The 288,358-nt window shown below is 40.0% G+C and overlaps 1 long non-coding RNA gene and 1 other non-coding gene across 2 annotated transcripts; one reads left to right on the top strand and one right to left on the bottom strand.

The window, feature by feature from the left end:
* The first annotated feature begins 133,630 nt into the window (after window positions 1–133,630).
* Window positions 133,631–135,062, top strand: LOC120870899. The gene is made up of 3 exons (XR_005722889.1): window positions 133,631–134,430; window positions 134,569–134,617; window positions 134,741–135,062. It is a non-coding gene; the product is annotated as an uncharacterized LOC120870899 (long non-coding RNA).
* An 89,332-nt stretch (window positions 135,063–224,394) lies between these two features.
* On the bottom strand, window positions 224,395–224,465 carry TRNAG-GCC. Its single transcript has one exon. It is a non-coding gene; the product is annotated as a tRNA-Gly (tRNA).
* Window positions 224,466–288,358: the final 63,893 nt, after the last annotated feature.

The following is a 288,358-nucleotide window of genomic DNA, read 5'->3' as shown; positions in this document are numbered from 1 at the left end:
AAATATAGAATATATATTTAATAACATGCAAATGATAGAAATATTCTAATAAAGCCCTATAAATATAAAAGAGATAATATGTTTTCCTCAAGTATACATGGAATATTTACCCAAAGTGACTAAATATTAAGTTCTTTTTAGACTCTTACTCTAATCACAATAAAAGTAGAGATTAACCACAAAGACATCTAAACAAGAAGCCAAAACAGTTTCTGATATGTGTACCATCGTGCGTGCTAAGTTGCCTCAGTCATGTCCAGCTCTTTGCAACCATATGGACTGTAGCCCACCAGGCTCCTCTGTCCATGGGATTCTCTAGGCAAGCATATTGGAGTGGGTTGCCATGCCCTTCTCCAGGAGGTCTTCCCAACTCAAGAATCAAACCTGTGTCCCTTGCATCTCCTGCATCGGCGGACAGGTTCTTTACCACTAGGGGCACAAGGGAAGCTCCTCTACTATATTGCTTTCAAAAATGGCAAGTGTCAGGAACAATGTGTCTGTCTTTTTAGTACTTACATCCATCATTAACTTTCACTCTCATCTGTCAACAACGTTACAATCAAAGTATTTTTGTGTACTGCCTAAATAAACATGTCTTAAAGAGTATCCTCAATCTCTTTTCTTGCTTCAGCTTTTTCTCATATTTACTTTTTAGACACTTTCTTTCCCTTTGTTTCCTCAAAATAAATGTCTTTTTTTTATATGAAATTAAACAATTTACTTCTTTCTTAAAATCTTGTCTGCTCTGCTCTAATTCCCAGAATGAATCCTTACCCTCTTTATTATTGGCGTTTATCCACCCACAGCACTGTGATTGGGCTGAGACATAGACAGACAGAGAGAGCCAGGTAGAAGCCATATGCTTTTTGTGACCCAGCTTCAGAAGACATAGAATTATGCTTTCGTCACTCTATTGGTTGGAAGAGTCATAAGCCCCTACTCACAGGGGAAAGTAACAGACCTCTTCAATGAGAGGCATGCTAGTCAAATGAAAACCAACATGGGGGATGAGATATCTATATGTAGGTGTGGTCAAAATATCATGAACCGGAACAAAGAAAAGGCAAATACATAACCTTCTGCTGCTGCTGCTGCTAAGTTGCCTCAGTCGTGTCCGACTCAGTGCGACCCTATAGACAGCAGCCCACCAGGCTCCGCTGTCCCTGGGATTCTCCAGGCAAGAACACTGGAGGGGGTTGCCATTTCCTTCTCCAATGCAGGAAAGTGAAAAGTGAAAGTGAAGTCGCTCAGTTATGTCCTACTCTTCACGACCCCGTGGACTGCAGCCCACTAGGCTCCTCCATCCATGGGATTTTCCAGGCAAGAGTACTGGAGTGGGGTGCCATTGCCTTCTCCATATAACCTTATCAGTTCAGTCACTCAGTCATGTCCAATTCTTTGCAACCCCATGAATCGCAGCACGCCAGGCCTCCCTGTCCATCACCATCTCCCAGAGTTCACTCAGACTCACATCCATCGAGTCAGTGATGCCATCCAGCCATCTCATCCTCGGTCGTCCCCTTCTCCTCCTGCCCCCAATCCCTCCTAGCATCAGAGTCTTTTCCAATCAGTCAACTCTTCACATCAGGTGGCCAAAGTACTGGAGTTTCAGCTTTAGCATCATTCCTTAGTTGATACTAAATTACGAGACATTACTAATGCTCTCAAAAATGTAAAAAAAAAAAAAAAGTGCTTAAAGCTTCTCTTTTTCCCTGATTATTGAAAAGAGTATAACAGGTAAAAAGCTTCAGTGTATAGTCAGACAGAAGGGTAAGTTTCAAATATTCAAATAAATTACATGACATGCAAAATGGGGATAGAAATATTTACTCTATGTGGTTGTTGTCACATAGTCAGGGTTTGTTGTTATTGCTATAAATACTAACTGCAATATTGTTTTTAGCAAAGACCATTTGGAAAATACAAAAGTATAGAGAGAAGAAAATTAGTCACTCAATTGCACCACTCAAGAAAAATGAAACATTTTAAAATGACCTTGACAGAACAAGAGTTCTATTTTTTTAAAAAGAACGTAAAAGAAAATAGTGGGGGAAAAGGCAAAAATCTTGCTCTGTACCATTTTCTGATACTTACCAAATAGCTCCAGTATTCTTGCCTGGAGAATTCCACGGACAGAGGAGTCTGGCGGGCTATAGTCCATGGAGTCGCAAAGAGGCAGACACTGCCCAAGTGATCACCACTTTCCACCAAATATGGCTCTGCAGGGCAGATGCAGGCGGAGGGTTTGGGGTTCTGGGGGGCAGTGGGAGGAGCAAGAGTCTCCTACACAAGATGACAGGATGGGATGAAGCCCCTGAGGGGAGTCAGAAGAAACAAGCTGGGACAAAGTCAGCATGGGCTTCAGGTCACCGAGAATCAATGGAAAGGGTCTGAGAGCAGGTGGTGATGGCGGCATAGACACAGGAGGCAGGCTGAAGGATCGTTCCGGAGGGGCCCTGGGCAGATGAGTCTGATCAGATTGCTAATTCACTAGGTACCCTAAGGAACCGAACAGTCTATGAAGTCAGATGATGAGCAAGGATGCCATGAGGAATTTCAACATTATTCTCATAGGTAGTGGGGAGCTTTGGAAGTTCATAAGCAGGGAAGGGTTATGACCTCTGCTCCTGTCTTGTAGATCATTTAATTTGTGAAACCCACGGGAGAGTCTAGAAACAGGGAGATAATATGTAAAATATCAGATGAGAGAACTTAATGAGGAAAAGTGTTTTAAAAATAGAAGAGTCAGGAATTAACAGAGTTCCCTGGTGTCTTAGATTCTGCAAAGAATCTGCCTGCAATGAGGGAGACTGGGGTTCAATCCCTGGGTCTGGAAGATCCCCTGGAGAAGGGAATGGCTACCCACTCCAGTATTCTTCCCTGAGAAATCCCACAGACAGAGGAGCTTGGCGGGCTATAGTCCATGGGGTTGCAAGAAGTCGGATACAACTGAGTGACTAACACACACACAGAAGATGTAAAGTACCAACAGTGTAGAAAGATCCAGATGTAGTCTATAGACACAGAATATATTTGGAGTACAACTGTAAAAATAACGTGATGTTTAGAAATATCACAAAGGAATATGATAATAAAAGGGAGGCCAGGATAGGCTTTATAATCAGAACTCTGTGGGGTAGCTTCACTTGTCAAATGTTAAAAGTGAGAATTAGGAACAGTATAAATTACAGGGTAAAAATAGAAGTTTTGATGTTGCTATTGTAATTTTTAACATAACGGGGGCTAACAGAGTCAAAATATAAGCCCAATAATGACAACGGCCTCCACGTATATAAAGAGAGCTTGGGAGAAATACACTGATTAGCTGATCTCTGCAATAAATCTGTAGTAGTTGTTGTTCAGTAGCTAAGTCCTGTTAGACTCCTTGTGACCCCATGTACTGCAGCAGGCCAGGCTCCTCTGTACTCCACTATCTCCTGGGGTTTGCTCAAATTCATGAACTTTGAGGTAGTGACATTATTTAATCAGCTCATCCTCTGCCACCCCTTCCTGGATCACAAAGAGTCAGACAGAACTTAGCAACTAAACAACAGCAACATACATCCTTTTATGGGCTCTTTGCTAACTTTCAAAATGCCATGTTGAAAGCTAATCCCTAATGTGATGGTATTGGGGAGGTTGGGCCTTTGGGAGGTAATTATGTCATGATGACGGAGCTGTCAGGAATGGGATTAGTGCCCTTATAAGAAGAGGCCAAAGAGCCAGCTCACTCTCCTGCCACATGAAGATTTAATGAAAGGCGAGCAACCAGTGACCTGAAACACAGAACCCAACCATGCTGGCACCCTGATTTCAGACTTCCAGCCTCCAGAACTGTGAGACATAAATTTCTGATGTTTATAAACCTCCTCAGTTCAGTTCAGTCGCTCAGTCATGTCCGACTCTTTGCGACCCTGTGAATCACAGCACACCAGGCCTCCCTGTCTATCACCAACTCCCGGAGTTCACTCAGACTCATGTCCATCGAGTCGGTGATGCCATCCAGCCATCTCATCCTTGGTCGTCCCCTTCTCCTCCTGCCCCCAATCCCTCCCAGCATCAGAGTCTTTTCCAATGAGTCAACTCTTCACATGAGGTGGCCAAAATACTTGAGTTTCAGCTTTAGCATCATTCCTTCCAAAGAAATCCCAGGGCTGATCTCCTTGCAGTTCAAGGGACTCTCAAGAGTCTTCTCCAACACCACAGTTCAAAAGCATCAATTCTTCGGTGCTCAGCCTTCTTCACAGTCCAACTCTCACATCCATACATGACCACTGGAAAAACCATAGCCTTGACTAGACGGACCTTAGCCAGCAAAGTAACGTTTCCGCTTTTGTATATGCTATCTAGGTTGGTCATAACTTTTCTTCCAAGGAGTAAGCGTCTTTGAATTTCATGGCTGCAGTCGCCATCTGCAGTGATTTTGGAGCCCCCCAAAATAAAGTCTGACACTGTTTCCACTGTTTCCCCATCTATTTCCCATGGAGTGATGGGATCGGATGCTATGATCTTCGTTTTCTGAATGTTGAGCTTTAAGCCAACTTTTTCACTTTCCTCTTTTACTTTCATCAAGAGGCTTTTTAGTTCCTCTTCACTTTCTGCCATAAAGGTGGTGTCATCTGCATATCTGAGATTATTGATATTTCTCCCAGCAATCTTGATTCCAGCTTGTGTTTCTTCCAGTCCAGCGTTTCTCATGATGTACTCTGCGTCTTTGTTATAATAACCCCAACTAAGATGCATCTGCAGATGGTGACTGCAGCCATGAAAGTAAAAGATGCTTACTCCTTGGAAGAAAAGTTATGACCAACCTAGATAGTATATTCAAAAGCAGAGACATTACTTTGCCAACTAAGATCCGTCTAGTCAAGGCTATGGTTTTTCCAGTGGTCATGTATGGATGTGAGAGTTGGACTGTGAAGAAAGCTGAGCACCAAAGAATTGATGCTTTTGAACTGTGGTGTTGGAGAAGACTCTTGAGAGTCCCTTGGACTGCAAGGGGATCCAACCACTCCATTCTGAAGGTGATCAACCCTGGGATATCTTTGGAAGGAATGATGGTAAAGCTGAAACTCCAGTACTTTGGCCACCTCATGCAAAGAGTTGACTCATTGGAAAAGACTCTGATGCTGGGAGGGATTGGGGGCAGGAGGAAAAGGGGACGACAGAGGATGAGATGGCTTGATGGCATCACTGACTCGATGGATGAGTTTGAGTGAACTCCGAGAGATGGTGATAGGGAGGCCTGGCATGCTGTGATTCATGGGGTTGGAAAGAGCCAGACATGAGTGAGTGGCTGAAGTGAACTGAACTGAAGATGCATCTGAAACATATTTTAAAAAAGAAAAATTCTCTTCTAAACAACTTCACATTTTTGGGGTAGTGCTAGTGGTAAAGAACCCACCTGCCAATTCAGGAGACGTGAGAGACATGGTTTGACCCCTGGGTCAGGAAGAACCCCTGGAGGGGGCATGGCAACCCACCCCAGTATTATTGCCTGAAAAATCCCATGGACAGAGGAGCCTGGTGGGCTACAGACCACAGTGCCGCAAAGAGTTGGACCTGACTGAAGTGATTTAGCATGGACTGCATTTCTACCTGGGGGCCTGCCTTGTAACACAGAAGTCTAAAACACAACCACCACAAGCCTTTAGACATCCAAGTGGAGGTTTCTTGTAAGGCCTGCTTCAGGATATGGACATTTTTCAGAGCTGTAGAATGGAAGCTAGCCAAGTAAGGTATAAAGATCAGTGACTTGCATCACATGAGGCTGAGAAAGAAAATTAAATTGTTCCATGTGGAGCGCCGAGATTTAGGAGGTTCAAGTTGCCTTGTAGTTAGAGGGATGCAGGTCTGGGGAAAAAAATTCTGATCCAGGAGCAGGCTGTCCTGATAATCTTCTGAATCTCAGCATTAAATCTCCTGAGTAGAGACAGTCCAGGGACTAGGCATGTCCTCAGTTTCCCTGTCTACAGATCTTTTTCAGCTGCAGCTTGTCTAGATGCAAGCATCACAGCCTGAATCTCTACCCAAGGCCCCATCCCTGAGGCTTGGAACTCTGCATCTTTTAATCTATCAGAAGTGAAACTCCCTGCTGGTTGCTGGAGGAGAAGGAAGCTTCATCCTTTCTCATTTTTACTCTCTGATTTTAAGCAACTAGCTGGGGAAATACTGGATTTAATGAGCCCTTCTTTTGTCCTTGGAAGAGCCACAGAATGCAGCTGTCAGATTTCAAGAGTTGTACAGGAATCTTACAGACCCACTGTAATTCTTCTGATAACATCGTATTCTACATAATCACTTCCCGATGACCAGACAGCTGAGGTTTTACCTCCTGCAAATTTCCCAACAAAGAAGGGCCAGGGGTGTCTTTTTTGTTGGCCACATTCTCCCTCATATTCTGAGTCTTTGAAGAATAGCAAATTTTCTCTTTATTTTTTTTCCTATGAAAAATGTAAGGAACAGCAGGTAGTATCATTACAGTCCTAGAATTGAGTGATCCAGGAAGCGTTTCCTAAGTATCTCCTTTGGGCCAGGCACAGGGTTCAGATTTAGAGATCCAGTTCAGAATATTGTCAATTATTCCTGTCTCCCCCTGCCCAGGTGGAAACAGTTCGGTGCAGACAAGAGCTTTAAGTCTCAGGGCATGTGATAAAGCTTTTATTCTTGCACACCTATAAATGTCTGAATCAGGAATTCATTAGGCAGAATAAAGACTTTACTAACAGGTAACAGTTTCAAGATACTCATAGCACTAGTTTTATATGGTCATGCTTACAACGATCAGAGTTGGCCTAACATCAACCAGTTATTCTTCACTCAAATAAAAGAATGTAAATTTTCTTTCAAATCTTTACTTTTCTTAAGGTTCAACTTTTAACAGTACATGAGAGTCAGCAGTGATGATGTAATGTGTTTTTTGTCATCCTTGTCAAAATAATTCAGTATATCCAGCACTACTTGGTAGCCACCTTGAGGCTCCTAGATTCTTTGTTAGGTTTCACTTTATAAAAGTGAAGCCAAAATTGATTTGTTGTCAACTTGTTGACTATCTTCACATCAGCAGTCCAGCTGGCATGATGAAGTCTGGGTCAGCCCAAGAGAGCCTCTCACAGCAAATTTACACATCGGTTCTTCTCTCTCCTATCCCTGTCTGGCTCCATTTGAGGCTTGCTGGGATCTAGGGACAGTTGGAAACACATAGCTTTTCAAAGAGAGAAAATGTCAAATCTTTCACAAATTTCTTTTTTAGATAAATTTTACTGTTGAAAGTTCCTCTAGGGTAGAATATGCTTCTCAGGGAAAGAGTGAAATGTTTTTCAATGAATTGTTTCCCCCACGGGGAAAAAAAAAAGAGAGAGAGAGATGAACTTGATATCAGTATATGTGTGACAAAGAAAATACTCAAGCACTGTAGCCGTATCATTTTCTCTTTGTGTAAGTTGGTACAAAAAATCTAGAATGCTTTTTATGTGTAATGTTCCTAAAAAACTGCCCAGTCTAGGTCTTGCTAATTCCTCAGAAAACCCTAGAAGGCACCACGTTAGTGATTTTCCACCTTTAGCAATTGAAAATTAAGAAGAATAGCAAGGGTACAAGTCCAAGTAAGGTCATATTTAATGGCCTGTGTGGAAATCGTGCTTCTTTCCAAACTAGCTGATCTGGAATGAAGAGTGTGAATTTTTCATTTGGAATTTCCTTTTATAACTCTAACCATTCCCCTGTATCTTCTTTTCTCAAAAATAACTGCAAAATATTATTAGCTAGGGGTTTCTTTTGCATGTGATTTCTCAAGTAAATGAGTCGTGCTGTTCTCTGGGACATCTTTTACTAATGAGCTTCTTTATTTGGGCTGAAGCAATGGTGACCCTGAGTGCCGAAAAGCAGTGAAAATAACTGCTTGGAACCCATATACCACGTTTGTATTTGAACTAACAGAGTGCACTTTGAAATGTATACCAACTTTTTCTCTCCTTCTTTATCCACCTCTCCCCTCATCCACACCAATATTTACCATTAGTTGTATGTATCTTTTTTCCACAGTTATGCCACATCTACGCTTGAATACTCTTGGGGCAGGATTTTAAATACTGCTCTATGCTAATTAGCAAAATGTATTCCTTTCCAAAACCAAAAAAAACCTCTTAATACTTCAAAAATACTGAAGCGTTTAAGGGATTCATATACTAGTTGCCAATTAAAAAATATATGTCTATCTGCAGTATGAAAGGATTCAGTCTCAAGGTGTGGTATGGCTGTGAATTTCATTTTGGAAGTCATTTCGGCTGAACTGGATTTATTCAATACAATGAGGTTTTGAGGCTACGTATCAGGTAAAATTGTGTAGTGATTCTCTTATAGCTAACCTCTGACCTATGCATGGGCTTTTGTGCATTCACCTTAGAATGGAGGAGAGTCAGCACACCCAACAATAGACTGACATGGGGTGCAGAAAATACTGGGTTAAAAATATCTTGCATTTGTATGGCACATTACAATTTAAAATTACATAATTCTTCATAATTATACATGTCTCATATTGCACCTGTCTCAAAAGGTTGTGAAGATTCAATGAAACAATGCAAGTAAGTTTTTGACACATACGAAGGTTACAGTAAATGGAAACTCTTGTTCCTGTTACTTATTTCATTTTCTTCTGTGGATAACATACATTTCTATTCTATCTGTTCTCATAAATCTGTGAGTCTTTTCTCCAAGTTAGCAATGAAAGCAAGTAATAGCCCCAGACTTATACTCACCTAGGGTTTTCTTTCCAAATGGCATTGAGTAATTTATAGTTCATGAATTCCTCAGACTGTAAGTCTACTGCAATTTTTCAGTCTCCAGACTCTAGATTTCACTGGGATCAATTGGAAATAATATTCCATTTACTTTTTTATAACTTTGGAAATAAAATTTTTAATTTATATCTAATTATCCAGCTCTTTGAAGATTATAATATATTTTCTCTTCCAGATTCTCTTCCTCTGTCAGGGATCTCAATTAGTCCTTTCTTCCCCATTACTTCCCAATTGTAAAGCTATAGTTTTAACTCCTTTTAAAAGAGTTGTTCTAAGGCTGTCAGACTGAAGGAAAAAATTAAACATGGAGGCGTTGTTGCTTCTAAGAGCTGAAGGTCGTCCCGTCTTAGCAAGGATGGAGCATGTGACTGACAATCACAAATAGACGATTAATCTGGAGTCATGCACAAATTATTTTTTAATTAGGTTTTAATCAATTGGCTTTGGAGAAAAAGAAAATGTTACCACGTGGTCAGTAGAATGATTTGTTCCCTTCCCTTTGCCCTATAAAATGGTCATCTGATCTTCAGCAACAAGCCAACAGTCTTAGCATCTCGCTCTTCTGGTAAGTTTTCAGTGACACAATAACAACACCTACTCTATAAAGACAGACAATGCTGTTGAGCTTGGGGGTATAATAGACACTAGTACTTGCTTACCCAGAAATCATTTCCCACACCAACCTTCTTCCTTGCTCACAGAATCCCAATTTTCTTCGTGTCATGCTTATTAAATCTCAATAATGACCAAGTCTCAAACCCTCCATCAGCTTCAAGGGGAAGTGGCCTCCTTTTTAGATCCAGCTCCATCTCTAGACCTGCGGGTAAACCACAATTCATCCAGTTTCCTTTGCCAGTGTCTGCTTTACACTGGTTCAGGTAGCAGAGAATGAGATAGCAGAGGACACCTGATGAGAGGATTCTAAAGAGACAACGGAGGAGAAAGGGCTCCTTTTTGCTCCTACATACTGTCTCGTCTCCATATTGTTCTAACTGCAGCTCCCATCTTGGGACCGTGAAAAAAGTTAGTCTGCAAGGAAATGCTGAGGATGGCAGAATGCAAAGAGGAAAGTAAAGTCGAATTTTGGTGACATTAGAAAACTGCTGAATTAACTAACCCTGGGACTGCCCTGCCCCTGGAGTTCTTGCTATCTAAGATAATGAATATCCTCATTATTTAAGACACTTTAAGTTGGGGTTCCTGAGGCTTGCAGCCAAATTGTTACAGCCTAACAAAGCTACAGAAATATCATTTTATGAGATGCACCTGAAGGGCTAAAAGATGATCGGTACTTCAGTGCTAGGCTGGGTGGTTCTGCCCTCACTTTACAGCATTCCAAGATCTATTCTCCATCAGCTTTCAATTCTATTAGCATGTGTTATCATAACTTAGGAAAGGTGACTCAAAGCATTAGGCCAAATAATAAATATGCCAAAAAATGAAAGAGTGAGAGCAATACATAACACTCACCAGAGAAGAGTAGTGATAAATAAGGACAGGCTCAAATTTGTAGCTTTTGTCATATCTATCATTCTGCAGTGCCTACCCAGAAAAAATGAATCTTAAAGGTTATCTGAATACAGCATGTGAGGTTAAACACACTATGGATCAACAGAATGATGGCAAGAAATGCCAAAGATGAGGTGTAGTAGAAATAAATGTAAAAGTCTTAGATCTAGGTCAGTGTACAAATTTAGGAAAGAGATAAAAAGGAACGTTAGTAGTCTTAGTTGCTCCTAAGCTCAGGACACAGAAATAATGCTTATGTGACCACTGTAAACATCACGCAATCTGCCTTCTAGACACTACTGAACATGGTGTCTGGACAGGTGGTTTTTAGCCCCGGCTAGATATCAAAATTATCTGTGTCTTTTAAAAAATGTAAATGTATGGGCCTAACTTCAGGCCCAGTGAATCGGGATATTTTGGAGTTGGCTCTCCGGCTTTGTATATTTTGTAAAATTCCAAGAGTACAGTCAATGAACTGGTCTAGACTCCAGATCAAGCAAGATCGGCTAAACTGATCTCTATATAGGTCTCATCAGTGAAACTTTATATACTTCTGGGAACCACAACTTCAAAGAGACATTTAAAAGTTGAAATGCACACAGAGAAAGCCAACCAAGAGAGTAAGGAGTCTTGTAATTATGTCATATGATGAGTAGATGAAAGACCCAAGGATATTTGATGTAGAAGTGGAAGTACTCAGAAGGAACTCATGAAAGAAAGCTACACACACAGGTTGGATATTTCAGATTTGACCTGTGAAAGAGGTTTACTGTTTGATAGCTCTGAAATAAAGGATTAGAGACTAATACAGGAAGTTAGAAAATGACAGATTTCAGATCAATGTAAAGAAAACTTTTCAAACCATTTAAATGGTCAACAATGGAAAAGACTGCTTTGAAAAATAGCAGTGTTCTCATAATTGTAAGTTCGCTCAAGAGGTCAGAAGACTGACATTGTGGAACACAATTAGGAAGGCTACCAAGGAGATACCTGCCCTCAACAGAAGTGGACTAGAACACCTCTAAGCTTACCTTAGACTCTGCAAGTCTAAGACACTTAGAGCAAATACACAACAGAAAGATCACAGAAACCCAGCCCAGAAAGCAGACGTGGAATTCACATGTTAAAAATCCTTCGTCCTGTGGATAGCAGTTGCTAACAGCTACTATACACACGTTATCTCCAATTCTTATGACAAATCAGAAAGATCATCTTGTTAGTTTTACTTTATAGATGAGGAAACCAACTTTTTGAGAAATTAAATATCTAACTTAAATATTTAAATATTAAGTGTAAGAGACAAAATTTTGTCTTGACAAAGTCTCTCCCATTTTTTTTTTTTTATACAGCAACCCTCAATGATTTCTCAAGATCCATAAAGTGGGTACTAAATTCCTTGTTTTGTTTTTAAGAATTGCTATGCTCTTTACCAACCTATATTTTCAACATTATTTTTCCTTATTACCTTTAATTCCCTTTATAATCAAATAAAATTGAACTATTTATTTCCTTCTAGGCACGTTATCCTGACTCTAAGCCTTATATTAAATCTGCTCCTCCATCTCTAAAACTATTTCTGACATGATTTCTTCTATTTTCTATATCTCTAAATTCAAACTAAAGGACAAGTGCAAATATCTCCTCTTTGAGTCTCTTTCCTCATCAATTTGAAGTCAACTTTTCCATCCCTAGAAGCGCCACTGCATTCGATGCTATCTCTTTTGCCAATATTAATACTTTCTGCTTTGTATTTACTAAGCATGTCTGTGTGCATGTGTGTACGACTTACAACATCTTTCATATGCATATTTTTTCTACTAATTTCTAACATTCCCCCACTAAATTCTCGCAATATCAAATGTACCACCATACACATGGTGAATAGTCAGTACTTTTCGATTAAATAAGTGAATGAAAAGAAAGATTTGAGCTACAAAGAATTTAAGTGACTTGCCCAAGATCCCAAAAGTAATTTCTACCAAACCTGAGCCAACATATTCTCTAGAGTTTCTTATAATTTTATTTAAGCATTATTTATTAATGTATTACTATTATAACTTAATTGTACCATGAAACAATTCTGCTATGAAATTAGTTAACTAGAAACAAGAAAAGAACACGTGCACTCTTGATCCAGCTTTCCAAGGGGTAGGAAAAAAATTCAGGCAAATATTTTTAAGGATAGCTCTCTGTTTTCTTCTCTGAAAAAAGAAAACCATAAAATGTTTGTTTTCATATTTTTGAATAATACTTAAATAATGGAAGCCAAGCACAGAGCTGTCAGTGCAGTCACTAAATATTCAACTGCCAAAATTTGCAAATATCCAGAAACTTACATTTCTAATTAAGTAGATAGTATCATGGAGTTGAGAGCACAGTCCCTGAACAAATAAATCTGGAAAATGCTGTTCATATGTCATCATATTAAGAACCAGCAATAAATCATTTTAACAGCTTCTCTGCATGTCACACGTGAAAAAGACAAAAAAAAAAAAAGTCTTTCAACCCACAAAAGAGATACATAGAAAAGAATGTAAAATCAGAGAACTTAGCAGAGAAATATAGCAAAATATGCAAATTATTGTGAAAGGTTATTGCTTTAAATAAATTGGCAATTTACACGAATGACCAGCCATATACTTGAAGTTAGTGTCAACATTTATAAAAGCCTTCACAGCCAGTTCCAGAGAGGAAATCAATTATGCTGAAGAGCCAAGATACTCTTAAGACGCAATAAATTATGCTGAAAATACATTCAATGATTAACTCAAAAAATGAAATAGTCATGGTATAAAGAAGTCCAATATATAAAGACAGTCAACTGCAAAAAATAAAAGTGAAGCTTGTATTTTAATTATTCCAACTGTTCTTACAATAAATTTGATGTAAAACCACTGAAAATACATTTTTTGAAAAACAGTGTTTCCTGAACCAACTGTGCTCTCTTTTTTTGCCTTTGGCCCAGTAATAGTGTTACTACAGCAAGAAGCATTTTATTGTCAATTACCACTCTCCACTCCCACTTCTCCTCTGCTTGAATTGCACTTACTTTTTTTTTTTTTTTTTGCACATGTGCATTTTAAAAAATTTATTTATTTTTAATTGCAGGATAATTGCTTTACAATATTGTGCTGGACGACCATATATCAACATGAATCAAACCCAGGTATACATATGTCCCCTCCTCTCACCTTGCACTCCATCCCAGCCCTCTAAGTTGTCACAGAGTACCAGATTTGGGCTCCCTGTATCATACAGCAGATTTCCACTGGTTAGCTAATTTTACATATGGTAATGTATATGTTTTCTGTGAGTATGGTTTCAGGGTGTCTGCTCTCTGATGCCCTCTTGCAACACCTACCATCTTACTTGGGTTTCTCTTACCTTGGGCATGGTACTCACAGAAAACTAGTCAATCTAATCACACTAGGACCACAGCCTTGTCTAACTGAATGAAACCAAGCCATGCCTGTGGGGCAACCCAAGACAGGCAGGTCATGGTGGAGAGGTCAGACAGAATGTGGTCCACTGGAGAAGGGAATGGCAAGCCACTTGAGTATTCTTGCCTTGAGAACCCCATGAGCAGTATGAAAAGGCAAAATGATAGGATACCAAAAGAGGAACTTCCCAGGTCATTAGGTGCCCAATATGCTACTGGAGATCAGAGGAAAAATAACTTCAGAAAGAATGAAGGGATGGAGCCAAAGCAAAAACAATACGCAGTTATGGATGTGACTGGTGATAGAACCAAGATCTGATGCTGTAAAGAGCAATATTGCATAGGAACCTGGAATGTCAGGTCCATGAATCGAGGCAGATTGGAAGTGGTCAAACAAGAGATGGCAAGGGTGAATGTCGAAAATCTAGGAATCAGAGAACTAAAATGGACTGGAATGGGTGAATTTAACTCAGATGACCATTATATCTACTACTGCGGGCAGGAATCCCTCAGAAGGAATGGAGTAGCCATCATGGTCAACAAAAGAGTCCGAAATGCAGTACTTGGATGCAATCTCAAAAACGACAGATGATCTCTGTTCGTCTCCAAGGCAAACCATTCAATATCATAGTTATCCAAGTCTATGCCCCAACCAGTAACGCTGAAGAAACTGAAGTTGAACGGTTTTATGAAGACCTACAAGACCTTTTAGAACTAACACCCAAAAAAGATGTCCTTTTCATTATAGGGGACTGGAATGCAAATGTAGGAAGTCAAGAAACACCTGGAGTAACAGGCAAATTTGGCCTTGGAATGCAGAATGAAGCAGGGCCAAGAATAGAGTTTTGCCAAGAAAATGCACTGGTCATAGCAAACACCCCCTTCCAACAACACAAGAGAAGACTCTACACATGGACATCACCAGAAATCAGATTGGTTATATTCTTTGCAGCCAAAGATGGAGAAGCTCTATACAGTCCACAAAAACAAGACCAGGAGCTGTCTGTGGCTCAGATCATGAACTCCTTATTACCAAATTCAGACTTAAATTGAAGAAGGTAGGGAAAACCGCTAGGCCATTCAGGTATGATCTAAATCAAATCCCTTATGATTATACAGTGGAAGTGACAAATAGATTTAAGGGCCTAGATCTGATTGATAGAGTGCCTGATGAACTATGGAATGAGGTTCGTGACATTGTACAGGAGACAGGGATCAAGACCATCCCCATGGAAAAGAAATGCAAAAAAGCAAAATGGCTGTCTGGGGAGGCCTTACAAATAGCTGTGAAAAGAAGAGAGGCAAAAAGAAAAGGAGAAAAGGAAAGATATAAGCATCTGAATGCAGAGTTCCAAAGAATAGCAAGAAGAGATAAGAAAGCCTTCTTCAGAGATCAATGCAAAGAAATAGAGGAAAACAACAGAATGGGAAAGAGTAGAGATCTCTTCAAGAAAATTAGAGATATCAAGGGAACATTTCATGCAAAGATGGGCTCGATAAAGGACAGAAATGGTATGGACCTAACAGAAGCAGAAGATATTAAGAAGAATACACGGAAGAACTGTACAAAAAAGATCTTCATGACCCAGATAATCATGATGATGTGATCACTAATCCAGAGTCAGACATCCTAGAATGTGAAGTCAAGTGGGCCTTGGAAAGCATCACTAAGAACAAAGCTAGTGGAGGTGATGGAATTCCAGTTGAGCTATTTCCAATCCTGAAAGATGATGCTGTGAAAGTGCTGCACTCAATATGCCAGCAAATTTGGAAAACTCAGCAGTGGCCACAGGACTGGAAAAAGTCAGTTTCATTCCAATCCCAAAGAAAGGCAATGCCAAAGAATGCTCAAACTACCGCACAATTGCACTCATCTCACATGCTAGTAAAGTAATGCTCAAAATTCTCCAAGCCAGGCTTCAGCAATATGTGAACCGTGAACTCCCTGATGTTCAAGCTGGTTTTAGAAAAGGCCGAGGAACCAGAGATCAAATTGCCAACATTCGCTGGATCATGGAAAAAGCAAGAGAGTTCCAGAAAAACATCTATTTCTGCTTTATTGACTATGCCAAAGCCTTTGACTGTGTAGATCACAGTAAACTGTGGAAAATTCTGAAAGAGATGGGAATACCAGACCACCTGACCTGCCTCTTGAGAAACCTGTATGCCGGTCAGGAAGCAACAGTTAGAACTGGACATGGAACAACAGACTGGTTCCAAATAGGAAAAGGAGTACATCAAGGCTGTATATTGTCACCCTGCTTATTTAACTTCTATGCAGAGTACCTCATGAGAAACGCTGGACTGGAAGAAACACAAGCTGGAATCAAGATTGCTGGGAGAAATATCAATAACCTTAGATATGCAGATGACACCACCCTTATGGAAGAAAGTGAAGAGGAGCTAAAAAGCCTCTTGATGAAAGTGAAAGAGGAGAGTGAAAAAGTTGTCTTAAAGCTCAATATTCAGAAAATGAAGATCATGGCATCCGGTCCCATCACTTCATGGCAAATAGATGGGGAAACAGTGGAAACAGTGTCAGACTTTATTTTGGGCTCCAAATCACTGCAGATGGTGACTGCAGCCATGAAATTAAAAGACGCTTACTCCTTGGAAGAAAAGTTATGGCCAACCTAGATAGTATATTCAAAAGCAGAGACATTACTTTGCCGACTAAGGTCCGTCTAGTCAAGGCTATGGTTTTTCCAGTGGTCAGGTATGGATGTGAGAGTTGGACTGTGAAGAAGGCTGAGCGCCGAAGGATTGATGCTTTTGAACTGTGGTGTTGGAGAAGACTCTTGAGAGTCCCTTGGACTGCAAGGAGATTCAACCAGTCCATTCTGAAGGAGATCAGCCCTGGGATTTCTTTGGAAGGAATGATGCTAAAGCTGAAACTCCAGTACTTTGGCCACCTCATATAAAGAGTTGAGTCATTGGAAAAGACTCTGATGCTGGGAGGGATCGGGGGCAGGAGGAGAAGGGGACGACAGAGGATGAGATGGCTGGATGGCATCAGGGACTCAATGGATGTGAGTCTGAGTGAACTCTGGGAGATGGTGATGGACAGGGAGGCCTGGCGTGCTGCGATTCTTGGGGTCGCAGAGAGTCAGACACGACTGAGCGACTGAACTGAACTGTCTGAATGTGTTTGTTTCTATGCGACTCTCTCAATTCGTGTCACCCTCTCCTTCCCCCCACCTCCTTGTCCACAAGTCCAATTTCTATGTTTGCATCTCCATTACTGCCCTGCAGGTTCATCAGTACCGTCTTTCTGTATTCCATATATGTGTGTTAGTATATGACATTCGTGTTTCTCTTTCTGACCTGTTTCACTCATATAATACGCTCTGGGTTCATCCACCTCATTAGAACTGAGTCAAATGCATTCCTTTTTATGGTTGAGTAATATTTCATTATGTACATGTACCACAACTTCTTTATCCATTCATCTGTGGATGGACACCTAGGTTGCTTCCATTTCCTGGCTATTTTAAATTGCACTCACTCTTTAAGATTCATATGACAAGTCTGAGAATCTTCCCTCAACATCCTCCCCAAAACCCATATGCCCTCTCCAATATGATTGTTAGCCCTAACACTCTGTGCTGACCCTAACATAGCACAAAGCAAATGTCCTTCCATCTCTTATTTATTTGTACTGCCCCCATCTTGTACACACACAGACAGACAGACACACGCATACATAGACTTTAAGAGCCTTCTAAGCCAGGACATAGCATCTAGTATGTTTTCCAAAACACAGTATGAACCTAACATCTTTTTCATTGCCATTACAAAAAAAAATACACATCTGCAATAGTTTTAACTGTATCCTGCAGTATTCTCCGCTTCATCTCAGGGCCATGACAGCAGGAGAGCTCAGGTCTTTGGACAAGTTGAAAAGCTGGTTGAAGTTCTGTGCACAGATCTCTATGGATATTGTTTCATATTGAGTTCCCATTTTGAAAACAGAGAAAATGTATAATATCCTATGATTTATTTTAAATCATTATCATGAATGCCTTTTTACACAAATAGATCACAATGGCATGTGGCCAAGATAGAGAAATGTATCTCCATGTTAGCATTCGTAACAGAATTTCACATGACTAGGTCTTATATTTTCAATTAATTTTGTATTTAAAAAAATGCTCACAGTGGACCTCATTGTAGTCATTGCTATGAGTGATTTTTAAAGCTCATTCTATATGAAGAAAATTCATCTGGAAGTTTGTTTCTATTTTCCACACATTGACATCGGTAGACAGAGTACACAGTCCTTTTGTCAGGTGCTATATTAAGTGAATTGTATTCTGGATGCCCTGTTAAAATGGAAAGCTGTGTTAGCTCTGACTTTGTGTCCATTCAAATATTAATCAATCACACAGAGGTAAAGACATGAAAACACAGTATTAGCTAATAGTGGAACATAAACCATTTCAAAATCTTTCAGAGCACGAAGCCAGCTGCATAGACATGGCAGCTAGCCAGGTACAGCATGCTCACTAAAAATGATCATTTCTGATCTATTTTGAACAAGAAACCCTGACCCAATTTAGTTTAAAACAAAAATGTGTTACATACCTTGAGACCATGGCTTAGGGGGTCAGAGCCCTTAATTGTCTCAGTCAGAGAGAGTTCACTGTAACAAACATCAGGTGCACACAAATGCCCACACTTGTCATCTGTTCATCGTTATGCACTCCGCATTTCTCTGTTAGGGGCTCTGGCTCTCCTCCTGCATCCTGCTGGCATTCTGGAAGCATGTTAGAGGCCGTGGGGCTTTTGGCAACACTCTAGCTGATAACCAATCAGAGTGAGAGAAATCCATGACCACACTCACATCAGTTTTCCAACTGCATTCCCCAAATGCCCAGGCTCAAACACAGATGCATGGGGTTTGTTAAAGTTTGAAGAAGAACCTTGGGAAGGTAGATCATCTTTGTGATTGAAATTCTCAGTGTAACTCTGGGGAGTCTCCATAATCTTATGAGGTGAGTACGTGTGTGTGTGTCAGTTGCTCAGTCGTGTCTGACACTTCCCATTAACTGTAGCTCTTCAGGTGCCTCTGTCCATGGGATTCTCCAGGCAAGAATACTGGAGTGGGTAGCCATTCCCTTCTCCAGGGGATCTTCCCAACCCAGGGATCAAACCCAGGTCTCCTGTGTTGCGGACAGATTCTTTACCATCTGAGCCTCCAGGAAGGCCCATGGTGAATTTCAAGAGTTAAAAACAGCTGCCCTGAGCTAACTCTCCTCTGGTTAAAGCTGTCTTATGGCACCTTGTCAGGAGTGAAGCAATTCTGCAGAAACTCTTTGCAGCCAGCCACTCAAATTTTTCCATGAATTTCCTTGCCTGGATAGAGTAGATCTAATCCACTGCTGCATACAGTTCTATGAGGGAGGGATAACAACTATGTTATCTCTAATCATTGCAGTAGAATGCAATTTATATGGGTGAGTGAGGGAAGATATCATATATTTCAAGAGATTGGGTACTCTGGAGAAAAGAATATCTAAGCAAGAATGAAATCTTAGCCTCCTGCTGTGTCATCTTGGAGAAGTCATTTAAATTCTCTAAGCATGTTTTTACCTGTTTGTAACTACACTCTTACTTGCACCCTGCATAAATACTGTGAATACTGGTTGAAAATACATCATGAAATATACTCAAAGTCTTTTCCCAAGTATACTAACTTGTCAGCACAAATGGAAGACTTTCATAATTTTGTTAAACTCATCAACACATTTTACTTATAAAATAAAACAGTATTTAAAAGAAATACTATTTCTTTTATTATATTATATTAATTTCTTCCTTGTTTGGATTAAACCCTCAGTAATAAGGTGTAAGACCAAAAGAATAAACAATAGAACACCCTGTAGAGAACCCAGATGTTACCCTTGCAGATGCAGAGTTCAAGTTTTGCCAGAGAAACTGATACATGATTAAGAAGGGAAACTGACCTTGAGAATTATATCTTAAGGAAGAACTCTCAGAGCATAAACATATTCAACTTGGACTTGCTGTTCTACTAAAAGAGAAATAAAGAATATTTATTTCTTAAGTCAGAAACTCTTTATGACAAATCAACATACTAACTACGTCACCAGAATTAAAATTATGCCACAACTAATTTTAACTAAGTTTCAATTGTTATGCTTACATCTCTCCTCAGCTAGGACATTTTCCAAGTAAAATAATACAAGTTTTGCTTAGGAAAAGGGAATTTTAAATGAAAAAATCAACAAAAACATTTAACAAATAAATTGTCAAGAGAGATGAAATTATTCCAACTTTACAGAAAAGAAACAAAAAGAAAGTTCCATAGGAAATTAATGATTAAACATATTCACTGACAGCCTTCTGAAAGTTCTGTCCTGCTGTTTAAAATTATTTGAGCTTATTCAGTTTTAAGATGCTTTATTTCAAATTCAAAAAGTTATGACAAAAGGCTAATTTTATTACTTAATTTATGAGAGCATAAATTGTTCTTCCCTAGAAAAATCTTTATTACATTCTCAAGATATTTCCTATCTCCCTTTTCCATGTGTCAGACAAAATTACACATGTGCACGTGTGTACGCAATCAAAAACAAAGAATTCACATCCAAAACATAAACTGAATTAATTCTGTACTTTGTAAGTAAAAAAGTACAAATAAACCCAAGACAGTAAGGGCTCTTTTTCTGACTAAAATTGTTGTGCTCATTTCTTGACCCTTTTAAAATGGTGGTTGAAAAAGTATACGAATGAACAGATACATCAAACAGATACCGAAACCCTCAAAGGTCATTTCTTACTTTGGACAGTCATGAAAAATTCAAGGCAACTGTCAAAAAATAGCTAGCACAGCACCATACTGTGCTGACATCAAAGAAGCTGTTGATATTATAGTTACTTTCAAACAAAAATAATAACTTAGTTGGGGCTCTGATTATACTGGTATCCCACCCTGTGAATATAACCATCTTATTTTGACAAGAGCAAAGAGGAACCAGCTGTTCTCCCCAGAGCATATTAGAATTCAGACAGCCACTATCTTCGGGAGATGTTCTTGATCACCAAGGGTTTCTCTATTATGCATGTCTCTATTCCCACCCTTTCACCTCCCACTATCAATGATGATCAGAGCCTATCCTGAGATCCTTCAGGAAACTTAAGAAACTGGAGACCCTCAAATACAGACACAAGAGCATGGATGTTGGGACCAGATCACGAACGGCCTTGAATATGTGGTAAAGAAGTTGGATTCAGTGAGAAGGGCAGTGAAGGACTGCTAACTCATTAAAACAGGGAACATACAATCCCACTTCTGGGCATATATCTGGAGAAAACCACAATTCCAAAAGACACCTGCACTCCCACTGTTTATTGCAGTGCTATACACAACAATGGAAGCACCTAAGGAATGCTTAAGAAGATGTGATAGATGTATAAAATGGAACGTTACTCAGCCATAAAAAGGAACAAAGCTGGGTCATTTGTAGAACTGTGGATGGACCTAGAGACTGCTATGCAGACTGAAATAAGTCAGAAAGAGAAAAACAAATGTCCTATTTAATGCATATATGTGGAATCTAGAAAAATGGTATAGATGAACTTATTGGTAAAACAGAAATAGAGACATTGATATAGAGAACAAACATATGGAGACAAAGAGGGGAAATGGGTGGGGTTGGAATGAATTGGGAGATTGGGATTACATACATACACTATTGATACTAGGTATAAAATACATCACTAACGAAAACCCACTGTATAGCTCAAGGAACTCTACTCAGTGAACTGCGGTGATCTAAATGAGAAGGAAATTTTAAAAAGAGGGGATATATGTATACATACAGCTGATTTACTTTGTTGTACGGCAGAAACAAACAACGTTGTAAAGCAATTATATTCCTGTAAAAAAAATTAATTTAAGAATAAAAACAGGGGACATACTTAATTTCAAAGTGCAGTACATCATCTGTGCTGGGAGCAATAAGGAATTAAGTGTTTGAAAAATAGGGAAAATTATTTCGTGCAACTGCTCATAGAAATATTCTAGGAAGGCTGTGAGAGATAAATAGGAGATTAAAACACACTGAGGGGCTTCCCTGGTGATCTGCCTGCCAATGCAGGAGACACAGGTTCAATCCCTGATCTGGGGAAATCTCACACCTGTCACGGAGCAAATAAGCACCCATGCCACGACTACTGAGCCAGTGCTCTGGGGCCTGGGAGCTGCGGCTACTGAAGGCCGTGCACCCCAGAGCCCATGCTTCACAACAAGAGAAGCCACCACAATGAGAAACCTGTGCACTGCAACTGGAGAGCAGCCCCCGCTCGCCGCAACTAGAGAAAGGCCACACAGCAACCAAGACCCAGCACAGACAATAAATAAATAAAAGACACACCGAGGACACAGCTGAGAGGAGAGAGCATGATAATACATAGACCCGGGTCCAAAAACTGTCATGGCCTTCTGCAACAAAGCTTGGTTACCTGGCAGTGGAGAGAGCAAATAAGGGGATGATCCAACATTAGAGATTAGCCAGGCAACAGAAAGGCAGAAATGACTAATCATAGGTCCTGAGGGACAAACCAGGCAGGTGAAATCTATAAGGTGCTTACGAGCCAAAATGATATTGGAGGGAGGGGCTGAAGGACTGGGATCTGAAATACTGTGAAAAATAATACAAGAGTCATGGTCACCTAAGTATGCCCTGAATCCTAAGCCACACTGAGTGGTGGATTATATGCAAACAATCTTCCCAAACACAACACAGAAAATCAGACTGGTATTTGCAGCAAGAGCTGTAACGGAACATCAGTAGAATGGTGGAAGGTGATCCCTGTGGTTGGAATAGATGGATCTCCTCACCCTGCTCCAATTGACCTGAGATCCAGTGTGGTGTAAAGCAAATCTAACAAAAGAGAATTAGTTTTGGTTAGATTAAGAAAAAGTATACAGGATTTTCGTTGCTATGTATGTGCTCACTCACTCAGTTGTGTCTGACTCTTTGCAACCCCATGGACTATAGCCTGCCAGACTCCTCTGTCCATGGGATTTCCCAGGCAAGAATACTGGAATGGGTTGCCCTACCCTCCTCCAGGGGACCTTCCCAACCCAGGGATTGAACCTGAGGCTTCTGCATTGGCAGGCAGATTCTTTAACACTGCACCACCGAAGCCAACACCATCACAATTTCTATCATTCTGAAGAGAAACAATAATTAAACCAGTACAATAGCATATTATGCCATCTTTCTTTTATTTATGTCAACTGAATTAAAATTGAGCCTTGTTTTACTGATCATCATTATCTCTCTTTTATAAGAAGATTTCAGCTCATAAAAAGTGTATAGGAAACTATCAGCAAAAGCTACCAGTTTTATGAAAACACAGGGTGAATACAATGTAAATCAAAACTACCATTCATTTCCAGCTAATGAGGTACTCTGTTTTTTTCAATAAATATATTACTTCATTGAGGTTGGTCTGTTAGTTTTTTCCAGACCATTAGATTCTCACTTAATGAGATTTTTCTCCCTAAAGAAAATAGAGATATTGAATCAATATAGCCTCCTATAGAAAAGTACAGAGCAGACCAAAATTTCCATGAACATCCTAAATTTAGACACTGGATAGAAATATATGAGAATACCTTTTTATTTATTCAATCACAGTCTTCATATTTTTTAATTCATTTATATTGTACAGCAAACATTATTTGTATGGCATAGCCCATCTGTCGGTCATTTACATATTTCACTGCCATGGTTTAAAAAGATATCCAAACATAGAAAAATAAAAGAATAAGATATAAGTAATATACAAATGTTTGCTTCTTCTTGCTAATGTCTATTTAAAAATCACCTGGACTTTTATTAATAAGTTGTTCATGGTGAGTCTGGAAGTTAGCAAAAGGCATAAATTCTTTTCCTAGAGAAAAATCTTAAACAGGGTGAATTCAGAGTGCTTCCTTACCTAAGACGATAGAAAGCTAGAGTTGAAATGGAACTTAGAGGTCATGTCTATGGGTTCTTAAACCCAGAAAGTCCACAGATGACACCAGCTCCTCAGATTACATGGGAGAATCATTCCTGCACTTGCATATGTGCATTTTGGAGTCAAGGAAGGGTCAGTAGGGTCAATATACAGAGATTGCAGCAGATTCTTAAGTGAGTCCAACGGCTCCAAAAGAATCTAAGAATAGCCACTTTATTCTGACCAAGAAATTTAGTCTCTATAACCTACACATGTAGAATAAACTCTTTATTTTTCTTCTGCACCTTAGGAAATGGAGACCCAGATTGGGGAAAGGAGAGTCACCCAAGGACATGGAACTATTTAGTGCTTCAGATGCTGGCCTCTCAGATGGTGATCTAAATGTCTACTCTTCTTTCCCCACCACTATTCAGAGGCCTCCACCATGAAATCTTTAAAATGGAGCTTTTAACTCTTCTGCAGATTCTAATGTCAGGGTTAAAGGTCAACAACACTGCCCTATAGGGAGAAAGGAATCAAGAGAAAGTGAAAATAATAATATGAAAGAGCCAAAAATTAATGAGCAGTATAAATAATAATTTACTTATATTTTCCAGAAATTTTAGACATACAATATATGCATCTGTAAACCCATGTATGCTCATTTCAGTGGGATTACTGATGATATTATTGAGAGAGAATGTGACAAAATAATAGCTATGTCTGGTTGTAAATGCATACATACCAAATATTTCTCTCTTCCTTTATATTTTTTGCTCCTCGCAAGAACACACTTGTAATTGCTAATTGTATAATCAGGAGAGAGAAATTTCAAAGACACAAGGGAAAAAAGGAGTTTTTAAGAATTGTAAGTTATAATACTTTAATGTCTCCTCTGTCACTGTTCTCTACGCTTTTTGCCTCTGGAATAGCTCAGATGATAAAGAATCTGTCTGCAATGCAGGAGACCTGGGCTGGATCCCTGGGTTAAGAAGATCCCCCGAAGAAGGAAATAGCAACCCACTCCAGTATTCTTGCCTGGAGAATCCCACGGACAGCGGAGCCTGGTGGGCTACAGTCCATGGGGTCACAAAGAGTCGGACATGACTACGTGACTAACACACAGTCACTCTCTGCACTCTTTTTCCTCTGGAACAAACACTCCGGAACTTAATATTGGGAATTTACTTGGAAAGGGAAAAAAGTTCAAAGAAGCAATATACTTTTGTACTCTAAACCTAAGGGAGGAATATAAACTATAATCTATCAACAATAAGTTGTAAACACAATTAGTGTACGTGACTTATATCATTCAATCTGAAAGCCCTAGCATCTGTTAGAATCCCTTCTTAGGATGCAAGAGAGCTCAAGAAAATGAGCTCTGCGGAGAAACTATCTGAGTTCAAACCCAGTCTCTCTCACTTTCCAGATGTTAAGACCTCAGGCAAGATATTTAGCCTTCCTGTGACTCTGTTTCCAATACAATGAGGATAATAGTAATACCTGTCTTAATCTGGATTCCCCCAAAATAGAACCTGATGAGATCTCGTGTGTAAGTTGTTTACTTGAATGATGCCTCTGGAAGGAGTGAGAAATAACAAAAGTGAGACAGAGCTATGCAAGAGCACATTATCAAAGCTGCTTCCATAAGCAGTGGAGGCTTGATTCAGCTGAGACCTCAGAGAGCATACAAAATGCCTCTTAGAACTGGTGGGGAAGCTGCAGTATTTACCCATCAGCTCTTGTGCAGCTTCCGCCGAGCCTTGCCCTGACAATGTTAAATCCCCTTCACTTTTGTGCTAGGCTCACAAACAGATCTAGTGGCTCCCTGCAGCTGTGGAAAAGGCCTGAGATAGAAAGCAGATGGGCACACATAGCGCTTGAGGTGAGACACTCAGCATGAGTCTGAGCGCTCACAAAACTATCCAACAAAGCAATGATAGAGAGCAGAGTTAAGTCAAGAAAACACTGACAGGGCACTGAGAGCGCCGCTATATTATTCACCTCCAAGCTTTGTGCTAGGGATTTAATAAGTCATTCATGTTGAAATGGTTCGAATCACATAATAAGACATCAACTCATGTTAGCTGTGATGATTAGTCTTTTAACATTTGTGAAGCGCCTACCAGATGCTAAGTATGGTGTACCAGGTTATACAAAAATAGTAAATAAATATCACAGACTCTGCTCTTGTTACTGAGCCAACTTTGGAGTCACTCATCCAGACACAGTAAAGCCAGCCTACTGACATCAGGTTGCGGTGAAGGGAAGTGCAGCATTGATCACAGGTGCCAAACAAGGAGTGCAAGCAGTTGATGTTCAAAACACCCAAACTCTCCAGTGGGTTCCACGGAAGAATTTTTAAGGGCAAGTTGAAAGAAGGGAGTCACAAGGTGTGTGATGAACTCATGCACAATTCTCTGATTTCTGATGATGAGGTAACAGGGTCGTATCACTGGGGTTCAAATGATCAGTTCTCAGGTTCCAGTGGTCTGGGGGCTGCAAGCTCACGGTCATGCAAGCTGATGCTTCATGACCATGAGCATGGCCATACTCATGAGAAGAGCATGGAGAAGAAGGAAGCAAACTTCTTTCATTGGATGGGGGGTTTTAGTATCTGTAAAACAACTCTGGAACGTGCATTAGGTACTGTAATCTATGTACTTCAGGGAGGAACTAAAGATTCTGTGACTGCTATATGGCTGATTTACAGTTTAAATTCTTATCAGTTCTACTGGCCCAACTGCTACTTTTGTCAGTACATGTTCACATCCTTTTATTCATTGATTTTTGAGCCAACTATTTTTTGGCTCAGGGGAAGCCTGGGAGATTACAGTTTTTCTACAAACAAGAGGCAGGCAGAGGACACAGGGGGAGGGGTCTGTCCCAGGAAGGCCCCAGAGTGTCCTGTTCAGTTAGACTTTCAATCTTGTCCATGTCTACTAGAGACAGCAAAGAATCAGGCATTTGTCACCCAAAGCAATGCATTTTATGATAAAGGCATACATTGAGTCTAATGGCTACACAATATAGGGAGAAACCCACTCTGTCCAAATATCAGAACAGTCAGGTTTCACAGATGTTCTGTCTGTACAGAATCTTGTCAGATAAGTAGGAATGGGCTCAGGAGGAGGAGAATTCCATGTAGTGAGAATGTCATATATAGAAGAGTGTCACAAGGTGAGAAAGAACACGGAACTTTTAAAGAACAGTAAGGGCTCAAGGGGTGATTATAGAATGGATCACCCTTGGGAAGGGAATTTTCTTTAGTAAATAGCACAATTTTCTTTCCTTCTTTACCTACAATTATTTGAACCTAATAAAACCCTTAGCCCTGTTATCTAATTTGTAGCTGGACTTAGGTTTCTGGTTCCAGTTACCCATATTATCAATTAATTTTAACTTTCTGTGTCATAGCTATACTTAAGGGGACAGCTTTGCTTACATCTGGAAAAAGACTATGTCAGTAACATTTCAGGCAAAACCCAAACACCTGGAACATACACTTCCGTGGATGAATGTCAGGTAACAAAGCCGTGCCATGTAGGAGCAAAGCAAGATCATGAAGGATCAACAAGAGTTTTTACTTTAGTTTTGTGTTAATTCTGCAGGCAATCAAAGGTTACTTCAATAGCCTGAGCTCAATGTGAGGAAGGTGAACACTAATCTAGATGAGCAGCAGTGAGGATAAAAGGTAGAATTTACAAGTTTTGGTGAATAGATATATCTGGAAGTTGAGAAAGAATCATTTTTCTTAAGATCACCTCCAGGTTTCTGGCTTAAGCAGATGATTGTTTCCTGATGTTTTCAACAAAGACAGGAAATAAACAAGAGACTATGTCTCAGACGGGGTAAAGAATCTGCCTGCAATACAGGAGACTTGGGTTCGGTTCCTGGGGTGGGAAGACCTGCCCACCTCCCAGAGAAGGAATTGGCTACCCACTCCAGCATTTTGCCTGGAGAATCCCATGGACAGAGGAATCTGGTGGGCTATAGTCCATGGGGTTGCAGAGAGTCAGACACGACTGAGCAACTAACATATGTCTCAGCAACTAACATATGTCTCAGAGAAAGGAAGAAAAAAAACAATGAGTTCATCTTACATATGTCAATCTTGAGGCTCTACCAAGCCCATGTAGCCCATAGCTGCTGTGCTTGTTTCCACATTTAACTTTAGAGGAGCCACGGTGATGGGAGAAGGGCCCAGGGCTCCCCATGATGCATTGAGAACACTTTCAAGTACTTTTCTGGGCATCAGATTAAAACTGGACCTTAATAAGGAAACCTGTGATATTTTAATAAGGTAAACTACATGCAACTATCTTTTAAATCTCCACTAATTTACTCTATCCTCATTAGACATTAGGTGCATAATGGGCATTTCAAAATATGATATGGATTAATGTGCTGTCTAAAATTCCACCACTGATAATTTATTACTCTTAAAATATTGTTCCCTCTAGGAATTTTTATTTTAAAAAGTACAAACACCTTTGGATCCCCACATGAAGGTGTCATTACTCATCGACAAATCTATGTTTTTCTTCATTCATCTAGTTGGAAGAAAGACACGAAGGAAACAGGAGCTTTGACATGGGAGTGGAGGAACGAGGTTGTCTGAAGCACAAAGGGAGGACAGCTTGGAAAGAGTTTCTAATTTTTCCTCAGGATCAGAAGTCATTAGCACAAGGCCCAGAACCTGTCTGGAGGGAATGTGAACTTGGGTGAGGTTCAAAAGAAATGAGAAATAAAGCTCTTTGGGGTCAACTTTCAAAATCTCGTACAGTGTATGATGTGAGAAAACTAACTTGAAAACACTAAAAACAAACTGGGCTATGCTTGCAGAATATTGATAATAGTCTGTTTGTTGTTTTTTTTATTAACAAGATCAGACTGTTTCTTGGTCATGAAAGTTTGCCAAGAAACCCTGAAGTCATTCCCTTGGTTGGGAGTAAAGCCACTGATGAAGGTCCTATGTCACTGTTCAATTTAAAATATCAAGTGATATGATATAAAATTTTACAATAAAGATAAATCTTCATTTAATCACATTCATATAAGTAAAAGTGCTGCAATGTGTGAAAATACCTCAGCTGGTCTCTCAGCTTGTAGAGCAGATGAACTCTTATGACAGATCATTTTTTCAATGAACTGATAGCAGTGGTTTTCCTGCCTAATAAACTGCTACCATGGGCATCAAATCTTCATCTTCTCCATTAAGTGAAACTATTCCCACTGTCCTCCTACTACATTCTTTCATTAGGCAAGCACCTCAGGTCAGAGTTTCTTTTACCAATTATAGGCCTCATCAATTCTCCAATCTCAGTTTTAAAAGGCTCTAATAGGAATTTAAGTTTCCTATAACTAACAAGCAATTCCATTAGAAAAAGAATGAGGGAGAAAAAAGTGATTATGGGGTTAAAGGGAAAACATACATGCTCATCTATTTCGGTACCACTCTGGGCCAAGTTCTCTGACCAGCGGTAGTGAGACAAGCATGGTGTCTACTTCTAAGGGGTTCACGGTCCCAGGAAACAGCTGTGAGGTGCACAAATCACAAGACAGGGCAAAAATCCTTGACCATGAAAAGGGAACCCACTACCTAGAGATGCAAGCTGGGCTGCCAATAGGTGAACTTATCTGCAATGCAGAAATAAGAGATGCAGATCCCAGGGACTGGGAGACCAGGACTGGCATATATACACTGCTGCCATGCTTAGTTGCTCAGTCGTGTCCAACGCTTTGCAACCCCACGGACTGTAGCCCGCCAGGCTCCTCTGTCCATGGAGATTCTCCAGTCAAGAATACTAGAGTGGGTTGCCATTCTCTTCTTCAGAGGATCTTCCCGACCCAGGGATTGAACATAGGTCCCCCACGTTGCAGGTGGATTCTGTATCAGCTGAGTCACCAGGGAAGCCCATAAATGTTCTACCAGGTATAAAATAAATAACTGATGAGAACCTACTGTGTAGCACAGGGAACTCTACTCAATGCTCTGTGGTGACCTAAACGGGTAGAAAATTCAAGGAAGAGGGAATATATCTATACGTGTGACTGACTCACTTTGCTGTACAGCAGAAACTAACACAACATTGTAAAGCAACAATACTCCAGCAAGATTGCATTAGCCTATCAGTCAACCAGTAATACAAATTAAGGCAGGTGCTATTTTAGATACTAGTGATCATAGCCTAGTAGGGGAATGTCCTGCACCTAGTAAGTGCTAGAAAGACATGAGATCATGGAAGAGGATGATTGAGAGGGCTTACGGTCAAGACATGGTCGTACGAAGCTCTGAACTGAAACCACAGCAAAAACAATATTCCCAGGCAGGAACAAACTACCTGGCCGTGTCTGGAGGACAGGAATGAAGTATGTTATTGAAGCACAGTGAACAGAGGGCTGAGAAAGAAGGAAAGTCAGAGAGAGGTATTCAGGGACAGATTATGAGGGCTTTTAGGTAATGTAAGTAAAAGTCTTCATTTCATTCTAAATAGAAGCCATTAGGGAGCTTTCAAGTGGGAATGCTATGGTCTGATGTATGCCATAGAGAGCTGTCTCTGGCTGCTGTGTGGAGAACCTATTTCATGGGGGACCAATAATGGAGGCCAGGACACTGATTAGGATCTTGTGTAGTTGCGGTAAAATGGTAATGGAGCTAACACAGGGGCAAGATCACAATGGCCTGGACCAGGACTATGGAAAAGGGCAATGGTGAAAATGTATAAGATTCAAGATATATTTGAGTAATGAACTGACATGACATATTAATGAATTTGGTATGCAATGAGGAAAGGGCAAATCAAGGCTTACTGTCTGGCCTGAATGGCACTACAGGTGGTACTCACTTATACTGAGATAAGGAAGACTCGGTAAAGAAATAGGGGGGCTTCCCTGGTGGCCCAGACAATAAAGAATCTGCCTGCAATGCAGGAGACCTGGGTTCTATCCCTGGGTCGGAAAGATCTCCTAGAAAAGGGCATGGCTACCTACTCCAGTATTCTTGCCTGGAGAATTCCATGGACAGAGGAACCTGGCAGACTATAGTCCATGGGGTCACAAAGTGTCAGACACTACTGAATGACTGAGCGTGCACACACACACACACAGAGTAAGGAAAAATAGCAGAAGTTTCCTGGTCATAGTGAGTTGGAGATTCTAATTCGAAAGCCAACTGAAGATAATTGAAGAATGAGTACAAGATAGGTAAAGGGGAGGTCCAATAGAATTTTTTGAGCCATTAGAGAATAGTTATTAACTAGATGTTGACTTGTGTCATTCAGTTCACATTTATGAGGCATCTGCAATGTGTAATGGCAACCCACTCCAGTACTCTTGCCTGGAAAATCCCTTGGGCAGAGCAGCCTCGTAGGCTCCAGTCCATGTGGTCACAAAGAGTCGGACACAACTGAAGTGACTTAGCAGCAGCAGCAGCAGCAGCAGCAATGTGTAAAGCTGATATTAGTCTTTGTGCTGGGATAAATAGGATGGCTGTCTACAAGAAGCTGCCAACAAGTGTGTGCATGTGTGTGTTTCTGGGGTGGGTGTGAGACACAAATAAGCAGAATACACAGCAGAAGGGAAAAGCTATAAAAGAGACCAAAGCAAAGTGGAGTGGGAATACAGTGAAAGATGTGATTAATTCCAACTGAACAAGCTGTTTCTCAGAGGCTATGACATTTCAAATGACCCTTAAATAATATGTGGATAATAATAGGTTGATGAAGAGGGAAAGGGTTGAAGGGCCAGGCTGGGCAATAGCAGGGAGGTACAAAAACAAATACAAAACACCATCATGGAGCTGGAAGGACTGAACAAATACATACAACACTGTCCCCAGTGGTAAAGGAGTTTAAAGTCTATGTAAGGAGAACTACAAGGACACAAATAATGAAAGTGACACTCCAGAGACGTCAGGGAAGGATGTGGATGAAGTATGAAAGCCTGTTGATACCATGGGACCTGATGCTTTGAAGACCCATGCTAGGAGTACCATTGCCCTTGGGGTCTGAATCTAGGAAATGGATACTCTTAGAGACTGAGATAAAAATTAAAAAGTGAAAAAACCCTCTTAGACTAGAGATAAGACAGAGATAGGTCAGAGAGGCCAGGCTGTTATGCCTGCAAATTGTCAATAAAAAACAGGCCTGGACTGTCTTTTGCCCTTTGTCATACACCATAACATTAATTTGACTATAATTAATATCAGCAAAGAAATTAGAATGAGAGTAGACATAAAATCCAAAGGCCAGGATCTTCTACTAAAAAATTACCTTATTTACATTTACTCTTGGCATGCAAACCACTGCCAAGAGATACAGAGTCTACAACGACAGACTATTAACTGTGTACTTACGTACTTACATTTCAATGTGGTACAACTCTCTGAATAGACGTTTTTATTATTAAAAATCTCACAGGCTATACATACACACTCATTTACATATGCAAATCTTACTCTCTCGATAGCAAATATACTGAGATGTTTCTCTTTTTGAACTTTTTAGCCACACCATGCAGCCTGTGGGATCTTCCCCAATCAGGAACCTGCACCACCTACGGTGGAAGCACAACGTCTTCCCCACTGGACCGCCAGGGATGTCCCCTGACATACTGCTTGACCTGAGATCTACTGGCTAAATTATTTTTTATGTGAAGGCCTCCACTTTGCCTGATATTCAGTGTATACATTTGTTAGAGAGCAGACACGATGGAGGGCTATTCTGGTGGCTCAGTCAGTAAAGAATTTGCCTACAATGCAGGAGATCCGGATTCAACCCCTGGGTGAAGATCCCCTGGAGAAGGAAACGGCAGCCTACTACAGTATTCTTGCCTGGGAAATCCCATGGATAGAGGAGCCTGCCGGGCTACAGTCCATGGGGGCCCAAAGAGTCTGACACGACTGAGCGACCAAGCACAGCACAGCACAGCAGAAGGGCAGTAACCAAAACTTTCTGCTGGGGCTCTTCATTTCAGAAGAGAATGAAGCTGATCTGAATTTCCAGAGGCTAAGTGCCATCTGGTCCTATGTAAGAGTAGTTTCCCCTCCCTAGCTCAGCAGTAAAGAATCTGCCTGCAGTGCAGAAGCTGCGGGAGACACAGGCTCGATCGCTGGATCTGAAGATGCCCTGGAGGAGAGAATGGCAACCCACTCCAGTATTCTTGCCTGGAGAATTCCATGGACAGAGGAGCCTGGCGGGCTTCAGTCTGTGGGTCACAGAGAGTCAGACATGACTGAAGCGATGACTTAGCAAGCACACACATCCTTCAAATGTTATCCCTCATCAATGGAGATGGCCTCAAGCATCACCATTGCCAGTAATCTTGAAAACTGGGATGATAATACCCAGTATGAAACCACTGTGGGTAGTTTGTTTTATGTCTCCATTCTGCTTTCTCATTTTGTTTGTGTTCTTTTTAAAAGAAGAGTGAAAAAGTGAGTGTTAGTCATTCTGTTGCTGCTGCTGCTAAGTTGCTTTAGTCGTGTCCAACTCTGTGCTACCTCATAGACGGCAGCCCACCAGGCTCCCCCGTCCCTGGGATTCTCCAGGCAAGAACACTGGAGTGGGTTGCCATTTCCTTCTCTAATGCAGGAAAGTGAAAAGTGAAAGTGAAGTCGCTCAGTTGTGTCTGACTCTTCGCAACCCCATGGACTGCAGCCTACCAGGCTCCTCTGTCCATGGGATTTTCCAGGCAAGAGTACTGGAGTGGGGTGCCATTGCCTTCTCTGGTTAGTCATTCAGTTGGGTCCAACTCTTTGCAGCCCCATGGACTGCAGCCCACCAGGTTCCTCTGTCTATGAGATTTCCAGGCAACAATAGGGAAGTGGTTACCATTTCCTCCTCCAGGGGATCTTTCCAACCCAGGGCTCAAACCCATGTCTTTTATGTCTCCTGAATTGGCAGGTGGGTTCTTTAGCATGAGTGTCACTTGGCCCATTTGTTTTCTTTCCCTTTTTTTGGTGTTATTTTTAAGAGAAGACTGCAGGTCCATAAATGTAATCTCAGAGGCTTTCCTTAAACTCATTTCTCACAGTGCTCAACAATCATTTCTCCCTTCCTATCTAGAGTGTGTAATTCCAAGACGATGAGAGAAAAACTTGCCGTCTGGACATCCTAAGAAAATAACTTGTTTCGGAGGCCTGCCTGCAGCCACGTGAACCAATGAGACTGCACCGGTGTTGGGTAACACTCATGGACTCACTGCATCTGTGATGAAGACACCTTCGGGCTCATTCTCCTCCAATTGCTCTTCACCATGACATTCCTTTAGCCTCAGCTTGAAGATCAGAAGAAGGAAGTGCTCTGCCTCCCACCAAATTCACATCAGTCATGTTTGGACAGCTCGGATCATCCAAAAAGTCTTCTTTCAATCTGGAGTTGAAATCTGCTTTCATGTAACTTTAATCAATTTATTCTTATTAAGCCACTGGAAACTACATTGACCATGACGCCTTTACAGTCAACATCTGAAATATTTGAAGGCAAAAATGACCAGTACTTCAATTTCAAGTACTGCCTAAGCAAGTATTCAATTATCAGTACCTCATACATAGTCTCTATTTTTTATATCAGCCATTCCATCTATAACCTGGCTACAAAAGTCACTCACTGATTCTGTCTTCTGTACTTTTTTTTTTATGAAATTTTTCTCTTAAATATAGTTTAGATTTTCAGGAAAAAAAAATTGCAATGATAGAGGAGAGATTTTCTGTATGCCATGCATACCCAGTTTCTCCTATTATTAGTATCTCATATATATTAATATGGGACATTTGTCACAATTCATGGACCTACAGTGATGCATGATTATTTACTAAAATCCAGATTTATTCAGATTTCCTTAGTTTTTACCCAATGTCTAGGATCCCATCTAGACATAACATTACATTAGGTTCTTCATGACTATGATAGTTTCCTGTTTTTTAATGACATGGACATTTTTTGAGGAATACAGGTCAAATATGTTGTAGAATGTCCTGTCCTTCAGTCAGGATTGTCTGAAGATTTTTTCACAGTTAGACTGGGATTATGGACTCAGGGATAAAAACAAGGGAGGGAAAGTGACCCTTCCAACACAGCAGGTCAAAAGTACACACTATGAACATTACGTCAGTGTTGAAGCTGACCTTGATCACCTAGAGAGGTGGTGTTTATCACGTTTCTCCTCCACAAAGTTACTCTCCCCTCACCTGCCTCTCCATATTCTGTTCTTTGGAAGAACATCACAGTGCAGTGCCCGTATTTAAAGACTGGGAGGTTAAGCCTCATTTCTTTGAGGATGGAATGTCAACATACATTATTTGGAATTCATTTGCATGGGATGTTTGTCTTGGACCCTCATTTACTTATTTATTACATCATTTATTTACATCTTTATGGACTCATGCATATTTATTTTATACTTTGGATTATAATTTAGTACTGCTTTCTTTATCTGGTTCCTAGAATGGTTCCAGCTTTGGTTACGGGGAGCACTTTCATTTGGCAGTTTTATTTCTTTGAAATATCCTCATCACTGGGGGCTTTTATTTGTTTGATTTTATTTAAGCACTTCCTTATTTTCAGGCATTATAACATTCTCTGGACTCAAACTGTATTAATATATTTCCTACCTGAAATCTAAAATCAACCATTTCCCCTAGATGCCATATTTTATGTGTTTGTCTGTTTGTTTATTGAAGAATAGTATTAGAAACCAAGAACTAAGAGTTAGGTCTCCCCTGGTGGCTCAGTGAGGAAGAATCCACCTGCCACTGCAGGAGACACAGGTTCGATCCTTGTTCAGGGAAGATCCCAAGTGCCGTGGGGCAACTAATCCTGTGAGCCACGACTATTGAGGCTGTGCTCTAGAGCCCGGGAGCCCAACTACTGAGGCCCAAGGACCCTGGAGTCTGTGGAAGCTCCGCAGCAAGAGCAGACACCACAGTGAGAAGTCCAAGCATCGCAACTAGAGAGTAGCCCACGCAACAATGATGAAACAGCACAGACAAGTAAATAAATAATTTTTTTAAAAAAAGAACTAAGATGTGCTTGCTGCTATTGGGGTGAAGTTATGTCTAAGTCCTTTCAGCTCACAGAGCAAAAAATACATGTGTACACTTAACTCATGTTATATGCATATCTAAAAATACTTCTCTATGTAACTATCTGTACCTATATTAAGCTAAACAGGAGTTCATACTGATGGTTCCAATTCTAATCCATTACATGAATCATTCTAGCTTCCCTCCTTGCTTATCTGTAAATTTCCACTCCAACTTTGAGAAATCTGGCTCCCATCATTTTTCCCCCACTTACCTAACTGTTCGATTTCAGTATACTTGCAAAGCAACACCCAAACTGTAACCTGTCCCCAGGTGAGAAACAACTTTAGGCAGTGCTTATGCATGATATTTTTTAACTTTAGTTTTATGAATTCAGCTCATTTGCAAAGTTGCTTAATCACTACCTTTTCCCATTACCACGTTCAGGGAAGCTGTTTCATAGTTTTATAATACAGTTATGTGTTTTGTTAAAATCTGCATTTTATGCTGAAAATATTCCCAACATACTAACAATTTTTTAAAATTTTCATATATTAAAGTTCATTTGTGCTGGAAAGTTCTATGGGTTTTGGCAAGTGCACAGTGTCAGGTATCCACCCTTATAATTTAATTCAAAATTGTTTAAAGTATCTCTGACACTTTGTTAATTCAACCTACACACCTTAATGCTATCCGATTTCTGTTAACTTGCAATTTCCTAGTGTTAAGTGATGTTGGGTTTCTTTTCATACCCTTATTTACTACCTGTATGTTTCCCTTAGTGAGGTATCAGTCTGGATCCTTTGCCCACCTTAAAAATCAGATTTTTGAATTTTAAAATTATCTATATATTTTAGATAAAATACTTTTATCAAATATGTGTTTTAAAAATATTTTCTGCTTATCTATGACTTGTCTTTTTATTCTCTTAACAAGTGTCTTTTGCAGAGCATAAGTTTTTAACTTTTAAGAAGTCCAACTGATATATTTTTTTTAATCCATGGATCATGCTTTTGACACTTTATCTCAAAAGTCACCACCAAACCAATGGTTACCTAGATAATCTCTAGCATTGTTTTATTTGATTTTTTGGCCATACTGAATGGCTTGTGGAACCTTAGTTCCCCGGACCAGAGATTGAACCCCAGGCCATGGCAGTGAAAGCACTGAGTCCTAAGCACTAGACTGCCAAGGAATTCCCTCCTATGTTATTTTCTAAAAGCTCTGTAGTTTCACATTTTACATTCTATACTTTTACAATTTGAAATTAGCTCTTTCGTCTATTTTGATTTGATTTTTGTAAAACTTGTAAGGTCTTTGTTTAGATTGATCTTCTTGTACATGGATGTCCAATTGTTCCTGCACCAATTTGTTGAAGGCTATCTATTCTCCATTGAATTGCCTTTTTTTTCTTTGTCAAGGACCAATTTATATTAGCTTATCTATGGGCGAGATAAATGAATATTCTATTTCATTAATCTATGTGTCTATTTGTTCACTAATTCCATGCTTGATTATCATTGCTATATAGTTAGTCTTGAAATCTGTTGGTATAAGTTCATCAATTTTGTTCTCACTGTTATATGGTTATCCAAGGTGTCCTATCTTTCCATATAAACTTGAAAATAGATTTCTGGGATATTGGTTGAGATTACATTGAATGCATGGTTCAAACAGAAGAATTGATATCTTGACAATATTGAGTCTTCCAATCTATCAACACAGATTATCTCTTTGTTTAGATATTTTTTATTTATTTCATCAGAATCTTATGCTTTTCTATTTATAGAACATGTATCTATTTTTATTAAATTTATACATTTATGCATTTCATTTTTGATGCTATTGTCAATAAAGTATAGTATGCTAAGTCGCTTCAGTCGTGTCCGACTCTGTGCGACCCCAGAGACAGTAGCCCACCAGGCTCCCCCGTCCCTGGGATCTCCAGGCAAGAACACTGGAGTGGGTTGCCATTTCCTTCTCCAATGCATGAAAATGAAAAGTGACAGTGAAGTCGCTCAGTCATGTCCGACTCTTAGCGACCCCATGGACTGCAGCCTACCAGGCTCCTCCGTCCATGGGATTCTCCAGGCAAGAGTACTGGAGTGGGCTGCCATTGCCTTCTGGCAATTAGAAAACAATTGATATTGTTTATCTACTTTGTATCCTGCTAACTTGCTATGCTTGATTATGTCTTCTGGGCTTTTTTCTTTTTTTTTTTTTTTTTGGTCAGTTCTTTGGAATTCTACATAGACAATCATATTATCTGCAAACAAGTCCTTCCCAATCTCTATACCTTTGATTATCTCTTATTGTCTTACTGTATTAGCTTCCAGTATGAGGTTAAGATTGGTAATAGTGAACATCCTCGTTTTGTTTCAAATCTTAGGAGGAAAGTACCCAGCATTTCACCATTAAGTAAAATGTTGACTGTAGGTTTTTTGCAGATGCTATTTATCAAGTTGAGAAAATTCCTCTCTATTCATAGTTTGATGAGTTTTTTCTTTAATCATAAATGGGTATTGGATTTTGTCAACGGCTTTTTCTGCACCAATAGATACGATCACATACTTTTTTTTTTTTTTAGCTCATTGATATGGCAGCTCTTTATCTTTTAAAAATAGGGCACCTCTTCTCCTTCCATATAGAGCACAATGTGAACTTTACTCCTGGCTTTCTAATATAACACGTATTAACTTTCTAATTTGATTAGAAATTGGTACTTGCTATCAACAAAAGCCGACTCAATGGACATGGGTTTGGGTGGACTCCAGGAGTTGCTGATGGACAGGGAGGGCTGGCGTGCTGCGGTTCATGGGGTCGGAGAGTCGGACACGACTGAGCAAATGAACTGAACTGAAAGATGAGATATCAGTTTACTGAGATTTTTCTTTGAATCTTACCATTCAGCATGTGTTATCATTCACAGCTTTGCATTATTGAAAATAATCAGTAAGGCTAAGAACAAAGCTTGCAACTGGTATTAGCTTTGAACTGTCAAGTTGGCTAAGCAGAAACTACATTTCCTAGAATTCCTTTCCCTCGTGGTTCTGAGCTGATTGGCCACAGGAGGGTGGCCAATCAGAAAGCAAAAACGACACAGCAGCCTTATTTGAACATGGAAGCCTGGGGTTGGGTCAGATGCTTTTGTAGCTCCTACAGATGGGTTATGAATCAGCTGTCTGAGTTCACTGGATGCAGCACCTGCCAGAGCCACAACTCCTTCAGCTTCTCCTACTTCCAGGCCAGGTGCTCATTTGGACCTCTGCTTCTCCTGCCAGATATCTGCATCACAGAACTAGAAACCTAGAGGCTGAAGCAGGAGTCAGACCATCCTCCTCACATGTTCCTGTTTGTCCATGCTCTCACCAACTTCTCATCCATATTTTCTTCCCGACTTCTTGCATGCTGACTTCAGATCCAGGGAAAGTACATAAACACTTTAACCAGTTCCCAGAATTGTGTAAGGTCAGTGTATAATAATCAGTGCCTTATTTCATACCATTCCTAAGAGTTCTTCTATAACTGAACCATGATTGACATACAGATCTACTATCAACACCTTCCCTCATATTTGTCATTTAACTTACAGTAGATGATCATTCAGGCCTCCCTGGTGGCTCAGTGGTAAAGAACCCATCTGCCAATGCAGGAGATGTGGGTTTGATCCCTGGGTTGGGAAGATCCTCTGGAGGAGGGTATAGCAACCCACTCCATTCTTGCCTGGGAAATCCCATGAACAGAGGAGCCTGGTAGGGCTATAGTTCATGGGGTCGCAGAGCCATACGTGACTTAGTGATTAAACAACAAGATAATAATCATTCAACAAACCATTAATTTGGCTGCACTATTATCTGTACATTTCTGCACATGATCTATAAAGATATGATTAGAAGATTTGTAAATACCTATCTAAAACCATGTCTATGTGAACCTCCCACTCTTAGAAATACATTATAAGAAAAACAAATGAAGTCAATTTAGCATAATTCCTGGTAATCACTTCTATTTCTAAGATCTGACAAGTTACCTGTTCAATAATTCCTTCCAGAATATTGTACAAAATTGCTGTCAGATTCATTACACGGTGATTTTCAGAATTTATCTTTTTCTTTCTTTGGAAAAAAAAAAAAAGGAACCTCTATGGTTCCCTGTGATTTTTCAGAGATTACTAATGGGGTTTCTCTAATCACAGCTATAAATTTTTTTCTGTATCCCAAGGATATAATTTGTCTGACCCTGGAAACATGTATTAATTTAAAGCAGCTTGACATGCTCTTACTATTTCTTCTCAAGATTGTTACAAGCTGTGGGTTAAGGTCTATTACCCACTTGCTCTGGCCAAGAAAAAACAAGCTGGGTGCAGCCCACAGAGGAAGCAATGCTGCTCAATATGTGACGTATCGTGGTGCTCCTCAAAACACTAATATTTATATAAATTACCCAAGATCTTACTAAATGCAGGATTTCCTTTAGCAGGTGTGCATGAGGCCTGAGACTCCGCATTTTTGACAAGCTTCCATGGGTGGCAACACTGCTGGTCCATGAATCACTTGTTGAGTAGTGAGGATAGAGTGAGAAACAAAGGCATATCTCCTGGAAAGCCAACGAAGCTTCCATTCTGTCTGCCCTTCGATGGATAAGGATAAGAGACTAGTGGAAGCTTCCTAATGGAAGGGACTGGCTGTGGGGGAATCCAGGTCTTGCTCTGATGAGCTGGGCCATGTTCAGTAAATCTTCCATCCAATTTTCTGTTGATGGGTGGGGCTATGTTCCCTCCCTGAGGCCAAACTATGATAGGGGTACTTCCTTCAAAAGGACTTATGCCAAGACTATTGTATTCAGTGTCTCTGACCCCACAGCAGTTCACTATCAACCCATGCCTCCGACGGAGACTCCCAGACACTCTCAGGCAAGTCTGCTCAGTCTCTTGTGGGGTCACTGCTTCTTTCTCCTGGGTCCTGGTGCTCACAAAGATTTGTTTGTGCCCTCCAAGAGTCTGTTTCCCCAGTCCTGCGGAAGTTCTGTAATCAAATTCCACTGGCCTTCAAAGTCAAATTCCCTGGGGTTTCTCAGTCCCTTTGCCAGATCATCAGGTTGGCAAATCTGTTTTGGGCCCCAGAACTTTTCCAACAGTGCAAGAACTTCTTTGGTATAACTGTTCTCTAGTTTGTGGGTTGTCTGCTCGGTGGCCCTATGGTAGGGCTCACACAACACACCTCCCAGGTCTGCTACAGCCAGAACCCCTGTCCCCACAGCAGGCCACTGCTGACCCGTGCCTCTGCAGGAGACATTCAAAAACTCAAAGGCAGGTCTGGCTCAGTCTCCCATGGGGTGCCTGGGTCTTGGTGCCAATGACGGACTGGTTCCAAATTGGGAAAGGAGTCTGTTACACCTGTATATTGTCACCTTGCATATTCAACTTATATGCAGAGTACATCATGCAAAATGCTGGACTGGATGAAGCATAAACTGGAATCAAGACTGACAGGAGAAATATCAATAACCTCAGATATGCAGATGACACCACCCTTATGGCAGAAAGTGAAGAGGAACTAAAGAGCTTCTTGATGAAAGTGAAAGAGGAAACTGAAGAAAGATGGCTTAAAACTCAACATTCAGAAAACCAAGACCCTGAGCTCCAAAAAGGAACACAGCCTGGCCAACACCTTGATTGCACGCTGGTGACCCTTTGAGCAGAGGACCCAGCTAAGCTGTGCCCAGATTCCTAACTCACAGAAATGGTGAAGGTGAAAGAAGAGAGTGAAAAAGTTGGCTTAAAACTCAACATTCAAAAAACTAAGATCATGGCATCCAGTCCTATTAGTTCATGGCAAAGAGATGGGGGAAATGTGGAAACAGTGTCAGATTTCATTTTCTTGGACTCTAAGATCAATATGGATGGTGACACACCCACAAAATTAAAAGATGCTTGCTTCTTGGAAGAATAGCTATGACAAACCTAGACAGCACATTAAAAAGCAGAGACATCACTTTGCCAACAAAGGTCCATATAGTCAAAGCTATGGTTTTTCCAGTATTCATGTACAAATGTGAGAGTTGTACCATAAAGAAGCCTGAGCATCGAAGAATTGACACTTTCGAACTACGGTGCTGGAGAAGACTCTTGAGAGTCCCTTGGACATCAAGGAGATCAAACCAGTCAACACTGAAGGAAAGCAGTATTGAATATTCATTGGAAGGACTGATGCTGAAGCTGAAACTCCAATACTTTGGCCACCTGATGTGAAGAACTGACTTACTGGAAAAGACCCTGATGCTGGGAAAGATTTAAGGCAGGATGAGAAGCGGGCAACAGAGGATGAAATGGTTGGATGGCATCACTGACTCAATGGACATGAGTTTGAGCAAACTCAGGGAGATAGTTATGGACAGAGAAGCTTGGCATGCTGAAGAGCATGGGGTCATAAAGAGTCGGACATGACTGAGCAACTGAACAACAACAACAGGGATGAGGAGTTTTCAATATGCACCTTTAGGGACCTCCATGGCAGACCTCAACATAGTCAACCAGAAAGGCCGGCTGTGTAGTTTGTAAGGCCAGTGCAAACCAAAAATATTGGGCCTCATGTTAAAATTTTTTAAGAATTTCAGGATGGTGACAGCAGAGCATTAAACCAAGCATGCATCCCATCTAAGGACAGGGCCTATGCAACTGGTCATGAAGCTGGATCTTACCACTGTATTAGGTGTGCCTTAAAGCTCAACATTCAGAAAATGAAGATCATGGCATCTGGTCCCATCACTTCATGGCAAATAGATGGGGAAACAGTGGAAACAGTGTCAGACTTTATTTTTGGGGGCTCCAAAATCACTGCAGATGGTGACTGCAGCCATGAAATTAAAAGACGCTTACTCCTTGGAAGAAAAGTTATGACCAACCTAGATAGCATATTCAAAAGCAGAGATGTTACTTTGCCAACAAAGGTCCATCTAGTCAAGGCTATGGTTTTTCCTGTGGTCATGTATGGATGTGAGAGTTGGACTGTGAAGAAAGCTGAGCACTGAAGAATTCATGCTTTTGAACTGTGGTGTTGGAGAAGACTCTTGAGAGTCCCTTGGACTGCAAGGAGATCCAACCAGCCCCTTCTGGAGGAGATCAGCCCTGGGATTTCTTTGGAGGGAATGATGCTAAAGCTGAAACTCTAGTACTTTGACCATGCGAAGAGTTGACTCATTGGAAAAGACTCTGATGCTGGGAGGGATTGGGGGCAGGAGGAGAAGGGGACGACAGAGGATGAGATAGCTGGATGGCATCACTGACTCGATGGATGTGAGTTTGAGTAAACTCTGGGGGGTTGGTGATGGACAGGGAGGCCTGGCGTGCTGTGATTCACGGGGTTGTAAAAGAGTCGGACACAACTGAGTGACTGAACTGAACTGAGCCAATTATTCAAAGCAAGCCTCCATGAACTCTGCGAAAAATGCAGCCATGCAGCAATTGACACATAATACTGTGAAATGTGTGTCTGTGGAAGTTCTTGGCCTAGTGGAAGTATTTAATAAACGTTTGCTTTTTACATCTTCCTTTCTGTTTGACTATTATTGAACTACCAGCCTCAAAATACGCACATGCTTCCTTGTTCTTTTTGTTTTTTCCCTCCAAACAGATACTGGAGTAACTTCAGTTGTCTCAAGACACACTGGTGACAGGTAAAGCCAAAAGGTGATGACTTCTTTTGAGGCTTGTTTTCAGAATCTTCATCCTGCTTTATTAAACAAACTGATACCTTACATACAGATTCACAGCACAGATTCAGGAATATCTCCAAGTTTTCCAAAATAGATCTATGTCATTTTATGACCTTCCTTGCATGAGCTGGAAGTTAGAGAGTTCTCTTCCACCCACTGCTCCCAAACAATGTGACACATTTTCATCTGTATCAGTGACACCACAACAGAGATTCTTGGCTGGTTAAGTGAGGGGGTTGGAAGGCAGAGCTGTGAGAAAGCAGGCAGGTGGGTAGACTGAAGAAGATTCTGCCTGGTGATTCTGACAAGGCAAGCACACAACTCACCACTGTTCATTAAGAATCATTATTTTAGAAAGATCTCCATACAGTTGCCTTCCAGGGATGTACAAAGTTCTGTCTGCTTCATATATCATTTTTTCCTGAGTCTACAGTATTTTATAAACTGCTACTCTTGACCTCTTCGGCATGTAAGTTTTTGCACAGAGAACATATGACTTTTAAGGCTGAGTGAGAAAGGGTTTCATACTGAAAAAGATGGCTGAGCATCTAAATTCAGAGCCTTTATACCTGCCCAACCCCATAAGTGTAAGAATCAATGTAGCTTTTGGCAAGTAGCCTGAATTACCAACTTCTTTTCTTTCATGTAAACAGAAAAGGTAACTTTATATATGCATAAGTAAAATTAATGTGCCCTTGATTATTCAGTGACCCACTGTCATAACGGTCATAACCCATTCCAACCCAGTCACTTAGTGACAGCCAAATGTCCCTGGCATCCTAAGACAAAATTTATTTTCTTTTCTAAGATGATTTTATAAATGCCTGGAGTCGCACAGAGCCAGACACAACTGAAGCAACTTAGCAGCAGCAGCAACAAAATTGAAATGATTAAAATTATAGCTTAAATTCATTATAAACAGTTTAAATGGTGTTTTGTGGGCTGATCTAGAATCCTGAATATTGTAACAATGTTTTAATTATATAAGGTCCCAAGTAAATCATTTATGAAGAAACTCTGAATACAAATTTCACATAATTTGAGGTCCACATGAATCTATTGGGCTTCCAGGGTAGCTCAGTGGTAAAGAATCCACCTGCTAATGCAGGAGACATGGTTTTGGTCCTTGGGGTGAGAAAATCCCCTGGAGGCGGAAATGGCAACCTACTCCAGTATTCTTGCCTGGAAAATTCCATGGAAGGAGGAGCCTTACAGGCTACGGTCCATGGGGTCACATAAAAAGCCAGATGTGACTTAGCAACTGAACAACAACAATCAGTAGTACAGACCAAAGGAGATTATTTGAAAAAAAAAAAGACAATGATGCGTTAGTGATATATGTTTACTTTCTTTCTATAGAAATTTTTCTTTCTATTCTTTCTACAAATCTATGACTACTAGCTTTATGATTACTACAGTAAGTTCCCTACATATGAACTTTCAAATTGTGAAGTTTAAAGATGCAAACTATGCTCACATATCCAATCATGTAAGCTAGTTCACATGTCCAGCATACATTGTCACATGGAGCTTGCCCTCCGTCTCCTATGCCCTGCTGCTGACGATCCTCGGCTCTACCATCTCCCACCTCCTCTCCCTCCTCCAGCCAGTAACTCTTCTTGCCTGTTCCCTTGAGGCCAGCCCCTGTATGCCAGCTGTTGTTCTGTACTACTGTACTTTTCAAGGTACTATTCAGTTCAGTCACTCAGCCGTGTCTGACTTTTTGTGACCCCATGGACTACAGCACGCCAGGCTTCCCTGTCCGTCACCAACTCCTGGAGCTTGCTCAAACTCATGTCCATTGAATCGGTGATGCCATCCAACCATCACATCCTCTGTTGTCCCCTTCTCCTCCCGCCTTGAATCTTTCCCAGCATCAGGGTCTTTTAAATGACTCAGCTTTTCGCATCAGGTGGCCAAAGTATTGGAGTTTCAGCTTAAACATCATTCCTTCCAATGAATATTCAGGACTGATTTCCTTTAGGATGGACTGGTTGGATCTCTTTGCAGTCCAAGGGACTCTTAAGAGTCTTCGCCAACACCACAGTTCAAAAGCATCAATTCTTCAGCATTCGGCTTTCTTTATAGTCCAACTCTCACATCCACACAAAGACTACTGGAAAAACCATAGCCTTGGGTAGACAGACCTTTGTCGTCAAAGTAACGTCTCTGCTTTTTAATGCACTGTCTAGGCTGCTCATAACCTTCCTGCTAAGGAGTAAGCATCTTTTAATTTCATGGCTGCATTTACCACCTGCAGTGATTTTGGAGCCCCCCAAAATAAAGTCTGCCATTCTTTCCACTGTTTCCCCATCTATTTGCCATGAAGTGATGGGACCAGATGCCATGATCTTCGTTTTCTGAATGTTGAGCTTTAAGCCAACTTTTTCACTCTCCTCTTTCACTTTCATCAAGAGGCTCTTTAGTTCCTCTTCACTTTCTGCCATAAGGGTGGTGTCATCTGCATATCAAGTTACTGTGCTAAGATTAAAAAGGTTTTATTTTTTGTGTTTCTTTATGTATTATTTGTGTAAAAAGTATTATAAACCTATTACAGTATAGTATCATATAGTCAATTGAGTTAGTTGGGTATGTAGGCTAATTTTGTTGGACTTACAAACATGTTCTCAGAACAGAACTTGTTCGTATGCAGGGGACTTACTATAACTATTTTGTACCAACACAGTACCCTGAGGTCAATATGGTGGGGCATTCTTCCCCTCCTTTCCTATGTTCCATGTTCATTGAATAAAAGGTAGTGGCTGAAACCATGAGAGACTGGTCCATGCTCCAAAATTTCATGTTCTAAAAGATCAGGAAGCTGTATTTGGCTTCCTTAGGTAAAACTTGTTTATAATAGTATATTATATTATATCAATAGTATACTGATGTACAAATCAGGTATCAGTTCAGTAGCTCAGTCATGTCCGATCCTTTGCGACCCCATGAATCGCAGCACGCCAGGCCTCCCTGTCCATCACCATCTCCTGGAGTTCACTCAGACTCACGTCCATCAAGTCAGTGATGCCATCCAGCCATCTCACCCTGGGTCGTCCCCTTCTTCTCCTGCCCCCAATCTCTCCCAGGATCAGAGTCTTTTCCAATGAGTCAACTCTTCGCATGAGGTGACCAAAGTACTGGAGTTTCAGCTTTAGCATCATTCCCTCCAAAGAAACTCCAGGGTTGATCTCCTTCAGAATGGACTGGTTGGATCTCCTTGCAGCCCAAGGGACCTTCAAGAGTCTTCTCCACAGTTCAAACGCATCAATTCTTTGGCGCTCAGCCTTCTTCACAGTCCAACTCTCACATCCATACATGACCACAGGAAAAACCATAGCCTTGACTGACGGACCTTAGTCGGTAAAGTAATGTCTCCGCTTTTGAATATACCATCTAGGTTGGTCATAACTTTTCTTCCAAGGAGTAAGCATCTTTTAATTTCATGGCTGCAATCACCATCTGCAGTGATTTTGGAGCCCCCCAAAATAAAGTCTGACACTGTTTCCACTGTTTCCCCATCTATTTCCCATGAAATGATGGGACCGGATGCCATGATCTTCGTTTTCTGAATGTTGAGCTTTAAGCCAACTTTTTCACTCTCCTCTTTCACTTTCATCAAGAGGCTTTTTAGTTCCTCTTTACTTTCTGCCATAAGGGTGCTGTCATCTGCATATCTGAGGTTATTGATATTTCTCCCAGCAATCTTGATTCCAGCTTGTGTTTCTTCCAGTCCAGCGTTTCTCATGATGTACTCTGCATAGAAGTTAAATAAGCAGGGTGACAATATACAGCCTTGACACACTCCTTTTCCTATTTGGAACCAGTCTGTTGTTCCATGTCCAGTTCTAACTGTTGCTTCCTGACCTGCATACAGATTCCTCAAGACGCAGGTTAGGTGGTCTGGTATTCCCATCTCTTTCAGAATTTTCCACAGTTTATTGTGATCTACACAGTCAAAAGCTTTGGCATAGTCAACAAAGCAGAAATAGATGTTTTTCTGGAACTCTCTTGCTTTTTCCATGATCCAGTGAATGTTGGCAATTTGATCTCTGGTTCCTCTGCCTTTTCTAAAACCAGCTTGAACATCAGGGAGTTCACAGTTCATGTATTGCTGAAGCCTGGCTTGAAGAATTTTGAGCATTACTTTACTAGCACGTGAGATGAGTGCAATTGTGTGGTAGTTTGAGCATTCTTTGGCATTGTCTTTCTTTGGGATTGGAATGAAAACTGACCTTTTCCAGTCCTGTGGCCACTGCTGAGTTTTCCAGATTTGCTGGCATATTGAGTGCAGCACTTTCCCAGCGTCATCTTTCAGGATTTGAAATAGCTCCACTGGAATTCCATCACCTCCACTAGCTTTGTTCGTAGTGATGCTTTCTAAGGCCCACTTGACTTCACATTCTAGGATGTCTGGCTCTAGATTAGTGATCACATCATCATGATTATCTGGGTCGTGAAGATCTTTTTTGTACAGTTCTTCTGTGTATTCTTGCCACCTCTTCTTAATATCTTCTGCTTCTGTTAGGTCCAGACCATTTCTGTCCTTTATCGAGCCCATCTTTGCATGAAATGTTCCCTTGGTATCTCTCATTTTCTTGAAGAGGTCTCTAGTCTTTCCCATTCTGTTGTTTTCCTCTATTTCTTTGCATTGATCTCTGAAGAAGGCTTTCTTATCTCTTCTTGCTATTCTTTGGAACTCTGCATTCAGATGCTTATATCTTTCCTTTTCTCCTTTGCTTTTTGCCTCTCTTCTTTTCACAGCTATTTGTAAGGCCTCCCCAGACAGCCATTTTGCTTTTTTGCATTTCTTTTCCATGGGGATGGTCTTGATCCCTGTCTCCTGTACAGTGTCACGAACCTCATTCCATAGTTCATCAGGCACTCTATCAGATCTAGGCCCTTAAATCTATTTCTCACTTCCACTGTATAATCATAAGGGATTTGATTTAGGTCATACCTGAATGGTCTAGTGGTTTTCCCTACTTTCTTCAGTTTAAGTCTGAATTTGGCTATAAGGAGTTCATGATCTGAGCCACATTCAGCTCCCGATCTTGTTTTTGTTGACTGTATAGAGCTTCTCCATCTTTGGCTGCAAAGAATATAACCAATCTGATTTCTGGTGATGTCCATGTGTAGAGTCTTCTCTTGTGTTGTTGGAAGAGGGTGTTTGCTATGACCAGTGCATTTTCTTGGCAAAACTCTATTAGTCTTTGCCCTGCTTCATTCTGCATTCCAAGGCCAAATTTGCCTGTTACTCCCAGTCCCCTATAATGAAAAGGACATCTTTTTTGGGTGTTAGTTCTAGAAGGTCTTGTAGGTCTTCATAAAACCATTCAACTTCAGTTTCTTCAGTGTTACTGGTTGGGGCATAGACTTGGATAACTGTGATATTGAATGGTTTGCCTTGGAAATGAACAGAGATCATTCTGTTGTTTTTGAGATTGTAAAGTACTGCATTTCAGACTCTTTTGTTGACCATGATAGCTACTCCATTTCTTCTGAGGGATTCCTGCGTGCAGTAGTAGATGTAATGGTCATCTGAGTTAAATTCACCCATTCCAGTCCATTTTAGTTCACTGATTCCTAGAATGTCGACGTTCACCCTTGCCATCTCTTGTTTGACCACTTTCGAATCAGGTATACATCATTATAATTTGATATATGTATATAATGCAAAGTCATTACCACCAGGTCCAGTTACCGTTCATCACCCCTTCTTTTAAAGAACAGAAAAGTAGATTACAACAAGAGAAAAAAGAACAAAGGATAAAAATGAAAGCCAGAAAACAAAAAAGATTTTTTAAAAAGCTAGAGGAGTGTTTAAAGTCATGTGGCCATTTTAGGGTCACAGTGGTAGAGAGCAGAAAGGGACAATCAATTAAAAAAGACTAGAATTGGGGAAAGTTAAGCCAGAAACTAAGAAACTAAGGCAGCTATGAGAAATGTCCACAGCCTGCAGTGCCTTCAAGAGAAATGAGCCTGTATTTATTAAATAAATACCATTACTTTTATATTCACACAAAGAAGGAAAGAGTAGGGCAACTTCTGGCACCTCAATGACAGCTCAAACAAGTTCAGGGGCATTTAGAGAGAACTACATTTTTTCTTTAAAGTGAACATGATTTTTACAGTTTATTAATGTCAATTAAAGTTAAGTAGCTGAATCTTTACAGCTGATACAGTCAAGTAGGGCTTCTCATCTCTGACCTTCAACAGAATTCCAAAAGTCTGGTAATGAGAATCTCAACTAAGGCTGAATATCAGGGAGAACTGAGAGAAGGAGGTGGATTCAAATAAATTTCAGGCATATAATCAACAGGACTTTTTCAAAATAAAAAATGGTGAGGAATGTAGGACAGATAAGCAAAATTATGTTTGGTTTGATACACGATGAGTACACATCCATTTAGTACTAAGGAATTAAAGCATTAATAAACTCCAATAACATGATTTTCAGTTTAAACCAAAATTCAATTCTGTCTAGACTGAATTTGGTCTTAATGTACTTCTCATAAAGGTGTCAGAAGCTGTGTGATTGTTTCTTTTTCAGTTGCGAATATGAAATTAATGAGACTAGAGACAGAGTCTATGAGCTCATTTATCTCAAGACCTTAGAGGCTTTGGAGAAATCAATCTCATAAAACTCACTGAATTTGTGAGCTAAAGAAAAAAAAAAATTGTAACAAAGCATGGTGTTTTTGCTGTGGTTCTTTACATCTGTGTGTGAGAGTCTTAAAACTTGGCAGATTTTCAACAAGACCATGGTGGGGTTGAATGTTGGCATAAGAACGGCTGTTAGGAAAGCAGGCTTGGGTTGAGGTTGTTCATTTAGAGGTTTATCCTGTACAGATGGCTAGGTGGGCACTTCTCTCCCTCTCCAAATCACAAAAAATACAAACCAACAACAATAAACACATGCACTCTGCCTGTCCTTCCCAAGTTCTCCTCTGATGATGAGTCATCTTCCTACTGCTCATCTAGTCCGGTTGGCAAGGCTCACATCTTCCCACCCCACTGGCTGTCCTGCTGTGAACAGACACTCACTCTGTGCAGAAAGAAACAGGAGGCAACTACTTTCAGTCATTTTATGAAGGAATCTCCATATGGAATGAGTCTTCTTAAAAGGAGGTGATGTTCAGTATGGAATGGGTTGTCTTATAAGGAGGTGATGGTTAATATGGAATGGGTTGTCTTATAAGCAGGTGCTTTTCTGTCACCAGAAACCCTCAGACCCTTCACTGGCACATATAAGAGGCAAATAGGAAATGGATGATTGTGGTGGGATTAGATAAATATTTCCCATCTATGATTTAATGAAACTTGAGAAATATTTTTTTTTTAATCAAAGACAAAAAAAAATCAGATTGGATGGATGACTTAGCAAGGAAAAAAGAATCAGTGAGATTCTATGAGACTGCATCTTTATCAGTTAGGATGTGAGCCTTCATCTAAGCTGTGTACCATTGGCTGGAAATGTAAAATGGTGTAGTCGCTTTGGAAAACAGTACAGAGGGTTCCCAGGAAAAAATAACTATCATACAATCCAACAATTCCACTCTTGGGTATATATTTGGAAAATTAAAACACTAATTTGAAAAAATACATGCACCCTAACGTCCACAGCAGCACTACTTAAAAGAGCCAAAATATGGAAGCAAGCCAAGTACCCATCAAGAGATGATTGGATTAAGATATGGTTTATATTTACAATGGAATATAACTCAGGCATAAAAAAGAATGAAATAATACCATTTGCAACAACATTGATGGACCTCGAGAATATTATGCTTACTGAAATAAGTCAGCAAGAAAAAGCTATATGATATTTACATATGGAATCTAAAAAGTAATACAAATGAATGTATATGCAAAATAGAATTCCAGATAGAGAAAACAAACTTGTGATTACTAAACAGGGAGAGGAAAAAGGAGAGGGACAAATGAGGGGTATGAGATTAATAGATTGAAATTAGATAAGCAACAAGAACGTACTATATGGCACTGAGAGTTATACCCACTATCTTGTAATAACCTATGATGGAACATAACCTGTCAAACTACTGAATCACTATGCTATCCACCCGAAACTAACACAATATTGTAAATCAACTATCACAATATTGTGAATCAACTGTACTTCAATAAAATATATATAAGGTGTGTACTATTGGCATTACAACATTAAACATGTAGGCTATTACAGTGAAACAAAAGATAACCTCATGAATATGGACTTAACATTAGAAAACAAGCACTTACAATAAGAATTTAATTACTATCCTTTAAAGAATTACTACAGAAAGGCCATTGCTAACTTGCTAGTCAATGGTTCAGCTGGACTGACTGACTTCCTCTTTTTTTTGCTAAGCCTTTTAAAAGCAACAATATTTTGTTTTGCTGTTATTTGTTTGTTTTGCTTTTTTGTTGGGGGGCGGGGCCACATACCACATGGCATGTGGGACCTTAGTCCCCTGACCAGGGATCAAGCCCACATCCCGTGCATTGGAAGCATGAAGTCTTAACCACTGGAACACCACAAAATTACTTTAAATGAAGTCCACAACTTATGTTTAAATGAAATCCACAAACTTATTTTAGATGAAGTTTTGTATCTTCTATATTAGAAATATTTATGTTAAAGGAAGGACTAAAGAACCACACAGAGACAATGTTTATTGACCTGGCTTTCTTTCCCCTCATCTCAGTTCTTAGTTTCCAGTTTTACTTTTATGCATCCCTTATGGCAGATTATTTTTTAAACACCACATTTTGCTACCCTGGGATTATGATAAACAGAAATTTAGACTGCTCTGTGTACTCTGCAAAAGATTAAAATGACCAAAAAAAAAAAAAATACGCATTCAGAAAGACCAGAGAGTTTAATAACACTTCATGTAGCACGGTATATGCTTTCTCTCAAACCTCCCCACCTCTTTGTTGACAATTGCTCAAGTGGGCTCAGCCCCATAAAGTGCTAAGTCTAGGTGGCAATTTGTCAATGTAGAATGGTCCAGGGGCTAAGACTCCACACTCCCAATGCAGGGGTCCCTGGTTCAATCCCTGGTCAGCTAACTAGATCCCATTTGCTGCAACTAAGGGTTTCCATGCTACAACCAAAGATCTCACATGCCGCCACTAAGACACAGCGTAGCCAAATTAATTAATTAACTAAAGAATGGAGAAGGAGGAATGGCAGTGTGGTTAAGAGCACGTAAAGGTGTATCACTGAAAAAGAATAAGAGATAAACTGCTTTCAAAGAAGAAGAGGTTTTAGGATTTTTAAGACTAAGAGAAATGCCAGAGACTTTTGGTTTCTGCACATAGAGCTTAGAAGTCACGAGTTCCATGCTTCTAGAAAGAAAACAAGCTGGGAGGGGGAACTAAAAGTCATCAACTATTCTTAGGCCAGAGAACTGAGGCCACAAGCCACCACTCCAAAATCTGTAGAGACAAGCAAAGACAGAGAATCACAGCCCCAAACTAGCTTACCTAGAACAAAAGTTGCTGGAGCCAGAAATTGCTAAAAACACCTTAAGTGCACATTGCTAAGTGAAAGAAGATAGCCTGAGAAGGTTATATACTGTATGACTTCAATTACATGATATTCTGAAAAAAAGCAAAATACAAAGATATTAAAAAAAAAAAAATGGTCGTTGCCAGGAGTTCAGAAGGGAACAAGAAAGGATGAACAGGTGAAGCACAGAGGATTTTTAGGGTGATTAAATTATTCTGTGGGGCTTCCCTGGTGGCTCAGTTGGTAAAGAATCTGCCTGCAACGTAGGAAACCCAGATCCTATCCTTGAGTCAGGAAAATCTCCTGGAGAAGGGAATGGCAACCCACTGCAGTATTCTTGTCTGAGAAATGCCATAAAAAGGATCCGGCAGGCTATAGTCCTTGGGGTCGAAAAGAGTCCGACATGACTTAGCAACTAAACTACCACTAACCACATGTTCTGTGTGATACTATAATGGTGGATTTATGACAGAAGGCATTTTTCAAAACCCATGTACCATACAGATGTAAGTAAAATATGACCTTCAGTTAATAATAATGTATCAGTATTGGCTCAATAATTATATCAAACATACCACATTGCCCTAAGATGTTAATAACAGGGTAAGTTTATATGTAGGAGTATACAGGAACTCTCTATACTATCTTCTCAGTACTGAAGTAAATCTAAAACAGTCCCGAAAATGAAAGTCCTATTAAAATAAATGTCAGCGGCTTCCGTGGTGGCTCAATGGTAAATAATTAGTCTGCCAATGCAGGAGACACAGGTTCAATCCCTGGTCCAGGAAGATCCCACATGCTGCGAAGCAACTAAGCCCATGTGCCACAATTATTGAGCCTGTGCTCTGGAGCCTGGGAAATGCAACTACTGACGCCCGTGTGCCCTACAGCCCGTGCTCCACAGCAAGAGAAGCCACTGCAATGAGAAGTCAGAGCACCGCAACTAGAGTGTAGCCCCCACTCGCTGCAATTAGAGAAAGCCCTTGTGCAGCAACGAAGACCCAGCAGAGCCAAAATAAATAAATACACAAAATTATTAAAAATAAAAAATAAATGTCAGGTTGAGGGTGACTAGAAGTCTTATGTTCTGGGTTTCACTCCTATCCATGTTACCAGCTTAGTTTTTGACCTTGAATAATCAGTTGTGCCTCAGTTTACACAACAGTAGTTTGGGATTAGAGTAGTCAATGACAAAGCTTTCTCTAAATCCTACTTTGAGAAAAATCTTATATTGGTGTTTAAAGGATGAAAAATCCTATAGAAGATAGTGACTGGCCTAAAACAAACAAACAAACAAACAAAACCTACTGTCAAGTTGAGGGATAGAGGAAGGGACATACTCATACAAAAGAATATAGTAAAAATACAGTAAAAATCAATAAATATAAGCACTGTGTAAGTTCAGAAAGACTGGCGTAGATTTGAACAATCAGAACATGTGCCATAGAAGCTTAACATTGTGATGCCGCAATAAAAATTAATTAATAAAAAAGTAGAAAATGTGTCCTAGAGAAATCAGTACAAGACTCACAGAATTGAAGAGAGAGAGGGCAGAGATGTGACCAGTACAGAGAGTAGAGAAATTCAGATGGCATGGAGAAAAATCCTGAAACTCACATGGGAGCAAGTGAAGCACTTGTAAGTATAGAAAGTCTCAAAGTCAGCACAAGAAATCTGAACATTACTCCCACTTGCAATGTCCCCAAGAATGCTGACCCATGGGGCTGAAAGCATAACAATTATGATACCCCAGCCAATAAACACTTCATAAATTCAAAGCCAATGTTAATAACTTTAATCATGTATCTTTAATCCACAAAGCTCAAGATGTTTTTCAAATATAATGTTACTTAACCTTTCACCATTCTTGGAAGCAGTAAAAGAAGGAGCTCCAAAAGGCCAATATTAAGAAAACAGACTCTAAGATAGACCCAAGACTAACATTTGAGTTCCCAGAGTCTTATACAAGAGGGATTGTCTCTTGGTTCTGCTAAATCTTTTAGTAGGTAAGCTTTGAATGTTCTTTAAAAGGTTAGAAGAACTGCAAAACTTCTAATAAATATATTTTCAGAGCCAGTGGGCCTGTATGGGGAAAAGAAACAAACTGGGACAGAAAACTGATATTTTGAGTGACTACTAAACTACCTTATTTATTAACGTTTATACAAATGTCTATTTCTGGATGGTGCAAAAGAGAATATTGTTTTTGACTGAGATCCTTTGGGGACTGCCCTGTTTTCCTTTTTCCTTTAAAAGCTTGAAAAGGAGAAGTACAAAACCCAAGTGGGCACAGTAATTAATAAGAAAACACCACACTTTAACACTTTACCTCAATCCTATGTTCCCAATGCCAATAACTAACTCCATTACACACTCTTAGAAACACGCCCACATTTCAGAATGCTCTACATTAAATAACAATAATACTTGACATTTATGTAAATGTTACCACGTGATTTCCCATACATTACTATCTTTGACATTAGACTTCACAGCTAGGGTAGAACATATCACGCTTTTACAGAAAGGAAAAGAGAAACTTGGAACATGATATGCTCAAGATCAGAAGCCTAAGAAATGGCATGAGTTACTAGTTTTTATCACCAAAGCTTAATTTCATATCATCAAAGACTTTATCTCAGGAAAGTACTGCTGTATGGAGTGGGACTTTTAAATATTATCACTCTAGATGGGCTGGTGCTTCATGGCATTTCAGCAATTCAGCAAATACCCTGTGCTTGGGGCAATTAACCAGGAAAAGGAAATAGTGTCACACAAGAAAGTCAGAGATTATAACAGCAGCAATTAAACTGGGATTCCACCTACAGCATTACGCACACTGCCCACACAGATTCCAGGGTGGATTTTACCATGGGTGTATGTACAGCGTGGCCAGCAAAGCACAGATCAGTTGGGGAGGAGTTAGATTGAAGAAGTCTGGGATGTGTAGCTGAGGACCAAGACCCCCATCCTGTAGGCTTATTCCATGCTCTTGTCAGCAGAATGGCTATTTCTTCTTGATGACTAAGCTCTAATTCAGTGATTGGTTCAATATCTTGCCCACGTCTTCCTACAGAAGAACCCTCTAGTACTTTCTAGTATCTTGGCTCCCTGTACCACATCCCAAGAGATCAAGAATGGCCTTCTTTTTTGAATTAATGGTTTTCTCAGGGTAAATGCCCAGTAGTGGGATTGCTGAGTCATATGGTAGTTTTATTCCTAAATTTTAAGGAATCTCTGCATTGTTCTCCATAGTTGCTATATTAATTTATATTCCCACCAACAGTGTAAAAGGTCTCGCTTTTCTCCACATCCTCTCCAGCATTTTTTGTTTGTAGACTTTTTTGATGATGGCCATTCTGATCTGTGTAAGGTGATAGTTTGTAGTTTTGACCTGCATTTCTCTAATAATTAGTGATGTTGAGCATCTTTTCATGTGCCTCTTGCCCACTTATATGTCTTCTTTTGAGAAATGTCTATTTAGGTCTTCCACCCATTTTTTAATTATCTTGTTGTGGAATCTAAAAAAAAATGGCACAGATAAACCTATTTGCAGGGCAAGAATAGAGACAGAGACATAGAGAATAGACAGGGAGATGGGGTGATGAATTGGGAGACTGAGATATGTATAAAACAGAAAGCTAGTGGGAACTTGCTGTATAACACAGGGAGCTCAGCTTGGTGCTCTGTGATGACATAGAGGGGTGGGAGGAAGGACCAAGAGGGAGGGGAAATATGTATAATATAGCTGATTTACTTCATTGTACAACAGAAACTAACACAACATTGTAAAGCAACTATATCCCAATAAAAAAAAAAAAAAAGCCATGGCCTGCTTTTTGTCTTCCTTCCCAGCTAGAATCATTTCCTGAGCCACAGTCCCACAGAAGAGCCTGGATCCTGAGACTTGGACTCTGCTACTTACCCACCCATTGACTGTTTCCTAAACCAGCTACCATCAATACGATCCTCCCAAACACTGATTCCACACCCAGATGCCCTTGTATTGGCTCACACTGCCTTCTTGCATTCATTAGCCTACCTCCAATGACCCTAGTACCTAAGTATGGTTAATAGAAACTATAAAATAAACTTCAAATAGCAGTGACCAAGAGAAACTTGTTTAAAGTTAATTTCAGATTTTTTTTTTAAGTTCTAAAGTAACTAACCCTATGATGTCTCACATATAATCTCACTGGTTATACTTGTGTCTATGTGATGGGTTTTTTAAAATATATTTTATTAATTTTGTTAGAAAGTTTCTCCCCAATTGTCAAAACAACACATCCAAATTAGAGAACTTGGTTCGAGGGGCAACAGAAAAATACTAAGACTCATTTATTTCTCACTTAGTACTTTATCATAAACATTTTCACTTGGAATTAAAAATTTCTTGAAAATGTTTGCAGATGCCACATGATTTTTCATTAAATGGAAGTATGATTATTGATTTCATCATGTCCCTGAGGTCTTTTTCCTTTTAGTTTAAGAAAACTGTTTTCAGGTAAGGTTACACAGAATCACTGCCTAAGGAATGAAAAGCATTACTTCCTGGGCTCAGAGAAGGTAACAGATTTTTTTTTGACCATGTTGTCATTGACATTAGAGTGGTTGATATCTTGAGAGACATGCTAGATGGAAAAATCACTCCATACCTCAGCACAACAGCCTTTCCAAGCCACAGAGCATAAGTAGATACTCTGGTAAAGTGTGGACGTGACAATATCAAACTCAATTCAAACATTGCTCTGAAGTTCAATTGCCTGAGATATTTTTAGAAATATAAGATTTAAAATCTCCAAAGGTGATCTCAAAATTGACTGGGCTCTTCAAGCTTTCTGCACAGCCAGTCTTCACACCAGACAAAGTCTGTGACCAAACCCAGGAGCTGAAAGATCCAACTTCTCTTCTGGCAAAATACTGATCTAACTTTTTCGAGTGTCCCAAGACGCCATATGAAATTAAAAAGTGAAAGGCAAACATGCTACAGAACCCGACATGGGCCAACACCACACACATTTATTTGTTTAAACATGAAATTTAAAAAAGCATGAAACACCCACACAGAGCGACTTGCTTCCAGTAACAGCTTGTCAGAAAGCTCCCTGAAGAAACTAAATTACCCTTTGCAACGTAGAAGAATTAATCAGGAAGAAATCTCCCCAAAAGCCCACCAGCCCAGAAATTACTGGAAAGACAGGGACAGACTTTACCGTTCTTGTATCCTCAGCACTCAGCCCACTGTCTGGATCAGCAGAAGAGAAACTAGCCACAACAGAAACTCAGTAAAGGTTAAACTGGACAGGGAAGCAGAATTGCTCACAGGCCACTTCTTTCAAGGTTAACTACTCAGGGAGTTGGTGATGGACAGGGAGGCCTGGCGTGCTGCGATTCACGAGCAAAGAGTCGGACACGACTGAGTGACTGAACTTACTGACTGACTGACTATGTTGGTAACCAACATCATTAACATAACAGGGCACACATTTTAACAAACATTAAGGACAAAACAAAGCAAATGATGTCTTTGTTGCAGCTGTTAAGCTTCAGACCTTGCAAGTAACAAAATGTTATCTGTAAGAATTTCCTCAGAAGCCTCAAAGTCCTAGAATGACAGCAATCCTAAGCATTCTAATCCACTGTGCATAGAAAACTGTGATTCCAAAAGTCAAACAGAAAAGGCAAAATAAATAGAGGTGCAGTGCTTAGTAGATTGTATTTGTTACTAAGATTAACAAAACATTTTAGCAAGGTTGCTGAAAACAAAATCAATATACAAAAATCAATTGCATTTCTAAACACCAGCAACAAGGAATTATAAAATGTAATGAAGGTTGCATAAAAAACACAAAGTACTTAGTAATAAATCTAATGAAGTACATGCAAAACTTTTATGAAAAATATTAATGCTTTATTCAAAAATTAAAGAAAAGTAAATGAAAAAGAACTATCTCAACAGGTTAAAAAAAAAAGGTATTTCTTAAATTCAACAACCTATATATGAAAAAAAGAGAAAATAATAAAACATTTCCTAAACTTGATAATGGGCTTCCTTAGTGGCCTAGTGGTAAAGAATCTACCTGCCAGTACAGGAGACATGGATTTAATTCCTGGGTCCAGATCTCCTCGAAAAGGAAATGGCAACTCACTCCAGTATTCTTGACTGGAAAAACCCATGGCCAGAGGAACCCGGCAGTCCATGGGGTTACAAAGAGTTGGACGTTACTTAGTGACTAAAGAACAAATTTGATAATATGGTTAATTTCTAAATACTACAGTAAATATCACACTTTTTAAGAGAATTTTTTTGATCCAGTCTTTAATTTCAGAAGTAAGATAACTATTACCATTATCATTTAAAATAAAAGTGAGATATAAGGATTGGAAAGAAAGAAGCAAAACCCACGCCAGTGTTCTTTACTGGAAATCCCCCGGACAAAAAAGCCTGGCAGGCTACAGTCATTGGGGTCAGAGTCAGACATGATGGAAGTGACTTAGCAAGCAAAAAATCTTATATGTAATGGATATGATCATCTACATGAAAATCATTAGAATCAATAGGAAAATGAATTAATATAGAGCTTAGCAAGGTTTTGAAATACAGATTAACTTACAAAAATCCAGAAATGTTTCCAAACCACTAATAATCAGCTATAAAATTTCCTTTAAAAATAAGATATCGATCATTATAGTGAAAAAATTAAAAGCACTAAAAAATTAACAGCACAAATTATACAAAACTTACAGAGACAAAACTTTAAAACTTTCTTCAGTTCAGTTCAGTTGATTTCAGTCGCTCAGTCGTGTCTGACTCTTTGCGACCCCATGAATCATAGCATGCCAGGCCTCCCTGTCCATCACCATCTCCTGGAGTTCACTCAGACTCGTGTCCATCGAGTCAGTGATGCCATCCAGCCATCTCATCCTCTGTCATCCCCTTCTCCTCCTGCCCCCAATCCCTCCCAGCATCAGAGTTTTTTCCAGTGAGTCAACTCTTCTCATGAGGTGGCCAAAGTATTGGAGTTTCAGCTTCAGCATCATTCCCTCCAAAGAAATCCCAGGACTGATCTTCAGAATGGACTGGTTGGATCTCCTTGAAGTCCAAGGGACTCTCAAGAGTCTTCTCCAACACCACAGTTCAAATGCATCAATTCTTCAGCGCTCAGCCTTCTTTACAGTCCAACTTTCAAGTCCATACATGACCACTCGAAAAACCATAGTCTTGACTAGATGGACTTTTGTTGGCAAAGTAATGTCTCTGCTTTTGAATGTGCTATCTAGGTTGGTCATAACTTTCCTTCCAAGGAGTAAGCATCTTTTAATTTGATGGCTGCAGTCACCATCTGCAGTGATTTTGAAGCCCCCCAAAATAAAGTCTGACACTGTTTCTACTGTTTCCCCAACTATTTGCTATGAAGTGATGGGACTGGATGCCATGATCTTCATTTTCTGAATGTTGAGCTTTAAGCCAACTTTTTCACTTTCCTCTTTCACTTTCATCAAGAGGCTTTTTAGTTCCTCTTCACTTTCTGCCATAAGGGTGGTGTCATCTGCATATCTGAGGTTATTGATATTTCTCAGATGGACAAAAAAAACAAAAAATGTTGCCTGCCATCTTGATAAGCAATAAATGTTGTGCGCCATTTGTTGTGCGCAATAAATGTTGTGAGCCATCAGCCCCAATGGTGCACCCTGAGGTGAATTTAGGAGGAAAAAACAGGATATTGGTCTTAGGTAATTAGGTGCATTCTAAAATGTGTCTAAAGAAGAACAAAAGGCCAAGAATAGTGAAAGAAAAATAAAAGCAAGGTAGGAGAATGTGTCTCACCAGATACAAAGAACTAAGTATATTTAAGCTATATATGAAGTATTAAGTTTATCAAGTTGTAGTTGAAGATTGTGTGGATTACAGATACACAAGTAGGATAAAGCACCTAGAATCAACGATATGGAAGCTTGATTTATTACAGACCTCAACTGAAGATCAGTTTAAAAAAAAAGAATGAACTTTTCCATAAAAAAGGGCTGAGGCAAAATGAGAAAAAATATATATAATGTTAAATCTGTACTGATACTATACACAAAAATTTCTGTGTATATAAGAACTGAATATAAAAGACAAAATAAAATTTTAAGAAGATAGAATATATTTAATACTCGGGCAGGAAATGATTTCTTAAGTTAAACATAGTGAATAGTGAAGTCACTCAGTCGTGTCTGACTCTTTGCGACCCCATGGACTGTAGCCTACCAGGCTCCTCCGTCCATGGGATTCTCCAGGTAAGAGTACTGGAGTGGGTTGCCGTTTCCTTCTCCAGGAAATCTTCCCAACCCAGGGATCAAACCCGGGTCTCCCTCATTGCAAGCAGACGCTTTACCATCTGAGCCACCAGGGAAGCTCAGGGAAGTTAAACATATAAAACCCAAATCATAAAGGAAAATATTGATGTGCTAGATTATTTTAAAATTAAGAAATTCTGTTCATTGAAAGATATAAAAAGCAAATGAAAATTCAAGTCACATACTGGGAGGTAACATGTGTAATATATTTAAATGTGAGGATAAAAATATACAAAGCACATATGCAAATCAATCAAAAAGAAAAACAATATAATAAGAAAACTGGCAGCATTTGGCAAAAGAGGCAATAAAAAATAACCTAAAAATTTGTAGAACGTAATTTGAAAAATAATTTGGCATTAAACAGTAGGGTTAAATGTGTGCATACACTATAAGCTAAAATACAATTCCTGGCTTTATATATACACACAAGGATATAAGTATATATGAAACCAGGAGTTGAATTCTTAGCTTAGATAGATAGACACGGAAATACACAGACACACATCTTAAAGAACACTCCACAAGGGTATTCATTCAACATTCTTTGTAGGGGAAAAATATGATCCAAGAGTAAAATGGGTTAAATAAATAAATGTGTGGTATATTCATTCTGTGGAACACTGTATAGCATCAAAAATAAACTACAGCTGCATGTAACACCATGAATGCATCTCAGGAACACAAGGTCCAGTGGGAAAGAAAGTTATAGAACAGATTTCATTTATATAACTCCAAACAAACAAAAAGCCAAACAATATAGGTTTAGGGATAGAAATATATATGATAAAACTATGGTGAAAAAGCAAGAGAATTATATGAAAAAAATCCATGGTAATACATATTTATCTCTTAGGAAGCATAGATGGTGATGACAATGGGACATGCATCCAAGGAGCCTCAAAAGCAATGGTCCTCTTACTTAACTTGAGTGGTAGGCATGCAAGAGATTGCTGAATTTTCACTCTCTACAGCATTATGCATACTTTATAGTTTTAGTTTTGTGTGACAGGTAACAAAATATAAAAGAGAATGCTATCTAAGTTCCCGTTAATGTCCTTGCAGTGATAACTTGCCCTTTTAAAATCTGTTTCCATAGTTCAGAGAAAAAGTTTTAATAATATCTACCTCACAAGGCTGTGTGGAAACAGAGCAGATCTTAGAATAGTATCTGTACATCAGTTCAGTTCAGTCACTCGGTCGTGTCCGACTCTTTTACAACCCCATGAATCGCAGCACGCCAGGCCTCCCTGTCCATCACCATCTCCCGGAGTTCACTCAGACTCACGTCCATCGAGTCCATGATGCCAGCCAGCCATCTCATCCTCGGTCGTCCCCTTCTCCTCCTGCCCCCAATCCCTCCCAGCATCAGAGTCTTTTCCAATGAGTCAACTCTTCACATGAGGTGGCCAAAGTACTGGAGCTTCAGCTTTAGCATCATTGCTTCCAAAGAAATTCCAGGGTTGATCTCCTTCAGAATGGACTGGTTGGATTTCCTTGCAGTCCAAGGGACTCTCAAGAGTCTTCTCCAACACCACAGTTCAAAAGCATCAATTCTTTGGCGCTCAGCCTTCTTCACAATCCAACTCTCACATCCATACATGACCACTGGAAAAACCATAGCCTTGACTAGACGGACCTTAGTCAGCAAAGTAATGTCTCTGCTTTTGAATATACTATCTAGGTTGGTCATAACTTTTCTTCCAAGGAGTAAGCGTCTTTTAATTTCATGGCTGCAGTCACCATCTGCAGTGATTTTGGAGCCCAGAAAAAGTCTGACACTGTTTCCACTGTTTCCCCATCTATTTCCCATGAAGTGGTAGGACCGGATGCCATGATCTTCGTTTTCTGAATGTTGAACTTTAAGCCAACTTTTTCACTCTTCTCTTTCATTTTCATCAAGAGGCTTTTTAGTTCCTCTTTACTTTCTGTCATAGGGTGGTGTCATCTGCACATCTGAGGTTATTGATGTTTCTCCCGCAATCTTGATTCCAGCTTGTGCTTCTTCCAGCCCAGCATTTCTCATGATGTACTCTGCATACAAGTTAAATAAGCAGGGTGACAATATACAGCCTTGATGTACTCCTTTTCCTATTTGGAACCAGTCTGTTGTTCCATGTCCAGTTCTAACTGCTGCTTCCTGACCTGCATACAGATTTCTCAAGAGGTGGGTCAGGTGGTCTGATATTCCCATCTCTTTCAGAATTTTCCATAGTTTATTATGATCCACACAGCCAAAGGCTTTGGCATAGTCAATAAAGCAGAGATAGATGTTTTTCTGGAACTCTCTTGCTTTTTCCATGATCCAGCAGATGTTGGCAATTTGACCTCTGGTTCCTCTGCCTTTTCTAAAACCGGCTTGAACATCAGGGAGTTCACGGTTCACGTAGGTGCTTAATGATTGCTAATTATTATTATCATCAATGGTAAAGAACCCGCTTGCCAATGCAGGTTAGGTGTAAGAGATATCGATTCAATCCCTGGATTGGAAGATCCCCTGGAGAAGGGAATGGCAATCCACTTCAGTTTTCTTGCCTGGGAAATCTCATGGACAGAGGAGCCTGGGTACAGTCCACAGGGTCGCATAGAGTCAGACATGACTAAAGCGACTTAGCACATTATTATCATCAATATCATCATATCTACTATTACTAAGGCAACCATCAATGTGACCAAAATAATCTATGGCTTTTCTAGTTACCCAATGCTTTAATCCTTTCTACAATACCACCAACAAAATGTGGAACTTCCCTAGCTGTCCAGTGGTTAAGATTCTGAGCTTCCAATGCAAGGGGCATGGATTCAATCCCTGGTTGGGGAACTAAGATCCCACATCCTTGCAGCCAAAGTGAAATAATTTTTAAAAATGAAATCAGTTGATGAATTATGACTTTACTCAGCTACTTTTTAAATCTCATATATCCTACTGCTGTCACTAAAAACCCTCTTTTTAAACCTTCCACAGTTACTGCCTCTATTCAATATGTCTCATATACTTTCACCTAATTTAGGCCATTATTTTTAAGGCCTTTCTAAGATGAAGCCCTTTTAATTTCCTTTCTAAGATGAAGGAAATTTACAATGTTCCACATTTATTCCATTTTTATATCCATTCCTCCCCAAAAAAGCCCCCTCATCTTTGAACTGTGTTTTAGGATGAGGGTCACATATCATCAGTGTTCTATCAGTCAGTCAGTTCAGTTGCTGAGTCGTGTCTGACTGTTTGCGACCCCATGGACTGCAGCACGCCAGGCCTCCCTGTCCATCACCAACTCCCGGAGTTCACTCAAACTCTTGTCCATTGAGTTGGTGATGCTATCCAACCATCTCATCCTCTGTCATCCCCTTCTCCTCCCACCTTCAATTTTTCCCAGCATCAGGGTCTTTTTCAGTGAGTCAGTTCTTTCCATCCGGTGGCCAAAGTATTGGAATTTCAGCTTCATTATCAGTCCTTCTGATGAATATTCAGGACTAGTTTCCTTTAAGATGGATTGGTTGGATCTCTTTGTGGTCCAAGGAACTCTCAAGCGTCTTCTCCAATACCACAATTCAAAAGCATCAGTTCTTCAGCACTCAGCTTTCTTTATAATCCAACTCTCACATCCATACATGACTACTGGAAAAACCATAGCTTTGACTATACAGACCTTTGTTGGCAAAGTAATGTATCTGCTTTTTAATATGCTATCTAGGTTGGTCATAACTTTTCTTCCAAGGAGCAAGCATCTTTTAATTTCATGGCTGCAGTCACCATCTGCAGTGATTTTGGAGGCCCCAAAAATAAAGTCACTGTTTCCACCGTTTCCCCATGTATTTGCCATGAAGTGATGGGACTAGATGCCACGATCTTAGTTTGATCAATGTTCTATGCCCAACCTTTTTGCTCTGTGTGACAAGAGCATTTATATGTGCTGAAAAAAATGTTTGAAGAATAAATGACAGATTTGGACACGGAGGATTCTTTTTTAAGTTATAGATAGGACAAGGCAGATATGTTTGCCTCTGTCATATTGTTCCAAGAAAACAGTGCCATTAATGTGACAAAAACCAACATGAAAGGGACTAAATCTTTAGAAGGAATCAGGGGTTCAGCAGTCAGAAGATTTCACCAAAATTCTGAGAGTTGGAAAGTAGCTGAGAAATGTGCTTTGAATGAAACAGAATGGAAAAATCCACAGTCAGGGAGTGAGAGTCCTGAACATGCTCTGGGCTAGAAATCAGCAGGGATGGATGATAGGGGGAAAAAAATGCAGGAGCAAAAAATGCTGAACATGGAAGTTAAGTGAAAGTCTGACTAAGGAGACCTCCACCTCCGGCCAAGGCAGAGAGGCAGAGCTTCTAGCAGCATAACATTTACAGCCAGGAAAAAAAAAAAGGAAAAAGAAACTAAGAGAGTTCTTTCTGAAGATTTGAATAAGTGCTGCAGAAACTAGACTACTGGTGTTGAAGCAGGCACTTCACCACCCCGGCATTCATGAGTGCTTGACTTAAGAGGAAGCTATCTTTTCATTCACCCCTGAACAGAGACTGTCCATTTATAAGACCCATTCCTGTACAGAGTGTTTACAATAAGACCCTTTGTTTAGGAGAGAACAATGTTGAGGGGGAAAGAAGTTTCCACAAATGTTAAAATCATTACCAGGAGAAAAACTAGAAGACAAAGTCAAGGAACTTTCCCAGAGCAAAGAGAAAACAAAAGATCTACAGAAAAGGGTTGGGTGGAGGTGGGGAGAGGGGAAGTCTATATCTAAGTGACTAAAGTTCGAGAGGATGAAGACAAGATACACATTTTCACAGGAGCACTGGTCACCAAACTTTCCAGGTCAAGAAATAACAATAGAAAAAAAAAATCTAGACATAATTTTATGGCATTTTATACTCCACAACAAAAAGAGAATATCCTCAATATTTCCAAAGTGAAAAAATTAATAAAAGTTCACTAAGAAAAAAAAAAGGATGACAGTCATTCTGCCATTGTCATCATTAAATGCTAGGGAATAAATTTAGAGCAATGTTTTCAGAGTTTAAGGAAAAATTTTTGGCATGCAGATTATCTATTTTCAAATATGTGAAGTTAAAGAAATATATGTTCAAATGGTCATAAATTCAGAACATTTATCTCACATCTACCTTTCAGAGGAAATCATTAAGGATGCTTCACCAAAACAAGAATGGAAATCGAGAAAGAGAAATGTGTAAGAATTAGCAACAACAACAGAAAAGCAAAGCACAGTGAAAGAAAAAATAGCTATGCAGCAAGTCTAGAAAGCAACTTGTCTCAGGACAAGAAGACACAGGGCCACCAGTGATTGTTTAATTGCTAAGTCGTATCTGACTTTGAGACCCACAGACTATAGACTGCCAGGTTCCTCTGTCCATGTGATTTTCCAGGCAAGAATACTGAAGTGGGTTACCATTTCCTTCCCCAGGGGATCTTCCCGATCCAGAGATCAAACCCACATCTCCTGCACTGGCAGGTGGATTCTTTACTGCTGAGCCACTGGGAAAGCCCACGGCCACCAGTAGAAAATCTCAAAGAAGGAAAATGAGGTAGATTTCAATCACTATAAAATTTAGTCAAAAGAGATTAATGATATAGTGAAAAGGTTGTTTACAATGACCCAAGGAAGGAAAGGAGAGGGAGGAATAGAAACATCAGAAAAGACAGAAAACTCTACAAGAAAGCTATTTTTCATATAAAAGCAAAGCAAAATGTGCTGTGACTTTGAGCAGATAGTAGAGTTTGAGATCACAACAGAACTCATTAGACTTAATGTTAGGCTGATTCAAGAGGCATGAGGGATGGGTAACTGGGTCCTTAGAAAGAAAAGTGATTTAACTCATCATCTTTAGAATCTACTTAGATTCTTAAAGTATGAAGGAACTGATTGTACTTTCAGAACAGAATGTAAATACTATCTACCTGGATAATATACAAGGAAACTTAGAACCAACAGGTTGGCAGATGGAACTGGAAAGAAGTATACAGGAGAGGGAAGGTATTAATATCCCCCCCTAGTCATCATGAGGAATAAAGAGACCTTATCTAAAGACTAGAGAAGAAAAGTAGAAATTAAATGCATTATCAAAATTATACAGATACAGAATTGAAAAACTTTTCTAAAATACATATTTTAAATTGAAAAGGGAAGGTAGTTGTATAAATGAGGTAAACAACTATATTTCACAGTGAGAAGTAGAAGTAATGCCTAAGGTTGGTAAATCAATTAGTATTTAAGCATATTAAAGTTATAGTGGGCTTCCCTTGTGGCTCAACTGGTAAAGAATCCGCCTACAGAGCAGGAGACCTGGGTTCAATCCCTGGGTTGGGAAGACCTCCTGGAGAAGGGAAAGGCTACCCACTCCACTATTCTGGCCTGGAGAATTCCATGGACTGTATAGTCCATGGGGTCACAAAGAGTCAGACAGGACTGAGCAACTCTCACTTTGTATCTCTATGAAAGCAGTTCAGCAAGTAAAGATTCAGAGTCAATGGTAAAGCACCAGTGCTTATTTACAAAGCTGTTAAAAGGGTTCCTTTAACAAATCATGGTTCTCCTTATGCCAAGGTAACGGTGTGTATAACTTATCAAATGGAAACTGGATCACCAGAGGTATTACAGAGTCATTTTTTCAAGAGATATTAAAGAATTGAGGTTTATATGCAGATTTCTGAAAGGAAAGAAAGATATTCAATGAACTCTTAGTGTTTTAAGTTCTAAAGGAAAAACACTAACTGATCTCATATTATTTAGCTTATAACCTTGAAATCACCATAGGATGTTGGCAGTATGATGTTAACATCTGTTTCAGGGATTTCTGCTAATTACTTAGGGGTTCTATGTTAGGAGTCTCTTTTAGCATTTCTGCCTTGGAACTATGCTTGGCAATTCTGAAATTCTCATTAAGTGATTAAAGTATTTGGATGCTAAAGCTGAAACTCCAGTACTTTGGCCACCTCATGCAAAGAGTTGACTCATTGGAAAAGACTCTGATGCTGGGAGGGATTGGGGGCAGGAGGAGAAGGGGACGACAGAGGATGAGATGGCTGGATGGCACCACCGACTCGATGGATGTGAGTCTGGGTGAACTCCGGGAGTTGGTGATGGACAGGGAGGCCTGGTGTGCTGCGATTCATGGGGTTGCAAAGAGTCGGACACGACTGAGCGACTGAACCGAACTGACCGAACCAATAACTCAAAATGATGGAATGAGTAAAAAATAGGACATTACTCCACATTGGGAGTATGTTACAAACAAAGAGGATGTTTAGGGACCCAGAGTCTGCAAAATACATCACTTACAAGATCTAAAAGTAGACCCACATGGCAGGAAAATGGATTTGGTGAAGAAAAATTGTTCAGAGATAAAGATGGAGAGGTTCACAAATGGCTTTGTATAACAGGTTAAAGTAGTAAAAAATCATGAATGTGAAAGACAACATATCATGCTGGTTTAATGACTGTAGCTTTGTAAAATAGTTTGAAATCAGAACTTACAATGTCTCCAGTTTTGCTATTCTTTCTCAAGAATGATTTTGTAAATGAGTTCTTTGGTGGCTCCATATGTATTTTATGGGCTTTCCTGGTGGTTCGGATGGTAAAGAATCTGCCTGCAATGCAGGAGATCTGGGTTCAATCCCTCAGTCAGGAATATTCCCTGGAGAAGGGAATAGCAACCCACTCCAGTATTCTTGCCTGGGAAATCCCATGGACAGAGGAGCCTGGCAGACTACAATCCATGGGGTCACAAGGAGACAGACACAACTAAGCAACTGACACTTTCACTTTATTTCTATGTATTTTAGGATTATTTTTTTCTAGCTCTATTTAAAAAAAAAAAGTCAGTGGCATTTTGAGAAGGATTGCCTTGACTCTGTGGATCCCATTGAGTACTTTAGACATTCTAACAATATTGATTCTCCCAATCCATAAACATGGGATGCTGCTGCTGCTGCTAAGTTGCTTCAGTCGTGTCCAACTCTGTGCGACCCCATAGATGGCAGCCCACCAGGCTCCCCCGTCCCTGGGATTCTCCAGGCAAGAACACTGGAGTGGGTTGCCATTTCCTTCTCCAATGCATGAAAGTGAAAGTGAAAGTGAAGTTGTTCAGTCATGCCCTACTCTTAGTGACCCCATGGACTGCAGCCTACCAGGCTCCTCTATCCATGGGATTTTCCAGGCAAGAGTACTGGAGTGGGTTGCCATTGCCTTCACCAAACATGGGATATCTTTCCATTAAAATATATATATATATAGAAAATGTTTAAACACAGGGTGTCATTTTAAAGGACATTCTAGCTGAAGAATTTTAAAAATAAATGGAAGAAAAGAGGTGGTTTAAGTCAATAATCAAGACGAGAGATAATAATGGTCAAATTTAAGACAGTAGAACTGGAAAGGGGCTATGGGTTAAATTGTGTTCCCCGAAATTCAGATGATAAAGCACTAAATCCTTGTACCTTAGAACGTGCCGCATTTAGAGATAGGACCTAGAAAGTGGTGAATAGATTCAATGAAGCTGTTAGTGCAGGTTTTAATTCAACCCTACGGGGATTCTTATAAGGAGAGGAAATACAGACACAGAGAGCCACCAAGGATATGTGTGCACAGAGAAAACATTATATGAAGGCAGTGAGGAGACAGCCATCTGCAAGGAAAGGAGAGAGGCCTCGACTCTGACACACCTTGATATTGGGTTTCAAGTCTCCTGAGTTGTGAGAAGAGAAATCTGTTTTTAAGCCACACAGTCCACAGTATTTTATTATATCAGTCCTAGCAAACTAATAGAGATGGCCATAGGTGATTGGACCTGAGAAAGATTTAGAAGTCCTGAATCATAAAACTCAGTGGCTAGATATGAGTTTTAGTGGAGACAGGAATCAAGGTGACCCCAGATAGTAGAGTCATTTTCTGCAGTAGGGACTCCAGGAGGAGGAGGAGAATGGAGTAAAAATGAATAAATCCAGTAGTTTTTTGAGTTTTTGTAATCATGATCCATCCTTAGAAAGCCTAATTATGAATTAGATAAATACATCGATCTGGAACTCAGAAGAGAGAGCTTGACTGGAGAAATGAGGTCATGTCCATCAGGTTGTACAATAGATTAATGAAGACCCTGCCGGGGAGCAATACAATGATTTCTTGAATTGGGTGACCTGTGGAAATGAGGATACAGAAATGAAACAAAGAATTCCATCTTCCCCTCACAAAGGTCATTAAGGTTTTGGCTCTTAGCACTGAGGCAGACACTTGAATGCACACTCAGAAGACATTTCTCTTTGTGGGATCCCTTAAATAGGAGCCTACTTTGGTACAGGTTTGGGCTAGAAATCAATCAGGTTTGGCCCAGAGAATAAATCATGATTGACATATGGAAGTCATAGTTTCTTTTGCTACAGAATGTTTAGTAGGCATTTGACCTACTCATTTCCAAGGAAATGTATCTGAAAAGATTTTCTTCCTGATAAAAGCAGGAAAGAAATGTATAAAGAAATCTTCCCCTCTTTCTCCTTGAAAACTGGCGAAAAGATGTTCATGCTTGGTACTATGGCAGCCACATTGTGAGAAAGAGGGAAAGTTAAGAGAACTGAAGAGACGCCTCCCCAGAGGTCTAGACTTGTGGAGTTGCTGAACCCAATCCTGGAGTCACCTATCTCATCAGCTGTCACTGGAGAAAAATAAACCCACATTGTTTATTCTACTTTGGTCAAGAATCCTATTTGTCAAACTGAAAGCATTCTAGTAGGTACCAAAATTTTCCTCAAACAGTTCACCTACTGATACGGAAAGTATTTTTTTCCCCAGTTTTATTCAGATGTAATTGATAAATAACATTGTGTACGTTTACGGTATACAATGTGATGACTTCATGTACAAATAAAGTTAGTTAACATCTCCGTCATCTTATATAATTATACCATTTTGGGGTTATAACATTTAAGATCTCTCTTAACAATGTCCAAGTAGACAAAACAGTATTGTGAACTAAAGTCACCATGCTGTACCTTAGATTCCAAGAACTTATTTGTCTTCAAACTGGATACCCTAACTAACACCTCAAACTAACACCTCTCCATTCCTCCCATCGTCAGTCATCTGTTCTCTTTGTTTATGAGCTCAGCTTTTTAAGACTGCACATGTTAGTGAGATCATACTGTATCTGTCATCCTGTGTCTGGCTTATTTCACAGCACAGTGTCCTCCAGCTTCATCCATGCTGTCCAAAAGGCAGGATCTCCTTTTTTTCAATGGCTGATAAACATTTCTTTTGTTGTTTCCATGTCTTAGCCATTGTGAATAATGCTTCATTGAATGTGAGCGTGCAGATATCTTTCCAAGAGAATGATTTCATTTTATGGATAGCATCTTGAAATGTGAGCGAAGATGTCAGCTTGCTCACCCTACTAAAGCTATGAGCCTCCAGCTTTTAGTCTGGGGGTTCCCTTCTCCTCTTTCAGTTTCTAATCAGAAAATAACAATAATTTAAAAGATAGTACTGACCATTCTCTCTGTGCAAAAATAATAAAACTGAATGAAGGAATTGGTAGGATATAGGGTAGGAAATACCAAGAACCGGTTCTGTAAAACACCTTATGTAAAATACAAGTTTTAAAATGGGTTTTTGCAATACTCATCAATTGACCACAGGTATAATTTCAGCCTATATTAATTTAATAATCACACAGATGTTCAAAGACTTTCTATTGATCGCATCTGACATGAGAATCACTGAAAGACTATCAGCAAAATCATTTTTAGTTTCCTTGTATAAGGAAAAAACTCATGGATTTTCTTTGTAGTTTTTCATTTAAAAAAAGTTTTAAACCTAACTATCCTTACCTGGTGGCTCAGAGGTTAAAGTGTCTGCCTCCAATGCTGGAGACCCAGGTTTGATCCCTGGGTTTGATCTCTGGGTTGGGAAGATCCCCTGGAAAAGGAAATGGCAACCCATTCCAGTATTCTTGCCTGGAGAATCCCATGGTTAGAGGAGCCTGGTAGGCTACAGTCCACGGCGCAGAGAGTCAGACATGACTGAGCGACTTCACTCACTCACATCCTTACTCTTTACTTTTGAATTTGTGACACAGAACCCTACAAAGTGAATTCCCTTCTGTGGTTTAAGACAGGAATAGAGATAAGAAAAATCTGTCTCTGGTTTCCCAGAGGAATGCCAGGAAACCTTTTTTTAAAAGAATAATGTCAATTATCTTTAAGCACTGCAATATACAGAAAAATAAAACTTTTTAATTCTTTTTATGAAGTAAACAAAATTCTAAAATTAATATTGAGGATACATTTACTACTTAAAACACACATATACACAAACACACACACACAGAAACTCCAAAGACCAATCTCAATGTAAAAGTCCTAAAGAAAATATTAGCAAACAAAATCCATCAATACTTCTTCAAAAAGAAAAATAATACATCACAACAAATATGGCTTATTCTGAGATCATGGAATCTGAGAAAATGCACTAATACTGCTTATACTAAACACATCACTTTAGTATTTAAGTCAGATCATGTCATTTCTCTGCTCCAAAACCTCCAAAGACTTTCCATTTTACTTAGAGTAAAGCACATAAATTCTTACCTAACCTAAAGGGTCCTCAGCCTCCAGGATCTAATACCTGCCGATGTGAGATGGGGCTGTTATAACAGTAATAGAAATAAAGTGCACAATAAATGTGATGCACTGGAACCATTCTGAAACCGTTCTCTCTACTCTCCAGCTTATAGGGAAAAAAAGTCTTCCACTAAACTGGTCCCTGGTGCCAAAGAGATTAGGGACCACTGGTTTATATAACCTGGCAATCTATTAAACATGTTGCCTCTGTCTCTTACCCTCTCTACTCAAGTCACACGGTTCCAGCCACATTGGACACTGCTGTTCCCCAAACAGTCCAGGGATGTCCCTGCCTTAAAGGACTTGCACTGCGATATCCCCTTTGCCTAGAACACTGTACACAAGTTATCTATGGGGCTTAATCCCGCACCCCCTTCCATGTTCTGCTTAAATGACACCCTCCTCATAGGCTTATGCTGCCCACTCTGCCTAAATTTACAACTGTTCAACCCCCACCCCTGAAGCTTCTGATCCTTTTTTTTCTACAACACTTCTGTATCTCCTTCTACAACTGATTCAATGCATTGATACATCACAATTTTTATTTATAGTCTCTTTCTCCTGCCACAGTATAAACTCTAAAAGAGCAGGCTTCTGCTTTGTTCACCACTGTATCCAGCATGCCAACAAGCGTACCTGAAACATAGTTAGCATTCAACTGATTTTTTAAAAAATGATGAAATGATTACTTAGTATATCTGAAGAAAAGTCACATGGAATACTTTATCAAAACTGAAAAGCCATTGACAAATATATATTCTTGTTAAATACTCAACAAATTAGAAAGTAATGGCTAAATTCTTAAGATTTACCTCCAGAACATTCTTAGTGGGGAAACACTGATGCATTCCACTACCATCAGATAAAAGGGTGCTCACTATTATCACTAACACTTAACATTACAAGGGATATCTTAGTGGATTCAGTTAAACTAGAAATTATTAACACAAAAGGAATGAGTAGAATAAACTATAATTTTCCGGAGATAAGAGCATTATGGGCTGCCTCGAAGCCTCAGTGGGTAAAGAATCTGCCTGTAATCTGCCTGACACAGGTTTGATCCCTGAATCAGGAAAAACCCCTGAAGAAGGGAATGGCAACCCACTCCAGTGTTCTTGGCTGGAGAATTCAATGGACAGAGGAGCTTGGTGGGCTTCAGTCATGGTTTGCAAAGAGTCAAACACAACTGGGCAACTAACACTTTCACTTTTCGAGAGGATTATGAAACTGGAGTTAAAAAGTCAAATGAAAAACTACCAAAGTGAACGTAAGATTTAGAGAGGTATCAGTACATAAAGTAACACATAGAGAGCAATAATCTTCATATGTACAAACAGTTAAAAGATATAATGGAATAGAAGCTCCAATTTACAAGAGAAACAATAATACAAAATAACAGATAAAGTACTTAGGAATTCTTTTTCAAATAAATGTGCAAAACTTTATTAGGAAAACCTAAACATGAGTAGAAATGGCAGCTGGAAAAAAAAGGAATTCATTTCATAAAAATGTCAGTTTTTCCTAGATTAATGTATACATTTAAAATTATACCAATAAAATACAAGCATATATTTTTTCTAGAAATAAATAAGATGATTCTATAGTTAATATGAAAAAAACAAATATAAGAAGAAAGCTCTCTAAATTAAGAGCAGTGAGAGAAGACTGTTCAGATTTTAAAACATATTATAAAACCTCAATAATGAAAACAATATAGTATTGGCACATGATTCAACCAATCAAAGGAGCAAAATAGAAGTCCAAGGAGTTCAGAAAAAGAAATACAAATTGTCTTTAAATGTGTTCAACTCAATTACAAAAAATTCAATTAAAACTATATCAGGATAGGGACTCGATAGTCCAGTGACTCAAACTGTGCTCCCAATGCAAGGGACCATGGTTCGATCCCTGGGCAGGGACCTAGATCTCACATGCCATAACTAAGAGTTCACATGCCACGACCAAAGACGCTGCGTGAAACAAAGTGTTAGTTCCACTCAGTCGTGTCCAACTCTTTGCAATCCCATGGACTCTAGCCCTCCAGGCTCCTCTGTCCATGGAATTCTCCAGGCAAGAGTACTGGAGTGGGTTGCCATTCCCTTCTCCAGGAGATCTTCTCGGCCCAAGGATGCCCCTAATGAAAATCAAAGGTCCCACTTGCCACAGCTAAGACCCTGGCATAGCCAAATAAATAAATAAATAGTTTTAAAAAAAAGCTATACCAGGATACCATTTACGCCTCACAGATCTGTTTAAGTTCCAGATGTTTTGATAACACATTGTGTTATTGGTAAGCATAAAAAATACAGTCTCATGTGCCACTGGTATAAACTGGAGGGCAAATTAACAATATTACAAACATTAAAAATATATGTATCAATGATTCAGTAATTCTACTGCTCAGAATTTACCCCAGCGAGGTGCTCATGCTCCTGAAACGATACCTTTCAGGACTATTGTAATAAGATTAAAAGAAAGCTAATGTCTATTAACAAGAAAGTACTTAAATTATATTGCATCCATTTAGTGGAATGTGGTGCAGCTATAAAAATGATACTGAGGTCTTTAATACTGATTGGGGCAGACTGGGTTACCATTCACCAATTAGTCAAAACTCCCCTACTGTGACGCTTCTCCCTGCGGGAGAATGAAATATCCCCATCCTTGTTGAACTTGGGGAAAGGTATGACTTGCCTTGTTGAATGAAATGTAGGCATATACATCATGTGTCACTCTCAGAAGATTTCAGAGCAAAGACATGATTTTTTTAAGCTATCCCACCCACCCACCGCACCCCCCATCTTTAACTTGGCAATGTTCCAGATAAATGTTGCTCGATCGGCCAGAATTCTCAGGAGACTGTGACCTTGACCAAGGTTACAGATGACTCACAATAGACATGCAATGTGAGTGGAATATAAATCTATGTTATTTTAAGGCACAGGTTTTAGGATCAATATAATAACCTATACTGGCCAAAGCACTCATGCAGAACACTGTCCAAGATATATTGTCAAGTCAAAAAGTAAGGTACAGAAGAGTGTGGATAGTATGCTACATTCTGCTTTAAAAGGAAATGTGTGCAGCAGCACTGTTCACAATCACCAAGACATGGAAACGACCTAAATGCCCATCAACAGATGAATGGATAAAGAGGATGTGGTACACTCAAACAACGGGTCAAAACCTACACAGACATTTCTCCAAAGAAGACATATACAGATGGCTAGTAGGCACATGAAAAGAGGCTCATCAGTAATTAGTAGAGAAATGCAAATCAAAACTACAAGGAGATATCACCTCACACCAGGCTATCGTCAGAAACTCCACAAACAATAAATGTTGGAGAGGCTGTGGAGAGAAGGGAACCCTCCTACACTGTTTCTGGGAATGTAAATTGGTACACTCACTATGGAGAACAGTATGGAGGCTCCTTAAAAATCTAAAACTAGAGCTACCTACCATATGACCCTGCAATCCCACTCCTAGGCATATATCCCAAGAAAAACATGATCCAAAAAGATACATGCACCCCAGTGTTCACTGCAGCACTGTTTACAATAGTCAAGACATGGAAGTAACCTAACGGTCCATTCACAGAGGAATGGACAAAGATGTGGTACATATATACAATGAATTTTACTCAGCCATTTAAAAAGAATGAAATAATGCCAGTTGCAGCAACGTGAATGGACCTAGAAAGTGTCATACTGAGTGACATAAGTCAAAGAGAGAAAGAGAAATATTGCATGACATCCCTCATGTGTGGAATCTAAAAAGAAATGATACAAATGAACTTACAAAACAGAAACAGACTCAGAGAGAACCAAGTTATGGTTGCTAGAGGGTAAAAATAGAGAGGAAGGAATAGTTAAAGAGTTTGGGATGGACACGCATACACTGCTGTATTTAAAATGGGTAACCACCAAGGACCTACTGCATAGCACATGAAACTCTGCTTGATGTTATGTGGCAATCTGGATGGGAGGGAAGTTTGGGGGAGAATGGATACATGTATACGTATGGCTGAGTCCCTTTTCTGTTCATCTGAAACTATCACAACACTTTTTGTTAATTAGCTATAACCCAATAGAAGATAAAAAGTAAAAAAAAAAAAAAAGATGCAGTATGATGAAATGCTATTCAACCTAAGGATGAAATAATGCCATTTGAAGTGACATGGATGCAGCTACAGATTATCAATCTAACTGAAATAAGTTAGAAAGAGAAAGACAAATACCATATGATGTCACTTACATGTGGAATTGAAAGTATGACCCAAATGAACCTATCTATGGAACAGAAACATTGACATAGAAGAGACTGCTGGTTGCCAAGGAGAGGGGAAGGGATAGAGGGGGAGGTGGGGCTAGCAGATGGAAGCTTTTATATACAGAAGGGATACGCAACAAGGTGCTACTGTATAGCACAGAGAACCATGCTCAGCATCCCATGAGAAATCATAAGGAAAAGAATATTTTAAAAGAATGTGTGTATATATAGATATATATATATGTATAACTGAATCACTGCTGTACACAACATTGTAAATCAACTGTACATCAATATAAAAAATTAAAACTGAATAAAATAGAGGGGAAAATAGCATATAAACATATGTGTATATGAGTTCATACAAGCATAAAATTTCCCTGGATGATTTTTATCTCTTAGGGCTGCTGGATCTGGACACACGGAAAAGACAGTTTAGACTTTTGATAGAATATTTTATATTTGCTGACACTTGATTCTATGTAAGTATTATTTATTCAAAAACTTAAATAAATTCTTAAGGAAAGAAACATCTGTCTCTAAAACATACGTTGGTATAAAATCTTAAGAAAACAAGTAGGAGAGAGAGCAAAGAGCAAATAATCAAACACCTTAACAGCTCATACCCCCCCATCCTTGGAAGACATGGAGCCAGAAAAGCTTTCAGCAGGGAGAAAATTAGGACCCGATTCATGTGCCCACCAGCCAAGCAATGGGCAAAATTTAGAAGGAACAAAAATGGAAAATGCAATTGTCTACTGATATATAATGACAACGATATTTCCTTCAGGTTCACCTGGGTGTCCTACTCAATGACATGCATAGTAAATTTCCTATAGTGCCACCCAATAGCCACTGACTGTCTGCAGCATCATCTAACTTTTCCCTGATAATACCTTAGCTTGAAAAATAAAATAGTGTAGGAATCAATACACCTACAGCTCTAGCACTTTGGAACAACATTTTATCTAAATAGGTCAACATTTATACTAGAATTACATGAAAGCCAAGATTTATCTATATGCTATTCAAAATTCATTTGACTCTGGCTTCTGTAGATACCCCGGTGGCACTAGTGGTAAAGAACCCACGTGCCAACGCAGGAGACGCACAAGACGTGGGTTTGATCGCTGGGTCGAGAAGATGTCCTGGAGAAGGAAATGGCAACCCACTCCAGTACTCTTGCCTGGAGAATCCCATGGACACAGGAGCCTGCCGGGCTATAGTCCATAGCGTTGCAGCGTCAGACGCAACTGAAGCGTAAGATATGGTATTTAGATTTTTCAACTTTGTTATAAATACTTAAGTTGCCGAGTTCCATCATCTCTCACCACCACCTAAAATATAAGACTTATGCATTTCCCCAATAAAGGAGTCTTGTCGCTCACATCCGTGATTTCATACCTACACACACACACTCACATACACACACCCAGAAAACAAACCATCCACCTGCTAACTAGATTCTTTCTTCAGGGGGAGTGGTTTTTCTTTCTGTTCTTTTATTCTACCAAATAACAAATGCTGAAAGAATCACCAAGTAGGGTTTCATAACAGGTAAAACTTCCTAGGATTCTTTTTTGAAAGTTTCTAAGTGGAAAGTAAAAATCCAGAGAAATCTCAAGACTTCTCAAATTGAAAATTGGATGAAGATACATAAGAAAATGACAAAAAGTCTCTCAGAAGATTTATAATATACCTGTTTTAAGATTCAAAGAATCATCCAATAATCAGGAGGAAAAAATTATACAACTTTTAATGAGAAATAGAACCTAATCTCAACTATACTCATCTTTTTTTTCAGTGCAACAACACTACTCTACTTTAGATGACTAATATGCACACATAATTAGTACAAATATAAACTGAGTACATTAGGTGATAGTGATGCTGAAGGAGCTGAAATTTAGTTTTTTTTTTTACTTTGACAATATAAACATAAACTCCTATCATTCTTTCCAATTAATTTGTTATCATGACACTATAGGACTTGCCACATAAGAAATTTTTTTGGAATGCATTCTCTTTTAATGTTGTTGAACAGTTATTTATACAGTTCACTACTGAAAATAATGAAGATTTTGAAGATCCAAAGAAGTCCAGAATGAAAATCGTCCATATCATTCACTATGAGACCATAATTCCTAAGCAGCTAACATTTTTATCCTAAATATCTGTGGACTTATAAATATAACACAGTTTTCAAAAACCAAGACTTGAGCATTCAGATTTATTAGCAAAAAGGACACAAGGAATTTTAACTTTTTTTAATTTTCAAAAATATTTACATAAGAAATGACTTTACCAGTCATTCTGGATGAAAATCTCATTACTAAAGAAAGAAACTTTAATATTCCCAGTAAATAGATTTTTATCAATGAAATGTGATCTGAAATACAGTGCATATTGAAAGAATTCTAATGTAATAAAAAGGAAAATGGCCAATGTTTTCATTTTAAGACAAACATGTAAAAATTTTAAGATTCTAAAACAAAATCAGATTCCTTCTCATTTAATTTCCACCTATGTAGTATAAGAAAAGATATTTAACAGGACTAATTAAGAGTGTCAAACTTTAATCACAACTTTGTATATTACCTTAATACCTATAATTAATGTTCATTTCACTCTGAAAAAACATGTCTTCTAAAAATCCAAATGTTCTAAGAAGCACTCCAGAACTTCATTAGTCTTTAATAACCACAACATTATATTCAGGACAAACATTTATTCCTTTAACAGACTTACTACCCATCTCCATGTATTTCCTGATACATTAAAATGTATCAGGCACTGGCCATTTGATATATATGTAGATTACTGAGGATGGATTCATAGACTGAATTTCCATCCATAAACTATTAATAGTAATCTGTCATCACCTGACGAAACTACTGGATCAGATGCAAAGAAAAAAAATGCGCTAACATCCTAGAATATATACTAGAATTTATTTCAAAGTGGTCAAGTTTGCACCAAGTTATCTGTATTCTTCCTGGGTATCCTCCTCGTGACTGATGTTCCTGGATCAACAAGATTCAGTCAAGCTGAAGTTGGTGACTCTAAAAGACTTAGTTTTCCCATATTAAAAACAACAACAAAAAAACACCTACAATATATAATATGACCTTGGTCTTGATAAGAATTTACCACCAAATTGCATAATAATATAAATGAAGTTAATGCCACAGAACTATAGACTAAATGGTTAAACTAAATGGTTAAAATGGTAAATTTTATGTTCTGTATACATTACTACAAAATAAAAAAAGAATTTATAATCAAAACACTTATTAATAATGTTGTTATTTAACATTTAATTATGAATTAGTTCACATTTTCCCACTATGTATCCACACATAAAGTTTTGTTTCTATTGTATTAGCTTCTTTTACTCATAACCCTGAACTACAATCTTGATCCATCAGCATTATTTATTCATTGATTTAGGATATAAATATTTTACTGCCATAAATATGAACAGTAATCTACTGAGATTAACATTTCAGTTATGGGACCACAGCTAATATATACAGTCATATTTTCAGTGCTGTACCAGTGGCTTCATAAAATCAGCTCAACCAACATCTACTGAATTCCTATAGAGCACAAAGGACTCTCTCAGACATGTTTATTGTCACCTCAATATATGGCTGAATAACTGAAGGCTTTACACTCATACTATAAGTATATTTGTATGTAAAGCTGCTATTAATCTCATGCTATGATCCCAATGTCACTATGGAAATTTTCTAAGACCAAATCTTGTTGTTATCATATGTATCGTATACTTATAAAAAACCCCTAATTCTCCTATCTTCCCTCTCAAAAAATGCCTCGAATACAAATTGTCATTCAACAAAGATACATTAGTTTAACAGTATTTCTTCCTGTTTTTGCTAATTTTACACGTCTAGACCAAAAAAAAGCTCTTTTCTAGCAATTTAAAAATTAAAGACATTATAGATACTGGGCTACCCAGGTAGCACCGGTGCTAAAGAACCCACCTGCCAATGCAGGAGGCATACAAGACATGGGCTTGATTCCTGGGTCGGCAAGATCCCCTGGAGGAGCCAACCCACTCCAGTATTCATGCCTGGAGAATTCCATGGACAGAAGGGCCTGACGGGCTACAGTCTATAGAGTCACAAAGAGTCAGACATAGCTGAAGCGACTTAGCAGCCACATATGTATATAGGTACCAGTATGTAATGCTAACTTTTTTTTTTTTGCAATGGTTCTTAAAATATTAATCTACTGTGACTCCGATTGTTGAGTTCCACATAATGTTATATTAGGAGTTGCGATTCATGGGGTTGCAAAGAGTTGGACACGACTGAGCGACTGAACTGAAGTGAACTGAAGATGGAGAAGTGCTATACAGTCAACAAAAATGAGACCGGGAGCTGACTGTGGCTCAGATCATGAACTCCTTATTGCCAAATTCAGACTTAAATTGAAGAAAGTAGGGAAAACCGCTAGACCATTCAGGTATGACCTAAATCAAATCCCTTATGATTATACAGTGGAAGTGACAAATAGATTTAAGGGACTAGATCTGATAGATAGAGTGCCTGATGAACTATGGAATGAGGTTTGTGACATTGTACAGGAGACAGGGATCAAGACCATCCCCATGGAAAAGAAATGCAAAAAAGAAAAATGGCTGTCTGGGGAGGCCTTACAAATAGCTGTGAAAAGAAGAGAGGCAAAAAGAAAAGGAGAAAAGGAAAGATATAAGCATCTGAATGCAGAGTTCCAAAGAATAGCAAGAAGAGATAAGAAAGCCTTCTTCAGCAATCAATGCAAAGATATAGAGGAAAACAACAGAATGGGAAAGACTAGAGATCTCTTCAAGAAAATGAGAGATACCAAGGGAACATTTCATGCAAAGATGGACTCGATAAAGGACAGAAATGGTCTGGACCTAACAGAAGCAGAAGATATTAAGAAGAGGTGGCAAGAATACACAGAAGAACTGTACAAAAAAGATCTTCACGACCAAGATAATCACGATGGTATGATCACTCATCTAGAGACAGACATCCTGGAATGTGAAGTCAAGTGGGCCTTGGAAAGCATCACTACGAACAAAGCTAGTGGAAGTGATGGAATTCCAGTGGAGCTGTTTCAAATCCTGAAAGAAGATGCTGTGAAAGTGCTGCATTCAATATGCCAGCAAACTTGGAAAACTCAGCAGTGGCCACAGGACTGGAAAAGGTCAGTTTTCATTTCAATCCCAAACAAAAGCAATGCCAAAGAATGCTCAAACTACCACACAATTGCATTCATCTCACATGCTAGTAAAGTAATGCTCAAAATTCTCCAAGCCAGGCTTCAGCAATACGTGAACTGTGAACTCCCTGATGTTCAAGCTGGTTTTAGAAAAGGCAGAGGAACCAGAAATCAAATTGTCAACATTCACTGGATCATGGAAAAAGCAAGAAAGTTCCAGAAAAACATCTATTTCTGCTTTATTGACTATGCCAAAGCCTTTGACTGTGTGGATCACAACACACTGTGGAAAATTCTGAAAGAGATGGGAATATCAGACCACCTGACCCGCCTCTTGAGAAATCTGTATGCAGGTCAGGAAGCAACAGTTAGAACTGGACATGGAACAACAGACTGGTTCCAAATAGGAAAAGAAGTACGTCAAGGCTGTATATTGTCACCCTGCTTATTTAACTTCTATGCCGAGTACATCATGAGAAATGCTGGACTGGAAGACACACAGGCTGGAATCAAGATTGCCGGGAGAAATATCAATAACCTCAGATATGCAGATGACACCACCCTTATGGCAGAAAGTGAAGAGGAACTAAAGAGCCTCTTGATGAAAGTGAAAGAGGAGAGTGAAAAAGTTGGCCTAAAGCTCAACATTCATAAAATGAAAATCATGGCATCTGGTCCCATCACTTCATGGGAAATGGGTGGGGAAACTGGAAACAGTGTCAGACTATTTTTCTGGGCTCCAAAATCACTGCAGATGGTGACTGCAGCCATGAAATTAAAAGATGCTTACTCCTTGGAAGAAAAGTTATGACCAATCTAGATAGTATATTCAAAAGCAGAGACATTACTTTGCCAACTAAGGTCCGTCTAGTCAAGGCTATGGTTTTTCCAATGGTCATGTATGGATGTGAGAGTTGGACTGTGAAGAAGGCTGAGCGCCGAAGAATTGATGCTTTTGAACTGTGGTGTTGGAGAAGACTCTTGAGAGTCCCTTGAACTGCAAGGAGATCCAACCAGTCCATTCTGAAGGAGATCAGCCCTGGGTGTTCTTTGGAAGGAATGATGCTAAAGCTGAAATGCCAGTACTTTGGCCACCTCATGCAAAGAGTTGACTCATTGGAAAAGACTCTGATGCTGAGAGGGATTGGGGGCAGGAGGAGAAGGGGACGACCGAGGATGAGATGGCTGGATGGCATCACCGACTCGATGGATGTGAGTCTGAGTGAAATCCAGGAGATGGTGATGGACAGGGAGGCCTGGCGTGCTGCGGTTCATGGGGTCGCAGAGTTGGACACGACTGAGTGACTGAACTGAACTGAAGCATACTCTTATGAGGCAGTGTCAGGAGAGGCTGGGAATGGGGCCAGGTGTAGTGTCAGTGAATATGTGGCCCCCACATCCACCCATATACCCGCCTAGTGCACCGAGGGGTGACCACGGCAGGAAGTCAGGGGCCATGGCTGACACTGCCTCCGAGTAGCACAGTGCAGGCAGGGTGGGGTGTGGATGGTGGGGCAGGCAGCATTGGTAGAAGTGCTGTCACCAGAGCCAAGTCAGCATTTCCCCAACTCTGGGTCAAAAAGAAATGTTTTGATATCCAGGTGTGTCTCCTGCTTTGACTAAAGGCCAAAGGCCATCAGGCCAGCTGCCCTCCAACTGCACAGATGTGCTAACTAGGGGAGACTTAATGAGGAGATCTTAAAGAGACGGGATACCAGACCACCTGACCTGCCTCCTGAGAAACCTGTATGCAGGTCAAGAAGCAACAGTTAGAACTGGACATGGAATAACAAACTGGTTCCAAATTGGGAAAGGAGTATGTCAAGGCTGTATATTGTCACCCAGCTTATTTAACTTCTATGCAGAGTACATCAAGTGAAATGCCAGGCTGGATGAAGCACAAGCTAGAATCAAGATTGCCAGGAGAAATACCAATAACATAATTTACGCAGATGACATCACCCTTAGGGCGGAAAGTGAAGACGAACTAAAGAGCCTTTTGATGAAAGTGAAAGAGGAGGGTGAAATATATGACTTAAAAACTCAACATTCAAAAATGAAGATCATGAGATTCAGTCCCATCACTTCATGGCAAATAGATGGGAAAACAATGGAAACAGTGACAGACTTTATTTTGGGGGGCTCCAAAATCACAGCAGATGGTGACTTCAGCCATAAAATTACAGGACGCTTGCTCCTTGGAAGAGAAGCAATGACCAAACTAGAAAGCAGATTAAAAAGCAGGGACGTTACTTTGCTGATAAAGGTCCGTCTAGTCAAAGCTATGGTTTTTCCAGTAGTCATGTATGGATGCAAAAGAAAGCTGAGCACTGAAGAACTGATGCTTTTGAACTGTGGTGTTGGAGAAGACTCTTGAGAGTCCCTTGGACTGCAAGGAGATCCAACCAGTCCATCCTAAAAGAAAACATTTCTGAATATTCATTGGAAGGACTGATGCTGAAACTGAAACTCCAATCCTTTGGCCACCTGATGTGAAGAAACTCCTTGGAAAAGACCCTCATGCTGGGAAACATTGAAAGCAGGAATAGAAGGGGATGACAGACGAGATGGTTGGATGACATCACCAACTCAGTGGACAGGAGTTTGATAAGCTCCAGGAGTTGGGGATGGACCAGGACTGGTGTACTGCGGTCCATGGGGTCGCAAAGAGTCAGACACGACTGGGCCACTGAACTGAACTGACTGAATGAGGAGGTCATTGGAAGTCTGACGTGATTCTCTGTTGTGGCGGCGGCAGCAGCAGCAGGAGTGATCTGTTAAATTTAAATGAATTTAAATTATAACTTGCATCACTAGACAAGCTATATTTTGATACATGTCAGTTAAATTAGAAAAGAAAATAATTATATATAATTTTTTTCTTGTAGATTGGTTTATGGATTAATTCATCTGACCATCTGATTAGTATACATATTAATTTGGGGATATTATTTAAAATGTTATTCAAAATATTAGTTATTTTAGTATTATTTTTTTTATTTAACTCTCAACTCCCCACTTATATCTACATTTGCTTACCAGCATATCCCCCCAAAAAAGCTTTGTGCTGGCACATGAAAGGACTCAAAATATTATATAATATATGATTAAATAATTCAATAAGTATATACTCAACCAGTAGTTAAAATTTTTGAGTGAAACTATTCATTGCTCAGTCATGTCCAGCTCTTTGTGACCCCATGGACTGTAGCCCACCAGGCCCCTCTGTCCATGAATTCTCAGGGCAAGAGTACTGGAATGGGTAATCTTTCCCTTCTCTAAGGGATCTTCCTAGAGAACCCAGAATCAAACCCAGGTCTCCTGCATTGCAGGCAGATTCTTTACCATCTGAGCCAACAGGGAATCCCTCATATAATTCCCCAAGCCCCCTAAAATCAAAGTCAACAATTCCATTTCACATGCACACATAGAAATGACTGAGTGTAAGGCACTCAGGGAATTTTGTGGAGGGTACAAAGGTGAAGAATTACCTGGTCTCTGCTTTCAAACAAACTTAAAATCTCATAAGATAATTTCTTGATAAAAATTAAAATCCCAATATTTATAGCACACTTCTTTGTTGAACTCTCCGTTCTAACAAAAATGGGCTCTTCAAAATCTGATATGCCTAACAGTAAGCATGCGGCTACACACCTGTGGCATTTTAGCCCTGACCGTGGATAAAAACGTCAGCATTTCAGGATTGCGCCTGAAAGTCCAACACTGCACGGAAGCACTGCTCCCCTCAGCTGTGGCTCGAGAAGACATTGCATTTTCTGACTCACTAAGCCATGAAGGTTGCTTCATCACCAAATTTCTTGGATTTTGTTTTTCCTCCTTTAAAGTTAGAAAATAATATTATGGATTTTTAATAAATATAGATGTTTCATTAATGCCACTATATTCTGTTTGATCCCATTCTTGCACACATACTGGTCTTCTTGCCTAAAGTGTGGTAACAGACGTGAACATAGCCTGTTCATTTTGAGAAACAAACAACAGGAAGGCTTAAAGGGTTTAATCAACAACGAGGCTACCACGAAAGGAAAACAAACAATTATGTTACCTCATTGCTGCCTTATTTATACATATTCATAACAAATAAAGGAAAAAAGACATCAGTACACCTGATTTTACCAAAGCATTTTTGAGCAATAAAGACTTCTAAAATCCATAGACCATTCCCAACGTCTTCAGCTATATCAATTTGACAGATTATATATATGTAAAAGCATGACAACCCTTCATAATTATCAGAAGAACACCCTTCTGGAACATCTCACCAGTCACAGATGGAGGATTTTCATCTATCATTTAGACGCCAAGAAATGAAAGGCTTTCCTATGATCAACAGCAAATTCATACCCATAACATAAGGTACATCCAGGTATTTAATGCCATATGCCCTCCGTCAGCTTCTCCTTGAGTGCTTGTGATCTCACTCCTAAAAATGTTCAAAGCGAAATTTCAAACCAGTCGCACTGTACAGGGAGTTTCTTCCACTCCACTCAAATGCCCGAGACCTTCTCTTTGAACCCATCAAGGAGACTTATACATGTTCTATTCATTTCCCAAACCAATAATAAGTAAAAATAATACAATCATGCAACCTTTAAAGTTTTCATAAACAGTATGTCATTTCGGAATGGAAATTAACATCATTTTTGAACATTTTATAGCAACCTGCTCTGTCATTCCTCACCATTCATTTGATAAAAGGTAAAGAAATGTTAATGGGTGTTTTAGGGAAAACCTCTCCTGACCAGTCATCACATGGAGCTAAAAATCTCAGAATAAACAGAGCCCAGACTTGTTGGGTTAATGAAGCAAGTATAACACAGTGTTTCTCTAATTTCAATCTATCCATGTCTTTCCATCACCCTTGTGTTACTAAGTGATGTATTGGTCTTCTGTGCTATTCAGTTGAGCTTTGCTCTGTACCTTGTCACTGACAATAAAAGGATAAAGAAATAAACAGTAACACATAAAAGAAGTTGGAAGTGCTTTCCTGTGACACACATTATAGATCCAAGCTAATAAAAAGTTTCATTTTCAAAGATCATAGTGCCAACAACAAAATAAATGAATACTAAATCAATGGTTTACAATATATCAGTGCCCTATATACTGAAAAACAATAAAGTAACAATGGAAGAACTCCATCTCTGATCTCTCACTTCCTTTTATTATGCTGCACTTTGTGTCTTTGGGCAGTATTTATATTCTGAACTAAAATCCTAATATCACATAAAGCATGGCAGTAACTACTTTAAAAATCAGGATACCAATTTCTCTATAAACTCTAAAAACACTCTGCTCCAAACCACCGGTTTGTTCCCAATTTGGCCTTTCCCCCTGAGAGAAGAAAAAAGCCACCCACCAAAAAGGTCGAGACCTTTCTCCCAGGTGGGGTCAGATTGCCAGTGCTTCCAGCTGCAGGCTGATGTGGGGCTGCAAATGGGCAGTGGCTGGAATATAGGACATAATCTCCAATCTAATGAGGTGTTTCCTCTTCATCGTGCAAAAAAGAAAAAAAGGGGGGAAGAATGGTAAAAAATCAGGTGAGTGGGAGAGAGGAGGACCACACATTTTTTGTTTCTATGGAAGAGATCATAATTTAACTACAGGATCTTCAAGAAAAAATACAATGTCAGTGGAAGACTACAGGGAATTGTGGTGAAGTTCCCTCTAGACAGCTTATTAAAAAGCAGAGACATTACTTTGCCAACAAAGGTCCATCTAGTCGAAGCTATGTTTTTTTCAGTAGTCATGTATGGATGTGAGAGTTGGGCTATAAAGAAAGCTGAGCGCCGAAGAATTGATGCTATTGAACTGTGGTGTTGGAGAAGACTCTTGAGTGTCCCTTGGACTGCAAGGAGATCCAACCAGTCAATCCTAAAGGAGATCAGTCCTGGGTGTTCATCGGAAAGACTGATGCTGAAGCTGAAACTCCAATACTTTGGCCACCTGATGCAAAGAACTGACTCATTTGAAAAGACCCTGATGCTGGGAAAGATTGAAGGCAGGAGGAGAAGGGGATGACAAAGGATGAGATGGTTGGATGACATCACCGACTCAATGGACATGAGTTTGAGTGAACTCCTGGAGTTGGTGATGGACAGGAAGGCCTGACGTGCTACAGTCCATGGGGTCGCAAAGAGTCGGACATGACTGAATGACTGAACTGAACTGAACTCCCTCTAGTGGTAAAGTTCAACTGTGGTGAAGGTGAGGGTCCTTCACTATCAACATCCCCAGTCTTTTCTCCAACACCCAAGACATTTAAAAAAAAAAAAAGCTGCCTACAGTGTGGTTTAATTGATAAACATGCATTAACATAAATTGCAAAATTTTATGTATTTTTCTTGAGAGATGGTTTAAATTAGCAAATGCTACGATAAAAATAAACACAAAAATTAAAAATAGACATTACTATCTGGTTGTGTTACCTACTAACACCACGGTGAAATTAATCTGTCCTCTTGTACAAAATTATTTTACATAGCTATTGTATGAAGAGAGAAGGAAATGTTATAGACTATTAAAATTCAACTATTAAAATTCCTACAACTCCACCCAGAACACAGGAGCCCAGTGAAAGAGTTCTCAGCAGCCTAAGCTGAAACAATTCGAGGAAATACATTTATAAAGTAGTATGGGATTATAATCCAAGGCATAAAATAAATATCCACTAGTCTGTGTGGGGGGGTGCTCAGTCATTTCAGTCCTATCCAACTCTTTGTGACCTTATGGACTATAGCCTGCCAGGCTCCTCTGTCCATGGGGATTCTCCAGGCAAGAATACTAGAGTAGGTTGCCATGCCCTCCTCCAGGGGATCTTCCTGACCCCGGGATTGAACCCAGGTCTCCTGCATTGCAGGCTACTCTTTACTGCTGAGTCACCAGGGAAGGCCTTCCACTAGTCTACACTGATATAAATAAATGATTGAATAAATCAATATATAGAGGAGAAGAGACGGTTCTCCTGGGCAGGAGGTAACCTAAGTAGATATTCCATCCCCAAGAAGATGGAGCATCCCCTGAAGATGGGCAGTCTTGCTGCCCCACAGGACTCCTTAAGTGTGAGCTATACACAGCAACTCACTTCCAAAGAATACAGTATGGAAATGGGGATGGGAATAAATCTACAGTGGAGAAAACTGACAAACACCACCTCAACAATGATCAAGATTAGCTCAACAGTGTTGAGAGGTTAACTCAACAGTGCTGAGACGTAGATAGTACAATATGATGAGAATGGCATTTCACCTCTATGGCCTTCCTCCCAAGAACCCATATACACAGTGGTATCATGAGAAAATGTCAAATTCCAAATTAGGGGCATCTTACAACATGCCCCACTAACACTCTTCAAAATCGTCAAGGTCATCAAACAGAAGTAAAGTCTGAGGAGACTGTCACAACCAAGTGAAACCACAGGAGACATTACAACTAAAATACAGTGTGATATCTTGAATGGAATCTTGGAACAGAAAGAGAACATTAGATAAAAACTAAGGAAATCTGCATAAAGTATGGACTCTGGTTAATAATAATGAATCAGTGCTGGTTCATTAACTTGAGCAAATGTACCATAATAACGTAAGATGTTATTAATAGGAAAAACAGTATGGGGTCCCTGGGAATTCTGTATTACCTCATAATTTTTCCATAAATCGAAAATTGTTCTAAAATAGTTTATTTTAATGAAAGCCATACAAATACAAATCTATCATGCCCCTCATGTTTCAGTTGAATGAAGCAATTACCTTTCATGTTTTTGATTCTATTAAACATAAGTTGTGATTATAAAAACAAATCTGGTATCCCAATCAAACTGTCTTTCTATCTAGTTGTCGTTAGATATTTAAGCTTACAAAGACACATTAGGTCAGCTTGACAGATCGCTGGCTTAATTCCACACATGTCTTTATATGTATTAGCTTCATTATCTTTGTCCTTTTATTTATTACAAGTCAGGTGTATTTTTCAGAGACGTAATTCAAAAATTAAGATTTCTGGCTTTAAAAGATAGGCAAAAATCAACTAAGAAAAACTCATTTTCCCCCATAGGTAGTGATTCGTTTTCGATCCACTTTTCTTAATTGTTGACTTTGTACTCAAAGCAGATACCTCCCCCTCACCCCCGCCACAGTAGGTCTTGCCCATCTGCTGTGTAAAGAAAGGGAAGTTCTACTTTTTGTTGGGAAGTCATGATGCTAAATTTGTGTCACCATGATTATATCTATGGCAACAGACTGATGTCAGAAAAGTTTTCGGAACAGAAATGCCTCTTCTGCTTCTCTTTTGGGTGGGCCCTCTTGGGGAAATACTTTTGCCCCCTTTGTGCCGTGAGAGAGTCTTTAGGCACAGGTGTCTTACTGGAGGAATGTTTTGCCCCTCTCCAGGTTGCCCAGGTGGTGCTAGTGGTAAAGAATCTACCCACCAATACAGGAGACACAAGATCCCTGGGTAGGAAAGATCCCCTGGAGAAGGAAATGGCAACCCACTCCTGTATTCTTGCTTGGGAAATCCCAGAAACCTGGCAGGCTGCAGTTCATGGGGTTGCAAAGAGTCGGACACAACTGAGTGATTGAGCATTCATGAACACACATTCCTAGGAGAGTAACTTGAGGTCATTCTCAGAACAGAATAAAGCAGGTTAAACTCCAAAGTAGCCAATTTCCATTTCGTACGAGATTATTTCATCAAGAGCATTATGATGATACTTTATAAATATTTAATCGAGTATGTGTTCATACTTTCCATACCAGTATGTTAAATATGTTATAGCAAAAGTTAAAACTTAGTGCAAGAAAGGAAAAAGATCCACTTAGTCATTTCCTTCAAGCTTGAACTGTTTTTCATCGTAAAAAGAAAAATAGTAAAAATAGCAACAATATTCCATAGTGCCTAACTTCAAAAAATCATGTATAAAAATATTCATATATAATCTGTATATACATGTATATATTTTTGTGTTTATTACACATAGAGAAATGTTCTTGGGTACCATTTGAATCTCTGGTTATTTTTTCTTCATGGTACATTTGAATGTTCAAAGTAAATCTGTTATTTCTTTTAACAACCATTTATGCTCCATCTACTGAGTTTCAGGTGCCATTGTAGATATACTTTAAAAATTAAGGTATAGACCTGTCTTTCAAAAAGGCTTATAATCTAGCAGAATGGGGGTGGTGGTTACTGGGTTGAAAAGAGTCCCCCCAAATTCATGTCTACCTGAATCTCATGATGAATTTGAAAATATTCATCCTTATTTGAAAATAGGATCTTTGAAGATTTAATTGGTTAAATTAAGATGAAGTCATACTAGACCCATGACTGCTGTCCATGTAATGAAGACAAAACACACAGAGGGACACACATAGGGGGAATGCCATGAGACTGACAATAGGGCCGGAGATCAGAGCGATGCATCGACAAACAAGGACACCAAGGACTGCCAACAACTACCGGAAGTGAGGAAGGCAAGGAAAGACCCTCCTACAGAGCCTTCAGAAGGAGAGCAGCTCTGCCTTGATTTCAGACTTCTAACTCCAGAACTGTGAGAGAATGAATTTTTATTGTTCTCACTCATCAAATTTGTGATATTTTGTTACAGAAGTCTGAGAATCTAATATAGTAGGCCAGATAAATATACACACAAACAAGTCTATAAGGATGGATTCAGTTTGGGTAGTTTTTTTCCCATATATTTTACTCAAGTATAATTGATTTACAATGTTGTATTAACTTCTACTGTATAGCAAAGTGATTCAGTTATAGACTCAGTGGTAAAGAACGCATCTGCCAAGGCAGGAGACATAGGTTCAATCCCTGAGTTAGGAAGAACCCCTAGAGAAGGAAATGGCAACCCAATCCAGTGTTCTTGCCTGGGAAATCGCATGGACAGAGGAGTCTGGTGGGCTACAGCCTAAGGAGTTGCAAAGAGTTGGACACGACTTAGCGACTGAGCATAAGCACACATTCTATTATACATTCTTTTTCATTTTCTTTTCCATGTATACAATCTTTTTCAATTCTTTTCCATTATGGTTTATTGAATATAGTTTCCTGTGCTATACTATTGGACCTTGTTATTTATCCATCCTACATATACTAGTTTGCATCAGTTCAGTCGCTCAGTTGTGTCTGACTCTTTGCAATCCCATGGACTGCAGCCCGCCAGGCTTCCCTGTCCATCACCAACTCCCAGAGCTTGCTCAAACTCATGTTCATTGAGTTCGTGATATCATCCAACCATCTCATCCTCTGTCATCCCCTTCTCCTGCCTTCAATCTTTCTCAGCATCAGGGTCTTTTAGATTCAGCTTAAGTAGTACTTTTTAAAATGCTGATACTCACTAGGCTTTTCATATCAAAATATTTGTCTTTGATGTAAAATTAAAAAGCGCAAACAACAATCTTTGAACAATCTTGGAACATCCAATCTTTTCCAAGTCAAACTGCATAGGAAGTACTTTTATCTTTGAATATGCAGCTGCTTGAGACATTCCCCAGTTGTTAAACACCTTTCATGAGTCCAATTCATCCCCGTTCCAAGGAGTACATCCAGGGAGGTGACAGCCTGACTATAATAGCACTTGGAGTGCAACAAACCCTTCTGTAGAATGATGACTAAGTGATTAAATGCTTAGCATGCCAACCCACAGAAACCACGGAGCCAGGGATTAAGACTCTCGGCAGCACATCACCCAGGAAGTCAGCTTTCAAGTAGAACTAAATCCGTTTTAAACAATATTAACATTTCCCAGGTCTCTTCCATCATCATACTTGTGCCACTTCTGCCACTTTATATTCCGGATGTATTTGAACTAAAAAAAAAAAAAAATTAAAACATCCAAACCTCTTTTACAACTGCTATATATTGATATAAAAAGGAAACCAAAATAAGAACTAAAGACACCAGGAAATTGGAACATCTTAGATCAACTTATCCCAGGGGATTTGGGGGGTTTATTTTGACTAGAATTAGAAAAATAAATAAATAAACAGTCAACTTTCCATAAAGAGGAGGGAAAGGGAGAGAGAAAGAGAAGGGTGGAAAGGGAGAAAGAACACAAATAACAAGAAAGCAACAGGGTAGGGAAAAAACTCATAGTCAAAAATTGCCAAAAAAAAAAAAAAAAAAGGAAACTTCAGTGCTGTTAAAGAATAAAAAGCCGATAAGAAAGCAGCTCCTCCTGGCACTACATGTGAAAGTGGGAGAGAAAAATCTAGAACTCTGTGTAGCCCTGGGGTCTGCTCTAACCCCCTTCCCTTGCCAGCATTTCATTTCCCCTCTGACATCACCCAAATTTCAAAGGCCATCATTCCTTCACTGAGCAAGGCCTGCTTTGCCAGAAACAGCATGAGGCCAGCTTTTGCCTCCATTATTTGCATTTCTACCAAAGTAAAATTTCCATAGGTTTTTCTTATCAGAGGCTCTTCAAGGCCTGGCTTTTCTACAAAGCAAGAAAGCAATTTAAATATACATGTGAGGATTCGTGCCTGCATGCATGCCACATCGCCTCAGTCGTGTCTGACTCTTTGCAACCCCATGGACTGCAGCCGCCCCGAATCCTCTGACCATACAGGCAGGAATACTGCAATGGGTTGCCGTCCTCCAGGGGATCTTCTCCAGAGATCGAACCTGCGTCTCTTATGTCTCCTGCGTTAGCAGGTGGGTTCTTTATCACTAGGGCCACCTGGGAAGCTCTCACATGTGTGGACATGCACTACCAATTAAATCTATGTTTCAGTAGAACTACAATGAGACCACCTGACCTGCCTCTTGAGAAATCTGTATGCAGGTCAGGAAGCAACAGTTAGAACTGGACATGGAACAACAGACTGGTTCCAAATAGGAAAAGGAGTGCATCAAGGCTGTATGTTGTCACCCTGCTTATTTAACTTCTATGCAGAGTACATCATGAGAAACGCTGGACTGGAAGAAACACAAGCTGGAATCAAGATTGCCAGGAGAAATATCAATAACCTCAGATATGCAGATGACACCACCCTTATGGCAGAAAGTGAAGAGGAACTAAAAAGCCTCTTGATGAAAGTGAAAGAGGAGAGTGAAAAAGTTGGCCTAAAGCTCAACATTCAGAAAACGAAGATCATGGCATCTGGTCCCATCACTTCATGAGAAATAGATGGGGAAACAGTGGAAACAGTATCAGATTTTATTTTCTTGGGCTCCAAAATCACTGCAGATGGTGACTGCAGCCATGAAATTAAAAGATGCTTACTCCTTGGAAGAAAAGTTATGACCAACCTAGATAGTATATTCAAAAGCAGAGACATTACTTTGCCAACTAAGATCCGTCTAGTCAAGGCTATGGTTTTTCCTGTGGTCATGTATGGATGTGAGAGCTGGACTGTGAAGAAGGCTGAGCGCCGAAGAATTGATGCTTTTGAACTGTGGTGTTGGAGAAGATGACTCTTAAGAGTCCCTTGGACTGCAAGGAGATCCAACCAGTCCATTCTGAAGGAGATCAGCCCTGGGATTTCTTTGGAGGGAATGATGCTAAAGCTGAAACTCCAGTACTTTGGCCACCTCATGCAAAGAGTTGACTCATTGGAAAAGACTCGATGCTGGGAGGGATTGGGGGCAGGAGGACAAGGGGATGACAGAGGATGAGATGGCTGGATGGCATCACGGACTCGATGGATGTGAGTCTGAGTGAACTCCAGGAGTTGGTGATGGACAGGGAGGCCTGGCGTGCTGTGATTCATGGGGTTGCAAAGAGTCAGACACGACTGAGCGACTGAACTGAACTGAACAGTTGCTGTAGAAACAAAAACTTAAATTTAATTCTTTACCTCAAATTTTAGTTGTAAAAATGGCAGGACAATATTATAATAAAAGTCAATATAACTTTAGCAAGAGAAAAGGACTTTGCTGTTGGGTAAACTCCTGGGCTTTGCCCCAGTCCTATTGCACGCTGGCAGCCCAGTTACTCTCCCAGTAAGGTGTCCCTCCCTACTTGCATGTGCTGTGCCCAGTGCTTAGAACTCTCTTTTCCCCAAGGCCCTTGTGGCTCTGTCAGTCACCCCTCAATCATTTCACTGCTGCTGCTGCTAAGTCACTTCAGTTGTGTCCAACTCTGCGACCCCATAGATGGCAGCCCACCAGGCTCCCCCATCCCTGGGATTCTCTAGGCAAGAACACTGGAGTGGGTTGCCATTTCCTTCTTCAATGCATGAAAGTGAAAAGTGAAAGTGAACTCGCTCAGTCGTGTCCGACTCTTAGCAACGCCACAGACTGCAGCCCACCAGGCTCCTCCGTCCATGGGATTTTCCAGGCAAGAGTACTGGAGTGGGTTGCAATTGCCTTATCCGAATCATTCCACTGCTGCTGCTGCTAAGTCGCTTCATTCGTGTCCGACTCTGTGCGACCCCATAGACGGCAGCCCACCAGGCTCCCCTGTCCCCGGGATTCTCCAGGCAAGAACACTGGAATGGGTTGCCATTGCCTTCTCCAATGCATGAAAGTGAAAAGTGAAAGTGAAGTCACTCAGTCGTGTCCGACTCTTAGCGACCCCATGGACTGCAGCCCACCAGGCTCCTCCATCCATGGGATTTTCCAGGCAAGAGTACTGGAGTGGGGTGCCACTGCTTTCTCCGATCATTCCACTAGTCTATCTAAAATTGCAACCACCCAACATTCCTTACCTTCTCAATCTGTTTTATTTCTATCACACTGGATCTCTCCCACTGATATACTTTGCTTTTGAGTTTCTGGTCCACTAGCACGTGAATGTCATGAAGACAGGGACTTGGCCACATACTCAGCACCTAGACTGAAGCAACTGAGCTCACACAGCACCTGGTTCTCATGGCCTCATGATGAATCTTTCTTAAGGAAACTGTGCCTCTCAGCTCTGCCCTCTGTGCTGGAAATACGCTGCGGTAGTTACTCTAGAAGGAAGAGGGACTCAGACACACGTGTTTCCTGCCATCCTGGACTCTAGCACTTTGGAGTAGAAGCAAGATCAGGAATTGAAGAGGGACTATACTGATGACAGTAAATAGATTCTGAAGTCTGAATAAACAGCTTCACATGAGACCTGAGGAGCTGCAACCAGGGCTCAGCAACTCTTATCACATGGCCTGGGGAACGGGTACTGAGATGTTTGATTCATTTCTTTCAAATCAACTTCTAAAGGCTTACAGCCCCACCCCACAGAGGCAGAACGAAAGCTCTGGTTAGCATTTGAGTCCCTCACCAAGCAACAGGGAAAGAAATGAGGCATACAAAGTGGGAGGTCTTTAAACGGCAATAGAAAACTCAAAGCGAGTCGCAGGGAATTATCAAACCAGAAATTTAAATGAAGACTTTTCCCACGGCATCCAAATCCACAGCTTTCTACCAACGTACATGAGACACCAGTATCACTTTTAGGTTGAAAATTCTAGCTGCTTTCCTTCTCCCTCAAGCAAGATATATGGGAAAGGTATTTCTACAGACCATCGCAAGTTGGTAAAACTAAATGCAAATGTATACGTGGAGACTTCCCTGGTGGCCCAGTGGTTGAGAATCCACCTTGCAATGCAGGGAACATGGGTTCAATCCCTGGTCAGGGAACTAAGATCCCCCATGCCACAGAACAACTATACATACATACCAGCAACTACTGAGCCCCCTAGAGCCACAACTAGAGAGTCCATGCTCCACAATAAAAGATCCCACACGATGCAATGAAGATCCTGAGTGCTACAACTAAGACCCAGGGCAGCCAGATAAATACACATATTATTTTAAAATGTATCTGTGGCAAAGGCTATGCTGATGCCCAGGGTAGACAGGAGCCACCTCACCAACGAAGTTCCCACGTGCCCTTCCTCCAATACCCTACAGGGACACACACACAGACACACAGACACTCTCTCTCTCTCTCTCTCTCTCCCCCCACAGTCGATGACTGGCATCCTTGGATGACCACTCAGGATGTGGTGGGATCTGTGTTGTGGTTTATACCCACACAATCTCTCTTTTCATTCCCACTGTGAGTCAACCCCCAGCCAGGCTAGAATTTACTCGACATTTAGCCAAGACTGAAATTTACCTGAAACCCCCACTTTGCTCAGGTCTTCTCCCTTCCCTCGCCTCCTCCCCTATGGTTTCTTCCAGAAAAGCATCCCATCAACAGATCATGGCATCTGAGTCCATGTCCCAGGCTCTGCTTTTGAAAGCCCAACATAAAACAGTCCATGTCCAGGTCAGCTATTGACTTCAAACCCCAAATTAGAACAGTTTAAATGGCAATCCACTCCAGGACTATTGCCTGGAAAATCCCATGAATAGAAGAGCCTGGTAGGCTACAGTCCATGGGGTCGCAAAGAGTCAGACATGACTGAGCGACTTCACTTCACTTCAAATGACATTAAACTGGAATAAGTCCTACCTCATTTTAAGGTCACTTGAATTGATCAGGTTCTGAGTAATGATATCACCACCTAAGATGATACTGTATGCAGAGGAGGAATTCTTCCTATTTCAATGGACAAGTTCACTTCCCATTTATGCTGTAATAGTATTAGGGAGGAAACTGGGCATGCACAATTCCAGTGAATGCCTGCAGTGTACTATAGCACAATTGCTTTTTGCTTCTTTTCTGCACATATAGTTGGTTGGTTGACTTTTCCTTGTGCATTTGTTTTACATTTTTGCATTTAATTTTTTTTTAATTCAAGTATAGTTGATTTACAATGCTGTGTGTTCATTTCTGGTGTGAAGCCAAGTGATTCAGTTGTGTGTGTGTGTGTGTGTGTGTGTGTATTTTTTCACATTCTTTTTCATTATGCCTTTTGACAAGGCATTATTTGTCATTATTTGTACATTATTTTTTAACATCCTCTTTTTTAATTTTTAAAATTTGTATTGGAGTAGAGTTGATTTACAATGTTATCTTAGTTTCTGCTGTCCAGTAAAGTATATCAGTTACTCACATACATATATCCTCTCTTTTTTTGATTCTTTACTGAGTATAGAGTTCCCTATCTCACACACTAGTAAAGTAATGCTCAAAATTCTCCAAGCCAGGCTTCAGCAATACGTGAACCGTGAACTTCCAGATGTTCAAGCTGGTTTTAAAAAAGGCAGAGGAACCAGAGATCAAATTGCCAACATTTGCTGGATCATGGATAAAGCAAGAGAGTTCCAGAAAAACATCTATCTCTGCTTTATTGACTATGCCAAAGCCTTTGACTGTGTGGATCACAATAAACTGTGGAAAATTCTGAAAGAGATGGGAATACCAGACCACCTAACCTGCCTCTTGAGAAATCTGTATGCAGGTCAGGAAGCAGCAGTTAGAACTGGACATGGAACAACAGACTGGTTCCAAATAGGAAAAGGAGTACATCAAGGCTGTATATTGTCACCCTGCTTATTTAACTTGTATGCAGAGTACATCATGAGAAATGCTGGGCTGGAAGAAGCACAAGCTGGAATCAAGGTTGCCGGGAGAAACATCAATAACCTCAGATGTGCAGATGATACCACCCTATGACAGAAAGTAAAGAGGAACTAAAAAGCCTCTTGATGAAAGTGAAAGAGAAGAGTGAAAAAGTTGGCCTAAAGCTCAACATTCAGAAGACGAAAATCATGGCATCTGGTCCCATCACTTCATGGGAAATAGATGGGGAAACAGTGGAAACAGTGTCAAACTTTATTTTTCTGGGCTCCAAAATCACTGCAGATGGTGACTGCAGCCATCAAATTAAAAGACACCTACTCCTTGGAAGGAAAGTTATGACCAACCTAGATAGCATATTCAAAAGCAGAGACATTACTTTGCCAACAAAAGTCCGTCTAGTCAAGGCTATGGTTTTTCCAGTAGTCATGTATGGATGTGAGAGTTGGACTGTGAAGAAAGCTGAGCGCTGAAGAATTGATGCTTTTGAACTGTGGTGTTGGAGAAGACTCTTGAGAGTCCCTTGGACTGCAAGGAGATCCAGGCAGTCCATTCTGAAGGAGATCAGTCCTGGGTGTTCTTTGGAAGGAATGATGCTAAAGCTGAAACTTCAATACTTTGGCCACCTCATGCGAAGAGTTGACTCATTGGAAAAGACTCTGATGGTGGGAGGGATTGGGGGCAGGAGGAGAAGGGGACAACAGATGATGAGATGGCTGGATGGCATCACCGACTCGATGGACAGGAGTTTGGGTGAACTCCGGGAGTTGGTGATGGACAGGGAAGCTGGCACGCTGCAATTCATGGGGTTGCAAAGAGTCAGACACGACTGAGAGACTGAATTGAACTGATGCTACACAGTAGGTCCTTAATAGCTATCTATTTTATATATAGTAGTGTGCATTTGTTTTTAATTCTTTAATGTAGAAAAACTGACTCTAAAATAACTTAGCCAACTCAAAGTCCCCTGATTCTACCTTTTTTTTTTTTTTTTTTTTGCTTGTTTTATGAAGTTGGCCTTGGGTATTTGATGGATTTTAAGAGGACTTTATTTCATGGTTTCTATTATAACTATATTGGCTAGAGTCGGTTAAGAATTTAATCTGTCTCCTGCATTTTATTAGCAAACCATGTGAATTATCTTCACAATATGCAAGCCTGCTTCTGTCTGGTCAGTTATTTCCCATAGGAATTATAATGCCTCTTGAGAACTTGGTCAATTTCTTTTTTTATATTTAGTTCACATTTTTTAGTAACAACATAAAAAGCTTCAATGAAGATATAGCATTTTCTCTTCAGTGAATTTATTTATTTGATTTATACACCACTTGCTCATGGAAAGTTAGGTTTATATTTCAGTCAATTTTTTATTTTCACACATTACATTAGAAATACACACTGCCTTAATTAAAATGACATCACAAGGTGGCTATATTCTTTTTGGTGGAGAATGTTCTTTCTTTGCTGCTTAGAATAATCCAAGAAGTTACCAATCTGCCTGATAATAATACACATTTCTTATATTATTGGCTTATCTGATTAAATTGATATATCATTATTTTCATATTTTCTTTCACAAATTGCCATCAACTAGGGAGTCTTATTTAACATATTTTTTATTTTTACAGTTTCTTCTGTGAGTTGCCAGTTATAACTATAAATACAAATTGTTTCTTATGTAGTCAACAGCCCTGTGAGTAGGTAAAATGATGTATTTTTACTTTTTCTCAGCTTCTTCAATATAAAAGAGAGATAATCATAAAAATGACCTCATAGAGTTGCGAGGAGGACACAGCCTGGCAGGCAATAAGCACTCACTAAACGCTAGCTTGGCTACTAACAGGCAGGGCTGCTGCTCACTCAGATGTCCTGTGTGTAGGTCATCAAAGTGAATCTGAAGAAGTAAAGGCGTCTGGAAGGTTCATCACCTAAACACTGACCAATGAGAAGCTACTGGGTAGCATGGACTTCCCTGGTGGCTCAGATGGTAAAGAGTCCAACTGCAATGCTGGGGGCCCAGGTTCAGTCCCTAGGTAGGGAAGAGCTTCTGGAGAAGGAAATGGCAACCCACTCTAGTATTCTTGCCTGGGAAATCCCCTGGACAGAGGAGCCTGACAGGCTACAGTCCATGCGGTCACAAGCACTGGACATGACTTAGCTACTGAACTGCTACTATCACTGTATAGCAGGGAACTCCACTGCTTTGTGGTGACTCAACAGGAAGGAAATCCAAAAAAGAGAGGATGTATGTATCGCTGTTGTTTAGTCGCTAAGTCATGTCAGCCCTTTTCGTGACCCCACGGACTATAGCTGGCCAAGTTCCTCTTTCACGTGATTTCCCAGGCAAGAATACTGGAGTGGGTTGCCATTTCCTTCTCCAGGGGATCTCGTTGATCCAGGTATTGACCCCAGGTCTCTTGCTTGGCAGGTGGGTTCTTTACCACAGAGCCACCTGGGAAGCCTGGGTATATGTATACATATAGCTAATTCATTTTTCTGTACAATAAGGCAACAGGAATAGTTGAGCTATTTCAAATCCTAAAAGATGATGCTGTTAAAGTAATGCACTCAATATATCTGCAAATTTGGAAAACTCAACAGTGGCCACAGGACTGGAAAAGGTCAGTTTTTATTCCAATCCCAAAGAAAGGCAATATCAAAGAATGTTCAAACTATCACACAGTTGCACTCATCTCACATGCTAGCAAAGTAATGCTCAAAATTCTCCAAGCCAGGCTTCAGTAGGATGTGAACTGAGAAATTCCAGATGTTCAAGCTGGACTTAGAAAAGGCAGGAGAACCAGAGATCAAATTGGCAGCATCCACTGGATCATAGAAAAAGCAAGAGAATTCCAGCAAAACATCTACTTCTGTTTCATTGACTATAACAAAGCCTTTGACTGTGTGGATCACAACAAACTGTGGAAAATTCTTCAAAAGATGGGAATACCAGACCACCTTACCTGCCTCATGAGAAATCTGTACTCAGGTCAAGAAGCAACAGTTAGAACTGAACATGAACAACAGACTGGTTCCAAATCGGGAAAGGAGTACATCAAGTCTGTATATTTTCACCCTGCTTATTTAACTTCTATCCAGAGTACATCATGCAAAATGCCAGGCTGGATGAAGCACAAACTGAAATCAAGATTGCTGGGAAATGTATCAATAACGTCAGATATGCAGATGACACCACCCTTACGGCAGAAATGAAGAGGAACTAAAGAGCCCCTTAATGAAAGTGAAAGAGGAGAGTGAAGAAGCTGGCTTAAAACTCAACATTCAAAATACTAAGATCATGGCATCTGATCCCATCACTTCATGGGAAATAGATGGGGAAATAATGGAAACAGTGAGAGACATTTATTTTCTTGGGCTCCAAAATCACTGCAGATGGTGACTGCAGCCATGAAATTTAAAGATGTTTGCTCCTTGGAAGAAAAGTTATGACCAACCTAGAGAGCATATTAAAAAGCAGAGACATTACTTTGCCAACAAAGGTCCATTCTGTCAAAGCTATGGTTTTTCCAGTGGTCATGTATGGATGTGAGAGTTGGACTATAAAGAAAGCTGAGCGGCAAAGAATTGATGCTTTTGAACTGTGGTGCTGGAGGAGACTCTTGAGAGTTCCTTGGACTGCAAGGAGATCCAACCAGTCAATCCTAAAGGAAATCAACCCTGAATATTCATTGGAAGGACTGATGCTGAAGCTGAAACTCCAATACTTTGGCCACTAGATGCAAAGAACTGACTTGTCTGGAAAGACCCTGATGCTGGGAAAGATTGAAGGCAGGAGTAGAAGGGGATGACAGAAGATGAGATGGTTAGATGGCATCACTGACTCAGTGGAAATGAGTTTGAGTAAGCTCTGAGCATTGGTGATGAACAGGGAAGCTTGGTATGCTGCAGTCCATGGAGTTGGAAAGAGTCAGACACGACTGAGTGACTGAACTGAACTGAAGGCAACAGAGAATTATGATGGTTGGATGGCATCACTGAATCAATGGACATGAGTTTGAGCAACTCCAGGAGATAGTGAAAGACAGGGAAGCCTGGCGTGCTGCTGTGCATGGGGTCACAAAGCACTGGATATGACTTAGTGACTGAATAACAACAACAGCAACAACAACAAGCTGATACATTGTAGAGCAAATGTATTCCAATACAAATTAATTTTAAAATTTTATTTAAAAAAGAAAGGGTGATTAAAGGAACTGGCACTATTCTGTGGAAGGAAGATTAGATTTGCCCTGAGTGTCCCATAGGGCCAAGGTGAGAACCAATAGGTAGAAGCTACGGGAAGCTACCCTTTCCAAGAGAATTTTCTGCCTCCTTCAGAAAGCAGCAAGTTCCTTGTTACTAGAGACTTCAAGGAAAAGCAGGACAACTACCTGAGATGTAATCAAAGTGATTCCTCAAATGACCAGAAGAATTCAAGGTCCTTACACCTATAACAATAAAAAATAATACAAACAAAAGCTTCCTGCAGTTTATCATGGGGCACTGTATGCGGCACTTCAAGTGAATTATGTTATTTAATCATCACAACTTCAGGAGGTGAGGACTAAGATGGTACTCACTTCATAGCTGGGCAAATAGTGGCTCACCCTCTTAGAGAACCTGGCTGCCCTTATTCTCGAGGTTATATTGCCTCCTGGGACACAGTAAGCATGATTCAGTTTCTCTCAATTATACCAGTGAACTTGGACATCCCATCTTTTTTTTTTTTTTAACATGGTCTTCTAACCTGGTCCTACCGTCTAGAATTCCTTCTGCATACAAATATGCAAGGTTGTACTCTGTGAACAAACAACCCTAAATGTTCTCATCTTCTTACAAAAGTCTCTTTCTCATTCACTACTCTTGAGAGTCCCTTGGACTGCAAGGAGATCCAGCCAGTCCATTCTGAAGGAGATCAGCCCTGGAATTCCTTTGGAAGGAATGATGCTAAAGCTGAAACTCCAGTACTTTGGCCACCTCATGTGAAGAGTTGACTCATTGGAAAAGACTGTGATGCTGGGAGGGATTGGGGGCAGGAGGAGAAGGGGACGACCGAGGATGAGATGGCTGGATGGCATCACGGACTCAACGAACTTGAGTCTGAGTGAACTCTGGGAGTTGGTGATGGACAGGGAGGCCTGGCGTGCTGCGATTCATGGGGTTGCAAAATGACTGAGCGACTGAACTGAGCTGACTGATACACACTCATCATGGGCTGGCCTGGGCACCTGCCTGCTTCACATCTCCTAATACTGGATCTGGGTTTATGGAGTAGCTACCATCTCAAAATATGTTCGTGGCCAGAGCAAGGTAAGAAAGAAAGTTCTGAAGTGGGCCACACTGCCAATTAAGTACTCAGAGAAAGAAGTGACACAAGAACCATTTTTACTCATAAATCACTGGTCAGACTCATCACTTGGTTACCCAAACACAAGGGACTAGCAAGTGTAACCCTGTGCTAGCTTAGCAGGGAGCCAGGGGTATTTGTTGAAGGGAACTAATGATTATATATATTCACTACAATTTTTTCAAATATTCTCTCATTCAAAAGTTGATGACTTATGGTTACCAAAGGAGAAGGAGGAGGGATAAACTGGAAGTATGGGATTAACAGATCCAGACTATATATGTGAAGTGAAGCAGGCAGGTCCCCAGGCAAGCCCATGATGAGTGTGTACAGTGAATGAGAAAGAGACTTTTGTAAGAAGATGAGAACATTTAGGGTTGTTTGTTCATAGAGTACAACCTTGCATATTCGTATGTAGAAGGAATTCTAAACTGTAGGACCAGGTTAGAAGACTATGTAAGAAAAAAAAAAGGGGGGGGGATGTCCAACTTGACTGGTATAATTGAGAAAACCTGAGTCAGGGCTCCTGTGTCCCAGATCGGAGAAGGCCGTGGCACCCCACTCCAGCACTCTTGCCTGGAAAATCTCATGGACGGAGGAGCCTGGTGGGCTGCAGTCCATGGGGTCGCTAAGAGTCGGACACGACTGAGTGACTTCACTTTCACTTTTATGCATTGGAGAAGGAAATGGCAACCCACTCCAGTGTTCTTGCCTGGAAAATCCCAGAACAGGGGAGCCTGGTGGGCTGCCATCTATAGGGTCACACAGAGTCGGACACGACTGAAGTGACTTAGCAGCAGCAGTAGCAGCAGCGCGCGCGCGCGTGTGTGTGTGTGTATCTCTACACTATATATAAAACTGATAAAGTTCTACTGTACACATAGGGAACTACATTCAGTATCCTGTAATAAACTATAATGGAAACAAACTTTAAAAAGAATATAGATATATGCAGGCTTCTCGGGTAAAGAAACTGCCTCCCAATGCAAGAGAAGTAAGAGACTTGGGTTTGATCCCCGGCTCAGGACGATCCGCTGGAGGAGGGCATGGCAACCCAGTCCAGTACTCTTGCCTGGAGAATCTCATGGACAGAGGAGCCTGGCGGGCTACAGTCCATAGGGTCACAAAGAGTCGAACACGACTGAAGCAACTAAGTAAGCAAGCAAGCAGTAGATATATACCCATATATGTGTAAGAGAATCACTTTGCTGTACATCTAAAACACAATATTGATAATCAACCATACTTCGATAAAAATTTAAAAATTAAAAACGAATTTTTAAAGCTGACACCTTACAGTTTCTCAAAATGTTTTCTTCAGATAATTAACAAGAGAGGAAACTTTCCGCGACAGCACAGTATCATGATGGTACCATCCCTTTTTTTCTCTTTCACAGTATTCATACCTCTTCTGAAAGTGTAGGGTTTCTTCTAACTTGAACAAAACACACACACACACAATTAAGATATAAAATACTATGAGAACATGATAGGGTCTACCTACTGCTGAAACAATCCACTGGAGTAGAGTTAATGACACCATTTTAGTACATAGGGTTTGAAATGCTTTGACCAAATTTCTATCGATCTTGATCATTTTAAATGAAGATAACTTTTCATTAACATGCTTTATTATTGTTTGCAGCTTATCTAAATCACTAAATAGTTTCTCTTCCAAATGACCTCTACATTCAACACTAATTTGCCAACACTATTCTGCCTTAAGGACACAACAGACTTTGGGTTGTTTCATTTGCACTTACAGTGTTTTAGGATAAATGCTGTTCCCCTGCTCTGACAGTCTCCTGTGAGAATGGACACACATATATGTATGGCTGAATCCCTTTGTTGTTCCCGTAAAACTATCACAACGTTGTTAATCAGCTATACTCCAATATGAAATAAAAAGTTTAAGAAAGAAAAATAAAAAAGCAAAGTCTGCACCAGGCAGGAGCAGTTAGCCCTCTGGCTCTTATCCTAAGCCATGTTTTCCTTCTTCTAAATCCTCTTGGCTTTAAAACACTCCAGAACAGGTTAAAGCAGTTGGTTGTTAAGTGCCATCTTTAACCTACTCATATAAATACGTGACTATTTTGGAATTCAGAATTAACCCTAACTGCAGCCTCAAGAGCTATTGCTTATCTGGTATGCGTCACCCCCTCCAAAGGCACAATCCAAAAGCTATTTCTCCACAATATCAGAAGAGTGAATTTCTTTGGTTATGAGCTGTCCTGGCGATCTCATGCTAATTCATTTTCCCCATTCCCTTTTCAGATACGGAAGTTCAATGCCTATCTCTCAAAAAGATAGCTTGATAACCCCAACACTATTCTGCTTTGTACTGCCAACTAAAAAGTGTCACTCACCATTTGGTTCTATAAGAATGAAGCCATTGCAGTTGCTGACCTTCAACACAACCTGAAAGGAGTTCAGGGTGGAGGTCAGGAATGAGGTACGCTATGCCCTGGGAAAACTGGCAGAACAGACCCTCAGAAAGTTATTTTCAGGACAAGGTTTTATAAGCCAAATTTCTTGCATCTTCTCTTCTCTAGAAAAGAATTAAAATCATTAACGGTGAATCCGCTCTTCATGGCTAGTAGCAACCTTCTTGTGACCAGCACCAAGCTTCTGCCAAAACGTCTCTAACTCACATACCCCTCTTCATCAAAATCACATATATACTGACCTCCCCACTACCTCCATGGAGCAGTGCCATCTGAGAGGCTCATCTGTCTCCCGGGCTATAGTCCTCATTCAGCCTCAAATAATACATAACTCATAACTCTCACATTGTGTAATTTTTTTTCAGTTGATAATGGCAACAATTCTTTTTTAAAAAATAGAGTCTTTTCTTTGTTTAAAGAAAAAATTCAGAACTAAAAAAATATATAAACCTTAATTTTAATGATATAAATTAGAAATAGCTCAAGATGGAAATCTTACTGTTTGGGAGATACATTTCTTGACATAGTGTTGAGGACTTTCTTAAGCCATTCCTGTCATTTCAAAGAATTTAAAGCTGGGAAATATACCAGAGTGGGGTGGTGGGGGTTGTGGGGGGGAACAAGGCAATTTTGTGTAATAGAACTACCACCTTAGATTTGTGTGCTTATCTCTTTTGATGGGCTAAAGTTCATGTCAGATTCTTCCAAGAACCATTTTCCTTTTGACATATTTTAAAGAGCAAGTTACTTGCATCTTGTGAATGTGATATCTTATTTTCTTTCTTTTGACTTCTAGAGGCCTTAATACTTTTTCAAGAGGTGATACGTTTATTAGAATTACTTTAATGTGAGTACTGATAATCCAACTTCTCATCATCTGGAAATGCCAAAATAAATCCCATTTACTTATTTTAGAGACTAGAGTAATTACATAAATTTAAGATTTTGCTATAATTTTATCTAGTTGGTTTTAATCTACCAGCAAATCACTTTCTTTATTCAACTTTTCAATTCAGTGTATAAAGAGAAAAGGCCTATTACATACAAAACATGATCCTGAGAACTGAAATATTTCCTGCCGTATCAGTAAACAAAGAATTTTCACAGTCATCAGCGATTGTGGCCACCATGGAATGTGAGCTGGTGAGCCCTGAGGAAACTCGGGAAGGAAAGAATATCCTGTTATCTAGCGGCCATCACACTGCAGCCATTCCCTATAGGGAGTCCTGGGGAGACTCAAGACATGAAAATACAGGATACTGGCCCCACGTAGGTGAGGTGCATATCAAAGAAATAATTTCAGTGAACTTTTGCATGCATAGAAAAACACTAAATTCCTGGCGATGTCTGGATTTAATTTACAATAATCCTTTGACGTTCAGTCTTCCTGCCCTTCGTTGCAAAACTTCCATATAATGTGGTTCCTCCCCTCACCTCCTCAGAAAAGTTCTCTCAGGTACTTAAGATGCTGTCTCCTAGGCTTGAAGTGCTAAAAATTTCCACTGAATAAAACATAACTCTCAACTTTTAGGGTATGAATATTTTTTCAAGTCTACAATGTTATATTATATTATTAAGAATCTAACAACGGAATCTGACCTCAAAAAGTGTATTATCTAGTCAATGGGAATATAAACAAATAACCAAAAAACAAAGAAGCATGAGAAAAGCATGACAGCAGAACCACAAGTCCTTTGGGGCGCAGACTTTTCAGAGGTCACTGTCGGCTGGAAAACCAGGGGACAGCTTTGCGGAACAATGACAGATGACCTGGGTTGCACCTTAAAGTATGAGTAGAATTTTGAGAGACAGAATTGGGAAGGAAGAACACTCTGTAAGAAGGATGAATACGCAGGGGTTACGTTTGGGAAAGATTAAGGAACTTCGTGTGCCTGTGGTATAGGGCACAGCAAAGGAGAAACAGGAAATAAAATGCAAACTGGAGACTCTCAGAGCTATATAATGCTCAAACTGGAAGGGAGCTCAGTGACCCTTTGTTCAAGCTCTTGTTTTTACAGATGTGGAAAATAACAGCCTCTTTTCACGTTTCTTTGTTTACATACCTTGCTCTAGACACTAAGCTTCCTTTTTTATTTGATTACGTGGCGTATTTTCCATGAACAGGCTCAAATATCATTTCAATGCAAGTAGCTGGAATGAAAGTTAAATTCATCTGTGAAATATACATATGTATGAGAAATAATTGCCACACTTTCTTTTTTCTTTTTCCAGGTCTCACAGCCAAAATTTCAGGATGTAAATCCTTTCCCCAAACTTTAGTTGATTAAATGTATTTGGCTGCACACAGGAATGAGGCTTATATACTCTTCAATTTCATTAAATGAATTCTTCATTTTAAATATCTTTATACATCAGGAAGGGTTTCCCCAGTGGTGTTAGCGGTAAGGACCTGCCTGCCAATGCAAGAGACATAAGAAATGCAGGTTCAGTACCCCTGGTGGAGGGCATGGCAACCCATGCCAATATTCTTGCCTGGAGAATCTCTTGGACCAAGGAGCCTGGTGGGCCACAGTCCACATGGTCACAAACAGTCAGACGTGACTGAAGTGACTTAGCACGCACTCATGTATACATCAGGACAATGCCACCAAAAAATGAATGATGTGAGTTCAGTCATTTTACCTGAGAGGTTAATGTCCTTCAGGTTTGCTCCTGGAGATTTTGCCAGCTGTTCCCAAAACCCTCTGTCCTAGTCCACGCTGAGCCCTACCCCATTTCCATTCTCCTAATGCTAAACTGTTTTCTTAAGCTCAAACACAAACAAAATGAATGGAAAACTTTCCCACTCTCATCCCTTAAAACTTCACAGTATCTGTTCTCCTGAACAGGCTCGGGCTCTCTGATATTTTGGTTACAGTGTCTTCATATTTAATACTGTTGTTTTCAAATGCTGCTTTTCTAGAGAAACTTTCAGCAAGCTAAGCCCGTGTTTCTATTCACTTTGACAAGAGCTGTCTCCATTATGGTCTTCACAAACTCAACTTACCAGATTCTGACATATAGAGAAAATGAATAACCCAGCAAGCTCTTCAACATAGCCAAGGTAAAGCACAGTGATGATTTTCATCTTTAAAGCTCCTGGAATCTTGTCGCTGTTGTTGAAATAGCTTTACTTTTGCAGCTCCTGAAAACTATGGCAGCATCTTTGTCCATAGACTTATTGGTACCTTTCTCCAGGACCTGTGACTCCCGAAGTCAACATCCCCACCGTTGTTTTCAAGGCTCGTTGTAAAATACAAACCAGATCCTGTGTTATTGCTTCTAATAGTTACTCACTTTCAAGGTCAGTCAGCACTTGTTTGGAAAAACCAGAAGTTCTTCATGTTGAGGGTAAGTGTTTGGTTTGTCTCTGCCAAACAGGAGCTTGTTCTCCATCCTTTTCTTCGTAGGATTGATCTCACAGATACAACCCAGTTCTGTGTTGTTATCATAGAAACTGCAACATTGATCAAGCCAGATTTCACCCTAGCCTGCTACCTCTCTGCATTTAAAATCCTTTTCTATATATTCAGGTGTTGTCTGCTCTGAATATTAGCAGAACTTAATTTTATTTTATCTGCTCTACATAAAGCTGTCTTCAAGCCCAACCATCAAATGTATTAAATTTAAAAAAATTAAAATGTGTGCTCATTCGTATCCAACTCTTTGCGACCCCATGAACTGTAGCCTGCCAGGCTTCTCTGTCCATAGGATTTCCAAGCAAGGATCCTGGAGTGGTTTGCCATTCCCTACTCCAAGGGATCTTCCCAACCCAGGGGTCAAACCCACATCTCTTGTGTCTCCTGCATTGGCAGGTGGATTCTTTACCACTAGGGCTATCTGGGGTCACATGCAAACTAGAAGGTCTTCATACTAATAGGAAAAAAGGCCAGCTGAGTTACAATTAACTTGTTACAATATACCAAATAGAATACATTGCCCTCAGCAGACAGAAAAATCCCACTACTGACTAAAGCTGTTAAGAATTCTACATGTCCATGTTTATTAGAGACAAACATATAATTAAGAGAGAGGTACAAATGCTCAATATGAAGTTGAGTTCATTGCCTGCAGCATGAAGGTAGAGACAAACCCAAAGGTAATATTTCCTCAAGAGAAGTGTAAACTTCAAGAAAGTTAAGTAAAATGAAAGTATATATCCATCTTAGTACCATAACTGTTCCAACCCCTCTCATGGACAGAACAACAATCTAATCATTCTCTATGGAGACCATATTAATGGTTCTTCCATTCACAAATACGAACTAGACACTTGTGCTAAACACTAGGAAGATACTGGTGAAAAAATATCAACAAAATCCCTATCTACAGAGAGATTTCAAAGCTTGTGAATTAAAGTGATAATTGATTTATACATGTAAGATGATGCAGGAAGAAAGAATTGGATGTAACTCTGAAGTACCTCGAGTCTGAAGGAGAGGCAAGGAAACGACTTTGGGAAGGATGACAGGGCAAGACAAGAAGCTCTAAAAAAAGAGAGAGAGAACTGGAAATCTCTTTCTACATCAAAGTCTTAGATGTCAGATAAACTGCAATGATATTTACAATGCCGAATCCACAAGACATCAAAGAAAATCCCTCAATGGCAAATTAAAATAAACAGTATGATGAACACTAACACCAGGGAACTAAACCTTGGGAAATCCAAGGTCCAGGTTTAGAAAATAGGTGTTAAGTACTGGGACCTGCATCCTGGGTGGAGGAGGACTCTGAGCCCCACACAGAACTGCAATTTTCCAAAATGAAGTACTGTTTGTAAAACATAGGCTAGAAAACTTCCACACATCAACAAAGAGAAAAGCTGTATTTGTATTTATAACTATTTTTTCATAAGACTCTGAGGTTTAAATGACATGCTCATACAGAGGAGGCTGTGGAGGTCCATGGTGTGTAGCAGAAATAAATGCAATTCCTCTTTGGAGAAAAGATCCTCCACTCAGGTCCCATAAGAATCACACTGAGACTTCCCTGGTGGTCCAGAGGTTAAGAATCCACCTGCCAGTGCAGGGGGGACACAGGTTCGATCCTCAGTCCAGGAAGATCCCACATGCTGTGGGGCAACTAAGCCCATGCACCCAACTACTGAGCCTGTGTTGAACAGCCCCTGCTCCACAGCAAGCCTGCACACCACAACTAGATTAGCCCCTGCTCACTGCAGCTAGAGAAAGCTAGCACACAGCAGAGAAGACTCAGCACAGCCAAAAATAAATAATAAAATGTAAAATTTAAATAACCCCACAGATTTTAGCCAAAGTGTGCTCATGTTAAAAATGAATATAAATACATTTTAAAAAAAGAATATAAACTTAAGGGAAAAAAAGCCGTCATGACAAAAGTTAGCAGAAACATCAAAAGCAGTAGAACCTCAAGGCTTAAGATATCAGACATAATAGATTTAATATAAACAACTATGCATGAGATGCCTAAAGAAATAAAAGATAGGATTGAAATTTGAGAAAGGAACAAAAGTCACTGAAAATGACTAGACAGATGTGAAGGGAAAACTAAATACAATGGACTAAATACCTAAGCTGAATCCTCCAGATCCACACTGTCCACCCTTTTCCACCAAGCTCTCTGCCCCCTACACGTATCTGATGTGTATTCATCCCTAATATTAATTATATTATGACCCTTGACTTGTGCTTGGGTTTAGTTAATGTGGAGCACAGGCAGGGGTTTGGAAGGAAGAGGAGTGAATACAGGTGTTTGGGGTCTTGGCTCTTTTCCTGGGAAGCCCCAGGGACTGGTGACACCTCTTAACAGAGGGTTAGGGGGGTTAGGGCTCTTGGGCTATACAACCCTCCCTTCTCCCAGTTCCCAGTAGCACCTTCCTCTCTGATAGCCCCATTGCTGGTATTCCTGAGCGTCTGACTTCTTCCTTGTGGTTTCTTTTTGTCCTAACCAGAGAGAAAAGCTAGAGCACTACAAAGAAATGGCAATTACACTGACAGCAAAATTCTCACTAGTTACAATAGAAGCCAGAACACTGTGGAACAATATCTCCAGAGTCCTGAGAGGAAAACGATCAGCTTGGAATTGTACAGCACTATTATTCAATAGCAAGCCGCAAATAAAGGCAGTTTAAGGTAAACAGCAACCAGGAGCGTTTACCAGCAATGGTCTCTTATTGCAATAAATATTCTTAGAAAATAGCATAGCTACAGAAAATAAAATGTCAGAATAAAAGACTTTGGCAAAGTGGCTGATTATAAGATTAATACATTAAAATCAATAATATTTCTGTACACCATTAACAAATAGTTTGAAAATGTTATTTCAAAAAAGAGACCGTTTTGAACAACTACAATAAAAATGAGATACCTAAAAATACAAGTAACACAGGATGTAGACAGCATTTATGGAGCAAATGTTTAAACTGTATTAAAATTCTTTTAAGAAGAGAGAGATACATTGTGTTCGTGCATACAAAGATCATAATCAATATTATAAGAGATCAAATCTACCCAAGCTGATCTAAATGAATCAACTTGGATCTGATTGCAGTTCCAGTCAAAGAGAGTCACAGAATTGGGAGAGAGGTGTACAAGCATGCTGATTATTTCTTTCTTATAATATACAGGCATTTGGGGGGACTTCCCTGGTGGTCCAGTGGTTAAGAAACTGCCTTCCAATGCAGGGGACACAGGTTAGATCCCTAATCAGGAACTAAGACCCCGCATGCAGTGGGGGCAACTATTCTCACACGCTGCAACTCCCGACCCCATAAGCTCTAACAAGAGAATCCCATGACTGCAGCTAAAGAAACCCCTGCTCACCACAGCTAGAGAAAGCCTTCGCCACAACGAAGACCGCCCCGCCCTCCCCGCAAAAAATACATTTTTTATATATTTACATAATCTAATGTGTGATCCAACCAGTCCATTCTGAAGGAGATCAACCCTGGGATTTCTTTGGAGGGAATGATGCTGAAGCTGAAACTCCAGTACTTTGGCCACCTCATGCAAAGAGTTGACTCATTGGAAAAGACTGATGCTGGGAGGGATTGGGGGCAGGAGGAGAAGGGGACGACCGAGGATGGGATGGCTGGATGGCATCACGGACTCGATGGACGTGGGTCTGAGTGAACTCTGGGAGATGGTGATGGACAGGGAGGCCTGGCGTGCTGCGATTCATGGGGTCGCAGAGAGTCGGACGCGACTGAGCGACTGAACTGAACTGAACTGAATGTGTGCTCAGTCACTCAGTCGTGTCCAGCTCTTTTCAACCCCCTGGACTGTAGCCCGCCAGGCTCCTCTGTCCGTGGGATTCTCCAGGCAAGAATCCTGGAGTGGGTTGCCATGCCTCCTCCAGGGGATCTTCTAGACCCAGGGGTCAAACCCAGGTCTCCTGCACTGACAGGCATATTCTTTACCACTGCACCACCTAGGAAGCCCACATACAATCAAATACATACATACATTTATTTACATATATATTTGATATCAAGAAAATCAGAAAGAATTTTTTTAAAGGAATAGTTAATAGATCTGATACTGCCAAGTGGTCAAAGACAAGAGAACCACTTGTGAAATGTAACCCAGAGTCTCTAAATGACCTTGGCCAAAACAGTTTCTCTGGAGCTGTGGGGATAAAAGCCCAGACTACAATGAAATAGGAAAGCGTTAAATGTCTCCTCTAAGATGCTTGGCTCTCTCATGGAAGAGAAATGAGCATAGCTGGGGCAGAATACGCAGTAGAGAAGAGTGTTCTATCTTATTTTTGAATTTTTATTGGAATGTAGCTGCGTTAAAATGTTGTGTTAGTTTCTGTTGTATGGCAACGTGAATCAGCTCTATGTACACACATATCCCCTCTGTTTTGGATTTCCTTCCCAGTTAGGTCATCACAGAGCACTGAGGAGAGTTCCCTGTGCCACACAAAACTGTTCTCATTAGTTATCTATTTTATACATACTATCAATAGTGTTTGTGTTAATCCCAATCTTCCAATTCCTCCAACCCCTCCTCCTTACCCACCTTGATATCCATTCATTTATTCTCTACATCTATGTCTCTATGTCTGCTTTCAAATAAATTCATCTATACCGTTTTTCTAGATTCAACATATACGCAATATTATATATTTGTTTTTCTCTTTCTGACTTACTTTATACTGCATGACAGTCTCTAGTCTACCCATGTCTCGGCAAATGGCAATGTTCTACTCTCTCTAACACGTGAAAATCTTGTGTGTATTCACTGCTAATTGGAAGAAGTCTGTGAAGCAAAAATACAGGAGATAAGAAATGATGGCCAAGCAGAGAACCCTGAGATTTCAGAAAGAAACAGGATTGAGTGCAGAGGTGTGGTATTTTGTTTAGCCAGGCAGGAAAAAGGAAAGAAGGGTGGTAAGATGCAAGAGTACAGTAGATAGGTGGTGAGTTATTAAAGGTCATGCTTTCTTTGGCTTTTCCTTTTACTGGAAATCAGTGGTAAAAGAGCCTAAAAACACACCCTTCCCTAAGGGTGCCTAACTCATTTTCCAGTGCCTAACCCTGATGCTGGTAAATCGAGTAGTAAATTCAAATGGATGAGCAGGAAAATCTCAGTACCTTCAGAGATTTGTTCCACCAGAACGAGGTCAAAAATAGCTTGGTGGTGCCATGGAGCAGAGTCCTCAAGTCTAGACCAAGGATATGACTTGGCATTAGCGGCTCTATTTGAGTCTATGAAAGTGTTTAGGCAGACGAGCTTTAAGGGAAAAATAAAGCAGTAAGACCATGCAGCTCCAAGTGCCATGGCGTAAAGGAATTGAGAGTTGTCTGCTTTTGCATATTAAAACATTAATCTCCCCCACGGGGGCGCAGCTCCAGTAATTTCTCTGTAAATGTCTTCTACAAGGAATCATAAGGGTGAAGAAAGACTTCTCGCTCCCCATTCATTTCAAGAACATGGCTCACGCAGATCCCCTCGTGCTTTCAATGAATTACAATCAGGCTGAAAACACCAATTTCACCAAACACATATTTTTCCTCTTCCCAAGATTAAGCCTCTATGTTGGGTGATCAGCGAATGAGCCGCCCCATGGAGACCAGCAAATAAATCTGCAATGGTCATGCAACACTGCCTCGCAACACCACCTTCCATTAAGAAACATAAGATTTTTCATAGACTGAGATTTAACGCATGTTTATCTTAATGAAGAGCTGTCACCCAAGGAGTGCTCATTTTCTTCCAATAAATTGTTCTTACAGTACAGATAAAGTCCCCCAGTAACTGTACTATACGCAGCTGTGGCACAAATAAACCTTAGCAGCATTGGCACCATACGGTGTAAACAAATCCTCCCTAAAAATAAAATACATTTCATGCTCAAGATATATCTTCTAAGACAGCAGGAGGGAAAGCAATCCAGCCCGTGCAGTGGTTTTTCTACCTTGAGCTGCCAGCTTCCAAAGAGGGCTTTCACCAGTAGATTTTACAGAGGTGAACACTGATTTCTACATATGGGAGATGTTCTTGTAGAATATTCAGTGACCGGTAAAATTCTTAAGTGTGCTCAGAGCACATAAAGTGACCGTGTAAATGAAGCAGACTGGATGCCACAGCTCTCATGAAAACACAGCAAATGTCCCCTTCCACCTAGGATGTTTTTTAGGCCACAAAAATGTTGACTAGAATATTCAAAGTGTATGATTAAAGGTTTCCAATCATTGAGCAACTTTATGCTCATAACCATTATAGCATCTCTAGGTAGTGTGTGTGTGTGTGTATTATATATATAATACAATTATATATATAAACAAGGGCTTCCCAGGTAACTCTAGTGGTAAGGAACCCACCTGCCAGGAGACGTAAGAGACACAGGTTCAATCCCTAGGTTGGGAAGTTCCCCTGGAAAAGAGAATGGCAACTCATTCCAGTATTCTTTCCTGGAGAATCCCATGGACAGAGAAGCCTAGCATAATCACTATTTTCCCCAACTTGAAGAAACAAATGGCAAAGAGAAGGATCCTCGAAGATATCTCCAGTGAAGATACCTACATTGTTTTTAGCCAGCTTCCCTCTTCCAGGTCTGGAACAATCACCTTGGCCATTCCTGACCACAACAAGGAGAGTATGCCCTGCTCCTGGCACCATGGCTCAAGGGTGCATTTTCCTCTTCTATCAGTTGAAGCAGAACTGAAGAACTCAGACATGGAACTGGAAAGAACATCAGGCTTCCTCTTCTGCAGTTGATATTCAAAGAATCAGATTGCAAGAGTACGGTCCTGAGGGGTGGATGCTTAAGGAATTTGCTCAGAATTCTGGGTCTACCATTTCCTCAATGAACAACTGCAAGCATGTATGATCCATTTCCTCTCTGGCCTCACCATTCTCACCTGTAAAATGGGGGTAACATCAGTGCCTAGTTCAGACAATTGTGGGATGTGAAAAAGTTAATGTAAGTAAAACACTCACAGTATTCAATAAAGGCCAGTGGTTATTATTTTTATCAGGATAGAGGAAATATGTGAGTTCCCATGAGGATTTATTTTTTTCCAATTTAGTTCAACCTTTTCTTGCTGGTTCTCATGGATAAGACAAGGGTGATAAAGAACTTTAGAAATTGCTTTGCCTCAAAAAATACACAGTTGACCCCACAGTTTGACAAATAGTTTGTAATTGTTTCCCACAGTCTACCTGTCAAAGTATGATCAACATTTTCCTGGGTGTACTTTAGCAGGTTCTGATGCAGCAAAAATCCCTAAGAACAGATAATATTCAAGGCAGTGTGCTTGGCGAGTGCCTGGCTCATGGTGGGCTCTGCACAAATGTTCTCTTCCTTCCTTTCCTCCACTCTGTCCCTCATCTACTCTCATAGACCCCCATGCATGAAGGAGAACACATATGCCCACATACACACATAGCTTTCAAAGGCCAGAGTCTTCCCTAGCGTAGCAAGAACTTTACTTACAAAGTTCTTTGAGACTTTCATCAAGGAGGAATTATTTTTTTTAAGGCATTATTTTTAGATTAGTCATTTTATTATTTCCTTTCCACACCCTAACACCTTTAAAAACACAAGGCCTTTTTCAGCTAAAATAAGCCCAACTCTGCTGATTATTCATTCATCCACAAAATGTTTTTGAGACCTACCATGTGTGGTGCATTCTACTAGGTACTGGGTCCAAAAGATAAACTCAAGATACTCCCCATTCTTGATAAATTTATAATCTAGAGGAAGAAACTCTATAAAAATCAAAGACACAGAATAAAAACACCAAATAAACCAAAATCAAAGGTACCAAAATATAAAAAGAAAATAGGTAAAAAATAAATTTCAAGATGGAGTCAGTATAATTGTGCAACTAGTATCTATAAGCCTAGATTTAAGCAATTTGCATTCCACAAAGGAACTTCCTTGTTTTCATTGATTGATCTTATCCATAAGCATATTTTTAGAATGTGATCTCACAAAATACATCTATACTAATAAAATATTATTTTTATATCTACTTTATATACTAGGATTTCATTTAAAATTTAACTCTAAAAACTTTAGAAAATACAATGTTAGATAACTATAATGTAGGCATTCCTCATTCATTCATATAAAATAAAAGGTATTAATTATAGTAATAAAATAATTTGAAGATTTGCTACTCATTATGGCCTGACACGGTATGCTTTTATTCTTACTGTATTTAATCCTCATAACGTGTGTGTGTGTGTGTGTGTGTGTGTGTTTATCAGTCACTCAGTTGTATCTGACTCTTTGTGACCCCACAGACTATAACCCGCCAGGCTCCTCTATCCATGGAATTCTCCAGACGAGAATACTGGAGTGGGTTGCCATTTCCTTCTCCAAACATCTTTATAAGGTGGGTGTTAATAAATCAGTTTATAGATAAGGAGGCTATGGATTAAAATTCATCAGAGTGAACTGTGAAGCTACATAGTTTTCTTGGTTACAGATTAAGCTGTAACTGAGTCCCAGATGATCATTCTGAGTAATAGGAATTACATTAGTGGTTGTCAGTACACTTAACACCATGCTGTTATAAGTGTATTTTATAAATTATAATTTATAGTTTTTGCATACAGTCCTACTTAATTTAAAAATCTGTGAGATAATTATTACTATCTATACTTAACAGATGAGAAAATCAGCTCAGAAAGGTTACAATGACTTTATCAAAATCACTGTAGTCTATTTTTGGAGGAACAAAGGCTTACATTAGGTCTTTATTTAACAGCATTTTAAAATACTTTAGCTGAAGAATTGATGCTTTTGAACTATGGTGCTGGAGAAGACTCTTGAGAGTCCCTTGGACTGCAAAGAGATCCAACCAGTCCATTCTAAAGGAGACCAGTCTTGGGTGTTCATTGGAAGGACTGATGCTGAAGCTGAAACTCCAATACTTTGGCCACCTCATGCGAAGAGCTGACTCATTTGAAAAGACCCTGATGCTGGGAAGGATTGAGGGCAGGAGGAGAAGGGGACGACAGATGATGAGATGGTTGAATGGCATCACCAACTCGATGGACATAGGTTTGGGTGGACTCCGGGAGTTGGTGATGGACAGGGAGGCCTGGTGTGATGTGGTTCATGGGGTCGCAAAGAGTCAGACATGACTGAGCAACTAAACTGAACAGTATTTTCAAAGCAACACAGACGTATCTAAAGCTAGAATGTGTGAAGACAGAAACAAAAACACGCCTGTGAAAGAAAGCCACCAGCCTTGTTTGGATGGGCCCAGAATTCTTGTCTATTGGGTCCTACCCATGATAGTTCACCCAGACAGTCTGATGGAAACCCTATCACATCAAGTAATTGTTATATTTGTATCCAAAATCGTGGGACTTGTAGTGATTTTAAATATTCCAATATGTGTTTCTGCCTACAGCACCTCAGATCCTGTACTGGTTAGTATTCATATCCTCAAATTTAATTTTTAAGGCATAGTACTTTAAGCCAAGTTCCAAAACATGTCTTTTACATTAGTACTGAACTACTGTAAAAACTCAGTATTTTTATATGTGGTTTTACTGTAAACCATCTCAAATCATTTTTGCAAGTGTTCAGGGAATAAATTATGAATAAATAAGTACATAAATTTAAAAAAAACTCAGTTTCTGCCAGCAAAGAATAACCTGAGTCTACATTTTGTACCTTCTCTGGAGTGATTATTATTCGTAGAATGTTCAAGTAAAACTTTTACATACCAAAAACTCTCTCCTTTCTATGAGTACAACAGATTATTTGAAAACTTCTACCTATTAATCTTTCTATACTTTTTAAACTTTTGTGATAATAAGGCAAACAATCAGTCCACTTGCCCAGGTCTCTTCAGATTCCTGCACTGAAACACACATTGGTCTAAGGAAATCAAAACATTAGTCATCCTTATAGACAACAGACTTGGGGTTGACAAGGGGGATGAAGTTGGGGGAGGGATAAGTGGGAGGTTGGGGTTGACAGATGTAAGTTATTAAAATAGTTCATTCAGTTCAGTTGCTCAGTTATGTCCAGCTCCTTGCAACCCCATGGACTGCAGCATGCCAGGCTTCCCTGTCCATCATCAATTCCTGGAGCTTGCTCAAAATCATGTACATCAAATCAGTGATGCCATCCAACCATCTCATCCTCTGTCGTCCCCTTTTCCTCCTGCCTTCAGTCTTTCCCAGCATCAAGGTCTTTTTCAAAGAGTCAGTTCTTGACATTAGATGGCCAAATTATCGGAGTTTCAGCTTCAGCCTAAGTCCTTCCAGTGAATATTCAGGACTGATTTCCTTTGGGATACATAGGTTTGATCTCCTTGCTGAATGGATAAATAACAAGGTCCTACTGTACAGGACAGGGAACTACACTCAATATCCCATAATAAACCATAATGGAAAGACTATTTTTAAAATGAATGTATATAAATATATGTATGGGGCTTCCCTGGTGGCTCAGTGGTAAAGAATCTGCTTTTCAATGCAGGAGACTTGGGTTCAATCCCTGGGTCAGGAAGATCCTCCAGAGAAGGAAATGGCAATGCATTCCAGTAATCTCATGGAGAGAGGAGCCTGGCGGGAGTCCATGGAGTCACAGAGTTGGACATGACCTAGAGACTAAACAACAACGTATATGTGCATACCTGAGTCACCTCGCACTATAGCAGAAATTAACACACTTTAGGGTAGAAAGTGAAGAAGAGCTCAAAAGCCTCTTGATGAAAGTGAAAGAGGAGAGTGAAAAAGTTGGCTTAAAGCTCAACTTCAGAAAACAAAGATCATGGCATCCGGTCCCAACACTTCATGGGAAATAGATGGGGAAACAGTGGAAACAGTGTCAGACTTTATTTTGGGGGGCTCCAAAATCACTGCAGATGGTGACTGCAGCCATGAAATTAAAAGACGCTTACTCCTTGGAAGAAAAGTTATGACCAATCTAGATAGTATATTCAAAAGCAGAGACATTACTTTGCCGACTAAGGTCCATCTAGTCAAGGCTATGGTTTTTCCAGTGGTCATGTATGGATGTGAGAGTTGGACTATGAAGAAGGCTGAGCACCAAAGAATTGATGCTTTTGAACTGTGGTGTTGGAGAAGATTCTTGAGAGTCCCTTGGACTGCAAGGAGATCCAACCAGTCCATTCTGAAGGAGATCAGCCCTGGCATTTCTTTGGAAGGAATGATGCTAAAGCTGAAGCTCCAGTACTTTGGCCACCTCATGCGAAGAGTTGACTCACTGGAAAAAACTCTGATGCTGGGAGGGATTGGGGGCAGGAGGAGAAGGGGACGACCGAGGATGAGATGGCTGGATGGCATCACGGACTCAATGGACGGGAGTCTGAGTGAACTCCGGGAGATGGTGATGGACAGGGAGGCCTGGCATGCTGCGATTCATGGGGTCGCAAAGAGTCGGACACGACTGAGCGACTGAACTGAACTGAACTGAACTGATACTTTAAATAAATAAATAAAACTTTGGTCATCTAAAATGGTGCATGGAAATAGTTAAACTAAAGGTAACTTCTTATACTAAGAAAGTAGTTTTCAGTGACTTTTTAAAGTCATTTTAAAATTATGATTAATGTTTATATGCTGGATGCAGAAAATACTATGGCGATATAGGTCTATAAGGGTTGGAATCCCAAGTCAAGCGTCACGTGATTTATGATCTCCATTGTAGTGTGTTTGCGCTGCCCTGTCTAAACTGGTCAATCTTTTTCTCTCTCTCACACACACACTTTTCCTCAGTATCACATTACCTGAGAAATTTTGACAGGGAAATTTAAACCAGCGGGAGAAAGATTGTCCTGAGGCTTTGAGAGGATTATCATCACTGCAAGTGCATCATTGCTTCAAGCATTCAACTGAAAAGAAATATAGAAACCTAAGCACGGAAATCAGAAAAGCTTAACAGAAGCAAATTATAAGAAATACTTTCACTTGTTTTTATTTGTTGTTGAGCTCAATAATCTAGTCCATGAAATGGAAAATGAATGTTACTAGAATCTGACTTAGTGACCCATCCATAGAGAAGTCCCTACAGTTTTAAACACAGAGATGAACATAGTTCTTACCACAACCCAGTGTCTGTAACTTAAATGTAACTGACACGTACAGGTCACTGTGCAGAATAATTACCATTGAAAATAATATAACTGGAATCAGAGGTATGGATGAGCAGGGCTAAAGACACCCCCCCACACACAATACTTCTCCCCCTTGTCTGTCTGCAGCTTCCTGAGACAGGGCACAAGCAGATGTGGGGTTCACTGTGCATGCTCAAGTGCTCTTTGCAACCCCTTGGACTGTGACCCACCAGGCTCCTCCGTCCATGAGACTTTCCTGATAGGAATACTGGAGTGGGTTGCCATTTCCTCCTCTAGGGAATCTTCCCAACCCAGGGACTGAACCCACGTGTCCTGCACCTCCTGTCCTTAGCCTGAGATAAACAAGTCTTGGCTTCAAGAAAACCTGGAGGACTCATGTTCTTAAAAGCAAGGCTTTCTCTTCTGCATGATTCCAATAAGCAAATTGTTTTATATACCAGGGTCAGTGGAAGAGAGCTGGAGTATATAGCTATGTAGCATTTTAAAAAGACAGAAACTAATTGTGTATATGAAAATTTTTCTCGACATTCATTTAAAATATATATATATATATATATATAACTGGAGTACAGACTTAAACAAATAAGCTACAACTCAGGCTGGTTACCAAACCCTGTCAATGCATTATAATGTGCCAAAAGTGATGATCTTGGAGGTACTTTAACCAGCTTTGACAACTGGAAACCAAATATCAAACTGAGCAATGTTTGCTGGATGGTATTTTTTAATAGACAAGATATTGTATAGATACTACATTTGAACAATTTTATGATAACTCCTTGGTGAGCTGTTGAAGAGGTAGAAGTACTACATTTTGATGCTTTAAAAATGTACGCTGAATGTATCTTCTTAGGGAAATTTAAGAAACTAATTTAAAATTAAAATATGTCTAGAGAAAGGTTATAGCCCGGTCATGGGAAAGGGAAGCTTTCAAGCCTATGCGCCCCTCCCTTTCCTGGACAATGAGATGCCATTAAGCCAAACACTGAACAGGAATGAGCAAAGCTCAAGCGGGCCCACGGTACACAGTACATATTGCCTAACTCCCCGGTCATTTTGAAGAAGGAATCTTGAAACAGAAAAATACTTGTACAAAATGTCTGATGTCTAGGACGGCTCTTAGGGATTCCCAGGTGGCACAGTGGTAAAGAATCCACCTGCCAATGCAAGAGACACAAGAGATGTGGGTTCTATCCCTGGGTTGGGAAGATTCCCTGAAGGAGGAAATGGCAATCCACTTCCAAATTAAGGGAAGAATAATTTAGGTAAATGTTAACCTGTTTTATAAATGAGAAAGTATTGTCTAAGTAAAAAAAAAAAAAATCAATGGAAGAAGTATGCCATTCAAGCTACACATTTTCAACTTTCATATGCTAAAAAATATAAGAAAGAAAAGCAATACAGATAACAAATGATAAAAATACAGTATCATAAAAAAACCACTAAAATTGATTAAAAGAAAATCAAGGTCCCAATATGCAAACAGGAGAAAATATAAATTAATATTTAAAGTACAAATGAAAATAAGCATTTCAAAAATGCTCAGCCTCAAACAACAAGGACTTAGTGTATATAGCACACTATATACACTATATTCTATAGCTCTATAGAATATAGAACTATATTCACTATCTTGTAATAACCTGTAATAGAAAAGAATATGAAAAAGGATATACATGTGTGTATATATATACATATGAATCGCCTTGCTGTATACCTGAAACTAACACATTGTAAATCAACTACACGTAAAATAAATAAATCAAATTAAATTTAAAAATTTGGATCTTTGAAACAAAATTATGTTCAGCCTCACTTAAAAAAACAATAGTGGAAGAATGCAGTACTTTAAAGCCTAGACTTTACAGTAAAATCAGTCTTGGTCCAAGATCCAATTCAAGCACTTACTAGTTATGTGACTTTGGAGAAGTCACTTGACCTCTCTCAAAAAAGTAAGTTCCTAACTTTTAAAATGGGATGGTAATAGTGTCCTCCTCTTAATAGCTGTTGCAAAGATTAAATGAGCTAATATAGATCAAGTTGTTATGCGATGAATGGCCTATACAAAGTGCACAGTAAGTGTTCTTGTTCTGTTTGATATTGTTACAATTGTCTTCCTCACTCCAAATAACAAACTTAATAAAAAATAATCATATCCCTCAATGCCGGTGAGGATGGAGCTGTGACTCTTGTACTTCCAGGGAGAATGAAACAGGTGCAGTCTTTGAAAAAAATGCAGTTTGGCAATATATATGAGGAATTTTTGAAAGGTTCATACTTTTATCCAGTACATTATTTCTAGGAATCATTCCTAAGCAAAAAAGACACAGATGTGTACAATGGACTTTTGGACTCAGTGGGAGAGGGAGAGGGTGAGATGACTTGGGAAAATGGCATTGAAACATGTATAATATCATGTAAGAATCGAATTGCCAGTCTATGTCTGATGCGGTATATGGCACGTTTGGGGCTGGTGCGCAGGGATGACCCAGGGAGATGTTGTGGGGAGGGGGGTGGGAGGGGGGTTCAGGTTTGGAAGCGCATGTACACCCGTGGTGGATTCATGTCAATGTATGGCAAAACCAATACAGAATTGTAAAGTAAAATAAAAAATAAATTAATTTAAAAAAAAACAGTAAAATGATAGACAAGGGATATTAGAAAATGAGGTCATACAGAAAAGATTTATCACAGTGTGTTAAAGGAAAAAAAATGCCAATAGTGAAGTCAAAGTTGCAGAAATATCTAAACTAATGAGTGTGATTTGTATGCCCAACCACGAAACAGCAACTAAATAATAACCAAAATTTTAATTTAAAAAGAGGTTAGAGAAGTGTTTATAGGCACGGGCGAAGTGATTTTCTTTTTCATTCATTGCTGTAAACCAGAATAGAGCTTAGCATAGTACCTAGCACATAGGAGTGCACGCATGCTAAGTCGCTTCAGTCACGTCCCAACTCTTTGCGACCCTAAGGACTGTAGTCTGCCAGGCTCCTCTGTCCACAGGATTCTCCAGGCAAGAATACTGGAGTGAGTTGCCATGCCCTCCTCCAGGGCATCTTCCTGACCCAGGGATCAAACCCACATCTCTCATGTCTCCTGCACTGGCAGGTAGGTTTTTTATCATTAGCACCACCTGGGAAGCCCAGGACACAGGAGGTGCTCAATCAAATTCTACACTGAATTGAACATCAGAATTCTAAGTGGAACAAGTCAGAAGACATTCTCACACACACACACACACACACACACGCACATACTATAATCTCAACTTTTGTAGAATGACAAAATTCTAGAATCACAGGATTCTAGGAACAAATATGATAAAATGCTAACAATATGTCCTTCAGTGATTTTTTTTCTGCCTCTTAAGAATCTTCTCGGGGAGGGGGGTGGGAGGGGGGTTCATGTTTGGGAACGCATGTACACCTGTGGTGGATTCATGTCAATCTATGCCAAAACCAATACAGAATTGTAAAGTAAAAATTAAAATAAATTAATTAATTAATTTTAAAAAAAAAAGAATCTTCTCTACTTGCCATCTTTTTTCCCCCAATAGAGAGCTATTACATTTATAATCTGGGGTGGGGGGAGAGTAGGAAAAAAAGAAAGAAATCAACTGGAAGCCAACTGGCTCAATTATTTCTTGTTAGACTATTCTGAGTATGTACCATTCCCAAAACATAAAATGGGAAATCAGAATATGAATAGTATGAATAAATTGGGAGGCAGTCTTTAAAACACAGCCCAGGAAAGAAAACATTATAGTAAACTTCAAAACAGCCAAAAAAATTGTGTGTCTTAGTATTAAGAAAATTATACAGGGGCTTTTTGCCTATATAATTTATACATATGAAAAATATGGCATGGCATAAACACTTTAGATACAAACTACTTGTTTTCTCTACCATGGAATTATATTTTCTCTTACATAACATCACAGAGATTTATACATAATGGTTACTGTCGATTTTTTTGCAATCTGAAGAAATCCTATTCATTTAAAATTTCAACTCAACACAAAATTCAACAGGTACATTTTAAGAGATTCATGATATTTTCAAAGGAGGGAACCAAACAATTTCTCAGATTGCCAAATCCTTAAACACACTCACCAGGGGTAATTAGTTCTAGAAAGTGAACTGCCATGTCAGCTAGACCATAAAGTGACCTGGAGTTATGACTGCTGGGCCATTGCTGGATTCAATGGCCAGGACCGTGTGATTTAAATTCACACTTCAGCAAAACTATAGATTACTACGTGTAACTAATTCCAGTAATTTCAGACAGATGGTAAAATCTTGACTCGTGCAAGCTAAATTCTTACATGCCAAGGGTCTGCTGTATCTACACTCTCTGCCTCTTTATAAGTAAAATGTTACATAAGAAAACTGTGATGACAAGGTATGCAGACAGTCAATATTGGTTTTAATCTAAGAAGCCTAACGCAGTCTTTGGTTTATCAAGCACATACTAATAGCTACCTACCTACCTACCTAAGGAACATTACTGAATGCTTTTAAAAAATATATCTTAATGTATTTATTTTTGGCTGCACTAGGTCTTTGTTGCTGGATGCAGCCTCAGTCGTTGTGGAGCACTGGCTTACTTGTCCCATGGCACGTGATATCTTCCAAGACCAGGGATCAAATCTGTGTCCCCTGGACAGGCAGGCAGATTCTTAACCACTGGACCACCAGAGAAGTCCCTATTGCACACCATTGTTGATTAAAAAAATATGACCCAGAACCCAAGTTGAAATCTATTCCTTAATTATTCAGTCTGCCATATTTTCCTGAAACAAATTTATAATTTGTGCATCACTTATCTCACGCCGAGATTCCTAATTTTTTAAGGTGAAATATGTAGTGTTCTTACTTCAGTAGTTTTTAAAAATTGCCCTTCATATGATACCTATTTTTGTAAATAACTGCTTCACAAGTATATTTTCTTTAATAAAACTTCTAGGATTTGCTTCCAAAAACTGCAGGGAGGGGAAAAGTGAGTGAGATTGTAGATGAAACACGAATGGCCGTGATTTGACAATTGTTGAACCTGGCTGATGGGAAAGTAAGAGCTCATGGCACTCTTTTTTTACTATGTTTAAATTTTTACACAGTAAAATGCGGTCAAAGAAGTATTATTTCTTAATTACGTCACTTTACGTGGATCAGTTTGGTTTCCATTCCCACAACTGCTGCGTCCAATAAACATGGCTGAAATACCTACCATATTGATCTTGAAGAGGTTCGAATCGGGTAGTTATCCAATGCGTAGGTCTCCTTCTGGTGCACAGATGATGGAATAAATTTTAATTCTGCCCTGGTCCATGATTTAATCATTCAGCCAAAGAAAGGGATGCCGACATCCAGATTAACCAAGAAGTGGGCTGGATAAATTTCAGCTGTCACAATAAAGTAAATTACACTGCTACATGGCTAATCCAATTTGGTCACTGTGGTGGCCAGGCCATCACTATTATAGAGGACATTAGGGAACTGCCAAAGTGTCAGTGAGACAATCTGCACCTTTTTTTTTTTCTTTTCTGCATTGTCCCAAAGGCAATAAAACAGAGAAAATGAACAATTACAGCCTTCAACACTTAGAAAAAAATTCTGCTCAGCCTGTTTAATGAGAGGATTAAGATTAATGCAAATGGTTAATACAACGTCTGTTTTAGAATGACCATTTGCCAGGGGTGGGTTTCTATCGTGTTCACTTAATTTTCTTTTTCCCTTTCTTTTACCCGGCCATAAGCAGAATTCTGGCATGTTTAGGTCAATTAACTTCTAGCAATGCCTCACATAAGCAGACCTCACATAAAAGCAGAGTGTGTTAAATATTATAATCAAATCTTTAAACTATTACAAACAATAGATCTTCTAAATATACTGCTACTGCTAAAGATTCAGCTGCCTGTTGATTTTAATTTCATTAACTTACTCATGATATAAATAAATTCTGTGTAAAAGAAAAGCTTTAATAATAAATATATTGCAATTATTAATAAAAGGACTCATAGCTACTAAGCATTGCATAGTGCCACCTAGTGGTAACTGTGTCCTCTCCAAATGGACGGCTTGTGAAAAGCGGAAATGTTTTATTTTAAAGCAAACTTATCCAAAAAGACAGCTCTAGAACATACTTATTAATAATTGCTAAAAGGAAGAAGGCTATTAGGGAGAAATGAAATTACACATACCATAAAATCATCAGTGTCTCATAAATTTAGGTCAAAAAAGATTTTATTAGATTAGTAAATATAAAAAGTTATGGATTTTGTTAATGAAGACATGAAATTTTTAAAAGGTTACTTTTTAACACTATGCATCAAGTATGTAACATTCTATTATGAATGCGATATACACCAGTACTCAAAGTGGAATATGTGGTTATCTAGCAAGTTTGGCATATGAAAACATTCAAAAGGGCTTTATATGGTGCTAAATAATCACAAATGATACTTTTAAGCTTTCTTAAGGTCATAGACTCCCTCATCAACAGGTTATCATTTCAGTTTAAGATGTCGTTGGTTTTTAGTTATACTTTATTTTCACAGCAATGAATAATTTTTGTGGTTCAGTTGTGCTAATTGCTCAAACCTGTCTCTGATCTTTTGACTATAAGAGTAAAGACCCAAGAAAATGAAATGAGAAACATGTGACAGACTGGATTAAAGAAAGGGTTGCTATAGAGAACTTGGCTATGGTTAAAGGAGTACATTTTATTTGCTTTACAATGGTAGTCCCCAGTTTGGTCTACTTAATGCACTGTAACTACTTATCTGAAGAACTAAGGTGAAAGGTAAAAGACTCACATTTCTGTCACTTGTTCATTGTAGAGAAAAATGCTCAGAGGATTCCCTTTAAATCATTGCTGCTTTACTTAAAAAAAACAAATCACAGTCTCTTTTGAGACCCAGAAAAATCTCAGCTTCTCTTTTTAAAGTACTTATCATCTATAAACAATGGCTGTATTAAAACAACTCATATATGGACATTTTAAAGAACTATATTTTATGTTGATCTGGGGAAGCTTTTTTCTTTGTTGTTGTTACTCTGATCACTCAAAATCAGAGTGAGTATTAGGGCTTGTCTGTACATCCCAGGAACTTCTCCATTCTTGGAAACGTTGAAAATAGAGCACAGAGCTCAGTAACTTCAACACGAGGCCTGCTGCAGAGCTCCATGTTAACGACCAGAAGGGCCGGTAAAGACAGAAAGAAAGGTAAGAAACAAATAAACAGAGGGAAGGAAAGAAAGAGAAGGAAAGGAAGCAAGGAAGACAGAAAGAGGGAAGGAAGCAAAGGGAGAGAGGGAGGGAGGCAGGGGAGGGGGAACAGAGGGAGAAGTTCTCCTTGCCTCCAACCTCTTGAAATCATTAATTTAGATAATTCCCAAAGGAATCTCTGATCAAAGCCACATGATCTAGACAACTTCTCACGACTGCCTTTAATCAGCTTAACCAAATAAATGCTGCCAAGTCTGTTCCACTTAGTCTATTTTGAGGTCTATTTTGGGGTCTATTTTGAGGCCTCTACCGCACAGTAAGGACACCTAGCAGGCATGGCTGCCAATGCAGGAGACAGAATTTACTCAAAATATTGCAATTTAAGAAACTCAGTTTGGAAAACATGATTCAAGAACTCATTTTACATTGAAATTCAACTCTTCATACTATGCTGGGGTTATATCTGTCAGTGTTCAGTAAAATTACGGTCAGTTGGGAAAAACAAAGTCTGAAGTTTCAACTACTGGATAATCCTGAGCCTTGTGGTATACCATGTATGACAAGCTACTTCTAGGAGGTAAGACAGCAATTACAGTTGTGCCTTATGTAAGGAAAATTCCACAGGAGATGCAGGTACACAAACAAGATAGTTAAATAATGAAACTTCACAGGTATTTTAAAATGTGCCTGCTGGGCCTACAAGGTCATGGAAACATATAAAGTAAATGAACGAACAAGTCTTAATCCAAATGACAATTATACCTGAGACTCTGAAGATTCCTTAAAATTTCCTCCCATATCTTAATGTGTTTTTAGGTACATACATACTGCATTTAAAGTTTTGGAAAACAAAAGCTATGTGCATCTTGCATTCAAGAATGCAATCATAGCATCATTTGGATTTGCCTGAAAATAAATGTTTAAACTGAAATTATTTGTCTGATAACATCATTTGTTAGCCTGAATATGAAACTGTATATTTATGTGTCCTAAAGAGCTCTATAATCAAAGATTCCTAACTCAATATTAAAAAGTAGTAACAAAATGGCTATAAAACAGATTCCCTGGGGTTTCAGAAAGATAAATAGGACACATTGAAAAAGATATGGAATACAGAAGAGACAAGTACAGCTTTCAAGTAAGTGAACATTAATATTAAACTTGAGATTATTTAAAATGGCACATTTCTAGCTATTAAAATTCCCATGCTTATGAAAGACAAGACTTTACTCCACACAGATTACAAAAATTATATTTGTATATATAATATTAGTACTGGCTGGGGATTTTGCCCTATCAAATTAGAAAATATAATAGATATTCAGTAAGCATTTCACTAATTATCTCATAATTTTTTTAACTTGGTATTCTCAGATGTCACCTGATAACTGACATCTATTCAGTTGCTAAGAGATACAAGATCAGTCTGCACTTTTTTGTCTTTAGGAGAATCGCTCTCTTGGATTTTGTCTTAAAGTAGTGAAAGTTACTTCTGTCACCATGTGGGGATTAATATTACTTGTACTAGAAGAAACTCCCAGGTCTCAGAAAGGAAATGAATTACTTTCCATTTGCACAATTTAGAATAAATATCTGGCTTTTCTCTAAGCTTAATGATTTTTCCATTTCACACAACTCAAATATAATAGCATTATTTTATAATCAAATTTAACTGATGAGTCTGTGTTATGAGTATTTTGACAAAACTCTTCTGAGATATGAAGTCATTCAGTCAATTTACATCCCCAAAGTGAAGCTCAAACCCAACATAGAAAGTACTTTCTGCCTATAACTTTGACCATGTGTTTCCTTAAATAGCTGGAAGAGCAAGACTAAACTTGGTCTCTTTGGTTTTTCTTATACTTTATCAAAGAATCAAAAGCAAAACAGTTATAAATATATACATCTTAACTGGTCATTAATTTATCACAAATAAGTATTGATTTGCCTAATCACAGAGAATAATCTTCAAAAATAAGAGCAGTATTTCAATCAGCACATAGTATTCCGAACACTAAGGATCTAGACTCTCTTCCCATGCACAGTTCATAACCTTTCAAGGACAATGTTCTAAATCACATTTTAAAGAAATACCCTGAAAAAGTATTCCATTGCAGTGGCATTGTACATTACTACAGATCCAAGAGGTTCAGTTTTTAGTGCTCAAGTACCTATCAGGAAGCCATTGATCATTTACTCTAATTTTACATCAATGCTTTACCTTACTGGAGTACACCACGAAGAAACACAAGGTAATGCATTTCTTTGTCTATTAAGTAAGGCAATGCCCACTTACCCAGTCCTGTTTTTCCTTAACTTCTTGCACTAGCCAGCTGCCCTCTTGGTGGTTCCTTGCACCTTCTATGCCCGCTTTAGCACAGACAGATTACTACTATTGCTGTTCCAGGATCCATTCAGAAAATCCCTATTACAAGCAGGGTCTTTGAAATGTAATCCTATGCTTTCAAACAAGCTACCTAGTGCCCTTCTTGCGGTGAAGAGGACAATCCACTTCCCTGCCTGCCAGCTTTTCACTTAGGTTATAGAGCCACACCTTTACAAACAAGTTCTGTCTCGAGAGGAAGGAGATATGCAAAATGTTTTAACACCTGGAGAGAAGTCGTAATATAATGTAATGACCTTACAGAACACACCTCAGAAAGAGGGAGGAAACTTCGCTCAGGCTGCAGGGGTTAGGCAGAGACAGGCAAAGTGAATCTGCATCATTAAGACAAGAGTAATAGAAAAAACCTCCCAGGTTTTTCCACTAAGTTTGGGGCAGCAGCAGCAGCAGCAGCAACAATCTAATCAATATGCATATCCTCACCCTTAAAAACCTCTTGTCCCCAGACAGTAACTGCCAGTGCCTCTCCACAGCGTAAGGGCAGAAACCACCTCCTAAAAGGGAGATTTCAGAGGCTTCGGGAGAGGCAACAGCAGGTACCTGGAGCTCCAGCTTTCTGATCTTAGTCCCAGCTGCAAGCCCGATAGTCCGTTCAGGAACCAGCCCCTGGCTCCTAACATCCCCGGCATGGCCCTCTCTGCCAGAGGTGCCAGCGCGCCCGTGGACTCTGCAGCGCAGTTTTCAGACGCCAAACCACCATTCTTCCCTGCCCGCCCCCTACAACGCCCCACCACGACCACGACCCCCCGCCCTCCATCCACTGCCCTCGCTTTCTAACCCTTTTCTTGAGACCTCTCAAGAGATGCTTGGTGGCCAAGAAGAGACGTACCCCGGGCTTCTTTGCCAGGATTGAGTTTCTTGGAATGGGATGGGGGTGGTCATGGAGAGGGGCTCTTTAGGAAAAAAACAAAACTTGGGGCAACCGAGACCCCAGTATCAATGAATCTTTACTCCCACCTCCCACCCCCTGCCCCTGCCTTGAAGACGACTTCTCCCTAGGCGGGCGGCGGCGGCAGCTTAGCCGCCGGGATGGGGCTGAGAGCGCGTCCCCCGGGCGCCCGCAGCCTCGTCAAAAGGACCGCGAGGTTGGGCGCAGCCTTGGAAGGTCAGTGAGCTCGGAGAGCTCCGAGTTAGCGCAGGGCCCAGAGAGCGAGGCTCAGGGGGTGACGCTGAACCTGGACCGGCGCGCGGCCCCGCCAAGGGGCTCCAGGCCAGAGGGTCCGCGGCTGTCAGGGGTGCCCCGGCAGCCCAGGTCAGCCAGCACCGCACACCACACCCCTCAGGATCGAGGCTCTGGATGGGGCTATCGGGGCCGCCAGGCTGAGAAACTTGATGCCAGACAGACAAGCTCTGCCCCCCGCACCCCGCACCCCAGCCAGGACGTGCCCCCCCGCTCTCAGTGAGACCCGCTCCAACGTCCCCCCCCGACCACCCACCGTCACCCAGCCCACCCCGCCAACGCCCCCACCGGGTCCTCGGGGCTCCGGCGGGTAATTACCTCTCCCGGAGGCGGAGTGGGGGGCGGCAGCGGCAGCGGCAGCGGCAGACACTTTGAGTCTGACTTTCCGGCGTTCGCTGGTGAGCCTGTGAGCGCCGAGCAGGAGCAGTAACCTGCTATTTATAGACCGGAGCCTCAGCACCCGGGGCTGGGAGCCGGGAGGAAGCGAGCCGGAGGCGCGGCGGCGGCGCAGGGCGCAGGGCGCGGGCGGCGGCTCCCGAGGCTCCCGCGCCTCCCTCGGGCTCCCGGTCCCGCCGCGCTCCCAGCTCCCTCCCCGGCCGCGCGCGCCCGGGAGAAGTTACCGCCGGCGCGGCCGCCTCTCCGGCGGCTCACACGCCCCCTGGCACAGCCGCTACTTTCTGCCCCCCGCCCCACCCCTCCCTGCTCCTCTTCCTCCTCCTCCTCCTCCTCGGCCCTTTCCCAGCGGTCTCCTCCCAATGTCACCGGCGGCCGAAGAGAGGCAGCGACGGCAACCACAGTGGCGAACCTGGCGCAGCTCGCTTCCCGCTACCGATGGAGTGGAGTTGGTGACCCGGCCGCCCAATCCACAACGACCCCGACACGCGTGCTCCGTGGGTGGCCTCCCCGCTCCCCGGCCTTCTGCTGGGCCCCTCTGCTAGCGGGGATGGTCCCCAGGCTGGGTGCTGGGTTCGCCGCTGCGGAGCGCTTTAGGGAGCGGTGACCCGAGGCCGGCACACTGCTCCTGGGGCCACCGAAACCGCAGGATTTTTAAGCCGCGGGAGGAGGCGTCCCGGATCCTGGCTCAGACCCAGGTGGGGTCGGGACAGAGTGGGAGGAGGTGTCCCCTGTTCCCCGGACTTCTGCCTGCCACCGCCCTGGGACCCCTGTCTCTCGCCACTCCTCCGCCGTGGCCCAGGATGAAGTCGAGGGGAGGAGACCTGAGCACCGGCGAGGCTGCCAACTCAGCTCGGTCCCCCGCCACCCACCAACAGCCCCCACGTCGCGGCTCGGTGACTGGGGCCGAGCCGCTCCCAACAAGCATGTGACATGCCTTGAGCAGCCCGGGCGCTTGGGGACAGATCTACACTCGGCGTTGTTTGGGGTGTCGGGAAAACAGGGTACGTAATCGCGCAGGCTGCACGGAGCTAACTCTCCTCCACCGCCTAGCCGACAAGCCCGCAGGCGAAGGCAAGCAGCCGGGCTATTCCGGGTTGTGGGGTGTGGGGCAAACAGCTCTCCCCATCTGCGCCTTACAGGTGCCACCTGGCGGTTCTCTTGGAGAGGTTTCCACTCAGCGGCTCAAAGGTAATGGGGGTGTCGGGAAGGCGAGGGCCAGTCCGGACAGGCACTCTCAAGCCTTTCCCCTCCCAACCAGCACTTTAAATTTACATTTTAAAAAAGAAGTGAGAATGCTCATACGGCTTACAGTTTGTTCCGCAGAGACCGGACTCCCCAAGTTGGGATGGAGAAGTCGATTTGGGTAAGTCAGGACTCAACAGTTACACAAAGCCGGAAGCTGGAGCTGCCCCCAGCTGTCACCCCCTGTGTCTAGGCGTCCCTTCGCTTCGCAAGCACTGAACTGCCTCTAGAGTCGAAGCTCTACCTATGAGAGCAGAGACTTGGGTGTTTGGTTTTGTGTTTTCTTCCCCGCCCCCCACCCCAATCACTCTTCCTCAGAACTTGGAACAACGCTTAACGTGCAGTTGCTTCCATATATGTTTACAGAATGAATTAATAAACATTATGGACCAGAAACTGTGCTTGGCCCATTCTCACCCTGCAGCCCTTCCCCTTCTTTCTCTTCAAGCTCTTTCTGCTACACTCAGCTACCATCACAGGTGAGGTGGATGGAGAGAAGCGGAAACAAAATAGGCAAGCAATCCATGCAGGCCCTGGAGGATATGGATCATACCTGAGGAGTCCATTACACAGTGAAATTTCCCCTTCATGCGGTAGTACAGAACACACTCCTCTCAAGAAATGAAAAGAAAAAAAAAATCCTCTGTCATACTTGGGACTTGATGCAATGGATAAATCCTGTTTGTAGAGATCTACTAGCAAGATGAGGCAACTTTATCACTGGGCAAGAGTTTCAGCCTTTTTTTATTAAAAAAAAATACAGAAATAGCGAAAGAATATCAGAACATCAGAGTGCCAGAGCTTTGCCACTAAATTGAAAAGATGTTTGGCATAGCTGTCTTCTAACTTTGAATGGAGGGTGCCAGAGCTTTGCCACTAAATTGAAAAGATGTTTGGCATAGCTGTCTTCCAACTTTGAATGGAGATTTGGGTGGATGGGTGTGGGTGTGTGGGGCTGGGAGGAACGTCCATGAAGACTGCCACAGTGCCAGAAGTATTAAACCTTTCCTTCTAAAAGACAGAGCTGTAAAACAGATGCAGCAACTGTCTTTGTGGAAATCAAGTGAGATACCCAGAAAACCCTCTTATAATTAAAACCAAGACATTCATCATGCTGACCAAGACCTTTTACAGACCATTCACAGGGCTGCTGGGGAAAAGGCAACATACCTATGCATATCATCTAGGAAATTTAAATTCCAGGCAGAGAGGATGAAGCAAATACATGTACCACATGACATTTTAAAAATCCATCCATCAGCCTGATATTTACTTTTTTTAGTTATTTGGCAGTGTTTCTCTTGAATAAGCCTAGCAGATTCAGATTCTTCTGTGGCTTATTAAACTCATGCAGCGTCCACTTTTACAAACCTTGGACTTTTAGCCACTTGTGCCCTCAACACATAACTCCATTTGCCAATGAAGGACAAAATATTTTTCATTTCCTTTTGATATATCTTTATAGGGACACAGGTCAAAGGTGATTCCCAGTAGTTACCTTGCGGTCTAAAGCAATAAAATCACCACAGAATCTACAGGGCTGGCATCACACCCTCCTTTTTCAGGGAAGTAGCTCATGCTTTTGAGATAGCTATGGTACAAGGAGGACTCTCCACTTTTGTGAGCCTTCACCATGAAAAGTCTCTAAAAGATAGCACCAAGTATGGCATAGTGGTTTTTTGTTTACCACATCAGTTTATTAATACTAATGGTAACTTTGTAGGTCAAGTCAGTTTGCATTCCAATTTTTGAAGACTTAGTATCGGGAGAGCTGTTTTGATATTCCAACAATAAGATCATCTGTTTTGTGTTCATATGTGTATGTGTAATTAAATCCATGGGAGATGTTATTAGAAATAGAAATTTGACCCAACTTCAGTAAAAGGGGTGGAACTAATGTAAAGACACTTAGCTATCCATGGAATCTAAGGATAAGAATGCAACTGGGTGTCAGTAACAACTTGGAAATAGAGACATGCATTAATGAGTTTCTCTTTCCTTTTCTCCCCTTACCCTACCTCCATTCTCTCTCCTCCTTTGCTCTCTCTCCCCCCATACACTTTCTCTGCTTCTCTGGTGTGCACTGAGTTACATGATTACTCATAGGTCTTGAACTTCATGACCCATGGGCCAGTTCCAAATTCTCAAGGAAGTACCATGATTGACTGCCAAACTCCAAGCCAGACAATCCTGGCTAGGGGGCATGGTCAAGTTGCATTCCCATAGCAACTACTGTAGCAATCACATGGTTAATAGTGGTAGGCTGAGGCAGGAAGGGAAGGAAAAGATTCCCACAACATGGGGAGGGGTTCCTGACCCCTTCCCCTGACCACTAGCATCTCTGAACATTTGCTGTTCTCTGAATAATGGCACAAAGGCAGAAGGAGGTAGGGAGGAGAATGCGTATGCATGTTTAAATCCTGAGTGACAGACAATGCCTCTTGCTCATGGGGATACCCTAAGATGCTGGTCCCACTAAAAGTAACAGAATGATTTTATGATCACTCAACGTGGGACTAGATGAACATGAGGACAGAATCAAGCATTTCACAGAGAGTTTACTTTAGCGCCTCTTTTCGTGGCAAATTAAGTAAGAGATTTTTTTTTAACTGAAGGAAATGAGTGTGATATCATTTACATTTATCAAAGATAAACATTCTGCATTCTCATTTACATAAGTTATTTCTAAAATGTATACAAATCATATATTTGAAATCAAATCATACATCAAATATAATTTGATGGTGAATCATAACATTTTTTCTGGTCAGAAGCCACTTTGAAAATTTGAAGAGGGCTGTGGACTTTCCCTATTAAAAAATATGAGCAGATGCACACATTGTTTAAAAAATTTATTGAAGTATAGTTGATTTACAATATTGTGTTAATTTCAGCTATACAGAAAAGTGACTCAGTTATACATATGTTCTTTTTCATATTCTTTTCCATTATGGTTATTACACGGTATTGAATATAGTTCCCTCTTCTATACAGTAGGACCTGGTTGTTTATCCATGGCATATATACTAGTTTGGATGAACATATATTATAGCGGGATGATAGCTAACATATTTATTTGACACCTGTAACTTCACATATCGTGTTTCTTTTGAGTTCCTCCAACCAATCACATCTGAGGTTGAAACAAGGACTCCCGATTCTTCAACAAAAGATTCCAAATGCCCAGTAAGTCAAAAGATTGGTCAGGACTTTCCTAATGGTACGGTGGTTAAAATTCCGAGCTCCCAACGCAGGGGGCATGGATTCGATACCTGGTGGGGGAACTAAGGTCCTGCATATGGCATGTAACGCAGCCCCCCACCCCCCCAAAAAAAGAGTTGGTGGTGGGGAGTGCTGGAGCATACGTGAACTTGAGGAAAGAGTCCCGCCACCCACAACTCCTGCCCTGAAGAGATCCAAATGAGTGCAGGTAAGGCAAGAAGACAGAGCTCTCAGAAGGACAGGAGAAAGTATCAATGGGGAGAAGCTAGGATTGCTGTTGCTGCTGTTTAGTCACTAAGTCGTGTCGGACTCTTTCTTTGTGACCCCAAAGACTGTAGCCTGTCTGGCTCCTCTGTCCCTGGGATTCTCCAGGCAAGAATACTAGAGTGGGTTGCCATTCCCTTCTTCAGGGAATCTTCCCAACCTAGGGATCAAACCTGTGTCTCCTGCTTAGCAGTCAGAATCTTTACCACTTGCCACCTAGGAAGCTCGTTGCTAGGACTCTCACAACAAAATACTCCAAACTAGCTGGCACAAACAACAGAAATAAATGTCACACAGTTCTGGAGTTTGGAAATCCAAGATCAAGATGCTGGCAGAGCTGGCTTCTTCTGAAGCCTCTTTCCTTAGCCTGCTGATGCCTGCTCGCCTGTGTGTCCTCACACGGCTTCCTGTGCACCAGCCCTGCTGTGTCTCTTTTTGTGTCTAAATTTCCTCTTCTTAGAAGGTCCACTTAGGATTGGGTTAGAGCCCATCCTAACAGATTCATTTTTAGTCTGATCACCTCTGTAAAGACCCTCTCTCCAAATAGACAGCCACATTCTGAGGGATTAGGGCTTCAAATATATGAACTGGGCAGGCGCACAGTTCAGCCCATAATTGACATGACTCAAACTCCAGAAAGAGTCTGAGAATGGAGGTGAGATAGAGATTGCCCCTTTATATTGAGAGCCCAAGAGGAATGAAATTTGTGTCCTGTTTTCCCATTGGAATATTTTGGAAAATCTCAATCTTGAGATAAACCCAGAACACAATGATATAAAGTAGGAATATAAATGTCACCAGGCCTTGCATGCATGTCACTTAAGTAACTTCAGTTGTGCTTGACTCTTTGAGACCCTATGGACTATAGTCCACCAAGCTCCTCTGTCCAAAGGATTCTCCAGGCAAGAATACTAGTGTGGGTTGCCATGCCCTCCTCCAGGGGATCGTCTCAACCCAGGGATTGAACCCATATCTCTTAAGTCTCATGCATTGGCAGGCAGGTTCTTTACCACTAGCATCACACAGCCTTGCCAGCCCCCTGGGCTTTCTCATGGTGCCTAAGTGGTGATAAAGAGGTGTCTGCAAGCTGCAGGAGGCTTGGAAGTTAGTGGGGAAAGAGAGCCAGCAAGACATGGAAAAGGCCACCTAGGAGGGCAAACAGACACAGGACAAGCAACAGAGTGGTCTGGTGACCGGTATGCAGATATGTGGCTACCATTCCGTGGCATGGCACAGGGCAGGCTTGGGGCCAAAGCAGGGACTTCAGAATAGTCAGTGGCTGTGCCCTAGAGCAATGCCGTGTATCACTCACACCTGGAGAACAGAGGCCAAGTCATCTCTGCAGAAGATGAGAGAGATCATCAATACCCAGACGTGTCCCCCAATGTCATGATGCTCCAAAAGTCTCCCCAGGACCAACAAGCAACCCCAGAGGTGAGAGAGAAAGAAGAGAGGGAACAAAAGTCTCTAAAACTGGTAAGGTTTAAACCAGGATAGGTTTGCTTTAGATGACTGGAGAGGACTAAGAAAAGTAAATGAAGTTTTCTGTTTCTGAGTACAAATGAGTGCCTCTAAGTTAATTTTACTGTAGAAAACTGTTTCACTTTTTGTACCTGAGATTTAGGGACTATTGACTTTTAAGAATAGATCCTTTACACTTCACATGTTTAACACACTTTCAAGAAGTTTGTAAATCTCTTGGAATAGCACCACAAGGGCATCCCAGGTGGCTCAGTGATAAAGAATCCACCTGCCAGTTAGGAGATGCAAGAGACATGAGTTTGATCCCTGGATCGGGAAGATCCCCTGGAGAAAGAAATGGCAACCCACTCCAGTATTCTTGCTTGGAAAATACCATGGACAGAGGAACCTACCAAGCTACAGTCCATGTGGTCACAAACAGTCAGGCATGACGGAGCCACTGAGCACCCAGGCATGCACGTACCATCTATGAATGCAGACTAAGAATGCATGCCCTAAGGGATCTGGTTTTATTAATCTGGTTTTATGAAGAATCCTTTTTAACTGAAAAAATACCTGTTAATATATATAATTTTCCACTAATGTATTATTTGAAATTCTACTTTCTGAAAGGCTAGTGTCTATAAGTTACAGCACAATAGCTCATGTGCTTGTGTTTAGTAAATGCCAGAGAAGGAACAGAATCATAAATAGAGAAATTATAGGCAATCACGGGGTAAAGATAGCTATATTCACATGGAGGTGACCGTATTATGCTGCTTTACTTTGAGAAATAAAAAGCTTTTTAACAGAAGTCTTCAAAATGAAAACATCTGAGTTAATTGTTTTTCTTCTTCCCCATTTTCAAGCAAATACCTTTTTATTACCTAATTATATGTCACTAGTGCCATAAAATGAAGGAGAAGCTTACATGTCAGACATATTTGCAGGGAAGGCTTGTGGTAATCAGGGCCATTAATTGCAGTGATACTTCTGAATATTTTCTTATATCTTGTTCATCAGTGTCTCTCTCTTGCATTCCACTCTTAAACATACAAACAGATTCTTCTCACCCTATTTTCAAAATTTTCCCTATATTCAATATGCCTGTCAATTTCCTATCCTGAGTCCCTTCTTCCTTGGTATAATCAAGCTCTGTCATCTCCTCGTGAACTGACTTACGCTGGAATAGACCAATTTTGATCATCAGAGTAAGGCAGAATTGGACCAAACTATATCTCCCAAGTAAACTTGTATCTCCATCTCCAGAGATCCCTCTCCACCAAGACTTAATCTGTGGGACTTCCCTGGTGGTCTAGTCGTTAAGACTCTGTGCTCCACTTCCCATGCAGGGGGCACTGGATTTGATCCCTGGTCGGGGAACTAAGATCCCTCAAGCTGCTCAGTGTGGGGGGGAAAAAAGACAATTTATTTTTGCTCATCAAGACAAGGTGTGTACTTTGGAATCAAATTAGGGCTCCATCATGGTGTTCCCATTCACTGGTTGTGTGACCTTCAATTTTGGGGTCACTTTATCTGAAAAATGGGGACAGTAGTACCTACCTCATAGAGAAATTCTGAGACCCCCATGACACTACAAGGACACACCAATATCCTCTTGCCAAGACTGAAGAACACGGACAGGGAAGGGCACAATGAGAGTTTCAGTGTGAAACCTTCTACTATATACGCTTGCAACCTGCTATTTTCACTATTACCTACAACCTGACATCTGTCACAGAGATATTGATTGGCACCTGTAAAGAGTCACTTGGTTTTGAAGAATCTGCCTAAAGTCTTGGCATCTGAGAGGAGAATTTTCCAAAAAGCTTGAAATATAAACCTTCTGCAGAACCACTTCTAACTCCCAGTTTATCTTTACAACTCCCTTCCCTATTCAGTTCTAACAAGCATTCCCAGAGCACCTATGTTTGCCAGGAATTGTGCTAAATTCTGGGAATAAAGAGGTGAAGAAGGAGTAAAATTTGTCTTCAGAGAGCACATCATTTACTAGGTTTAGACTTGACTTTTCTAAACCTACCCTCTCAATTTATTTCTTTACTACTCAATTGACTTGAACATTACATTTATTGTCTTGTACACAGAGGGTACAGGGGCAACACAAGGATGAGCATAAAATTTAGTTGAAAGGACAGAATAAGGATACAAACAGGCATAAAACAAGTAGAGAGATTAAGCTGACGTGCCAGGAAAATCAAGAGATGAGAAATCAAATCTAGTTGGAAGGATCAGAAAAATCTTCACAAAGGAGGGGCTGTTTGATATGTGAGAGATTTCAGGAAACGAGGTTGGCACAAATTCCACAGGGAGGCCTTTCAGTACGTGGTGTGTGGAGAAAACCTCACCCACCAGAGCAGTTCTCACCTACTCCCAGAAGTTATTGTTCAGTCCCTCAGCGTCGTGCCCGACTCTGCGACATGGACTGCAGCACGCCAGGCTTCCCTGTCCTTCACCATCTCCCAGAGTTTGCTCAAACTCATGTCCATTGATCAGTGATGCCATCCAGCCATCTCATCCTCTGTCATCGCCTTCTCCTCCCACCTTCAATCTTTCCCGACATCAAGGTCTTTACCAATGAGTCAGTTCTTTGCATCAGGTGGCCAAAGTATTGGAGTTTCAGCCTCAGCATCAGTCCCTCCAATGAATATTCAAGATTGGTTTCCTTTAGGATGGACTGGTTGGATCTCCTTGCAGGGACTCTCAAGAGTCTTCTCCAGCACTCTGAGGAGACCACGCCTCCCCAGCACCGTGAACCGGCCCCAGCGATACCACTTATTGCATTGGATTTGTTTACCCATGTGTCTCCCTCCCTGGGTGGCAAGCTCCTCCTAAGAGGACAAACCATGTTTTAGACAGTTTTATACAACAGATACAAAAGTTCCAGAAAACTCTGAGAACTGGAAACCTAGAGTATTTTACATCTATCTATTTTTGGCTGTGCTGGGTCCTCGTTGCTGCTTGGGCTTTTTCTCAAGTTGCAGTAAACGGGGACTACTCTCCAGCTGAGGTGCACAAACTTGTCATTGCAGTGGCTTCTCATTGCAGAACACGGGCCTTAGGCAAGCGGGCTTCAGCAGTTGCAGCTCCCGGGCTCTACAGAACAGGCTCAATAGTTGTGGCATGCCAGGCTTACTTGCTCCGTGCCATGTGGGATCCTCCAGGACCAGCTTTTGACCCCACGTCTCCTGCACTGGCAGGCAGACTCCCCACCACTGAGCCACCAGGGAAGCCCTCATGTATTTATTTTTAAATCAATTTATATCCAACTGGAGCCTCTCACTACACTTGCTGAAAAATCTATCAGTTTTTAGGGTCTGCCTCACCTCTCTTGGACCTTCCGCTTAGAAGGGGGTTTACTTAGTCCTGAGACATCTCTGGCCCACGGTTCTCTCAGCACTTCCGTGTTCCTCGCAAAGTCATCAGGAACTTTAGACCCGCATGTAGCACACGCAGGTCATGAGAAACCATGGCCCATTCGTCTAGAACCTTCCTCCGTCAAGGCTTTCTAACACGGTCCCCTAGTGTGAAACTTGTCAAAGAGGGGCCGTGTTTGGCGGAACGTGTATCTACTCCCTCCCTTGAAGATTAACCTCTAAGGGAGAAGCAGGACAATCACACGTGTATCCCTGCCCTTTTCTCATCTCCCACCCTTTCTCCCCTCCTGGTTTTGTCCTTTGCTACCCTGTTCATCAAGGCTCTTACCTGATTGCCTCCTCTTTTTCTGGTAGCACTTGTATTTCCCTTTCTTGTAACAATAATGCCAGGGAAGATACAGAAAAAGAATCTGAGTTACCATGAAGAGTAAATTCATATGGGTTATTTCCAAAACCTCATCCCATGTTACACACATTGATGAACGAATATGTATGTGCTCATGCATATGTGTGTGTGTGATCACTTTTTGAAGACTTTAGAAATTCCAGAGTAATTTTTTCATGTACACTCGAGTATTGGTTCTATCACATATTGCAGCAAAGCATAAAGTTACAGATATTTTTCTTTGTAAATAGAATATAAGTTTCTCACACAGAACGCATTGCACTATTCTCTAAGGTAAAAGCCGAGAAATCATTATAGATAACTCAAAAGTGCTCTTCCTTTGAAACACAGCACTTGTGGGCAAATAGGATCGTTTGAAACCTTAGGAAAAGGTTGAGGAAATTCATCAGTGTGAAAAGACAACCATTTTATTTGGTCTAAAATGAAGTAACATTTTATAAGGCTGAATTTCATTTTCCTGAAAGTTATAATGAAAACAAATGATTGACTCATTTTATGCTTTCTATAACATAAAAATAAAAACCTCCCTGAGTTAGCCTTTTTCTGGTTTTGTAATGGAAAGCTTCAGTTGAGAGTAGACTTGCATGTTTTATTTAAAAACAAAAACAAACAAAAAAAAACCCTCGATAGGGTACTCAGAGGTGATTGGGAGCAGAGAGCTAAGAAACACCACTATTTTAGAACTGTGAACATTTTATCAAGTTCTCCAAATGGAAGCTTAACTTGAACCACATGTCAGATTGCTTTTGATTTAGGGGGAACAAGGTACCCTGGTGGATTTTGATAAAATGGTGGTAATCCACTGGTGGTAATGATACAGCCAAAAAGAATATTATTCTACAATGGGACATTCAAAATATTGAGGAAGCAAACAGCTCTACATAACAATGAAAAAGGTCGTCTGCATTCTAAGCCCTACTACATCCCTGAAGAGGATTATGTTTCCTGGAGGCTAGCTTTGAGCTGGAGGTGAGGAGTGGCAGATGAGAGAAGCTAGATCTGTCTCTTGTTGGACTCAGAAGACTTTGGGGCGACTGAACTCCAGGCAGGAAGCTCAAGACCAAAGGTGCTTCGTTCAAGGATGCCGAGTGCTCTCTGCACAGTGTTGGTGTACCATGCCGCCTTCCCTGTCTGCCCGATTCTGTCCCTGTGGCCACATCCCAGCTACCCCCATAGAAGGATGTGGCCTGCACACTTTAGAAGAAGTCCTAAGAAGTCTCCTGTTTGCTTGTTCTTCATCCGCTGTCATTCCTTTCTGCATCCGTCATGTGTCGTGAAGTGTAGTTAAACACAACAGCAGGATCTGAGCTGAGCCTGGGTGACTCTGCCCTGTCTCTGGGAGGAGCCAAAACCAGCAACAGTGTGGAGAAGCCAGAAGATACAGAGAAAGAACTTGAACTACCATGAAGAGAGCCAAAAGGTTATTGGTTGAAGGGATTCGCTAAACGAAACAAATTGGTAGAAGAGATAAACATTCTTTGGATCAAAAAAATACTAGACTTTGAAATATCAAGTGGGATACCAGCTCCAGCTATTCCTTTAAAAATTTTTTTCATTGACGTATAGAGTTGATGTGTAATATTATATGTTACAGGCCCACAATATAGTGATTCATAATTTTTAAAGGTTATCATTTAAAAATAAATGATATCATTATTATAAAATATTGGCTATATTCCCTGTGTTGTACAATATATGTCTGTAGCTTATTTTATACCTAATAGTTGGTACCTCTTAATCCCCGACCCCTATAATGCCCCTCCTCCTCTTTCTCTCCCCACTGATAACTACCAGTGTGCTCTCTAAGTCTGAGAGTCTGCTTCTTTGTGTTATATTCACTTGTTTGTTGTATTTTTTAATTCCACACATCTTAATTGCAAAGAAGTGTGATCCTAGAAGCTGGAGAAGCCACACGTATTTGGGTGATATTTAAAATAAACAGAGGTACATGGGGCAGATGTGAAATACTAGGAATCCATAGTGTTGGCCTGTTTGATGGGTCCTCTCTCTGTACCGCTCATTTTTCTTTAAAAGAAAAGCCACTAGGATCTCTGCTTCTTGGATCCTGGTCAGTTTATACTGGACAACTAGGAGTGGAGGGGTGAAGAAAACTCGGGATTCCACCATTCAGAATCACAATCTTGCTCTCTTATCTGAATTCTTCTCTTTGAACATTAATACTTCTCAGCAACTTTCATTGTCTACACTTCTTTTTGGAGGCTCCTCTTTGTCCTCCTACCAGTTGAACTGATCTTCTGCATTCTCAGTCCGAATTGCAAAAGATAGCATCAGATCAACTGAGAGAATTAATCTCTCTGCTATTAAGAAGAGAGACCAGCAGACTACTTGGTATATTGCTAATGTATGGTTAAACTAGTCAGGTATCCATGCTTCTCTGGAGCATATAAAGGGCAATCTAGCTGCAGTCCATGGGGTCGCTAAGAGTCGGACACAACTGAGCGACTTCACTTTCACTTTTCACTTTCATGCATTGGAGAAGGAAATGGCAACCCACTCCAGTGTTCTTGCCTGGAGAATCCCAGGGATGGGGGAGCCTGGTGGGCTGCCCTCCCTGGGGTCGCACAGAGTTGGACACGACTGAAGTGACTTAGCAGCATCATTTCCAAGAGCAGGGAACTAAGGACTATGGGCACCAGGCTAGTACTTAATGGAACAAATGCACATTTGAACGAAAATGGCTTTGGTGAAAACATACACACAAACAGTGAAATATGCTTCTGTTAAAGGTCATGAAATCAAGGAAAGTGGTTCAAGTACCTGTCATCACTACTGACCACAGTTACAGATGGGGTTGAGCCAAGCTGGCAACTAGAAAGTCAAATCTCTTACTGTTCAGGTCAGATTCCTATTATGTTGTTCATTGTTGAGCTTTGTCTTTCTGAAATAAGAAAAACATTGGCCAGTTTTTGTTCTGTTTTTCATAATAAAGCATGCAGTTGTGGCTTTTACTAGTTTCGAAAGAGAAAGCATACTACATGAAATAGCAAAGCACAGGATGATGGTCCCTTGATAATCTATATTCCAGGAAGGCTGCCATTTATCCAACTATTGATGAAAGGCTAAATTTTTATTATGTACAAACCAATTTAAACTGTTCTTAAAATGAATAAAGAAGAAAAGTCATCTCTGCTTGTACAACTACAAAATTATATGTTTTTCAGCAATCTCTGAATGTTTCTTTCAAATTCCCTTGGAACATAGCTATTTTTATATTACCTATGTGAAGGTATTTTTCCCCCTCCCTGGGAATCTGAGGAATAAAATTTAAGGCAAGTTTTGACTTCCTTCTATCCCAGTGTCAGACAATACCCTCAATCAAAATGGCTAACTGATGAAAGAGGTTCAAAATCAATACTGCAGGGACCTATTTCATCAAGTGCCTGGTTCCCAGCCACTGTATTTCTCCTCTCCTTGCAGCTGGAGCCACTTGACACCTTTGTGTGGACTCGGCCATTTCTCTTCCAGAGGCCTTTGGTGAGAAGGGTTCAAGGACGGCCACACCACACAGGAGAGGCCAGCTTCAATACACACTTACTGTTCATCCTTCTTAGAGCTTGTGTCTGGGGCTCCTGAAGGGTTTTCCCAGTATCCCAAACCTAGAATGAAAAACAGCTTTCTGAAAATCAGCTCTGTGATTTGGAAACAGGCCATGGAACTTTTCAAGGACTTCTCTTCCATTTTTTGACATCAATATGTCTTACTGAGATATCCAGGGCTACTTGCTGTCTCCTAGGTTCTTAATTACAGTTTGATCAACGTCATAGAGCAGAGTGGTATCCTGTAGACAAGAGAGATGGCTAAACAGCCCAGGAACCAAATCGGGGCCAGCAAATTATGGCCTGAAGGGCAAATCCGCCCTGCAGCCTGCTTCTGTAAACCTTGCAAGCTAAGAGTAGTTTTCACTTTGTCGAGTTGAGTAAAAAAATAAAAAGAGGAAGAAGAACATGCAACAGAAACTTTGCATGGTCCACAAAGCCTAAAATATTTACTGTTTGGCCCTTTACAGGAAAAGTTAGCCAATCTCTGAACTAAATGACCCCAAAAAGCCAGAGAGTTGATGCAGCTGGTTGCCCAACGCGCCCCTCTGCTAGTTAAAAGGAAACTGCATCTGTGGTCTCTTGTTTAGTAGCTAAGTTGTGTCTGACACTTTTGAGACCCCATGGACTGTAGCCTGCCAGGCTCCTCTGTCCATGGGATTTCCCAGGCAGGAATACTGGATTGGGTTGCCATTTCCTTCTCCAGGGAATATTCCTGACCTAAGGATCAAACCCATGTCTCCTGCATTGGCAGGCAGATTCTTTACCACCAGGCAAGCCTTTGGTCTCTTGGGGTATTTAATTTCAAAAAAGCATTTGCCAACTTGACAAATCCACATCAGGCATCAGGGTCTGTGCGCACTGGCTTCAGAAAATCAACCCCATATGGAAAAGCAGCTTTCATTGGAATCACCCTCTCATTAAGTTCCTGATAATCATTGGAAAAGACTCTGACGCTGGGAGGGATGGGGGGCAGGAGGAGAAGGGGACGACAGAGGATGAGATGGCTGGATGGCATCACTGACGCGATGGACGTTGAGTCTGAGTAAACTCCGGGAGTTGGTGATGGACAGGGAGGCCTGATGTGCTGCAATTCATGGGGTCGCAAAGAGTTGGACACGACTGAGCGACTGAACTGAACCGAACTGAATCCATTGATTCGTTTCAAGACCCATCGGTCTTCTTACTAGTCAAACAGGACAGCTTAATGAGGATGTGGGAGGGGGAGTTGGGGAATGTAATAGGAATTATAAACCCTGCCTAACTCAAGGGTTTGATATTAACACTCATCTCTACAACTCCTCTAGGGGTGTGTGGTATTGCTTCAAGTTAACTAACGTGATGCCATCTGAGAACAAAAGCTTCCCCTTGCTCATCCAGAGCCTTCATTCCACAAGTCCAGAAGCCAGCAAGTAGTTGTTGATGAGGACATCTATTCCAACTATACATATAGGAACTGGGACAGCAATCACAGGATGAATCACCAGGAGGTCCACGCTGACCCACCGTTAAGGTAAATCCAAACTAAGTCTCCATGTAGACTCCATAACCTCAGTAAGTCCTCTGAGTAGGGGACCACACTGGTATCTCTGGGTCCTGAAATTCTCATTAGCCACAGCTCATGTCAAATCCCACAGAGATCTGGGTGGTTCCTTTCTCCGGGGACAACCATTTTCCTGACAGATGACTGCAAGAATATGTTAGACTGTCCTTTTTAGGGGAATAGAAAGAAGATGAACAGTGCTCGTGGCACTATCATAGAGCACCTTCGTTATGGGCTGTGGGCCTATAAACCAGTAAAGTATTAGAATTACTCAGGTCACCTAGAATTTTGCTTTTGTTTTGGTGTCAGTTTACCCAGATCAAGAAGGGTTATAATAGGTCTACACATTTCTTTCCATCTTAGGCACATCTTATACCATTTACCACTGCCAAACATCAGTGACATTCAAAACCCATGATCGTCGTTCCAGCTCTGCTGCCTCTTATGGTAACCACAGCCATTTTGCCTCGGTCTTTGGTGCTGTCCTTGTTCTGTCCTTGGACTTTGCCACCTGGGACCCCATCTCCCCCAGAGAAATCAGGGAGCCATTTTCCCTGGCAGTAGCTCCTACCCTCGGATGATGGTCACTCTGGCACTTTTCAAGGTATTTCTTTTTTAAAATTTTATTGAACTATAGCTGTTTTATGATGTTGTGTTCATTTCTTCTGTACAGCAAAATGACTCAAATATATATACACACACAAACTATATATATATATACACACACACACACATATATATATATATTCTTTTCATATTCTTTTCCATTATAGTTTGTCACAGGATATTGACTATAGTTCCCTGTGTTATACAGTAGGACCTTGTTGTTTATCCATCATCTGCAGCAACATGGATAGACCTAGAGATTATCTTACCAAGTGAAACACATCAGAAAGACAAACATCATATGATATCACTTATATGTGGAATCTAAAATACAATCCAAATCAACATATCTACAAAACAAAAGCATACTCACAGACCTAGGGAACAGACTTGTGGTTGCCAAGGGGGAGGTGGGTAGGGAAGGGATGGGATGGGAGTTTGGAATTAGCAGCTATATATATGTATATATATATCTTGATGAAGGTAGTGCCTCACTGAAGGAATGGTACTTTAGTCTCCACTGGGGGACATGACTAGATGTAGATGAGTGATTTACACATTGTAAAGATACCCCAATATTTCCTTATCTTTATATCCATTTCTCTACATCATCCCAAGAAATTTCTGGCATCATAGCTTAAGCATTGGCTAGGGCTATGGGTATGGCTATGAGTATGATAGCTATTGGCTACCATTCCTGCATTTATATCAAATATGCTGAGCTGCTCAAGTGAGCATATTGAACTCAGAATCTCTGGCAAGTATACCCAATGCAAGATAATCAACCTGATCTAAAATTAAGCTTCTCTCTTCTTGGTCTGACATCCTCAGAAATCACTTCCACACAGATTGCAGGTTTTTGCCATCGCAAATGAGCAAAATCCTGCGATTCTTTCTGTTGTATAAACCTTTCTCTCCAGCTTTGACTATATCTGCCACCACACCAGCAGGCTGGGGTTGGATTCTAGCTAAGGCTCTGAAGGCAGTGCTGGGATGTAGGGTGCAGGGAGGGCTGGCATTCCTACCAACTGAACTCACTTGCGTGGAGAGACCACAGGGACTTTTGGCAAGAAAGAGGAAGCCGCCGTGAAATGGGAAACGGGTTTGCTTCTGCTTTCCAGGAATACTTGGTAGGATGTGGGCTTTTCAGGTATTCAGAGTCATAAGATCTACCAAATTCTCTGTTTCAGTTTTATTGGTCCCATTCTTTACCCCAAATGCCTTGTTCTCATGAGACATGAAGCCTGTGAACCCACCCTGCACATATATGCCTGTTTCTAACTTTTGGCCTTAACTTTTGGGCAGTTCAACAGTTACAAAACAAAGGAGACTCCTGCAAGTAGCCATGGAAGTTCCCTGATACTCCGACCATACCTTAAGCAGAACACTTTAAACCTTAATTTCCTTCGGGGTAAGTAGATGGGGGAAAAATGGAAACAGTGGCAGATTTTCTTTTCTTGGGCACCAAAATCACTGCAGATGGTGACTGCAGCCATGAAATTAAAAGACGCTTGCTCTTTAGAAGAAAAGCTATGATGAACCTAGACAGTGTATTAAAAAGCAGAGACATCACTTTGCCAACAAAGGTACGTAGTCAAAGCTATAATTTTTCAGGTAGTCATATATGGATGCGAGAGTTGGACCATAAAGAAGGTTGAGCACTGGAGGATTGATGCTTTTGAATTGTGGTTCTGGAGAAGACTCTTGAGAGTCCCTGCAAGGAGATCAAACCAGTCAATCCTAAAGGAAATCAACCCTGAATATTCATTGGAAGGACTGATGCTGAAGCTGAAGTTCCAATACTTTGGCCACCTGATGCAAAGTGCTGACTCACTGGAAAAGACCCTGATGCTAGAATAGATTGAAGGCAGGAGAAGTGGGCAACAGAGGATAAGATGGTTGGATGGCATCACCAACTCAATGGACATGAGTTTGAGCAAACTCTGGGAGATGGTGAAGGACAGGGAAGCCTGGCGTGCTGCAGTCCATGGGGTCACAAAGAGTCAGACATGACTTAGTGACAGAACAACAACTTTACATTCTATGGAACCCATAAAAGAATGCACTACATGTACCCACAACATTGCTTACATCCCTTTTTCTCCCATAATGACTAGCATCTCTTAAGCCACCAAAACCCTGACATTGGTAGGTCTCTTATTCTACAAAAGCCCAGGTGATGACTGAAGTTAATACATTACCAGTATGCACCAGTCTCTATCTCATGATACTAGTAGAATCTTAGCTGCCTTAAATTCTGACTGGTGAGCTAACCAACCTAAGCATCTCATTTCTTTGAGAGTCTGTTGCTTATGATCACGATAGCCAGTAATTACCCTGTGAGGGTTCAATTATAGAGAACAAACCCTACTCCAGATTGTGTTAGCAGAAAGGCAATTGTTTTACAAGGTATTAAATGGCTTATAAAATTGTTTATAAACCAAAGGGAATTTAGTCTGTTCAGATAAAAACTCTTAAGTCATAATGCAGAACTGCTGTTGCCCTGGCCATAATCAGGAAGCTGCTTGATGAAGCAAGAAGTCATGATGACAGCTGCTAGCTCAAGATCAAATCACTTCCACTTCAGTCTGCACTAGCAAAAATAGGAGCCTCATGTCTCATACCCTCCACTCTTATTTCACTTCTTGATTTTAGTCTTCTGTAAAGGCATTTGGTTGGCAGAGAATAAATCATATCCAGAAATGTGGGATATGTAGATTTTAGCTCACCAGCCTCCGGAATATAGGAAGCCACACCAGAAAGAGGTGGGAATTGGTTCTGAAAAAGCCAGTCTGCAATACCCATTCCAGGACTTTTTCAGGGGTCGGGGGTAGGGGTGGGGCCCTGTGACTGTAACTCTGCTACCCTCTGACGGGGCCTCCTGATGTCAACCTGTCTGTCTTTCCACATCTGTATATTGTCTGCTCCTATATTGTCTCCTCCCTCAGTGATCAATGCAAAGAAATAGAGGAAAACAACAGAATGGGAAAGACTAGAGATCTCTTCAAGAAAATTAGAGACACCAAGGGAACATTTTATGAAGAGATGGGCACAATTAAGGACAGAAATGTAAAAACAGAAGCAGAAGATATTAAGAAGAGGTGGCAAGAATACACAGAACTATACAAAAAAGATCTTCCTGACCCAGATAACCATGATGGTATAATCACTCACGTAGAACCAGACATCCTGGAATGTGAAGTCAAGTGGGCCTTAGGAAGCATCACTACGAACAAAGCTAGTGAAGGTGATGGAATTCCACTTGAGTTATTTCAAATCCTAAAAGATGATGCTGTGAAAGTGCTGCACTCAATATGCCAGCAAATCTGGAAAACTCAGCAGTGGCCACAGGACTGGAAAAGGTCAGTTTTCATTTGAATACCAAAGAAAGGCAATGCCAAAGAATGCTCTAACTACCACACAATTTCACTCATCTCACACGCTAGCAAAGTGATGACCAAAATTTTCCAAGCCAGGCTTCAACAGTATGTGAACCGTGAACTTCCAGATGTTCAAGCTGGATTTAGAAAAGGCAGAAAAACCAGAGATCAAATTGCCAGTACCATTGGATCATCAAAAAAGCAAGAGAGTTCCAGAAAAACATCTACTTCTGCTTTATTGATTATGCTAAAGCCTTTGACTATGTGGATCACAACAAACTGTGGAAAATTCTTAAAGCAATGGGAATACCAGATCACCTAACCTGTCTCCTGAGAAATCTGTATGCAGGTCAAGAAGCAACAGTTAGAACTGGACATGGAACAACAGACTGGTTCCAAATAGGGAAAAGAGTATGTCAAGGCTGTATATTGCCACCCTGCTTATTTAATTTATATGCAGAGTACATCATGAGAAACACTGGGCTGGATGAAGCACAAGCTGGAATCAAGATTGCCAGGAGAAATATCAATAACCTGAGCTATGCAGATGACACCACCCTTATGGTAGAAAGTGAAGAAGAACGAAAGAGCTTCTTGTTGAAAGTGAAAGAGGAGAGTGAAAGAGTTGGCTTAAAACTCAACATTCAGAAAACTAAGATCATGGCATCTGGTCCCATCACTTCATGGCAAATAGATGGGAAAACAATGGAAACAGTGACAGACTTTATTTTTGGGGGGCTCCATAATCACTGCAGATGGTGACTGTAGCCATGAAATTAAAAGACTTTTGTTCCTTTGAAGAACAGCTATGACCAACCTAGATAGCATATTCAAAAGCAGAGACATTACTTTGCCAACTAAGGTTCATCTAGTCAAAGTGGTAGTTTTTTGTGGTCATGTATGGATGAAAGAGTTGGACTATAAAGAAATTTGAGTGCCAAAGATTTGATGCTTTTGAACTGTGGTGTTGGAGAAGAATCTTGAGAGTCCCTTGGACTGCAAGAAGATCCAACCAGTCCATCCTAAAGGAGATCAGTTCTGAATGTTCTTTGGAGGGACTGAGGCTGAAGCTGAAACCCCAATACTCTGGCCACCTGATGAAGAACCGACTCATTGGAAAAGACCCTGATGCTGAGAAAGATTGAAGGAGGCAGGAGAAGGGGACAACAGAGGATGAGATGGTTGGATGGCATCACCGACTCGATGGACATGAATTTGATGAAGCTCCAGGAGTTGGTGATGGACAGGAAAGCCTGGCGTGCTGCAGTCCAAGCAGTCCGACTCACAAAGGGTTGGACATGACTGAGTACTGAACTGAGATTGTCTCCTCTCTCTTCACGTGTGCTCAGTCATGTCTGACTCTTTGTGACCCCAAGGACAATAGCCCGCCAGGCTCCTGTCCGTGGAATTTTCCAGGCCAGAGCACTGGAGTGGGTTGCCATTTCCTGCTTCAGGGGATCTTCTTGACCCAGGGCTCGGAGCTGCCTGTCTTGTATCTCTTGCATTGGCAGGTGAATTATCTACCACTAGTGCCATCAGGATAGTTTATTTCCATCTATTAGACAAATATCCTCCTCCTATTTGATATTTAAACTGCCCCTTGATATGAACTCCTTTCCTAGGCTACTATTACCTGCTTCTCCTTATTTTTGTCTTTCCATGCAGTTTTTTGCTTACTAGGTTGGGCTTTTCCTTCCCTTACTGCTTGCTGCCTTCTTTATTCTATCCACCAGAAAGACTCTACCAACATACCCAATCCCAAATCATGCAATTTGGACATGCTGCAGCCAATCTCATGATATATTGATAAAGATTTTTTAATGATATCACTTTGGATCACTATTCCAAATTCTCAAAGAAGTCCATGTCATCTCTTAGGAACATAACAATATTAACATCTATCAAGTTCATATATCTTACATCTTCCTTTTAAATCAGGTACATATACAAAACTGTATACTTTTTCTGATTCAAATATTTCTATTCCCAAAAGAGCATTTATTATGCTGGGCAGTCATCCACTGGTAACAAGATTTACCCTAACGAGCTCATCTCTTTTCTTCCAAACACATTGACTCTGGAGGCTTTATGTTTGAACTTAAGATTTTTCTGAAGAATCTAGTGCAAAATAAATTATGTAGCTTCTTTCTACACATGATAGATTTCATAAGGCTTTTTTCTGTCAGTGATCACACAAAGATCACTCTTACCCTCACTACTCCATGACCTTTCTGTACTAGTCACAGCAGAATTTAAAAGGAGCCCATTGAAAATGGTAGCTTTGTCCAACTGTGTTGAATCTCCCTAATTACTGGTCTATTACAGAATTTTATTCTTGATCTTGTACATAGTTTGTACATTTAATACACTATGATAAAGGGGCTCTGTTTTATTTCTGAGATTTTTGTTGAATTATTATGTGTGCCACCAATAATATAGAAATTTGGTTCTACAACAATCACTGTATATTTCTTGGAGATGACATATCCAGCATGTAGTTCCAAGGTTTCTATCTTTGATGAGTTAGGAAGTTGGTTTTGTGTAAATGTGTCTGACACGTCTGATTCTAAAAACAAATTGTGGATTGCTCCAAGGGCAGCCTTCAGAAATTACATAATTTTCACACATTATTAATATCACTTGGAATTTCTCTTTCCATGCTGTTTTAGAATTCAACACATTGTCTCCCCCGCCCCCACTATCTCCATCACCCCTAAGTCTTTCTTTTTTCTTTTAAGGGAGGCATTGACTTTGTCTTTCTGACCAGGAGTAATAAACTCCCAAGCCCACCCTCATGTACTTTCAACCCTTTAAAAACACATTTCTATTTGTTCTGAATTCTCTTTCTAATGATCGCTGCACTCTCTTCCAAGGTGGAAAACCACGTGGCAAAGCTACATCCCCTAGTATTTCCACTCAGGTCCACCAGGCACATGCTTACCGAGGTGTTCCACAACGGGCTGCATCGAACCATGGCTTCGGTTCTCTGCAGCTTGTCTCCCGGATCAATGGATTACTGCAGCTGGGCTAATTATGCAGCAATTTATATCGACCGTTTATAGCAGCAGTGGTGAATCCTAGTAACTGAACTTCCTATACTAAGATCTGCTTCTTCTCAGGCTGTAGAGTTCAAGATACTAAAACACCTTGTGAACTTGCATATTTTTTAGGTGTCTGCAATTGCGTGTGGTTTAAACAAATCAGAGACTAGACTTAGCCTTCTTAGCACTTACATATCGCTTTAATATGCGACTTACTGACTAAGGTGGAAATGACGAAATCTTTTTTACCACTTTTCAATGATTATTAATGTCGAGATTAGCCAGGCCCTTAATTTTATATATGAGCAAGCACAATATTATTGTGCTTATAGAGTTCATTTAATATCAAATAGACCTTAGGCCTTTTTTCCCCACATTAAAACACTGAACTAGATACAGCCTCAAGGCTGTAGTTAGTTTACATTTTAAGTCAAGCTTTGAATGATTTCTTAGTTTTGAAGAGTTTGTCTTTTCTGAGGGAGAAAGAGGAAAATTTTCATACATTAGGGTAGTGTTCTTTATAAGGATAGCTCACCAGCGCCTGGACTGCTGTCACATAGAGGTGTGTGTGTGTGGGTGTGTGTGAGTGTGAGTGTGTGTGTGTGGGTGTGTGTGAGTGTGAGTGTGAGTGTGTGTGTGTGTGTGTGTGTGTGTGTGTTCAAATTGCTAGCTAAGAGCCACTAATGTTTTAAAGACAAGTACAATAGTTTTCTAAATGGAAAACATTACAAAAGACTATTGACTGGCAAGCCGTAGGTGACTTCAGCTGCTCTGGAATTACTGAAAATAGCCAATGCTCCATTTGCTCTTTACCTAAAATAAATGAAGTTCTTCCGACTCATGAATGCTGCAATAAAAGGTCAAAATCTTTTATTCTTATCTCAGGAGCAATGTCTCTAAAAGAGTGTGCCCTATGCCTTTGCTGAGCAAAACAGCTAAAGGAAGAGCGATTTTTAATTATAGTCTACAAGGCTTTTCTAGCGACCTTATGACTTTGGGACATTAAAATGCCAGTTCACTAACAAGACACAAAAACAGAAGAAACATGAGTGAAAATGTCAATTTAAATGTTATATAGGAGTTCATTTAACAGTGTATGAATGAAAGAAAATGGGCTGTATGTCTTTTTCAAAATAAAATTTAATACCTGAATTTTCTTTGCTTTCCTTATTTGTTTTGTTTGTCTAAATATGTTAATATGCACTTCCTTTCATTATACTACAGAAATTGCTACTGGGATGGCCTTTGGTTTGGGTAAAGTAATACAAGATATAAGTGTGAAATTTTGATTACAGTAATAGATTAGGTATTTCACAGAGAAAGAAAGATAAAATGTTTTTAAACTCATTGGGTCACCACTGGTGACTGAATTACAGGATAATAGTACAGGTAAGGAAAAGTATTCCAAGTGATGGAGTCCACCACTGATTTTATGATACTTTCAATTTTTTTTTCTATCTACAAAATTATTCATACTTATTTAGAAAATTCCAAAAATTGTTTTAAATTAAATTATCTACTGTAACCTATTCAGAGATATTTAGTAGTAATATTTTGGTGGATTTTATTCCAATATTCAGTGGTTAAGAGCATAGAATCTAGAGCCAGTCCAGATTACTACAAGCCTTGAGACTTTGGGCAAGTACCTTAACTGCTTTAAGACTCAGTTTCCATATCAATAAAATGGGCATTATAATAGAGATAATTCATGAAGTCATTGAGACAATTAAATGAAGTAATACATGTAAAGAACTTAGGAAAGATTCTTGGTATATAGTAAGAGTGTAGTATATAATTGCTTTAATTGCTATCATTAAAGTTTTCCCTTTTACATGTTTCCTTTTATATATTGATGATTTATTATGTTTGGGGGCATTACTAACTTTAAAAAAAAATTCATGAAACTTCTGGAAAATTTGGAAAATATGAACAAAATTTTAAAGTAAAACTATACTACTTGTTATTACATTATCAGATATAACCACTGATCATATCTAAGTATATAGGTCCAAAACCATCTCTGATCATGATAGATCCAAAATACTCTATTGAGATTTTAAAAATTATATAATGCATAGAAATACATTTAACAAAAGTGGTGGAAGACTTGTACACTAAAAATTATAAATATTGCTGAGGAAATTTCTAAATGGTTGGAGAGACAAGTCCATCTACATTAAATTAAATACTCACTAGTCATAAGATGACAGTTGTTCCCAAGTTGGCCTATAAATTCAAGACAATATCTATTAAAATTCCAGTAGGTCTTTTTTTGCCAGAAACTGATGAGATGATCCTAAAAGGTATACAAAACCACAAAAGACCTAGAATAGACAAAAGTTTTGAAAAGAAGAACAAAGTAGGAAGACTTTGACTTCTCGATTTCAAAACTTAATCTAAAACTACAATTATCAGGACAGTGTGGTTTTGGCATAAAATAGACATATCATTTTTTACATATAAAACTCATTTTCCTTTTGAACAAATGATTCTGGGGCAAGGGGATATCTACATGCAAAACAGATGAACTTAGATCTTATCTCATATCATACACAAAAATGAACACAAAATGGATCATAAATTAAAGACCTAAATCAATAAACATTTTAGAAGGTAATATAGGAGAAAATATTTCAGAACTTATGTTAGGTAAAGATTTCTTAATACAACACTAAAATTATGGTCCATAAAATATTTCAATAAATTGATTTTTAATATTGGGCTTCGCTGGTGGCTCAGAGGTTAAAGCGTCTGCCTGCAATGTGGCAGACCTAGGTTCGATCCCTGGGTCTGGAAGATCCCCTGGAGAAGGAAATGGCAACCCACTCCAGTATTCTTGCCTGGAGAATCCCATGGATAGAGGAGCCTGGTGGGCTACAGTCCATGGGGTCGCAAAGAGTCAGACACGACTGAGTAACTTTTAATAAACTTTAAAAGCTTAATAAACTTTTAATAAACTGATTTTTAATAAACTTCCTCAAAATTCAAAACTCTTGCATCTCAAAATATACCATTAGCAAAATGAAAAGACAAGCCATAAACAGAAAAAATATTCACAAAACACACATCTGATAAAGAACATGTACTAGAATACATCATTGTAAAGAACCCTTACAACTGAACCACAAAACAAGTCAATCAAAATACGGCCAAAAGATTTGAATAGAGATTTCACCAAAAACAATAAATGAATGAACATGAAATGATTCTCAATGTCATTAATCAGTAGGGTAAATTAAAACCACAATGAGATACCATTATAATAAAAATACAGATAATGACTGGTGTTGGCTAGAATGTGGAGAATCAGGAAGCCTCCCACACTGTGAGTGGAATGTTAAATAGTATATAGCCAACTGGAAAACTGTTTGATAATTTCTTACAATGTTTAAAATAAATCACTATGAGGCCCAGCAATTCCATCCTTAGGTATCTACCCAAGAAAAAAGAAAATATTTACCTAACAAAAATTTGCACGTGAATATTCATATCAGTATTAGTCATAACAGCCAAAAACGGGAAGCAATCTGTGTCCCTCAATTAACAAATGGATACATGAAATGTAGTATACCCATACAACAGAATACTATTTAGCAACAACAAGGAAGAAGCCACTGATGCTTGTCATGATGTCTGTCCTGGGCCTTTTCATTCACTTATTATTGACATTTCAGTTCTTAAGCAACCAGTTGTCAAACATTACACTCAGGGAAAGGAGCCAGGTAGAAAAAAACATATATTGTATAATTCCAGTATTTTTTAATATTCAGAAAAGGCAAATCTATAGAAGAAGAAAGTAGAGTAGTGGTTGCCTAGAGCAGGGTAGTGAGATGCAGATGGAGAGAGTAGAAGTAAGGGACATAAGAAAGATGATCAGGGTGATAGAACTGTTCCAAAATGATTCATGGTGATGGCTGTGCAACTTGGTAAGTTTAATTAAAAAAATCAAGGAGTTAGGGACTAACAGATTCACACTGCTGCTGCTGCTGCTAAGTCGCTTCAGTTCAGTTCAGTTCAGTTCAGTTCAGTCGCTCAGTTGTGTCCGACTCTTTGCGACCCCATGAATTGCAGCACGCCAGGCCTCCCTGTCCATCACCAACTCCTGGAGTTCACTCAGACTCACGTCCATCGAGTCCATGATGCCATCCAGCCATCTCATCCTCGGTCGTCCCCTTCTCCTCTTGCCCCCAATCCCTCCCAGCATCAGAGTCTTTTCCAATGAGTCAACTCTTCGCATGAGGTGGCCAAAGTACTGGAGTTTCAGCTTTAGCATCATTCCTTCCAAAGAAATCCCAGGGCTGATCTCCTTCAGAATGGACTGGTTGGATCTCCAACACCACAGTTCAAAAACATCAATTCTTTGGCGCTCAGCCTTCTTCACAGTCCAACTCTCACATCCATACATGACCACCGGAAAAACCATAGCCTTGACTAGATGGACCTTAGTCGGCAAAGTAATGTCTCTGCTTTTGAATATGCTATCTAGGTTGGTCATAACTTTTCTTCCAAGGAGTAAGCATCTTTTAATTTCATGGCTGCAGTCACCATCTGCAGTGATTCTGGAGCCCAAAAAATAAAGTCTGACACTGTTTCCACTGTTTCCCCATCTATTTCCCATGAAGTGATGGGACCGGATGCCATGATCTTCATTTTCTGAATGTCGCTTCAGTCATGTCCAACTCTGTGCGACCCCATAGACGGCAGCCCACCAGGCTCCCCTGTCCCTGGGATTCTCCAGGCAAGAACACTGGAGTGGGTTGCCATTTCCTTCTCCAATGCATGAAAGTGAAAACTGAAAGTGAAGTTGCTCAGTCATGTCTGACTTTTAGTGACCTCATGGACTGCAGTCTATCAGGCTCCTCTGTCCATGGGATTTTCCAGGCAAGACTACTGGAGTGGGTTGCCATTGCCTTCTCTGCAGATTCACACTACTTTATATAAAATAGATATACAATAAGAATCTACTGTATAGCACAGGGAACTCTGCTTAATATGTTGTAATAACCTATAATGGAAAAGAATCTGAAAAAGAATATATATATATATATACACATATGTTTATATGAATATTGTATATATACATATATGAATATATATGTATATTCTTTCCTGGCTCAGATGGTAAAGAATCTGCCTGCAATGCAGGAGACCCAGGTTCAGTTCTTGGGTCGGGAAGATCCACTGGAAAAGGGAATGGCTACTCTACTCCAATATTCTTGCCTGGAGAATTCCATGGACAGAGGAGCCTAGTGGGCTACAGTCCTTGGGGTCACAAAGAGTCAGACACTACTGAGTGAACAACACTTTTGCTTTGTACTTTCACAGGCTTCCCAGGTGGTGCTAGTGGTAAAAACCCACCTGCCAATGCAGGTAGACAGACTCAGGCTTGATCCCTGGGTCAGGAAGAGCCCCTGGAGGAGGGCGTGGCAACCCGCTCCAGTGTTCTTACCTGGAGAATCTCATGGACAGAGAAGCCTGGTGGCTACAGTCCATGGGGTCTCACAGAGTCAGACACAACTGAAGCGACTTCAGTCGTGTCCGACTCTGTGCGACCCCATAGACGGCAGCCCACCAGGCTCCCCCATCCCTGGGATTCTCCAGGCAAGAATACTGGAGTGGGTTGCCATTTCCTTCTCCAATGCATGAAAGTGAAAAGTGAAAGTGAAGTCGCTCAGTCGTGTCCGACTCCTAGTGACCCCATGGACTGCAGCCTACCAGGCTCCTCCGTCCATGGGATTTGCCAGGCAAGAGTACTGGAGTGGGGTGCCATTGCCTTCTCCTAGCATGCACATATGCACATATATATAGACACAGACATGTATATACACATATACCTATACAGAAATGTAAATCTGAATCCCTTTGCTGTACACCTAAAGCTAACACAATGTTGCATATCAATTATATTTCACTTTAAAAAATCATAAGATTGTGCTTTAAATAGGTGAATGATATGATGTGTAAAATATACCTCAATAAACTTACACTGAAAAAAACATCCTAATGGATTCTATCCTCAGCAATGTATTTCTATGTTTCAAAAACAGTACACAGACTACATATTACATACACAGAAGCATAATTTGAGCTCATCAAAATGACTCATTTGTAAGTCACCCACTCGAAGTCCTATAGGTAAGACACAGAAATCTACATTTGTAACAAAGTCCTGGGTAATTAGTATTTAATAAATTTTAATGACACTGTATCAGAGAATTACTGTGCTAAAAGTAACGTAACAAATGGCATCCCTGGCTGGAACAAAGTAAAAATCTAAACAACAGATGGTCAGTGCAACAAAAGGATTAGTTTATGAATGTGAAGGCAGGCAAGGGTGCATAATGAAGAAGGTAGAACTCCTTGAGGATGTATGCTTTGAGTTGAGATCTGAAATATGAATAGGATGAAATAAGGAGAAGAGTGAATTTCAGGCCCATCAGCAGTTGGAACCTGATAACTAACTATTTTTCAGAGAGTTTCTATACATCTTCTAGCTGCAAAGGGCATAATCTTCCCGGGTTTATGGCTGCACCCTGCAAATGCTGATGAGGAGAGAGACGTTCTGATGGAGGCTGGGGATCATTTGGGACCTGTAGGAATATTAAGATTACAAGGAAGTTCCAACAATAATACACCCAAGTGGATATCAAGATGACATACAAGAGCTAGATTTTACTTGTTTTAATCATTCACATGATTTTCCCCCAAAATTATGGAGGTATGATTTACATACTTATGTAATTCACCCATTTTAAGTGTGCAACATTTTTTTAGTGAATTTGCTGAGTTGTGCAACTATTATTACAATCTAATTTTAGAATATTTTCATCACACCAGTAATATCCCTCATGCCCATTAGCTCTTAATCCCTGTCTTCACCCCATATCTCACGTCCCAAGCAGCTAGTTATCCACTTTGCATCTTTATTATACGTTTGTGATGGATTTTTTTCATATAAACACCCATTTAGGAGTATGACTTCTTTCACTTAGCATGATGCTCTTGAGCTTCTTCCATATTGTATCACATATCAGTACTTCATTTCTTTTTACTGCTAAACAGTATTCCATTGTATGGATGTGCACATTTTCTTACATTTTTCTTACATTTGTCCTATTTCCACTTTTTGGCTATTAGGAATAATGATGCTATGAGCACTTGTACGCAATTTTTTTAGCATGGATACATGTCTTCACTTACCCAGGATAGATCTCTAGGCGTGAAATTGCTGAAATGTATGGTAAATTTATGTTTAACTTTGTCAAAGCTGCCAAATTGTTTTCAAATTAACCATATAATTTTATATTTTCACAGGAATGTAGGTTTTCTGACTCCCCACATCCTTGACAGCATTTGTTATCTTTTTAATTATAGCTATTCTAGTGGGAATAAGGGCTTCCCTAGTGGCTCAGCTGGTAAAGAATCACCTGCAATGCAGAAGACCCCAGTTTAATCCCTGAGTCAGGAAGACCCCTTGGAGAAGGGACAGGCTGCCCACTCCAGTATACTTGCCTGGAGAATCCTCATGAACTGAGGAACCTGGCAGGCTACAGCCCATGGGGTTGCAAACAGTCGGACACAACTGAGCAACTAAGCACAGCACAGCATGCTAAGGAGGCCAAACAAGTTTGATAAAAATTGGCACATGCTTCTTTATTTGATAGATAATATGAATGTTTACCAATTATTTATGAATATATTATTGCATAAATCTTTAATGACTTTTTTATCTGTGAAACAAAATGAGCATAGCAATCTCAGCAGGCCAAAAATATACAGCTACTAAGAACAAGGGAGCAATTTTTAGACTCAAAACTAGCCTGATGATTCGTGGGTAGAGTCTGCTATTAAATAGCCATGGACCACACTTATACACAATCATATCAGAATCCTGCATTAACTCCTTTAACCAAATGTATCCTGAAGCCACGGGAAATTTTCTGGCTATTTTTCATATAGAAAGGAAAATTTCCCCATAAACTCTGTGCTAATGTTGACCATGCTGAATGATGTTACTCATTGTGAGGCACGATGGGAGATTTCCTTCTACATGGAGCTTCAAGACAGATCAGAAAATAGGACTTTTTTGTAAAATTTGTCACTGAATGGTTCCTGAAATAATAAATTTTAAGCAGCACCAATCACTCTTCCACTAGGTTCTATCGGCTTCCTTACTGCTCTTCGCTTACACGTGAACCAGCTGTGGCCTGCCCCGGTCTGCCTTGAACCAAGGCAGGTATTGCACATCACTCCCAACCACTCACAGGAAAGATGCTTACAGCAGGGAAGACACTTGGGGAGTACTTTGAAAATTGTTTTCAAGGTCTTTACATAGGCAAACAATGACTGCCCAGGTTATGGATATATAGGAAGCCCAGCTGTCTGATCTCTTTCTCAAATTGCACAGAACCTATATAAAGATTTCTAGAATGTTAAGGTCAGCTAATTTACGAAGAAACCGCTCAACTTTACATATCATAAAACCATCTGGCAAAAGCCATCTGTTACTTCCATAACTCTCCCAAATCTGGAAATCTCTCAGGTATGCTTTGCATGTCCAGTGATGAAGAAACGACAAACCAATTGGCATTAAATAATAATCAACTGGCAAACCCCTCAACTTCCTGAACAAGGCATTACTAAATCCATCATTCCTCCCATACTAAACATAATCTGCTAATACTAGATCAATTAGAAGCAAGTTCTTTTCCTCAGTAATAGATAAGGTTAACAATATCAACCCCATACAACTTTAGGATAACTGCATTCTCTCAGTCCCTAACTCTCACCCACGTGTATAGGGGGCATAGAACCTCATTCTGATACCTTGAGTAAGAACTGTAGAACTGTGCTTCTCAAATGCTACCCTGCATACATATCAGCCAGAATCTTGTTAAAATGCAAATTCTGATTGAGCAATTCTGGGGTGGGGTCTGAAATTCTATACCTAACAGGTATTCCAGGTAATACCAAAGCTGCTAGTCTGTGGACCACACCAAGGGAAAAAGTAATTGAGTTCTGTAGCGGAGAAAACATACCTGTAAAGATGACAATATCCAGGTCAAGAATGCTTCCATTCTGTCCATAGGTCACACACAGCAGTTTAGGAGTGATAATATCACCAAAGAGTAGAGCTCTAGGAGAAAAAAAAAGGGGTAGGAGGTATTTGTAAGGCCAAACATTGTTGATCCCCAGCACAGAGCTTTGAAACCACAGTCACTCATTCATCATTGCTTATTCACTTACTATTCATGTATGTGAAGTATACTGAGCACCTCCTCTATGGCAGGCACTGTGCTAGATTCCAGAATACAGTGTTGAACAGACAAAACCCTAGTTTTAAGGAATGCACACTCGCATCTAAAAATAATACATTATGAGACAAAGGCAACCAGCTTTGGCTGTACACAAGGAAGAGTGAAAACGTTAAAGAGAAAATACTTCACTGTGCAAGATGGGATGAGGCAGCTCAAGGACGGCTTCGTAGTACAAATCAATAACGATTTTTTTGATAAGTCAACTTGTGCTAAGTTCGAAGCACTTTTACTCTCATCATGACCCTTATCTTCTAGCTGAAGAAACAAGGCAGAGGTAACTTATGTAATGTTCCCAGCAAGTAAGTTACTGAGGATAGCGACAATAGCAAAATTTCCTCTAGGGTACCCACAAATACTATTTATATCCCCTAAGATGAAACTTACTAACAATCACTAAGATTTCCGGTTCTCTTTTCCTCCAGGGCACTTTTCTCTTTGAGCATATGCATGGACACATGCCCTTGAAATGTGATCAGAAACGACAGGTGTCACTTCCAGGCAGGAGCATTTAAGAGCCAGTTCACAATTCTCCATCCAGTCCAGTGGTCGTGCAAGCACTTGTTGATGTGGATTGGCTACAAGATGGAAAGATCCTGAGGGATGCTGAACTGCCACGAAAAACACATCATCACAAGATCATCTCCCAGACCTATAGAGACCCAAGAAATAAACTTTTGCTATGTTAACTTACACAGATTTTGATGATGTTTGTTACTTTAACCTAACTTTGTCTATCTTCATAATACACTGTAGTTGAGGTGATGTATAAATTATCTTGCAAAATAAGAGTGAGTTTAACTCACCAGAGGAGGGGAGAGTGTGTTGGGAAAGAAGCTCAAGTTGGGCATAGGAGTCGCTGAGAAGATTTAAACAAGATGGCACATTTAGGAAACTTCAGGTAGTCAGACTTCGCTGGAGAATAAAGCTAGGATGAAGTTGCAGAGGAGGAAAGAGGAATAGTACAGGTCTGGGGCCCCTCTGAAAAGGAGGAGAAGGCATGAAAGTCTGGGCAATGCTTATCAGGGCTGCACAGGGAAGAAGTTAATTAGATTCAACTCAAGTTTAAATCAAATAAATGAGTTTCTGTAGAGGAAATCAAAGAAAGCTGTGCTGGGAAGAGAGATCAGCCATAAATGAGGAGGCAGACAGAGAAAAGGGGAGAAAAGAAGCAAAACAAACCAGGAATTAAAAACCTAGGCTAGAGCTGGAGGGAACCGGAGATGTGGGAGTGGGAGGATGGGCTCAAATCAAAGAAAGGACTATGTGTTTATCTCCAGGGTGTGGCTCCTTACACCCAGACACGCATCATGGGCTACTCCGAGGTCTGCCTTTCCTCTAAGCCCTCACCTGGGTGATGTCCACTAACTAGGCTCAAAGATGTGACTCTGAGACATCACCACCTGCCCACACTCCCACTGCCCTCACCCCCCAGCCCACCTGGCACACCTTCTCCTCCTTCACAGAGTCCCTTCCCTCTTATCATTACATGAACCCAAGGGCATTTTAATTGTCCATTCGTCTGTCTGCTCCCCCAGCTATGACTGACTTCTTTGGGAGACTGACCGCATCTGATTTATTTTTGCAATTCCAAGGCCAAGCTCAGAGCTTAGTCCATATTCACAAAAATCTAGAGTAAATTTATGGTAAATCCAGGAAAGAATTTTCCCTGAATGTTTTGAATGTTTTATGAATGACATAAGAGCTCAGAAGTGGGTCTCAAATAAAGATTACAATTTGTTCCATCTTTAATGAAATCACTCATTCAAAAAACATTTACAAGTGTTTGTTAGGCTAAATGGAGAAGGAAATGGCAACCCACTCCACTATTCTTGCCTGGAAAATCCCATGGGTGGAGGAGCCTGGCAGGCTAAACAGTCCATGGGGTCGCAAAGAATCAGATGCGACTGAGCGACTTCACTTTATTAGGCTAAATGATATCCTGGTGACCAAAGAAGATACAGTGTTTTGATGATGATGATGTGTGTGCTTAGTCACTCAGTAGTGCCCAACTCTTTCTGACCCCATGGATTGTAACCCCCAGGCCCCTCTCTCCATGGAGAGTCTCCAGGCAGGAATACTGGAGTGGGTTGCCATTCTCTCCAGGGGATCTTGCCAACCCAGAGATCGCAGGAGGACATTGCAGGATGACTCTTTACCATCGGAGCCACCAGGGAAGCCCAAGAATATGGGAGTGGGTAGCCTATCCCTTCCCCAGGGGATCTTCTTGATCCAGGAATCAAACCAGGGTCTCCTGCATTGCAGGTGGATTCTTTCTTTACCAGCTGAGTCATCAGGGAAGCTCGTTTTGATGATACATGGCTACTAATGGAAGAGAAGGTGATGATTAAATGAAAACATACACTTATTATCTTTTAATTAATTCTATTTTTTTTTTTTTTTACTTATTTTTGGCCACACCACACAGCACATGGGATCTTAGTTCCTAGACTAGGCATTGAACCCAAACCCCCTGCATTGGAAGCACAGAGTCTTAAACACTGGACCACCGGGGAAGTTCTACACCTGTCATTATAAATAGCTCTTTTCAAGATCTCCAAGGACCTCTACATGGCTAACTCTAAGGCTCAATACCCGGCGTTGGTCTTATGTGACTCATCAGTAGGATTTAACACCGTTGATCACTCCTTCCTTCTTAAAGCAGGATTTCACATTCCCTTTGTTTTTCTTTTGCCTTGATCCCTCTCATCAAATGGTCCCTGGCTACCTCTCAAACTCTGAAACTGGATGTGCCCAAGGATTTCTTGTTTCCTTCCACATACACTCCATAGCTGTGATCTCATTCGTGGCTTTAAATGCCATCTCTAAGCCAGAGGCACCCAAAATATATTTTCAGTTCAAACACCTCCACTGAAACCTAGATCCCTCTGTCCCACTGGCATTTCAACCCTGCTACTTGGATGCCTACTAAACATCTCAGCAAAATCTGTCCAGAAGGGAGTTTTCATCATTTTCCACACGATAAGTTCTTTTTAAAGCCTTCCCATCTCAGGTCATTGCACATCTACTCTTGCATTTGCACTGGACAAAAATTTTGATCTCATCCTTACCTTCCATCTTCCTATACCCCTCATCTTGTCTACTAGCAAATCTTACTTTAAAATATATTCCTAACTATACTACCTCTTACCACTCTGGTCCAAGTCAGCATCATTTCATACCTGAATTACTTCAGTAGCATCCAATTGATCTTCCAATTTTATATTCATTCACAGAATATATCTATTCTCTATACACATCAACCATAGTGACTTTGTTAGGTCAGATTATGTCACTCCTCAAAACCCTACAGTTATTCCTTATTTCACACAGATGAAACACTAAAGCCCTTCCAATGGTCCGAAACCCTGCAAATGATTAGGATGAAATATGGTCTATTCAAAAAGCATTCTATGACTTTAGTATTTAAAGTACTTTTCTAACATTCATCTCACATGAAAAAAATGAAAACCAAAAGACAGAACTATTCAGCAAAGATACGTGATATCCTCTTTTCATCTATATTTTCTGAACGACAGTATCAGAGCAATTGAATGGAAATGGAGCTATACTTTTTTAGAAATATCTTTAAAAAAATCATTGTCATTGTCCTTCAGTGCCCTTCATTCATGTTCATTGTCCTTCAAAGGATATTGTGAGTCCATTTACATAGGCTCCCAAAATCTCTTCCTTATTTAGGCAACGTCAGAGCTGCAAAGTAATCAGCTGGAACAAAGATTTAAAGAAAGGGGGAAAGCCCACTTCAGCTGATAGAGTTCAAAAACCATGACTTGAGTCAGTCTCAGCAAAAATTTCTGTGCTACTTATTTCCTCTAATTCTGTTTCCCCACCAAATCTTAGTTTTTCATTGCTAACCTGCGGGTATTTACGACTTGTGTGTGGGTGCTCCGTTGCTTCAGTTGTGTCCGCCTCTTGTGACCCGTGGACTATAGCCCGCCAGGCTCCTCTGTCCATGGGATTCTCCGGCAAGAACACTGGAGTGGGTTGCCATGCCCTCCTCCAGGGGGTCTTCTGACCCAGGCATTGAACCTGTGTCTCCTGCTTCTCCTGCATTGCAGGTAGATGCTTTACTGCTGAGCCACCAGGGAAGCCCATTTACTGTTTCAGTTCAGTTCAGTTCAGTTCAGTTCAGTTGCTCAGTCGTGTCCGACTCTGCGACCCCATGAATCGCAGCACGCCAGGCCCCCCCGTCCATCACCGTCTCCAAGAGCTCACTCAGACTCATGTCCATCGAGTCCGTGATGCCATCCAACCATCTCATCCTCTGTCATCCCCTTCTCCTCCTGCCCCCAATCCCTCCCAGCATCAGAGTCTTTTCCAATGAGTCAACTCTTCGCATGAGGTGGCCAAAGTACTGGAGTTTCAGCTTCAGCATCATTCCTTCCAAAGAAATGCCAGGGCTGATCTCCTTCAGAATGGACTGGTTGGATCTCCTTGCAGTCCAAGGGACTCTCAAGAGTCTTCTCCAACACCACAGTTCAAAAGCACCAATTCTTCAGCACTCAGCTTTCTTCACAGTCCAATTCTCACATCCTTACATGACCACAGGAAAAACCATAGCCTTGACTAGACGGACCTTAGTCGGCAAAGTAATGTCTCTGCTTTTGAATATGCTATCTAGGTTGGTCATAACTTTTCTTCCAAGGAGTAAGCATCTTTTAATTTCATGGCTGCAATCACCATCTGCAGTGATTTTGGAGCCCCCCAAAATAAAGTCTGACACTGTTTCCACTGTTTCCCCATCTATTTCCCATGAAGTGATGGGACCGGATGCCATGATCTTCGTTTTCTGAATGTTGAGCTTTAAGCCAACTTTTTCACTCTCCTCTTTCACTTTCATCAAGAGGCTCTTTAGTTCCTCTTCACTTTCTGCCATAAGGGTGGTGTCATCTGCATATCTGAGGTTATTGATATTTCTCCTGGCAATCTTGATTCTAGCTTGTGCTTCTTCCAGCCCAGCGTTTCTCATGATATACTCTGCATAGAAGTTAAATAAGCAGGGTGACAATATACAGCCTTGATGTACTCCTTTTCCTATTTGGAACCAGTCTGTTGTTCCATGCCCAGTTCTAATTGTTGCTTTCTGACCGGCATACAGGTTTCTCAAGAGGCAGGTCAGGTGGTCTGGTATTCCCATCTCTTTCAGAATTTTCCACAGTTTATTGTGATCCACACCATCAAAGGCTTTGGCATTTACTACTTACCTTATACTAAATAAGAAATTTATTTTCTATTCTGATCTAACACTGGAGTGAGCACATATATCTGAGTGTATGTATTAAAGACAGAAAGAGACAGACAGAAAGAAACAGGAAAAAATGAATCCAGAAGAAGAAAAGGTAGAAAAGAAGAAGAAAAGTAGTCTGGCCTCATCTTTGTATAAGATGGATAGTCAGTCCCCTAAAGGCCAACTTGATGATAGCAGGGTGTGTGTGGGGGAGTGGGGGATGGGGGGTGGCAAGAGAGAGATAAAACAGAAGTATAAAGTGAATTCCTCCCACCATTCCACTCACTGATACTTAGAGAAGATGACAAAGATTAGAAACTGAAAGAGGGAAAAAATATTGATACTAGAAAGTACCACAGCCTCAACTCAGAATCTATATAAAATAGCCACCAAATTTAAAACCACATCAAGAAAGGACATTAAGAAGAAACGTATGTCCATGCAGATCTCAGGCATCCTGAGGAATTCTCCAAAAGTAAGTGGCAAACCAAGAGGAAGCAAGTGAATGGCCCTTGCTTGGAGTCTGCAATATAAGAAGACTAGCTGAGCATCTCTGACCCCACAACCCAACAGCCCATCGTGGCAGAGAGGCACCACCAAACCAGGATCCTGACAGACAGGCCACCTTTGCAGGAAGCAGGGGTAGGAGAAGCTCGGGAGGAGGCGGGAATGTAGCTGCCGACCCAGATCTGCTGAAGGAGAGCAAATGCCAAATCTTGATGCAGAAGAGCTGGGGACTCAGGCTTCTCTCTGTGTTCTACGAATGCTGGTCTGATGAGGCCAGTGATCTCTATCCATCCGGCAGATTCTTGGCCCTTGCCCTGAGCTACTGGCACAAAGAATTTCTCTTCCTGAAGCTTCTTTGTGTATCTCAAAGGCACAAGCCACAATATAGATGACTGGTATGGCATCACTGACTCAACAGACATGAGACAGAGCAAACTCCGGGAGATAGTGAAGGACAGGGAAGCGTAGCATGCTACAGACCAGGGCGTCGCAAAGAGTCGGACATGATTTAGTGACTGAACAACCAAATGGCCAGCAGAGGCAACAGCAAAGAGCATTTCATCACCACCACCAAATACCAATAGTGTAGCATGTCTTAGAAGTTCATTCCTTTTTATTGTCAAATAATATTGCACTGTGTGAATATGCTGTGTGCTGTGCTTAGTCGCTCAGTTGTGTCCAACTCTTTTAGACCCCATGGACTGTAGCCCACCAGGCTCCTCTGTCCATGAGGATTCTTCAAGCAAGAATACTGGAGTGGGTTGCCATGCCCTCCTGCGGGGGGACCTTCCCAACCCAGGGGTCAAACCCAGGTCTCCCTCATTGCAGGCAGATTCTTTACCATCTGGGCCACCAGGCAAGCCCATTGTTTGAATAGATCACATTTTGTTTACTCATGTTTCAGATGATGAACATTTGGGTTGTTTCCACTTTTTTTTTTTTTTTAGCTACTTTGAATAATGCTGCAATGAACATTAGTGTGCAAATTTTGAGGTGGACATGTTTTCAAGTCTCTTGGATACATAACTAGGAGTAGAACTGCCAGGTCAGATGGGCTTCCCTGGTGGCTCAGACGGTAAAGCATCTGCCTGCAATGCAGGAAACCCAGGTTCAATTCCTGGGTGGAGAAGATCCCATGGAGAAGGGAATGGCAACCCACTCCAGTATTCTTGCCTGGAGAATCCCATGACAGAGGAGCCTGGCAGGCTATAGTCCCTGGGTTTGCAAGAGCTGGACATGACTTAACGACTAACACTTTCGCTATCATGGTAACCCTATGTTGAACATTTTGAAGAACTGCCAGACTATTTTCCAAAGCTCTATGCCATTTTACATTCACACTGAAATGTAGGATTTTGGTTTCGCTACAGTCTCACCAACACTTGTTATTATCTGTCTTATTTTATTATCACCATCCTAGTGAATGTAAACTATTCCTCTATATGTTTAAAAGTTCTTTATGCATTAGAGATATTCGTTCTTTTTCTGAATGTCTTACTATTATCTTCCTATTTATCATTTTTAAAAAAACTTAATGGTGTTTTCTACCATACCAAAGCTATCTCCTTTTAGGAAATCAAATTTATCTATCTTTTCTCAATCACATCTAGATTTTGGGCCGTAGTCAGAAAGCCTTTCCCAATTCTCAGATTACAGAGGAAGTCAGCCACTCGAACTTCCATGGTTTCACTTTCAACACTGAAATCTCCCATCCATGTGGAGTTGTCCCCAGTGTGACACACGAAGCAAACTCTATCTTTTCCTGGATGTCTATACTATTGTCCAAGCAGCATTTATTAACAAGTCCATCTTCATTTCATCCTTGTCAATCTTTTGTCATCTCCAGTCCAGATTTGAGATGACATCTTTATCATTTCCTGTGTATTTGGGTCTATCTTAATTTTCCATTTGATTCTGCTGGTCTATTTATAATTTACTGTGTTAATTACAGAAGTTTTATCTTTACATTTTAATGCCTAAAGGACTACTCCCACATCTTTCATAACTTTTCTTTTTTTTAATTTACCTTTTTAAAAAAATATTTATTCATTTGGCTGCACAGAGTCTTAGTTGCAGCACTCAGGATCAACAGTTGCAGCTTGTGAACTCTTAGTTGTGGCACGTGGGATCTAGTTCCCTGACCAGGGGTCAAATCTGGGTGCCCCTGCACTGTGAGTATGGAGTCTTAGCCATTGGACCGCCAGTGAAGTCATCATAACTTTTCTATTTTAGTATTTTCTCAACTATTCCCTTATGTTTGTGTTTGCACATGAACTCTGGTATTAACTCGTCTGGTTTCAGAAAAAACGCTGGTTGTTTGGGTCATTATTGGAATTTCACTAAAATAATAAATAACATCTTTATGATGCTAAGTCATCCTATCCCAAAACAAGAAATGTCTTTTCATTTGTCCAAGCCAAATTTTGTGTCTTTCAAACGTTTTAAGAGTATTTTTCATATAAATTGTACACATTCTTGTTAGGTTTATCTTAACTAATTTTATCTTCTTTTATTTTGAATGAGGTTTCTCAACCACTATATCTTATCCTGGCTATAACTGATGTATGTAAAGACTGTTGATCTCTGTATGCTAATTTTACATCTTACTGCACATGTGAATTATTTTATTGTTTTGTTTTATTTTTTTGTATTTAGTTATTATTGACTGTCATAAAAGATGAATTTATCATTGATTCTCTAGTAGAATTTGCAGGTATATTGCCATATTATGTGCAAATAGAAATAAAATAGTTTTACTTATTTTCTAATTTTTATCCATTAATAGATCTCTCTTATATGATTCCATTAGCTAATATGTCCAGTACAGTGTTAAATAACAACATTCTTTTCGTCATATTATTATGGAAATGCCTCTAGCGTTTCAACATTAGGTAAAATCTTGGCTTTAGGAGAGATAGGTAGATAAATATAAAATTATATATGTACATAATTTATATATCAGATTAATTGATATATAATTTTACATAAATCATACATTAAGTAAGTATAATATATCAATTCTTATTTTTTATGCTTTCTGCTTTTATCTAGAATGGGAGTCAAAGACTTTCAACATTTATGGAGATGATCATATGGCTTGTCTTCTCAGAACTTTATACAGTATTGTCTGTGACAGCTCAAGTAAAAGTATATATTTATTAAAATGTTCTTGAGAATGTATTTGAAACTTTCATTTGCCAGGAAAAATATTTCTTAGACATTTCTCTAGTCAACAATCATTTCTTAATTGAAATTGATGGTGGAAATGATTTAACTTGGCTATCTTAGACCACCAAATATATAGCTTCAATGGATTTTTTTCATCTTTTGTTTTTGTCTTCTTTTGTTTTCTAAAGTGATACGCTCAATAACTTTCAAAATCAGATTCTTTGGCTACCTAAAATAACCATAATTTAAATCGTGATTGAATGGTGATCCCTCAAGAAACACTCCTGAGATGAGGCTGTTCACAATGTCTCATTATTCAAGAAGCTCACAGCATGAGGAAGATGATTTACACAGTGATAGATTGCATTGTTTTTTAAATACTGAGCTGATATGGGATTTTTATGAGTAGAAACAGAAGCAAATCTCTTACTAAAGTAAAATGTGATTATAATAGTATCGACATCCAAACTCCATCTCACTCACATTTCTGAAATACCAGTAAAGTTACACCTGATTTCACTAATAAATATAGAGCTGACCAGGAAGGGTCTCAAAGGTAGAATTTAAAAACAAGTTGCATAGAAGTGATGCTACGGTTGAAGAATTCTATATGTTTCTGGCCAAACCGACATGTTTCTAGTTTGTCCTCCTGGTGTTTACTTGGCAGCTGAGCATGTTTTGGAGTTTTCTTCAACGCGCAGCTGATCCAGGCAGCACTGGCGTTATCTATGAATTCATCAGAAAGACAGAACTGCACTTTAACAAGATCCCTGAGTAATCTGCAGGCCTATTAAAATTTGGGAAGCATGCTTTTAGAAAACTATCAGAGAGGACTGAGACACCTCTCCAAGGGCCAGAGGCCTCTCCCAGCAGCGACACAATCCAAGACAGAAGTCCTCAACCCTTTTGGCACCAGGGACTGGTTTCGAGGAAGACAGTTTTTCCATGGGCCAGGGCAGGGTTGGGGAATGGTTTCAGGATGGTTCAACACATTACATGTATTGTGCACTTTATCCTATTATTATTGTATCAGCTCCACCTCAGATCATCAGGCATTAGATCCCAGAGGTTGGGGACCCCTGATCTAAGAGCTTGTTAGGAATGCAAATCCTTAGCCCTTCCCCAGAAGTACCGAATCAGAAACTCTAGGGTAGGGCCCAGTAACCTGTGTTTTCACAAGCCTTCCAGTTGCCTCTGATGCTCACCAGTGTTTGAGAGCTGCTGGCCATCCAGGCAGACTGCCAGTAATCTATGCAGGGCTATAGGTACATGGTGCAGTGAGAGGCCAGTGCCATAGTGAGGCAGGTGGATGAGGAGGTTGGAGCCCTTGCCAGTTGTAATTAACTAGCTGCATGACCTCAGGGTAGAAACTTGGCTAATTACCTGGATCTAGATTCTGTAGCCTCAAAGGGAAAACTGTATAAGTTCCTTGGAGTAAAAATCCTCAAAATGTGGTTTGTGGGCATCCGCTCAGTTGGTAAAGAATCTGCCTGAAACACAGAAGACCTGGGTTTGATCCCTGGGTCAGGAAGATCCCCTGGAGAAGGACATGGCAACCCACTCCAGTATTCTTGCCTGGAAAATCCCATGGACAGAGGAACCTGGTAGGCTATAGCCCATGGGGTCGCAAGAGTTGGACACGACTTAGCAACTAAACCAGCTGGTTTATTAAAGACCCAGTAGGAGATTCAGTTATTATGGAGATAAATAGAACATATAATAATCATAGGGGAAAATGTATTTTGCTTAAATGTAACATATGAATGCCATAGAACTGTGATTTTTGAGCAATGATTTGGAAATGTAAGATTTGGATTCTAGAGAACCATGATTTAACATCACTGCACACATGCTCTGAGATCTGGGCTGAACAAAACTAATCAGTTCATCTCAGTTAACTTTTATTTAACAGAGTTCAGCTATTTTCTTAAATGTGTTTTCACATCACATCATCTACTTCTTAACATTTATATTTGTTCATCTCCCATCTTTGTTGCAATTACACTATAATTACAAAAATAGTAAAAAATAAAAATAAAAAAATAATAACAAGTTGCAGAATTTAGAGTTAGGGAAAATTTTAAAGACCATTGAATCCAACTTTTCCATTTTAAAGAGACTAGGGTCCAGGAGATGTGTACAGTATATCTAAAGCCACACATGTAAGCCAGCTTCATTTGACTCCGAATCCTGACTTCTTTGTATTCGCTACAGTAAAGCTGTGCTTTTTATTGTAGGCTCCTGTTCACTGTCTGGATTCTAATCTCCTAGGAAGGAGAATCCACACCTAAAGGTAGACTCAATCCAGCACTGAGACAAGCTAACTAAGCTTTCTCCCTAAGAAACAACTGGTGCATGCCAAGCCCAGCCACGGATCCTTGACGCAGGGAATTCTATTCCTCATTGTTTATTTGTAGCCTATATATTTCTGATATGACTTCACACAAGAGAAAAGTGTAAGTTTATACTTTTTTCTTTGAAAGTGAAAGTGAAGTCGCTCAGTCATGTCCGACTCTTTGCGACCCCATGGACTGCAGCCTACCAGGCTCCTCTGCCCATGGGGTTTTCCAGGCAAGAGTACTGGAGTGGGGTGCCATTTCCTTCTCCAACGCATGAAAGTGAAAAGTGAAAGTGAAGTCGCTCAGCTGTGTCCGACTCGTAGCGACCCCATGGACTGCAGCCTACCAGGCTCCTCTGCCCATGGGGTTTTCCAGGCAAGAGTACTGGAGTGGGGTGCCATTTCCTTCTCCAACTTTTTTCTTTATATGAATCTAAATACAACATCCCCCGTTCATTGGTAGAGTCAACTGTCCAATAATTAACCTTGGCATCTGCTACATAATCTTTCTTATAACAAAATGAGCAAGGGTTATTGTTTACTTAGATTCTATAATTGAAACAAATGAAAAATGAGCTAAGAATTCCAGAGTCAGCAAGGTTGTGCTTTTTTGTCTGTGCTCTTTCCCCACCGCCCTCAAAATATACCATTCTCTTCCCTAAGAATAGTTTTTGAAAATAAGATCTACATTTCCGAAGTATGGATAGGTCATTTATCAAAAGACAGACAAATGGCACATAAATGTATAAACCAAAACACAAATCCAGAATGACTTTCTTGTGATAAAAAGCTATTACAGATTTGAGCATGGTGGTAAGATCCTTTGTTTCTAACAGAGGAAAACAGAAACTACCCAAGTCGTCATGGGTACGTTGTTTCTCACCCAGTGCCTTCCTTTTTTAAACCTTGAAGATATATTATTGTTGCAGTATTTTTTCCAAGACCCCACTATATTTTGTCTTCCTTTCCCTTATATTTTCTTTGCAAATATACTGGTTTCATTCTGCTCACTGCATATACTTCAGAAACCTCATCTTTTTCCTTAACAAAGCTATTCGTTCATATTCAACATTTAAATGCAGCCACATATGTGTATATAAGTCAAAGCACTCCTGTTCTTCATATTTTCCATAGTTATCAGCTTCTTTTATAACTGCTTAAGCTCAGCTACCAATTTGCATAAGAGTCTTTAAAACTGCCAGCTAATTCCATAAGAATTTATTTCTTTAAGAAAGGAAAGTAGCAGTCAACGTTTTAATGAAATGGAAATAAAGGCCCTTTCCCTCATCATTAAGCAACAAGAAGTTTGATTGGCTAGCGAAGTTTCTGATTTTACTGTTATCAAGTGAAACTGCCTGAACGGGTGCTCACTATTTTGGTATTAAAAATAAGGTTAAGTGGAATAAATAAGTCAGCTTATCAAAGTTACAGGAATTGAGATAATATGAAAGCTGTATTTCAATAGCTGATAGAAGATATTTATCTTTAAGTATGAACCTCGTAACCCATGGAGCTTGAATATAGTAAGGACTTACCATAATAAGTGATGAGGCAGAAGGACTTCATTAAGGTTTGACTGTCATAACAGATCCGCCATGCTTGAGCAGAGTCTTTGTTAAACAACAGCTTCTAAAAACAGCCATCAGTGGAGCACAATATTATACATTTTTTGTCTGTGCTTCATTTTAGTCTAGATCTGTAATAACAAAGTCAAGTGGAATGTTGAACATCAAGATGCAATTCTATCACGACATTAAAAGAAGACTTGGGAGAATGAATTTTCTACCTGGATTTAGATTTTTCAACACAAACTATGTAATTTTTTAACCTTCCATTCTGAAGATGTAGGCAGTGAAATAATCTGCCAGAGTTTCTGCTAGCATATCTCTCCAAAGCTCAAATCTAAGGATGCTGAAGCCCTTTCATTTCAGTATCTTCCTACCCTGGAACCAGTATAATTCCTATTTGGGAAGAACTAAAGCATCCCTATGGGCTTCCCAGGTGGCCCTAGTAGTAAAGAGCCCGCCTGCCAATGCAGGAGACAGAAGGGATGTGGATTCAATCCCTGGGTTGGGAAGATTCCCCAGAGTAGGAAATGGCAACCCACTCCAGTATTCTTGCCTGGAAATCCCATGGACAGAGGAGCCTGGTGGACTCCAGTCCATGGAACTGCAAAGAATCAGATGTGACTTAGCAAAATCAAAGGAACCATTCCTTAGTCATTCATCAGCATATGAATTTTGAGAACAGGGATTTTCTTCTGTCTTGCTTAACCCTGTGTGTATTCTGCCCTAGTTTTTACCACGTAGGCTGGTACTCTATAAATAAGCATTGAAAGACTGAAAATGAAAGAATGAGTAAACGAATGAATTAGTGGATTCTCTGGTGTCCTAGCTGAGCTCTAAAACCACATCCTTCTTGTAACTGAATTCAAATTAGTGAACATTGATGTATTGCCTGATGTTTCTGAGATCTTGCCTTGCTCTGCAGTGGTTCCAGGAATAAGTGCACTGCTCCTGAACTGTGGTCCCGTGGTTGAGCTCTTCATCCGAGTGCTTCCTCATCACCCTTGTGCCAAACAAATTTTGATTTCTTTCCTAGTGCTTCTTTCAGATTTCATAACACCATGCTCCACACATCTAGGATACTCACATATATGATCTTTCCTGTGTATCCCAAACCCAGACCTTCTCTGTTTCTCCAATCACCATATTCTTCTCATGATATTTTTTTGGCAGTGGAGGGACAAAGAAAAAGAGTTGTCAAGTTTGTATGTAATAATGAACAATTTTTTGCTGGAATATTTGAAAAGCTAACACAATACCTACACCTCATTGAATGTTACAAGTGAAAATTACTAGTAGTTTGGTGTTGATCTTTCTGCTTTTTCTGTTTTATAAATATCATAAAAGCCAGAAAGAGGAATGAGTGAGTGAGTGAAGTCGCTCAGTCATGTCCGACTCTTTGCGACCCTGTGGACTGTAGCCCACCAGGCTCCTCAGTCCATGGGACTCTCCAGGCAAGAATACTGAAGTGGGTTGCCATTTCCTTCTCAAGGGGATCTTCCCAACCCAGGGATCGAACCCAGGTCTCCCGCACTGCAGGCAGACGCTTTAACCTCTGAGCCACCACAATTTGTTTTTTTTAATTAATTAATTAATTTATTTATTTATTTTTTTAATTTTTATTTTTTTGGCAATTTGATTCTTACATGATATTATACATGTTTCAATCAAGAGAGTTCGACCAAAGGCTGGGGCAGGGGGCGGGGGTTGGATTTGTAAGAAAAGAGTTAGGCTCAGCTGATCTGTTGCAATCTTGTGTTTATTATCTCCAGAGACCCTTCGAGTCATGGTCAAACTTGAATGAAATGTACCAACAAGTGATGAATATAGTCCTGAGCTAGGGTCCAAGACAGACTAATGGCATCCTGTGCCATTTTATCAGTAAGTTTATAATAAACAAAAACAATGTGCACTTGGTTGCTGTGTGTTCTCTTGGTTTCTGTTATTAAGCCTTTAAAGCTGGTTTAAGCTACATGGCCAGAGAGGCATAAAAGACATCTCCTCATTTGAAACTCTGCTTTCCTTGAGATTAAGGGAACTTGTATTTTAAGACGAAGAAAGGAACCTGAGAGCTGACTGGAAAGTATTATACATGTCTGATATTTGTGCATTTTCCCTCTTGCTATACCATATTCTTCACCTTTACTTAAGCTTAAGTGAGTATACCATGGAGAACCTTGTAGGCCCTTTTAATTATCCATCCAACTCTGAAAATTAATGCACTTGACAGAAATCAAAGGATTTTTGTGTTACTTCTCTTGATGTATTTATTTGTGATGGTGCTCTCAGTATCAGATCGTGTTGACCAAGTTTTCAGGTCAAACATGATTCATCTTGATGGAGTAAATGGCCTGGATATGTCAAACCAAACTGCCTTTCTGTTTCTTTGTAGGGTAGATTCACAATGATAGAGAGCTTCACTATCCTTTAAAAAGTCAGAAATTTCCTTTGTTAAAAAGAAATGACAACTCTTTGTCCTCCCACCCATCAAGTTACACTTTTTATTTTTAAAACAGATATAACTACTCAACAATAAAAAGGAATGAAATAATGCCATTTGCAGCAACATGGCTGGACCTAGAAATTATCATATTAGGTGCAGTAAGTCAGAGAAAGAAAATACTATGTGATATCATTTATATGTGGAATCTAAAATATGACATAAATGAAATTATCTCAAAATAGAAATAGACTCACAGACATGGAGAACAGATTTGTGCTCATTAGGAAGGAGAGGGGTGCGGGAGGGATAAATGAGGAGGTCAGGATTAGCAGACACTAACTATTACACAAAACATAGATAAACAACAAGGTCCTACTGTATAACACAGGGAACTATATTCAATATCCTGTAGTAAACCATAATGAAATATAATATCTATATATTTGTATAACAATCACTGTGCTTTATACCTAGAATTAACACAACATTGTAAATCAACTATACTTAATTAGAAAAATATATCTAGGAAGGCAGTGAGAATGAAAAGATATCAAGGACTTTGGATTTTTAGATCTTCTCCCTTAGTAACTGTATAGCCTTCAAATCCTCTGGACAAACATATTTTATCTGTAAAATAGGGATAAATATTCCAAATTCATAAAGTTGTTTGGGGATGAAAAATAAGAGAGTATTTTGAAAATTCCTAAGCTTCCTAACTAGCCTTCAGTTCAGTTCAGTCACTCAGTTGTGTCCAACTCTTGGTGACCCCATGAACCGCAGCACGCCAGGCCTCCCTGTCCATCACCAACTCCTGGAGTTTATCCAGACTCATGTCCATTGAGTCGGTGATGCCATCCAAACATCTTATCCTCTGTTGTCCCCTCCTCCTCCTGCCCTTAATCTTTCCCAGCATCATGGTCTTTTCCAGTGAGTCAGTTCTTCGCATGAAGTGGCCAAAGTAATGGAGTTTCAGCTTCAACATCAGTCCTTCCAATGAACACCCAGGACTGATCTCCTTCAGGATGGACTGGTTGGATCTCCTTGAAGTCCTAGGGACTCTCAAGAGTCTTCTCCAACACCACAGTTCAAAAGCATCAATTCTTTGGCACTCAGCTTTCTTTATGGTCCAACTCTCACATCCATATATGACTACTGGAAGAATCATAGCCTTGACTAGACAGATCTTTGTTGACAAAGTAATCTCTCTGCTTTTTAATATGCTTTCTAGGTTGGTCGTGACTTTCCTTCCAAGGAGTAAGGGGCTTTTAATTTCATGGCTGTAGTCACCATCTGCAGTGATTTTGGAGCCCCAAAAAATAGAGTCTGACACTGTTTCCCCATCTATTTGCCATGAAGTGATGGGACTGGATGCCACGATCTTAGTTTTCTGAATGTTGAGCTTTAAGCCAACTTTTTCAGTCTGCTCTTTCACTTTCATCAAGAGGCTCTGAACTGAACGCTAGTTAGGAAGCTTAGGCTTCCCTCATAGCTCAGTCAGTAAAGAATCTGCCTGTAATGCAGGAGACCCAGGTTCGATTCCTGGGTCAGGAAGATCCCTTGCAGAAGGCAATGGCAACCCACTATAGTATTCTTGCCTAGAGAATACCATGGACAGAGGAGCCTGGAGGACTACTGTCCATGAGTTGGACATGACTTAGAGACTACACCACCACCACAAAGACAGTCAACCCTTTTGTTCTGATTCTATCATCTGTGATCAAGATAGAATACATGAGCCAAAATTGATTTGCATTTGGTTCTAGGCACTAGTGAGAAAGCTACCAGCAAATGTTGTCCCTTGAAAATTACTCTTCCATCCAAATATCGGGCTATATTAGGATAAATATGCCAAGCTGCTTTAATAAGAAAACATAAAATACAATAGCTGAAATAAAATAGAAATTTATTTCTCTTTCACATGACAGGATGTCTCTACTCTCTTCAGCAAATAATTTCCATCATTGACGCCAGATTGGATGCTCTGACATCATGATTTATAGTTGAGCGGGAAGGGGAAAGCGAAAGTGGAGTGCAAAGAGGCCTTTTAAGTCCATGACCTTGATGTTGCACACATGACTTCCACTCACACACCAATGGCCAGTTGCAAGATGGGGGGAAAAGGCAGTTTCTAGCTGGGTGAACCATATCCCGAGGGAAAAGTCATGCTAGGTTCTATTAATGAAAATAAAGGAAGATAAGCAGTTGATAATAACCTTTATAACTATTTGCTTTTGAATTGGCTGCTAAAGAACAGCTACTTCCCAGGCCTAAATGGATCCCAAGATGCAGCCGTAGACATAGATGAAGGAAGTAGTTTCCAAAATGAGTGTGCAGACATTCCAAGAAGTGTGCAAAATGATACGTAATAGTGTGGGAAGAAAATCTTAGAATCATTGCTTTATTTTAAAAAGAAAAAGGAAAGAAACTAAGTCTTACTGATAATTAACATGTGGCTTGACACTAATTCTGAATCACATGACTTCTTGAGATAAGCATTGTATGAATGCCCATGGTTCTTTCACTCATACTTTCAGTGTATTTGGATGTGTCACTATGCATCACCGTTCATGAGTGGCTAGTTAAGTGAATTCACAGATTATGTAATTCTGACAAACTAATTTTCATAAAAATGAAGTGTCTTGAAAAGACTCCTGCCAAGAAGCCATAGATTAACAGTAACACTATTATAGAAAGCACAAATAAATATGAAGAAAGCAGTTTTTTGATGTAACATTTGTGAAATTGCCCAGTAGGCGTAAAGAATTTTATCAAAAATTTTAAATATGGCCCAAGTTATACTTCCTTCTTTGGAATCTGTATATCTTTGTGAGAAAACATTTCTACACAGTTAGAACAATCCATTAAAACCAAATATCAAAATACACTGAAATTATAACCAATCTTTTTAGTCTTTGTATCACAAAGTGTTGACCATAGTTTTCAAAATTAATAAAGTATATTTAACAAGACAGAGCTTAGTAAAATACTATATCTAAAGATAAATATTTGAAAGCACATTTTTGTGTTAGTAATATAAAGTATTTTTAAAACATAATTTACTTTGTTTTTATTTTATAATTTTGTGTTGGTTTTAAACATACATAAAATTTTGGAAGAGAAGTAAACATATACAATTATCATTAATAGACAAACATTTATAGTCAAGATTTTACTGGAAAGGGTGTGTGATTAAAAGAGCATGGAAAGCACTGTTCTAATCCAGAATTTCTCAAAGTGTGTTCTTCAAAATGCCTCTATGAATAACCAAGTGACCTGCGGGTGATTTCAAAGGAAAAATTATGTTTCTTTGCAACCATTTCACAAAGATTAGATGTAATTTTATCTATGCATTTCAAGAGAATTCAAGTTCTTACTTGCTCACAAGAAGTCTCTAAAGTTCTTACCAATTATTATGGCATTAAGTGTACACATTCACTACAAAGATGCTGATTAGTCACCAGAACTAACGTCCAGTTAACAGACAGATCGCAGTTCATCTCAACTAACTTGTTTTCACATCAACTGTGTTCTTATTACTTACACTTGTTATTACTGGATTTTTATTGTTTCTGTTGCATTTTAGTTGCTTTTCTGTTGCAACTAATGTGAAGTTGCTAAGCCCCAAGAGCAGATAATATTGTTTAGAGTTAGTTTATTGAAGCATAATAGTACTAAAGAAAATATTAATCTAAATATTGTAGAGAATATCATAAACATACATAATGAATATGACTGCAGAGCAAACACAAAATAGGCTTTGGTAATGATTATTTTACATACATCTTGATATTGAATTTTATTGGACCTGTGTTTCAATTCCTTCCAGTCTCCATGGCAGTTTGAATTATAAAACACTGTCAAGGCTTCTGCTTCATCTCCAAACAAAGCACAACAGCCTCTTTTGTAAACCAATTGTGGGTTTTTTTTTTTTTTCAAAAAATTACAAAATAATGTTCCTGAGGAAAATATTTAGTGAAAGCTATTACTAAATAAGGAGAGGAGACAAAAATATAGAAGCAATATGTATTATTGCACACTTTCTTGCAAAAATATAAAAATCATGTTGCTGGAGAGAAGTCTCTGAAGCTAGTGAAAAGCATTGTGCTAAAAAGGAAACAGAACACATCTCTCTTAATCAATTCAGACCACTGTAACTGAGTAACCAGAAACTGTATGGCTTAAATGACATTTACTTCTCACAGTTCTAAAGTCTGGAGGTCTAAGGTCAGAGTACCAGCGTGGTCAGGTTTTTGGTGAAGGCCATCCTTCTGGTCTAAAAGTGACAGCTATTTTATTGCATCTTCATACAGCAGAGAGAGCACTGGGGTTCCTTACTCTTCTTACGAAGACACTAAACCAATCATGGGGGCTCCATCCCACCTGATGACCTCATCTAAGTCTAACCACCTCCCCAAAGCCCTGCATTCAAATATTATGACACTGGGCATTAAGATTTCAACATGTGAATCAGGGGTGACACAAATATGCAGCCTGTAATAATGCCACTAGCCAAATTCCTCTAACCCAGTGAACTTGTTGTAAGTCACCAAATATTAATGGCACAAAATGTGGAATTACAAATATATATGTATCTGGTCCCATCACTTCATGGGAAATAGATGGGGAAACAGTGGAAACAGCGTCAGACTTTATTTTGGGGGGCTCCAAAATCACTGCAGATGGTGACTGCAGCCATGAAATTAAAAGACGCTTACTCCTTGGAAGGAAAGTTATGACCAACCTAGATAGCATATTCAAAAGCAGAGACATTACTTTGTCAGTAAAGGTCCATCTAGTCAAGGCTATGGTTTTTCCAGTGGTCATGTATGGATGTGAGAGTTGGACTGTGAAGAAAGCTGAGCACCAAAGAATTGATGCTTTTGAACTGTGGTGTTGGAGAAGACTCTTGAGAGTCCCTTGGACTGCAAGAAGATCCAATCAGTCCATTCTAAAGATCAGCCCTGGGATTTCTTTGGAAGGAATGATGCTAAAGCTGAAACTCCAGTACTTTGGCCACCTCATGCGACGAGTTGACTCATTGGAAAAGACTCTAATGCTGGGAGGGATTGGGGGGAGGAAATGGGGACGACAGAGGATGAGATGGCTGGATGGCTTGATGGACGTGAGTGTGAGTGAACTCTGGGAGATGGTGATGGACAGGGAGGCCTGGCGTGCTGCGATTCATGGGGTCGCAGAGTCGGACACGACTGAGCGACTGAACTGAACTGAACCACATATTTCACCTTGTGTTTGGAAGAAAGCATTGATGTACAGTGTAAATTGGTTTGCCTTTTTTTTTTTAGCCAGGAAAATCTGACTTTTTATTTCTTAACTACTGTGAAGGAAGAGGAGAAAATGGTCCTTGATGACGGAGAGCCATAGAGCAAAGAGCTAGGGATCATCAGCACAGGCCCTGTGGGCATTACAGAAGCACTGCGGGCTGTAGTTAGGGTCTTCCTGGAGTTGCTTTTGTATAACAGCCTGGAGTTGCTGTCAGTAGCTCTCCTGAACTTGTGGTGCCTCTAGGTCAAAACTCAGGCTCTCAAGGCTCATCAGGGGCCAAGCTCTGGCTGCTTTAGCTGCCTGGCTTACGGCCTGGGAGAGAACTGATGGCAAAGACGTGAAAGGAAAATGCTGATTTCCTGTAACATTTAGCGCTAAAATTTCATACTACAGGAGAAAAGGCCTTTTAAAAAATTTTAGCTCCAAGTTTTTGAGGCATGATGTAGCTAGAAGTAGTGTATTAGATGACATAGTTTAGTAGCACTGACTATCCGTGCAGCCAGAAAGAGTGTTATTAAGTTAAGTTTCTGCACTAAAATATCAAACATCTTGCTTCATCAATACAAAAAAATAAATAACCTGGAATTCATTCGATGTTGCAGGAAATGGCAATAATTTTTTAGTATAATCAGGTCAAAGTTCTTTTGTTACAGTCGACCAAACCAATTTCTGGCCAATTTAAATAAAAATAAGCTTATTAGAATGGTAACAGGAGCTCAAAGAATTGAGAAATAGCAGACCAGAGAAATAGGCTTGGGAATGGGCAAGGCTGAAATCAGCCCCAGAGGCTAAGAATTGGGAAGCCCAGCAATTGTGGTTTATCAGAGCCAGGCTGGTGGAAGCTGGCCACTGGTGTGGCACTGGAGACCAACTGTTATCAAATATTTCACCTTGAACAGCAAAACAAAAGGGCCTTGATAAGCGCCCCACCATATTATAACTGGCAGACAAAGGATAATCTATGTCTAATAAGCTGATTTTCAGCATGCTACATAAAGAATGGGGCTTCCCAGATGGTGCTACTGGTAAAGAACCCACCGGCTAATACAGGAGGCAAAAGAGACATAGGTTTGATCCTGGGTCAGGAAGATCCCCTGGAGGACGGCTTAGTAGCCCATTCCAGTATGCTTGCCTGGAGAATTCCATGGACAGAGGAACCTGGCAGGCTACATTCCATGGGGTCCCAAAGAGTTGGACACAACTTGGTGACAAACAACAACAACAAAAGAGAAAGCAAAATTTGACCAGTAACTCAAACTATAGATGGAACCGGGTGTTTTTATTCTGGGGAAAGGTAAAGCAATACAATCTCCCTGAGATTATTGCCATAATTTCAGAAATTCAATATTTTATGTTTAATTTGTCAAATGTTATTACAATATTTTAATTTAGATTTTTAAATTTTTTTAACTTCTGGAAAGTTGGTGAGTTTTACCTTCTCATGTTGAACACTCCCTAATTCTACACAGATGCCACAACTAGAGAAAGAAGCTGTTCCCATCCCACCAGAAGCTGTTCACATCCCACCAGAAGCTGTTCAACTGCACCTGTAACTCTTGAGCATATTCATTTTTGCCCAAAGTTCAAATCAGGAGATACAACGGATAGCACTTAACATGGATGGTGAGCATGAAAATATTTAATAACTATTCTAGAAAGCTAAAGGTCTGCCCTGGTAGCTCAGTGGTAAAGAATCTGCCTGCCAATACAGAAGACACTGGTTCTATTTCAGGGGATTGGGAAGATCCCCTGGAGAAGAAAATGGCAACCCATTGCAGTATTCTTTCTTTTTTTTAATTGGAGGCTAATTACAATATTGTAGTGGGTTTTGCCATACATTGGCATGAATCAGCCATGGGTGTACATGAGTTCCCCATCCTGAACCCCCCTCCCACCTCCCTCCCCATCCCATCTGTCAGCGTCATCCCAGTGCACCAGCCCTGAGCACCCTGTCTCATGCATCAAACCTGGACTGGCCATCTATTTCACATATGGTAATATACATGTTTCAATGCTATTCTCTCAAATCATCCCACCCTCGCAATATTCTTCCCTAGGAAATCCCATGGACAAGAGGAGCCTGGTGGGCTACAGTCCATGGGGTACCAAAAGAGATAGACATAACTTAGCAAATAAACAGCTATAATGATGGCATAGAAAGCTAAATCCAAGAACTTAGGCATTCCAAGTTCTCTTTTTGGTAATTTACACTAGAAAATAAAGTGATAAAAATAGGCAACAAAGATTTACTGTACAGGACAGGGAATTATACATAATATCTTGTAATAACGTATAATGGAATATAATCTGAAAAAAGATAGTGATAAATTCAGTGACTAGCCAGATAACAGGTAGTTTTTTTAAAAATATGAATTATCATGTTTATCTGTCTACTATAATGAGAAGCAACCTGGTATAGTAGAAAGTATATAGGATTTGGAGACAGAAGTTGCCTTATTCTTGATTTTTCTGCCAAGTAAATATGTGTTGCTGAATGAGTTACTGCACTTAATATCTCTAAACCTGACTTAATTCCTCTGCAAAATGGAAGAAGTAATAATATCCTCATGATACCACATGAAAAGTAAGTAAGGTAGCACCATGTATGGTGATCTGAAAATATTACTGACTTTTCTACATAATTCCTCAAGTCTTCATTCTACCTAACCTAGAGAAATAAGATTAAAAAATATGCTTTAATCTTCTGAAAAAGACTAACCTTTCCTCTTGCCCTCCAGTTAAAATTAAAATGATAAGCATCATCAGAAATGATAATGTCAAGTAGATGGGATACATCATTCTTATAATATTTCAAGTGTCAGAATAATCTCTTTTAGGCACCAATCCTAACATCAGCCAGAAAGAGTAATGTCAAAATGATGACTGCACTTTTATCATAGTGCGTTCTGTATTTTTAATAATGCCTTCATTTCAAATTCTTATGAATTACCTTCAACAGCGTTTAGATTTGCATGAATAAAAGTAAATATGTTTCCCCACTATGTATGAAAGGCAAGATATCAGAGCTTGAGACCTTTAAATGTACATAATAAAGTTGTTTTGAGACCTTGAAAGTATTACCCATGTTGAATGAAGTAAAGTGCAACTCGCCTAAAACAAATAACCCTTCTAGACTTTTTGTCTGTTCATCGGTGCAGATCTTAGTTGAAAAGGTTAATATAAATATAAAATAAAATCAAAAAAATAAATCATGATTGGATAAAGCATATATGAAAAATGAAGTATGAGTGTCACAATGAGCTTCAATAACAAAAGAATGGCACTTACTGTATAATTTCTCCCAAGCAATAAATGGTCCTTAGATTATTGAATATTCACATCAAAATCCAAAACCAAATAAATTCATGAACTTCCAAATTCAGTCCTCAATCAACTCCCCCAAACATAAGATATATGGATCCAAGGCCATATATCATGTCATACCTCCACTTGTTACTTTAAGTACTGCCTGCTAGATATCGCCACCTCAAATGAAGTGGTGACAGCCTTCTTTTTACTAGTAAACACCACAACATTTCTGCCTGACATGTGATCAGATAGTACCTACATTTCCAGCCTTCTTGAAGCAGGGTATGCCTACTTAACAGTGCTGGCTGACAAGATAACAGCAGAAATTATACAGGTAATATCCAGGTCATCTCCTGAGAATCATCACTACTTGCCTGGAATGTGCTTTTGCCCTTTCTTATCTCCTCGGAAACTGGGAATGACTGGGACAAAGTTGGAAGCCCCCTGGAAAAGTTACCCCTTTTCTATTAGCATTGGATCACTCACTACTGTATTCTTACTTTGGAAAGTAATAAACTGGTCTCTTGACTGAGTGGGGATATTTTGGGTTTCTTAGTTGTAGCATTGTGACTAGTGTTCTAACTAACAACCATCCTATCAACAGCTGCAAAGGATGAAATACATGGGTCTCAAAGTTGTAAGCCAGTAGTTATCAAAGTGTATTCCCAGAACCAGTAGTATCAGCATCACTTTGGAATTTGTTAGAAATAAAAGTTCTTGGCCACAGGACTGTAAAAGGTCAGTTTTCATTCCAATCCCAAGAAAAGCAATGCCAAAGAATGCTCGAACTACTGCACAATTGCACTCATCTCACACGCTAGTAAAGTAACGCTCAAAATTCTCCAACCCAGTCTTCAACAGTACATGAACCATGAACTTACAGATGTTCAAGCTAGATTTAGAAAAGGCAGTGGAACCAGAGATCAAATTGCCAGCATCTGCTGGGTCATTGAAAAAGCAAGACAGTTTGAAAAAAAACATCTATTTCTGCTTTATTGACTATGCCAAAGCCTCTGACTGTGTGGACCACAAGAAACTCTGGAAAATTTTTAAACAGATGGGAATACCAGACCACCTGACCTGCCTCTTGATAAATCTGTATGCAGATCAGGAAGCAACAGTTAGAACTGGACATGGAACAACAGACTAGTTTCAAATTGGGAAAGGAGTACGTCAAGGCTGTATATTGTCACCCTGCTTATTTAACTTCTATGCAGAGTACATCATGAGAAACGCTGGACTGGAAGAAACACAAGCTGGAATCAAGACTGCCAGGAGAAATATCAATAACCTCAGATATGCAGATGACACCATCCTTATGGGAGAAAGTGAAGAAGAACTAAAGAGCCTCTTGATGAAAGTAAAAGAGGAGAGTGAAAGAGTTGGCTTGAGGCTCAACATTCAGAAAACTAAGATCATGGCATCTGGTCCCATCACTTCATGGCAAATAGATGGGGAGACAGTGGAAACAGTGACAGACTTTATTTTTTTTGGACTCCAAAATCACTGTGGATGGTGACTGCAGCCATGAAATTAAAAGACACTTGCTCCTTGGAAGAAAAGTTATGACCAACCTATACAGCATATTAAAAAGCAGAGACATTACTTTGCCAACAAAGGTCTGTCTAGTCAAAGCTATGGTTTTTCCAGTAGTCATGTATGGATGTGAGAGTTAAACTGCATGGGCCCACTTATATGCAGATTTCTAAAGTAAATATTAATACATCCTACAGTTTGTTGAATCTGTAGATGCAGAACCACCAATGAGGAGGGGCAACTGTAAAGTTATACATGGATTTTTACTGGTACCTTTAGTCTTAGTTGCTCAGTCATGGCCGACTCTTTGCAACCCCATGGACTGTAGCCTGCCAGGCTCCTCTGTCCATGGAATTTTCCAGGCAAGAATACTGAAGTGGGTTGCCATTCTCTTCTCCAGGGGATCTTCCCAACACAGGGACTGAACCTGAGTCTCCCTCATTGCAGGCAGATTCTCTACCATATGAGCCGCCAATTCAAGAGCCAGCTGTAACTATTTTCAAGATAGACAAAGGAAATTTGTCATTTTGGCTATTTGCTCAGAAGCTTCTGGCATTTTGTGGCCTCAGGGCTTCAGAGTTGAAAGATTCTGGCTTTGTTAGACACATACTGTGATTGTGCCCTCCTCAAGATTATCAGGAAAATGTCCTGAATTCCATGACTCCTACAGGTGAAGAAGGCAAAGATGGTTGGGTGGTGGAGAGGGAGTGGGTTTTGTTTAATGTGTAAGAAAATTCAGTTTTTTGCATCAGGTGGCCAAAGTATTGGAGTTTCAGCTTCAGCATCAGTCCTCCCAATGAATATTCAGGACTAATTTCCTTTAGGATTGACTGGTTGGATCTCCTTGCAATCCTAGGGACCCTCCTCATTGGTGGTTCCGCATCTACAGATTCAAAAAACTGTAGGATGTATTAATATTTACTTTAAAAATCTGCATATAAGTAAGGCCCATGCAGTTTAACCCGTCTTGTTCAAAGGGCAACTATACTGTACTCTTCTAGCACTGGATGTAAGTAGATGAACTTCTGAGTTGGAATGGGGTTGAAATTATTAGATTATAGAAGTCTGGGCTGAGGGAAAACAGTGTTTGTGAACTTCATGTGTATTGCTAAAAAAAAATTATAAATCATTGACTTCAACCTCTGGAAATGAAGTGGATTAGAATCTCTGAGATCTACTAAAGTACAACCAGATCCCAGATGAAGTACTATAATTCATTGCTGGGTACAGAAAAGAAATTCAGTCTACTGGGAAAGAGTTCAATAAAATTAGAAATGTCAACATCAAGGAAACACAAGACCAGGGTTGCCCTGTAAAGATCTGTTTCAGTTCTGGGACAGGAATCTAGTTTGGGGCCTGCCTTGAGGTGGTGGAGCTAAACCAAGAGTCTCACTTGGCCACTTAAATGGGGCTCAGGTGGCCTCATGTTAGAAGCATCACAATGGTTCCAAGCTAACAAAGGAAAATTTCTCTCGAAGAAACATAAATCAAGGCCGCTAAGAAATAGCACTTGACAACTGCCAGGCTGGCAAAACAACAATGATAACAATAATCTGATCATAGAAGTGCTGATGAGGAAGCAATGAAAATTCTCATATGTATGAAAACAAACAGTAACAACTCAAATGTTCACTGAAAGACTGAATTTATTTTTAAAGTTATATAGACAATGAAATGTTAAACAATAGGGAAAAATCAAGAACTAAAACTGCAAGTAGAAATAAAATTCCTTTAATTTTAAGGTAAACCCTTACATCTGATATTAAGCTTGAAATTTTTCTTTAGAAATATGATAGAAATTATTTACTCTGGGACTCTCAACTGCATTCTGGAATTGAGGGCATGTATGTGCCCTACAGTACCTCTCTTTCCATCTTGAATTCACTAGGTGATTTTTTTTTAAAATTATTTCTGTATGTGGAAGGGGAGAATATAGTAGTTCTCAATTATTTGTTGATTTTTTAAAAAATCAAGTCAAATCAACTCTGTATATATTTATTAATAGGAGATCTAAGAACAGTAATTATCCAAAAGTTTACACTCTTAAGAGTTACTCAAGTACCCAGGACCACCATCTCAATGCTTATTTTCAAAATAGAGAATTATTTGCTATTTTTGCTATAATTGTGTCTGAGACACTAAAGACCACACACCTATTTATACATATATATATATATATATATATATATACACATATATACATACATGTATATTTCTTATCTCTTATTTCTTATCTCTTATCCACTGAGAGGGCCTAAAATCAATCACACACAGTAGCAATGAGCAATCTTGAGCCAAGTTCTTGCTTTTCAAATGCAATTCTTACTTCAATGAACCAAAAATCCTTCAAAAAAATGGCTGGTTTCAGGAATGCTTTAGGAAAAGTGCAGAATGAGCCTGGAGCATTTTGTTGTGCCAAAAAGTAAGGAAGTATAGAAATAACCATGAGGATTTGGCAAAAGATCACAGGAATCAGTTAGAAGGAACCCCACTGGCCAAATCTGAGACAAACTGAGCAATAAACTAATCATAATAATGGACTATAACCCAATGAATAAAATAATAATCCATGGGTTCACTTGATATAAATTAATAATAAAATAAGCGGAAAAGAGGAAAATCTCTTATAGTTAAATGACAACTAATACAGAAAGAATTATAGAGCAGCAAAATCATTCAGTGGATGACAAAACTAGGAAGTAAAAACTTGGTGAAGAACATGATTTTTATATAATTGCATAGTATCTTCCTATAAATTACTTGTTACAAAAATAAAAAATAGCTTACAGTATAGAAACCTAACATCACCAATATTAGAAAAACTGACATCGTGCCTCTGAAGATGATGGTCTAAGAAACAGAGAGCATTTCTTTAGTTGCTTTCTTACCAAAAATACCTAAAAACAAAATTTTAAAATTAAGAAAAAAATCCAGTAACTAAGTTAAATGTCACTCTATCAACCACTCTTCAAAAAGTCTAGAAAAACAAAGAAACACTGAGGAATGGTCTCCATGGATTAAAATTAAATCCATCACAAGAACACCATGCTTCTAGATTTGATCTTCAGTTCAGTTCAGTCGCTCAGTCATGTCTGACTCTTTGCGACTCCATGAATTGCAGCACGCCAGGCCTCCCTATCCATCACCATCTCCCAGAGTTTACTAAAACTCATGTCCATCGAGTCGGTGATGCCATCCAGCCATCTCATCCTCTGTCATCCCCTTCTCCTCCTGCCCCCAGTCCCTCCCAGCATCAGAGTCTTTTCCAATGAGTCAACTCTTCACATGAGGTGGCCAAAGTGCTGGAGTTTTAGCTTTAGCATCAGTCCTTCCAAAGAACATCCAGGACTGATCTCCTTTAGAATGGACTGGCTGGATCTCCTTGCAGTCCAAGGGACTCTCAAGATTCTTCTCCAACATCACAGTTCAAAAGCATCAATTCTTTGGTGCTCAGCTTTCTTCACAGTCCAACTCTCACATCCATACATGACCACTGGAAAAACCATAGCCTTGACTAGATGGACCTTTGTTGGCAAAGTAATGTCTCTGCTTAATATGCTATCTAGGTTGGTCATAACTCTCCTTCCAAGGAGTAAGCATCTTTTAATTTCATGGCTGCAGTCACCATCTGCAGTGATTTTGGAGCCCAGAAAAATAAAGTCAGACACTGTTTCCACTGTTTTCCCATCTATTTGCCATGAAGTGATGGGACCAGATGCCATGATCTTCGTTTTCCAAATGTTGAGCTTTAAGCCAACTTTTTCACTCTCCTCTTTCACTTTCATCAAGCTCCTCTTCACTTTCTGCCATAAGGGTGGTGTCATCTGCATATCTGAGGTTATTGATATTTCTCCCGGCAACCTTGATTCCAGGTTGTGCTTCTTCCAGCCCAGCACTTCTCATGATGTACTCTGCTTAGGTCAAGGGAACAAAAAGCTGTAAAAGACAATGGACAAATTTGAATAGGCAATAAATAGATAAATAATGGCATTGTATCAATGTCAAATTTCTGAATTTTAATAATAAAAATTAAAATATTATTTTTCTGAGGACATACATACAGAATTATTAAGGTATAAAGAAGTATAATGCCTCAACTTACTATCAAATGGTTCAGAAAAAAGTTTCCACACACATGAGAAAATACAGAGAAGGAGACAGAAAGACAAACAAATGGGGCATTCATCTGGGTAAAGGGGTATTGGTATTTCATGTACAATTCTTGAAACTTTTCTGAATGTTTGAAATTATATAAAATCATCTCCTCTCCTTTTGATTAATTTGAAATTTGACTCTGCAAGTCTGGAATATATGCCTTTAGCACAATCTCTTTTGGTGCCTGGTTACATCCAAACACCATCACCAGCCTCCCAACTGGTCAAGTTCCTCTCCCCATTCCTTCAAAAGCTGGTAGGAAATATACACAGGGATCAGATCACATTGACTTGTCATATCACTTTTCCTTCCTTATATTCTTCTCTTTCCCTTAAGGCCATCGCCTTGCATGGAGTTAAATACCCTCACTGACAAAGGGCCCCAGCTCTTCCCTTCCCATAATGCAGAAAGCTTATATATATATAAGTGTGCGACTTCACTTTCATGCATTGGAGAAGGAAATGGCAACCCACTCCACTGTTCTTGCCTAAAGAATCCCAGGGACGGTGGGCTACCATCTATGGGGTCACACAGAGTCAGACACAACTGAAGTGACTTAGCAGTAGCATATCGTGTGTGGGGTTTTTTTTGGGGGGGGGGGCAGTTCTGTACATTATGATGGGTAAATACAAAGGGGAACTCTGAGATAAAATGGAAGCTTGAGCACATGGGTATCAATGGATTCCCCTCTTGTCTGGCTTCCCATTGGTTTCAGTTAATAGAACTGTAAAGAATTGAAAGAAAGGAAAGTCGGGTTGTGGTACTGATTCGCTAAAAGCTTTCTTGGTGGGTCGATGTGCACTGGATGCCTCCTGATCAGTGGCCATGCATTTACAGCTTCCCCTGCAGCCCTTCATGACCCCTTTAGATCTACGATGGGGAAATGCCCTTCTGAGATTAGTCTTGGATTTTTGTACTATCCTAAGTGCTTTCCTCAAGACCGGGAGCTGACCGTGGATCAGATCATGAGCTCCTTATTGCCAAATTCAGACTTAAATTGAAGAAAGTAGGGAAAACCACTAGACCATTCAGGTATGACCTAAATCAAATCCCGTATGATTATACAGTGGAAGTGACAAATAGATTTAAGGGCCTAGATCTGATAGATAGAGTGCCTGATGAACTATGGAATGAGGTTCGTGACATTTTACAGGAGACAGGAATCAAGACCATCCCCATGGAAAAGAAATGCAAAAAAGCAAAATGGCTGTCCGGGGAGGCCTTACAAATAGCTGTGAAAAGAAGAGAGGTGAAAAACAAAGGAGAAAAGGAAAGATATACCCATTTGAATGCAGAGTTCCAAAGAATAGCAAGGAAAGAGAAGAAAGCCTTCTTCAGAGATCAATGCAAAGAAATAGAGGAAAACAACAGAATGGGAAAGACTAGAGATCTCCTCAAGAAAATTAGAGATAGCAAGGGAATATTTCATGAAAAGATGGGCTCGATAAAGGACAGAAATGATATGGACCTAACAGAAGCGGAAGATATTAAGAAGAGGTGGCAAGAATACACAGAAGAACTGTACAAAAAAGATCATCATGACCAAGATAATCACGATGGTGTGATCACTCACCTAGAGCCAGACATCCTGGAATGTGAAGTCAAGTGGGCCTTAGAAAGCATCACTATGAACAAAGCTAGTGGAGGTGATGGCATTCCAGTTGAGCTATTTCAAATTCTGAAAGATGATGCTGTGAAAGTGCTGCACTCAATATGCCAGCAAATTTGGAAAACACAGCAGTGGCCACAGGACTGGAAAAGGTCAGTTTCATTCCAAACCCAAAGAAAGGCAATGCCCAAAATGCTCAAACTACCACACAATTGCACTCATCTCACATGCTAGTAAAGTAATCCTCAAAATTCTCCAAGCTAGGCTTCAGCAATACATGAATCGTGAACTTCCAGATGTTCAAGCTGGTTTTAGAAAACGCAGAGGAACCAGAGATTAAACTGCCAACCTCCGCTGGATCATCGAAAAAGCAAGAGAGTTCCAGAAAAACATCTATTGCTGCTTTATTGACTATGCCAAAGTCTTTGACTGTGTGGATCACAATAAACTGTGGAAATTTCTGAAAGAGATGGGAATACCAGACCACCTGACCTGCCTCTTGAGAAACCTATATGCAGGTCAGGAAGCAACAGTTAGAACTGGACAAGGAACAACAAACTAGTCCAAATAGGAAAAGGAGTACGTCAAGGCTGTATACTGTCACCCTGCTTATTTAACTTATATGCAGAGTATATCATGAGAAACGCTGGGCTGGAGGAACCCAAGCTGGAATCAAGATTGCTGGGAGAAATATCAATAACCTCAGATATGCAGATGACACCACCCTTATGGCAGAAAGTGAAGAGGAGCTAAAGAGCCTCTTGATGAAAGTGAAAGAGGAGAGTGAAAAAGTTGGTTTAAAGCTCAACATTCAGAAAACGAAGATCATGGCATCTAGTCCCATCACTTCATGACAAATAGATGGGAAAACAGTGGAAACAGTGTCAGACCTTATTTTGGGGGGTTCCAAAATCACTGCAGATGGTGACTGCAGCCATGAAATGAAAAGACGCTTACTCCTTGGAAGAAAAGTTATGAGCAACCTAGATAGTATATTCAAAAGCAGAGACATTACTTTGCCAACAAAGGTCCATCTAGTCAAGGCTATGGTTTTTCCAGTGGTCATGTATGGATATGAGAGTTGGACTGTTAAGAAAGTTGAGCATGGAAGAATTGATGCTTTTGAACTGTGGTGTTGGAGAAGACTCTTGAGGGTCCCTTGGACTGCAAGGAGATCCAACCAGTCCATTCTGAAGGAGATCAGTCCTGGGTGTTCATCGGAAGGAATGATGCTAAAGCTGCAACTCCAGTACTTTGGATACCTCATGCGAAGAGTTGACTCATTGGAAAAGACTCTGATGCTGGGGGGGATTGGGGGCAGGAGGAGAAGGGGACGACAGAGGATGAGATGGCTGGATGGCATCACCGACTCTATGGACATGAGTTTGAGTGAACTCTGGGAGATGGTGATGGACAGGGAGGCCTGGCGTGCTGCAATTCATGCAGTCACAAAGAGTCAGACATGACTGAGAGACTGAACTGAACTGAAGTGAACTGAAGTGCTTTCTTCAAACCCTGCCCAATCCTTAAGTAATACCTTTATAAATGCTTATCAAATTACTCAATTGTAAACTTGATCTTAAGGAACTATATCAGCAATCAAATGCTCAACACTTCCAAATATTATGGCATAAAGTGAAGAGGAACTAAAGAGCCTCTTGATGAAAGTAAAAGAGGAGAGTGAAAAAGTTGGCTTAAAGCTCAACATTCAGAAAACGAAGATCATGGCATCCAGTCCCATCACTTCATGGGAAATAGATGGGGAAACAGTAGAAACAATGTCAGACTTTATTTTGGGGGGCTCCAAAATCACTGCAGATGGTGACTGCAGCCATGAAATTAAAGACACTTACTCCTTGGAAGAAAAGTTATGAGCAGCCTAGATAGCATATTCAAAAGCAGAGACATTACTTTGCTAACTAAGGTCCGTCTAGTCCAGGCTATGGTTTTTCCAGTAGTCATGTATGGATGTGAGAGTTGGACTGTGAAGAAGGCTGAGCGCCAAAAATTGATGCGTTTGAATTGTGGTGTTGGAGAAGACTCTTGAGAGTCCCTTGGACTGCAAGGAGATCCAACCAGTCCATTCTGAAGGAGATCAACCCTGGGATTTGTTTGGAAGGAATGATGCTAAAGCTGAAACTCCAGTACTTTGGCCACCTCATGCGAAGAGTTGACTCATTGGAAAAGACTTTGATGCTGGGAGGGATTGGGGGCAGGAGAAGAAGGGGATGATAGAGGATGAGATGGCTGGATGGCATCACGGACTCGATGGACATGAGTCTGAGTGAACTCCAGGAGTTGGTGATGGACAGGGAGGCCTGGTGTGCTGCAATTCATGGGGTCGCAGAGAGTAGGACACGACTGAGTGACTGAACTGAACTGAACTAATGGAAAGGGAAAGAAACAGGACCTTGGGCTATGGGATAAGACATAGGAACAGATACAGATGAGGCTGAAGATTTTGAGCCCACAACCTTCTGAGTATCCCTTGTAGAGTTCAAGGAACTCTCTCCTTTAACAATACTCCCTCCCTCCAAGGGATTCACTTAATCCTTAGTAAAAGCCTTTCAATAAATAACTGAGAAGAATTAGTCCACAAATCTATTCTTAGAGTATACCCCAGCCACTCCTCATTGACTCTGGATACTAACAAGAGTTAAAGGCCCTACAAAGTGCAGACAGAGGAATACAAAGTCAGCTCCAAAGGAGGTAATCTATCCAACAAAAGAGATACACCAAGTGCTAGTATAGCTGAGGAGCATTTATGGAAGCAGATTCTGAGAACATTAGATCTAGCAGAATGAAACATAAACCTTGACCCAGCTGAATTCACTGACTACCATCTGTTCAGACAGGACTCGCAAACATTGCATTAGATCATCAACAGTGGTGTTGATAATTTGCTAAGTTACGAACTGTGAATGTGAAAGTGAGAGTCGCTAAGTCGTGTCCAACTCTTTGCAACCCCATGGACTATACAGTCCATGGAATTCTCTAGGCCAGAATACTGGAGTAGGTAGCCTTTCCCTTCTCCAGGGGATCTTTTCAACTCAGGGATCAAACCCAGGTCTCCCTCATTGCAGGCAGATTCTTTACCAGCTGAGCCACAAGGGAAGCCCAAGAGTACTGGAGTGGGTAGCCTATCTCTTCTCCAGCGGATCTTTCCAACACAGGAATAGAACTGGGGTCTCCTACATTGCAGGCCGATTCTTTACCAACTGAGCTACCAGGGAAGCCCTTACTAACCATAGCTGGACCTAAAAGCTATCTACATCAGGGGCCATCATACTAGGGCCTGTCAGCCAAATCCAGTTCTCCATCTGTTTATATAAATAAAACTTTATAGGAACACAGTAAAACTCATGTATTTTCTATTGTCTGTAGTTGCTTTTGAGCTATCTTGGCAGAGCTGAGAAGTTATGGTCCTCATGAGTGAGTGCATGCATGTTCAGTCGAGCCCAACTCTTTGCAACCCCATGGACTGTAGCCCGCCAGGCTCCTCTGTCCCTGGAATTCTCCAGGCAAGAATATTGGAGTGGGTTGCCATTTCCTCCTCCAGGGAAGTCTTCCCAACCCAGGAATCAAACCCATGTTGTGTCTCCTGTGCCTCCTGTATTGCAGGTGGGTTCTTCACCACTGAGCCACCAAGGGTGTAAGATATTTGCTCTCCAACAGTTTACTGAAAAACGTTGCTGACCCCTGATCTATATCACTGAGGTCAAAATGTAGGCATGCTCAGAAGTCGTAAGGGAGGAAGGAGTCCTACTGGGAAATAGGAGGCAGGAATGAACCCATTATATGGCCACTTGCTCACTGCCCTAACCATACCTCATAGGATGGTGCAGAAAATACCTCCTCTACCAAGGCATTGATGAGGAAGGCACCAGAAGGTTGAAAAGCTCTGTGTTAGATGTCCTCTGCAAACTGGAGATAACAGTGAGGATGCTGCATTAAAATTTAGTTTCCTGATCTCAGTGGAAATAATGTGATCCCAGGGCGGGAGAGACCAGGTGTTGGCAATTAACTGTCAGTGATAAGGTGCTGGCAATTAAGCAGTAAGCCTCTGGGGAAAATGAAGTCAGCCTGTTTCGACCCACAAGGAACAAAACTGGTGAACAGACCATGGAATCATCAGTGATCCCTAGAAATAAAGCAGACAACTTGCCCATTAAGGCATTTCCATATGTACATTGGCAGAAATATTCTAGATTTAGTCATCAGAAACTTAAATCCCCATAGTGAAAATCTATACCTTATCCATCCAGAATGAAGCCAGTTCACAAACCCAGAGGCCCTTGACTGCAGGGATGGCTGGGATCTTTAAAGGAACAGGGAACCCAGCCAGAGGCCTCTATCCTAAATCTCACCCCAGTCCTTCCCACAGGAACGTGGAGTCATTTTGCCAGTTGACTGTGCCCTAAAGAAAGGAAAATACTCATAATTTCTGAGGCTTATTAGAGCCCAACTCTGCTCCGGTGCCAATCCCAATACCTGAAACACCACCACTGTCCTGAGAGGGTACTTCTGCATTCTTGGTCCAAGTCCATCTAACAGCTGAGCCAGGAGGACCAGCAGGGAGAGTTAAATGAGGATTTTTATTCCGGCTGCCCCCTCTCTGCAATGTAACCACAGGCTGGCTGCCTCCCTTAACTGAAGTTCACAGTTCTGATCTCTATGCATTCCTTTCTCTAAACTCTATCTGGTTCACCCTTTCTCCCCTGTTCCTTCAAATCTAGCTGTGATAAGTGCACCTAGCTGTTACCACTCCTGAATTCTGGTTTGCGTGTGTGCTAACTCACTTCAGTTGTGTCCGACTCTGCAACCCCATGGACAAGCTCTTCTCTCCATGGGATTCTCCAGGTACAAATACTGGAGCAGGTTGCCATTTCCTTCTCCAAGGGATCTTCCTGACCCCAGGGATCGAACCCGCATCTCTTTTGTCTCCTACACTGGCAGGCAGGTTCTTTACCAGTAGCACCATCTGGCTGCTGGTAAAGAACTCTGCTGCTGCTGCTGCTGCTGCTAAGTCGCTTCAGTCGTGTCCAACTCTGTGCGACCCCATAGACGGCAGCCCACCAGGCTCCCCCATCCCTGGGAATCTCCAGGCAAGAACACTGGAGTGGGTTGCCATTTCCTTCTCCAGTGCATGAAAGTGAAAAGTGAAAGTGAAGTTGCTCAATCGTGTCTGACTCTTTGTGACCCCATGGACCGCAGCCTACCAGGCTTCTCCGTCCATGGGATTTTCCAGGCAAGAGTACTGGAGTGGGTTGCCATTGCTTTCTCCGTTGAGCAACATAATGTTTCCAATTGATCTAAAGGTACAGATTCATGATGGACAGTAGAGAATTATAAAATTCATAAACATGGGGATGCTGCAAAGGTCATATAGAATATTGCCAAATATTCTCTCTCAACTGCATCTATAGTTGCTGGATCATTTTCTTCATCACTCCTTTCCTGCTTCCCTCTTTGACATTCCTGGGTCTGCGTCATGTTGACCTCCCTTCTCCTTGACTTCCTTACTTGTTCTCTTTTCAGCTATTAGTATTAAAGACATGACCAAATGAAATAATGGGTGTGTCTGAGGATTTACTGATGTGGCCTGTTTTATCTTTAGGAGATGCTTTGCATTTCACAAGATGTCTTGTTTGGCTGTCACCCATTGCAATAAGTTTTGCTCTCTCATCTTCTCACTAGACTAGAGGGATAGTTTAAGATTCCTTAAGTAAACTAGTGGTGTCAAAATAAATCGAGGAAATGCAGGAAGCCAGTTAAATACAAGGAAGCCATAGCTTACAAAGCAAATTATTGCCTTATCCAAAGTAAATGATTATCGAAATGTTTGTTCACAAATCTAGTATGGTAAATTGAGGTAAAACCCATTACGTTTTGATGTGGTCAGGAGTGGTGGCAAATTGGGAAGAAGGCAAGTGAGGATACGTGTATAGAAAGAGTATCACTAAACAATACAAAAACATAAGCCAATATTTTGGAAACACTTTATACAGAGGTTTCTAAATTTCCTTTCATCATCAGAGACACACATTTCTGTAAACATAAGACAGCACCATCTTCTCTATGCTCTCTTAAAGTTTGATTTAATGGAACACTAGGTACAAACCACAATAAAATGTCATCTTGAACAATACAGTAGGATGAAGTTCTTTGGAATGCCTACATGGTGGCCCAGTCTCCATATGAAATCTCTCCTGTAACAACATTCTGTCTTCTGTGTCACAGTGTGCCTTTTGCATTCCAGTCACAGTAGCACACATGTTGAACCAAAAATAATGTTGGCAGTCAGAAAAGCAGCAAAAACATTGCCAAACACTGCATTTTTCTAGATACAAGTAGCCTCTTTGATTAACAAAATTAAACCTAGAACCTCCAGGGTTAGTATTTGAATAAGGTTCTGGGCATGTAAGGATGGCCAGGGGGACTTCACGTCCCACCTCGATTCTCTCTAGAATCGCTTTCTCCTTTTCTTATGTCCAGTGCCACCGCCATGCTGGGCTGGGGTAGAGAATATTCTTGTTCCCCATTTAATGCTCCGGTCTAAACTACAACTGAAATCACACTGGAACAGTTAAATAAAAATTTTATGAAACTTGAGGATCACAAAAGGGAAATCCACATATAAAGTAACATTAAACTAGATATATATGTAATAGCTATAATATTTTGAAAATAATGGAACCATGTATTTTTAATTCCCTATGGCTCTCTCAGTCATTGAATCAAGGGCTTTCATTGCTTGAAAGGAAGAGCCCATAATACCTAGAGAAAAGAACGGCTCAGATTTACGTGTTAAATCAGATTTGTAAAGTTCATAGTGAGAAATCGTCTTGAAAGTCCGGCTTTCTTGAGCAAGAGAACTGCCCCTCCGCAACACACATACCCCTGGATTTCCAAAACCTTCTCCTCAAATATCAACAAACAAAATTTGGAAGGTTTTCTACATAGAAGATCATCATGCAGAGCAGTCAAGATCCGCCCTGCAGGAAATTCTCATTCAACTGCTAAGCCCCTCTCTGCGGAAAAGGAAGAGAGGGGAGAGGAATGCAGAGTAAATAAATCCACTGGGGCCAAACCGACTCGTGGAGGAAAAGTGCTCAGGTGGAGGGAGAGTGGCTGAAACACGAAGACAGCTGTGGGGTCTCTCAGAGTCAGAGGCATCTTTGCTTCCCTTGCTGGGCAAGTTGGGAATAAGCCTCTCAGAGAAACAGGTTGCTTTGCGGTATAGCTCCCAACGTGGCACCACAGCCAAAGCCTAGAAATGGCTGAGGGAAGTTGCCTGGAGAATCCCTATATTCCTAGCAATGTGTAGAGGACAAATTAATTAATTATTTATTTGACTGTATCAGGTCTTAAGGGTGGCATATGGGCTCAGGAGTTGTAGCTCCAGGACTCAGCTGCTCTGCAGCACGTGGCATCTTAGCTTCCCCAACCAGGGTTTGAACCATATTCCCTGCACTAAAAGGTGGATTGTTAATGATTGGACCACCAGAGAAGTCCTGAGGATGACTTTGCACACCCCTGAGGAAGAGGGAAAATCACTTGAGGATGTTGACTTGAACTGTTGCTGCAGGAGGAGCAGGTGAAGGGTTCAGCTCAGTTACTCAGTCGTGTCTGACTCTTTGCGACCCCATGGACTGCAGCACACCAGGCCTCCCTATCTATCACCAACTCCTGGAGCTTACTCAAACTCATGTCCATTGAGTCGGTGATGCCATCCAACCATCTCATCCTCTGTCATCCCCTTCTCCTGCCTTCAATCTTTCCCAGCATCAGGGTCTTTTCCAAGGAGGCAGTTCTTCACATGAGGTGGCCAGAGTATTGGAGTTTCAGCTTCAGCATCAGTCCTTCCAAAGAACATTCAGGACGGATTTCCTTTAGAATGGACTGGTTGGATCTCCATGCTGTCCAAGGGACTCTCAAGAGTCTTCTCCAACACCACAGTTCAAAAGCATCAATTCTTTGGTTCTCAGCTTTCTTTATAGTCCGACTCTCACATCTATACATGACCACTGCAAAAACCATCGCTTTGACTAGACGGGCCTTTGTTGGCAAAGTAATGTCTTTCCTTTTTATTATTCTGTCTAGGTTGGTCATAACTTTTCTTCCAAGGAGCAAACATCTTTTAATTTTATGGCTGCAGTCAGCATTTACAGTGATTTTAGAGCCCCCCCAAAATAGTCTGCCACTGTTTCCATTGTTTCCCCATCTACTTGCCATGAAGTGATGGGACCAGATGCCATGATCTTAAGTTTTCTGAATGCTGAGTTTTAAGCCAACTTTTCACTCTCCTCTTTCACTTTCATTAAGAGGCTCTAGTTCTTCTTCTTCTGCCATAAGGGTGGTGTCATCTGCATATCTGAGGTTATTGGTATTTCTCCTAGTGATCTTGATTCCAGCTTGTACTTCATCCAAAGGGTGGTCCCTCTTAAAAATAAAGTGCCCCAAGAGCAGAGGCCCAGGGTAAATACCTAGGAATGAAACAGCAGGCCTGACCCTGCCACAGAAAGTGGACCACATCAGGAGGACAAGGGAGGAGGCGCTCAGTCATCAAGAGAAGAGTAATGACTGTGATAACAGTAAGAGGACATTCTCCCCCACCCCCACCCATACCTGATTAGACACACACAGCAGAGAAACCAGAGAAACCAGTCTGCTGCCTCCCTGCCCTGAGGATACCCTACCTGCCTGTCTTGGGAAGCAGAAGGGGAAGAATCCTGGATAGAAGTAACCTTTTTAAGAAGTTGGATCTTCGAATCAAGTGAAGACTGAAGTGAGCTCTGCCTCAAGTGCATATTCGCTCTTCTAAAACAGAAGGTATTGGGAGTGCTTTAGATGGTGGAGGCAAGGAGTGCACCTTTCCCACCATCAGCAGCATTTGGGGGCCCAGGAGAAACTGATCTCAGATACAGGAGAAAAAACTCTATCAGTTGTACACACTGATTTGCTGTGACTTAAGTTTCCACCCTATAAGATAAAGAACGCAGCTTAACAATTTTTAGCTCACATATTCCAGAAAATGTGGTGATCTCCCCAGAGCATGACAGGCAGCACTCACCCCAACCCTGGCCTTCCTAGGACCACTGTTCTGTACACCATCCCATATAACAATTAAGAGCATTGGTTTCAGAGTCAGGACTGCATGGGTCCAAACTCTGGCTCTATTATTCTTCTTTGCAATTTCTTTATTTTTGGTTGCACCAGGCCTTCATTGCTATGGGTGGGCTTTCTCTAGTTGTAGTGAGTGGGGGCTGCCATCCTGTTGCGGAGCACAGGCTCTTCGGTCCACGGGCTTCAGCAGTTGTGGCGCAGCGGCTTAGTTGCCTTGAAGCATGTGGGATCTTTCTGGATGATGTATCAAACCCATGTCCCCTGTACTGGAGGGTGAAGTCTTAACCACTGGATCATCCAGGAAGTCCTCTGGCTATGCTATTTAAGAGCTGTTGGATCCTTGGTGACCCAAACCTCCGATTTTTCATCTTTGAAATGAAGACAATAATTAGGCTTGCCTCACAGAATTGCTGTGACAGGTAGGTAAAATTATACATGTAAAGAATTTAACAGAATATGTTTTGTGTAGTAAGAGCTCACCGTGTGTGTGTGTGTGTGTGTGCAGGCAGGTGTGCATTTTCCACAAAGAGGCCCAAATATATAACCAAAGTGTGCAAGATTTATACAGCCTTGCACTAAAGGCTCCCCTACTTTCACATCTTCTAGAAGGTGACCTGCTGTTACTCTGCAGTTCCTCGAATAAAGAGATGCACTTAGGGAACTCCCTGGTGGTCCAGTGGGCTTCCCTGGTGGCTCAGAGTGTAAAGCGTCTGCCTGCAATGCGGGAGACCCAGTTCAATCCCTGGGTTGGGAAGATCCCCTGGAGAAGGAAATGGCAACCCACTCCAGTACTCTTGTCTGGAGAATCCCATGGACGGAGGAGCCTGGTGGGCTACAGTCCATGGGGTCACAAAGAGTCGGACACAACTGAGTGACTTCTTTCTTTCTTTCTTTCTGGTGGTCCAGTGGTTAGGATTCAGCCCTTTCACTGCTGGGGCTCAGTTCAATCCCTAGCCAGGGAACTAAGATCTTGTGAAGCGAGGTGAGGCTGGAAAAAAAAAAAGCTTAAAAAAAAAGGGATGCACTCAAGGACTATTGCAGGTTCCCACACTCGGCACCCATGGCTTCTGCGCTATGTGTCTGGGTCAGGGGGAGGCAGAAAAGCATAAATGTTCAGATGCTCTGTAAGCACCTTCATCACAATAACTAATAAAGGCTCCAACTCACTGAGCAGTTTTACTGAGTGTTTCATGCTGTTCTAAGTGCTTCATCTACATTAACTCATAATCTCACAACAGCCCTCCTAGATGAAGATTGCTATTCCCATTTTACAGATGGGGAAATTTAGGCAAACAGAAGGTAAATAACTCCAAGGTCGTGAGAACGGTAACTTGAAACCAGGTAGTCTAGCTTAATAGATCCAGCTCATAACCACTTCACAACTCTGCTTGGGAAATACTTCTTCTCTGCCCTGTGGCATTTAGCTCCTGTCTATGCAGCATCCCCACCCCTTCTAGGGTGGCTTCTCACTGATCTCTTCTTTCCTTCTCTTTTCTTTCCCAGCCTTGGCAAATCACCAGCCCTGCCAGCCAATGAGGACATTGCTTCCACGAAGAGACCAACTAGTCAAATCCATTTACTTTCACTGTCAGGCCTGGGTCTTCTCAGCAATAAATGCACGTGCTCTAAGACTTGGGTTCCCACTGAGTTCACAGCTGCCCTAGACAGCTGAGCCAGCCAAACATCTCTGAACTCCTGTTGCCGTGGGGATAACTCAGAAATGGATCCAGATGTGCAGATAGGTATCTCTTGATCCTGAAGCAGAAGCGCACAGTTCGTCCGTGGATATACAGATGGCTCGGGGCACAAGCTTCAGTTCCTCCCTTCCGGTGGACTTCAGGCAGGTCTGCCGAGCAGCACAGACGGCTCTGGCCACGTCACAGTCTGTTTACAAGGCCATCTCTCTGCTCAAGTGGACGCCTGGAGCTAAAACAGATGTCCCTCACCGATTCTGAGGGGCCAGAACAGTGCTAGCTGCATATGTGCATTATGCTTAGTGTTTGTCTTTTTTATTGCAAATAGTTTATATTTATAGTATAAAGGCACTATAGCCTGTGACTTGAGTCTTTCCTTACGTGTCATTTTACGGTTTCAGCAGTGATGCCAAGCCAGAATGACTGTCTTATCCCCTGGGCCTTGCTCTGGCTTTGTTTTCTATGCCCAGGTCATCTGTAGGTAACATTAAAAAAAAAAAAACAAGAAAAACTTAAAACCAAAATCTTTGAAAAAAAGTGAAACTCAAATTTGGATGGTTTAAACTAAGTACTTGGCTTCTCCAGTAGCTCAGTGGTTAAAAAAAAAAAAAAAAAAATCCCCCTACAATGCAGGAGATGCGGGTTAGGAAGATCCGCTGGAGGAGGGCATGGCAACCCACTCCAGTATTCTTGCCTGGAGAATCCCATGGACAGAGGAGCCTGGCGGGCTATAGTCCATGGGGTCACAAAGAGTCGGACACAACTGAAGTGACTGAGCACACAAACTAAGAACTTAGTATGGAAATGAAATATTTTCCTGAATTATCTAATTCCAGAGTCAATTTTTCTCTGAGCTCTAGCTTCAGAGGGATCAACTATTGTCAGAAAATTCTGAGGGGCATAAACTCATTTTTATATTTGAAAAAAATTACCTGGATATATCTAGGCAGCAAGGAAAATGCAATTCTCCATTTTCCATTGGTGACTCTACTTATGATTAGCTACCCAGGAAACATGTGTTATCCTCATAAACAGCATTTATGTCGTGTAAAAGACTAAGTTTTTTCTACGTATAAAAAGTGCTTTAAAAACTGACTATAAATTCATTTTATGCTTTAATTTTTGAGACAAGGTAATTTCAAAGAATAATTCTATTAACTATAAGTAGTAAGATGTTATGAATATTTCTGTATTCTCCTAAGTGGCTTTTAATCCTCACTTCAGTGTTATGATTTTTATTACCAATAAAAATTAAATGTACATATTAAGTATCTAACATATAATTATGATTTAAATAAACTACAAAATTTTTATTATCGTGTTCTAAATTCAACTAAAAATCAAAATAGTTTGAATAGTTAAATGCAGACCTAAGGACAATATTTGTCCCCTATTTAAATATGCATTTATAGCAAATAAGTTAAACTAGGAAAAAGACCACATCTCAGATATCTTTTTTAGAAAACTCTCAATAAACTTCAGAGTAGGAAGATCTGCGAGGAGAGAGAAAACTGTGATGTGTAGGCATCCTGGCAGTAGCTGACTGAGACAGTCGACAGGGACAAGAGAGCTAGAAAGAGGACAGAAGCCTGAGACACCAACATTTGAAAGGCTGGAGCAAGGCAGGGAGTCCATGAAACAGACTGATGAGAACTCTTTGGAACTTTATAGGGAACATCAAGAAACAATGGTGCCATAAGGGAATGAAAATGGCTGAGGAAATAGGGACAAAGACACAGGATGACTGAAGAGGCTTTTTATGGTTTAAAAGACAAAGCGGGCAGGGTGTGGGCCTTCATGTCATGCATTCATGGATGGATGGCTAAGAAAGAAGCTCTGTTGCCCTGTGCTGTGCTGATGCTTGTTGTGCAATTAGCATAGATTAGCATAGTGGGGGAAAAGGCAATGGCACCCCACTCCAGTACTCTTACCTGGAGAATCCCATGGACGGAGGAGCCTGGTAGGCTGCAGTCCATGGGGTCGCTAAGAGTCGGACACGACTAAACGGGCGACTTCACTTTCCCTTTTCACTCTTATGCATTGGAGAAGGAAATGGCAACCCACTCCAGTGTTCTTGCCTGGAGAATCCCAGGGACGGGGGAGCCTGGTGGGCTGCCGTCTATGGTGGGGTCGCACAGAGTCGGACATGACTGAAGTGACTTAGCAGCAGCAGCAGCATAGTGGGCGATGCTTAGCCAAAGATGCGCCCTCTTTTCTGTACCAGCACAGTAGGTCAGCAGGTAATAAATGCCAACAGCAATAGTAATAACACACAAGACTTTGGCCCCTGTCATTCCTCAAGCATCTGTACTTGCTTAGGAGTGGGTTCTGCAGCACCCAGTCAGTGAACTGCCTCAGAGGCTACTACTCTGGGCCCCACAAGCCACCACTGGGGTCACCTGTTGCCACAAGCATCCTTTTACACTCAGTCAGGAAATGAGAACTTCTGTTACTTCTCCACAGCACAGCTCAGTCAAGCTGTAAGTCCCCATGATGATTCACAGAGTTATGGAGATAACCATGAGCCCAATCCAGATTAATGCATAACTTATTTCCTGATGTGGCTTCCCCTGGGGTTCAAAAGACCATCTTGTTTTTAGAATCTCTTTCAGGAGTTCTCATTGTCTCCATGTGGCAGAGGCACCTTTGTGTCCAAGCTGTGGAATCCAGGCCCAATGTTTGCAGAACCAGATTGAGGAAGAGTCAGACCCTCCCTCTAGTCCGTGGTTCACTTTCCCAGGAAAATCTCTGCCATCCCTTGCAAAGATGGCTGTCCTCCAGTAACCTTTTTCTAGAATGTAGGAAGCTAGCCTTCTACCAAGAGCTCATGTATACTCAGGGCAGGGCCCCCCAAAATGGTATTTCACAAACAAAGCGGGGCAAAGCATAGAGGGGAGAATTTCTTCCTGGCACCCCAGGCAGAATGCATAAGGATCTGGGCAGACAGAAGTCTCTCAGCCCTCACATCTCTCTGGGGACACTCTTTACTGACCCTCCTCTGGCCTGGGTTTGTGATCAGGATGTGGGTGAGGCATCCTCTGCCAAACCTTGTTTAGGAGGCCTGGGCACAGCTAGCCATTTTGCTCCCCTTCCCCAGTCATCTGGTTCATGCTGGCATCTTCAGCCTTTTTCCAGGGATTCATTTACCTTGATCTATTCAAGGGGTCACTGTGACTTATCTCTACAGTCCCCATGAAGTTTCCCAGTCCATCCAAGGAAATGGTCATTTCTTTAGCCAAGGCTAAATTGAGGATATTTCCATTTTATAGGTACCTAAGGAGAGCCTTAGGAGCTCTTGTCTTTAGGTGTTGAGCACTTCCCTTCCAGACTGGGATGGAAGCTGAGGGTCCACCCTGAGCAATGCTGAGCTGTAATCAGTGGCCAAAGTTCCGCAAGGAGTCTTATGGAGCTTCTCACTCTTGCTATCATGTATGATCTGAATTATTCTTTTAAGCTATTCAATTGGTCTTGTTAGGGTAAAGGCACTTGAAGTCCATGTATGAGTTGGAAAGAACTTAGAATCTGGCTTCTGAAAGTCCAGGTGCAAGCATCAACTTTCCTTGAATTTAATGGCCATAGGCAAATCTCTTAGTCCCCTTGAGTCTCAGTCCTCATATCTGAAAACTGAGGGTTATAGTAAACTATCTTGAATGTTCTTTCAAATGATAAAATTCCAAATTTTTCATAATTATTCTCTGCAGTATCTAAAGACCTAAAATGAAGATAAAATAATTATCCAAAGACTTCTGCCATGTGAATAGCTATGTAAGATAGCTAAGGAAAAAATTAGTTCAATCCTATTTGAGGTTAAGAATAGCTTATACCTTAAATTAGGCACTTTAAAAAAAAGTAGAATAGAAGCTCTTTGTTAAAAATTATCCATTTGGGGGAAATAGAATTCATTTTATAAGTCTGGCAGAAATATATGCTGATGGAGTTAAGGATGTTAAGAAAGTCGAAACATCTTGCAGCTTTACAACTCATTAAAGTATGTACTAGACCATAGAGTACAGCATTTGAGAAGCAAATAGGGCTCTGAACATTGTTTTCTTAATTAAAATTCTCTATTTAATCCACTTGAAATATATAGTGAAAAAAGAAATAAAAAGAAAATTCAAAGCAGAACTATCTTTGGGAAATATTACTCTAAGTACTGGCTATTTGTTTTTCAACTTGTAGGGAGTTCAAGTTGTATAATCATGATGTAGTTAAAAACGTAATGAAGAATGGGCATGGGGAGTTTTATAGAGTTTGAAGATTGGTTTTCACGCACCACGCTTTTTTGTTATTTAAACTTTGTTACTGTCATCATTTTTCTAGCTGTTGAGTTTAACCTTTGTACACCACAGCTGCAGGCCCATCAAGCCTGCTCACAAATAAATGAAAAATGTTACTGGACCCAATGATCCAGAGGGTGTGTCATTCCACAGGGAAGTTTGCCTGAAATGAGGCCTCTTTATTTGTTCATGCCTTCTTACGCCAAGCATAAACAGCCCAATTTATAAACCACTGTGATTTCAGTTATAGGACTCCTAACCATCACCACTCCCCCCACTGCCAAAATCGTTTAAAAAATGAATCTACCAAAAAAAAATTAATCTACAGTCAGATAAAGTAGAGAATTAAATTATTTGAATAATCACAAAATCTGAGGACTAGATCATACCTTAAGGTCTTCTAGATTAATTCTTCCCATTTAAGCCTGAAAATAAGAATCATCTGTAATCTTGTTCTAAAATTGAAATATAGTTGATCTACAATATTAGTTTCAGGTGGGCAACATAATGACTTGATATTTTTAAACTATACTTCCCATAAAGTAATAAAATATTGGTTACATTCCCTGTGCTGTGTATCATATCCTATATCCAATTTATTTTATAACTAGTAGTTTGTACCTATCCCTTCACCTAACTTGCCTCTCCATCTACCCCTCTCCCCAATGGTAACCACTAGTTTGCTTTCTGTATCTGTGAGTCTGTTTCTGTTTGGTTATGTTCATTCATTTGTTTTAAATTTTAGATTCAACATGTAAGTGAAAACATACAGTATTTGTCTTTCTCTGACTTATTTCACTAAGCATAATACCCTCCAGGTCTATCCATGTTGTTGCAAATGGCAAAATTTCTTTTTTTTATGGCTGAGAAATATTACATTATAATATATATATGTGTATGCATACAAAAATATACACATCTTCATTTATTTGTTGATAAACACTTAGGTAGCTTCTATATCTTGGCTATTGTAAATAATGCCACTATGAACATTGAGGTTCATATATCTTTACAAATTAGCACTTTTGTTTTCTTTGGATACATAGCTGATTTTGAGAAGACTACTTGAATAGGCACTTTTCCAAATAAGACACATTGATGGTCAACAGGCATATTGAAAACATGCTCAATATCACTAATCATCCAGAGAAATGTAAATCAAAACCATGAAATATCACCTCATACCTGTTAAGATAAAATGGCTGTCATCAAAAAGACAGTAAATAAGTGAGGTGAGGAGGTGGAAAAAGGAACCTAGGACTGGGAATATAAATTGGTACAGCCTCTGCAGAAAATAGTATGAAAGTTCCTCCAAAAATTAAAAATAGAACTATTATAGGATCCCAGAATCACCTGGAATATCTTATTAAAATTTTCTAAATTAAAAAGTGGAAAAGGATTATTGAGTCCCAGCCGTGCACAACTGAAATAGAATTCCCAGTGAGAAAAGCCTTGACTAAATAATTACAAATGTTCTCAGGTAGGACCTGATCTGGTCCAAATTTCCATCTGAAATTTGAATTCCAGTCTTATGGTTCTTATTACTTTACCTACGTGAGAATCACCTGAGGAGTTGTCTTGTTTTGTTTTCAGTATGGAATCCAATACTTCCACAGGTGCACTTCCAAAATGTGAACTTGTAATCTGTTTGCTCTTGTTCTCTCTTTTTTGTTGTTGTTGTAGTTTTGTTATTTATTGATGTTTTTATATGAGGCTGCTGCCCAGGCTGGTTTAGGAAGTCCTTAGCTTTCCTTTATCTGACAGAGCTTTTCCTATACCTGCCTGAACATCTCCAAGCCGGCAGCCCAAACCATTTCCACCTAAAGTAATTACAAACATTACTATTTTCTCTACCTAGGAAAAATGAGTCTAGTCAAGGCTATGGTTTTTCCAGTGGTCATGTATGGATGTGAGAGTTGGATTATGAAGAAAGCTGAGCACTGAAGAACTGATGCTTTTGAGCTGTGGTGTTGGAGAAGACTCTTGAGAGTCCCTTGAACTGCAAGGAGATACAACCAGTCCATCCTAAAGGAGATCAGTCCTGGGTGTTCACTGGAAGGACTGATGCTAAAGCTGAAATTCCAATACTTTGGCCACCTGATGCTGGGAAAGATTGAGGGCAGGAGGAGAAGGGGATGACAGAGGATGAGATGGCTGGATGGCATCACCGACTCGATGGACATGAGTCTGAGTAAACTCCGGGAGTTGGTGATGGACAGGGAGGCCTGGCGTGCTGCAATTCATGGGGCTGCAAAGAGTCGGACACGAACTGAACTGAGGAAAACTGATATTTTTTCTACCGCCTTTTGTACACAGACTATGAGAACACCCAATCTATAAAAGGGAGTAGATCTGTTGATTCCTGTTATCAATATATTGACAATGAGTTGGATGTAAGTTTTTGTGCTATGACAACATTCTCTCCAGGGCAAGATGGGAGGGATGGAAAGGGGAGGAGAGAAACTTAGCCAAAACCTGTTATTTTGCAGCATGAGCACAAAACAGTTCACTAGCTAAACTGCTAATGCTAACTGATTAAACCCGTCAGAAATATGACATTATACATTTTGAATACTGGAAAGCTCAGCTATGTAGGAATCACTTTAAAGAAAATTACTGTTCACTTAATGAGCACATTTCTTATTCTAAATCGACATTTTGAGCCTTGCTAATATTATGGGAAATCATTAGAAATATACTAGACTGAATTTTTTACATTTTTTACCACAAGCATATATCGTCAGGGCTTACTGTGTACAGGCACTGTTCTTGACACTGGGGATACAGCAGAAAACAAGACCATTCAAAGACTGAACCCCCTGGAATTTCTCCATGGTAGGGGCTAAGAAGGACATGATCTATAAAGAAATAAGTATATCATATCTGGCAAAGATAAGGCCGTGAAGAAAATAAATCAAGAGAAGCAGATAGCAAACGACTTTAAGACTTATATGGAATACAGTGCTCAGCCCATCACCATTAGCTGGTATTCATTAGTATAATTTATGGATGTGCGTCTTCTTCCTTCGTATATGATTATGATGATGCTGGCAATGTTACTTTCCATATTTATGGATATGGCTTTAAAAAAAAACTGCAAATGGCTCTAAACAGAGACGCCTAGCAGGTCGAGCCCTGCCTTCGGACTCCAGGCACCAATACAGGGCCTATCACTGTTTGCTGATGTTCCCAGCTTCACCGGCTGCTCAATACCTTGAATCACAATGAGCCCCCTGTCACATCGCCACGTGCCCTGTCTGTCCACAGACAGTACCCCTCACGCATCGCCAGCAGCAACTCCCTTGGTATCATCTACAAGTGCTGTGGGCTTCTCAGGGAGTGACTGGCTGGAGGTTTCTGCCTGGGTCTTGCTGTAGAACAGCTGCTCCACTTCCGCCAGTCATCCATCCTCAACCAGGGTGCAGCTGAGCAGAGCGGTGCGCACGGCTTCTTCCGTGTTTGCCGACTGGCTGCTTTCCAGGGCAGCTGGGAAAGGCTAGCGGGACGCAGTGCTGCTCTGCATTCATACAGTGATCATCATCCTCACGGCATAACCACAGGTTGATCAAACAGTATATCCACACCAAATGGGACAATTTCACTACCTCTCCCTACCTCTTTTTGAAGAGGGAAACAGGGAAAAGTGAGTTGCAAATAGCCATTAGAAATGACTGGCTTATAAAAACAAAGAATTAGCAAGCTTAAATTGTCTTTAACAGCATTAGTGTGTGTGCAGACAAACACAGGGAGTCAGAGGCCTGGGCAAGGACGCTCGGAATTTTCACCAAATGGATGAGGAATAGCCACCATATGCTACATACGCAAACCACATCTCTTATTTTCATGGCTTATTTAGGTCCAAAGCTCTTTTGTATATATTATGTCATTGTATGTTCACTGAGTTTTCATTGTAAATATTTTTCAAATGAACCATACCAATTAACTTTTCGTAAAATGACATTTAAAAATATGTTTAGAGAGCTTCACTTTATGACTCCAAAACGGACCACGTTCGCAGTTAACTCATATCGTCCGTGTCCACGGATGGAAACAATGGGATAAACTGTGAATAACCCCAAACAATCCAAAAGCTAGTTATACCACAGAATTCAATTACCTGCATAACGGATGTATCAAATGTTTTGTTCCACACATTCACAACAGAATCTTACTGCCCCACTGATTAGTACCACCCTCTCCCCAACCTCCATGGCACCACTCGGGGTCCTTCTGCTACCTGCTGGTTAACTCTTTTCTTCCTCTCTCCCTCTAAAGAAGTACATGTTCTCACATGAAGTTAACCTTAAAAATGCATTCCAATATACAGTGCAGACAAATACGATTTGATTCCACTTATACGAGATACCTAGAACAGTCAAATTCAGAGTCAGAGAGTACATCAGTAGATGCCAGGGGCTGAAGATGGTGATGGTGGAGTAATGAGGACTTAGTGTTTAATGGGGACAGAGTCTCAGTTTAGGGAAGTGAAAACTCAGGAGATAGATGATGGTGAGAGCTGCACATTCAACAATGTGAACGTACTCAGTGCCACTGAACTGTATAGTTAAATATGGTTAAAATAGTGCGCTTTGTATTATGTGACTTTTACCACAATAAAAAAAATTATTAAAAAAAAAAAAAAAGAAGTACATGTCCTAAGGTTCAGGATGCCATGCTTTGTCCGTCTTTCTATCTATTCATCCCCCCCAAATCTCATCCACCTTTACACCTTTACACTTTCAACCTTCACGTCTTTGTGGATGACTCTCAAACTTTTATCTTCCACCTTAAGATGGGCATACAGAAATCCCATCTGAATTGTCCCATAAAGGGTATTAGAACATCTGACAATTCATTTGGAAGAAAAATTTTTTAAATGTAGATCCTGTCTTCACACCATACACAAAATTCAACTCTAGATGAATCAAACAGATAAACATTCTTAAAAGATCTTTTTTAAAAAAGTACAGAGTAGTCATAAAGTTTGTGTGTGTGTGTGTGTGTGTGTATATATAAAGTATACATATTTATTATTATTTATGTCGTGTGGTTTAGTTGCTAAGTCATGTCTGACTCTTTGTGATCCCATGGACTGCATCACACCAGCTTCCCTGTCCCTCATGGTCTTTTGGAGTTTGCTCGAACTCCTATCCATTGAGTTGGTGATGCTACCTAACTATCTCATCCTCTGCTGCCCGCTTCTTTGGTCTTCAATCTTTCCCAGCATCAAAGTCTTTTCCGAATGTGTCAGCTCTTCACATCAGACTAAAATATTATTATTATTTACAATGCAATATAAACATAAATGGACTTCCCTTGTGGCTCAGACGGTAAAGCGTCTGTCTACAATGCGGGAGACCCTGGGTTGGGAAGATCCTCTCGAGAAGGAAATGGCAATCCACTCCAGTACTATTGCCTGGAAAAATCCCATGGACAGAGGAGCCTGGTAGGCTACAGTCCATGGGGTCGCAAAGAGTCGGACATGACTGAGCGACTTCACTTTCATAAACATAAATATATATTTACAAACTGAAGCTCTGAGGATGTCTTCTGAGATGCACTAGAAGCACAGATTTACCCAGTGAAAACCAGAGATACAAACTAGTGCATCACAGAAGCATGTGCAGGGACTTCTGGAAAGTTCATGTTAATGTATCACATTTGCAAATTTGTGGTGCATGAACTATGGAACACTAATAAAGAACAACATGTTGAACATATGAATGCCACTGAACAAATTTATCATAACCCAATATCAATAAGTCATTTATTAAGCATATTTACTTAAGCTTCTAGAATTTCCAGGTTATCTTGTTTAAGGAAAATGTATATGATTATTTTGTTTAAAATCATGGGATAAGGGAGCCCTTTCTACATGTGTACAAAAATTCAAAAAGGAAATATTTTTAATGTGTTTTTAAAAGGCCCCCAAAGAACCCAAAATGTTTTCAAAGATTATGAGTGTGAAATTTTTATGTTTTACTTTAATCATTTTTGAATTGTCAGGTTTTTTAATAACAGGTATATTTTTATAGATTATTTTTGTAAATTTTAAAATAAAAATGGAAGGCACTGTACAGTACTTAACTAAGCCACTAATAATCAAAGTATTTACTGCATTGATAAATTTCTACCAACATACTTTTTCGAACTGCTGATAAAAATACAAAATATCACATACCTTCAACCAAGCAAGAATCAACATGCAGAGAAAAATTAGTTTCTCTGCCTGAGTTATCCTCAAGTTAGCCAACTCTAGAAATCTATACAAAATGATAGAAATACAGCTATTTTGATTAGAAATGCCAGAAATAATGAGAGTGTGTTAGTCACTCAGTCGTGTCCGACTCTTTGCAACCCCGTGGACTGTAGCCCACTAGGCTCCACTGTCCATGGGATTCTCCAGGCAAGAATACTGAGTGGGTTGCCATTCCCTTCTCCAGGGGATCTTCTCAATCCAGAGATCAAACCCGATCTCGTGCATTACAAGAGGAGTCTTTACTGTCTGAGCCACCAGGGAAGCCCAATGAGAAGTGGTTCCAAAAAATAATGGAAAAATAAATAACAGATTAAAATAGTTGTTTCCCAAATTTTTCCCCTTAGAATACTATCACTTCCGAATACAAATCTTCTATAGGGGAAACAAACTGCTTCATCATCCAAAAAGTTGGGAAGAAATCTAGGCTAAGCACAAACATGTTTCATAACTTGCAGTCTTCCTGAAGCCCTTAACATATGTTCATGCAGGTGGTGACTCTCTAACAGAGGGAGACAGTATCCGATGCATCCCACACTGACGTGATCGCAAATCCTTTTTTCCATGATAGCTATTAACAGCTCATGTTGTGCAAAATGCTTATCAACATGTCAAGGAAGCTTCTAAATTTAAAATACTTGGTTCCCAAAATAGAAATTGCAAATTGTACCCCAGGTTCCTTAGCTAACCAAATAAATCTAGACCATAGATAGACTGCACCGTATGTTTCCTTAGACTAAATGGCAGCAGAAAGTTTTAGAAATTCTTGGGGAAAAACAGCCTATGTATTCATCCTGACCTCTCCTCCAGGTGTTTGGATTCATACTTTATTCACCTCAGCTCTATCTGGGCTTGGGGAGTATCCCTATTAGTCCTCTTTTACAATTTGTAATTAAAACATCTATAATGTTACAAATGATTAATAAAGTTGTCCTCTTACATTTAAAAGCTTCAGATCAATAGCTTTTGATTTCAGAACTTGTGTCTTCTGGATGTAATTATAGTAAAACACTGCATACCAAAAAGTGTGTAGCAAAATTCCCATAATTCAAATTATTTAGACTAATGATTAGTGTTTATATTCACAAATAACTCAAATTAAGCCTAATAAACGCTTTCTACAGTTATATTTAAGAAGCGTAACATGGTGGAGTAGAAGGACACGCACTCATCTTCTCCTGAGAGAACTCCAAAATCGCAACTCGCTGCTGAAAACCATCGACAGGGGAATGTTGGATCCCACCAGAAAAAAGATACCCCATGTCGGAGCGCAAAGAAGAAGCCCCATTAAGATGGTAGGAGGGGTGAAATTATGTTTAGAATCAAACCCCATACCCACCACAAAGATGGTCAGAGGGCTCAAACAAATCTTTGTGTGCACCAGAACCCAGGGACCCCACAGAGGTTGAGCCAGACATGCCTTTGAGTGTTTGAGTGTCTCCTGCAGAGGCGTGGGTCAGCACTGGCCCGCTGCGGGGACAGGGGCTCTGGCCACAGCAGACGTGGGAGGCTTGCCATGTCGCGTAAGTCTTCTTGGAGGAGGTCACCATTAGCCCCACCATCGAGCCACTGAGCAGATGACCAACAGACTGGAGAACAGTTACACCAAAGAAGTCCTCACATTGTAATGAAAACTCAACAACCCACAACAGATTTCCCGACCTGGGGATCCGGCAAAGGACTGAGAAACACCAGGGAATTTGACTTTGGAGGCCAATGGGATTTGATTACAGAACTTCCACAGGGCTAGGAAACAGACTCTTGGAGGGCACAAACTAAACCTTGTGTGTACCAGGAGCCAGGAGAAAGGAACAGTGTCCTCACAAGAGACTGAGCCAGACTTGCCTGTGAGTGTCCTAGAGTTCCTGGTGGAGGCATGGATCAAAGTGGCCTGTGGCTGGGTCAGGGGCGCTGACTACAACAGCGCTAGCATAAGTCCTTTTGAAGGAGGTTTACCACCATACCATGGTTTCACCTCAGGCCAAACAACAGGGAGAGAACACAGCCCCACCCATCAACAGGAAATTGGATTAAAGATTCACTGAGCATGGCCATTGGACTGCAAGGAGATCCAACCAGTTCACCCTAAAGGAAATCAGTCCTGAATATTCATTAGAAGCACTGATACTGAAGCTGAAACTCCAATACTTTGGCCACCTGATTCAAAGAACTGACTCATTCAAAAAGACTCTGATGCTGGCAAAGATTGAAGGCAGGAGGAGAAGGGAATGGCAGAAGATAAGATGGTTGGATGGCACCACCAACTCAATGGACATGAGTTTGAGCAAGCTCTGGGAGTTGGTGATGGACAAAGAGGCCTGGCGTGCTGCAGTCCAGGGGTTACAAAGAATCAGACAGAACTGAGCAACTGAACTGAACTGAACTGAGCATGGCCCCACCCATCAGGACCAGATTACCAAGAACCAGATCACCCCACAGCCAGTCCCTCCCAGCAGGAAGCTTCCACAAGCCTCTTCTCCTTATCCATCAGAGGGCAGACAGAATAAAAACCACAATCACAAAAAACTAACCAAACTGATCACACGGATCACAGCCTTGTATAACTCAATGAAACTATGAGCCATGCCATGTAAGGCCACCTGAGACAGACAGGTCATGGTGGAGAGTTTTGACAAAACATGGCACACTGGAGAGGGGAATGGCAAACCACTTCAGTATTTTTGCCTTGAGAACCCCATGAAGAGTATGAAAAGATAAAAAGATAGGACGCTGAAAGATGACTCTCCAGAACCCAATATGCTATTGGAGAAGAAAGAGAAATAGCTCCAGAAAAAATGAAGAGATGGAGCCAGGGAGAAAACAATACCCAGTTGTGAATGTGACTGTGATGAAAGTCAAGTGTGATGCTGTAAAGAACAATACTGCATAGGAACCTGGAATGTTAGGTCCATGAATCAAGGCAAATTGGAAGTGGTCAAACAGGAGATGGCAAGAGTGATCATTGACATTTTAGGAATCAGTGAACTCAAACAGATCAGAATGGGCAAATTTAATTCAGATGACCATTATGTCTACTACTGTGGGCAAGAAACCCTTAGAAGAAATGGAGCAGCCCTCATAGTCAACAAGAGAGACTGAAATACAGTACCTAGGTGCAATCTTAAAAATGACAGAATGAACTCTGTTTGTGTCCAAGGTAAACCATTCAATATCACAGTAATCCAACTCTATGCCCCAACCACTAATGCCAAAGAAGCTGAAGTTGAATGGGTCTATGATGAATGGGTCAAGACCTTCTAGAACTAACACCAAAAAAAAAAAAAAAAGAAGTCCTTTTCATCACAGGGGACTGGAATACAAAAGGAGGAAGTCAAGAGCTACCTGAGTAACAGGCAATTATGTTCTTGGAGTACAAAATGAAGCAGGGCAAAGGCTAATAGAGTTTTGAATGCACTGGTCATAGCAAACACCCTCTTCTAACAACACAAGAGATGACTCTACACATGGACATCATCAGATGATCACTATCAAAATCAGACTGATTATATTCTTTGCAGTTAAAGAAGGAGAAGCTCTATACACTCAGCAAAAAGAAGACCGGGAGCTGACTGTGGCTCAGATCCTGAACTCCTTATTGCCAAATTCAGACTTAAATTGAAGAAGGTAGGGAAAACCACTAGACCATTCAGGTATGACCTAAATCAAATCCCTTATGATTATACAGTGCAAGTGACAACTAGATTCAAAGGATTAGATCTGATAGAGTGTCTGAAGAACTATGGACAGAGTTTTGTGACATTGTACAGAAGGTGGTGATCAAAACCATCCCCAAGAAAAAAGAAACACTAAAAGGCAAAACGATGATCAGAGGAGGCCTTACAAATAGCTAAGAAAAGAAAAGAAGCGAAAGGCAAAGGAGGAAAGATATATCCATCTGAATGCAGAGTTCCAAAGAATAGCAAGGAGAGATAAGAAAGCATGCCTCAGTGATCAATGCAAAGAAACAGAGGAAAACAATAGAATGAGAAAGACTAGAGATCTCTTCAAGAAAATTAGAGATACCAAGGGAACATTTCATGCAAAGATGGACTCAATAAAGGACAGAAACTAACAGAGGCAGATGATATTAAGAGGTGGCAAGAATACACAGAAGAACTATACAGAAAAGATCTTAATGACCCAGATAACCACTATGCTGTGATCACTCACCTATAATCAGACATCCTGGAATGCGAAGTCAAGTGGTTCTTAGGAAGCATCTCTACACACAAAGCTAGTGGAGGTGATGGAATCCCAGCTGAGCTATTTCATATCCTAAAAGATGATGCTGTGAAAGTGCTACACTCTATGCCAACAAATTTGGAAAACTCAGCAGTGGCTGAGAAAAGGTCAGGACTGGAAAAGGTCAGTTTTCATTCCAATCCCAAAGAAAGGCACTGCCAAAGGATATTCAAACTACCGCACAATTGCACTCATCTCACACGTTGATAAAATAATGCTCCAAATTCTCCAAGCCAGGCTTCAACAGTATCTGAACTGAGAAATGAGAACTTCCGTATGTTCAAGCTGGATTTAGAGAATGCAGAGGAATCAGAGATCAAATTGCCAATATCCTCTGGATCATAGAAAAAGCAAGAGAGTTCCAGAAAAACACCTACTTCTGCTTTATTGACTATGCCAAAGCCTTTCACTGTGTGTATCACAACAAACTATGGAAAATTCTTCAAGAGATCGGACTACCTACCAGACCACCTGACCTGCCTCTTGAGAAATCTGTATGCAGGTAAAGAAGCAACAGTGAGAACTAGACAAGGAACAACTGACTGATTCCAAATTGGGAAAGGAGTACATCAAAGCTGTATATTGCCATCCTGCTTATTTAACTTCTATGCAGCGTGCATCATGAGAAATGCTGGGCTGGATGAAGCACAAGCTGGAATCAAGATTTCTGGGGGAAATATCAATAACCTCAGATATGGAGATGATACCACCCTTATGGCAGAATACAAAGAGGAACTGAAGAACCTTTTGATGAAAGAGAAAAAGGAGAATGAAAAAGCTGGCTTAAAATTCAACATTCAGAAAACTAAGATCATGCCATCCAGTCCAATCACTTCATGGCAAATAGATGGGGAAACAATGGAAACAGTGACAAACTTCTTCTTGGACTCCAAGATCAGTGCAGATGGTAACTGCAGCCATGAAATTAAAAGACGCTTGCTCCTTGGAAGAAAAGCTATGACAAACCTAGCCAGCATATTATAAAAAGGAAAGACATTAGTTTGCCAACAAAGGCCCATATAGTCAAAGTTGTGGTTTTCAATAGTCATGGGTGGATGTGAGAGTTGGACTATAAAGAAAGATGAGCGCCAAAGAATTGATGCTTTTGAACTGTGATGTTGGAGAAGACTCTTGAGAATCCCTTGGACTACAAGGAGATCCAACCAGTCCATCCTAAAGGAAATCAGTCCTGAATGTTCATTGGAAGGACTGATACTGAAGCTGAAACTCTAATACTTTGGCCACCTGATGTGAAGAGCCAACTCATTAGAAAAGACCCTGATGCTGGCAGGAGGAGAAGGGGACAACAGAGGATGAGATGGTTGGATGGTATCACCAACTCGATGGACATGAGTTTGAGCAAGTTCAGGGAGGTGGTGAAGGACAGGGAAGCCTGGCATGCTGCAGTCCATGGGGTTGCTAAGAGTCGGACATGACTGAGCAACAGAACTGAACTGAACTGAACAGTTATATTTGAAGAGAAGAATTAGTTTTCTGTGTGTTTACAGAAAAGAAATAAAAGTTTGTGTTAATACATAGGATAATTTTTCATATGTTAATGTAAATACAAAGGTATGCATATACATTTACATATGAATACACATATACATTAGGGATCTGATTTTCCTTTGCCTCCTCATTAAGAAGATATTGAAAATCCTTAGTGCAATATGGTCTAAAAATAATCCTCTGTTCTTTCTGGGATTTATTTCTCCTTTTAGTCTGCAAACACTATGAGGTCAGGCACCAGCTTGATCCTTTGGGCAGAGACATAGATGTTTCCATAATTCTTGAATAACATTAAGCATCCTTCCTCATTGCAATGAATCAGAGCCTTGCCATTTAACCACTGTATACCCATAATTAAATGAGCTACATTGTTCAAAAATGCTTGCTCTTCTGAAATTAAGGAAAAGCTCTAATCACATAGAGGACTACTGGTTCACTTCCTAAAGAAATGAACCTAATGAAAGATATATAGTACTCTATATAGAAATATATAAGACAATACTAAGATATTCTTCAAAGACAGAGAGCCAGAGAGAGAGAGATTCCATTCATTGAAATGCTCAATTTTTAAATTTATCAATTCCTTCCAGATTAATCTATAAATTTAAAGACATACCAATAAAAATTCTACTAGAGATTTTGGTACACACTGACAAGTTGATTCTATCACTTATATGGGAATTCAAAAAGAAACAAAGAATAGCTAAGACAAAGAGAGAACAAATTTGGAGGATTTATACTTACTCAGCTATCAAGACGCATTATAAACCAAAGTAATAAAAAATATGATTTTGCCACTGTAGTGATAAATAGGTCAATGAACAGAAACAAGAGTCTAGAAAAATAAGCAAACATATTCATTTGATGTATGAAATAAATTATACTGAGTCAGTTTTTTATCTGCATAAAATAAAAATAAATCTTAATCCTTACTTCACATAAAAATCAATTCCAAGTAGATTGTGACCCTAAATGTGAAATGTAAAATAGTAAAACTTCCAGAAGATAACATCAAGAAACTCTTCCAGACTGTCAGACAGACTCTAGGCCCCATGCCATCACCCTTGAGCGCAGATGGGACCTGTGAGTTGCTTCTAACAGAATACAGCAAAAGTGTAAGGTTGCATGACAGGTTGCATGCTCAGTTGACTCGGACTCTTTGCAAACTTATGGAGACCCCATGGACTATAAACTGGCAGGCTCCTCTGTTCCTGGGATTTCCCAGGCAAGAATGCTGGAGTCGGTTGCCATTTCCTTCTCCAGGGGATCTTCCCAACCCAGGAATCAAACCCGGGTCTCCTGCTTGGCAGGCAGATTCTTTACCACTGAGCCACCTGGGAAGCCCCAAAGTGCAAGGTATTCCAATGTAATTAAAGTCTCAAATAATCTGATTTGAAGTTATTATCAAAAGAGGGATTATCCTATATGGATCTGACTTAATCAGGTGAAATCCTTTAATACCGGGACTCTCCTTGGGGGCCTGATGAAGTCAGCAGCCGTGAGAAGCAGCCCACAAGATAAAGACCTGCAGGAGGCCTGCAGGAACTACAGGAGAGCTCTGGGACCTGAGGTGGCGGAGAGTCATTGGAAGGTGACAACAGATGCCAACAAGGACAACTGACAGCTGCAGAACGGATGTTCCACCCCTCTGGTGCTAGGCCCTGGAAAAAGGCCCTCAGAATATATATGATATATATTCTCTTAGGCAGAATTGAAAGGAGAAAATCCTGAATGGACTAAGAAATTGCTGAATTAACTAAAATGACCATGGTTAAATTCATGCTACTAGGCAGGGGACAGAAATTAATTTCAGTTGTAGAAAAATACAATTATATTTTTGAACTCCCGAATTTGTAGAAAATTAAAACTTATATAATTACTTTAAGCTTTGGATCTTATTGGTTTGATCATTTTAATTATTCATATACCACAATTCAGAAATAACTAACTCTGATGAGTAATTTTTCTGTCTACTATTTCATTTTTCCTGAAAGCTTGATATTCTTCTTAATATCTCACAGCAAAGAATGAACTGCCTTATTATTTGCTTCAATTCCATAGTCTTGATGACTTTAAAAATCCAATTTGTCTTAGACATAAAATATTTACTATTTTAAACACTTAGTTAATTTCTATTGACTCATACTCTTCTAAATATTACACTCCTGAGATTGCCTAGTCCATTAGTCCTGGAAGGGCCCCTAACATAATACCTTTCCAAACTCATTATTATTAGTTTTGGGGAAGCTTTTGTCCTTGAGCAGAGTTAAAATATTTTTCAAGATAGTTGAGCAAATATTCAGTGAGATAAGCCACCAGGTATAACTGCTGCAAGAAGTACTTTTGAAGGACAGAACTGCAAAGAACAGAATTTCAAGGGGCAAAGATAAATTCACAATTGCAGGTTTAGTCACCATAAGCATGCAAAAAGCGTATAGATTCAGCAAACACCACCAGCACACACGGCAGACACAAATGCACCATAGCCTTTGCACAAAGAAATTCTCAGTCATCTTTTCGATTGTAGTTTCCCTATTACATGTGTACTAAGTCGCTTCAGTCGTGATGTCTGACTCTTTGTGACCCTACGGACTGTAGTCCGCCAGGCTGCTCTGTCCATGGCATTCACCAGGCGAGAATACTGGATAGTTGGGTAGCTGTCCCCTTCTCCAGGAGATCTTCTCAAGCCAGATATCAAAGTTGCTTCTCTTGCTGCTCCTACACTGCAGGCAGATTCTTTACCGCTAAGCCACCAGAGAAGTTTCCCTTTTGGCCCACTCCATCTGTACTAAACTCAAAATTCGTATACTTTCTAGCCACAGAGAAGGGTCTACTCATGCTTAGATGACAGCCCTACTTGCATTTCTACCCCTTTCAATTTATTCCCAATCAAGAGCCAGACTGATCCATTTAGACATGTCCAATCATGTCACCGGAAAAGGCAATGGCACCCCACTCCAGTACTCTTGCCTGGAAAATCCCATGGACAGGGGAACCTGGAAGGCTGCAGTCCATGGGGTCGCTGAGGATCGGACACGGCTGAGCGACTTCACTTTCACTTTTCACTTCCATGCATTGGAGAAGGAAATGGCAACCCACTCCAGTGTTCTTGCCTGGAGAATCCCAGGGACGGCGGAGCCTGGCGGGCTGCCGTCTATGGGGTCGCACAGACTCGGACACGACTGAAGTGACTTAGCAGCAGCAGCAATCATGTCACTCTTTCCACAGAATAAATTGCTCATTGAGGATAAATCACAAGGTCCTTACAACAGTAGGATCTCTTTATGTCTTTCTGCTCTCAGCTACTGCCTATACACCATTCACTTCACTTCAGCCTCACTGGTCTCAATTTGTTCATACAAGCACATGTCTCTCAGCCTGTGACAACTGTACTTCAGATTTCCACAAAGTTTATTACTCTCCTGTGTTTTCCAAATCTTTGCTCAAATGTTCTCTTCTTAATGAGACCATCCCTTTAAAATTTCACCCTCCATATGCATTATTTTTCTTAATAGCAGTTATCACCTCATAAAATATTAAATGATTCTTTATTTCCTTATTTTCTGTTTCCACCCATCAAAATGTAAACTTCATGAGGTTGGACTGTGAAGTTTCTGTTTTGTTCACTGATGTACCACTAACCTCTAAAACACTGCCTGGCACATAGTTTGCATAGTATACTTGTTGAATGAATGCATGATAACATAGCTTGCAGGCATAACTACAAAAAGGTAAGTATTTGTTACATTGCTTTTCTTCAATATATTTGATTTCTAACTACCAAATCCAGGACTTTTGCTATGAATAGTATCACAGCAAACTTCTGTCTATCCTATGTCCAATACTTTATATTTTTACATCCATCCTTTTCTAAGGGACCAAGACAGCCATTAAATATTCCTGGAGATTCCTTAGGTTCTGATTTCTACACCTTCGACAAGTGTGAAAATGTCGCTTCTCTGTGTATCTGTAAAAGGTAATAATTACTGACACTACTGCCTAGAATTTAAGATAAATATCAAGATGACAATGGAAATCGATTAAAATTTCTTCAATAACTCAACATTCAGAAAACGAAGATCATGGCATCTGGTCCCATCACTTCATGAGAAATAGATGGGGAAACAGTGGAAACAGTGGCAGACTTTATTTTGGGGGGCTCCAAAATCACTGCAGATGGTGACTGCAGCCATGAAATTAAAAGACGCTTACTCCTTGGAAGGAAAGTTATGACCAACCTAGATAGTATATTCAAAAGCAGAGACATTACTTTGCCAACAAAGGTCCATCTAGTCAAGGTTATGGTTTTTCCTGTAGTGATGTATGGATGTGAGAGTTGGACTGTGAAGAAAGCTGAGCATGGAAGAATTGATGCTTTTCAACTGTGGTGTTGGAGAAGACTCTTGAGAGTCCCTTGGACTGCAAGGAGATACAACCAGTCCATTCTAAAGGAGATCAGTCCTGGGTGTTCTTTGGAAGGACTGATGTTAAAGCTGAAACTCCAATACTTTGGCCACCTCATGCGAAGAGTTGACTCATTGGAAAAGACTGTGATGCTGGGAGGGATTGGGGGCAGGAGGAGAAGGGGACGACCGAGGATGAGATGGTTGGATGGCATTACCGACTCAATGGACGTGAGTCTGAGTGAAGTCCGGGAGATGGTGATGGACAGGGAGGCCTGGCGTGCTGCGATTCATGGGGTCGCAAAGAGTCGGACACGACTGAGCGACTGAACTGAACTGCACTGAACTGTGATGAATAAAAGAAAATGATAGTATGAGACTAGCAGTAGAGAAAATCAGCTGCAAAATATAAACAGAGTTGCAGACTTGGATCTTCTTTCTTCCATAGATGATATTCTCTATCTTGACATGGGTTTGATTTTAACAAGTGTATTCATTGGGTTGGCTTCCCAGCTGGCGCTAGTGGTAAAGGAACCTATCTGCCAATGCAGGAGATGTAAGAGACCAATGCAGGTTAGATCCCTGGATCCAGAAGATCTCATCGAGGAGGGCATGTCAACCCACCACAATATTCCTGCCTGGAAAATTCCATGGATGGAGGAGTCTGGCAAGCTACAATCCACAGGGTCGCAAAGAGTCAGACATGACCGAAACAACTCAGCATGCACATTCATTGGTCAAAACTCAATGCCTGAGCTGGTAATGCTTGTATATTTTATTATATATATAAACTTTATATAAAAATAGTAATTCAATATTAAATTCTGGTTCATTATATGCATGCTGAAATATTTAGGGGTAATTGTACTGATATCTGCAATTTTCTTTGAAATACATTAGAATGAAAACATGGATTAAAGGAAGGATAAAAGATATATATAAATAGGTGATAAAGGGCCTATAGAACAATATAAGTGAGAGTTTGGGTTATGGTCATATATGGTACTGTTTTTCATTGTAAATTCTCTCAACTTTGCTGTATATTTGAAAAAGATCATCATAAAAATACTTTAAAATTGAGCATCTTAGCTCCAACCATGTCTTATTAGAGAAACTGCTCTGGATCAATGACCCTTGTGATTAATGCATCTCCTTGGGATGGATGAGCCTGAAGAAAGACTTTGAGGCCCTAAAGGCTGTGGCCAAGACCTCCAGCAGCTTTTTCCCCATCCCTGATGATTTGTTTGAATTGAACTCGAGTCTTGGTCATAGGAACCCTGGCATCCAACTTTGACTAGAAATATGCTTTCCCCCAAAAAGGATGAAATATAAATAAATCTTTATACTCACTGGCCTTGTGATAACAAAATTTTACATAAACTTATAGTATAAACGTTTAGTTACAAAAAGAAAATATTTCAGCCCCATTGCAATTTTATCTTTTTGTTCTCCTTGTAAAAAATACACTGAAATTTATTGCAAGGACCTTATAAAAGTAATAAAATAATGTAAAATTATCATAAAACTAATCACATATTTTATAGAAAATAGCAGAATAAAATCACTTTTTTGTGAGATGTCAAATGCAAAGAAATATGACTTAAGACAACTTTCTGCTGTCTTTAAGCATCTAAAGTGTTCAACTTCTTTAATTTGAAAAAGCTCTACTGACTACTCTCCATGCTTATAGGAATGTTCAGTGTGAATTCTGTTAACTGAAAAACCTTTTTAATAAATGTCATTCTTGTCTTTTCCATTATGTTTACTTAGACTGTATCCCTCCATATCAGTCAAAAGAATAAACAAAACAAAAAATATTCAGGCTTCCTATAGTCAAATCCTTTGAAACAAGTTGCTATTATGACATACTAAGGTCTACTAACTTCTGTCTATGCAGAAATGTAAACAAAATAAATTCAGAGATAATCAGGCAATACAGGTTGAATATGACCCAGCAATTCACCATGCTTCCAAATAAACAACTGCTATCTTGGAGTGAATTAATAAAAGCATAATGAGATCAAATGAAGCATTAACTTAATTAGTAGGACTCTTGTCAAGATAAAGATTCAATAAGGAATTTATAGAAATTTTAGAAACTAGAATACACTTCTGAGAAGACACACAAAATAATATTTAAAAGAATGGAACTAGGACTTCCTTGGTTGCCCAATGGTCAAGAATCTGCCTTCCAATGCCGGGGAAGTGGGTTCAGTCCCCGGACAGGGAACTAAGATCCCACACGCCATGGGGCAACTAAGCTGGCAACTAACACAACTAGAAAGCCCGCATGCTGCAATGAAGACCTGAAGCAGCCAAATAAATATTTTTTTAAAAAAACCTCACACTGCATTAAAATAAATAAATAAATAAAAGAATGAAACTTAATGGAAAACCATGAAAAAAAAATAGACAAAAAAAGTGACACAGCTGGTGACTGTCTGCCCTCCAGCTTTCCTGGAATAGGACAAGATGTAACAATTGACAACAACAAGTTAAATAAGATAGAATAGTCACTCAGTGGTCCCCTTTCAGCCTTCAGTGAACCTTTTCTTTCTGAAACCTTGTACACTGTCAGTTGTTCCCTCCCTTACGATCAGCCTCCTCTCCTTAAAGTAGAACTCTATTCTTATCTTATCTTGATAGTCACTTTTTATATCTACAGTCTCCAAAGTTTCAAGGTCATGAAAAGAAGGCAAGAGTTTGGAAATGAAATGGGTTAGTCTCCACACAATATCTTACTTTTACTGTGTTCTTTTGCTTTTACTTTTTTACTTTTACTGAGTGCTGTAAAATGTGGATGTTATTTAAAATTACACCCTTTTTTTTTGACCCCTTTTCTTTTTATTCTCTTTCTCCTCCCTGTATAATCTCACCCACACATGCTGATGACTCTGAAAATTACATTCTAACTTTAATCTCTTTCGTAAACTCCAAACTGAATTCTCTTCTCAGGGATCTTGCAGGTATATAAAACATCACCATATTGAAAACCAAACTTATCAGTTCTGCCTAAACCTTCTTCTTGTACAATACTTTCTATTAATGGCATTCCATCAAAGTAATTGGAGAAGGAAATGGCAACCCACCCCAGTATTCTTCCATGGGAAATCTCATGGACAGAAGAGGCTTGCAGGCTATAGTCCATTCCTTGGGGTCATGAAGAGTCAGACGTGACTTAGTGACTAAACAACAACATCAAAGCAATCCTCCAAATGAGCAACCATGAAATGACCGTAAGTTTCTCTGCCTCCTTCTAACCTCCCACATTATGGGGTTCTTCTGTCTCTCCTTTCTATACTGATGCTTCTTGAAAGTAAGGACTTATTGTATACATCCTTGTCTCAGTGCCTAGAAGGGTGTCTAGTACATATACAGTGTACAAGGTAGGATGGAAAAAAGGAGAGAAGGGAGGGAGAAACAGAAGAAAGGAATAATGAACAAAAATGAAAGGAGAAGAGAGAGATGTAAGGAGGAATGCAATTAATAAAATGACTGAGTTATTTCTAATAGGATAGTTAAAGTTTACAACAGCTGACAGCTGAGGCTGTATTTCTTCTGTGGCAGAGAGCTCTTTTTGCTGGAAAGACTTATGAAAAATCTTTAGAGTAAAAGTTAAGCCCCTCAGGGCCTACTTATCAATCAATGAAAGCTTGGAGGGAATGTGGAATACTCTGTGTAACAAAAAGAGTTTGGAGAATTCCAAGGCAAAAGAAGAGTGAGACACAGGAAGAAAAAATGAAGCAAACACTCAGGAGGACAATGTGCTCATCACCATGACCCTCGAATCTTCCATCAGTTCTAGGAAACCCATTAAAATCTTGGTGTGAGCATCCTTGAAATGCAGTGAGATGATGGAAATTAGAATCTAGGTTTACATAGGATAAAACATGAGACAAAGTTAAGGGACACAAAAGCCAGAGTGTTAGGGAACCACTGGTCAAAACTGCCCAGCTTAGCTTGGCACCATGATAACCACTTGCATGAGCTATCTCACAGCAGGAGGTCCCGGTGAGGAGCATGGTGCTGTCACTGAAAAAAACTAATGGAAAATTCAGAAGGGGCCAAAATAAAGAAGACACCAGCCCATAATATGTGCTACTAAACTCCAAGAATCCTTTACAGTGGAATCTGTCTTGGCTGAGAGCTGCATGCACCACCAGGAAGGGCTCTGAGTCAAATTAAAGCAAGATGACTAGCCAGAGGCAACTCGGAAACTCACCCCATCACCATAAGGCCTGAGACTGTAAGCCACGTGGCAGAGCAGTTCTCCTGGCTTCCCTGACTGTACTGTTCTCCACCCGGGCACGCCATTCCAATAAAGTCTTTTGCTTTGGAAGCACATGTCTCTCCTTGGAAATTTCATTTCCAAGTGTTAGACAAGAGCCCATTCTGGACGGGGTACCCTCTCCTGCAAAAAGAGGACAAGGCAACAAGCAGAACTGGGCTTACATTCACAGTCACACGTTACAGGGGAAGTACTTAGATTTGCCGTGAATGTGGCAGGTGAAGAATGACCTCAGCCTCTGCCAGGGAATCTAACCTGGATTATCGAATCACAAGAAAAATGATTATCCAAAAAATCAAACCAAGGTTACAAAACTAAATGCTCAAGATTGTACCTGACATAGCTTTATTTCAAATTCAGAGACAGGGCCAAATAAACCAGCCTACAATTCTCATTTTAAGTCAAGAATTTCAGCTTTGATCTTGGACCACTACTTTTTCCTAGAGCCACCTAGAATAGTGGTATGATCCCTGAAGAGGTTTAAATACTGGAAGCTAGTAGAGCCTTAAAAACAGACACTGCTCTCTACTGCTCAAATAGAATGAAATCTGTATAAGCAGATACGCACTTTGGCAGGAGGCCAACTTCAATATACTCTTTTTTTTTTTCTTTTTACTTTTCAAGGGGCTCAGTAGTCACCCAACTACACTTTTATTCTTAAAGTTAAGTGAGATGGGGAGTAGAAGAAGGGAATGGGAGTATCTGATGGTTTGAGGTAGAAACATTTATGTCTGCCAATACAGTTCAGTTCAGTCGCTCAGTCGTGTCCGACCCTTTGTGACCCCATGAACTGCAGCACGCCAGGCCTCCCTGTCCATCACCAACTCCCGGAGTCCACCCAAACCCATGTCCATCCAGTCACTGATGCCATCCAACCATCTCATCCTCTGTCATCCGCTTCTACTCCTGTCCTCAATCGTTCCCAGAATCAGGGTCTTTTCCAATGAGTCAACTCTTCATATGAGGTGGCCAAAGTATTGGAGTTTCAGCATCAACATCAGTCCTTCCAATGAACACCCAGGACTAATCTCCTTTAGAATGGATTGGTTGGATCTCCTTGCAGTCCAAGGGACTCTGAAGAGTCTTCTCCAACACCACAGTTCAAAAGCATCAATTCTTCAGTGCTCAGCTTTCTTCACAGTCCAACTCTCACATTCGTACATGATCACTGGAAAAATCATAGCCTTGACTAGACGGACCTTTGTTGGCAAAGTAATGTCTCTGCTTTTGAATATACTATCTAGGTTGGTCATAACTTTCCTTCCAAGGAGTAAGCGTCTTTTAATTTCATGGCTGCAATCACCATCTGTAGTGATTTTGAAGCCCCCCAAAATAAAGTCTGACACTGTTTCCCCATCTATTTGTCATGAAGTGATGGGACCAGATGCCATGATTTTAGTTTTCTGAATGTTGAGCTTTAAGCCAACTTTTTCACTCTCCTCTTTCACTTTCATCAAGAGGCTTTTTTCACTCTCCTCTTCACTTTCTGCCATAAGGGTGGTGTCATATGCATATCTGAGGTTATTGATATTTCTCCCGGCAATCTTGATTCCAGCTTGTGATTCTTCCAGCCCTGCATTTCTCATGATGTACTCTGCATAGAAGTTAAATAAGCAGGGTGACAATATACAGCCTTGATATACTCCTTTCCCTATTTGGAACCAATCTGTTGTTCCATGTCCAGTTCTAACTGTTGCTTCCGAACCTGCATATAGGTTTCTCAAGAGGCAGGTTAGGTGGTCTGGTATTCCCATCTCTTTCAGAATTTTCCACAGTATATTGTGATCCACACAAAGGCTTTGGCATAGTCAATAAAGCATAAATAGATGTTTTCTGGAACTCTCTTGCTTTTTCAATGATCCAGTGGATGTTGGCAATTTGATCTCTGGTTCCTCTGCCTTTTCTAAAACCAGCTTGAACATCTGGAAGTTCACAGTTCACATATGGCTGAACCCTGGCTTGGAGAATTTTAAGCATTACTTTACTAGCATGTGAGCGCAACTGTGCAGTAGTTTGAGCATTCTTTGGCATTGTCTTTCTTTGGGATTGGAATGAAAACTGACCTTTTCCAGTCCTGTGGCCACTGCTGAGTTTTCCAAATTTACTGGCATATTGAGTGTAGCACTTTCACAACATCATCTTTCAGAATTTGAAATAGCTCAACTGGAATTCCAACACCTCCTCTAGCTTTGTTCGTAGCGATGCTGTCCAAGGCCCACTTGACTTCACGTTCCAGGATGTCTGGCTCTAGATGAGTGGTCACACCATTGTGATTATCTGGGTCATGAAGATCTTTCTTGTACAGTTCTTCTGTGTATTCTTGCCACCTCTTCTTAATATCTTCTGCTTCTGTTAGGTCCATACCATTTCTGTCCTTTATTGAGCCCATCTTTGCAAGAAATGTTCCCTTGGTATCTCTGATTTTCTGGAAGAGATCTCTAGTCTTTCCCATTCTGTTGTTTTCCTCTATTTCTTTGCATTGATCGCTGAGGAAGGCTTTCTTCTCTCTCCTTGCTATTCTTTGGAACTCTGCATTCAAATGGGTATATCTTTCCTTTTCTCCTTTGCTTTTCGCTTCCCGTCTTTTCACAGCTATTTGTAAGGCCTCCTCAGATAGCCATTTTGCGTTTTTGCATTTCTTTTTCTTGGGGATGGTCTTGATTCCTGTCTCCTGTACAATGTCATGAACCTCCATTCATAGTTCATCAGGCACTCTGTCTATCAGATCTAGTCCCTTAAATCTATTTTCCACTTCCACTGTATAGTCATAAGGGATTTGATTTGTCTGCCAATATCAGGTTCTAAATATAAAAAGTTTCTTACTACTGGACCACTAAACCCTTCATACTCATTTTCATGCTATATAGGCTAGTTTATTTTCTTTATATGCTACAGTCTGAGCTTTATAACTTGTAATTATATGTGTTGTTATATAAAAAATGAATGTAACTACTCATTTTGACAGGCTAATGAGGTGCAGGAGTGCAAAATGGTAGAAGTATGTGATTTCATAGAAAATTCTACTACCATACTTGTTGTATATAATAAACCAAATTGCAGGCCTCCAAAACATGCTGCTGCCTTATAATAAAACCATTCACAGACATAGCTAAGAGAAGAGGCTTCCTAGTTTTCAATCAGTGGCAGTCACCTCAGCTATAAAAGAAAATACTCTGGGTGGTTTTGTAGCAGAAAATGTGTCAACACTCAAGAACACTCCAAAAACTGTTAGTCGTCAAAATAAACTAGCAAAGCCTCAAAGTCATTAGAAAATATCAAATATTAAGGAGTTATAATAATCTTAGATACTGCCTACTCTACCAACAGTATTTACATAACAGTTTTTTACTTCACTAATTTATTTGGTTATTGGTATTGTTCCCAGATATTAATAGTATCTCCTCTTCACTCTAAGATGCTCTCTGTCACTTATACTTTACATTAAAAACACTGTCCAGAATCTTTACACTGCATTTTTCAAATGTATATTCCCTTACATAGTATTAATACCAACTATTGACATAAGATAAACATTTTCTTCCCTTGACCAACAGAGGACCTTTTTTTTTCTTTAAATCAGTCATATTTGGAAACTTTTATCTTATAGTACCAAAGAAAAACACCAGTGACATTCTCTAGACTTTTCTTTCTTTCTTTAAAACTTTCCCTTTGACATCCTGATGACATGAACAGTCAATATGTGAAACAGCAGCTTCACATGGAGTCCAGGTCAAGAGCCAGCAAATCACTTGGTCCACTTAAAAAAGACAATGAATAGACTTCTAATTACGGTGATGTCAAACATAGAAGAGAAGAAACACCGGATTTCACTTCTGAATCCCTGCTTTATAATTGAGCGACTTCGCATGGTATGGAGTAAGCTCCCTCACTGTTTTCTCACATAACTGGCCATACTACCTCACCTTTGTGGAACCTGAATTCCTTTCAATTCCATCTGCCTGTAATAAAGCAAGGAATGTCCTAATGACCAAAGTGCTGTTTTTACATGAGTACCTCTCACCTTTTTTCAGAATCTATTCATTCTTAATTCAAACAGAATTTGACGAAGGCAGCGCAGTATCATTATTAACAGCATGGACTCTGGAGTCAGACTCTCTGAGTTGAATCTTGGCTCTGCTATTCACCAGCTCTGTTACCTTAAGTTACTTAAAGTCAGTGCTCTGCTTGATCAGTGATAAGATTAGGAAAACAAACAAACAAAAAAGATTAGGAAAACAATATCTTTTATAGAGTTCTTTTAGAATAAAATTAATTAAAATATATAAAATACCTAGAACTGTTCCAGGCATAGTTTTTGTTTGATTTCTAAACCCATAAAATATACAGCAAAAAGAAAAGAGACAAGAAGCTTCTGTAGGCATTTGCACTGACCCCAGCAAGCAGTACTCACTTAAAGTCTAACAGCAAAAGGAAGAGATGGGGGTATTGCTTCAAAAAGGATGTAAGAACTGGGAACATGGAGTATGAGAACTGACAAATCGAGTATTTCCTGGCATATTAGTGAACAAGGCTGCCATAGTCATCAGCGATTAGAGTCCTCCAATGGGAGCTGGTGAGGCCCAAGGGCACTCAAAAAGGAAAAGAATACCTGTGACCTGACAGCCATCAGACTGCAGTCACTCCCTACGGTGAGCCCCAAGAGAGCGCAGGATGTGAAAAACACAGGATGCTGGCACCGACAGCTGACATGCATATGGAAGGAATGATTTCAGTGAGCTCCGACTCTTGCATCTTCCCATACATAGAAAGTGCTAGATTCCTTAATGGGACATCTGGTTTTCTTTAATTAACAGTCATCTTTTGATGACTACCCACCCTTTGTTGGCAAACTTTTGCTCCTACCCCTCCCCTCCTTGGAGAAGTTCTCTTAGGGTTACTTCAGATGCTGTCTCCTAGGCCTAAGTCCAATGAATTTCCACCAAATAACTCTCAACTTTTAGGTTGTAAATATTTTTTAAGCCAACAGAATAAAAGCCTGGTGAGTATCCAAGGGCGCTACTCTATTACATTGCAATGGAGCAGTGAACATTTATTAAGAGGAACCTGAACCACCGTGTCTGAAGACCTCTATTTCAGCTCAGTAAAATAGTTAATGTTTGTAAAGATAACCCTAAGCATTTAAAAAATGATTGAAATAGGCTTAACAATTTCACTGAAGCTGCAATAAAAATTGAGATTTCTACTCAAAATACTCAAATAAAAAATTTTAGTGCCATATACATACTTAACTAGCCAAAATACTCAACTATTTAGAATGATTTCATCTAAGTGATCTAGTTATAAGAAGATACAGAGAGAATAAAATTATAGTATAAAAAAGCAAATGACCTCAGAGGAGCTGTGACAAAGACTGCTAATTATCCTCTAACCTTTCATTTTCTGAGTCTTCTTTTGGACACAGAAAGGTGCTGAGTATATGGGAACATGACTTTCCACTCATCTAGAGGCTACATGTCCTTGTCTCCCTTGCAGTTCAGTGTGGCATGTGGTTAACCTCTTATCATTGGAGTGTCAATGGAATCTATTGTATTATACTCTAATCCATTGTGGTGCTTCCTTATTGGAAAATTGTTTGCCTTTCACTTCCTAGTCCTCTCCCCACAAGCTGTATGGAGAACAGGAAGCAGGTAAGCTAGCTTCTACCATGCAGATGAGGTAGCAACCAAGGAAATGGAACAAAAAGAGGAAACTAGGTCCCCAGATCCACTCGTGGAGGGACAGGGTGATTGCATCCCCTCAAGGCAATTAACTTCTATCTCATTCAAGCTAGAGCATTTTGGGGTCTTTTTGTTGTAGGAGCCTAGTATTATCTTAATAAATTTAGAAACAGATAACACAAATTAAATTCAAACGTATTTTGAGTGCAAGTATTATACAAATTGCTATGTGAGGCTTTATAAAGATGCAGTATTAATTAGATGCAAGTTCTGCCTCAAGAGACTTTATAACCCAAAAAAGATGAGCCAAGTACCCGTACAATTATATTACCACATAGTCTGTGTTGCTTATCATCTGAGAGTTATAAACAAGGTGCCATGAGATTAAGGTAAGAAACAATTCTATTAACTTGGACCAGAGAATCTCAAACCAGGAAAATCCTCATGAAGAGAGCCTTGAGAAGGACCTATCATTGAAAGACAGAGATAAATGATGATAAGAAAAAAAAATGTTATAAATAAAAGCATTAGAGCAGAAAAGTGAATACATATTCATGTGTCTTATTAAAATGGACAGTAAGGTTGAAAGGCTTTGGAATGAGTAAGCTAGAAGAGTAAGTTTAGAACCACATTGAGAAGAGCAGTGAATTACAATGATAAAATATGTATTAAGCTCTTTCCATATGCAAACATTGTGCTAAGTGTTTTGTGTACTTTCTCAGCTGGTCATCAGCATAAACTCTGATCTTTTTTGATGGTACTGATGAACCTATTTTCAGGGCAGCAATGGAGATGCTGACATAGAGAAAAGACTTACGGACATGGGTCGGGGAAGGAAGGAGAGGGTGAGACGAATGGTGTGAGTAGCGTGGAAGCGTATGAACTACCATATGTAAAACAGATAGCCAATAGAAATTTGCTGTATGACTCAGGGAACTTGAATCGGGCCTCTGTAACAACCTAGAAGGCTGGGACAGCGTGGGTGGTGGGAGGGTTTCAAGAGGGAGCGGACATATGTACACCTATGGCTCACTCATGTTGATATGTGACAGAAATGAAACCAGTATTGTAAAGCAATTAACCATTAGTTAAACAGAAATGAATTTAAAAAATAAATTCTGGTCTTTCACACATCACTTCTAGTATGAGGGGTCTGTACCTAATTCAGCAGGCAGTGGACATTCTGATGAACCATGAGAAAGTGGACGACACTCCCCAGCTGGGCTTCAGGAAGGTCATTCACCATGTGGCAGTGTGCAGTGCAGGATGCCAACGACAGCAGTGAGAATGTGTGTGTGTGTGTGTCTGTGTGTGTGTGTGAGACAAGGCAAAAGATGAGGGTTGAGGCAACACTGACCCAGGAAAAGAGGGAGTGGCTGGGCTCAAGGCGTTACGAAGAACTTGGCAAGTAATTACGTGACTGTGAAAAACGCAGTGGGGGCATAACTCTAGGGGTTAGAAACGAAGCCTTGAAATTAACAGAATAAGGAATTAGATGTGTTATTAACAACAACAACAACAACAAAATAGGAGGTAAGGAGGTTTGGGGGCTTATTGAGATGTTGAGGAAGTCTGTGCAGAGAATCTTTGCTTTCTCTACCATGATTCAGTATATGCCTTTGCAAAACATAGTCTTATGTTTTTAGATCCTTTTTCTCTGAAAAATAGAAATAAAAACATCCTTTATAGACTTTTCTAAGATTTCTTTTTTTTTTAAAGGTATGAAATAGTACCTGGCACCATAGCACTATAGATAGCACAAAGTAGGCAGTTACTGCATCCGTGCTAAGTCACGTTCAACTATTTGTGACTCCCTGGACTTCAGCCTACCAGGCTCCTCTATCCATGGGTGCTTTCCAGGCAAGAATACTGAAGTGGACTGCCATACCCTCCTCCAAGGGATCTTCCCAACCTAAGGACTGAACCTACGGCTCCTGCATGCAGATAGATTCTTTTACTGCTGAGCCACCAGGCAAGCCCCAGGCACTCACTAAATTTCTGCTTCTGCTTTTTCTCCTGACATGATGGAAAATGGGGAGCAAGAGCTATAGGTTTCAAATGCTTCTATGTGTGTATGCTTATGTGTGTGATACATATATATATGGAAGATGATGAAAACACCAACAAAAAAAGGAACAGGTTTTTAAAAATTTATTTATTTTTGACCTCACGGCATGTGGGATCTTAGCTCCTCGACCAGGGTTTCAACCCACCCCTTGCATTGGATGTGCAGTATCTTTAGCTGCTGGACCACCAGGCAAGTCCCAGGGGGAAAGTTTTAAGGGGAGAATCTTGGTAAATACTTCCATTTTAAGACACTGTAGAAAGATGGGAGCTGGCAAAGGAGACAGAGGATGTAAGAACCAATGAGGTAAGAAGAAATGAGGGCTGAGGAAAAAAGAAAATTCAAAGGGAAATGGTAACCACGTCAAATGCTGCTTAGAGGACAAAAAAGAATTGCAATCTGAGAAAAATAGTATTGATTCGAGTGTCAGAGTGAAAAAAAAAGAAAAAAAATGAAACTTGTCAGGAGATGGAGAACAAAAGGTGTTTATCAACATGTGGGAAAGATCTGGTAGAGAGAAGGATTAGATTTGGAGAAAGAAAAATCAAAGGAATGAAACCTCAGAGGAAGGAAAAGAGTTTCGATGAGGAGCATGGCTACAAACATCAGCCTTTGCCAGGAAGAGAGATGCACTTTCCTCATAGAGGGAAGAAAGAGAAAGGGGGTGTGTGGGGGGTGAAGACTAGAAGATATTGCAGCAACTCTGCCTCTGATAGGGTACCTTTAAGCTGGCTTTTTAGTTAAGTAATAGGTTAAGTCAACTACTGAGAGGCAGTAGTTGCTTAAGGACATCAGTTCCTGCCCACACCCCGACCGCCCCACAGGTAAAGGGCATTTATTAAGTGTGTGTTAGTTGCTCAGTCATGTCTGACTCCTTTTGACTCTATGGACTGCAGCCCACCGGGCTCCTCTGTCCATGGAATTCCCTAGGCCAGAATACTAGAGTGGGTAGCAAATCCCTTCTCCAGGGGATCTTCCCAACCCAGGGATCAAACCCAGGTCTCCTGCACTGCAGGTGGATTCTTTACCATCTAAGCCACCAAAGACATTATTTACTAATGTTTTCACTTTAATAATATTTTGCCAAACCCACTTTTCTCCTCAAAGCATTCCTTTTTCTACTGTTTGGTGAGAGTACTCAGAGAAAAGCATCTTGAGTGACTGAAATGAGTCCCTCCCAGTCATTCCCACTCCTTAATGTCGACTCTGCATATAAAAGGAATAAATGGTGGTGGCTGCGGAAGGGATAGAACATTGTACAGACCATCCTGAAACACCTTCCTATGGAGTGTAGGAAGGTGCGCTGTAATGCAATTTTGACAGTATGTTCTGTATCTACTGTACTGGCATGAATGATGTTTGCTAAAACTTAATGTCCACCCAGAATCTCAGACTGTGACCTTGCTTGAAAATAGTATCTTTGCAGATGTACTAGTTAAGCAAGGTCATTCTAGATAAGGGTGGACCCTAACTGGTATGACTTTAGCCTTCTAAGAAGAGGGAAATTTGGACACAGACACAGACGGAAGGCACGTGAAGACAGAGGCGTAGTTTGGAGCTATGCCGTCCCCAGTCAAGAAATGTCTAGAACTTTCAGATGCTGGAAGAAGCAAGAGAGAATCATCCCCTATAGGCTTCAGAGGAAGCAGGGCTCAGTCAACGTCTTGACTTTGAACTTCTGGCCTCCTGAACTGTGTGTGCGAGCTGTCACTTCAGTCATGTCCAGCTCTTTGCGACCCTATGGACCATAGTCCAGCAGGCTTCTCTGTCCATGGGATTCTCCAGACAAGAATACTAGAGCATTCCCTCCAGTATTCCTCTGCCATGCCCTCCTCCATGGGATCTTCCCAACCCAGGGATCAAACCCACACCTCTTATGTCTTGTCCATTGGCAGGCGGGCTCTTCACCACTAGCGCCACCTCCAGAACTGTGGGGCTCATAGAAAACCAACAACAAATTTCTGTTTCAGGCTACCTAGTATATGGTGCTTTTTTATATCAGTCCTAGGAAACCAATAACACCCACCAAAAAGAAATAAGGCGCTAAGTCCCATTACTAATAAATTCTTCCTTTATTGGACCTCATAAGTATCACCTAAAAATCAAAGGTACCATTTTCTATCAGAACTTAGGTTTGTTGAGCCTGAATCTCTCTCCAGAGGCATCAAGAAAAAAACCTCTAAATTCTTAAATTGTCATTGTAAGCAGAGTAGCGGTTTATCTGAACACCCTGAAAATATGATGGGAAGTGGACATGAGGGAAGAAAAGCACTTTAAAACCTAATACATAAAAAATTACCCAAGTGCCATTAGTCCCAAGTTTCTATAGAAGAGGTCAGTCAAATAAGGATGAGAACTAATCACTCAGAATAACCAATTAGCAGAGAAAAAATCAATAGCCTAAGGCCCTAGTATGTGTCCCTTTATAAGGAAAGACACCCAATTAGAACACTGAGCCTGGAGCAAGGTACAGTGATAAAAGCAGGGGAAAAAAAAAATAGTATTTGGGTTCCATCTGGAATTCCTCGATAACACATCAAAAAGAATCACAGGGGTTTGGACGGCCAGAGGGACCAGAAGGACAAAGGCCCACCTAGTTTTTGAAGACTGTGTTTCTGAATCTTACAACACATTTGGATTAAAAAAAACCTGACGCTATGCTTTGAGCACATAAGATATCACAGAAGGAAATAAAACAAAATTTAGAGATCAAGGTCTGAGATTGTGGTGCAATTACTCTGGAGAGGTGGTGAAAAATACTACAAAGAGCTATAGAAAAGCACAAGAGAAACTTTAGACCTAAGCTTCTCCTTTCATATGAGACAATGAAATCAGTGGGAGATAAAGGGAGAAATCTATTCCTTTTAGGAGTCCTTTAAAGAACTCCTGGAAAATATGTTGTGTTTATCTGTGCAAAATGAAACAAAAAATAATGGTGTAAAAAAGGTGATAGCAAAAAGTTATAATGATATTATTTTGTAAGAACACCAAATTTTGATTTTAAAATGGACTAGGATCATTACAGACTTCCAAGGATTTGACTAGCAAGATCAAAATGACTCTTCAGAAAGATGTTTCTTCCTGTTCTCTGTGAGCAGGATAGTTTTCAGAACAGAGAAGGCGATAAAACGAATTTGAACATGAAGCAAGTGAGTACCCAGACTGGGTTATGTATGTAAAAAGACCAAGACACAGAATTCAAAGTAGATTAGATGAAACAGACCTGCACTTAGATCTGCTTTCCTCCCGTAAACACTCCAACCAAAACCTCCAATCTTATTCTCCGACCCTCAGGCAAACATTCCATCAACCCTTTGCCTACAATCTCTTGATCCCAATAACCTTTTCATTGCCCCTCTTCTCCTTGGTGTTTCTGCCTCCCTGCTTACACAATTTAAATAAAGCCATTCATATTATAATCACCTCTTTCTGCTACCAATTCCTTACCTCCCTTTCTTTCCATTATACTCAACTGGCTAAATCCCAGTTTTTATTAAGCCTGGTTCCCCACCCTCTCCACTGTTGCACCCAGACATCTGATTGGAGCTAAAGAAAAACACACAACCATGCTCACCCTTCTCCCTTCTATTTCATAATCCCTAACCTTTCATACAGAGAAGGCAATCGCACCCCACTCCAGTACTCTTGCCTGGAAAATCCCATGGATGGAGGAGCCTGGTAAGCTACAGTCCTTGGGGTCACGACTCAGCAACGTCACTTTCACTTTTCACTTTCATGCACTGGAGAAGGAAATGGCAACCCACTCCAGTGTTCTTGCCTGGAGAATCCCAGAGCCGGCGGAGCCTGGTGGGCTGCCGTCTATGGGGTTGCACAGAGTCAGACACAACTGACACGACTTAGCAGCAGCAACCTTTCATAAGACACTTGCACAGCAACTGTCTTCCTGGGCCATCCACTCTTCTGCTCACTTAGATAATTATTTCCTGGCATCTCTGTTCTCAAATCTCCAGGACCATTTCTCCTTAGCTGACGGGCTTGTTTCCTATTTCTCTGAAAGGACAGATGATATCATAAGAGACATTTTTCAAGCTCTTACCACTCTATCTGCTTTTACATCATTCTTTCTTTTTTGATGCTAAAAATGAATGACCCAAGCTCTTCCCCAACCCCTTCCCTTGTCTCTAGGGTCCATCTCCTCTTAACCTGATCAAATATGTCACTCCAATATTTATCCCTACTCCCTCTTTTCCATGATAATTTTTCCTCTCTTAGATCACTACCACTGGCAGAAAAACACAATATCTTAAAAAAAATTATTTCCATACTCTTCTTCAGTTATTGTCCTATTTTCCAATTCCAAACTGCTCAGAAACTTAATTTTCTGTCCTGAATTTCATTCTTCCTTCACCCTAATTCACACGGCTTTTGGTTTCACCACTTTAACTGGACTCCTATTTTATACCACTCACAAAAAGCAACCTGAAATAGATTAAAGGAATAAATGAAAGACCTGAAACCATAAAACTCCTAGGATAAAACACAGCAAAAAAGCTCAACACTGGTCTTGGCAACAATTTTTCGCTATGACATCAAAATCATAAGCATCAAAAGCAAAAAAACAAGTCGGACGACATAAAACTAAAAAGCTTCTGCACAGCAGAAGAAATAATCAACAAATAAGGAAGCAACCTATGGAATGGGAGAATATATCTGCAAACCATAGAGCAAATAAGGAATTAAGATCCAAAATATGCAAACCATAGAGCAAATAAGGAATTAAGATCCAAAATATATAAGGGACTTACACAACTCAATAACAAAAGTAAAAACAAAATCCTAATAATCCAGTTTTAAAATGGGCAAAGAACCTTAACAGATATTTTTCCAAAGAAAATATACAGATAACCAACAAGTACCTGAAAATATACTCAACATCACAAATCATCAGAGAAATGCAAAGCAAAACCACCATGAGATATTACATCTGTTAGAATGGCTTTTATCAAAAAGATAATGATAACAAGGATGACAAAAATGTGGAGAAAAGGAAACCAGTGTGCACAGTTGGTGAGAATATAAATCAATGCAGCCACCATGGGGAACAGTTCCTCAAAAAACTGAAAATAGAACTCTCATGAAAGTGAAAGTGTTTGTCGCTCAGTCCTATCTGACTCTCTTCGACCCCATGGACTGTAGCCTACCAGGCTCTTCTGTCCACGGGATTCTCCAGGCAAGAACACTGGAGTGGTTTGCCATTCCCTTCTCCAGGGGCTCTTCCTGACCCTGGAATCAAACCCAGGTCTCCTACCTTGCAGGCAGATTCTTTACCATCTGAGCCACCAGGGAAGCCCCCAAAACCACCATATGATACAGCAATTCCACTTCTGAGTATATATACAAAGGAAAGGAAATCACTATCTTGAAAAGATATCTGTACTCCCATACTTATTGCAGTATTATTCACAACAGCCAAGATATGGAAGCAAATTGTGTTGTGGTATATATAGATATAAAATGGAATATAACTCAGCCATGAAAAGAACTGATTATATTCTTTGCAGTCACAGATGAAGAAGCCCTATACAGTCAGCAAAAACAAGATCGAGAGCCGACTATGGCTCAGATCATGAAATCCTTATTGCCAAATTCAGACGTAAACTGAAGAAAGTAGGGAAAACTACTAGACCATTCAGGTATGACCTAAATCAAATCCCTTACAATTATACAGTGAAAGTTAGAAATAGATTTAAGGGACTAGATCTGATAGACAGGGTGATGAACTATGGACGGAGGTTTGTAACATTGTACAGAGACAGGGATCAAGACCATCCCCAAGAAAAAGAAATACGATAAAGCAAAGTGGCTGAGGAAGCTGTATAAATAGCTGTGAAAAGAAGAGAAGGAAAAAGTAAAGGAGAAAAGGAAAGATACACCCATTTGAGTGCAGAGTTCCAAAGAATAGCAAGGAGAGATAAGAAAGCCTTCCTCGGTGATCAGTGCAAAGGAATAGAGGAAAAAAATAGAATGGGAAAGACGAGAGATTTCTTCAAGAAAATCAGAGATACCAAGGGAACATTTCATGCAAAGATGAGCTCAATAAAGGACAGAAATGATATGGACCTAACAAAAGCAGACGATATTAAGAAGAGGTGGCAAGAATACACAGAAGAACTATACAAAAAAGATCTTCACAACCCAGATAATCACGATGGTATGATCACTCACCTACAGCCAGACATCCTGCAATCCAAGGTCAAGTAGGCCTTAGAAAGTATCACTACAAACAAAGCTAGTGGAGGTGATGGAATTCCAGTTGAGCTACTTCAAATCCTAAAAGATGATGCTGTGAAAGTGCTGCACTCAGTATGCCAGCAAATTTGGAAAACTCAACAGTGGCCACAGGACTGGAAAAGGTGTTTCATTCCAATCCCAAAGAAAGGCAATGCCAAAGAATATACAAACTACTGCACAATTGCACTCATCTCACATGTTACAAAGTAATGGTCAAACTTCTCCAAGCCACACTTCAACAGTACATTAACTGTTAACTTTCAGATGTTCAAGCTGGATTTAGAAAAGGCAGAGGAACCAGACATCAAATTGCCAACATCACTGGATCATCGAAAGAGCAAGAGAGTTTCAGGAAAACATCTACTTCTGCTTTATTGACTATGCCAAAGCCTTTGACTGTGTGGATGACAACAAACTGTGGAAAATTCTTCAAGAGATGGGAATACTTGACCTGCCTCCTGAGAAATCTATATGCAGGTCAGGAAGCAACAGTTAGAACTGGACATGGAACAACAGACTGGTTCCAAATCGGGAAAGGAGTACATCAAGGCTGTATATTGTCACTCTGCTTATTTAACTTATATGCAGAGTACATCATGAGAAATGTGGGGCTGGAGGAAGCACAAGCTGGAATCAAGAATGCCAGGAGAAATATCAATAACCTCAGATATGCAGATGACACCACCCCTATGGCAGAAAACGAAGAAGAACTAAAGAGCTTCTTGATGAAAGTGAAAGTGGAGAGTGAAAAAGTTGGCTTAAAGCTCAACATTCAGAAAACTAAGATCATGGTATCCAGTCCCATCACTTCATGGCAAATAGATGAGGAAACAGTGGAAACAGTTCCTGACTTTATTTTTGGGGGCTCCAAAATCACTGTAGATGGTGACTGCAGCCATAAAATTAAAAGACTCTTTCTCCTTGGAAGAAAAGTTATGACCAAGCTAGACAGCTTATTAAAAAGTAGAGATATTACTTTGCCAACAAAGGTCTGTCTAGTTAAAGCTATGGTTTTTCCAGTGGTCATGTATGGATGTGAGAGTGGGACTATAAAGAAAGCTGAGCACCGAAGAATTGATGCTTTTGAACTGTGATGTTGGAGAAGACTCTTGCAAGTCCCTTGGACTGCAAGGAGATTTAACCAGTTTATCCTAAAGGAAGTCAGTCCTGAATATTCATTGGAAAGACTGATTTTGAAGCTGAAACTCCAATACTTTGGCCAGCTGATGGGAAGAATTGACTCACTGGAAAAGGCCCTGATGCTGGGAAAGACTGAAGGTGGGAGGAGAAGGGGACAACAGGATGAGATGGTTGGATGGCATCACCGACTCGATGGTCGTGAGTTTGAGTAAGCTCTGGGAGTTGGTGATGGACAAGGAAGCCTGGTGTGCTGCAGTTCTGGGGTTGCAAAGAGTCAGACGCAACTGAGTGACTGAACTGAACTGAGAAAAAAGAAATCTTGCCATTTACAACATAGATCGATCTAGGGGATATTATGCTAAGTGAAATAAGTCAGACAGAAATACAAATACCTCATGTTCTCAATTATATGTGAAATTAAAAAAAAAAACTCATAGAAACAAATAGGAGTTCTATGGGAACTCATGTTGATAGAAACAGTGAGTAGAATGGTGGCTGCCAAGGACTAGGAGGTGGTCAAAATGAGGAGATGATGTTCAAATGGTACAAACTTCCAGCCAAAAGATAAATTCTATGGATCTACTATACAGTGCAGATCTAATATACTGTATTATATACTTGAAATTTGCTGTGACTATAGATCTTACCATACACACAAAAACAAGTCTAATCATAGGGGTGACAGAGGTGTGCACTAACCTAATTGTGGTAATCATTTCACAATGTCACCTGTATCAAGTCATCACATTTATACCTTAAACTTATATGATGTTATATATCAATTCTATCTGAATAAAGCTACAGGGAAATTAAAAGTAAAATAAACATAACATGACCAAAATAAATTTTTTAGGTCCCTTCCATCCCTACCCCAAGATTTTTGCAGTATTTCTCATTCATTCTTCCTGTTTCTCTGACCAAGAACTTTGGACTCATCCCTGGTATTCTGCTTTCTCTCTTTGTTGAGTATGCTAATGTGATGGTCTTCCAGACCTGAGCTAGTTGCCATGCTGCTAAGTCGCTTCAGTCGTATCCAACTCTGTGCGACCCCATAGACGGCAGCCCACCAGGCTCCCCCGTCCTGGGATCCTCCAGGCGAGAATACTGGAGTGGCTTCAATGCATGAAAGTGAAAAGTGAAAGTGAAGTCGTTCAGTCGTGTCCAACTCCTAGCGACCCTGTGGACTGCAGCCTACCAGGCTCCTCTGTCCATAGGATTTGCCAAGCAAGAGTACTGGAGTGGGTTGCCATTGCCTTCTCCATACCAGCCTCTATTACCAGACAAGGATGACACATTTATTTAATGACTTCCTCTTTCTATGTGCTCCAGGACTCAGTAAAAAAATATTCTGTGCAGTTACTAAACAAAGACAGTGAGAGAGAATCAAGAAATTTCACTCAGTAGGAAGAGTTCCAAAACAGTTTTTTAAATCTTGGATTTAAAATCACTAGGACTTCGGCTGCTTAAGGAAAGTGAATATTGCAGCCAGAGTGTTGGTGACAGCTTGGCAAAGGAGTGGGTTTGTTTTGTGACTTTATTTGCTCTCTCAAGAGAATATTAAAACTGCAGTCATGTACAGATACCTTAATTCAACTCCAGAACTAAATGCTGAGTTAATTTTTTCAAACAAACTATTAAGAGCAACACAAATTTAGATCATTTAGGTTGTGTCTGATCCCATTGTAGTTTTAAGAAGATGTGTAGAATCTTAAATGACATGTGTTCTGTCTCAAGTTTTGTTTCTTACTCCTTAATGATTTACTTTGCTCAGTAAAACATTTTACTGTATGCAGAAGTAGGCTTGGAAGCTTTTCTGCAAATCGAACACTGTGCTTCCCTGCCAGGTACCCTTGGGATTTTGAGCTATAGTGATTTTTTCTTTCAACTACCCTATTAATTGGTGAGGAAATATATGAGATTATAAATATCTGTTCTTATGGTTATCAGTGCATATTGACATATAATTTTAAAGGATTAAAGGGGACACTACATTCCTATAATAAGTAAATATTAGACTCAGCATTCTTATCCCCAGGGCTTGAGGCAGACATTGTGACTTCATTATAGTCACTCTCTACTGCACAAGCCTTCTACCTCCATGGAATGTCAGAGTAATTATGGTATCACAGGTACCATGAAAACATCATATCCTAAGACAGAAAGCTCTATCCCAAGCAGTGACCCATCTTACCCATATTCAACAACTATATAAAGTGCATGGTGCATCTCTGGCACCATATTAGTAATGAATGACATTTAAAGAAAGTTGAGAGATCTATGATAAAGCAATTAAAATGAGCAAAATCACAATAATTGAGAAAACATGAAGCACTGAAAAGTAAAAGGACAAACTAAAGCAGAAGCCAAATGAAAAACATCCTGAAGCAAAAAAGTGACTGTTTTATAATGTAATTATCTAATAGCTGATTCAATAGAAAATAGGTAACTTATCAAAACATAACATCATGGAGTTTCAAACACAAGAGTAGGAAGAATATTTCTGTCAAAATTAAATGTGGTTAAAGATACACAAAGAAAGGAAGAGTCTGAATTTTCTTTAAAACAAAATGCAGAAAAATAGTTAGAAATTCTCCTATAAATATGTTAATATATTTAAATTAAGATCACAATGATAGTTACATTTTGTAACAGACTCATCATTAACTACTAGTCACTATTTCTCTTTCCTGGGTTATGGTTTCCTACTCTGTTTTTCTCCCATATATATTTATAATAAGTGCTGACTGTTCAAGATGAAGCTCACCAGTTATTAAACGTTATACCCCTGCACCTTCATGACTCATTTGCTCGCGAGAATATATTACCAACATCCCAAATGGGAAACATACAAGGACAAGATGATTTTTATGTCTTTTTCATGGGAGTGAAAAATATTATGAGAACAGGAATTATTACTAAGTTACCCCCAAAGAATTCTGTCATTAGTTGTCAAATCATCTAAGGAGAGATAACACCCTCATCTTAAAAAGGGGTGAAATAAGTTTACCAAAGTAAGAATTTAATTTCATTAATACATCAGTTTCCCAAGAATAAATATAAGATCTTGCAATCCTCTTCTTTCCTACACCCTCTTCCTCTACCTAATGACACTTTTAATTTGGTAGTTTTAGTACTTCTCAGGCAGTGGAAGGTGTGATATAACAAGGAGACAATATTCTTCAGTAATCCTTAATTTGAGGAAGGAGATGCATGACTGTGTGGTTTTGTGTTTGATCCTGAGGCAGCCAAACAGCTGGAAATGCAGAGTCCTCTATTTCTGCAATGCTGAGGTCTCTAAAGAAACTGATAGAGTTTGGACAAGTCATAGACACATGAGCATGATGGAAAACTACATCCATATTTTTTTCAACTTGAATAGTAGTTAATTTTTGGACACAGTTTAGGATATTTTGTAATAGCTATTATTTTGTTAAATTGTGCTATAATCACACATACACACACACACACCCAAACACACATATACAGTAAATACAAATTCACCAATGGTATTGTTGTTCCAAGACTTTCAATAGCTGAGACCACAGAATTAAGAGTGAAGCCAAATTCAGATAATGAAGGTATAGTTTAGATGGAATTGAGAGGCCAGGTATCAAAAAAGGCTGAAAATTAATAACCAACTTGGAACTAGAGATCAAAAATAAACAAATAGGGATTAGAGAAATCACAGTTGCCAAAAGATTAAGACTAGTCACTGCATCAAGAACAAGGATTTAGGAGAATATGTAAGATTAAGATAGTAAAGAAAGAACTAGAACTAGATTAACAAGGGAATTTCTGCTAAAATAAAAGCCAGTTCTACAATGTGACAGTTCAGGACCTAAATACAGAGGGAAGTTCACATTTGAAAAATATTATATGGATAAATCTGATTAGATGAAGAAGATGATTAGGTGGGGCTTCCCAGGTGGCACTAGTGGTAAAGAACTTGCCCGCCCATGCAGGAGATGTTGAGAGATGTGGTTTTGATCTCTTGGTCAGGAAGATTCCCTGGAGAAGGAAATTGAAGCCCCCTCCAGTATTCTTGCCTGGAGAAACCCATGGACAGAGGAGTCTGATAGCAATAGTCCATAGGGTTGAAAGAGTTAGACACAACTAAAGTGACTTAAGGCATGCATGCACATGCACGCACACACGCACACACACATATGATTAGGTGATATTTAAAACCAGGTGAACAGACTCTTTCAATTTCTGGAAATCTTCTGCAAAGCCTGTAAGAGATGCTTCAAAGCCTATAAGTGCTTTTGTGAGAGAAACATTTAAAAGTTTGAAGACAGTGGATACGCATTATGATTAAGGTGCTTGCTAGAAATGTTTGTATTTGTCATAAGCTTCTAATCCAAGTTTGCTTTTATAGAACTATTTCTCTAAAGACACCCTAAGTGGATATTTCCACACATTACTTACTTCTGGGGAGACCTAAAAGACAGTCTCACTACCCAGAGGGAGATGCAAAAATGTGTCTATAAATTTTCATGAACATTCAGAAGACTTTTAGACAACAGAAGTCTTTTTCACAGGCAATTCTGCACCTTTGGGAAGGTCAATGCCACTTCTGCACAATTTTGAGCTTGATGTTTGCATCAATTCATGTTTTGTTTAGTTCAAAAAATAAGAACTTTTCTCTTCAAAGCATAAAGAGACTTCAAACAAAATTGAGGTGAAATATTAGAACATTTAGGTAATGATGCTGACTCATGGAAACTGATACATATTTCTCTATCTTTACATAAAATGAAAAAGAAGGAGAGTCATAAGAGAAAAAAAAAAAAAAAGCCCATGTGAAAAACTAATTATTAGGACATATCTGGTGATACAATGGCTAAGACTCCGTGCTCCCAATGCAGGGATCCTGGGTTTGATCCCTGGTCAAGGAACTAGATTCCACATATTGCAACTAAGAGTTCATATGCTGCAGCTAAGAGTTCACATGCTGTAACTAAAAATCCTGCATTACCACAACCAAAGATCCTGCATACCACAACAGACAGAAGATTCTACATGCCACAACTAAGAACCAATGTAGCCAAATAAATATTTTTTAAAAATCAATTATTGATTAATGGTTTCCACTCTAATTAGAGCTTCAATAGGTTCTTAAATAATCATTGACAAGACCTCTGAAACAGCTATTCCATTTTACAGGAATGGTTTGGAAAGGGTTCTCTCAGACCAGTTTACTTAATACTGATTTTCCAGCATGCTTCCCTTTGCCTCTCTTTCCATCCATTCAGGAAGCATCCATGTCTTGTGCTGAACACTTAGTGGAGGATAGTGGGCAGTGCTTGCTCTTTGGTGATAAATAGAAATTTCAGTTACAGCAGAGTGAAGAATGTCATCTATAAATTATACTGGTCATGTACTACCCAGAGGAAATTAGCCAAATTTCAAAATATTTTTTAATTCCCAGAATAAATTTACTTTCTCACAGGTTAAGAATCAAAAACCAAGAGCAGAAGAAATTTCTCACTCTATCCAACAAAGTCATCCTAAATGAACGCCTGCTATACACCAGAGATTTTCTGGAGGTTGTGTTCATGAAGTTGGTTGTCAGCTTAAGAGCAGATGGGGGAATTCTAGCAATAAAGGTGTGATTAATATATAAACTCAAAGGGAATAAAGCCATCATATTACTTGACAAATACCAGGCCCAGAGAAATAATTCCTCATTCAAGTTTAAAGAAATTATCAAGAAATGGGAAATAGGAGAACTTTAAAATAACAACCCACTGTGATCTATAAGAAAGAACACAGCTATTACCCTAAAAACCATACAGATGTATACCTCTTAATAATATTCATCCAAGAAATAAAAGGAAAGCTTATATCATTTCTTTTTCTTTAATCTCAATAACATGTAAGAATTCATGGAGCCAGTGAAATAAGAGATATGACACAAATGAAAATTCAGTTGGCAGAGAAAAATTAAAATGCAAAGCCCTCAAGAAACCACAATAAAATATTAAATAATTAAAATATATATTGGAACAAGTACAAAATTAAGATTGTATAAACTTTAAATCAGTAAAAATCTAGAAAAATTCTCTAAGAAAATGATAGCTACAGTGAAAGAGAAAATTCAACATTTAAATAGTCACCATAACTGAGAAAGGTAGTAGAAGTAACTGTCAAAGATTTACTAGAAGGAAAAAATAGTAATACTCTGAAGTAGAAAAAAAGAAGCATAGACATTGATAGTTCTAAAAGGTTTATAAAATTCCAGGCAACACTGATGCAAAATAGGATAAATTAAATATAAACTAAACAAAATTTTAAATTTCAAAATAAGATTGTTTAAAAATTCAGGCAGAAATAGATTACATTTGAAGAATAAAAAAATAAAAAAAAAAAAAGAAGTCAGGCTTGTCCTCTCATTGAACCCATAAAACCAAAACTGTCTGGAATTTGAGGAGAAAAATGATGTAGCAATTATTTTATACCCAGACAAGATAACATGATGAAATGGTTTAAGGAATATACTGCCCATATATATCTACCTGAAAAATAAAACACAAAAATGTCTTCACTACCTTAAGAGAAAAATTAAAAAGTAAGCATGAGAAACCAGAAATATAAAAGGACTATGTCAAGCAATTTAAAATATGAAAACAAGAAAATATAATGTAGTAATCAGGGAGGAGTTTAAGAAGCTATAACAAAAGACTTGCAAAATGCAGCGGCTCACACAAGATTGCAGTTTACTTCTCTCTCTTGTAAGAGTCCCACATGGGAAAGGCACAACACCCATTAGGTCATATGCGGACCCAGATTCCTTCTATCTTTTTCAGCGATCTCCTGGAGTGTTGACCTCATGTGCACACTTAATGCTGTCAAGGACAATCGTGTGCACTTTCTAGGCCATGGAAAATGGGAAGTATTAATAGAAGGTGTGGAAAGCAAGTCATTTCCATATACAAAATTAAACTGGCCATCGCACACACTACTTTGCTTACATCTAATTGGGCAAAACCTAGTCATGTGGCCTCACTTAGCTACAGGGAGATTAGAAACTAAAATCTCTACTTGAGGATGTGACCAATTAAAATGTGTTTGGCTTTCCTCTAAATCACACTGTGTGGAGAGAACAAATTAGCCAAGACCATATGTTCAGGCTCTCTCACCCCATGAGACCGTATGTTCAGGCTCTCTCACCCCACGTTTTGTAAATAATGACCATGTAACAGCTGAGACCACTGGTAGCACTGCACACGCGCATCACGGAGTACTCACTTGGTCATGGGCTACTTTGTGTGGTACAGATGCATGCCGCTGCTGCTGTCATCAGTCGTGTCTGACTCTGTGTGACCCCACAGACGGCAGCCCATCAGGCTCCGCCGTCCCTGGGATTCTCCAGGCAAGAACACTGGAGTGGGGTGCCAGTTCCTTCGCCAATGCATGAAAATGAAGTCGCTCAGTCATGCCCAACTCTTCGCGACCCCATGGACTGCAGCCTACCAGGCTCCTCCGTCCATGGGATTCTCCAGGCAAGAGTACTGGAGTGGGGCGCCATCGCCTTCTCTGACAGATGTATGAGCTCCATCTAAAGAAAGCGGGGGTATTTTACTGCTGCACCATGGCTGTGTCTGTTGGGTCAACCACTAGAGGAGAGAATATAGCGTGTCTACTGCTACAGCTGCTGCATCAGCCAGGAGAGAATAAACGTGTCTGCAGTTCCTACAGCTCCTCAAGTCTCCTTCCAGCCTCAGCTCACACCTTGCTACCTTCAGCTCGCACCTTCAACCAACAGTGCAGACAGTGTGAACAGGGCGCCGCACACAGATCCGTGATACACACACCCAGTTAAAAAGTCATGTGGTTCCCAACACATCCTTCTCCAGCAGTTTAGCTGCCTTTTCCACTTGTGCTAAAGTTTTCTCTCCCCTGAAAGTCATTTTACTCAAAGAAGCACATATTTCATCACTTACCAAGTTACTATAGACAAAGAGAGGACAACAAAGCCACACAGAGATAAAGCGCTGCACTCAGACCCAGCCTGCCTCAGTCCACGTTCTTACATCAGGAAAATTCAATATTCTTATACCATGGCTCTTGGGGGCCAACTGTGAAGAGCTGAAACCAAAGTATATTAAACCTGCTAAACAAATATGGAACATGAATCAAAAGCACAGAAGATATATGATCTTATAAGAAAATTAATGGTTTCTTAAATTAAATCAAGAAAGAAAAAACTTAAATAGGGTATCTAATTAGACTTTTCTATGGTCTGAAAATATTGGATAAAAGTTCAAAGAAATTTCACTCTAAAGAGAACACCAAAGAGCTGCCAAATATCTACTTTGGAGCTTATTAAAAGAAATCAAAATCAGGTATGATTCCTTCACTCCGCCTCTACCCATTTCAAGTTGATTTAAAGGAAAAGCAATGCTAAAGAAAGGGCTTCCCAGGTGGCACAGTTGTAAAGAATACTCCTGCCAATGCAGGAGATTCAGAAGATGTCGGTTTGATCCCTGGGTTGGGAAGATCCCCTGAAGTAGGAGATGGCAACCCACTCTAGTAGTCTTGCCTGGAAAATTCCATGGAGAGAAGTCCACAGTGTCACAAAGAGTTGAACACGACTGAGCACGCACATGCTCACAATGCTAAAGTTTCTATAGTAGAGAATGACCTGAGATGTGAGCTGTGAGCCTACAAGAGTATTGTGGGCCTCCCCCTCTACTCCCCCATTTCAATCTTGTTGAGGACAGTCTCCGAGAATCAGTCACAGAGATCAGGAGTGCCTGGAAGGGTAAGAAAGTGGCATCCCCACCTGTATGGAATATACAGTCCCTGGTACTGCCAATGCTGAGTGGGTTAAGGAAAGGGAGCTCTTGAGAGAACCTGACGCGTGTCCCCTACAGCTAACATGAGCAGATGGAAAGAGCGGGACAAGGAGAGAGAAGAACAAGGAGGAGCCTTCACTTGCACCAGTTACAGGAGGTGCTACGGTCTTGAGGATGTCCTGTGAGAGGGCTGCCTGAAGACTTCAGGTGTGATGGTAGGGTGGCTAAGATGTCGCTACAGTGTTCCAAAGGACTAATCACTGCATTCTGGAGTCCACAAAGACATCAGTGACAATTAAATTTCAAGCTTTAAGACGGCTGACACCTTCTCTTATTCCCCTGCATCCCATCCAAACTCTGTGGGAACCAAAAGAGGGAGACAGTGGAAGAGGAGAGAGAAAAACAGAAGGCAGCAAGAAATCACACCTTGCCTTGGCTCTCACCGCTCATCTCCAGCCACAGGCCACACCTGGGACTGGGCCTGAGGCAGTGGTCAGAGGCGAAAGAGTTTTGACTTGGAGCTACAGTTAGACAGAAGAGTATATTTCAAACATGAACTTGTGGGGGGAAAGGAGAGGGTGGGACGAATGGAGAGAGCAGCATGGAAACATACACTACCATGGGTAAAATAGATAACTAGTGGGAATTTGCTGCATGATTTGGGGGGCTCAAAGCAGTGCTCTGTGGTAACCTAGAGGGGTGGAGTGTGGTGGGAGATGGGAGCAAGGTTCAAGGAGGAGGAGACATATGTATGCCTATGGTTGATTCATGTTGATGTATGGGCTTCCCTGGTGGCTCAGAGGTTAAAGCGTCTGCCTGGAATGCGGGAGACCTGGGTTTGATCCCTGGGTAGGGAAGAGCCCCTGGAGAAGGAAATGGCAACCCACTCCAGTATTCTTGCTTGGAGAATCCCATGGAGGGAGGAGCCTGGTGGGCTACTGTCCATGGGGTCGCAAAGAGTTGGACACGACTGAGCAACTTCACTTCATGTCAGAAACCAACATAATACTGTAAAACAATTATCTTCCAGCTAAAAATAAATGATCTAAAAAAAAAAAGAGAATTTGTTCTTATACCTATGAATAACTAGAAAGCCATGGGACCTGACAGATGTCTTCTAAGAGGAGGAATGGAGATCATCAGAATCTCCTAGAAGCCCTAGATGATCCTAGATGATCCAAACCACTGTCATCTACTGCCTGGATTTTTGCAATCAGTTATTTAATACTCTCCCTGCTTTTTGTCTTTGCCCTCCTCCAGTCTCTTGTCAACACAGAAGCCAGACTGATCTTGTAAAAATTGTGTCGATCAGCTTTTGCTAAAATAACAGTGAGGAGGAGGGGATGTGCACGTTTGACTTTAAAGTAAATGAATAGATAAAGTGAGCATTTGAAATGACATTACTGTATATTGCTCAGCGTCTAAATGACATTATTAACAAGGTTGGTATACATGGTAGCCAATTTACACATTTGGTCCCATGATCAACGATGCCCCCCGGTATGTATTTCCTTCTCTAGTTCTGCCCTATATTGAATTTAACGCTGGTGGTCAAGAATGTAAACTGAGATTAGTCAGTATATTTGTGAGTGTGTGTATCTTTTTTGGCAACTGTATCTTTGGCTCCTAGAATAATGTCTTGCACATACTACACTAGGAATAGTCAAGTAAGTAAAAATTTAATATAATCCCACTGCATGCTTTTAAATGATGCTTTTAACATTGGTACGTAGTACATAGTACATAATGTTCAAGTATGGGCTTACCAGTAACCTGTGAATCCTTTTCAGACAAGTCTAGTGCCCTTCTACACTGAATACGGGCTGGCTGTTTTAACCACTAGGCTGTGGTGGAAGTGGTTCTGTGTGATTTCTGAGATTAGGTCAGAAGAAACCTTTAGTTTCTGCCTTGGTCTTTAGGACACTTATTTTGGTGGAATCCAGCCACCACAGCAAAATGCCTGACAATTCTGAGATCCACAGGCTATGAGGAAACTCAGTCTACCATTGTAGAGAGACTACACGAAGAAAGACATAGACGACAGGCCAGTTCTAAGCTCTGCAGCCTTCCCAGCAGAGGGGCCAGACATACGAGTGAAGAGGCCATCTTGTACAACATCCCATTCAAGCCTTCAGTGATTCTAGCCTGAGTACCATCTAACCGCAATCCCAAGACATTTCCAAAGGAATAAGTGCCCACATGACCAGCCAACCCACAAAATTTTGAGAGATAACAACAAATCGTTGCCTTAAGCCATTAAGCTTTAGGGTGGTTTGTGGCACAGCAATAGATACCAGAACAGTTTAACTAGGATAATGAGAAAAGGAGAGAATGTTAAATCAAAGATTTAAAATTCTAAGGAATAACACCAAAATAGTAGTTTTTAATGTATCATTTCCTACCAAAAATAACAGAGATCTTTGAAGAAATGGCCAATCCCATAGCTAGGGAAGAAATGTACAAGATTGGTATGAAACATCTTATCCAGAAGACAAGAAATTTTTAAAGACCACTACTAGAACTGTACCATAAGGATTCAAGAATCAACTTGAAAGGGTACCACTGTTTACAAATGGAGTAAGTTGAGCATCAATAGGAATATTGACTATAACAGTTTGAAACATGTTCCAATACTCAACGCTTTATAAAAACAAAAGGAAGAGAAACTAATTGGTCACCACTTGAAGATGAAGAAACAAATCATTATTCTGAAAACAAGAAAAGAAAGAAAGAAAATCATGACAAGAACAAAGCACCTGTGGCAGTCTGTATAATGAAACTTACCCTCAGAATCTCCAGAGTTTAGATTCTCATCATGCAGAAACAAATTAATAAATGTTTTTAAAGTGAAGGTAAAGAAGAATAATGTCAACAAGATGACAGAATAAGAAGTCCTCTAATCTCCTTCCCACCAGGGACACAAAGATTCAGCAAAAATACACAGGTTCTCTATGAGCAGTCCAGAAACCAGCTGAGAAACTTCTAGCAAGTATGAAAACAACCTTACTGAAACCAGTGGGAAAATTTGATATTCTCTAGCACCATTAGCCCACCCCCTGACACAACATCACATAATCATGAGGAAACCCTCATCTCCCAGTTTCAGCATGGGGAAGGAATGAAACGGCTGGGCCAAAGATCGGATACTTCTGAACTTATTTCCACCTTGCCTGAATCTGAGCACTGCCAGGAAAAGGTCATATGTTGGGGGCTGTTGAGAACGATAACAGTTTGGAAGAGCATGAACACACTCATGTAACTCAGCCTTCAGCAAATGGATGAAAACCCCCAAATCCCAGCTTCTTCCTGGGAAATGAAAGAGTTGGACTGTGTATCCAACATTCCAACTTTTCTGGGGGGCTGCCCAAGGGACTGACTTCTGTCTTGCCTGTCCCTGAGCTCTTCCAGGACCCAGCATATTCTAGATGCCTGAGAGGTGCAGAGAACAGACTTGGTTACAGAGGGAATGTATCTGAACATAATAAAGGATGTGTACGACAAGTCCTCAGTTAATAACATACTCAGTGGTAAAAGGTTGAAAGTTTTTCTTCTAAGATCCGGAACAAGGTAAAGATGCTCACTCTCATTCACCATTCCTATTCAACACGGTACTGGAAGTTCTAGTCAGAGCAATCAGGCAAGAAAAAAAATAAATAAGAGGCATCCAAAGAAGAAAGGAAGAAGTAAAACTGCCCCTGTCTTCAGGTGACATGATCTTACATATAGAAAACCTCAACCCCAGACTCTACCTAAAGACAGTTAGAAATATTACTCAGCCACAAAAAGGAACAAAATTGAGTCATCTGTAGTGATGTAGATAAATCTAGAGTCTGTTATATAGATTGAAGTAAATCAGAAAGAGACGAATATTACCTATTAACACATATATATGGAATCTAGGAAAATGGTACTGATGAACCTATTGGCAGGGCAGGAATAGAGACAGAGACGTAGAGAAAGGACTTGTGGACACAGCGGGGGAAGGAGAAGGTGGGATAAACTGAGAGAGTAGGACTGACATATATACACTACCATGTGTTACACAGAGAGCTAGTGGGAGGCTGCTGTACAGCACAGGGAGCTCAGCTCCGAGCTCTGTGATGACCCAGAGGGTGGGATGGGTAGGTGGGAGGGAGATTCAAGAGGAAAGGGATATATGTATACATATAGCTGATCCATGTTGTTGGGCAGCATAAACTAACACAACACTGTAAATAATTATACTCCAATTAAGATCAAGAGAATACAAAAGTAATCATTAAAAAAGCGATAGCAGAATCTCAAAAAACAGAAATAATAAATGAATTCAGTAAAGCTGCAGGATATAAAAATCAGTATACAAAAACTAGCTGTGTTTCTATTAACAACAGTCTGTAAAAGAAATTAATAGAACAACCCCATTTACAATAGTATCAAAAGTAATAAAATAATTATAAACTTAATCAATGAAATGAAAAATCTGAACACTGAAAACTATAAAACATTGCTGAAAGAAAATGAAGACAACACAAATAAATGGAAAGACATCCCATGTTCATTGATTGTAAGATCTAATATTTAAAGCAATATGTAGAGTCTGTACAATCCCTATCAAAATCTCAATGGCATTTCCTGCAGAAATAGAAAAAAACAAACCCCAAATTCACAGGGAACCACAGAGGACTTTGAATAACTAAAACAATCTTGAGAAATAATAGAGGCATTTGCAGTCAAACGATCTTCAGCAATCATGCCATATGGGGAGACACGCTCAGGCAAGGCTCAGCTATGCAAGGTGAGTCAGTCTGAGAGATCGCCTCTACAACATGGTCCTTGTAGTCAACATTACTCTCCTTGTACATATGAAAATTTGTTAAGAGGATAGATTTCATGCTGTGTTCCTAATGTTCTTTTGCTACATTTTTTTTAAAGCATGAAATGAAAAATAAAGAGATGATTAAAAAATCTAAGAAAAATATAGGTAAAGGAAGAGAGAACTCCCTTCCTCTCTCAACCAAACTGAACGTTGGACACATGTTCCAACTCTTTCCCTCCCCAGGGAGAAGTCAGGAGTAGGGCATTTCCTTGGCATTGAGCTAGAGGGAGGGACTAATCCAGATCATCACCTAATTCTCAGCTTCCCTGGACCTGGCACCCTTTCTTGTCAGCACTTAGCTTCAGGCAAGACAGAAACAAGCCCTTCAGGCAGACTCCCCTCAAAAGTCTGAACAGTCGGATATACGTTTCATTCTTCTCTTTCGCTCCTCTGAAAGAAGCCAAGAGCTGGGAGTTTTCTCCAGATGCAGCCTGGCAGAGTGGGTGTCATAAATTTTCCTACTGACTTGGTTGCTAGCTGGTTTCACTGCTCCCCTGGGGTGTAAGTGCCTCTTAACTGGTTCTGAATTTCTCACAGAGGGAACTGGTCCATGTTTTGTTGAATGGATGTCTCTTTGGGGAGGGTCTGGGGCTCCCTAGTCTCTATCTTGCTGATGTCATCCCGAAACTTACTTTTGGAACTACAAATCAAAGAAGGCCTGCAGTCCCTGAAAACCTTTGAAAGATCTTTTTACATCACGGCTTTTATTAGAATTTTCTAAAGAAAGAAAAAAGGTAAGTAGTGGGGCTGCTTAAATTTCTATGACCTCTGAAGAAAGTGAGGATTCACACTAAAATGAAATGGTTTTGCTTTAATTTTATGCACTTTTTAATGTGGGTTAAGATTTCCTTTGATCTTTATGGGAGTAACTGGGGAAAATTAAATGCTCTAACAAATGGCAAGTTTATATATACATATATATGTGTGTGTATATATATATATACACACACATATATATGTACACACAAAACTTTATGTGCATATATTGCATATAGGTGGGTTATAGATATATACACACATATGTTTGTATGTGTACACACATTCAAAAGCAATGAAGCTAACTCTTTTCCTTTTAGAAAAGATAGCCAAAATATAAAGGAAACTAAAAGAAAAATATGAATCAATATATAAATATTGTCTTTTAGGAATAAATAAAATATGTAAAGTGTTTGTTACAGAATAAAGTAAAATTGTTGTCTTTGATAAACCAGGAAAACACTGGTATATCATCAACCACATGATACCCAGTTATGGAATTTCAAGGGTTTGGGACTGTTCAACATCATCTAGGAAGGATCATAGCCCAGAAACTTTTCTTTATTGGCTGACAGAAGTGAGGGATCATGTTTTTAATGTTTCATTTTTATTTTGCATTTTGTTTTGTAATAACATAGAGAAGTGTATATGCTTAGTCGCTTTATCGTGTCTGACTCTTTGTGACCCTATGGACGGTAGTCCATCAGGCTCCTCTGCGTGGAACTTTCCAGGCAAGAATACTGGAGCAGGTTGCCATTTCCTTCTCCATAAAGAAGTATAGACAATATTAAGGTAAAACATCTTGGGTCTTGAGAAATACATTTCTTAGAATGCTTTCATTAACAATAAAAAAACCCAAACCAGGGTAGCATAAATTTTTAAAGGGGGACTTTATCATATAAGACTGTAAGAGTATCTCAAAGACTCAAGGATGTGACTGGGCTCAGGACAAAGGGAAGCCAACTGTTTAAAATCGGTTCATGATTTTTCTCCCTCTTTCACCATTGCTATTCGTTAAAGTCAGCTACAGTCTTTTTATTTTTTTATCCCTGCAGCCAGTTGTCTGCCTTCGGCAGAAAACATGACAATTAAAAAAAAAACACCTAGGGTTGAAAATTCAAAAGACCCATCAGAGTAAGACCTACACTTAACAGCTTAATTGCAGATAGGTTCTGATTGGACCAACACGGTACAGAGGCCAGGAGGCCAGTCCTGTTTTATTAACATGGCTGTTCTCTCTATAACTATGTAGCTTGAATTAGTGTGTTTGTGTGTCAGAGGGGGATGAATGCCCCAAGGTCAATCAGTGGGGCAAAAAAAGTCCCATGAGTAAAAACTTATCTCATATTGAGGTAGTTTGAAACATTAGGAATACATCTTGTGATTTAACAACTTCTAGATTTTGCGTTTGTTTGCTGTTGTTTAAGTAGATGTTGTATTTGTTGTTAGTGAAATAGAGAAGATAATAGAACCCATAGTAAATGTTTAGACTAATGGTCTCTTCTATTTGCCAGTGCCCCTTTAAAGAAAAATAATTAGTCCAGAAATAAGAAATCAAGCTAGCAAATAAGTGCTAAATGGGGCAATCATTTAGCACAGTGAACAGGGAAAGGATGTGACTGTTACTGTGGGAAAAACCATTGAAACAATCAGCCCATGCAAAAGAGCAATAAAGAAAAGAAAATGAGATACTGGGATATTCTTAGCTGAAGAAACAAATGCAGAAACAAAAATGGGGCCAAATGTTCTCCAATAAGGTGTATGTTTATTCCCATTTGGAGAACTGAGTGGAGAACTGATCACCAGAATGCAAAAAGACACTGACTCAGTAAACGGTATATATTTTCCAGTCCAAGCACAGAAATACTACAATCACTTAGACAAATTTGGATAAGAAGAACTTAGTATTTCTTAGTGACCTGATGTTTCTTATAACAAATGAACAAATACGTTTTAACAGAGGCATTACATTTATAAACAAGAAAGCATCAAAAATTTATTAACTATCAGCAAGTAAGTGTTACAATCAGCAATATTATTCCCCACAAAGTCTGATATATTGAAAGGATTCGCATGGAAGAGCAAATGGGAAAGAAATATCCTATGCATCCACGTTAGGGGTTGTTAGAGTTTGTTATGGCAGGCTAATATCAATTCTTTGAAAACCTATCCAATACTTCCTAGGAGTAGTATCCACCAGTGAAACTCTAATAGTTATGTAAAACATTCATTTATGGAATAAAATGATTTTATTCCTTTATCCTTAATAATGTAACTTGCCCTTGCTAAAAAAAAAACAACCAAATTCAAATATCTTTCTCAGGCTTCTGATTCTAAGTCCTTTGCTACTTCAAGAAGCCGAAGTCATTATTATTCATTATAATTTTCTCATAATTCCTGATCAATTAATACATGCACAGGAATGCTTAATATGCTTACTATTATATACAGGTAGTTAAGCCATTATTTTCTATTTCATTATCAAGGAGTCTATATAAGATATTTACTAAGATGCAGAAATTTCTATGCCCCTTGCTCTATGAAACCAATCACTGCACTTAAAATGAAGACACCATTTCAAAACCTTCAGTAGAATACCTACATTTTATTTTTTAAATATTTATGACAAATGTCCATTTTTGTTGAGGGTAAATTATCTTAGCAAACAAGATATTAATCAGTATTCAGATATTTTTGTAATGTCATTGAAGTTAACTTTCTCACAAGCAATTATTTGGGGACATAATATTTTCCAGGTCACACTTTGAAGAACTGTGCTCTAACCGATTTATGTATTACAAGCTTTCTTTATTGAGGCTCTTTGAACAACAGTGACTTTAACATTGGTAACTTAAAATCACAGAGAGTCTCCACCTCTACCAACTTGATGTGGAAAAAAAAACGTTCATTTCCTTTCGTTATATTTCACCTACAAGCATTTATGTCAGTGCAATAGACTTTTCATTGTTTTAATTATGATTTAAAGCTCACTCTTTGTGTGAGATTTTATTAGTATTTTGTCATCTCTAATGATTTTACTTTTGTTCTGAACTGAGAGATCTTGTAACTATAAAATGACACAAATAACATATGTCTTGATAATCGTTACTAGTAGGTATGTTCCTCTCGCACAAGATTCTAATTAAGCTCGAGATACAAACAAGCAATGAAATCATTAATTCTTTCTACAAAATGTTAGGTACAATCATCATGAGATGAAATCTAATTTGGTAATTGTAGTAACTGTGTATATTCCAGAGTATTTGATCAAAAACATACATTTAAAGATAGCAATTTACACACCATTGAGCCTCTTGAAAAACTACTACTGGATACAAGAACACAAAAACTAGTTGTTGTTTTTTTTCATTAATAACACTACCAGGCAATATCCAGAGTGCACACATATCCCCTTGCATATGGTTAGAAGGAGTTAAAATGTTTCTTACTACTAATTTCCACCAGCTCAGAAATATGAACAGCACTGGATTTCCAAATGGAAACATAGTAAAGTAAAGTAAATGTCGGTCAGTCGTGTCTGACTCTTTGCAACCCCATGGACTGTAGCCTACCAGGTTCCTCCGTCCATGGGATTTTCCAGGCAAGAATACTGGAGTGGGTAAAATGGAGCAGTGGAGCACAATTAATGAGAAATATCAAGTCTCTAAAATTTTAACTTCCCAGGTATCTTTTTGGAAGAAGCTACTGAACAATATACTACAGTAAAAATAAGTAAATAGGCAAAAAAGAAGACATGGAATCCAGAACAAGTTTCTAACAGAGGAAAGAGATGAAAGGAATTTGTATGAACTTGCCAAAAGGAAGTCCCAAATGAGAGCCGAGCAGGCAGTCTACACCACACACCATCATGGAACAGAAGATGGAGGGTTCCAGAAAGGATACTGTTAGCAAAAATAAGTAAAAGATGGTGGTGAAGCTACTGGCAGATTATCGTAGAAGTTTAACTACTTAGAATACTGTATTCATAAATATGTTATAAAACTGTTAAAGAATATGGGAAAACAGATTTTAATTAAAAGAAAACTTAATAAATGGGGGGGAAAGACAATTATCAACTTCAAAGGGTAAAAGGTCTTAGAATAAACTTTTTATATTATAATACTTGACTTCAGCAGTGACCACCCTCCCCCACCCACACACACACTCATAATGAAAACACCAAAAACAGATTTAACCAAAAATTGCAATTTTATATGGGGAAGTAGAAAAAGGATAGAGAGAAAAATCCTCATCTACTATAATAAGTCAATAATGTTTTAAAACAGCTTGCACATATTTAAAAATATGGAAATAAATGCCTCAAAAGTTGAAAAATGTAAAGCAATTGCCCCAAGGACAGGAAGTTGGAAAATGAAGGACACAGGTAAATGATACAAGGAAATTTTGGAAATTCTAGGATAATAAGTAAGGTGACTTTACTTATATATAAGGATGCCAGGAGCCAGCACGGGAGATCCCACCCATGACAAAGGTCATGAGGAAGAACCCTGACAGGCAAAGGTGGGATCAGGACTCAAAGGGATCCCCTAGATCTGCTCGAGCATCTGCCCCAAAACCAAAATCTGTCTATTTACTGTTTGCTATATTATACTCTTCTGACATTAAAGGGGCACTATCTCTGACCACCTTTTTCTAAAGAAAATTAACTTAGAGCTCTAGTTAATAAGTCTCCTGGGCGTAATTGGAGTGTTTCAATTCAAACCCCTCTGATAGCTTTCTAACTTGCCTGACAGGTTTATCTGGACTTTTTACAACTACGCATATGATTGTTTACAGCCTCCCAACCGAGAGAGGCACAGGAAGCTTAAAACAGTCTAGGAATGTAGAGCCTTTTGAGGAGTTAAAAATCATTAGAATAGAACTGGTTAAGGGTTTCATTGTTGAGCCAATACTTGCTGCCAAGTTTTCATATCCTTTATTTGTTGTGTACCCGAGAGTACATTAATTAATATAGTTGGTATATAGAAAAAACAAGTAGCAACATAGATCTTTGAGTTAAGTACTTTCTTTGTTGTAACCCACTGCACCTTTGTTCTGTAAGGATGTAACTTTATTTAGTACTTTGAGGATGATGCAGATTAAAGAAAAACACTTCAAGGGAAAATGAGTTTTTTGGTTGATTAACATTCATCAAGAAAAAGAGCCATAAAATGTTAACAGGCCTTTTGGCCAGAGATAATGTAAATCACCTGAGACCTTTTGTATACAGAAAAGTATGCAGAAAGAAAGCCTGGTATCGATAAGGGTCAGGACTGCTGCCCCTGTGTGACTCTGCATCTTCCATTATGTAAAACTTAGGGTATATAAGCACCTTTTGAAAATAAAGTTATGGGGTTTTTGCACAAGCTTGGCCTCCCTCATGTCAATTCTTTCTCTCTTTCTCCCTCTCCCTCCCTCTCTTATTCAGGCTGATCCCTTGGAACACAGAGGCTCTCTGCATTCACTTTTCTGCCCAGGCCTCTAAGACCCATGTGAGAGGGAGCCCAAGGCGGGGCACCCTCTGCTATTCAAACGGGTGCCTGTGGCCTACGTGAACAGAGCAAGTCTCTTGTCTTGAGACTTTATTGGCTTTCTGTGTAAACAAAGTAATATCAGCTTCTTTCTCTCCTCTATTTTCTTAACTGTTTTCTTATCTCTATATATATCTCTAAGTCTATAAATCTATTTCTATATACCTCTCTCGCCTTGCCATCCACACTTTGGATACCCTGGATCCAACCAGGGCTGGACCCCAGTATAAGGTGACTTCACTTATATATAAGGTGACTTGACTTTATATTCTGCTTTGGCCATAATAGTCTTAGTTTATGGGAAGTTTCCCCCAGGATCCTGTTCAATTTGGCAATTTTTTCTTGATTATTCATTTTTAATGAAGTTTTTATTTTTAACAGTTGCATTAAAATAGGATGCCTGGGTTTAGCAGACTTCCACTTTAACCTTCCCACTTCTGCCATGGTTTTATCTAACAGCCTACAAGACTTGTGTGCACTAAAGAGAATTCTCACCTTAATGTGTAGCTAAATCTGAAAGACAGTCAGCAACAACCTGCCTTTCTCCACTGATCACTTCCACACTCATAAAACACCATGCTTCGAGACAACTGTAAGACTACTGCTTACGAAATAGATTGTCTTTTGAGGTAAATAATTAGGACAACCATCTCTTTCAAGTCTCGGGTAGGCATCAGAAAGAATATTTTGTGCTTCTCTCCTGTGAGTTGTCTGCAAGATTCACGAAACCATCAGATGACCAGTTGGAGTCAGAGGAATAGATCAGTGTGAAACATGGGAACATACAGCCTAGGTACATGTGAAGTACATGCAAGAAACAGCAGAGCAGTTCTTCTGCAGAGTATATAGAGAAAAGCCTGAATAGCACTGCAGCATGGTTTAGCCATCTATTAGATGACAGTAGTATACAGCTATTTAGCCTACTGGCAATTCTTATTTTACATACTCCTTCAGCAGCCTCACCTCAAAACTGAATTTATTTAATGAAAAGTCATGTACTAAATGTCTGACTCTTAAAAAGGTGATGACAACATATACCTTATTTAAAATATTTACTATCTACCATGACATGGGCCTTTCCTGGTAGTTCAAACGGTAAAGAATCTGCCTGCAATGAAGGAGACCCAGATTTGCTCCCTGAGTGGGGAAGAGAATTCCATGGCAGACTGACAGTTCATGGGATCACAAAAAGTCAGACAAGACTAAGCAGCTCACACACACACACACACACACACACACACACACACACACACACACACGACATGAGGATAACAGAGATACTAATAGCTACATAAAAATCAGAAGTCAGAAATCTAAAGAAATTCCAGCATCTATTTTACTTTTGATATTTAATATCTCTGTGTGTCCAGGGATGAAAACAGAAAATGCAGCCACAGAGATGTAATTACCTATCATTCTGTGAATAACTTCATCTAGATCAAATGACACTGTTTTTATACTAATGTAGCTAATTTTCTATTCTGTGTTTTCTTGTACATAAATTAAAAAAGTGAAATGATAGCAGTTAATTTGTTGGCTGCATTAGCAAATCACAAATGATTAATTACACCTGTTTCATATGTATGTCATCAGATGCTTCAAACAGAAAACAAGCCAATCCTATGTTTGTTTGTTTTTTCATAAAATTTATGGAATCAAAGTGAAACTTAAAAAAATCATTCCATTTAAGGTGAAACATCTGACATTAGTATGAATCCTATTGTGAAAAAAGGATTTTCCAGTAATGATATATATACAAATTTTGATGGAGTGCATCATCATGATAAGAACAACATTCTTACTAACACATATAACAAAGAAATATACTTAGAACTGATTATGGTGCACACATAATTCATAAACAAATTCAAAATGTCATGACAGTCTACCAGTTAAAAAATAAGTGGAGGTCTTAAAAATTTACAAATAATTTATATATACATTACAAATGACTACAAAGTTTTATAACAAAACTAATGTGGAAATAAAGTAATAGAAGAAAGAAAAAGAGCTTCCACATGGTAGTATAAATTTTTCTTTGCTACCTGTCTTCAAATATTTAAGCCGTTGAAGGAAAAAAATTGTAAAACTAAATGTTTTTTAAAAACATTAAACTTTTTGTTAGAAAGTTCTTTACATTTAGATTGCATCTTGTTCAGGGAGACTTAGAAACCAATAATTATAGATTAAATAATTAACAGGCTAAAGTCTTCAGATTTTGGTGCTTTTAATTAATTGCAATGGTTATAAGGGAAGTTTGCAAGCAAGATGCTGAAATGTATCACTATGAACAAAAGTAAGGGAAAATATGTGTGACCTAAAATTTGGTGATAAGTTTTCAGATACAATAGCAAAAGCACATTTCATGAAAGAAAAACTAGATAAATTAGGTTTTATTAAAAGTAAAATTTTCTATCCTGTGAAAAAAACTTTTAAGGGAACAGAAAGGCAAGCCACAGATGAGGATAAAGTATTTGAAAAACATATTATCTTTCTCTCGCCAAAATATAGAAGGAAATTTTAAAACTCAACAATAAAAAAAAAATGGGCAAAATGCCTGGACACCTCACCAAAGACAACAAACAGATGGCAAATAAACAAAAGAAAATATGCTTGAAACCAGTAATTAAGGAATTGCAAATTAAAACAACAAAGTAATGCCACTATACCATAGAAAAGCTAAAATCCAAAAATTAAACAATACCAATTCCTGACATGGATGCAAGGCAACTCTCATTCATTGATGGTGGGGATGCAAATAGTTTAGCCACTTTGGGAGAGTCTGGCAATTTCTTATAAAGCTAAACATACTCTTATCATACAATGCAGCAGTCATGTTCCTAGGCATTTATGCAACTTATTTCAAAACTTATGGTCACCAAAAAGCCTGCAGACTTCAGGTGTATGAGCTTGGAAGTCACCCCTCCATCCTAACAACAAGTAAAAAGCTGTGAAGAGAATGAAAAACAGAGAACTCTTCTAGGATCCGTAAGAGAGGGGAAAACACAGGGTAAACTGCTGTCCCCAAGACTAGAGAGTCAGACAGGTGAACAGAGGTGGTCATGGCTTACCTGAGCAGAGACTCACAAGCAGAAACAGCCAAGAGAACCAGTGCTGCAGTAGAAGACCTGCACGATTGAATTGCTGGAGGCTCTGCGTGGACAACTCTGACAGTTAAAAAACTCAGGGAACCCAGTCATAGGGGGATTCCTACACTTTCGTGTGTTTTACCTCCAGTTCAACCAGATCCCTGGTTCAGTTCAGTTCAGTCGCTCAGTTGTGTCTGACTCTCTGCGACCCCATGAATCGCAGCATGCCAGGCCTCCCTGTCCATCACCAACTCCCGGAGTTCACTCAGACTCACGTCCATCAAGTCGGTGATGCCATCCAGCCATCTCATCCTCTGTCGTCCCCTTCTTCTCCTGCCCCCAATACCTCCCAGCATCACAGTCTTTTCCAATGAGTCAACTCTTCCCATGAGGTGGCCAAAGTACTGGACTTTCAGCTTTAGCATCATTCCTTCCAAAGAAATCCCATGGCTGATCTCCTTCAGAATGGACTGGTTGGATCTCCTTGCAGTCCAAGGGACTCTCAAGAGTCTTCTCCAACACCACAGTTCAAAAGCATCAATTCTTCAGCGCTCAGCCTTCTTCACAGTCCAACTCTCACATCCTTACAAGACCACAGGAAAAACCATAGCCTTGACTAGAAGGACCTTAGTCGGCAAAGTAATGTCTCTGCTTTTGAATATGCTATCTAGGTTGGTCATAACTTTTCTTCAAAATCCCCTTGTGCTACCAGCACCAGTAGGGAAAGGAAACCATTTTGAAATATACCAGGACAATCTGTTCTTAAGGCCTGCCCTCAGGGGAAACTAATTAACCTGAGCTTAACTGGCTGGGGTATTACCAGAATCTAACTCACCTGTAGGAATGTGAGAGTTGGCCCATTAAGAAGGCTGAGTACCAAAGAATTGAGGCTTTTGAGTTGTGCTGGGAAAGACTCTTGAGAGTCCCTTGAACAGCAAGGAGATCAAACCAGTCAATCCTAAAGGAAATCAACCCTGAATATTCATTGGAAGGACTGATGCTGAAGCTTCAATAATTTGGCGACCTGAAGTGAAGAGCTGACTCACTGGAAAAGACCCTGATACTGGGAAAGATTGAAGGTGGGAGGCAAACTGTGGTGACAGAGGATGAGACGGTTGGATGGCATCACCGACTCAATGGACATGAGTTTGAGCAAACTCTGGGAGATGGTGAAGGACAGGGAAGTCTGGTGTGCTGCAGTCCATGGGGTTGCATAGAGTCAGACACGGCTTACTGACTGAACAACAACAACTCACCTGAGAGTTACCTGAGAAATACTCAGTTCCAGTCAGCTTGTAGTCCTGCAAGTGGGAGAAGGGAAATACTCAACCTGAGGCCACTCAAGCCATCCTCTTCCACCCAAGGGGACAGAAAAACACAGAAACACTTGTGAAGTTCACAGTCCAGAGCCCACTAAAACACTCAGGTCTAGTCATAGGACCTTGAAACACTTCTCTTTGCCCTCCCCCCCACCATATTACTAAAAGCCTATTTACAACAGTTCTTTGTTCATGTCTACCAAAGAAAAAATTACAAGGCATACTAAAAGGGGAAAAGCACAATTTGAAGAGACACAGGAAGCATCAGAATCAGACATGGCAGGGACATGAGAATTATCATATCAGGATCTTGAAAGATCTCTGATTGATATGCTAAAGGCTCTAATGGATAGAGTAGACAGGATGCAAAAATAGATGGACAGTGTACTCAGAGAGATGGAAATCCTAGGAAGGAACCAAACAGAAATGCCAGAGATCAAAAACACTGTGGCAGAAATGAAGAAAGCCTCTGATGGGCTTACAAGCAGACTCTTCATGGCTGGGGAAAGAATCTCTGAGTTTGAGGACATCACAATATAAATCCTCAAAATTGAAAAGCAAAACCAACAGAGACTGCCCCAAAAAAGACTATCCAAGGACTATAATGTGTTTAGTTGCTCAGTCATGTCTGACTCTTTGCAACCTCATGGACTGTAGTTCACCAGGCTCCTCTGTCCATGGGGATTCTCCAGGCCAGAATACTGGAGTGGGTTGCCATGTCCTCCTCCAGGAGATCTTCCCAACCCAGGCTTCAAACCCAGGTCTCCTGCATTGCAGGCGGATTCTTCATCGTCTCAGCCACCAGGGAAGCCATCCAAGGACTATAGAACAACTACAAAATGTATAATATACATGTATGAGAAAACCAGAAGGAGAAGAAAGAAAAGAACAGAAAAAAATATCTGAAACAATAGACGGAATTTCCCCCAAATTAATTTCAGACACCAAATCACAGAACCAGAAAGCACAGTGATCTTCTAGCAGAATAAATCCCAAATAACTCTATGCAAGCACACCATTTTCAAAGTAGAGGAAATCAAAGATGAAGAAAAAATCTTGGAAACAATCTAGAAAGATGGTTCTGGTGAACCCATCCGCAGGGCAGCAATGGAGACGCAGAGAGAGAAGAGACTTGTGGGCCCAGCGGGGGAAGGAGAGGGTGGGATGAACTGAGAGAGCAGCGTGGAAACATATGCATTATCATATGTGAAATTAACAGCCAGTGGGGATTTGCTGTGGGATTCTGCTGCTGCTGCTGGGTCGCTTCAGTAGTGTCTGACTCGGTGCAACCGTATAGACAGCAGCCCACCAGGTTCCGCCATCCCTGGGATTTTCCAGGCAAGAACAGTGGAGTGGGGTACCATTTCCTTCTCCAAGCTCTGTGATTCAGGGAGCTCAAATCTAGTGCTTTGTGACACTAGATGGGATGTGATGGGACACTAGGGTGGGATGGGGTGGTAGGTGGGCGAGAGATTCAAGAGAGGACGTATGTATACCTAGAGCTCATTCATGTTGATGTATGGCAGAAACCAACTCAATATTGTAAAGCAATTATCCTCCAACCAAAAAAAAGAAAGCCTGCATGCAAATGTTTATAGCAACTTTACTCCTAATTGTGAAAAGCCAGAAGCAACCCAGTTCTCTTTCAATAGGTGTGAAAAAAACAACTGTAATACATACAAACAATAGGATGTTATTCAGTGATTTAAAAAAAAAAATGAGCTACCGAGCCATGAAAAAAACATGGATAAACTGTAAATACATATTGCTGAATGAAACAAGCCAATCTGAAAAAAATAAATATGAAAAATTGTATGATTTTCTGGAAAAGGTAAAATGATAGATATGATTTTTTTAAAAAAAATCAGTGGTTGCTTTGTGCTTAGGGATGCAGGAGATGTGTTAAATAGGTGAAGTACAGGAGATTATTTTAGGGCACGGAAACCATGCTGTATGATACTGTAGTGGTGAATACATGATACTATGTATTTATCAAAACCCATAGAAATTTACAGTACACAGAGTGAAAATTAACAAGTGCAAATTAAAAAAAAAAATCATTTACAAGGTTGGAAGAATCCCACAATGGAATGCAGAATGTGACAAAACAAGCTAACTGCATTGCAAATACGTAAAACAACCTCACTTAAGAGACTGGGAAAGAAAAGGTGTTGACCTAAGTAACTACAGAAATGAGTGGAGGCTGTAAAGTAAAAGCCAAAATAAATCTACACAAGCACTGTACTCTAGCTGATAACGGTGTTTGCCACAGAGGTACGGATTAACAATTTTGATACTGCTATACTAAAATTAAGCAATTAAGTAAAGAGAAAACAGATGGTGGAAAGCCTGACTTCTCATTGTGGAAGGTACACATAAGCAAGGGGAGGAGATCTCAAGGATCCACATGGTAATGAACCAGGGTTGGAGACACTGGTATGAACTCATGCTTAATTTTAAGACAACACTGATAGCTACATATAGAATTATTTATATTTCTGGATATTTTCATATAAATTTGTAGGTATTTATAGACATGTGTATATTAACCTCAGGTGGCACAGTGATAAAGAACCCACCTGCCAATTCAGGAGATGTTGGAGACACAGGTTCGATCCCTGGGTTGGGAAGATCCCCTGGAGAAGGGAATGGCAATTCACTCCAGTATTCTTGCCTGGAGAATTTCATGGACAGAAAAGCCTGGCAGGCTACGGTCCAAGGGGTCGCAAAGAGTCTGACACAGGTTAATATGTACTCATATACTTCCTTTTTAAAAATTATTTTTCCTTGCTGAGAGAACCAAGAAGTAACATCAGCCCCATACCAAAGAGAATGTCTAGTGCCAGATCTTAGTTTCTAATACTATTCCCCAATAAAAGGAATCAGGGTTCCTTAGAGGAATGAGCAGGTATAGGAAATATACAAAATAAGCATGTAGTAACTTGCACTTTCAGAAAGTAAGAAATGTCTTTTAAAAAAGAGCCAAAAAAGCAAAAACAAAACAAAACAAAAAACATAGACAATGATTGAGGGTTATGTCAAAGAGATGTATTTTAAATCTTTAAATATTATATATTCTGTTACTATTATCCCATAATTAAAATATGAAGTAATCAATTTTATAATAAACACTATCTGATTTCTATGTAATGCTAGCTTCTAAGTTTTGCCAAGAAATTTATTAGCATTATTTATTAACTCTAATGATAGCCTTTAAGAAGAAAGAAATGCTATCTATTATCTCTGAAATCAAGATATTGATAGAAATAGTGATTCAAGTTTTTAGAACACAGGACTAACAGCCAAATTTTACAATTACCAATTGTTTGACATTGTAACATACTTGAAATTGATAGTTTTTACATTTCAATTCCACTCCCATCAAACTTTATGTTCTTAGAAAACACTGAGGGGCAAACTACTCAATGCAAAACAGTATTCAAATTTATGCAAATTTAGAACAATTGGTTAAGATCCCTTTAGTTAAAAGAAGAAAGAAAATATATCTTGGATACATTCCAAAATCTTTTAAAAGAAAACAAAAGCCAATTCTTTAGCAAAGAACTGGAAATGGGAAAACAGGAAAAAAAATTTTTTATTTTATTCTACTCTATTTATTTTTGGCTGTGTGGCATGAGGGATCCTAGTTTCCTGATCAGAGATCAAACCTGGGCCCCCTCCAGTGGCAGTGTGGAGTCTTAACCACTGAACCACCAGGGAATTCCTTGGAGTACACCATGTTTTAACAGTGACTCTCCCTCCTATTGGTTTTTCTACCATGAAGACCACACCACTACACACTGGTACAGATATCTAATATGAAATGACTACAGGTATCTGCTCAGCTCTCCTGAACCAAACTCTAATTCAGTCTCACTGTTGTATTCCTCGTCTTTCACCCACCTCAACTGCCTGCTTCTCTGAGTTTGACACCAGGACTATTCTTCTCTGGTCAACAGTCACAGATTAGGAGACCTCTGTGGGTGCATTGGGCAAGGGGTACCATTCATATATCCTCTGCTTTGCTTCTCAGCTAAGTTTGGTTGGGATTGGAAAACCGAGACTCTGGCCCCACTAAAATCTCAGACCTCTTCCTCTTCAGAATTTCATTTGATCTGCCTCCAACACACCATAATTGAATTTATGAAATTTCCCATGCTGAGGTACAATCCAAATGAGATATATTCACAAGTTAGTTGGGAAGAAAACTGGTCACAAATCTTTGAAGCCCATTCAGCAATGCTTCTCAAAATTTTTAGTTTAAGTTGAATAAGAAGTATCAGCAGTTGGGCAATTTAAAAAGATGAAAAGACTAATCAACTCTAACATCTCAGCAATAACTTAATCACTCCTATAGCTGGCATCTCTACCCTCTAGGATTTCCTTTCTGGTAACAAGCAGGCAAACACTCTGGCCAAAACACCAGCAAGAGAGGTTACAGACACCACTCCCACGATACTCTTGGCAGACTCAATCAATCTCTTATTTACTGCCTGAACTCTTTCTTTGCCCAGAGCACTCATGCTTTGTTTTCCATTTGAAAGCTTCCCAGACTCCCCAATGATCTCTTCTTCAAGGTGAAGCTCTGAAGACCATAGTTTGTTCTGCCTTTAGCTACATTTTTACTTGCCTGTTGCTTTCTTTATTGCACGTTGAATGGAATAAAGATGGAGGCTTCCCATAACCAGGTGGCACAACAGTGATGTCAGCACAGTTTCAGTTCAGTTCAGTCGCTCAGTCGTGTCTGATTCTTTTTGGCCCCATGGACTGCAGCATGCCAGGCCTCCCTGTCCATCACCAACTCCCAGAGCACAGTTTAGTTTCACACAGTTTACTTTGCTCCATTTGGAAGAATCACACGTGTTTTTTTCACTCACTTAATTTTTATGATCACAAGAATGTAGAGTTCTCTCTTTTGTCTCCTATATCTTCATATACTTTATTGATCAAGACATTGTCTCTTAAATCCACTAATGAGAGGCCTTCCATTCTATTGTATTTCTATTATATGCTGATTATTTCCAAGCATAAATAACAATAAACCTCTTGGATAAGCATGTTTTATATGTTAATTACACTCACAATACATTTCCTTTCTAATTATAACTGTCATACAATGTTACATGGATCTTTAATTATCTTCAATTAGTTATCTTGCTATTCAGTGAGGGGATTATTTTGTGCCCTGACCACAGTTTCTTAGATACTCAAGAGACAAAAATCTCACAAATCAGAGTAAATTCACTATCATTATCAGGCATTATTTGGTCTTAAAATATACTTCTAACTTCTTAATTGTATAATAACTTTTAATCCAAGGGGCTTCCCTGGTGGCTCAGATGGTAAAGACTCTGCTTGCAATGCATGAGACCCAAGTTCGATCCCTGGGTTGGGAAGGTCCCCTGGAGAAGAGAATAGCTACCCACTCCAGTATTCTTCCCTAGAGAATTCCACAGATAGAAGAGCTTGGTGGGCTACAGTCCATTGGATTGCAAAGAGGCGGACATGACTGAGCGACTAACACTTTCACACTCTTTAACCCAATCTTTATAGTCTCAAGTAATACATGCAATCAATTTTCCATTTGACATACAATCTTCACAGTGACTGTTAACACAAAAATTTTTGCATACTGATGGAAAAATTAAAGAATTCATTGTGACCTGTTAAGATTCAAGAGTTTATTAGCTATATTAGTAAAAGTTTATTGCACACACAATAGATTTCTTTTCTAATTATAACTGTCATACAATGTTACATGGATCTTTAATCATCTTCAGTTAGTTATCTTGCTATTCAGTTGTCATTTGAGGGGACTATTTTGTGCCCTGACCATAGTTTCTTAGATATTCAAGTAGCAAAAGTCTCACAAATCACAGTAAATTCACTATCATTATTAGCCTAATAATGATAATAAATGTGTTGATGTTGTTAGGAATCAGAATTCTTATTGTAAAGGGTGACAAAATTATGGATTAGAGGCTATAAATGAAGAACCCTAAGGTATTTGGAATCAGATATATCAGGAATACATATTTCATTCAGAGGAATGAATTATCATTCATTATCATCATTATTAAGACTTAGAGTTTATTAGCTATATTAGTAAAAACTTATAGAATTTATTCACAGTAAAATGCTAACAAGTAATGCCTTTCTCCTTTTATAATCCTTCTCATCACTCCAGGAGTGTTAGTTATTACTTCAAGCATATGTAGGTTAAGTTCAGATATACATTTTGAACAGGATTTCTCCTAAATGAAATCACTTCCTCTGAATGAAATATGTATTCTTGATATATCTGATTTCAAATACCTTAGGGTTCTTCATTAATAGCCTCTAATCCATAATTTTATCACCCTTCTACAATAAGAATTCTGATTCCTAACAACATCAACACATTTATTCATTTATTCTATTTATACTATGCACAAAATAGTTTTGGAACTACTATACTTTGGCCACCTCATGCGAAGAGTTCATTGGAAAAGACTCTGATGCTGGGAGGGACTGGGGGCAGGAGGAGAAGGGGATGACAGAGGATAAGATGGCTGCATGGCATCACTGACTCGATGGACGTTGACTCTGAGTGAACTCCAGGAGTTGGTGATGGACAGGGAGGCCTGGTGTGCTGCGATTCATGGGGTCACAAAGAGTCGAACACGACTGAGCGACTGAACTGAACTGAACTGACAGTACCATTATCATAACAAATCTAAGTAAAATGTAGGATTTTCCTGTAGTTCTATTTGCCCTTTTATTTGCCCTTTTAATATAGTCCTTATAGTATAAGATGCTGCAGATCACTCCGTCTTCTCAGTTCTTTCACACAAGATCCTATCAAATTAAAACAATATTTATATAATCTCATATTCCAAGGGATTTAAACATAAGATCATATTGGTTATGTATCTGACAATGGCTTCCAGAACATATATCTTCCTGGTTGTTCAGAAATTCATGTCATCAAGTAAAGGGGAGAGCTTCACTCATCTTCTTCAAGTTTGTGTCTAGGGAACCAGAGTAATGAACCATCAGAACCTGAAACTATAATCTCTGCTTACAACTCACTGGGGTTTATTCAGGCCCATGAGGATAAGGGCCAGGCTTATTGGTAATTCAGTCAGATCTTCCATGCTCCAGCTATCAAATAATTGGAAGTTAACTGACCCTGAGGCAAATTAAAAAAAAAAAATCTAAGTAGAGTGCTGAGAGTCACACAAAGAAGCAAATTACATGTCATGTTCAAGGTCAGGTTCAAGAAAAAAAAAAAAACAGGGCATAAAGCCAAAGGTTCAGGAATCAGATAAGTGCAGAACCTAGCAAGACGCAGGAAAGGAGCAAAAGCCCAGGACTTGTGTGTTGGGTACATGGCGTGTGGGTGCATCAGCCCACACTAAACTAAAGACACAGCCTAGGACTAGAGGCTCATTTTTCCAGAGGCTGCACTGTTTCTATGAATATCACACAATGTAATGATTCTCAAAGAACCTACCTAGAGGAAAATCAAGACCATACACCACAAAGGAAAAATCATAAGGTAAAATCTCCCAATATTATAGGTCTTTGATTTCTTTTAAAAAACTTTTTAATTAAATTCATTTATTTTTAACTGAAGGTGAACTGCCTCACAATATTGTCTTGGTTTCTGCCATACCTCAACATGAATCAGCCACAGGTATGAATATGTCCGCTCCATCTTGAACCAGCCTCCACCTCCTACTTCATCCCACCCCTCTAGTTGCCACAGAGCACTGGTTTGAGCTCCCTAAGTCATACAGCAAATTCCCACTGGCTGGCTATTTTACATATTGTAATGTATATGTTTTCATGCTCCTCTTTCCATTCACAACGAACTCTTCTTCCTCCAACGTGTACTGTGTCCATAAGTCTGTTCTCTACCTTTGATATCTATCGCTTCCCTGCAAATAGATTTGACAGTACCATCTTTCTAGATTTCATATATATGGGTTCAGTTCAGTTCACATCAGTCACTAAGTTGTGTCTGACTCTCTGCAACTCCATGGACTGTAGCATTCCAGGCCTCCTTCTCTATCACCAACTCCTGGAGTTTACTCAGATTCATGTCCACTGAGGCAGTGATGCCATCCAACCGTCTCATCCTCTGTTGTCCGCTTCTCCTCCCGCCTTCAATCTTTCCCAGCATCAGGGTCTTTTCCAGTAAGTCAGTTCTTCACATCAGGTGGCCAAAGTACTGGAGTTTCAGCTTCAAAATCAGTCCTTCCAATGAATATTCAGGACTGATTTCCTTTAGGACGGACTGGTTGGATCTTCTTGCAGTCCAAGGGATTCTCAAGAGTCTTCTCCAATACCACAGTTCAAAAGCATCAATTCTTTGGTGCTCAGCGTTCTTTATGGTCCAACTCTCACATCCATACATGATTACTGGAAAAAGCATAGCTTTGACTAGATGGACCGTTGTCAACAAAAAAATACCTCTGCTTTTTAATATGCTATCTAGGTTGGTCATAACTTTTCTTCCAAGCAGCAAGCATCTTTTCATTTCATGGCTGCAGTCACCACCTGCAGTGAGTTTGGAGCCCAAAAAAATAAAGTCTGTTACTGTTTCCAGTTTCCCCATCTATTTCCCATGAAGTGATGGGACCGGATGCCATGATCTTCGTTTGCTGAATGCTGAGTTTTAAGCCAAATTTTTCACTCTCCTCTTTCACTTTCATCAAGAGGCTCTTTAGTTCCTCTTCACTTTCTGACATAAGGGTGGTGTCATCTGCATATCTGAGGTTATTGATATTTCTCCCAGCAATCTTGATTCCACTTGTGCTTCATCCAGCCCAGCATTTCTCCTGATGTACTCTGCATAGAAGTTAAATAAGCAGGATTACAATATACAGCCCTCACGTACTCCTTTTCCTATTTGGAACCAGTCTGGTGTTCCACGTCCAGTTCTAACTGTTGCCTCCTGACCTGCATATAGATTTCTCAGGAGGAGGTCAGGTGGTCTGGTATTCCCATCTCTGAATTTTCCAGACTTTCTCGTGGTCCACACAATCAAAGGCTTTGATGTAGTTAATTAAGCAGATGTTTCTCTGGAACTCTCTTGCTTTTTTGATGATCCAGTGGATGTTGGCAATTTGATGTCTGGTTCCTCTGCCTTTTCTAAAACCAGCTTGAATATCTGGAAGTTCATGGTTCACATACTGTTGAAACCTGGCTTGGAGAATTTTGAGCATTACGTTACTAGCATGTGAGATGACTGCAATTGTGTGGTAATTTGAGCATTCTTTGGCATTGCCTTTCTTTGGGGCTGGAATGAAAACTGACCTTTTCCAGTCCTGTGGCCACTGCTGAGTTTTCCAAATTTGCTGGCATATTGAGTGCAGCACTTTCACAGTGTCATCTTTCAGGATTTGAAATAGCTCAACTGGAATGCCATCACCTCCACTAGCTTTGTTCATTATGATGCTTCCTAAGGCCCACTTGACTTCGCATTCCAGGATGTCTGGGTGTAGGTGAGTGATCATATCATTGTGATTATCTGGATTGTGAAGATCTTCTTTGTATAGTTCTTCTGTGTATTCTTGCCACCTCTTCTTAATATCTTCTGCTTCTGTTAGGTCCATACCATTTCTGTCCTTTATTCTGCCTATCTTTGCATGAAATGGTCCCTTGGTATCTCTAATTTTCTTGAAGAGATCTCTAGTCTTTCCCATTCTATTGTTTTCCTCTATTTCTTTGCACTGATCACTGAGGAAGGCTTTCTTATCTCTCCTTGCTATTCTTTGGAACTCTGCACTCAAAGGGGTATATCTTTCCTTTTCTCCTTTGCCTTTTGTTTCTCTTTTCACAGCTATTTGTAAGGCCTCTTAAGACAACCATTTTGCCTTTTTGCATTTCTTTTTCTTGGGGATGGTCTTGATCCTTTTCTCCTGTATAATGTCACAAACCTCCGTCCATAGTTCTTCAGGCACTCTGTCTATCATATCTAATCCCTTGAATCTGCTTGTCACTTCTACTCCATAATCATAAGTGATTTAAGTCATACCTGAATGGTCTAGTGGTTTTCCCTACTTTCTTCAATTTAAGTCTGCATTAATATTCGATGTTTGTTTTTCTGTTTCTGACTTACTTCATCCTGTATAATAGGCTCTAGTTTCATCCACCGATTACTAAACAGAAGGTATAGTTACACATTTCAGTCAAGTACTTGCTTTAATAAAAAGGATGGTACCTGCTAAGTCACTTCAGTTGTGCCCAACTCTTTGCGACCTTATGGACTATAGTTCTCCAGGCTCCTCTCTCCATGGGATTCTCAGTGAAGAACACTTGAGTAGATTGCCATGCCCTCCTCCAGAGGATCTTCCTGATGCAGGAGTCACACCCAAGTCTCTTATGTCTCCTGCATTGGCAGGCAAGTTATTTACCTCTTGGCACTTCGCAGGGCTGCTACCTGGGAAGCCCCTGGAGACGATCTGTCTTTCCAACTTTATTATTAATGTAAGTTAATTTTTTGAGCATTGGTGTAAACATTTGGTATTTTTATGTTTGTCATATGCCTAGTATTTGCACCACTGAAAATGACAGAGGCTCTATTCCCGAAAGCACCTTGATATATTTATTTTCCAATTCCAAATCAACTGAGAAATGAAAATCCATTGATCATTGAGAGAAAATAAGCTTTTGCTTTTTAAAAAACATGTTCTTATAGATACCCAGCAAATATTGAAAAAAGTTTCTTATACATCCTATTTCTCATCACATATCTTTTACAGAACACTGGCATTGCTCTGTCATCTATGTTAAGTTTTCTAAAGTAAATGAATTCTTACTTAAATGAAGAATCAGATTAATATCTTTGATATATTATCTAGTTAGTTTAATTTAGAGGAAATAGAGTATTCATGACCTGTGGTGCAAATCTTGAGGCAAAAAAAATTTTGCCTGAAATTAGCATTTAAGTAAGGTTAGAAATACAATAAAACAAAAACTCATCATGTACCTCTTCTTGATATCTTCTGCTTGATATCTTATGTACCTCTTCTTGATATCTTCTGCTTCTGTTACATCCATACCATTACTGTCCTTTGTTGTGCCTATATTTGCATGAAATGTTCCCTTGGTATCTCTAATTTTTGTGAAGAGATCTCTAGTCTTTCCCATTCTATTGTTTTCCTCTATTTCTTTGCACTGATCACTGAGGAAGGCTTTCTTATCTCTCCTTGCTATTCTTTGGAACTCTGCACTCAAAGGGGTATATCTTTCCTTTTCTCCTTTGCCTTTTGCTTCTCTTCTTTTCACAGCTATTTGTAAGGCCTCCTGAGACAACCATTTTGCCTTTTTGCATTTCTTTTTCCTCAGGATGACCTTGATCCCTGCCTCCTCCACAATGTCATGAACCTCCATCCATAGTTCTTCAGGCACTTTGTCTATTAGATCTAACCCCTTGAATCTATTTCTCACTTCCACTGTATAATCATAAGAAATTTGATTTATGTCATACTGTTTTGCAAGTAATTTCGTTTGTTTCATTTCTTTTTTTGGTGCCACATATAAGGATGTCATATGTTAATCAATATCTTTACCAAAAAAAAAGAAATCTGAGTAATATCCTCTTGCTTCTGGTTTAAAATTAATCAGTTTTTATAGCATTCATTTAGTCCAGTCTCAGGACACTCCAGTGACTACTGTGCAGTTTCCAGAATCAGGCAGTTGAATGCTATGCAGTTGGAATGGGAAAAGGCAAAAAATGCTGGCTATCCCATTGTTGGCCTACTGGCATAAGCCTGGAATGGAAGAGATAGCTGCTACAAGGTCATTCAGGATACATATCAATTTTAGAACTCATGAATGAAGAAGCACCAGTTTATGGACTGGACCCAATTCTAGGTTCAACGTATCTAGTTTTCAAGTTAATAATACTGTACAGGGTACTGTCAAGGTATCCCAAGCCATAGTCTGTATGTCTCAGCAATAATGGATTTCTAAGACCAGGATAGCAAATAGGCTTAATTTTGCATGTGACCTCTGATTGATGGCTGCCTACAGCAACTTCTTCAGAACATCCTAACATCACTAAGGGGTTTCCCTGGTGTTTCAGACAGTAAAGAATCCGCCTGCAATGAGGGAGACTTGGGTTTGATCCCTGTATTGGAAAATTCCCTGGAGGAGGCCATGGCAGCCCACTCCAGTATTCTTGCCTGGAGAATCCCCATGGGTAGAGGAGCCTAGCAGGCTGCCATCAGGTCGCAAAGAGTCGGACACTACTGAGCAACAAGGTCACTAAGCGGAAGTGCCAAGATGTGTTAGCAGTGTCTATCATGGATTCAGAAAGGAGGAAATAACAATTTAAACATCCCATATTTACTGATCTTGAGCCAGAGATTTCATGGGAAAAAAACAGTTGAAATACCTAGCTCACAAGTTCAAGTAAAATCTAAACTGTGATAGTTTATCTCTACTAATCCGTACTCCCTCTCCCTAACAGAGGAACTTCTTAATCTCTATCAATGTTTCCTTTCATGTGTTTCTCCCTCTCTTATTTCCTAATTCCTCCATTTCTCTACCAAATACAGTATTATAAACCTATTTAATAAAATGATCTTTCTTTCTTCTAAAAATGTCATATAATGAACTTTTATATAGTATCCTGCCCCAATTATAAGAAAAGCTTCCAATAAAATTTAAATTGTGTCTTTATTTGTGTGTGACACATTATTTTTAGTAGATCAATTCACCTATAGTAGAGGGAAAAAAAAGCATCCTATTTCCTTTTGAAGGGTCATAGATCAGAAGTCACCTGATCCATATCACGTGTGTGTGTGTGTGTGTGTGTGTGTGTGTGTGTGTGTGTATTGCCCTGGGGGTCTGTCTGCCCAGCAACCAACGCTCTGTTTCCTTCACTCCAGCTCACCTCCAATTTTGATAAACAATGTCTTGATTTTTTTAACGACCATAGTCCACCATCTTCAGTCCATATGATTAGGGTCATTTTCTTAAAAGATGAATCTAAAATCCAAAAACTTCACTTAGTTTTAGATATAATTTACTTAGTAATTTCCCTGCTGGGATGAGGAGAAAAACCAACCAAATAATGCTAGAGAAAATATAATAATCATAGTATTTGAGGACATCCCAGAATAACTGAACTTACACAAACAACTGCCTCTGGATTTCTTATTACATGACCAAAATGAACCCATACTTTAGTGGCTTCAGTCCAAATTTTTTGTTTCTAACAATCAAAAGATGTCTTCAATAAGAGACATGGAAAAGACAAAAAATTTAAGAGTGAAACAAAGACTTTTTTAAATTTAGAAGACCTTAGAGATAAAACCTACATGTGAATTTTGTGAATTATGTCCCTGTAAGAAGACAAACTGTGCTGTGTATCATGATCAAAGTACCAAGAGGAATCAAGGGCAAAAGGAATCCTAAAGTCAATGAAGATTTCAGTCAGTGAAATGCCAATTTAACAAAGACTATTTGACCTTCATGAACCAGTGTTTTCAAAATTTTGAAGACTTTGTAAACCACGCAGGTAAATTTCCTTTCAAAGGAAGCAGTCTTTATACTGGGAGAGCTCATTCATGGAGGAGGATAGGAAGAGCACTTTAGTGCATACCAGAAGAACAGAAAAACACAGGTACATCTTTGGATGGGCTAGAGATTATAGCAGCAAAGTTTTTACATGGCAAGAAGAAAATGATAGAAAATACCCATGTTAAATATCTGATAGTGAAATCTCCTTAGAGTTTAAAAACAGAAGGAAGGAAAAGGCAGTTACGGGACCTAAGATTTCTCACTAAGAACTGTTCCTTTATCTTAAAAAGAAAAAAAAAAAAAAAAAAAAACACCGCAAGAAACTCTCCAGTTAGGCAGCAAGAAACTGCAATGTAATAATTAAATATGTTTTTAGAGAGTACATAAGCAACAATCTTTAACAAGATACTACTAATTAGTACCATTACACAGTCCAATGAGATGAACATTTACCCTCAATAGACCTCGGTGGACTCGTCTATAAAAGAGGAAAAGGAGTTTGAATTGGATAATATCTAATACTCACTACAACCTCAAATGCTAAAATAATATATATTTTTATTACATAAGTAATATAACACTCATTACAGAAAACAAGATAACATGGTTTTTGCCAAAATTAAGACTGTCTTATTTGACTTTTTCTTTTCAAAATAATGGACAGAGGTTTAAGAGACAGAGGTCAATCAGGGATTTTCCTGTCTATTTTGTACCCAAGGCCATGTTAGATATGGGTCAGATGTTTGGATCAGATTTCCTAAACTGCTTCTCAACAAACTCCTGGTGAGACTTTCTCTTTCAAATATGCAAACCATCTGAACCCTTCTCAGAATAAATATTTGGGGGACAAAAGGGGGGTTTCTTCAGGAAGTTGCTTCAAAGAAAAATGATATCCCTAACCAATGACTTCTGTACTTGACTCCACAGAGCACTGACAGGCAGGCTTTTTTGTTCCCTAGCAAAACCTTTTAAGAACTGCTGCTGCTAAGTCGCTTCAGTCGTGTCCGACTCTGTGTGACCCCATAGATGGCAGCCCACCAGGCTCCCCCATCCCTGGGATTCTCCAGGCAAGAACACTGGCGTGGGTTGCCATTTCCTTCTCCAATGCATGAAAGTGAAAAGTGAAAGTGAAGTCGTTCAGTCCTGTCCGACTCTTGGTGACCCCATGGACTGCAGCCTACCAGGCTCCTCCGCCTATGGGATTTTCCAGGCAAGAGGACTGGAGTGGGGCACCATTGCCTTCTCCGTTAAAAGAACTATATAAACTGTAATTTCAGAAGAAAGAATACAAATACAGATCTTTTGGACACCATATGTTTCTTACGCTGCTGTAGTACTGAATTTAAGAAAACTAATGGCAATTGATTGGTCTCATTTTTTTCCCCTGGAGAAGAAAGATTTGTACATGTCCAATGTCAAAAATGTCCCAAAGGGACTTCCCTAATCATGCAGTGGTTAAGACTCAGAGCTGCCAACGCAGGGGGCACGGGTTTGATCCCTGGTCGGGAAACTAAGAAACTACATCCAAGTGGTATGGTCAAAAAATAAAAAAAAGAAAATCCCCAGACTCTAGCCAGGATAATATGAGGGTCTTCTGAGACCAGTGTATTATAAGAGATTTCTTCTTACCTAACATATTATAAACATCTTTCCACATCATAAAATATATTTCTACATTATTTTTCTTAAGAAGAATTAATTTGTTTTCAGTTCAGTTCAGTTCAGTTCAATAGCTTAGTCGTGTCCGACTCTTTGCGACTCCATGAATCGCAGCACACCAGGCCTCCCTGTCCATCACCAACTCCTGGAGTTCACTCTGATTCATGTCCATCGAGTCAGTGATGCCATCCAGCCATATCATCCTCTGTTGTCCCCTTCTCCTCCTGCCCCCAATCCCTCCCAGCATCACAGTCTTTTCCAATGAGTCAACTCTTCACATGAGGTGGCCAAAGTACTGGAGTTTCAGCTTCAGCATCATTCGTTCTAAAGAAATCCCAGGGTTGATCTCCTTCAGAATGGACTGGTTGGATCTCCTTGCAGTCCAAGAGACTCTCAAGAGTCTTCTCCAACACCACAGTTCAAACGCATCAGTTCTTTGGTGCTCAGCCTTCTTCACAGTCCAACTCTCACATCCATACATGACTACTGGAAAAACCATAGCCTTGACTAGACGGACCTTAGTCAGCAAAGTAATGTCTCTGCTTTTGAATATGCTATCTAGGTTGGTCATAACTTTTCTTCCAAGGAGTAAGCGTCTTTTAATTTCATGGCTGCAGTCACCATCTGCAGTGATTTTGGAGCCCCAAAAATAAAGTATGACAGTTTCCACTGTTTCCCCATCTATTTCCCATGAAGTGATGGGACCAGATGCCATGATCTTCGTTTTCAGAATGTTGAGCTTTAAGCCAACTTTTTCACTCTCCTCTTTCACTTTCATCAAGAGGTTTTTTAGTTCCTCTTCACTTTCTGCCATAAGGATGGTGTCATCTGCATATCTGAGGTTATTGATATTTCTCCCGGCAATCTTGATTCCAGCTTGTGTTTCTTCCAGTCCAGTGTTTCTCATGATGTACTCTGCATAGAAGTTAAATAAGCAGGGTGACAATACACAGCCTTGACGTACTCCTTTTCCTATTTGGAACCAGTCTGTTGTTCCATGTCCAGTTCTAACTGTTGCTTCCTGACCTGCATACAGATTTCTCAGGAGGCAGATCAGATGGTCTGGTATTCCCATCTCTCTCAGAATTTTCCACAGTTTCTTGTGATCCACACAGTGAAAGGCTTTGGCATAGTCAATAAAGCAGAAGTAAATGTTTTTCTGGAACTCTCTTGCTTTTTCGACGATCCAGCGGATGTTGGCAATTTGATCTCTGGTTCCTCTGGCTTTTCTAAAACCAGCTTGAACATCAGGAAGTTCATGGTTCACGTATTGCTGAAGCCTGGCTTGGAGAATTTTGAGCATTACGTTACTAGCATGTGAGATGAGTGCAATTGTTCAGTAGTTTGAGCATTCTTTGGCATTGCCTTTCTTTGGGGCTGGAATGAAAACTGACGTTTTCCAGTCCTGTGGCCACTGCTGAGTTTTCCAAATTTGCTGGCATATTGAGTGTAGCACTTTCACAGCATCATCTTTCAGGATTTGAAACAGCTCTCCTGGAATTCCATCACCTCCACTAGCTTTGCTCGTAGTGATGCTTTCTAAGGCCCACTTGACTTCACATTCCAGGATGCCTGGTTCTAGATAAGTGATCACACTATCGTGATTATCCGGGTCGTGAAGATCTTTTTTGTACAGTTCTTCTGTGTATTCTTGCCACCTCTTCTTAATATCTTCTGCTTTTGTTAGGTCCATACCATTTCCTCCACTATTTATTAACTGTTTTGTCTTGGAGAATTTACATAAAATCAAGCATCAGCTGCCTCATCAGTAATAATATAATTCCTATCTTTTGTTGTGAAAATTCAAAGAAAAAATTAATATATACTATTTATTACAGTGCCAGATACACAGTACTGTACATATCTTTTTTTTTAATTT

This window comes from Oryx dammah, unplaced genomic scaffold (assembly GCF_014754425.2).
Source record: "Oryx dammah isolate SB20612 unplaced genomic scaffold, SCBI_Odam_1.1 HiC_scaffold_12, whole genome shotgun sequence".
Classification (NCBI taxonomy): Eukaryota; Metazoa; Chordata; class Mammalia; order Artiodactyla; family Bovidae; genus Oryx; species Oryx dammah.
Note: the sequence above shows the minus strand (reverse complement) of the source record. Positions and strands in the feature narration are given on the sequence as shown.